Below are 243,793 nucleotides of genomic sequence, written 5' to 3'. Positions count from 1 at the left end.
ACCTTAGAGACTAACAAACTTATTTGAGCATAAGCTTTTGTGAGCTACAGCTCACTTCATCGGATGCATTCAGTGGAAAATACAGTGGGGAGATTTATATACATAGAGAACATGAAACAATGGGTGTTACCATACACACAGTAATGAGAGTGATCACTTAAGGTGAGCTATTACCAGCAGGAGAACGGAGAGGGGGAGGGAGAAGAAAAGCTTTTGTAGTGATAATCAAGGTGGGCCATTTCCAGCAGTTGACAAGAACGTCTGAGGAACAGTACGGGGGGGGGGGGGAGAGAATAAACATGGGGAAATAGTTTTACTTTGTGTAATGACCCATCCACTCCCAGTCTCTATTCAAGACTAAGTTAATTGTATCTAGTTTGCAAATTAATTCCAATTCAGCAGTCTCTCGTTGGAGACTGGTTTTGAAGTTTTTTTGTTGAAGAATTGCCACTTTGAGATCAGAAATCGAGTGACCAGAGAGATTGAAGTGTTCTCCCACTGGTTTTTGAATGTTATAATTCTTGACGTCTGATTTGTGTCCATTTATTCTTTTACGTAGAGACTGTCCAGTTTGACGAATGTACATGGCAGAGGGGCATTGCTGGCACATGATGGCATCTATCACATTGGTAGATGTGCAGGTGAACGAGCCTCTGATAGTGTGGCTGATGTGATTAGGCCCTGTGATGGTGTCCCCTGAATAGATATGTGGGCACAGTTGGCAACGGGCTTTGTTGCAAGGATAGGTTCCTGGGTTAGTGGTTCTGTTGTGTGGTATGTGGTTGCTGGTGAGTATTTGCTTCAGGTTGGGGGGCTGTCTGTAAGCAAGGACTGGCCTGTCTCCCAAGATTTGTGAGAGTGTTGGGTTATCCTTCAGGATAGGTTGTAGATCCTTAATAATGCGTTGGAGGGGTTTTAGTTGGGAGCTGAAGGTGATGGCTAGTGGCGTTCTGTTATTTCCTTTGTTAGGCCTGTCCTGTAGTAGGTAATCCATTGTCTACAGCCAAGCTCTGCAATACAACCGCATTTGCTCCAACCCCTCAGACAGAGACAAACACCTACAAGATCTCTATCAAGCATTCTGACAACTACAATACCCACCTGCGGAAGTGAAGAAACAGATTGATAGAGCCAGAAGAGCTCCCAGAAGTCACCTACTACAGGACAGACCTAACAAAGAAAATAACAGAATGCCACTAGCCGTCACCTTCAGCCCCCAACTATAACCCCTCCAACACATTATTAAGGATCTACAACAACAACAAAACTTACAACAAAAAAACTTCAAATCCAGACTCCAGCGATAGACTGCTGAATTGGAATTCATTTGCAAATTGGATACAATTAACTTAGGTTAACTTGCATAATGACTTAGCCACTCCCAGTCTCTATTCAAGCCTATTTCCCCTTGTTTTTTCTTACCCTCCTCCTCCTCCTCAGACGTTCTTGTTAAACCCTGGATTTGTGCTGGAAATGGCCCACCTTGATTATCATACACATTGTAAGGAGAGTGGTCACTTTAGATAAGCTTTTACCAGCAGGAGAGTGGGGTGGGGGGATGTATTTTTTCATGCTTTGTGTGTATAAAAAGATCTTCTACACTTTCCACAGTATGCATCTGATGAAGTGAGCTGTAGCTCACGAAAGCTTATGCTCAAATAAATTGGTTAGTCTCTAAGGTGCCATAGTCCTCCTGTTCTTTTTGCGAATACAGGCTAACTGGGCTGCTATTCTGAAATTTGTAAAATACTCTCAATCTCTTCAGTCTCTCTTCATAGGAAAGATTTTTCCAGGCATTTGATCATTTTCATGGCCCTGCTCTGAATCCCCTCTAATTCTGCATTATTAATATTAAAGTGGTCATTGAATATGACAGCACTCAATAAGGGACCGAAGGAGAGGGGCCGGGTAAAGATAGCTTTATTCCATCTTTGCAGCTGATCGTGGAGCTGGCTGGAGGCTTGCTTGGCAGCTCTTGTCATGGACTGCTCCAATTTACTCTGGGGATCCATGGTTCCAAGAAGCAGCTGGAAATCACAAGTGCGTACAGCTGTTTAAGCAATGCCATCGTCCCCCGGCCATGGCAGGGGCTGCAAGCATGGTCCTGAAGAGACTGCGCACCAGGCCTGGACCGGGCGATTCCCCAGCTCTGGGGCAGTTAGGAAGCAGCCGTGCCAGTTGCCTTTGTGGGACGCCTCCTCACACGAGACGCGAAGAGCCTGGAACCCGCCAGAGGCAAGGCCCGCAGAGCCGGTGGGCGGCCGGGCCCCGGTGCACGCTGGGCCCGCAGAGCCGGTGGGCCGCCCGGGGCGCGCGAGGGGCGGCCGGGCCCCGGTGCACGCTGGGCCCCCAAGGCGAGGGCTGGCGCAGCGCCCCCGCCGGCGCAACCCCGGTGCCTGCTGGGCCCAGCCGCGGGGACAAGGGTGGCACTGCCCCGGTGCATGCTGGGCAGCCAGGCTGGGCGTGGGGGAAGGTGGGCTGGGGCGGACGTTGTACGTGGAGACCAGGTGCATTGTGGGTGGAGCTGGCCACTGCGGGACAGGTGAACGGCGGGTGGCGATCCGCAGGCGGGGCTGAGGAAATCGGACAGGTGCATCATGGGTATCCGCGCGGGGGAGTCTGGGCTGAGAAGCTAATAGGTGTGAGACTACGCCGAGCTGCTTCCCATGATCCTCTACTGGCTCGGAGCCAACCCGGAAGTGGGTGTGAGAGGGGGCTGGAGCCTAGCGCTGCTCAGGGCAGGGTCGGAGCGGCTCCCGAGGACAGACGAGGGCAGTGGCGTCGCCGTGTTAATTGAGCATGCGCAGAGCGTGCGCTCCCGTTTATGCGCTGCACGGAGCGGAATCGGCAAGAAGTAGAGTCTGACACTACACCTGGGCCTGCCAGTGAGTAGCAGGCCGCTGAGCCAATGGAGGTGTGGAAGCGTGGAAGTCCCGCCCTCGCCAGAGGTGGGGGCATTGTTGTGGGTGACGTCACGGGCGGAGGATGCGGGTGCCCCATTGGCCCGGGTTCCTCCGCCGTGAGCTGGGCTCTTAAAGGGCGACTCGAGGGGAGGCCGGGCCGGCCGGGCGGGCCCATGGCCAGCACCAGCAGCCACCTCGTGAGTACGCGGCGTGCCGGGCCCCTGCGCAGGGGCTGCGTCGGGCCCGGCCGCTCGTGCGGCCCGCGGGCGCCCTCTGGGAGGAGGGGCTAGGCCGCAGCGGCGGGGCCGGCTGGCCCCAGGCCGCGAGGTGCGGGCGCCCCAGCAAGGCGCTCGAGGCTCTTCCGCGGACTCGGTGCGGTTCGCCCCTCACAGCAGCCCCCACGCGGAGGGCGCGAGCGGCTCTGAGGGGGCGCGAGGGCTCTGGGTGCGGTGGGGCTGTGCGGGGCCCTCCCTCAACTCCCGGGCGGCGCTGGGGTCTCGGCGCGGGGGGGCTGGGCGGGGCCCCCTGTCAGGCCTCGCTGGGCGGGGGGCTCTGGGTGCGATGGGCTCTGCGTGAACCCCAGGACGGGGTGGGGGGTCTGGGCACGATGGGCTCCGCAGGAACTCTCCCGAGCGGGACCAGAGAGGAATTGAGTGCATTGGGCTCTGTGGGAACCCCGCTGGTCAGGAGCGGGGTGTGTCTGGGTGCGATGGGGTCTGCGGCAGTGCTGTGAAACAGTGGCTCTGAACCTTTCCAGACCACTAGACCCCTTTCGGGAGTCCGACTTGCCTGGTGTACCCCCAAGTTTCACTTCACTAAAAAACTACTTGCTTACAAAATCAGACATAAAAATACAAAAGTGTCACAGAACACTGTTATTGAAAAATGCTTACTTTCTCATTTTTACCATATAATTAGAAAGTCACTCAACCGAAATATAAATATTGTACTTACATTTCAGCGTATAGTATAGAGCGCAGTATAAGTAGTCCACTGTCTGTATGAAATTTTATTTTGTACTGACTTTGCTAGTGTATTTTATGTACTCTGTTGTAAAGCTAGGCAAATAACTAGACGAGTTGATGTACTCCCTAGAAGACCGCTGCATACCCCTGGTTGATAACTACTGGTATAAAATACTTGTAATTGCCTTTAACTACTGCACAGTTTTTGTACACGAAAGAGGTTTTTTGTCTTTCTTTGTACAGAGTGAACCTGATTAAAATGGTCATTAGGTTAAGAAACTAAAATTTCCACTTTTCATCCAGAGAAGATGAAAAGCCCATCTTCTATGAATCATCTGGCTCCTCGAGTGTACAACATGTGCCCCCAAACTGAGCTTGTCTCCATAATTTTAATTCTGACACTGAAAGGAAAACAGCTGCTTCTTTGGGCTTGTGTTTTGGAGGAGCAAAGATTGAACCATGCTGTTGAAAGTAGACTTCTAGTTTCATTATGCTTGGGTGTTAAGGTTGCTTTTAATGGAAATTTCCACTGAAAGGATATTAGAACTTTCTTGTTCTGGAAGGGACCACCTGTTACTCTGTAACCTGCTTTTTTTTCATTAGCACCAATTGTCTGAACTCAAATCATAGGCAGTGGTAGTGAGGGAGATAGTCGTCACAGGTGATTGAACTAAAATAAGCCTTTCAGATATAGCTGCTGACTTACATTCTGATTGTGAACGCTGATTGATAGAAGGGAAGTAGCTGACTGAAGTGGTTCTTATAGTTTGCATTTATGGGATATGTAGCAAAATTTATTATAGTGCAGTTTTTAAGATTTAATAACTATCAACTTTTATTGCTCAGGGATGTGGAAAAACATGCTGGGAACCCTCAGGCTAGGGGTGATGGCCCAGCCCCATTCCACAACATATCCTCTGCTCCTGTCTCCCTGCTTCTGTGTGCTACATTCAGCTTTTAGATTTTATACATAGTGACTTCTATAAACTTAATCAGCCCAGTGGGAGGTGATAGGGGATGAGAGAGGAAGTGGGGATTCAGCCAGGAAGGGTTTTGGGGGAAGCGTGAAGTGGAAGGGAGAGGAACTCAAGCTTTACTTTTCCCCATGCTGTCCCCGCATGGTGTATCTTCACCTCCACGTTTCCCTTCCACTCCAAAGTGGTCCCTCAACACAACTTCTCTCTGGAACACAGATAGTTTGTCAATGTAGCTCCTCTTTGGGCCCCTCTCAGTTGAAGCCCACTTTCACTTACATCCCTGTTCCCAACCCATGCTAATTCCCCCATCTTCCCAGGACCCCCTTCACGGCACCCTCCTCCTGTGTTTCATCTGTCCCCCAAAGCCCACTCCAGCAGCCATGCTGACCATTCTCACTGAGGAATATGTGCAGAGCAAGGCTGATGCCAGTCAATGCTCATTTTCACTGAAAATGACGTTTCTACCTCCCCCAAAGATGTCTGTCTGTTTTTGTTTGTTTATTTAGTAATTGTTAGGGAATCAGATTGACAGTAAGAGAAGACTGATGTCATGAATTAATCTGTGAATTTCTGTAGGCTAATCTTAATATAACTTTCAGGTTATGCCAAATAAGGAAAAATAACGGTTTAATTTTTAAGTTCTTTTGAACTTAAATTTGATAGCACGTGAGATGTTATCAAAGTTTGTGTGAGAGAAATGTGGCATTTGTGGAAAGGGTGGCTGTTTAGCTATAGGAACCTAAAGAAATGTGAGAAAACTGGATAATTTTTTTAGAGGTCTATTTTAAAGCATTTCCCCTACAATTAGAGATAATATGTTTGGGAAACAACCCCTTCCCCACCTCCAAAAAAATAAAAAAATTGTCCTCTGAAGAGTTATAGTGCTGATGTTGGAGAATGAATTTAATTATTAAAATGTGAAAGCTATTTTAGTCCTGCTTTATATACCAATCTCAATACAACCTTAACTACAGTTACTGATAAATAAATGGGATCTCTGTTGATAATAATTAATTAGTAGCTGAAGGTCTGTTCTGTTGCACAAGTGTGATTTGTAAAACCATGTTTATATAAAAAAAAAAAAAGAAAAAATATGGGACAGTAACAGGCTGCAAAACCCCATTGATGACTGACCTTGGTAATATTCAGATCAAACAGCTCTCAACCATGCTTGTAGCTGTTTCTATTGCTTTGCACTGACTCAGACATTCTAGGGTTCAGGGTAGTGCTTCAGTTGTGTGTGGTTGTGTTGATTTGTGTCTGACAAGGTTATGCTGGGAGATTTGTGCACATGGTGGGTGTCGCCATTAGGCCAAGTAACCCACCATCTGTGCAGTCTCCCTCAAACAACCCATGAAATTGGTCCATGCAGATTAGCTGTAGAGTAAGGGTGGTGATCAGTGGTCTAGTACTGGTGACGTGGGATACGTGCATGGCTATACGCCACACAGGTATAATTAGTAAAGTCAGAATGTCTAAGAACTTAAAAATTGGATATCAGACCATCAGTCCCATTGATGATTCAACGTGGTGATATTCCGAACAGTGAGCCCTCAGCCATGCTTATAGCTGTTTCTATCGCTTCACATCGACTCTACAGATGTAACTGGCTTCTGAGTGACACACAAAATGATAATCCTGGAATTTTATTATATATGTAAACTGGGAAAAAAATTATTTCGGTTAATTTTGTGTTAACATAAAAGTGCTTTTGCTGCATAGTTTTTTATTTGGGTATAAGCTATACCAGCAAAAGCACTTTTATATAACCGGAGTGGCCAAACAGCTGCATGCGGCTCACAGAGCACACCTCCTCCCCCCCCCACTAGTTTCCTCTTACCAGATGGGGAGAGGGGATGGTGGCTAGGGCCTTCTACCCTAAGGAAGGCTGGTGGGGCTAGCAGCTTCAGCCCTGCAGGAGGCACCTGCCAGGGTTTGAGACTTCAGCCCCGCTCTTGCTGAAGCCGCAAGCACCTTCCATGAGGCTAAAGTCCCGAGCCCCATCACCCAGCCGCAAGGTAGAAGCTCTGAGCTCTGGAAGGTGTGCCCGGCTCTCAACTTCTGAAGAGTATCATATGTGGCTCAGAGGATCTGTAAGTTTGGCCCCCCCGCTATAAAATCTGCATCTACAGTAGAAGTGTTTACTAGTATAGCTATCCTGGCAATTTGTTTCTAGTGTAGACTAAGCTCTTGTAATCTTAAATACTTGTAACTGTTTTACATATAAAACTTTTCAGAAAAATGTGAGATTTCTTTGTTTTTTGTTTTTGAGTTCATAGTGTCTGTTTAAAATCCCTCACACTTCTTTTATCCATAGACAGCTTTGTCTGTATCACTGACACATAGGCTGTCAACTTCTTGATTGGTAAAAGATTTAGAGAAAACTAATCCCAAACCAGGCTAGGGTTGAAAGATGGAATAAACTCATGAACACTGTTTTCAACATTCTAGGTTTACAAGGTCAGATAAGTAGTTTAATATGGCTAGGTACATACCCATATGTGTTAGAAATAACTGGTCAGAGAGTAGTGATACAGACAGTTGTGTGTGGCGTAGCTTTCAAACTAAATGTGCATCCACAGCATGGTCGGTTTTTTTTTTTAAGCAAACCCTATTCTTGAGTGGACATGGAAATTGCTTCCCATGTCTTACAAGAAATAACACATTTTCTCACAGTTTTTATAACTGTGACTGGATCGCTGTGCTTGTTCCTCCCTCAACTCTATCTGTATAAGAGACATTGATAAAGTATCCAAAGGAAGTAACAAAAACAGAGTCCATAGGTATTAGGGGAGAGATTGCAGGAACTAGATAGGTTTCAGAGTAACAGCCGTGTTAGTCTGTATTCGCAAAAAGAAAAGGAGTACTTGTGGCACCTTAGAGACTAACCAATTTATTTGAGCATGAGCTTTCGTGAGCTACAGCTCACTTCATCGGATGCATACCGTGGAAACTGCAGCAGACTTTATATATACACAGAGAATATGAAACAATACCTCTTCCCACCCCACTGTCCTGTTGGTAATAGCTTATCTAAAGTGATCATCAGGTTGGGCCATTTCCAGCACAAATCCAGGTTTTCTCACCCTCCACCCCCCCCACACAAATTCACTCTCCTGCTGGTGATAGCCCATCCAAAGTGACAACTCTTTACACAATGTGCATGATAATCAAGTTGGGCCATTTCCTGCACAAATCCAGGTTCTCTTACCCCCTCACCCCCCTCCCAAAAACCACACACACAAACTCACTATCCTGCTGGTAATAGCTCATCCAAAGTGACCATTCTCCCTACAATGTGCATGATAACCAAGGTGGGCCATTTCCAGCACAAATCCAGGTTTTCTCACATCCCCCCCACCCCCATACACACACAAACTCACTCTCCTGCTGGTAATAGCTCATCCAAACTGACCACTCTCCAAGTTTAAATCCAAGTTAAACCAGAACATCTTGGGGGGGGGGGGGGGTAGGAAAAAACAAGAGGAAATAGGCTACCTTGCATAATGACTTAGCCACTCCCAGTCTCTATTTAAGCCTAAATTAATAGTATCCAATTTGCAAATGAATTCCAATTCAGCAGTTATGAACTAGATAGTTATGAACTAGATAGTCAGAACTAGATAGTTATGTACCGCTTGGAAGATGTTAGCTCTGTCTAAATACTTAAAAAAATGTAGCACCCTTTTTATTAAACCCACTTAAGGTAATCAAAGTTTTTAAATGTCTACCTTTTTCACCTTAATAACTCAAAACTTTCTTGGAAGGACTCTCTGAATGACTCTAGAACTCATAGGTTTATGACATCAAAAAAACCATGCAAGTGAGACCTGATTTAAATGTGTTGTGATTGTTTTTCTATACAGACTGTTTAACGCAAACACTAAGAAGAAAAGCCCTATGTTAAGGAGCTTATTCACAGGTATCCTCCACAAAGAACTTCCCTGGTTCTACTTTGGTAAAGTTCTGGTACTTCTGATATTTTGAAAGTTTAAAAACAGGAAACACTTTTTGAGGTGGGAATTTTGTTATTTTAGACATAAAAAGCAAAAACAGCACAACCAATTTTGTTTACCTTCACGTTCTCCTATACATATCTTTTAGGCAAGTAAGCATACTTGAAAAAGCTGAGACCCAATAATTGGGTATGTGCAAAAGAACTGGATAAAACAGCATAATGTAGAGAAATGTTGAAGCTTGTGCTAAAGCCCGTTTCAGCCTTACTGACCAATGATTGCTGTAAGCAATAAATGGCTTTGGTGGGGGAAAGACAGACTTGCAGCATGGTTAAAAGACTAATACACTTATTTAACAGTATTTTCATATATTCTTTATTGTTAGGCATTGCAAGGATTAACTTGCTTATCACATTCTTTTCCCAAGATTTTATTAAATTTGGTATTAAGATTATAAACAGGAATATAATGTAACAGCAATAGTTTAGATCTGTCACAGTTATTTTGGTTCTTTTCTGGTTTGCGTTGGATTGGATCAGTTTATAAAAGATCCAGATGAACAGGAGTGGAAGAAATGTTAGTGACTTATTTATGTATCTAGATAATTGGGTTAGAGGCTGAATACAGGTGCTTGGAGATTCCTGTGGCTTCCTGCTTCAGATCAGTTTGACGGTTATTAAATAATAAAACAGGCCCTTTAAACATTGGCTCTGGCCCCTGAAGGTTCTAGAAACTGAAGTTCTTTGCTTAGTAATGGAAGAGGTTAGAGGGTAAGTAGTTGGTATACGTGTTCCTACAAGTTCCCTCATTAGCAAAAATCTTTACCTGAACTTGAATGTGGAATCCTAGAAATTAACAGAAAATAGCATACCAAGTATCAGAGAGGTAGCCGTGTTAGTCTGTATCCACAAAAATAACAAGGAGTCTGGTGGCGCCTTAAAGGCTAACAGATTTTTTTGGACATAAGCTTTTGTGGGTAAAAAACCCACTTCTCCATGCATCTGAAGAAGTGGGTTTTTTACCCATGAAAGCTTATCCCCAAATAAATCTGTTAGTCTTTAAGATGTCATCAGACTCCTTGATGTTTTTTTTAGAAAACAGCATAGCTATCTGTAATGTGGTTCAGTTCAGAAATATGCAGTTGTACTGTATGGTTTGGGTTTCATGACTTAATTGTTGTTGTACTCTCTTGATAAAGAACTAAGTTAATTTTGGTAGGAACAAAACATCAGTCTCTAAAAATCAGTTTCTTCTAATCTGGCACCACAAGTGCTAATATGCAGTAATCCTAATTGTATGGATATTGCATGACATCACGGAAAGCTTAACTTTAACTCTGAATTTCCTGTTGTTAATACTTGTTTTTGGAATAATTATTATACTTTGTAATGTGTGTTATCCAATATTACTGATATGTATACTAGTTTTTATCTAGTGTTGGGCATACCATACAAAACATATTCCATGAGCTATCTGGATGCAGAAAGATTTAGAGATAGAAAAACTAAAACAAAATGAAGATCCAGACTTGTAAGTAAAGCAGTGATGTTCACATTTCTGTGATGGTGAATGGATTTCATTTAAGTGCTTTTTAATACCGTTGCTTTCCCCCATCTTCCTACAAAGCTCCCAATTAATTTAATAATAGCAGTATCTGTTGGAAGTGTCTGCTTCAGATTTCCTATTTTCATTAATATTTCTAATCTTCAGGGTTAAAGTGCAATAGCGTCAGAGCCTAAGAAGAAGTTACTAAGGCAATGTGTACACTGCCACTTACGTTGATATAACTTATGTCACTCGGGGGTGTGAACAAGCCATAAATTATACCGAGCTAAGTGCTGGTTTGGACAGTGCTATCGCCACTCATTGGAGGTGGATTAATTAAATTGACAGGAGAACTCTCTCCTGTCATCTTAGAGCGGCTACACTAGAGAGCTTACAGCACGTGCAGCTGCATCAATACAACTGTGCCATTTTAAGCTCTGTAGTAGTGTAGCCATAGCCTTAGTGGAACATGCTCTGATCACTCTAAGTGATGCTTACTTTATCCCTATATTTTTGATAGGGATTGTGTGGGCTTGTGGCAAAGTGATTTACCTCCTGGTATGCTGCCTTTTAGCTAAGTGCAGCATTGCAGGGTTTTTTCTTTGTAGTCCTATGACCAGGTCCACTGGTGATCCCTGTTGCTTTGTGACTTGGCCCTACAGCTGGGTCATCTTTGGTCTCACCCCTTTCGGAATGAATCAGGGTTTTCACCCAGTAGTCCCAGGACATCACACAGGCAAACAGCCGTGGTCCAAGGCTAAAGTAGTCCTTGTGGACTCTTGGATCTTCACACTAGTCTTCCTGGTGAGGTTATAGAGGAACTCAGCCCTTCCATCTACCCTCGGTTCCAGCTCAGAGACCCGTGGAAGAAGTTGATAAGGTGTCTCTCGTCAGATCTCTTGCTGCTGCTGCTTCAGGGTTCCTTCCTGTGTTGGCCCACCTTCCCCTCACGGGGCTTGGATGACTGCTTTGTTCCTTTCTGGGCGCTAAAGATAAGAGGCCTGTCTGCTTCCCTAGCCTGAGCCTTTTGAGCTGAGCTTCTCCCATTTGAAGGCTACTTCTCCAAGATTGGTGTGCCAGGTGCAGCAGGGTGGGACTGCCTGAATCCATAGCTGCTCTTTAACACATCACAGGGCCCCAACCCAACAAACGCTTCAGTATGTGCTTAACTATGGAGCATGTGTGTCATTTCAGTGAAATCGATGGGCCTGTTCACATGGCTGCAAAACCTGCAGTGCTTTGCTGGGCTGGTGCCTGTGAGAATCCATTTTTACCAGTTGCCTATTGTAGCATTCTGTACAAATAAAATTTTGAATTTTATTTAATTAAGGTCCTCAGAGGATTGGCTGAGGGATGACCATTCCATTTTGTGACCGCTTCCGAGGTTTCAAAATTTTGTTTTCCTAATGCATTGGAACAAAACCAAAATCTTTGAGATAGGTTTATGAAGTGGAATTGTGTTGAAACAGCAGTTTTTAGATCAAAAAGCTCAAGTTTTTATTTTCTCTCCCATCAAAAGTGACCACAGAGCCTTGGATTTCAAAAACTTTCCCAATGAAAACAAACTAGACAAGCCATTTACAACACACACTTTGCTTCTCTACAAAAGAAAAAGGACACTAAACTATCTAAACTACTACATGCCACAAGGGCCACAGCAATGGTTCCCTTAACCCACCCAGCAATATTGTTAATCTATTCAACTATACTCTTAGCCCAGCAGAAGAATCTGTCCTATCTCGGGTCCTCTCCTTCTGCCCCTCCACCCCCACGAACATGATAACATTCTGTGGTGACCTGGAATCCTATTTTCGACGTCTCCGACTCAAGGAATATTTCCAACACACCTCTGAACAACATACTAATCCACAGAGACCTTCGTACCAACACTACAGAAAGAAGGATTCTAGGTGGACTCCTCCTGAAGGTCAAAACAACAGACAGGACTTCTACATAGAATGCTTCTGCCAACGTGCATGGGCTGATATTGTGGAAAAGCAACATCACTTGCCCCATAACCTCATCTGTGCAGAACACAATGCAATCCACAGCCTCAGAAACAACTCTGACATCATATTCAAAAAGGCTGATAAAGGAGGTGCTGTCGTCATCATGAATAGGTCAGAATATGAACAAGAGGCTGCTAGGCAGCTCTCCAACACCACTTTCTACAAGCCATTACCCTCTGATCCCACTGAGGGTTACCAAAAGAAACTACACCATTTGCTCAAGAAACTCCCTGAAAAAGCACAAGAACAAATCCGCACAGACACACCCCTGGAATCCTGACCTGGGGTATTCTATCTGCTACCCAAGATCCATAAACCTGGAAATCCTGGATGCCCCATCATCTCAGGCATTGGCACCCAGACAGCAGGATTGTCTGGCTGTGTAGACTCCCTCGTCAGGCCCTATGCTGCCGGCACTCCCAGCTATCTTCGAGACACCACTGACTTCCTGAGGAAACTACAATCCATCGGTGATCTTCCTGAAAACATCATCCTAGCCACTGTGGATGTAGAAGCCGTCTACACCAACATTCCACACAAAGATGGACTACAAGCCGTCAGGAACAGTATCTCCGATAATGTCACGGCAAACCTTGTGGCTGAACTTTGTGACTTTGTCCCCAAATGTGAAATAGTTATGGGTGAGGACAATGTATACCTTCAAATCAGTGGCACTGCTATGGGTACCCGCATGACCCCACAGTATGCCAACATTTTTATGGCTGACTTAGAACAGCGCTTCCTCAGCTCTCGTCCCCTAATGCCCTTACTCTACTTGCGCTACATTGATGACATCTGCATCATCTGGACCCATGGAAAAGAAGCCCTTGAGGAATTCCACCATGATGTCAACAATTTCCATCCCACCATCAACCTCAGCCTGGACCAGTTCACACAAGAGATCCACTTCCTGGACACTACGGTGCTAATAAGTGATGGTCACAAACACCACCCTATACCGGAAACCTACTGAACGCTATGCCTACCTACATGCCTCCAGCTTTCATCCAGACCACACCACACGATCCATTGTCTTCAGCCAAGCTCTACGATACAACCACATTTGCTCCAACCCCTCAGACAGAGACAAACACCTACAAGATCTCTATCAAGCGTTCTTACAACTACAATACCCACCTGCTGAAGTGAAGTGACAGAGCCAGAAGAGTACCCAGAAGTCACCTACTACAGGACAGGCCCAACAAAGAAAATAACAAAGTGCCACTAGCCATCACCTTCAGCCCCCAACTAAAACCTCTCCCAACGCATCATCAAGGATCTACAACCTTCCCTGAAGGATGACCCATCACTCTCACAGCTCTTGGGAGACAGGCCAGTCCTTGCTTACAGACAGCCCCCCAACCTGAAGCAAATACTCACCAGCAACCACACACCACACAACAAAACCACTAACCCAGGAACCTATCCTTGCAACAAAGCCCGTTGCCAGCTGTGTCCCCTGAATAGATATGTGGACACCATCATAAGACCTAATCACATCAGCCACACTATCAGAGGCTCGTTCACCTGCACATCTACCAATGTGATAGATGCCATCATGTACCAGCAATGCCCCTCTGCCATATACATTGGTCAAACTGGACAGTCTCTATGGAAAAGAATAAATGGACACAAATCACGTCAAGAATTATAACATTCATAAAGCAGTCAGAGAACACTTCAGTCTCTCTGATCACTCGATTACAGACCTAAAAGTCACAATATTACAACAAAAAAACTTCAAAACCAGACTCCAATGAGAGACTGCTGAATTCGAATTAATTTGCAAACTGGATACAATTAACTTTAGGCTTGAATAGAGACTAGGAGTGGATGGGTCATTCATTACACAAAGTAAAACTGTTTCCCTATGTTTATTCTGGTATTAGCTCATCTTAAGTGATCACTCTCCTTACAGTGTGTATAAGACCCATTGTTTCATGTTCTCTATGTATATAAATCTCCCCCCTGTATTTTCCACTGAATGCCTCCGATGAAGTGAGCTGTAGCTCACGAAAGCTTGTGCTCAAATAAATTTGTTAGTCTCTAAGGTGCCACAAGTACTCCTTTTTCTTTTTGTGAATACAGACTAATACGGCTGCTACTCTGAAATTTGTTGGAACAGATATTTCTGCAGAACATTTTGGTTTCACCTAAATTAATGTTATAACCAGCTCTGTTGTTCACACTTCTGTTAGCGTCCATTGTGTTGGGAAGTAAGTTCTTCAGTGACTGCCATATGGAATTAAACTGTTGATGTACCATCAGCTGATGTGGGACTTGACAAGACCACTCAAACACAATTCTATCTTACATAAATACAAACATTCATATCGTTTTCTGTAACCAGAGGCCACTTGCATAAATACTGTTTTTATATGCTTGATACAGAGTTCATATCTCAAACATATCAGAATGGATTTTGAATATATTTACTACAGAATGAATTAAATAACTATTAAATAACTGAACTTGAACCTTCATTAAACTTATGTCTGAAAACTAGGGTCACTTAATTCATTAACATTTCTTCTATGTTGCTTATGAAATTGAATGATGAAGTTAAGGGCAAATAGTTAATTGTGTAGGCTAATAGTTTGGTAAGCCAGATTCCTTCGTTCTGTGAAATGCTTGTCAATTTTATATTGTCATCTTTCTATGTTAATCATTTGTCAGGATTTTCTGCCTTCAGGAAATTAAGAGGTGCCTTCATATCTAAACTTGACTCCTTGTAATAAGATGGATTGACTGCTCGATTAGATCAAATTCACATCTTTCAGAGCAGTCTTTTTTTCATGTTTCCTTCTACCTGGATCCCTGATAAATGTTTGATCCATCAATTTTTGAGCCCTTTACTACACATACAGACAGATGGCTACTGTAAAAATGTACCTTCCCTTTTAAGAAAAATCCTAGTTTGTCAAAATGCACTACTCAATATATCAGTTGTTCAGATATTATTTCCTCTCCTAAAGCTATAAATGCTGACAAGGCGTATTTCATTAGGGCCTTTTGCCTTTGGAATTTTTTCACCATTTGTCTGAAATAACCAGAGTTTGCTGAACTTTAGGGCATTTCCACCCACCCTGCTTTTAGAGATGGGGAGATAGTGAGGGGTCTGTGAGAATGGAATTTAGAGGCTTACATTATGTTTTAAAATTTTGCAGCTACCAGTGTGTTTTGTATCCATTCAAATGCATAATTGAATATTTTGAGTGTCAATAGTGCCCAGGGCCTGGAACAGATGATTTTTTAGGTAACAGTACGAACCTAAATAAAGCATTGCTGCAGTTTAGCATTATCACTCATGGTTCTGTGATATTTCTCAGATGTTTAGGTTTACTCATAATCCCAAGATTTCCAGGTCTGCAGTTGTTAATGACATCAAATGGAATAGAAGAAGAATAATAGAGAAATAGGCCTGCATCCGAGAGTGCTAAAGGAATTGGCAGCTGTGATTGCAGAGCCATTGGCCATTATCTTTGAAAACTCGTGGCGCACGGGGGAAGTCCTGGATGACTGGAAAAAGGCTAATGTAGTGCCCATCTTTAAAAAAGGGAAGGAGGATGATCCTGGGAACTACAAGCCAGTCACCCTCACCTCAGTCCCCGGAAAAATCATGGAGCAGGTCCTCAAGCAATCAATCCTGAAGCACTTACACGAGAGGAAAGTGATCAGGAACAGTCAGCATGGATTCACCAAGGGAGGGTCATGCCTGACTAATCTAATCGCCTTCTATGATGAGAAAGCAGTGGATGTATTGTTTCTTGACTTTAGCAAAGCTTTTGACACGGTCTCCCACAGTATTCTCGTCAGCAAGTTAAAGAAGTATGGGCTGGATGAATGCACTATAAGGTGGGTAGAAAGTTGGCTAGATTGTCGGGCTCAACAGGTAGTGATCAATGGCTCCATGTCTAATTGGCAGCTGGTATCAAATGGAGTGCCCCAAGGGTTGGTCCTGGGGCCGGTTTTGTTCAATGTCTTCATAAATGATCTGGAGGATGGTGTGGATTGCACTCTCAGCAAATTTGCGGATGATACTAAACTGGGAGGAGTGGTAGATACGCTGGAGGGCAGGGATAGGATACAGAGGGCCCTAGACAAATTGGAGGATTGGGCCAAAAGAAATCTGATGAGGTTCAACAAGGATAAGTGCAGAGTCCTGCACTTAGGACGGAAGAATCCAATGCACCGCTACAGACTAGGGACCGAATGGCTAGGCAGCAGTTCTGCGGAAAAGAACCTAGGGGTGACAGTGGACGAGAAGCTGGATATGAGTCAACAGTGTGCCCTTGTTGCCAAGAAGGCCAATGGCATTTTGGGATGTATAAGTAGGGGCATAGCAAGCAAATCGAGGGACGTGATCGTTCTCCTCTATTCGATACTGGTGAGGCCTCATCTGGTGTGCTGTGTCCAGTTTTGGGCCCCGCACCACAAGAAGGATGTGGATAAATTGGAAAGAGTCCAGCGAAGGGCAACAAAAATGATTAGGGGTCTGGAACACATATGAGGAGAGGCTGAGGGAACTGGGATTGTTTAGTCAGCGGAAGAGAAGAATGAGGGGGAATTTGATAGCTGCTTTCAACTACCTGAGAGGTGGTTCCAAAGAGGATGGTTCTAGACTATTCTCAGTGGTAGAAGATGACAGGACAAGGAGTAATGATCTCAAGTTGCAGTGGGGGAGGTTTAGGTTGGATATTAGGAAAAACTTTTTCATTAGGAGGGTGGTGAAACACTGGAATGGGTTACCTAGGGAGGTGGTAGAATCTCCTTCCTTAGAAGTTTTTAAGGTCAGGCTTGACAAAGCCCTGGCTGGGATGATTTAATTGGTTATCGGTCCTGCTTTGAGCAGGGGGTTGGACTAGATGACTTCCTGAGGTCCCTTCCAACCCTGATATTCTATGATTCTAAGAATGTTGATAAATTGAAAAGGGTTCAGAAAAGAGCTACAAGAATGATTCAGGATCTGGAAAACAAGCCTTAGAGTGAGACATTTAAACTTAAGTAGATATACCTTCTTATCGGAGAAGGGTAAGAGGTGCTTTGATCATGGTTAAGGCTGCGTGTCCGTCATAGAGGTCAGATTCTGTGTCTGTCTTCTGGCTCAGGGTGGGCCAGTAGCAGCAGTTTGGGTGTAGGAGGGGACTCAGTGCTGGGGCAGGGGGGTTGGAGTGTGGGGCAGCGCTTACCTCGGGGGCGGCCTTCTCCAGCTCCCATGGGCATATCCCCGCAGTTCCTAAGCGGAAGGGACATGGGGCTCTGCACGCTGCCCGCACCTGCAGGCGCTGCCCCTGCAGCTTCCATTCTGTGGTTCCTGGGCAATGGGAGCTGCGGAGCTGGCGCTTGTGGCAGGAGCAGTGTGCAGAGCCCCCCTGGCTGCCCTTCCCCCTAGGACCTGTGCGGACATGCCGGTTGGAGATGGGTAGGGAGCCTGCCAGCCCCGTCAACCCTCTCCTCCCCCACCACCAGCAGGGGTCCTGGCTGTGTGCCACCACCCACACCCCCAGCACGGCTGCATGCCCCCAGCACTAGCGGGAGTCCCAGGCTGCATGCTGCCGCCTCCCCTCACACCAGTAGGGGTCCTGGGCCACCCCTTGCAGCACTTCTGGCGCCACTGGATCACCGCCCTCCCAGGAGCACCCCCGGCCCAAGTTTTAGTGAGGGATATATAGTAAAAGTCATGGATAGATCTTAGGCCATGAATTTTTGTTTTCTGCCTGTGACCTGTCCATGACTTTTACTAAAAATACCCGTGACTAAAATGTTGCTTTAATAATGGTCCACAAGTACTTGCATGGAGAAGAGATATCTGATAGACAGCTCTCTGAGAAAAAGCCACAAAGAGAGTCAGAATCTGAAGCTTCACAAATTCAAACTAGAAAAAGTCAGCGTAACTATTCACTGGAACAACTTATTTAGGGATGGATTCTCCATCACTTGCTGTCTGTACATAAAGACTAGGATTCTTTATAAAAGAGATGCTATAGCTCAAACGGAAATCATGGTCTCTTGATGCAAGAACCACTGGGTGAGGTTCTGTAGCTTGTATTGTGCAGGAGCTCAGACTAGATGATTGTAATGGTCCCCTTGTGGCCTTAATAATCTATGAAACAATGCTTTTTGTAGAGAGAATGTGAAGTGGCAATCTTTTTCTACTATTACTATTGGATTAGAAACTCCTCTATTGACTTACTATAGTCCTATTTTGTTTAAATGGGGAAGTCACTCCCTTGCTTTCACCTGGCTCAACTGCATTGATTATGCTGTAGAGTGTCCCTTAAAAATCTTAACCCTCTTCTAAAGGATGGGTTTCCAAGATCTGGACTGCTCAAGTTAATGCTTAATGAACTTGTAGTATAATAATAATAAATTCACCTTTATTCTTTTTGATTAGCTGTTCTGTAAAAGGCCACCCAACTATTAAATTTCCTAGTTCTTTGAGCACTAAAGGGTGTTTATGTGTTTAGTGGACAGGTTTAAAATATTGTTAGTAAACTAAACTGTGTAAGCCATGAAAGATTTTGCCGAGGACCAAATCACCCTAGCCATCCTGTTTAGGTGCGTATGGTGCATTGTGGCTACACATGTTCAGTGTTGCAGGACTGTTAGTTGTTGCCCCATCCTACAAGGCCTGGCAGGGCTCTGTGGTGTTCATTTGTATTTGTTCACAATCTTAGTTTGTTCCAGCAGATGCTTAGGCTAGTTTTGCTCCTTTGAGCATGTGCTTGGATCCTGATGCAAAACACAGGATTCCTCTTGCTTCACCTCACATTATGCTTAGGTCTCCACAGCATGCTAACTGAGGGGTAAATAATCACAGGATTATGCAAACCATGGTAGTCTAACCTGTAAGAGAATGACCACACATGCTGTACTGTGCTGTCAGTCCCTGGATCCTCACTGGTGCTTTATCTGGCTATGACAAGCAGTACAGCTGTCTGGGAGCATATCCTAAGATTAATAGTACCACAACTCACTGCATCATTCTTAGCTCATATTTGCAGCATCTTGTGGGACAACTTGTCTGCCCGCTATGGGGACTGTGGAAAGTTTAATGGAGAGAACACTTAGTAAATTGCTTTGTTTGGCAATAACTATATACCCATAAAAAGGAACTGAAATGCTCTGAAATACAAAATAAAATGAGCCAAAAGAAAACAGTTATAAAATAACTATTCTCTTAATGATCTGTATGGTAAGAAAAAGTGGAGAGAAGAAAGTTCTTTTACAGCATTGCACTTCTGTCTTTACCTAGCTTTAAAAGCTTGAATGAGTCAAGGCTTTGAGATTAGGCTAGTAAGGTGATAAAGGTTCTTACCAAAACCTCAACTTTTGCAAGTTGGACAATAAAAGGGGTGAGTGGTTGTAGGAGAAAGGGAAGTTTTGACATGGAGGATTTTAAATCCATGTAAGAGTTTCACTATATCAGCGGGTTAGTGGGCATTATTCTGCTATAGCAAACACTGAAGATGCTTGAAGCAGGAAAAACTGCAAGCAGGATGCTGAACAGAGACAGATTTATAGTTCACTTCTGCTCAGGTCAAAGGCTAGGTAGAGGGTGAGAGAGTACACAGGAATTGGTGCCAAGGGGGCTTATGGGAAAGGATTGGAGGACCATCGCATCTCAACTGTTCTGATTGTTCATGGCTGCATGTTTTCACTGCTGTTACCTCAGGATAACCATACATGTTAATAGCTACCACAGGATTTGCCTTATAACTCATGGTGTGCTGCCTGTCTCACCACGTGGCACTGATAGTCATGTGGATGTGTGAACATGGAATGTGTGAAAGGGAAAACCCACAGCTGAGCCAGAGTTAATTCTGCAGTGATGGCATCTGCACTAGCAGAGTTTGTCATGGGAGTCACCAGTGTCCCAGCCAATCGCTGTCAGGCTCTGGACCTGGATGCCTGGACTGATAAGCACCACCACCACTGAGTGGCTCTGCTCCAGGAAGTAAGGAGCATGGCTTGATTTAGTTATTTTTAGTTACTATTGCCATAAGTTTTTTTTCTGTTTTGTATTTAAAGTAAGTTTCCTTTTCTTGAATTTTCCCTGTAAGTGTCAGATGGGTTTGGTCTGGGCCCATATACATGGGGAGGACATCTGTCTTGAGCCCTGGTGAATGGCTTAACAAGTCCTTTCTTCTTCTGGAACATATTGAGGTCCCCAATAGCTGTATTGCTCCACAGCGCAGGGTGTGGTGATGGGGAGGTATTGAATCGCCTTGGGGAGGTATGTGCATTTGCCTTGTGGTAATGGGGACCAAGATGGTAGCCTTGCTGTGCCTCTGTTAATTGATCCCTTTCTGTGTTCTCTTTCAGATATAAGTAGTGTAGAAGATGATTCTGAGGAAGCTTTTGGATTTTTGTGGCAACTCCCAGTGAAGTCCATGTGCTTTGGGAAGGAGTTGTCTCTGTTTGTCTGTAACCTTAGATCTTTCACCTTTTGTATTTTGCAAGTGAATACCTGTGGGATGAAAAAGTTAGAATGTTTCACTTATAAATAATGATAAAGTTTTTTTTTTCCACTTCATTTGCATCCATTGGGTGTAGGGATTAGAGTGTGGGGGATGGAAGTGACCAGATAGAATGGAGAACAGCAAAAGTACCTCTCAGGCCTACCCTCACTACGAGTTTGGGGGCTTTGGAGCATTTGATTTCTGTTGAATATTACTTTAGCTATTGCTAGACCTATAATCTGGTAGGTTAGTGTCTTAACACATGACAGAACCAATGATCTGATCTGTCACAGCTGCCACTGAAATAGCATTCAGGAGAATTGTGGGATTGTACTGGAAGGGACTGCATGGGGTTTTTTTTGTTTTTTTTTCCAGTATAGGATTATTTTGGTATATTTTAGCTCACTCTAAATGCCTTTATCATGCATTAAACTCAGTTGCATAATAAAAAACAGATCGCTTTTCACCCCAAACCAGAAAATAACTAATCAACAAAAACAAATACCCCTCCTCATCCTGAAATGGTATCCTTATCAGACCTTTCCCTTCCCAAGTGCATGGATAAATAGATGGGGCCTTACATTGTGCCCTGACAGTCAACAGATTGGACAAAGAAGAGGAGAAAAGCTCCGAAGTTTGAGTACACCTTATGGGGAAAGATCTACCAGCAGCTTCTCTTTTTTGTATTGACAGGACTTCAGCTCAAATACGTGTGCTGATGTTGTGGTGGAAACATGGCAGAGGGAGAAGAGCAGTCTCAAGTAGGCAAATCCCAAAATGTTTAGGATTGAATAGGTCCAAAACAGTACCTTAAACTCCACCTGGAAATGAAAAGGCAGCCAATGCAGATGCCAAAGCACTGATGTTCTGGGCTCCAAGTGAGCCACACCGCTTGGTAAACGAGCTGCCATGTTCTATACAGCTTCAGTTTCTGGGTTCATTTAACAAATTCATATATTCTATAGCCAGAAAGGACAAATCATTTTTCATTCTGACCTGCATAACACAGGCAATAAAATTTCATCTGTAAATCGTGTAAGCACAGTGATTTGTGGTTTAACTAAAGCATAATCCTGTTGTACCTTTGTTATATAAGAGCCCTGTACTATCAAATATATTCTTGTAAAGGTACATAGGTTATGATTTATAACCTTCTATTTGATAAGTTCAATAGATTGATCTCAAGCCTTGTTGTAAGACACATTTTCCAGTTCTGATGTCTGTCTTGTGGTTTTGCTCTAAACCTTCTGTAGTTTACCTCCTTTTAGCAGTCAGGGCCAGTATTCCAGGAGTGATGTCCACAGTGCTATATACAGTGGCAATAAACTTGCCTACTCCTACTTGATGATCCTCTGATCATACATCCAGAGATCTCACTAATTCACTTAGTCAGCCATGTTTCCACCATGACCCCTAAATTCTTTTCAGAGGCATGGCTTTGCAGGATACATTCCCTACATGTTTTGTAATGTGACATACATTCTTTGTTCATAGATATAGGACTTTACTTTTGGCCATATTAAACCATGTATTTGCACCCAGTTTACCAACCAGTCCAGATTGCTCTATATAAGTGACCTTCCCGTATCATTATTAGCCATTCCACCAGTCTTTGTCCACAATGATCTTTTCTGCCAGTCACTGATAAAAGTTTTATAGCTTTTGATTGAGAATGAATCCCTGTGGGAGTCTGCTAGTAACATCCCCGTTTGATGATTTCCCTTTGAGATTTTAGCCATCTTATCTATGTAGTATGTGCTATATTGATTGATGTTAACTCTAATTAGAATTTCGTGCAGTACTAAGTCAAATGCCTTGTAGATGTAACTGTATTAACATAATGTAGACTTTTAATAACCACATTTGTAATATCAAAAAATGATATCCAGTTCAATTGACAGGACCTGTTTCTCATAAAACTTGTTGATCAGCATTACATTCCCATCCTGCAGTATATTTATTGAATTTCATGATGGCTGTTATATCATTTTGCCTGGGATCAATGTCAGGCTAAGATATAGCCCCATGGGAAGCTTCACTGCACTAGTCTAATCCTGAGATGTTTGACACTGATAATGATAGCAAAGGCGACCTTTGAAGGAGACTCCTCCTCCTAGTCCGATGGGGAGGGAGTGGGGGGGAAAGCTTCATGTTCATTGTTGCTGTATGGTTGTTTAACAAGATCGGGAATCAGTAATAGCAACAGATTGTGAACCCTGTTAACAAATGGTAGGCACCCTTTCCCTACCTCCTGCCCACCATTGCAGCTGCTAGGCTATAGTTTGCTGTTGCCGCTGGTCCTGTAAGCTGAGGAATGACTGGACACTTGTCCATGTTAGTATTTTTTCTAAAATTTCTCACTGTTGCAATTGCTGGTACAGCTTTGGTGGTAGTATTGGTTTGAATTCTAGTTCAGATAAGTTGCCAGTGGCCACCAACACTTGTTACCATGTCATTTAGACCTTATCTGAGCCAGGTTAGACAACAGTAGTAAAAACACTGGCAGCCCCAAAAGGTCTGTCTACAATATTGCTCCTGCTGTCGTTACCACTGATAGAGCTGCACCAGTGAAATTTGGTGGGAAATTTGGCACCGAGAAAGGCTAATGTAGACACAACCACAATAGTTGGACTTGCTTTGAACAAGGCTGCACTAATGTAATCACTTGTGTGTGAACATGTGTTGCATACCAGATGTGACTGAGGGTTTAAGAGGTATTGGCGTGGCCAGAATGCTCTAGTATAGACAAGAGTCCAAAAAAAGGAGATGCCTAATTAGCCAGTTTTGCTCTCCTAGGAATTGGCCTTTCTCTTCCAGTTCCACTTTTATTTGAATTGTCAGATTCCAGCAGCTATGGTGTTAACCATTCATATAACCTATGGGTGTAAAAGGAATAACAGGACAATACCTAGTGAGTCTTTATTTTGCATCGAGATAAGTTGTTTTTTTCCTGTTTAAGGTACTATTTCTGTTATTTTCAGCAATTGTTAGGGGGTAGTGCATGGAAGATGAAACAGAACCATGTAAACGCACGTTCCATACTGGATTTAAAAGAAAAATTGAAGGAAGCTTGTTAATAGTAATTTATGAGAGTGACACTGTCGTATACATTTGACATGTTGCCCCCTAACTTTCCTTGCCTCTCAAATAGTTCCATTATTTTGAACAAAAAGAAAAGGAGTACTTGTGGCACTTTAGAGACTAACCAATTTATTTGAGCATAAGCTTTCTTGAGCTACAGCTCACTTCATCGGATGCATAAACTTTTGAAATTCAGTAGCTTTCAAACATACAATATACTGTATTGATGAACAAACCATTTCTCCTGTAGGGCAGTAGTTCAAAAAACCCTGCCTTTAAACATAGAAAAATGATTCAATAATAGTAGTGATCAGTATGTGATACTCTGTGAACAAGATCAAATTTTAAAAAGAAAATTTAGAATAACTGAAGTGTTGTCAAGCCTCTGACTTGGAGTACTGTGGCACTGGTTAGTTATATCAGCACTGTTGACTCTAGCTGTCTCGATCCTCACTCTGCTGTTGCAGTACCATATAGCATATATGCATATTAGCATAACAGCATAATAGCATATATGGTATTAGCAGATCTGAGAGTCTCACAGGAGCTAGAATCACTTTCTACCACTGACTCAAGTAGTACTGGGCCTATCTCTCACCTGCTACTGAGTACCTCTTCTCCCTCTTCCCCTGCCCCCTTCCTTCAGCAATTCACTGTCCCACCAATTGACATAACGTTGTTTTTGATGACTTCTGATGATGGTGTGGGGCACTTGTGCATTTATTCCTTAAGGATGTTTCCTCTGGTATCTTCTGCCTTAGACAAAGAATCCAGAGACTCTTCCAGGGGCGGATTTTATGGAGACCATTGCTTTGGGCACAGACCATGGTTCCTTACTCCAGGGCTCCTAGGCTCTTACCTAACTATGCCCACATGGCTTTATTGGGGTTCAGAAGCCTCTTTTGGATGGAAGTGCTCCTGACAGACCTTGGACCCATAAGGACTCTCACTCTACAACATCAATTACCCAGTCTGCACCTGGTGACTTACCCAAGAAAATGCCACCTCACTGGATTTATTTCCTAGTCCTCCTTTGAGGTTATTGTGCCTGTTACAACTACATAACTTTAAGGAGTATCAGGACCTGCTTTAAGAATCTTGGACTCTTAACAGATCCCCTTGGAAGAGATCCAGGAACCTACCCACAGGCTGGTTGACATCTTACAATCTCTCACTTCTGGCAAAATAGTGTTTTGTTAACTTTTGCTTGGATCTGTAATAGCCTTGTTATTTGGCAGACCACAAGCCCAGCAGCCTCTATCCCCCAGAAGGCAGACAAGAAATACCAGGCTCCGTCAAGGGAGGCTTAATTCTTTTATATGCATCCTGTACCACATTTGATAGTAGTGATAGCAGCTAATGAGAAGTTGTCAGCAAAATAAGACCACACAAAAGGAACATGAGCCTAAATGATTGGATATATTTGGCTGTAAATCGTATTCATTAGCTAGTTTGGAGTTTAGATCAGGTTCAAGATCAGTGGTTGCAGTGGGGTGATGAGAAGCTCTCATAACTTCAGGGCTCTGACTTCCTCAAGAGGCTCAATCCATGGTAAAGGACTTGCCATTTAAAAGGTCAGTGTTATTTAGCTCTAAGATAAATTATGCTCTTTTTACATTGAAGGATTGTGGAGCTACGCTTGGTCCTCAGTTTTGGACCCTATTATGATGGAATATTCTGTCCAGTTCCATACTCTCCACCCTACTTTCCTATTCCTTTTCAGGGACCCGTCTCACAGTAACCTATTACACCAAGAAGTCCTGTCATTTCATTCACTTGAAGAGCTGGAAAGGATAGTTCCTCAATACCAATGGAAAAGGTTCTACAGAAAATACTACTTGGTTGAAGGGGGGGAAGATTAAAGGATGGCAGACCTCCTTGTGCATAAGAAGGCACAACACGTTCATATGCAAGTTGAAGTTCAGTGTGTGTCTAGATGGACATCGAATTGTGTGAGAGCCTGTTATGAAGTGGTGGAAGTGGACCTCTAGTTTCTCTCAGAGCTCATTCCACAAGAAATGTTTCCATAGTAGACGCATGTAAAGTAGCCCCCTGGAGACCTATTCACACATATACAAAGTGTTTTGGTGTCCAGGAAGCTTCCAGATCAGATTCTACATTCAGGGAAGGATATGCTGAAAATGACTCCAAGCTCCCACCTCCATTATATTGGTCCACTTCTTCGAAGTCACCATACATGGAATATGCAGGTGGACAGACTCTCAAATGAGGGAGGAAATTTACTTAACTGTACAGTAACTGGGCTGTCTGAGGCCATGTCTACGCTACCACTCCCCTGAGCGACATAAGTTACGCTGTTATAAGTGGTAATTGCATAGCGCTACGTCCCACTGACATAGCTACTGCTCATTGGGGGTGGATTAATTGTGTCAACGGGAGAGCTCTCTCCTGTCGGCATAGAGTGGCATCAGTACAGCTGTGCTGCTGTAAACTCTCTAGTGTAGACATAGCCTGAGATCTGTTGTCCAGATGCACATTCCACAACCTGCCTTCCATCTCCCTCTACCTTGGCGTCCTACCAGAACTTTGTGGTGGAGACGAAACTAAGTGGTGATTGGCGCACTCTTCCCTTTTATGCCCTTATCGTAGGGTGAGGACATTTATGGTGCATGAGCAGCCAAAGGGGACACTGGTGTCCAAAAGACTCATCTGGGGTGCATGCACCCCATACATTAAACAAGCATATAGACAATACATCTTGAAGAAATCCAGTTACTGTACAGTTAAGTAACTTTCCTTTCCTTTTTGTAGCTCTTGGTTCACATTTGGAAGGTGGCTTAGAACTATAATGAATAAGCCTACTTAGTAAAGACAGGTTGTATTCTGCAGAAGTTGATGGGCCTCACACAAATGCCACCTATTTGCCATGAATGAGTAGAGCTTTTTTCAAGCCCTCGGATATGGGTGAGGCACAGCCTGCACTTCCTGAAAAACAGACATGGTATAGTCTCAGATGTTTTCTAGACTACAGTGTTTATCATTCCTTTCCATAGTGCTGCTGCTTTGGTGAACAGACAAAGAATGTCTCTTAACTTTAGTTATATTTTGTGTGTTGAATATTTATCTCAAAAAGTGAACTTGTTTAACTGGGTGGGAGGTGGGGATGGGGGGAGAATTCCTGTACTTTGTAGAATACCAATTGGTGAATAGTTGTTTTAAAATCTACATTTTGGAATGGAACCTTTTAAACCCAAACATGTGGGTGAGTGCAGGTTGAATTCCCTTCCAAAGAGCCTTCCTACTTAAATCCAGAAAATTTTGAACCCTGTAGAAATGGGGCATTTTCAGTGTAATCACAGACTGAAACCTGTGAAATGCAAAATAATTTTTAAGCTTCAACAGGAAAGACTGTAATATCAAATTTGTGAGGGGTGTGTGTGGGTGTGTGCCTGACTTTTGCTTCACAGTAAGTTGGCAAAACAATGCATAACTGTCTTTTGAGGAACTCTAAACCTCTGAGTTTAAAACAATGTTTAAACCTAGGGCAGTGTTTGATTTTAGAAAAATGATAATTTCCCAATACAGTGCAGTGAGGTTTTAATTTCAGAAAGATTTGGCAATACTTTCATATTGCCTGCATTGCATTCTCTGCTTGGTTGCACAGCCACAAGCATCTACAGCAAACATGTGACAAACTAATGGCAGTATGTCACTGACAGGAAAGCCAGCTTGAGAATAGTCTGTGCTCACAGTTATGATTTTGGGGAATTGGATATCCAAGTAGCTAAAATGATCTAGCAGTTTTCTCTGATTATTTTTCCTATGGAGATTACAAAAGTCAGGGTTCAGTAGGCTTTTCTTGTCACTGCTCCTTTGAGTGCTATATTTGGCTATTGCTTTGGTTTGGCATTAGGATATCTCTTTGTGACCATATTTGGAATTTAAATATTGAAACCTTCCTTCTGGTGGGAAGAGACTACAAGGCAGGGCATGGATTAAAAAACAAAAAACCTGTCAAACATGGATGGGAGTGTAGAACTCTGCTCCTGCTGGTCTCATCTTTTTGTGACCCCTGCACCTGGCCCCCCCAGCCAAGAAATACCACTGAAAAGTTGGGGGTTCCATGAATATCTTAAAATGATAGTCACTCCTTTGTCATCAGCAAATGTAGAAATTTGTCCCGTGTGTATGACCACGGTTTTTACACTTCATTTAATTTTTCCTTGTATGTTTCATTGTAGTTTAGAAAATTAATCCGTGTGATTTACAAGCTTCAATTTATGTTTAGTACCCAGCTGTACAAGGCTACTGTTTGTTGAAAGTATACAACACTTATTCATTCACAAGATGGACTGATTTCTCTAAGGCTCTAGTAGTTTGCAGTAAGCTTAAAGTTCAGGTTAATTCATAGCAGATACCACTTTGACATTTTGATCCACAGGTATTAGGCGATTCTTAAAGGAGAGCCCTGAAAAGACTGCATTCTTGAGATGAATGCCTTCTGGTTATGTGTCTGAGTCTGTGCTGTTGTAGATGTCATTGAGGCATATTTCAGTCAGGCTAATGATTCATTTGACAAGTTAAGAGCTGCTATCTCTGGAATGAGTTCTCAAGCATTGACAGGCCAAAGGATTTCCAGTTTTGGGGAAAATTCAGGCTTGATTTGGCAATTTGCAGCGTAAAGGAGGGATCTTTAGAGCTAAACTGGGTAAAATTACTGTTTTTGAAGAGTGTGACTACATTAATGGTCCTTAAACCAATTTCCCAGCTTTTGTTTCTTTTTAATTAAACAATCACTCTTAGTTGTAGGCTAAGTCTACACTATGGACCTTACAGCAGTAAACTGTACTACTGCAGCTGTGTCGCGGTAAGGTCTCCTGTGTAGCCACTCTATGCTGACGGGAGAGCTCTCCTGCCGGCATAATTAAACCACCCCCAACAAGCGGTGGTAGCTTTTGATGGGAGAGTGTCTCCCTCTGACATAGCGCTATCCACACTGGTTCTTTTGTCGATGAAACTTTTGTCGGTCAGGGATGTGTGGTTTCTTTGTTTGTTTGTTTTTCCCCACACCCCGACCAACAAAAGTGCCAGTGTAGACATAGCCTCATGTGAATATTCCACCCCTCTAAGTGACATAGGTTACATCTATCATAAGCGCTAGTGTGCACAGTGCTATGTTGGTGAGAGAGCTGCAACTGCAGATCATTGAGGGTGGATTAATTATGTTGAGAGGAGAGCACTCTCCCATTGTTATAGAGTGGCTATACGAGACATCTTACACCAGCGCAGTCGTAGAGTCTACTCCTATAGTGAAGACATAGCCTTGGAAGTTCAGCTATATATTTTTAAGGAGATGGGGATTGTAAATAAGATGTTTAGGGATAGGTAAATGAAGTGTGTGTGTGTTTGGGGGGGAGGTGTCCCAATTATTTGATTTGCTGGCCATGTGGTGATCTATGGAGAACAGATATTGTGATGATGGTGCAGGGGCATGTAAGTACTTAGATGTGGGGGGACTCACAAATCACTTTTTCAGCCTGACTTTTATTACCTAGCATATGGTAATATCTGTGCACTTACTGGGGCAGATCCCATGGTTATGGTGCTGAAAAACATACTGTCCATAGTGGTGGAGCACATTACTTCTAGACATGTGCACACTGTTTTTTTTTTTTTTATTTTGTTTTTTGCTAACCATGCGATTGTGAAACATCTAATTTCCTTCATTGATAGGGTAACTGGCTTAGTGGGTGAGGGGAAGCAATAGACTTCATTGATCTTAACTTTAGTATGGCTCTTGATACAGTCCTACATGATATTTTTATAAACAAACTAGAAAAATATGGTCTAGATGAAATTACTATAAAATGAGTGCACAACTGGTTGAAAAAAGTACTCCAAAAGTAGTTATCAACAGTTTGCTGCCAAACTGGGAAGGACGTATCAAGTGGTGTCCCAAAGGGTTTTTTTCTTTGTCCAATACTAGTCAATATTTTTATTAATGACTTGGAAAAGGGAGTAGAGTGTGCTTGCAAAAATTGCAGATGACTTCAAGCTGGGAAAGATTGCAAGCACTTTGGAAGACAAGATTAGAATTCAAAATGATCTTGATAAATTGGACAAATGGTCTGAAATCAGTAAGATGACAATCAATAAAGATATGTGCAAAATACTATGTTAAGAAAAAATCAACTGCACAAATCAAAATAACTGGCTAGGCAGCATTACTACAATAAAAGCTCTAGGTGTTATAGTGGATCCCAAATTGAAACTGAGTCAAAAGACAGCTTTCAGAGTAGCAGCCGTGTTAGTCTGTATCCACAAAAAGAAAAGGAGGACTTGTGGCAAATTAGAGACTAACAAATTTATTTGAGTATAAGCTTTTGTGAGCTATAGCTCACTTCATCGGATGCATGCAGTGGAAAATACAGTGGGGAGATTTATATACACAGAGAACATGAAACAATGGGTGTTACCATATACACTGTAATGAGAGTGATCACTTAAGGTGAGCTATTACCAGTAGGAGAGCAGAGGAGAGGGGGAAACTTTTGTAGTGATAATCAAGGTGGGCCATTTCCAGCAGTTGACAAGAACATCTGAGGAACAGGGGCAGGGGGAATAAACATGGGGAAATAGTTTTACTTTGTGTAATGACCCATTCACTCCCAGTCTTTATTCAAGCCTAAGTTAATTGTATCCAGTTTGCAAATTAATTCCAATTCAGCAGTCTCTCGTTGGAGTCTGTTTTTGAAGTTTTTTTGTTGAAGAATTGCCACTTTTAGGTCTGTAATCGAGTGACCAGAGAGATTGAAGTGTTCTCCCACTGGTTTTTGAATGTTATAATTCTTGACGTCTGATTTGTGTCCATTTATTCTTTTACGTAGAGACAGTCCAGTTTGGCCAATGTACATGGCAGAGGGGCATTATTGGGACATGATGGAATCTATCACATTGGTAGATGTCCAGGTGAATGAGCCTCTGATAGTGTGGCTGATGTGATTAGGTCCTATGATGGTGTCCCCTCAATAGATATGTGGGCACAGTTGGCAACGGGCTTTGTTGCAAGGATAGGTTCCTGGGTTAGTGGTTTTGTTGTGTGGTGTGTAGTTGCTGGTGAGTATTTGCTTCAGGTTGGGGGGCTGTCTGTAAGCAAGGACTGGCCTGTCTCCCAAGAGCTGTGAGAGTGATGGGTCATCCTTCAGGGAAGGTTGTAGATCCTTGATGATGCGTTGGGAGAGGTTTTAGTTGGGGGCTGAAGGTGATGGCTAGTGGCATTTTGTTATTTTCTTTGTTGGGCCTGTCCTGTAGTAGGTGCCTTCTGGGTACTCTTCTGGCTCTGTCACTTCACTTCAGCAAGTGGGTATTGTAGTTGTAAGAACGCTTGATAGATATCATGTAGGTGTTTGTCTCTGTGTGTCTGAGGAGTTGGAGTAAATGTGGTTGTATCGTAGAGCTTGGCTGAAGACAATGGATCGTGTGGTGTGGTCTGGATGAAAGCTGGAGGCATGTAGGTAGGCATAGCGGTCAGTAGGTTTCCGGTATAGGGTGATGTTTATGTGACCATCGCTTATTAGCACCGTAGTGTCCAGGAAGTGGATCTCTTGTGTGAACTGGTCCAGGCTGAGGTTGATGGTGGGATGGAAATTGTTGACATCATGGTGGAATTCCTCAAGGGCTTCTTTTCCGTGGGTCCAGATGATGCAGATGTCATCAATGTAGCGCAAGTAGAGTAAGGGCATTAGGGGACGAGAGCTGAGGAAGCGTTGTTCTAAGTCAGTCATAAAAATGTTGGCATACTGTGGGGCCATGCTGTACTCATAGCAGTGCCACTGATTTGAAGGTATACATTGTCCCCAAATGTGAAATAGTTATGGGTGGTTATCGGGGATACTGTTCCTGACGGCTTGTAATCCATCTTTGTGTGGAATGTTGGTGTAGACGGCTTCTACATCCATAGTGGCCAGGATGGTGTTTTCAGGAAGATCACCGATGGATTGTAGTTTCCTCAGGAAGTCAGTGGTGTCTCGAAGATAGCTGGGAGTGCCGGCAGCATAGGGCCTGACGAGGGAGTCTACACAGCCAGACAATCCTGCTGTCTGGGTGCCAATGCCTGAGATGAAGGGGCGTCCAGGATTTCCAGATTTATGGATCTTGGGTAGCAGATAGAATACCTCTGGTTGGGGTTCCAGGGGTGTGTCTGTGCAGATTTGTTAATGACACTGTTGTGTGAAAAAGGCAAATGTAATTTTGGGATGTGTTAACGGCCATATCCTGTGTAAGACATGAGTGGTAGTTGCTCCACTCACTGGTGAGGGCTCAGCTGGAGTACAGTGTCCAGTTTTGGACACCACACTTAAAGATTTGGACAGACTCGAGAGAGTCCAGAGGAGAGCAACAAAAATAAGAGATTTAGCAAACATGACCTGTGAGGAAAGGTTGAAAGAGTTGGGCATGTTTAGTCTAGAGAAAAGAAGTCGGGGGTGGGGGGTGGTACACAGCATAGTCTTCAAATATGCAAAAGGTTGTTATAAAGAGGATGGTGACAGGATGTCAGTTATCAATTGTTCTCCACACCCACCAAGGCTGGGACAAGAATTATTTGGCTTAATTTGCAGCAAGGGAGATTTAGGTTAGCTACAAGGAAAAAGTTCTCCCATAGTTACCCCTGTCATTGGAGATGTCTAACAGGTTAGATGGACATCTGTCAGGGTTGGTTTGCTTGACCTCTTGAGGTCCATTCCATCCCTACACTTTCATGATTCTGTGATTTAGCTGTTGCAGCATAAAGTTACATTCCTACAATAGTTAGATTGCAAACCAAGAGGTTATACAAAAGTCGGATCAAATGAAATTTCTAAGACCACCTGTCTGACATCAAGGTGTTCAGAATACTGTACCTTCCCTAGACATGGCTGGAGAGAATTCCCAGAGTCAGAGGGAATTACAGCAAAGCATTATCACTATGCACAGGCTTCGATAAATTACATTTGTAAGTGATTTTTAATATTGTAAAATTTCATTTAAATGTGCATCTATAGGATACTGCTGTTCTGGAGACTGTGGGATTGGCTCTCAGTAGAGTGCCACCGACCGACCTTGTAGTTCTACTTGGGGACTTCAACACTTATGTGGGGAATGATGGAGATACCTGGAGGGGAGTGATTGGGAGGAATGGCCTCCCTGGTCTGTGCTAGTCATGGATTGTCCATAACTAATACCATGTTCAAACACAAGGTTGCTCATAAACGTACTTGGTACCAGAGCATCTTGGGTCGAAGATCAATGATCGACTTCATGGTTGTCTCGTCAGATCTAAGGCTGTACGCTCTGGAAAGTCAGGTGAAGAGAGAGGCAGAGTTGGCAACCTGATTGCCGCTTTGTGGTGAGTTGGATCCAATAAATGGGACCCCAGCTGGATAGACAGGAGGCCCAAATGATCAGTGTGAGTCTCCTGGGAACATCAGGTAGAGGACCCTGTGCAGAAAGACTTCAATTCCCACCTCTGGAAGAACTTCTGCTGCATTCTGGGTGAGATCTTGGACGTTGAGTTTGAGTGGACCATGTTCAGGGCCTCAATTGTTGAGGCAGCTACAAAAAGCTGTGGCCTGAAGGCATTTGATTCCTGTCATGGTGGCAACCCTAGGATCTGCTGGTGGACTTCAGTGGTAAGGGAGGCTGTCAAGGCAGTGAAGGACTCCTGATACAGCTCAGAGCTGCCTGCTGGCTAAGAGGGCTGCGATTGTGGTGGTTGTTGAAGTGAAAGCACTGGCTTGGGAGGCGTTTGGAGAGACCATGGAGAATGAGTACCAGACAGCCTCAAAGGTGTTCTGGTGAACCATTTGTTGCCTTAGGAGGATCAGCGAGATGTTGCCCAAGCTGTACTCAGTAAGGGTGGTGAAACGCTGACCTCGACTGAGGAGATTGTCAAGAGCTGGAAGGAGCACTTTGAGGAACTCCTCAACCTCTTGGACATGCCCCGCTTCCAGGAGGCAGCACCGGAAACCTTCATGAGATCAGATCTGTTTCTGCTGCTGAGATCAATAGGGTAGTAAGTGCCTCCATAGTGGTAAGGCAGCAGGGGTGGACGAGATTTGCCCAGAGATGTTGAAAGCACTGGACGATGTTGGGGTGTGGTGGTTAACGAGCATCTTCAATGTTGCATGGAAGGCGGGTGCAGTATCTCTGGACTGGCAAACCAAGGTGGTGGTCCCAATCTTTAAGAAAGGAGACCAGAGGATGCGTTCCAATTATGGGGGGGGATCACATTCCTCAGCCTCCCCAGCAAAGCCTGTGCCAAGGAGCTGGAGAGGAGGTTACCCCCCTTAGTCGAACCTCAGATTCGGGAAAGACAATGTGGATTCCATCCCAGCCATTGAACAATGGACCATTTGTTCTCTCATAGATACTTGAAGGATCGTGGGAGTTTGCTAATCCAGTCTACCTTTTTTTTTGGAGACCTAGAGAAGGCATATGACCACTTCTTATGGGAAGTGCTGTGGGAGCATGAGGTGCTGGTGCCACTTTTGCATACTATCTAGTGCCTCTATTCTCAGCGTGAGAGTTGTGTTTTGTATTCTTGGTATTAAGTTGAGTTTGTTCAAGGTGGGCATTGGACTCTGCCAACTGTGTATCTTGCTCCCACTCCTGTTCGTGATTTTCAAGGACAGGATATCAAGGCACAGCTGAGCTGTGGAGTGCATCAAGTATGGGGACTCTCTGCTGTTTGCAGATGATGATGTCCTCCTTGCTTCTTCAGACTTTGATTTCCGACATGCACTCTAATGTTTCACTGCAGAGCGTGAAGCGGCTGGGATGAGAATCAGCACTTCCAAATCAGAGGCCATGGTCTTTGCTTGGAAGAAAGTGGACTATTCTCTCCAGGTGAGGAGGAAGCAGCTGTCCTTAGTAGACAAGTTCAAGTATCTAGGGGTCTTGTTCACGAGTGATGGCAAGCGGGAACATGAGATCAATTGACAGATTGGTGCGGTGGTGATAGCGATGTGGGTGCTGTACTGATCCATGGTGGTGAAGCAGGAGCTGAGTTCTCTGATGAAGCTCTCTGTTTACAGGTAACGCTACGTCCCCATCCTCACCTATGGTCATGAATTTAGATAACGACCGAAGGACGAGATTGTGGGTACACATGGTGCAAATGAGGTTACTCTGCAGAGTGGCTGGGATTACTATTTGAGATAGGGTGAGGAGCTTAGCTATATGGGAGGGCCTCAGAGTAGAGCTGCTACTCCTCCAGATCAAGAGGAGCCAGTTGAGGTGGTTTGGGCACCTGATAAGGATGCCCCCAGGAGGCTTCCATTAGAACTATACTCGGCATATCCCACTGGGTGGAGGCCCCGAGGCCAACCCGTGACACAATGGAGAGATTATAGTGTGTTACTGTGTCAGAACTGAAAATCTTTTAGATGTTAGGCAACGCTGCATAATCCCACTGGTTTTTCATATCTTCATCTTGATAATCCAGTCCCCTCTTTCTCTCAAATTTTGGATTTGAAGCTACATTAACTATAGTACTTCCTATTCAGAGGGTAAATAAAAACCTCTTTTGATACTTTAACTTGTGATTAAAAATCCCATAACCACCATTAATACCATAGCTTCACAACAGTATCGTATAGATGCTCATTTAAAATATCTTTTACAAGAGGTTATCACTTACATATACAGTTTGTATAAACCTGTGCATGGTGGTGATTTGCTGTAAGTCCTCTGACTCTAGCAATTCTCTCCAGCCATGTTTGGGGAAGGTACAGTTTTCTGAACACCTTGGTGTTAGATGGGTTGTCTTAGAAATTTTACTTGATCTGAGCTTTGTATAACCTCTTGGTTTGCAATCTAATTATTGTAAGAACGTAACTTTATGCTCTTTACAGCTAAGAAATACCATACTAATTAACACTAATTACCTGTATGATATAGTTCATGTGCAGAAAATAGAGAGCATATTGGCTTCATATGACTTTTGTTCTGCTCTACTGAAACAGGATTTAAAAGTGGAAAACACTCTACATTATTAATGTTTTTTGTAATTTGGAAGCTGGCAGCTGAGCATGTGCAGTAAATAGCTGGTAAGTATAACTTTCCTGTCTAATACAATCCCTTTTCCCCACCCATCACTAGGTTAACTGTCTCATATGCGTCTGTGCTGCCATAAAAAATTTGACAATTGAATATTTAATTCAGTTCATACTACAAACCTCTCCTGAGCTTTCACATTGTCTTCTGCTTGCACAGTTGTACTCTTTCAGTGACAGTGGGCAGTAAGCATTCTGCTCCCTTGGTTAGGACAGAATACTTGGAGTTGGAATTCTTGGTTCTGTTCCTAGCTTTCTTTGCTGAATTGCATTGCTCTTTTTACTCTGTTATAAATTTGGAGTAATTTTGTTGAAGACAGCAGAGTTACTTCAGACTACATCAGTATAACAGTAGAATTTGGCACTTTGTGTGCTTGGGAAAATCACTTAAGTAAACTGTGGTGCAGAATTTATCTCCTTAATTGAGGACAGTACCTCACAAAGCTGTTTTTGAAGCTTAATGTTTATAAAGCACTTGGAGATCCACCAACAGGTGCTGTTCATAATAGCAGAAGGTATAAAATGGAGGACTTGCCTGGATAGAGGTGTCAGGCCATCAGCCTGTGGGGAAAATAACAATGTTGACTGTCAGTGACAATTCAGTAATTTTTCTCTTTAGACATTAAAAATAGATGGGCAGCCATCTTTGGGAATGTTTAGTGTTTGTGATTGCCATTGTACTGGGGTGAGTGGATGAAAATGTGTCTGAGATTAATGTAATGGATGGCACCTGTTAATAAATGTAAATTAAATTGTTGTTTGCCTCTTAATCCTGTTTTGGGATTCAAGCAGGGCTCTGTCATTGCTCCAACACTCTTCTCCGTTTACCTAGTCATGATCCTAATCCTTATCTGTGACCATCTTCCTGAAGGAATCGGGATTGAGTATCCTATGGATGGTCAACTCCTCAATCTCCAACATCTCCAAACAAAATCAAAGATCATAAGAATTGGCATCACTGACCTTCAGTATGCAGATGGCTGCGTCATTCTCGCACATATAGAGGCTGACCTCCGGAGTACCTTAAATCTTTTTGCAGATGCCTATCACAGCCTTGGTCTTTCTCTCATCATTAGGAAAACCAAGATACTATACCAACCCTCACCTGCACAAACTACTCTTTGTACTCCGCAAATCGCCATCAGTGGAGACCCCCTGGAAAATGTGGACCATTTTCCATACCTTGGCAGCCACCTCTCCCAAACAGCCGGCATTGACACATAAATTGAATACAGGATCTGCTGTGCCAGCACATCCTTTGAAGACTCGTTTGAGTAGCCTTCCAAGGATAGGGATCTGCAAACAGGCACCAAGATCTTGGTTTACAAGGCAGTTGTCATCCCCATCCTTCTCTGTGGATGTGACACCTGGGTAATCTATAGATGACATCTCAGACGACTGTAGTGGTTCCAACAGTGCTGCCTCAGGAGGATTCTCAGGATCAGCTAGGAAGACTAATGCACTAACATCAGCGTTCTCTCTGCAGCCAACATCAACAGTATAGAAGCACAGGTCATGAAACGCCAACTCCGCTGGGCGGGTTACTGTGTAGGTATGCCTGACACTCGCCTCCTGAAGCAAGTACTCGTCTCTCTGTTAAATTAGGGAAGAAGGGTTCTCGGAGGGCAGCAGAAGTGCTTCAAAGATATACTGAAAGTACACCTTTAAAAGGGAGGCATCAATCCAGGAAACTGGGAGGACTATGGCGCGGAACAGAACACCGTGGCACCACACCATACACCAAGCCGCAGCTCACTTTGAGGAGAACAGACATGCTCATAAGTAGTGCTCCCTCTAATTTTCCCTACGCATGTGCAGAATGAATTTTATGTGCACCAATATGGAGGGGATGTGTGACACATCACCTCCATATTGGTGCACATAACAAAATTCATGTGGTGGGGGTGGGGCCGAGGGGTTTGGAGTGTATGTGTGGGGGCGCAGGGCTGAGGCAGAGGATTGGGTTGCAGGGAGGCAGGTGAGGGCTCTGAAGTAGGGCTGGGGATAAGGGGCTCAGGGTTGGGGTGCAGGGGTCTGAGGGCTCTGGCTGGGGGTTAGGGATTTGGGGAGCAGGCTGCTTGGGACTTGGGGGTGATGGTGGGTAGAGATGAGTATCTCTCTCTCTCCCCCCTCCTTCCAACAGCAGCAACTGGGCTCGGGGCAGGGAGGTGCCTCTTCTCTGGCTGCAGCACGTTCGTGCTGGGGCCAGTGGGGAGAGGAGTTTCTCCCCACTGCAGTCCTGATCCCCTATGTGGGGCTTAATAGGTAGCTGCACAGATGCGCAGCTTAGAGGGAATGTAGCTCATGAGAGAGAGAAGCGACAAAGGAGGAAAGAAAGGGCACAACAGTTCAGCCAACAACTGTCTCCTCCAAGATTACACCAGTCACTTCTGTGGGAAAATCTGCAGGGCACAAATTGGGTTCCTCAGCCACTTAAAAACCCACCAGTGAACCCCCTTGGCAGACATCATCCGCACACCGAGGGATAGCTGAAGAAGAGTAGTTTTGGGAGTAATGGCTACTCTCTGCTAGGTTGGGGCACTGTGGCAACCAAGCTGTAAATCACGAGGAGGAGTAGATGTTTAAATGGCAAGTTCTGATCTGACAGAGAAACTTAGAGATTTGTCTCTGCTTCTAGAAGAGTAGATAAATGTTTTGACAGAGAGGGGGGATTTCTGCTAGCAAAACACATCCCTGCTGTAGTTCTAAAGTTGCAAAATGGGTTCCAGTTATATTCCTAGACATGTACACAAAAAACCTGTTAAGATTGAGAGTATGTATCAGTTATTAAAGGATAAAAAGCATAGTAAAATTATTCCAGAACGAAGCATTACAAATTCACAGAAATTCGGAGTTGAAAGAAACTTACACTTAACAGAAATCACCACGTGTTAATGTGTGTAAATGCAGTTAAGGCAACCAAAAATCCTTAATTCTGTCCTGTAGTGACACCAAGCAATAACTGGATAAAACACTTTATGTTCATAAGCATGTTTCTATCGTAGATAATTATGGTGGCAATGGTCCATCTCAGAAGACAATGGTGTAAGTGCCAAAGCAGTTCACTTACTCAGTGTCAGGCTGCAGCAGTGCAAGTGTCCAATGCTCAAATTACACAGAGCTCTTCTTCAGGTCTGGGAAATGTGTTTAGCTGTGGCACTCTGGGTATAAGGTGGAACAGATTCTTGAAATGTGTATTCATGCTGAACAGACAATTCAAGATGAAGTGGCCCATTAACACCCCTCTGGTCAAAGGGAGGAAAGGAGGGCGGGAGGGGGAGATAGTTGAGAGTGAGTGTTAGTAGGTTAAAGATTGTTTTAATAAGCCATAAATCCAGTGTCTCTATTCAGTCCATGATTTTAGAGTTTAGCAAAGTTATGAATTTAAGCTCCCAGGCTCGTCTTTTGAAAATGTTGTGCGGGTTTCCTTTGAGGATGAGGACTGATAGGTCAGATATAGAGTGATCACTTTGTGAAAAGTGTTCACCCCCAGGTGATAGTGTTCTTTGTCTTGTCTTTTTTTCCTGTGTGAGTTCATTTGAGAGCATAGTGATTGTCTGGTTTCACTTTTCAGCCAGCACAGAGCAGTGCTGATCCATATTGGCATTCAATTCCCAGCTCTCTACTCAAAACCAGCACCATGCTGGAACTTCAAACAAAGCAGACTGGGCCACTTTCACTGACTGTGGACAGTATCTCCTGCATACCGCCACTGCCAAAGACATTTGACCATTTTACTGCACTATTAATCTCTGCCACAAAGAAGAACGTCCCTGAGGCCTCAGGCCATTCTACACTCCTTGCTGGACTGCAAAGACCCAAGAGTGCCTTCACAATTATGGGGAGCATAGAGACCCAGAAATTGGAGAAGCCCTCCTGGCGTCATTGGATGCAACAAGGCAGAAATGGTCGCTTGAATGTGTAGAAGGTCTAAACTTCACACGCTTTAGCAGATCCTCCTGGAACCTGCTGAAACTGAAAGACTTAGGGGCTGCAAATCCCACGCATGTCACTAAGCCACAAGTGAAGGGCAGTGCCATCACTGCCAAATTTTTGTGGACATCAAAACAGCCAGGGGACAAATGGTATCACAAACAAATCCAGCATCCGTTCTGTCAGGTGATGTCCACATGAGCTCCGATGGTCTGGACCATTCACAAGTAAGAAGATTGATTGCAGCTATTGCAGTCATGAAATTGGGAAAAGTAGTGGGTGGAGAGACGCCAGTGTCTAAAGCCTGGAAAACCTGCAGATCACCCTTCTTAGTTATAGGCCAATCTCCCTCTTGAGCACCATCTACAAAGTGATGAAGCATATGATTCTGAATCAGATCAGTTCCAGTGTGGATGCCAACCTACACAAAGATCAGGCTGGTTTTCAACTGAACGGAAATTGTTGCAGCCAGGTCCTGGCCCTCACTACAGACATGGAGGCTGGATTCCAGTGAAACTCAAGCTCAGTAGTGCTGCTTTCATCAGTCTGTCAGCAGCATATGACAGTCTGGTCTGCCACTGAACCTAGCCAGCAGCCTGAGAATCAGCACACAGAGGATCACTTTGAACACCATGCTTAGTGGCCAAAGGATGCTCATATACCTCGAAGGTCAAACTAGCAACCCGCGTGCTTTGAATAATGGGCTACTGCAAGGCTCTGTCCTTGTTCTAACACTCTTCAGTTTATACACAAGCAATATGATTGAAACAGTAACTCAGGAGTTGGCATATGCTGATGATTTGGCGCTTGCAGTTCAGGCCCGTAGCTTTAAAGAACTTGAAGTGACCCTTGTATCTGACCTTAAGATCATGGAGGAGTACTTCCAAAAGTGGCAGCTGAGACCAGATCTGAGCAAATTGGTGGTCTCTACTTTCCAACTTTGACAATAGAATCACACAAAACACACTGTCGAGTTTTGTGGTGAAACTTTGTTGTGACCCAAAGCCAACATATCTCAGTCTCAAGAATGACATTCTTGACTGCACACTGAGCTTTCATGATTGCCTCAAGGAAGTAGCCTCTAAAATGAAGACTCGCATAAGTGTTATTCAGAAGTTATCAGGAACAACTGCCCTGGTGCTACGAACATCAGTCTTGGCCCTGGTGTACTTAGTTGCAGAGTGTACTGTGCATCGGTGTAAACAAGAAGCTGCCATACCCCACTTTTGGCTAGGCAGCTGAACCCAAGCATGCAAATAATCAAGGAACTTTAAAATCAACATATCTACCGTGACTTTCTGTATTAACAAACATAGAACCCCCAGCTATCTGTTGAGATATAGCAACAGCACGAAAACTTAAACGCACGAAAGACTACCCAGAACTTCCCATCCAGCAGGTTATGGATAACATACCCCAGCAACACCTGAAATCGCAAAAACCCTTATGGACCACATTTGAACACCTCATGTCTCTGGATCCAGCCAGGGAATGGCCAAGTGTCTGGACTTCCTCTAAAATTCCAAACAAGCACACTATACTGACCCAACAAGCTTCTCTCCTGTTTTCAATGTGCCATGCAGATTTTGGACCACACTGAGCTGCATCTGAACACACCATGGCAGATGCGGCTACTTGGTGGACAAGCGGAAAATCAAAGACTCCCTTACATGCGACTGAAGTGAGGACATCCAAGTCATTGAACATATAACACAGTGGCATAAATATGGATTCAGAGGTGAGTGAGTGATATCCACCACGTCACAGAAGAGACATTGAAATGGTTTATGGACCTACTACTGCATCTGTAGAATGTCGCTCTGCAGATGCACTGTGTGTGTGTGTGTGTGTGTGTGAGAGAGAGAGAGAGAGAGAGAGACGCGGCACCAGAAAAAAGCAGTTGAAGTGTACTGATGGGTCTGGCCTCTAATTGAGGATTGATTTACTAGCTTAGAGGATTGTTGAGGTCTGGTATGATGTGAAATAAGGGGCAGGAGAGAGCTCATCTCCCCCCCCCCCCCCTCCCGTGCCCTTGTGTCTTTACTTCAAGGGTTCCTCTTGTGCTCCTGTCTCTTTCCCAAGCAGTGGTGCTTAAGTACTCAGTGGAGCAAAGGCAGCAATGCGCTGGGGGGGTCTTTCAAGCACTGTCTCTCTCGTCTTCCTCAGACCACTGATTCGTTGCAACCAGTAGATTTGTTCCATATTAATTAGCTATGAAGAATGTTTGTAAATGGTTGTTTCCTCTGTCAGTGGCCTCACTCATAGATTGCAAGGCTAGAAGGGACCATCTGTGACAGTCTAGTCTGAGCTCCCATATAACACAGACTATAGAACTTCCCTAAAATAATTCCTAAAGCAGATCTTTTTAGGAAAAAATCCAGTCTTGATTTTAAAATTGGCAGTGATGGAGAATCCACCATGACCCTTAGTAAATAGTTTCAGTGGTTAATTACCCTCATTTAAAAAAAACTTATGCACAACTTCCAGTATGAGTTTTGTCTAGCATCAACTTCCAATCATTGGATCGTGTTATACCTTTGTCTGCTTGATTGAAGAGCCCATTATCAAATATTTGTTCCCTGTGTAGGTATTTATAATCTGTGATCAAGTCACCCGTTAACCTTCAGTTCGTTAGATTCAAAGAGCTCAATCTATTTAGTTTATCACTATAAGGCATAAATTTCTAATCCTGTAATCCTTCTTGTGGCTGTTCTCTGAACTCTGCAATTTATCAACTTCTTGAAGTATGGACCCCAGAACTAGACATAGTATACCAGTAGCAGTTACACCAGTGTCAAATACAGAGGTAAAATAGTCTCAAATCGGAGTAGAGAGGTTTTCCTCTTTATACATCCAGGGATCACATTAGCCCTTTTGACCACCGCATCACACTGCAAGCTCGTGTACAGCGGATTATGTTCCACAACCCACAAATATTTTTGAGACTCACTGCTTCTCAGGATAGAGTCCCCCATTCTGTAAGTATACTCTATGTTCTTTGTTCCTAGATGTTTATATTTACATTTAGCCCTATGAAAATGCATATTTACATCTGCCCATCTTACCAGATAGTCCAGATCATTCTTTATCAATGACCAGTCCCTTTTTTAGCACTTCCCCAATCTTTGTGTCATCTACAGACTTTATTGGTGGTGATTTTATGTTTTATTGCTGGTCATTGATAAAACTGTTAAATGGTATAGGGCCAAGAACCAATCCCTTCAGGACCCCAAAAGAAATATACCTATTTGATGACAATTCCCCATTTAAAGTTACATTTTGAGACCTATCAGTTGGCCAGTTTTTAATCCATTTAATGTTTGCCATGTTAGTTTTGTATCTTTCTAGGTTTTTAATCAAAATGTTATGTGGTACCAAGTCAATTGCCTTACAGAAATCTAAGTATATTACCTCAACACTATTACCTTCAACCAAGCTTGTGATCTCATTTAAAAAAAAATAAAAATCAAGTTTTTTTTTGCACGATCTATTTGCTATAATCCGATGTTGATTTGCATTAATTATATTACCTTCCTTTTAATTCTTTGAGTCCCGCATCTAATTTAATTCTTTGAGTCCATTATCTTGCCTGGGATCGATGTTAGGCTGGCAGGACTATAATTACACAGGTCATCCGGTTAACTGTCAATATAAAGAAAGGTAAAATTACCTGAGCTATTGACTTGACCCTGTTTGCAACCTATATAATCATAGCAGGTCAGATTCAAGGATTGATAATTTAGGCTATATTTGAAGAAATTAGATTGTAATAAAGCTATGCACAAGAGTTTATTGAATATTACCAATATAAAAAGTTTGTGGTGGGCAGTTGTTAAGGTCATTTATGATAAAGAAAAGACTGATAGATACTAATTTTTTTTTTTTTAATTTTTTTTAAGGACTCTGTTTTTAATTAACTCCTAAACCGATGGATTTACTTGTAAATAATTCTCAAAATACATTCTAGGCTCAAAATGTGTTCAATTTGGAGAAGATGCATTGTATTCTCATTCATAAGAGGTTGAATCTCTGCTCTAAGTGCAAAGCAAAACTAAAATTTCAAATTGAAACCATGATTGATACTTCCATGTAATTAATATAATCCCATTTTCACATCTGAGTGACCTCCTGTCCCACTGTAGTGTGTATTCAGTATCTTAGATACCTTCTACATTTAGCAAATAACCGTAAAGGACACGCATACTGAAAGCAGTATCTGTCTTTTGAAAACCAGCAGCTCTGGGACTTTTGTGTGTGTGACAAAGAGAGTGTGTGTAAAAACACTACATCTCAGCAAAAATGGCTAAAGTTTACTCAGTTCTCAGACAACTGTCTTAATCTCTCTCTCCATTTCCCCTGTCTCACTGTTCCCTTTGTGTCTTCAGGTTGTATTCTATGCTGCTTTGTGTACGTGGGCCAGCCTCCCAACCAACATAGGCAGATTTCCCTTAGTTCTGCACTAAAGGGTTCTGCAAGCCTTTCCCCCCATCCCCCTCCCCCTTGTTTTCTGATGCACTCTGTCTACATTTGGCTCCCTCATCACTGTCTCAGTATAGTTCTGTTTCAGTTTGTGCTCTTAGACTGTAATCCTGTAGTAGCAGAGGACCAGTTTTGCTCTTCTATTAAAGAGCTGTATAATAATGAAACATATTTAAATTTGGCCTGAACTTCTCTAACAAGTTCAGGGACAATGTAAAAATAAAGCTGGTTGATGTCTTCCTTGTGAACATCTGAGGCTTAGCAGAATTTAATGCAGAGCCTGCTCTGACATGCCAGTTCTCCCTGCCCACTCTGACATGTCCAGGGGCTGCTACTCTTAAGCAGCTGCTGTGAGAGTAGTTGGTGAGGTAAGCTGTAGAAGTCTCATTGGAACTTGGAAGTAGAAATACTCAAAACAAAATAAAACATGTCTTAGCCTCCTGGACAGAAGAAAACCATGGGTGTATAATATCACGGCTATGTGACTTTTAGTGTGTCTGCTGCTTGGTTAGCTTTTGGAATTTGCAGAAAGCACTAGCATTTTTGTCCTTTGAGAAGACAATTGCAGCAGCAGTAAAGATGAGATCTAGCCCCTTCCTCATATAATTTAACTCTGTAAGGTATGAATTTCAGTGTTGGTGGTGGAGAGTGTCATTCAAGAGGGAATGCATGGCCACAGGTGTGGTGATGAAATAAAATGCTGATAACTAATAAACCAAAATATGTCATTTGGCAAGCATTAAATAGGACTCTAGTCATCAATCTCTCTCATCTCTTAGACAATTTAAAGTGACATGACATATATATTGGAGACAAGGTGGTGGGTGAGGTAGTATCTTTTATTGGACTAACTTCTATTGAGGAGAGAGACAAGCTTACACAGAACTCTTCTTCAGGTCAAAATGTTTCTCTAATATCCTGGGACCAACATGGCTACAACAACACAGCATATGAAAGAAATAGAGCATTTAAACTAAGCAAAGGTGGTTATAAAACAAAACTTGATGGTTTGAGTCTGTTGGCTAGAGCAAACTAGGAAATGTGTGAACTCTTGTAAGAAATGAAGAGAACTGTTTTGAATGGTGAGTAGCAGGCATACTAATTATTTGAGGAAAAATTGGACGAGTCCAATGGTGAGTTTAAAAGGTTATTATTTTATGCTTGAGCTGTCAGTTGCCTTTTTGGAAGTCTGAAGGGAAACTTTCACTGATGCTTCCCTCATCCAGAGTGGTGACATTGTTTTTTGTGTGTGCAAGTTTGTACTGTTGTCCTCTGGCAAAAAGACAAAAACACACATACAAGAGCACAAGTTTTTTAACTGCTTGAAAAGGTCCTTTTTTTTTTTTAAAGACGTCCCATTGACTTCAGTGCAGTTGATCAGTTGAGTAAAGTTACATAAGTGTTTTCAGGATCTGGCCCTAATTACAGAGTAGGACCAAAGGACTTAGAACAGAGAAGGAATGAAGAAGAAGTGAGGAAGAGGAGGAAGACAATAAGATTAAGTGTTTACATGGGAGGCTAACATTCATGTCTTGTTTCAGAGTAACAGCCGTGTTAGTCTGTATTCGCAAAAAGAAAAGGAGTACTTGTGGCACCTTAGAGACTAACCAATTTGAGCATGAGCTTTCGTGAGCTACAGCTCACTTCATCGGATGCATACCGTGGAAACTGCAGCAGACTTTAAATACACACAGAGAACATGATCTAAAAAAAAGTTAAGATTGGTCTGGTAATATTAACTCAACTGCATTGCACATCCTGTGCATTTGATGGAATTCAGTAACATGCAAGTAAAGCAGTTTTATTTAGCTTGGGAAATTGAGAAATTACAGTAATATTGTTGGAACAAATTTAACATTTGGCTTTAATTCTCTCAACTGTAGCTTTGCATTAACTCCAGTAATTATTTTAATTTCCTAGTTTTGAAAAGGAAAAAGTAGGAGGGGAGGAAAAGAGAAAAACTGAAGGAAATTTGCTTGCAAATACAAACTCTGCCCTGGTGTCACTGGCAGATCTTAAATTCTCTTAATCAACCAGTTCAATTAGCTCTGCATCTGAGTATTGGGAGGGGAGGTGAAGAATAATCTTCCCTTAAAGTATGATTTGTAAAAAATGAGTGAGTGCAGATATTCTATCTGCATCTTCATTCCTTTTGTATAAATCTTTGTATTAAAGTACCAATTCATTGTGCTACGCTTCCAGTAGCTCTGATCCAACCTATACCTATTCTCAGTCTCCTACACTACTCCCACTTCCTGTGCTCTACCCTAGTTTGTTTTGACTGCTTCCTTTGCTCATTCCTGGCTCCTGCTTCCTTCCATGCAGCCCTCTACACTTCAAATAGTCTCCCGATAAATATTTACACTCCTGAAGACCCACCAGTTCTGTGAAGCATTGCAGATCTGTTTTTGTTGTGTACAGTTGTGTATTGTACCTTGTAAGTTTATACTGTAGTTCTTCAGAGGAAGGACTCTGCTATATGGCATTCTTACACTTTGTACATTTTCATGCATTTATGTTGCTTAGCCCCTCCAGTTATACATTTAGATAAATGAATATGTTCGACCCTCTCTTTTCAGTATGATGCTGTTCCAATCCAGTCGAGTGTGGTTATATGTTCCTGCCCATCCCCATCAATGGTGAGGAACCAGACAGATTCCAGCACTCCATCTGTCATTACCACCTGTGGCAGCAGACAAGGGTCTAACATGGAGGGAACTGCAGCTGAATCAAGGTCTAGTTCAAACTCCCTACAGCAACATTCAGGACAACAGCCTCCACAGCCTCGAAAAAAACGACGTGAGGATTTCAAATTTGGGAAAATTCTGGGTGAAGGATCTTTCTCAACAGTGAGTAATACAGCTATTTTTCAGCTCCTTGCTATATTGGTTCAACAAAAACATAACTACAGAGTCATAGAAAGGAAGTGGTGGTGGAAGGGACCTCAAGAGGTTATCTAGTCCACCACCCCTCCCCCCCCCCGAGGCAGAACCAACTGTACCATCCCCAACAGGTGTTTGTCTAACCTCCTCTTAAAAACCTGATGAGTGAGATTCTACCACCTCATCTGGTAACATATATTCCACTACTAAACAATCCTTATAGTTAGTTTAGATATTAGGAAATACTTTCTAACTATCTCTTGCTGCAGATGACACTGATTATTTCTTGTCCTACCATCATGGACATGGAGAACAGTTGATCACTGTCCTCTTCATAACAGCCCTTAACCTATTTAAAGACTGTTTTCAGGTCCCCCACAACTCTTCTTTTCTCAAAATTCAAATGTACACAGTTTTTGTTTGTTTTTGTTAAACCTTTCCACAAAGGTCAGGTTTTGTAAATCTCTTACCATTTTTGTTGCTGTCCTTGGCATGCTCTCCAGTTTGTCCACATCTTTCTTAATATGTGGAATCCAAAACTGGACAGATTCCTCTAGCCGAGGCCTCACTGTTCCTGTGTAGAATGAAAGTTACTTCCCATGTCTTACATATAAAACTCATGTTAATACCCACCAGAATATTGGCCTTTTTCACAACTGCTTCACATTGTTGGCTTATGTTATATGTGTTCTGCTATATACCCTCAGATCCTCTTCTGCAGTACTACTGGTTAGCCAGTTATTCCCCATTTTGTATTTATACATTTACTTTTTCCTTCTAAAGTGTTGTATTTTTTACTTGTCTTCACTGAATTTCATCTTGTTGATTTCAGACCAATTCTTCAGTTTGTCAAGATCCTTTTGAATTCTAATCCTGTTCTTCAAAGTCCTTATTACCCCTTCCAGCTTGGTGTCATTCAGATTTTATTAACTTACTCTCCTCTCCATTATCCAAGACATCAATAAAAATGTTTAATAGTACCGGACCCAGGACAGGCCCCTACAGTGTCCCACTAGATATGTCCTCCCAGTTAGACCGTGAATCATAGAAAACTACTCTGAGTACACTTTTTTGACCAGTTTTGCACCCATGTTACAGCAATTTTGACCACATTTCCCTGGTTTGCTTTTCAGACTATCATATGGGACTGTGGCAAAATCCCTACTAAAATCAAGGTATATCACGTCTACTGCTTCCTCCCAGTGCACTAGGCCAGTAACCCTGTCAGAGGAAATTAGGTTGGTCTGGCATGATTTGTTCTTGACAAATCATTGTTGGCTACTTCTTTATCTTCCTGTTATCCTCTTTGTGCTTACAAACTGATTAATAATTTTTTTCAGTATCTTTCCAAATAATGAAGTTAAGCTGACTGGTCTATAATTATCTGGTCCTTATCCCCTATTTAAAGATAGATACTATGTTTGCCTTTTTTCAGTCTTCTGGAACCTCATGTATTCTCAAAGATAATGGTTCTGAGATTTTGTTTGTTTCAGCTAGTTCCTTTTCGTACCCAAGAGTGAATTTTGTCAGATCCTGCCAACTTGAATACATCTAACTTAGCTAAATATTCTTTAACCTGTTCTTTTCCTAGTGGCTTGTTTTTTCTTCCTCCTTGTTGTCAATAGTAATTGTATTAAGCAGCGGGTCACAACTGACTTTTTTTAATGAAGACTAATGGATATTTTGTGTCAAACACCTAGTATGACTTCCTAGATCTGGACTCTCTTTCTACATTAGTAATGATAATGAGTAACATTTTGTTCTTTGATTTTTTTTTTTCCTTTTATATTTGAATAAAGATCACTTCTGACAGCATTTGTGTTACTGAGCAATTTGCTTAATTATTGCAGGAGCCTAGTACTGGCTGTTACAATGGAAATAGGCTGTCAAACTATCGACTTACATTCTTATACTGCACCCATCACTGCCTTCAGCACTCTGGTCAGGCCACGCGTGCAGACCAGTAGATATTCATACGCTCATAATTTCAGTTTTGTGAGACTGAAGCAACACTTTGTCCATTTTTGGTTTTTGTAAAGTTACTATCCTTTAGTTCCCACAGAAACTCCTTGGGTGAGTTTTGAAACTTCAAATTTGGCATGTGAATAAAGTCATTGAGAAATTTATCCTCAAACAAGTTTGGAAAAAACAATGGTTGAATAATTGTTGGGTGTTAACGAGTGCCAGTTTTCAGTGTGCAGTACAAAATGTCATTAAGTTTACACTTCAAGAGGTGATGTTTATGCCTGCTGCATCCACTTTGTGCATCCACTTTTCAACTCCCATAAAAAGCACCCTTCTGCCTTTAAAAGACTTGAATTTTAAGTTTTCAGAAGACATTGTATCCCAATGTGTGTTTTTAGTGGCTTAAGCACTTATAGTGCCATAAGGTGGTGGAGTTTCTCATGCTCTTTAAAATATTCAAGATTTACTTTAATCTGGTCTGAAGGATTTGAACTGGGTTAGAGGTTCATGCCATTGTAAGAACTTAATGCACCTCAGAGCATGATGCCACTGTAAGGATTTCAGTTAAAGTTCTTGTTCTACCTTAATTTTATTTTTTAAAACCAAGTGCACCTACACAGGAAATGAATGGTTGCATAGATACTCACTAAAATCTGGAAATCCTAATAGAAGAGTTCAACAGTAAATTAACTTGGCAGGATTACACACAACAATTTGTTTCCTGATTTTAAATGAGTAGTTTAATATATTACTGACTGACTTCTAGTAAAATGTGTAGGAAGTGCAATGTGGCAGAATTACTGTTGCAGTTGGGACCTTAACTTTGTGACATGTTTTCCAGTGTTAAAGTTCCATTAAAGTGGCTTTTTCATTATATAGATTTAATATTACTATAAGTGAGTAAGTGTCAATTTGGCTACACAAAGCTAAAGTTTTTTAAATTGTTTTGATTTATGGCAATCTGTTGGCTTTTCTCAGTCATTGTAAACTTCTCATATTTCTGTTATCAAGATGGAATTGGCTGCAATGTGGAGATTGAGAGATCAATGTAAATCCCCAATTCTGCAAGCATTTATGCATGTGTGAGTAGTTCCAGTGATCTCAGTGGGACTATTCACATGTGTAAAGTTATTAAAGTGCATTTTTGCAAGATCGAGGCTTATGTTTTATATTGTTTCTTGACTATTAGCTAACTTGACTATTCTAATACAAATATAAATATTTGCATTCCCCAAAATGCAAAAAGCTAGCTCTATATATCTGGGCATGTTGATATTAAGTAATAGATCTTGAAAAGAGCTGGTTTAGTAGATTTCAGAAATGTTGAAATTATGATAGAGCTGGGGTAGGGGAAGAAATTTTGCAAAAAAAAGAAACAAAACACCCCACTTTCTGACCAAATCTGATCATAAATATTGTAGTCTGAGGGATACATGTTTTAAAGATTGATTGTTGTATGTTAACCTATACACAGAAATAATCTTTTTGAATTTTTTATTATAAATGCGTAACTTTTAAACCTTGAGTATTTCTAATCTGACTTCTCACTGATCTGCTTCTGTCAACTTCAGACCTCTTACACTCAGAAAATAAAAAAGTGAACAACCCTCCTACAGTTTTATTGAGAAGTAAACTTTCAACAAAATGCCCACTTCTGGAGCAGTGTAACTCTGTTTGCATAAACCTATTCAGGGGGTGTAAGATGGCTAGCCTTAAAAAAAGGTATAATACTTTTACTTGATAGCATGTATTTGAAATAAGTTAAGATATTGGGAGTATTCTACTCTAACTAAAAAAAATTTGGCATATGAACAAGCATGGTATGATGGTAGAAAATTTGGTGTAGATTATGTAAGAACTAGATATAGATTATATTCCTCCTAATGCATTGTTAGAAACCTAATATGAAAACTAGTTACTGGAACATTCTAGGTATTCTGATGTAGCAGAGACGTTCTTGCTTGTATTCAGGCAAGGAGACACTGTGCATTCTAGCTGTTGTGTTTTGTGTGTGTATCTGATCAAAACTCTATTAGGAAACTTCTTATTCCATACAGACTGTAAATTCACTTGCATTTCACTAACACATTCCCTCTGAAACTTTTTTCTTTTCAAAAATTTGGAACCATTGTCTTGAAGGCCTCTTTTCCCCCCCTCCCCACCCTTCACCTCTGCTGTTTGGAACTCTTCCACTCTTCATCAGTGAACTGTTTTATCTTGTCAAATTGTAGGCTACACTGAAAGCCTTTCTGTTGCTTTTAACTCTTAATCTTATGGATAAATTGATTAAAGTGCTCAAGGACACCATGCAGGACATGGAAACATACTATGGCAGTCTTTTTATATACTTAAAAATAAATAAATATAAATAACTTCAGGAAATATTTTTGCTAAATTTGCCTGAAACACACATCGGGGACGCATGTCTTCTTGTAGAAAGATCATCAATGATTTAGTGTAGCATATTATGTCGTAACCCATATGATTTCCTGAAAAGGAGAATAAAATCTAGTTTATTGATTACCCGATGGTGTTTGTCAGCCCCTGGTTCAGCAAAACACTTAAGCGTGTACTGAACTTTAAACACATTGACTTCAGTTAAGCATGTTCTTGAGTCCCATTGATTTGCTGATTTAGGGCCATGATGTGGAGTGTATATGGAAAGGAGTGCATTAAACATCTATGGGCATAGGGATTGAGGTTAATACAAAAGTCAAACTGTGACTGGGAATGAAGAGCAAGCTGGCATCCTTGTATATCTTTTTAATGAACCAGTTACATTGTGGGTTTTTTTCCCCCTAAACCAGGTTGTCTTGGCCCGAGAATTGGCAACTTCCAGAGAATATGCCAGTAAGTAATGATTCCTTCAAGCTAAATGTTTTAGGCATAACTTTGAAATAGGTATCTTTAACTATATTCACTTTTTAAAATATTCTGTTACCTCCTTCCCCTCTAATGATGGGAGAGAGAGAGTGGGAGCAACTGTTAATCAGGGAAGTTTGGCATTTTTTAGAGCATCACTGTTATCTAACCAGTCAGTTTGCAAAACTGCTTCGTTTACAACATGCCTTGTTTGGGCTTGAGTCCTCTGAATTTTCATTGTTCTTCTTCGTCTTCAAGTTAAAATTCTAGAAAAACGTCATATCATAAAAGAAAATAAGGTCCCCTATGTGACCAGAGAGAGAGATGTAATGTCCCGTCTGGATCACCCTTTCTTTGTGAAACTCTACTTCACGTTTCAGGATGATGAAAAGCTGTGTATCCTTTTGAATTAAATATTTATTGCAAAGTGTTTGACAGTAGCAAGTGAATTATTTCATTCAAACCTATAGAACTTTACTGGAATAAGAGAAACATGGAAAGAAACTGAGCAGCACTTTCTGCGGTGTGATAAACTCTTTAGCATCTAATCATTATCGAAATAGCTACTTGAATTCTTGAGTAAATATTAAACCACAAATATGCCAAGTATTTTCGAACAGGAGGTCTCATGCGTTTACGTAACACTATTTATACATGCCAGTTTAAATAGACCTAGTAATATAGCCTACACCCAAAATTTCATGTCCCTTTAAATTAACACCACATGGCAGAAACTGTATATTTTAAAGCCAGCAGTGTTTTTCCAAGAAACTATTTTTGTGGTCACTTTTTTATATAGGAGCTACCATATTGTGTTCTGCTGCAAAACTATCAAGAGGCAGAACAGAAGTAACAAACGTAGGGTTGCCAACTTCCTATTGGCTGAAAACCGGACCCTGAGGCCCTGCTCTACCTCTTTCCTGCCTAAAGGTCCCGTCCCCTACTCTGCCTCTTCTCCCAAGGCCCTGCACCCTCCCTCTCCTGGCTGGATCATCTCCACCTCACTCCCCCCACCAGGTCCAGGACTGGGACAGGAGCTGCTGCAGTCTGATGCAAAGTCTGCCTGTGGGTGGGAGGCAGCCCTGGCTGTGCAGGGGCAGGCGTGAGTTGATGACACTCCTCCCCCACGTTAACGGGACTTTTGGAGACTGCCCAGTCTCCTTTTCAACCTGACTTTCTGGTCGAAAACCAGGCACCTGGCAACTCTATCCTGAACTCTACTAACATAATTAACGCTAGAATACAAATTAAAAAATTAAACTGACTATATCTGTACTTTAGAAGAGATGTACAGGGAAAACTCAGTATTAACCGTATTGGCAGTGTCAAAATTAGTGGGAGAAAATGTTTTTAAGTTGATCTGTTTAAAATTTGTTTTCTTACAATGTTTTACTTTCAATACAGCAGGTAAAACAAAAACTGAACTTTTAAAAAAAAAAAAAAAAAAAAAAGCTTGGCCATGTTCCTTTCTTATATTCAGTAATTTGTGTCCATTAAATCATCAGAGTTGTTAAGCTTCTCTCATCTAAAATGGCACGTAGAGTAATCTGAATAATTGGGCTAAGGCATTGAAGAGGTTCTGGTTGGGCCTTTTAATAGCAGTTCTTAGAATTACTGTACAAGAGACCTGGCTGGTCGTTGGTTACAGTATGAAGAGGAGACCCTCAGTGTCCCAACAGGAACGTGTAGTCTCCTCCATGGCATCTCTCTCCAACCATTCTTAAGTTTGTTTATTTCAAGTTCATTTTATATTGGTAAGTATTCTCTCTTCAGAGCTCTGGAGTCTGAGGTCCCCCTTTTTATTCATAGAACAGGTACAAGACCAAGCTATGGCAAACTTCCCTTTAAGCTTTCTGCTCTGTAGTGGTGCTTTCTAGGGCTGAAAGGATAGATTTAGTCTCCTTTCAGGGCTCATTTAATCATTCATGATATACTTGCTGAGGCTGCCAACGATAGGCAGGATGTAGTAGTCTCTTTTTGTAATGTGAACACCTGCTCACTACAAACTGGGCTGAGACCAGTGCATTTTGTATAACTCTCCAAACAGCAGTCAGATAGTTTCAGCCTGGCCATAACTGAGTCTCTCTTTTTGCAGGAGCTAATAACTGTAGGTGAAGTTTTAATCAATTATTTAAGTGATTTATACAGGTCATTAACTATGTCTCAAAACAGAGGATTTAAGCATCTAAATTACCTTAATTGTGTGCCATAAAAATGGAGAGCAGTGTCAGAAAATGTTGCCTTGGATTAGTACCAAAACAGTTTTGGAATTAGGCTCCATATTCCTTCCATAGTTCTTATTCAATCTTATTTTTATTTTAGTCCTCAAAATAAGTTTGAGTTTGATGTTTTAAAATGTCCTAGTGATAATCCTTAACTTTATATTCAGATTTTGGACTTAGCTATGCCAAAAATGGAGAGCTTTTAAAATATATTCGCAAAATTGGCTCATTTGATGAGACCTGTACCAGGTTTTATGCTGCTGAAATTGTATCAGCATTAGAGTACTTGCATGGAAAGGGAATAATTCACAGGTAAGGTACTTAATTGGGACCAACATATTTGCAATGGTATTTAATAAAAGAATAATTTTTTTTAAAGGCTCACTTGTGATATAGTTTAAATATGACTAAATATGTAGCTTTTGTAAAAAACTAATATAAATGTTTTTTGTAAATATAAGTATTTGCTTGCTGTATTATGAATCAAAATCAAACTGGTGCTTGTGAATAGAGCCCTTCTGCGGGACTGGGATTCTGCGGGTCCTGCAGTACCTGCTGCCATAATAGCAGGAGTGGATAAAATGTACTTTGGTATTTTTGCCCACCCAATCCTCCCTGCAACAGATTGTAGTAATTTGCAGGAAAACATTAAATCTGTTGTCAGTTTGTCATAAATAGAATTTCAGCAATGTAAAGCAAGTCTTTCTTTTTTTAAATAAAGGTTTTAATACTTAAATTTAAGCAAGGGATAGAAAGAAGTTTGATTTCCATAACAGGAGTTAAAGTATTGTTTACATGGTTTAAGCAAGATTAGTTTTACTCTTTTAGCAGTAAAAATTGTCTGAATTCCCTTTATATTGTATATACATAAATAAAAAAAATTAAAAAATGGAATTCAGTCTCTCTCATATTTATATAAATAAAATATAAGAGAGAGAGGCTGAATATATAGTTAACATGCAGGAATCTCTGTCTTGCGGGATTTGTGGGATCCAAGGTTTTTGTGGGTGGCATAAAAATGCAAAAAACAATGGGAATGGGAGTAGATATTGCAGGGCAGGAGCGGGATTTAAGGAACTGTCCTGAGCAGGGATCTGCTTGTGAAGTACAGTGTGCAGGAGACTATATAAACAAAAGTAAAACTGACTTAGTCCAGTTTTTATATTTTGCGTTACTACTCAGCTTGGACAAAGAGCAGAAATGGTGAAAAGACAATTTAGGGTATGTCTACACAGCAACTGGACACCCACGACTGGCCTGTGCCAACCAACTCAGGTTTGCAGGGTTCGGGCTGCGGGGCTGTTTCATTGATGTGTAGACTTCTAGGCTTGGGCTGGAGCCCGAGCTTCGGGGGACGCAGACAGACAGAGAAAGAGACACCCCCAGAGGGCTCTAGAGCCCGGGGCTCCAGCTCAAGCCCTGAAGTCTACACAGCAATGAAGCAGCCTCGCAGCCCGAACCCTGTGAGCCCAAGTCATTTGATGCAGGCCAGCCGTTGGTTTTTCTTTGCTGTGTAGACATACCCTTAAAGTCTAGTTTAGATAATCTAAAGTGGTGATGAGAACACAGCTAAGGGTGCACTTAATATTTATCTTGAGTTCCTTTTTAAAACTAATTTTGGTTATTTTAGGAAAATGTTGAAACTTTCTAAAAGCTTTTAATTGGGTCTCTAAGAGCCCCAAGAGAAGAATTACAATCTTGTTGTTTGGATGAGAATATTCTCTCATGTATACAAAATTGGTTTGCTAACTATAGATAGATTTTACCCCTATTTGACACAATAGCCAAATGGGTAGGGGTGGCTGGGAGTAGAGATTGTACCGTAGAATCTAAAGTTGAGAAGAGACCTATTAGGTCATGTATTCCAAAAGTTCCCGAAACACTTGCTCAGAGTCTTGGAGAGCTGTCTGATCATGTGCTGCTGGCTCTTCTTGTTTCCTGTTATGTTGAACGCTAAAAATACATTTTCTAATATTTTTGCATAGAAACAGTTGTGAATGGGAAGAGGGAGGAAATTGATCCATCCATTCTGACAGAGAGAAGGTGTCCATGAAACACTAGGTTGGAATAAACACTATAAAAGAGTTCAGGGGTTCAGTTTCCCAGCCAGTAATATATGTTGTATGGGAGGGAGATTCCAGAAAGGTCAAAAAACAATGCTATTTAATATTTTAATTATGTATAGGGAAGAGGGGCACTGTTTCCTGTATTGTTTTCTTTGTCTTTTATGTAATCACAAGAGTTTTTAAAACGTGTATAAATTTACCTTTATTTATGTATTTCTTTTAGTAGGGCTTTATTAGAAATCTGGCATTATAGGAGAATTGCTTGTAGATATCTTAAGTTTAGAATGCTATGGAGGTAATTATGGACAGCTCAGTACTGGGTGGTGAGTTCGAGTTTCTGCTGATGTCACAATCGTACAGTTGACTTTTTTACGAAACCATATTCTATTAAAATGCTTCGAACTCTCTTGGGGTTTTTTTGAACACTTAAAAATATGACCGCAGATAACCAGACATCTTAAAGTGGTTCTACTTTGAAAAATAACTCTGTAGAAATGGCACTTTCTGTTCTTTGAGCTTTTGTCCACATGGGTTCCACTGTAGGTGTCCACACCCCTTGCCTGAGAGTCTGGAATCTTTTAACCAGCAGTGACCATAAAAGTCTTCTCCACCCTGAGTGTGTAAAGGGCAGAACAGCCCCAAGTACCACTCAGTTTCCTTCTCTGTGCCTATGGCAGTGAATTAGAGCAGCACAGAGTCCTTCTGCTTCTCCACTACATCACAGGTACTTGTAGTTTGATAGGTAGTTAGGATTATTCTTAGTACCCTCTGTAGTTCTAAAAGTTCAAGTTGTTGGAGCCCATTGGCCAAAAGAACCCCCCCTCCCCAAAACACACACAAAAATAACTTTTTTGTTTTTCCCTTGATACCGTGATTCACACACTGCTGAGTCTTGGTCCCTGGGTTTTAAAATCTGCCTAGCTTGTGACTCGCCCATGCCTGCAAGAGATACTCATGCAAAATGTTTATTCTGCTTGAGGGAGTCTCACATAACTGACAAATATGCACTTTGCACATCATTTTCAAAGCATACTCAAAGAGTTTATGATGCCTGTCTGAAAGTTTTCTTCGCAGAGAAATCTACAAGGAACATATCAGACTCTGAAGCTCCCTTTCTAGAGAATGCTATTCCATTAAAGCCATTGTCTAGCAGTTTTCTGGCTACCAGGGATACCATTCTAGGTGTTAACAGGTCTTCTGCATCCAAGGCTATGCCTTCACTGCATGCTAAGCATGGGGGTAAGCAATTACTGCGTAAGTTAACCAGTGATAGCTTAACCCAGAATAGCATGACCACATTTCCATGTTGTCATCACTTGCATCCATACTGGTACTGTGTCTGGCTGCACCAAGCAATACAGCTGTCTGGTTACTTCTCCTAAGATTTATAGCACCACTATTTACTATGCCTCTGTTTGCATTCACAGATGTTGTAAGACAACTTGTCTGCCTGCTCTGGTGGTTATACATTGGTGCAAGGGCTTGTTAATGGGCCTTGTTGTGTTGTATGAAACACAGGAGATGTGTGAAGCTGGAGAAATTGTCAGCAGGCAAACTGCAAGATGAATGCTGAGCAGAGGCAGATTAATAGTCTACTTCCAGTTGGGGGTTTATGGGAAGGGATTGGAGGACCATTGTGTCCCAACTGTTGTGACCACTCATCTGCACTGCGGTTACCTCAAGATAAAGGAACACATTAAAACCTACCTCTTTGTCTCCTCTGTAGCTCAGGGAGTGGTGGCTATTATGCTGTGTAGCACTGATAGAAGTGTGTGGCTGTGTGCACTTGGAGAATGCTATGGGAAAAACTCACTGTTGAGCTCAAGTTAAGTCTTCAGTGAAGACAAGCCCCCAAAGACCTCATGCTGCTCTGAAACATTCTGGACTTATCCTTTTTTTCCTTCTCAGGCCAAAGGCAGAGACACCTTGTATTGGTCAAAGTCTCCAGTACCAACAAAGAAAAAAAAAATCCAAATTATATTACACGGAGGCTTCAAGTTGATTTCCTTCAAATCAGACTGGCACAGTGTACCGCCAGACCCTTCAAGGGTTTGTTCCTCTACCTCACAATTACACTAGCAATCTTCTACTGTCCCTACCAGCTCATTGGTACTAATGGCTGTAGAACCATCTATCACTGATTCCTCGGAACTGTGCTTACAGCTGTGTCAGCCACTTCAGTACCAGCAAGCTTGGTGCTGATTACATTGGTACCAGTCCCTATTATTTTGCAGTGATCTTTTATAGCTCCAGTGGACTTAATGATCACTCCAGATCTGGAGACTCCTCTAATGGACTTTCCTCTGTTTTCTATGGGTTCGAAGATAGTTTCTGTACTGGAACCAAAGGTTCTAGACTTGAAGATATCCCTTGACCTTCACCACTGGTACCAATGGCTGTCTCTTAGGAGATAAAGGGATTCTGTGGAGAAGTTCTACTATTCTGACTCTTCCTCTCTGTTTTATCCTCATTCTCCAAATATGATCCTAGAAAGGGAGGTGAGGAGGAAACTTTCTCATCGGAGGTACCATCTTCTGACAGGTCTCAAACTCCATTGTTTCCACTACTTTGGTATCCCAGGCCTTATCGTTATGGGACACAGTTCTGGTCTTACTGGCCAGGATTGAACCCGCAGCAATTTCCAGGTCCTGATTCTTCTATGTTAAGGTGAAGGAATCAATCACTTCATAAGGAACCATCCTGTACATTCTGCAGGTCAACCTATCATGCAAGAGGTTGAACAGGGTCCTCATTTTGGAGAGGATGAAGGGGAGCCTTTGGAGGAATTTGACTTTCAGCCCTTTCTGCTTGCAGTATCCTCTTAATCTCTGGATGACGCAGTTGTTCTGTCATCATCTGCTACAATAGATTTCAGTGCTTTTCAAGACTTGCTTAAGAGGAAGGCCAAGGCTTTTTAGAAATTCCTCTTGAGATGGTTCAAGAGGATTCTCAATCTCAGGGCCATTTGGCCATGCCATTCAATAAGGTAATACTCACTGCAGCTAAAGAACTGTGGCAAACCCCTGCCTCAATTGTTTCAACATCTAAGAAAGCAGATCATAAATGTCAAGTACTTCCAAAAAGGCTTGAATATTTCTTTGCATATCTAATCCCACGGTCGCTTATGGTTACAGGTACCCACAAATGTCCAAGCACTGTGGGCCCCCCCAAGTTGACTCCCAGGAAGAAAGAACCCAAGAAAATGGAGCTGCTTGTTAGGAAAGTATATTCTTCAGGTAGGCCTCGGATGCAGATAAGCAGTTATCAAGCTCTGTTGGCCAAATACAACTTTCTCCAGAAGAACAGGGTTATGCAGGTGAACAAAAAACTCCTACATGATATTAAGAAAAAGCTAAGTAATGTGGCTGTAGGAGGGTGCACTTTGTGGCAAAGACAGCTCTTCAAGCATCATTAGATGATTCTGATCCTGCAGCTAGGGCTATAGCTTCAGCGGTATTAACTATCCACAGATCACCGTTACAATTGCCTGGATTCCCAAAAGAAGTCCAAACTGTGATCAGGAACTTACCTTTTGAAGGTCCTGACCTTTTCAGTTTAAGGACAGATGAGATCTAATCGCCTTCTATGATGAGATTACTGGTTCTGTGGATGAAGGGAAAGCAGTGGATGTATTGTTTCTTGACTTTAGCAAAGCTTTTGACACGGTCTCCCACAGTATTCTCGTCAGCAAGTTAAAGAAGTACGGGCTGGATGAATGCATTATACGGTGGGTAGAAAGTTGGCTAGATTGTCGGGCTCAACGGGTAGTGATCAATGGCTCCATGTCTAGTTGGCAGCTGGTGTCAAGTGGAGTGCCCCAGGGGTCGGTCCTGGGGCCGGTTTTGTTCAATATCTTCATAAATGATCTGGAGGATGGTGTAGATTGCACTCTCAGCAAATTTGCGGATGATACTAAACTGGGAGGAGTGGTAGATACGCTGGAGGGCAGGGATAGGATACAGAGGGACCTAGACAAATTGGAGGATTGGGCCAAAAGAAATCTGATGAGGTTCAATAAGGATAAGTGCAGCGTCCTGCACTTAAGACGGAAGAACCCAATGCACAGCTACAGACTAGGGACCGAATGGCTCGGCAGCAGTTCTGCGGAAAAGGACCTAGGGGTGACAGTGGACGAGAAGCTGGATATGAGTCAGCAGTGTGCCCTTGTTGCCAAGAAGGCCAATGGCATTTTGGGATGTATAAGTAGGGGCATAGCGAGCAGATCGAGGGACGTGATCATTCCCCTCTATTCGACATTGGTGAGGCCTCATCTGGAGTACTGTGTCCAGTTTTGGGCCCCACACTACAAGAAGGATGTGGATAAATTGGAAAGAGTCCAGCGAAGGGCAACAAAAATGATTAGAGGTCTGGAACACATGAGTTATGAGGAGAGGCTGAGGGAACTGGGATTGTTTAGTCTGCAGAAGAGAAGAATGAGGGGAGATTTGATAGCTGCTTTCAACTACCTGAGAGGTAGTTCCAGAGAGGATGGTTCTAGACTATTCTCAGTGGTAGATGAGGACAGGACAAGGAGTAATGGTCTCAAGTTGCAGTGGGGGAGGTTTAGGTTGGATATTAGGAAAAACTTTTTCACTATGAGGGTGGTGAAACACTGGAATGCGTTACCTAGGGAGGTGGTAGAATCTCCTTCCTTAGAAGTTTTTAAGGTCAGGCTTGACAAAGCCCTGGCTGGGATGATTTAATTGGGGATTGGTCCTGCTTTTGAGCAGGGGGTTGGACTAGATGACCTCCTGAGGTCCCTTCCAACCCTGATATTCTATGATTCTATGAGGCACTTCATACTTGAAGGACTCAAAAGGCCCTCCATTCTTTAGAGCTCTGTGCACTTACGAGAAGAGGAAGCAGAGTCTGAGCCACTATATTTTTCTAGACAAAGGCCTGAGATGCCCTCACTGTTATCAGAGACTTTTTGGATGCTTGTAAGAGCCTTGTTATCTGAAAAAGAGAGGCCCTACCCTAAGTTCCCTCTAAGCTGCATGGCCAGGCGGCCACCCAGCAAGCTATCAAGTGCTGTGCACTTCAGGTGTGCCTCTGCCCACTGTCGCACTGCTCCTGCCCTCTGCCTTGGAGCTGCTCCCGGGAGCCTCTCACTTGTTATGCAGAGCGGTGGGGAAGGAGGGTGCTGATGTCGGGGTGTCCCTCTCCTCCTGCCCCATACCCCATCTCTGCTGAGCCAGGGAGGGAGGAGCGACAGGGCTCAGGAGTGGGACTGAGGGAGCCTGCTGGTGTCTGCTGCTGCTGTGTCTGCTTTGAGTGCCTATCTACTTAAAAGGGAAACATACAACAGCAAATCATAGGGCTGAAAAGAAACAGTAGCACTCGGGATTTTAGTGAGGCTCCACCATTTGGGCTGCATTTTGCCATCATCTGAAATTCTGCACGTTAATTAAAACAATCCCTGAGTTTCTGTCTTTTTCCATTGTGAATATAGTCATAACACTGTAAATTGATGTGTAAACACTAAAGTGACAGTAACTTCCACAGAGGCGCTGCCTCTGGTGGAGAGAGATGGCTGGGTCCTCTGTAGAAAAAAATGGGGGAGGCCTTTCAATGAGGAATGTGGTCTGGGAGATGTATTCTCCCATCTTGGATCCATGTTGCCCAGGACTGGGGCAGTGGCCTGACTTCTCTATCGGTGCACAGCTCCATGTCAGAGCTGTCAGCCAGGACTCCACACTTCGGGTGTACAGATACTTTAAGTTTTTTAGTCCTCTGACTATAACTTAGCATGGGAGGAAGCTGCTCCACTTCTCCCAGAACTCAAGGGCATGCTGTTACACATACTTCTGTGCCAGTGTATACACACTGGGGCTTTAAGGAAAAGCACCATATAGCGTGAGAGTAAGCAATATTGATTACCTGAAGGATTCCCCAGAGCAGCTGCTGTCTTCTCGGAGTCTTGCCAGGCTGTGAACGTGCACATATTCTCTGTAATTTTATTCTTTCAACGTGCTGTTTGAGTTTTTTGATTGGTCTATGCATTTCATAATTTTTATTTCTCTTATGCTTAAATTTAATTCTTTGAGTAGTGAGTTCTAAAATGCCTAACCTGTCCTGGCTGAAGTAATTATATTTTTAAAAGTTACCATAGGGATATTATATCTAGGTTTTTTGTTTCTACTGGTGGTGCACATCCACACCTTACCTCAATAATTGGTGCACATAACAAAATTCATTCTGGTCATGGATGGAAAAAATTAGAGGGAACATTGCAATTGACTAGTCAGTTTTAGAAATGATTCAACATAAGTACTTTGTCTAATTTTGGTCTATGCCAATTCCCTTTTCAGGGACCCCTGTCACAACAAACTACTGCTGGGTGAAATAGTCATCTTCACTGATGTGTGATTGAGTGTGTGTGTGCGCCAACGGGTTCTACTTCAATTTTTCTTAAAGAAAAAGGTGTGTGGGGGGGGAAGGTTGGCATCCTTTTTGGATCTGACGTCTCTACAGGTTCATCCATTTATTGGTCAGACACACACTGGAACTGCCAATGCAAGTCCCTGAAAATTCTGGAGTCTCTGAATTGGTGGATAAAGACCCCCTTCAAGTCTGTCAGAGTCCCCATTCTACCAAACCTTCCCACAAGACTATTGTAAGAGATGCATCTAAGCAGGGATTGGTGGTCCCAAGCGGAGTGGCATTTACATATAAATGCATTAGAGTAGACGGCCCATTCATCTAGTTTGCAAAATATTCCTGCCCATGCTTCAGAACTCCACCATCCAAATCGTGATGGACAATATGGTGATGATGTATTGTATAAACAGGACTGTGGGATGCAAGATCATCTGTCTATCAGGAAGCAATCCTCTTATAAAAATGATGCATTTGTCATCACATCCAGCTCTATGTCTTTCAGGCATTCAAAATGCTGATTTCCTCATCTGGAAAGGCTCCATCTCCAACAAATGGGAGGTAAAAGTCTTAATTCTGAGTCTTCTATTTCAGGACTGCGGGAGTGGGGGGGGGTCTGTTGATATTTATAGCCAATAGGTTCACCAAGAAATTACCTATATTTTGCTCCTGGAGAGGAATGAGTCCAGGATCTCTAGCAGTGGGATCAATAACTGCTGCACGCTTTTCCATCTGTCCTGTTAATCCCCATAGTGCTCAGGAAAATGTCTGGACAAAGCTCAAAAATGCTAATAGCCCCTACTTGGGCTTGTCAGTTTTGGTTTCAGATGTTGTTCATCTTTCACTCCAGCTGACTCCTCAGCTCCTGATCATTCCTGACATCAGTTCTTAGACTGCAGTCCAGTCTTCCACCCAAACCCAGAGACTTTAAGCTTGCCAGCATAGACACTCGCTGGTTAACCTTGCTTGAGAAGAATTGTTCATTAGCTGTTCAAGAGGTCTTGTCGTAGTAGAAGAGTCTCTACTAGGCTCGGATGCTTAACTAAATGGAGACTTTTTCAATATGTTCTGACCAGAGACTTATCCAACCACAGGACTCTTCTGTCCCATTTATTCTGAGCTATCAGTTTTCTTTGAAGCACTCTGGACTGTCTGTCAATTCTGTCAAAGTACGTTTACAACTATATCTGCATTTCACCCTCAGATAAAGGGTTATATAAGCTTTTTTTGTCACCCGTTTCCAGATTTTTAAGGGGTCTGACTGTTTCCACCAGTTAGCGATCCCTTTCTGGTTTGGGATTTGTATGTAGTTTTGAGGTCATCAGTGGATCTTCCTTTTGAGCCTTGATAAACCTATTCTTTGTATCCTCTTTCCATAAAAACTTCATTTTTAGTGAAGTGTCACTTCAGTTCATAGTGAGTGTGTTGCGGACTTCAATGGCTGGACCCCCTTACACAATATTCCATAAGCATAAAGCTACACTCAGGCCAGGTCACACAGTTCTGCTGAAAGTGGTTTCGGACGATCATTTTAACTGTTTTATATGTTTACGTGTACTTCTTTTTTTCCCCTAAGCCTCATGGCACCCCAGCTGAAATTAAGCTCCATATTGTATATTAATTTAGAGCCATATCTTTTTATCTCTCTAGAATGAAGGCCTTTAGGACGTCTCTCAGACTTTTCATAGCTTTTGGCAGTAAATCTAAAGGACAGGCAGTTTCTATAGAGACTTGCAAAATGGATTCTTGATTGTGTTAAGATTTCTTGTACTATAAATAAGTTAGGGCGCTTTCTACCAGGGCTCAGGCTCCTCAGTAGCATGTCTTAGGAGAGTTCATATCGGAAATTTGTAGGGCATCTACATGGTGTTCAGCTCATACATTTACTAAACACTTTTCTATTGTGGCAACTTTTAAGTCAAATACTCAATTTTGCAGAGCTACCTTGCAGACGTTATTTAGGTAGGACTCATATTATCTATGTCCTTGAGAGGTAACTGCTAGTCAGTCATCTACAGTGAGATCCATGTGGACAAATGCTGAAAAAAGAGAGGTTACTTACAGTAACTGGAGTTCTTTGAGTAGTGGCCCTATGGGTGCTCCACTGTAGGTGTGCTTGCGTCCCTGCGCTGCTAATTGGAGAACTTGGGTATCGGTGTCCGTTAGGCCTTCACATGCACTGTCTCTCCTCGTGCTGTGCCACGAGGCTAGTCAGTGCAAGCAGGCTAACACCCCTCAGTTCCTTCTCTACTGCCCCTGGCTACAGACCACGCTATTTGCAGTCTATTAGGACCATCATTTTAAGCTGCATTTCTATAGTTAATTAGCCTCATAGTTCGTAGTTGTAATTCTAGCTGTTTCTCCTTCTTATACGCTTTTAAAAAAAGACTACTTCAGTTTCTTTCCTGCCTTTTTCCTCTTTGGGGACTCCTTCCCCAGCAGGGTATGCCGGGCTCACCGGGCTTCAAGAAATGCCTGTCTTGCAAAGAGGCAATCCTTCTAGCAGATAAGCACTTCAAATGCCTTTAGACCACTCTCTCTCCCCCGATTGACACAGCTGACCATCATTCCACAACCATTTGGCCACCGATTTGGCAACATTCCAAAGTGCCTGGGAATGCATAACCGATCAATGGGTCCTACAGATCCTTCAAACTGGGTACTTCCATCCATTTTACCTCCCTACACTCTCCACAACACCTTCCACATCCCTCTTCAGGGACCCTTCTCATGAGAGTTTACTACGACTAAACATAGATTGCCTCCTCCAGTTAGGAGCCATAGAACCAGTACCTTGACATCTACGAGGCAAAAAGTTCTACTCTCGTCATTTCCTAATACCCAAAAGGAAGGGAGGCTGGAAACCCATATTAATCCTCTGGGCTCTCAAAATTTTTTCAAGGCTCAAAAATTCAAGATGGTCACTCTATCAACAATCATTCCAAGGTTGGAACAGGAAGACTGTTTGGTTGTTGGCACTCGACCGCCAGGACACCTATTTTAATATCTTAGTCCTACTGGCTCAGAGATGTTTTCTCCGATTGACTCTGGGACATGACCATTACCAGTATAGAGTGCTAACCTTTGGGCTATAATCGACCCCAAAAGTATTTTAAATGTTCTCTCAGTGGTTGCTTGTTTACGTTCTCAAGGGATAATGATCTACTCTTAACTGGACAATTGCCGCCTCAGAGCCTGATGTCTCCAAGAGGCTCACCAAGTCAATGAAGCTACAGTACACTTGTTTATGGAACTGGGTCTACAGATCAACACCAAAAGTCAACAGTCACTCCACTACAACACCTGAAATTCATAGGGGTTGACCGTAATTCGTTAAAGGCCAAAGCCCTCTTACTTCAACACAGGTTCCTATCCTTAGTAACTCTCATAGACGCTGTTCAAACAGCCCACAAATACCAGCCAGGCTCTGCCTCCAACTCTTGGGGCATATGGCAGCATGCATGGCGGTAATACTACATGCCATGCTTCACATGTGGTGCCTCCAAATGTGAGTCAGCTTGGTTTACAGATCAAACAAGGACAGGCTGGACAAATCCCTGTCACCACCCACCAGGGTCAAAAACTGCTTAGACTGGTGGAAGGACCCAGCCAACATTTTGCAAAGGGCTTCCCTTCTAGCAGACGTCACCATCATTGTTCCTCACCGTTGGTGCCTCATTCGTAGGGTGGGGTGCACATCTAAAGAGCCTCACAACACAAGGCAAATGGTCGCTGGCAGAGATATCCCTTCATGTCAATCTCCTCGAGCTAAGAGCAGTCAGGAACGCCTGCGCCCATTTCCTCCTGCTGATCACAGGATCTCGCACAAAGATTCTAACAGGCAACATAGCCTATATGTACTACATCAATTGGTGAGGGAAACCAGTCACCCTCCCTACGCGCAGAAGTGATGGTGCATCTCCCACAATGTTACACTGTGTATGGCTTACCTCCCAGGTGCACAAAACTCAGTAGCGAACAATCTCAGTTGCAAATTCCCACACGACCATGAGAGGGAGATACATCTGACAATGCTTCACAGCCTATTCAGACGATGGGGGACGCCATCCACAGACCTTTTCGCCACTTGCCTGAACAAGAAATGTCCACACTACTGCTCCAGAACAGGGATGGGACAGCACTCCCTGGGTGATGCTCTCCTCCTCCCCTGGAACAAGGACCTTCTCTCTGCCTTTCCTCTATTTCCCCTACCTTTGAAGGTCCTGCTGAAAATAAAAAAGGGATGGTGTCATTTTGATTACTCCTACTTGGCCGAGACAGACCTGGTACAGCTCATGGTGTTCCTGCTGATTCCTCTTATGGCCATCTCACACCTCCTCCTCTTGCAGAATGGAGGATGTACCCAACATCCAAACTTGGGGATTCTCTGCATCAAGGCATGGCTTCTGCTTGGTTCCAACACCGAGAAAGCTTCTGTTCAAGGGAGGTACAAGAGGTACTGTTACACAATAGGAAGTCCTCGACATGACATACTTACCTGCAGAAATGGTCCAGGTTTCAGGTTTGGTGCAAGTACTAGTAAATCTCCCCAACATTTACAACTCTTCCGCATATCCTAGACTATGCTTTGACCCTAAAATGGTCAGGACGATCTCTAAGCCCTCTTCGGGGTCACTTAGTGGCTATAACAACTTTCTACCAACCTGTAGAGGGCTACTCAGTGCTGTCAGACCTAACTACTAAAAGGTTTCTTAGAGGTATAGTAAATCTTTTCCCACAGCCTCAGCTTCCTATCCCTATGTGGGACCTAAACCTGGTGTTGAAAGAACTGACTAGGCCTCCTTTTGAACCCATGGCCATCTGTTTGTTGATGCACCTGTCAATGAAAATGGCCTTCCTGGTAGCAATTATCTCAGTCGAGAACGGGAGAGAGAGCAGCTCTGACGGCTCAACCCCCCACACAGTGTTTGTTTGTTTTTTCTGAACAAGGTTACACTCAGGCCACATCCAAAATTCATCCCAAAGGTAATCTCTCTGTTTCACATAAATCAATTGATTCACCTTCCAGTCTTCTACCTCAAGGCTCACCAGGACAGAAGGGAGGCTATATTACATGCTCTAGATGTCAGGAGAGCCCTGGCCTTCTACTTGCATAGGATGAAGGCCTTCAAGACATCCCCTAGGCTTTTCCTCTCCATCGTGAAAAGATCCACGGTCTCCACAATATTAGCCCAAAGGCGCTCCAAGTGAGTCTTGAATTGCATCAGACAGTGTTACCAAGTTTGCATCGTGACCCCTCCAGACTATTCATGCACACTCCACCAAGTCTATCTCTTCTTCCGTCACCTTCAAGAATCTCTATCTCAGAGATATGTAGAGTGGCAACATGGGCGTCAGTCCACACTTTCGCAGAACACTATGCAATTACTGGGGACTCCACCTTCAGTGCCATCTTCAGCTCCACGTCACTGTCACTGACAGTAGAGCACCCATAGGGACACTACTCGAAGCATAAGAGGAAGTTACTCACTTTGTGCAGTGTGGCAGGGTGCTGGGCAGGAACACCTGAGCCAGCCCTATGTCACGCCAGCTCCAGTTAAGGAAATTGGAGCTGACTAGAGAAACCTGAACCTGATTGACAAAAGGGAAGTGGCTGCCAGCCTAATTAGTCTGGGGCTCCATAAAAGCCTCAGAGGAAGGAAGCCGGGGGGCAGACAAAGGGGGAAGGCAGAGAGTGGAAGGAGAGTGGTAGCTCTTCTCTCCTGGCTGCAGAGGCTGGAAAGTCCTTCAAACTGAAACCCCCAAGCTGTATGTGTTGAGAAGGTGGTGGGAATTGCACCCTGTAAATAAACTGCACTGGTGATTGCTGAGCCAGAAGGTCTCTGAGTGGTTTTTGGAACAGAGCAGAGGCAGGGGCAAAGGGGGCCCTATTACATGCAGTAACGGTGGCTCTTTGAGATGCATGCCCCTATAGGTGCTCCACAACTCACCCTCCTACCCTCTACTTTAGAGTTCTTGCGGTAGAGAAGGAACAGACAGGGGTTAGCCCGCGCATGCTGACAAGCCTCATGGCACAGCACAAGGAGAGAGAGTGCATATTCAGATAGATATGCTGGAGGGTAGGGATAGGATACAGAGGGACCTAGACAAATTAGAGGATTGGGCCAATAGAAATCTGATGAGGTTCAACAAGGACAAGTGCAGAGTCCTGCACTTAGGACGGAAGAATCCCATGCACCGCTACAGACTAGGGACCGAATGGCTAGGCAGCAGTTCTGCAGAAATGGACTTAGGGGTTACAGTGGACGAGAAGCTGGCTATGAGTCAACAGTGTGCCCTTGTTGCCAAGAAGGCCAATGGCATTTTGGGATGTATAAGTAGGGGCATTGCCAGCAGATCGAGAGACATGACCGTTCCCCTCTATTTGACATTGGTGAGGCCTCATCTGGAGTACTGTGTCCAGTTTTGGGCCCCACACTACAAGAAGGATGTGGGAAAAATCGGAAAACGTCGAGCGGAGGGCAACAAAAATATTAGGGGACTGGAACACATGACTTATGAGGAGAGGCTGAGGGAACTGGGGTTGTTTAGTCTGCGGAAGAGAAGAATGAGGGGGGATTTGATAGCTGCTTTCAACTACCTGAAAGGGGGTTTCCAAAGAGGATGGATCTAGACTGTTCTTAGTGGTAGCAGATGACGGAACAAGGAGTAATAGTCTCAAGTTGCAGTGGAGGAGGTTTAGGTTGGAAAAGGTTTAGGAAAAGCTTTTTTTTTATTAGGAAAAATTAGGAGGGTGGTGAAACACTGGAATGCGTTACCTAGGGAGGTGGGGAATCTCCCTCCTTAAGTTTTTAAGGTCAGGCTTGACAAAGCCCTGGCTGGGATAATTTAGTTGGGGATTGGCCCTGCTTTGAGCAGGGGGTTGGACTAGATGAACTCCTGAGGTCCCTTCCAACCCTGATATTCTATGATTCTAATGGACACTGTTACTGAAGTTCTCCGATCAGCAGTGCAGGGATGCACACACACCTATGGTGGTGCCCCCATAGGGGGACACATCTTGAAGAACCATCATTATTGCACAAGGTGAGAAATTTCTTCAAGATGCTTTCGTCCGTATGGATCCTATGACCTGCCATCCTTCCCTACTAACAGAGTTGTCCTCCTAGATATCAATATTACTGAAGGAACTGAGTGGTAGTTGGGACTGCTCCACCCTTTATGCACTTGTAAGTGGGGGAAAAGACGTACATGTGCCCTGCACACCCTAATGCCAATCTTCCAGTGGCCACTGCTGGCTAAAAGATTCTGGACTTGCATGCATGGAGAGGCCTACACAAACAGTGGGATTTGTATGGACAAAGACATCTCGAATAACTTGAGTTGCTGTAACATAAGTAACCTTACTTTTTCAGCAGATCTGTTTCCTGTGTGTATTCAATCAGTTTTCACTGCTGTCAGCTCTGCAGAGTTGAAATGGCTGTGCGGGAATGAACTGGCCTACCTTCTGGTTTATGCGTCATTAACAGAATTACGCAGTTGCATTGCCACCAAATTCTGCTCTTTGGTTGAAATCTGCCATTAAAAATCATTTTGTTGCACAGACCTAACTGGCGCATGATCTGAGAAAAATCATATTGCACAAGGGTTACTGAAAGCAGCATTGAACTTGCAAAGTTTTTACTGATGAAGCACGAGCCAGAAAGACCCCAGCTTGACTTTCAGATCTCAGTCTTAGTTTTCAGGGCTAGCACTTAGAAGAACGCTTGCTTTTTAAAAAAAAACCAAAAACTCTTGTAAACTGGGGAAATTTTGATACAACAATGACACAATAAGTGTGAAACCCTACAGTGCTGTTTTTCATGTTCACTGTTAAGTAGAACCACTTTAAGTTTTAACTACAGAATCCTGCAGCAGCTAGGTGTTGGTTGGTTGACATGGTCTTGTTTTTTATCACAACTGGAGCCCTGCAGAAGTCCATGTGTGAAGTTTGCACAATTATGGCCTTAGTATAGTTTTCATTTGTCCCATTCATTCAGTTTTGTGGGATGATCCTTCTTGGGCCAATGATATTTCATACTTAGTGATGTTTTGTGTTCTAGTCAAGTAGTGTAAATTTCACATCTGTATTACCATATCAGTCTCATATGTTCTTTAAATGTAAGGTTTACAATTGTCCTACTCTTTTTGGTAGATTTTTTTTGAACAAGTGAGATGCATGTTGACCTCCATTTTGTGATTAACTCCTTTTAACTTTTAGAAGGATTGAAAAATTCGTGGGCTTTATGAAATCTGCTATCCCCACTCTAAATGTTGATTCCCCCAGGTCAAATAAAAATTGCCACAATAGTATTTACACAATTCCTGTGGTTTCTTGATGGATTAATTTATATGTACAAAGCTTTGTATATATAGTGCTATGACCTGCAGAATTCATGTTAAGGATATTGTTAGCTTCAGAATTGAAATGTGATATCTGGTTTTCACATGTTTAATTTTAAATTTGAGACTCCACCTTTTTCAGGGACCTTAAGCCAGAGAACATTTTGCTAAATGAAGAGATGCACATTCAAATAACAGACTTTGGAACAGCAAAAGTATTATCTGCAGATAGTAGACAAGGTATGCAATTGTTCATATCTCTGATCCTGTATCCCAGTGAACTACTCAAGAAAAAGTAGTTCCCTAAAATGTAAATCTCTTGAATTTAAGTTAAACTATCCTTGACTTTGAACACTGCATGTGACTATACCATAGTCGAGATATAGTTTTGTTGTCCTAAAACAATTCTGACTTTAAACTTCTGCTTGGGTGGATCGGCTCATAAAGTGTGGATTTAGAACTGGTAGAGTTTGTTTTGAATAAAGCCAATTTTCTCTCCAGTTTAAAATATAGGAAAGGGAGCTTAATTATTTATTCTGTGTTTCTGAAGAAAAGAAACAAAACAGTATATCCTTCTGGCTGTCTGACAAGAAAAACCTCTTGTCTTTTCTGATTATATATGCTAGGATGTCTCCCATGGAGTGACTTAAATTAAAATGTGAGAGAGAGGCAGATATTTTGGTGCAATTGATGGTAGATTATTACTGAAAACACAGGGTATTTAAACTTCCTGAGGTCTTGTTTTGGTATTTTTAAAACAATATAACTAGCATTAAGCTGGCTTTTGCTGATGACTACTGTGATACTGAGATAACATACTGGGAAACGTCCACCATTTGGGGATTTAATTTGTAATAGTTTTTCTTAAAAACAATCTTCTGTGTAATGGCAGGGTCTGTGAGATTGTACTGTAGTGTGTTTTTAAACATTTCAGACAAGGAAATGTTGACCAATATATGGTGGCTGGCGTGTGTGTATGTGTAGTGTAGTGTGTATATATAGCACATATGTATATATAGTTACCTATATAACTCTATACTTTTTATACCCTATCTGTTACAAGTACAAGGTACCATGTACATTGTTACAAACTACATTTAACCAATCAGCTTTCTGCCTTGTTTTTCTGGTAGTATGGTGTACCTCCTGTCTTGTTTGTCCTGATCCTGACAACTTTCCTATGATTTTTTTTTTTTTACCGAGCAGGTACAGAGTTACTCACAGGCCAGTATTGGAATGTCCCAAAGGAAGAGGATAAGATACAGGATTGTTGTATCCTAGTACAAACCTAGGAGGTGCTGTCACACTCTTGGTATTTCAAATGCCTGTGTTTAGAACAGAAAGATAAGAGGTACACCATACTACCAGAAAAATCAGGTAGAAAGCTGATTGGTTAAATTTAGTTTGTGATGTACATAATACCTTGTATTTGTAAATAAGTAGGGTATAAAAAGATGGCTTTAGGGGCGTAACTTTGGGAGCACACCTTCTGTTTAAGGTGAACGTAACAACGCTGTATGAGACTGCTTCCTGGAGACTGGTATCATATAAAACTTTTTACTATACTATATTTTTATTGTGTCACAGCAAAAAACCTGACTGACATTAATTATTTGGTCTCTTGAATATATTTCATAATAAACTAAAATGTGGTCAAGCAATTGACTATACAATTTATCAACAAAAAGAAAGACTTGGATAAGAGTTATTAATAAATAACCATCTTAAAGGTTGCCTTGAAACTGCTGTGCATTGTAACAACTTGCTGATTTGCCTTGCTCTTCAATAAACTGAAAAGTAAGAATAGCATGAGGTGAACACAAAGCCATCACGTGTCTTTTTATGCAATATACATCCTTAATTTAGGTAAAGGAACATAGAATATAGTACTGACTATAACAAGGCACTGTCCTGAGGAAGAATTTTGAGTAACTATTTGAACTTATGCTCATGGCTTGTTTAGTACTCCTCAGAGAGGAGGGGGCAAAAAGGAGTAATTCCCAAGTATTGTGTGTTCAGGGCCAAGATTCTCCAAATTACTGTCAAGAGTTGCTAAATGTAAATGGAATGGAGTTCTTTGCTTCCTGTAGCACTTTCTCTTCCTCCCTCAATGCAAATCTTGGTGGCCTGATGCCACCACAATATATGCCCTCCAGTGACACCAAACAGTCTTGCCGTTCATCCAACAGGTTTGTTTTCTGGCGAGTGATGTATGTGCTACGAGTGAAGCAATGGATTAGGTGCAGCACAAGCTAGCAACATCAGAGGAGCCCAGCAGGTGTGCTGTATACTATGCTGGGTGCCAGGAGTGTAGCTTATAAAGTGCTAGGCACTGGGAAGAGGCAGGAAACACAAAGTAACAGAACACAAGCTGAATGAGCTCCTTTTTAAGAGATGTGATAACTCCAACATATTTGAACTGTAATATCCTGTAGCACAGTCTGGCAAAACTGTTAAAATCTTCTAGCCCAGTCAAAATGCCTATTTGCCTACCCTCTACCAAGAATAAAAGTGGAGGGAAAAATTTTTGTAATTGCCTATCCAAAAAAAAGTACTTACTGTAGACACAGAATTTGCGTGGGTTCTGTAGCCTTACATACTATTCAATAGATAAAATTCTGGTTTATCTAACTAAGGGTTTACTTATCTCTTTCCCTTTTCTCCCAGCACGAGCAAACTCATTTGTAGGGACAGCGCAATACGTTTCTCCGGAATTATTGACAGAAAAATCTGCCTGCAAAAGGTAAGTAGTCTTTGTGTTTGTACAGAATTTTATGGACTTAGCTTACAATTTTTTCCTCTTTTAAAATATTTATTTAAAATATCTTCTACTTTTACAAAATGTTGCTTTAGCATCTCTTGGTTATTTTAAATCAAAATACATTTCCTTTTTGGCAAATGTTATTCCATGTGTGAGCACTGGATTGCTCATGAGTTCTGGGTTCTACAGACATAGTGACTTATGACACAACCTCAGTACTGTAGTGAGAAGGAAGTTGATGGTGAAAAGGCTATACGTCCTGAAAATATAATAATAAACCAAAAAGTTTTAGACATGGTCTTGCATCCAAAGAGCCACCACCCTTTCTCAGTCCATTTTGAACATAAGTCAGCTCCAACATGAGCAACTTCTGTTGTAAATTCAACAAAATGTTTTGCCTTTTCTATAGGTAGGAGAGTCATGACTCCCCACCCACCCTTGCAGTTAAGTTATTTAGTCCACAGGTCTGGTCCTTCAGTCCACTTGTGTTTTCACTGAGCTCCACATGAGCTCTTGTATAGTCCAGGAGATAGCTTTGCGTCTCTCACAGCTTCACCCTTAAGATCTTTTTCACATAGGAATCCCATGCAGCTTGGTCTCTGTCCACCCTGCATAGTCAGTTTTAGCCTGTGATATGTGGCTATTCTCTCACCACAACAGAAAATTAGTGATTAGAAATAGGTATATATTACAGCTTTAAAATAATGCAGCTAAGTATTATACCTTCTGTATTCACTGCTTTAGAGAGTTTGGTTAGTGAAGGACTTTTTAGAAGGTTACCCATCTCCTTTTAGAAGTGACATTATCCAGCTGTAGTTCACAAAAGCTTATGCTCAAATAAATTGGTTAGTCTCTAAGGTGCCACAAGTACTCCTTTTCATTATCCACTCTGTCTTTACAAGGAGCTTGTATTTTCTGAGTTGGGGTAGGCTCTTTAGATAGATAACTTTTCTTTTTCAGGATAGGGCTAATGCTAAGTCTTTCACCAAAGTAGGCGCAATGTAGGTTGCGGTAAAGTGATTAATCAGCTTTTCAAGCCAGCATATCAAAAAGATCTTGCTACAGAGTGATTCTTCTAAAAAGTGCCTCAAATGCTGTTTAGTCTCATTAACCTTTTGGACATAAATGAAAGTCTTCAATGAAAGATTTGTTTTGTGATTGTAGGAGTTTTGTCTAAAGACATGGGGAAGCGGGAAGTAGTTCTTGAGGAGCACACACAGCTGTATCCAAATCAGTGCCTTAGATTGTAACAGTAGTTGCTTTCCTGTTCCTTTGGTTGATCTGTCAGGTATGCTGTCTGGCAGTGTTTTAGGAACAAGCAAGCTTAGATGTATACTTGGGTTATGTACTATGAAGTGGTTACTGTTTTCCTTTGTCATATATATTCCTTTGTCAGAGTATAGCTACAACTTTTCTTTATAGCCAGTTTTGTTAGCTGCTTTTCTTGCCAAATAATGTAGTAAGAAGAGTGTGTGGATCGTGCTGAATTCAAGTCTGTTCCATTGGCTGTATGTGTTACTGGTATCCTGACTGGTAGAAGTTGAGAATAAGAAATGCTGTCTAACTTTAAATTATACAGGCTTACTGTACGAGGACAGTAACTAGTATGTGGTTTTTTGGTTTGTTTTTTTTTTCCCTCTTTTTCCCCCTTCCTTTAAAGTTCTGACCTCTGGGCTCTTGGATGTATAATATACCAGCTTGTAGCCGGATTGCCACCATTTAGAGCTGGGTAAGAGACTTCAAATCATATCTTGTATGTAAACTACAGTTTTGTTTTTTGTTTCAGTTTTCACTAAATTGCAGTTTTCAAGGGAAATTAACTACAGTATTCCCTGAATGTTTTCATTAATGATTTCAACCATTGTTCAATATATCTACTACTTCAATAATTTTGGGCTAGATTGTGCTCTTGCTGCAGCCAGGAGTCCCCAGGAGCTAGTCAAAATTCTCCAGGGGCTCCCATGCAGTTCGCATCACCATGGTGGCTACCAAATCCATGAAGAGGATATAGCACACTCCCATCTCTATACTGAGTCAGTTGTGCTCACTTCCGCATTCCTGCCCCCATTCAGGCATCTAGTACCCAAATGGGTATAAAAAGTAGGGAATTATTCTCCCTTTATGAATTTTGTCTATCCCTTGCTCAGGGCTGTTAAAGTGAGAGAAAGCTTCTTGTGCTCTCCCTCTGGTCGTCTTTGAGCATCCTCACAGGGGCAGGCTGGAATCTGGCCCTTAACATTTAAAGAATAATGGATTTAAAAAAAAAAAATCTTTATACTATTTGGCTTGTGTAATGCCAGGATAAAAGTATCCTAGGTAACATCTGATGACTAAATATTATACTTGTTTTCTTGCAGCAATGAATATCTTATATTTCAGAAGATAATTAAGTTGGAATATGACTTCCCAGAAAAATTCTTCCCCAAGGCAAAAGACCTTGTGGAAAAGCTTTTGGTAAATATTCATTATATTGTCAGATGAATAAATTACATAGGAACTGCATAACGTGCTGAATGTATGAAGTTTTCCTACATTTGTATCCAAACTAACTATAAATTCTCAAACCCCCTTTAAACTAACAAGAAACCTAAAGTTCTTGGCCATATAGGGAGAAAACTTGTCATATTGAAAGTAAGCATCGGTTACTAAACAGCATTTTAAATTTACTTTCTTCTGAATTGTGAAGAAAGTGTGTGTACGGGGAACACATCTATTAGTCAAGTTGAAACAAATTATTCTAGATAATCACACAAAACAATACATCAGACTTATAGCACAAATTTACAGACTTTTTATACTCTTAATGCATCATACAATTTGCCAAGAGAGAAACTATTTGTCTGAAAACATCTCTCTTTAGTTATTAGACAGAACTAGCTTCGTTATTGGTAAAATTAGAGTTAATTTGCATTGCATTTCAGAGTACTTAACCCATATCGCACACCATTGTAAGTATGCCTGCTATAGAATTATGGTAAGATGTTTAAAGCGTGAGGATTAAAAAAGTGCAGTCTTATCAATGAGGATTAGAAGCAAGAGTGAAATGAACCTGCAGAAAATATTTACCTTTTTAGTCGGTGCATATTTGTTAAAGCTGGCCAGACTAACAGTCACAGGGTTCAGCATGTTAATGTGCCTGTTAAAACACAGAAGGGATTGCCATTGTGCTGTTATAAAGTTAAAATTTGTTTTTAAACTACTTTCTATTATTTTAAAGAAGTACTAACTTCATTTTAACTTGTCCAGGTTCTGGATGCTACAAAGAGATTAGGCTGTGAAGAAATGGGAGGGTATGGACCTCTTAAGGCTCATCCATTCTTTGAATCCATTACATGGGAGAATCTGCATCATCAGATACCCCCAAAACTCACAGCATATTTACCCGCTATGTCCGAAGATGATGAGGATTGTTATGGAAATGTAAGTGTCAGTTGTGCTATATTGCAACTTGAGACCTTTACATACAGCAGATTAATTCTTGCCAAGATAATATTTTTATTAACTATTCTGTCATGAGGCCATCCCCGTGAGTGACAGTCACTCACGGTGCGTATACTGTCTCATGAGAGATACATCTCGCAAAAGTGTACTCACTGCTTCAAATTGAAGGCTCAGTCCAGAGGCTAAAACCTTTTTTACTAATGGAGAGCTCTCTCTGGCCAACCTCAGACCCTGGCCCCGATGCCTCTCACGTGGCAATCACCATCAGCATGATCATCAGCCAACCCTCATTCGCCACATACCACCAAGAGAAAGTCTATTCTTTTTCACCCAGATGAAAAGAAATGGGCCACTAGTTCACCCTCTAAGGAGCTGCCTCAGAGAAAGGCATCCCCTGCAAGGTCAGTAGACTCAACATCTTCAGGGGTGAGACTTCGCTCCAACATCCATCAGCGCACCTCCAGTATCGGTGCTAAGGAGAGGTCCAAGGACCACAGACAGAAACGCTGTCGTTTGGACCCAAGAAGGACAGTGCAAGAATTTTGAAATTGGTGCTGACCACCTCAACTAAAACAACTCTGAGTGCTTTGGCATCGACCAAGCCCTCAGCACTGATGAAGTCCTCTGCACCAACATGACCTTCGGCACCATCTGCTGGCCACTTGAGAGAATACACTTGGCAATGACAATGCCCCCAGTTTCTACGCAGCCACTGATGCTGAGGATGCTCCTGCAGCTACCACAGGAGTTTTGATACCCACGGGACCTGTTTATCTCTCACACCTGAGTTGCCTCTTCTCCATAACAAGCTTCCTGCAGCTCATGCCTCTTCTCCGGAGACACAACACTACTCCCCTTCACCACTGAGGACTGCACCGCTCTTCTCGAGCGAGGAGGAAGAGGAGGAGTACTCCATTGCATTGCGCACTCCACCGTCATATCAAGGGCATCCACACAGAGAATCATCTTCTCATCCTCGATACCTGGAATCATAGAATATCAGGGTTGGAAGGGACCTCAGGAGGTCATCTAGTCCAACCCCCTGCTCAAAGAAGGACGAATCCCCAACTAAATCATCCCAGCCAGGGCTTTGTCAAGCCTGACCTTAAAAATATCTAAGGAAGGAGAATCCACCACCTCCCTAGGTAACACATTCCAGTGTTTCACCACCCTTCTAGTGAAAAAGTTTTTCCTAATATCCAATCTAAACCTCCCCCACTGCAACTTGAGACCATTACTCCTCGTTCTGTCATCTGCTACCACTGAGAACAGTCTAGATCCATCCTCTTTGGAACCCCCTTTCAGGTAGTTGAAAGCAGCTATCAAATCCCCCCTCATTCTTCTCTTCCGCAGACTAAACAATCCCAGTTCCCTCAGCCTCCCCTCATAAGTCATGTGTTCCAGTCCCCTAATCATTTTTGTTGCCCTCCGCTGGACACTTCCCAATTTTTCCACATCCTTCCTGTAGTGTGGGGCCCAAAACTGGACACAGTACTCCAGATGAGGCCTCACCAATGTCGAATAGAGGGGAACGATCACGTCCCTCCATCTGCTGGCAATGCCCCTACGTATACATCCCAAAATGCCATTGGCCTTCTTGGCAACAAGGGCACACTGTTGACTCATAGCCAGCTTCTCATCCACTGTAACCCCTAGGTCCTATTCTGCAGAACTGCTGCCGAGCTATTCGGTCCCTAGTCTGCAGCGGTGCATGGGATTCTTCCGTCCTAAGTGCAGGACTCTGCACTTGTCCTTGTTGAACCTCATCAGATTTCTTTTGGCCCAATCCTCCAATTTGTCTAGGTCCCTCTGTATTCTATCCCTACCCTCCAGCGTATCTACCTCTCCTTCCAGTTTAGTGTCATCTGCAAACTTGCTGAGGGTGCAATCCACACCATCCTCCAGATCATTTATTTTAAGATATTGAACAAAACCGGCCCGAGGACCGACCCTTGGGGCACTCCACTTGATACAGGCTGCCAGCTAGACATGGAGCCATTGATCACTACCCGTTGAGCCCGACAATCTAGCCAGCTTTCTATCCACCTTATTGTCCATTCATCCAGCCCATACTTCTTTAACTTGTTGGCAAGAATACTATGGGAGACCATGTCAAAAGGAGTCTAGCAGCGAACCAGGTTTCTGGTATGAGCCTCCATGGATGAAACCCCATATGCCAGTTTCCTCACATTTGCCCTGTGGCCCTCTGGGCTGCATGTATGGTGCATTTTCCCAAATTGTCAACAGACCAGAGACAGAGACGACTACATTCTCCATCTTCATCAGTCTCTAGACTGCCTGACTCTGAACCAGAAGCAGTAGAGGTGCAGGAGTAAGAAACTGAGGAAGAGGTTACACCACCAATCCACTTCTCATTGTCCCCCAATGAAGGCATCATGCCACCACCTCCAGCATCGGTGGATGATTTTAAACTGTTCCAAGAACTGTTCCACAGGATTGTGGATTTTCTTCAGATCCCTCTGAAGAAGTTGTCAAGCAACTTGTGCTGTTGCTCTCAACGATAGCACTCCTGATCAATGAGTCCCCATTGGACCCCGCCAAAATGATCTGGCAGACCCCAGTGTCAATATCCAACTACAAGCAAGTGGACAAGAAATACTGTGTCCCCACTAAGGACAGGGAATTTTTTTCCCCCACCCTACTCCAAACTCCCTTGTTGTCAATTCGGTACGAAAGAAGGGGTGACGACATCACTCTAGAATAACCCCCTGTAACAGGGCCTGGAAGAGGTTAGGCCTCTTTTTGGTTGTAAAGCATATTCTTCAGATATACTCTAGTTCAGTATCACTAACTATGAGGCACTTCTAGCCGAATATAATCGCAAACTATTCCAAATTCCAGGAATTCTTTCCACACCTCCCAGACGACGAAAAGGAGCAGTTCCAGGCACTGGTGACAGGACAACTTCTGGCATGTACGCACTGCAAACCTCTCTGGACTCTGCAGACACAGCTGCTCACACTATTGCAACATCAGTTGTGATGAGATGAGAATCATGGCTTCATCTCTCCGGGCTCTCCAGAGAGGTGCAGACCACTGTCAAGGATCTACCCTTTGAAGGATATAAACTCTTCGCTGAGCTCACGGACGAGTCCCTACGTTTTGTAAAGGACTCCAGAGCTACACTCCATTCACTCCACATATATAAGCCAGCACCAAAGAGAAGACTGGGTAGATACCAGCCTATCCAAGGTTTTGCACTCCACACATTTCACTCCTCAGCGGTGGTTGTGACACACAATGCAGGTGACAGAGGCATCCTCCTAAGAGCAGGCAGATACCAGCACAAGGGGCTACGCCTGACACATCCACCTCAAAACAACAATTTTTAAACTTTGGTTGAAGTCCCGAGGTGCCTCCCTTTGGTCCAGTTGGTGCAACCATCTTTAATAGCACATCAGTTTGGCAACCGCTTGGCCCCTTTCTACCCATCATGGCAACAAATCACCTCAGACAAGTGGGTCTTAAAAATCTTCAACAAAAAGTACTCTATTCCATTCCCTCTCTCTCCCATTCACCTAGCCCCCTCCCGTCCCTCTTCTTACAAACACCTTCTACAAGAAGAAACAAACCACCTTTTGTGACTGGGATCTGTAGAACTGGTCCCTTTCCAGCACAGAGAGAGAGGTTTTTATTCCCACTATTTTCTTATCCAAAAGAAATCCGGCAAGTGGAGATGTATCCTAGACTTGAGGAACCTCAACAAGTTCGTCAAACTACAACACTTCAGGATGGTCATACTATGAACAATTATCTCAGCACTGGAACAGGATGGTTTCTTGGCCCTCGACCTCCAAGATGTGTGCTTCCATATCACCATAAACACTTCCCCCAGGTGATTCCTCAGATTCGTCCTGGGGTCCTACCATTGCCAATGCAAGGTTCTACCCTTTGGCCTTTCTACAGTGTCCAAACTATTTTCCAAAGTCCTTGAGGTGGTGACAGCACACGTGGGCAAACAAGGAATTGTAATATTCTCATACATGGATGGCTGCCTCCTCAAAGCTCTGACCAGAATTGACTCTGTTGAAGCCATAAGAAAAATTATGGACCTGTTCTCAAATCTCGACCACCAGATAAACATACAAAAATCAGTATTGACACCAATACAGCATCTGAAATTTATTGGGGCCCAGCTGGATGCTAAACGAGCCCGAGCCTTCCTCCCAGCTCACAGATTTTCAGCCATAGTCTCATCTCTACCGTGAAAACCAGCCTACAGATCTTTGCCAGAATGTGCTTACAACTGCTTGGCCATATGGCAGCAGCCATGTTTGTGGTAAAACACACCAGATTACACATGCACGGTCTCCAGGCATGCTACGGACAGCGTACATACCCCACAGACACAGCCTAAACAAACTCCTATCTATACCAGTCAAGATCAAGTCCTCATTAGACTGGTGTACACAACCCCAAAATGTCTGGATGGGCGGGGTACCCTTTCTCCAACCCACACCGTTCTTGATACTGCCAACCGATGCCTCCCTAATTGGTTGGGGAGCACATCTACAGACCCACATGGTGCAGAGCAGATGGTCCCCATCAGAATCCACATTGCACATCAACCTGCTAGAACTATGGGCAGTCTGCAACGTGTGCCAACTCTTTCTACCATTGATCAGACGAAGGACCATGAGAGTAATGATGGACAACATCGCCTGCATGTTTCCCATCAACAGACACGGGGGAGTGAGGTCACAATGCCTATGCTCAAAAGCACTAAACTTGTGCTGGATTGTACACCAGTTATCCAACACAACGATGACATCTCAACCACATACCCACCTGGAGACCAGAACACCACAGCAGACTCATTGCACAGGAGATTCTCAGAAGACCACAGTGCTAGTTAGACAAGAGTCCTACAGCACACATTCAACCACTGGGGATTCCCAAACATAGATCACAAGAATAGTCATAATGGGTCAAAACAAAAGTCCATCTAGCCCAGTATCTTGTCTTCCAACAGTGGCCAATGCCGGGTGCCCCAGAAGGAATGAACAGAACAGATAATCACCAAGTGATCCATCCCCTGTTGCCCATTCCCAGCTTCTGGCAAAAAGGCTAGGAGCACCATCCCTGCACATCCTGGCTAATAGCCATTGATGGACCTATCCTCCATGAATTTATCTAGTTCTTTTTTGAACCCTGTTATAGTCTTGGCCTTCACAACATCCTCTGGCAAAGAGTTCCACAAGTTGACTGTACATTCTGTGAAGAAATGCTATTCAGGGGTAAAAAACTCAGCTACATGTGTAGCTTCAGAGGAATGAGTAGTACTTTTCCAAAAGGGCCAGGAGTGTGAGGAAAAAGTTAGAATGGAGTCAGCCTTATGCACAGGGCTCAGGCGAGAAAACTTGCTGTTGGCAGGAGTGACTGGCTGCCAACCTAAGATCGCTGGACAGCTATAAATCAAACCATGGTAAGTTGGTGGATCGAACCAGGGAGTTGGATTTGCAGTGTGTTAGAGATAAGGCAAATTGGCACACAGCAACAGCGCTGAAGTATAAGAGGGCTACAGAAATGCCCGCTGCTAAGAACTCCTTGAGAGAGAGAGCAAATAAAGAGCTGCAGATGGTGACAAAGATTGTCAGAGATAGGAGACAGCATCGGTTCCCATCCCCATTGGTATTTTTGAACTGTAGGAGATAGACCCAGCTGCAGGGCCAATTACTAGAAGTAGGAGGAGAGAATTAGCTCGGGCTGACATAGTATCTTCAGGAGCAGAGTCAGAGACTGAGACTTTTAGGGCGAGTCAAAAGAGAAAGTTATCAGGAAAGTCATTACAAGCAGTCTGCAAACAGAAGAGAGAGGTCCCAGAGTGGCAGAGCAGGAGGTTGAGTCAAGCGTGCTCTTAGAGGAGGTGACTGGGGGGGAAGAGACCCTCTCCTCCATCAGAGTCCGCCTTAGATAGAGAAGAGGAAGTGCCTTTGGAGACTGTGATTGTACAAAAATAACGAGGAGTCCTTGTGGCACCTTAGAGTAACACATTTATTTGGGCATAAGCTTTCATGGGCTAGAACCCACTTCAGATGCATTTTCCATTCCATGCATCTGATGATGAAGTGGGTTCTAGCCCATGAAAGCTTATGCCCAAATAAATGTGTTACTCTAAGGTGCCACAAGGACTCCTTGTTGTTTTTGCTGATGTAGACAAACATGGCTATCCCTCTGAAACCTGTGATTGTACAGGGACTAGAAGATGTTGTGTCAGAAATGATATAGGTAATCTCTAGACACAGAGAGAGAGAGAGAGAGAGAGAACAGCCCAGAGATGCCAGAAATACTCTAGTACAAATCTATATATCTTATAATAAAACAAACAGATCCATAAGAAAAGATATGTAAGCAAGCAAGCTAGCCCTATGGGCTACAGTACTCTTCATCTCCACATTGATGCCTAAAAATGACCAAGATCAATGTAAAAACAAGGACTTTGTAATACATTACTTTGGGATTGTAATTAATTATGTTATGTAACTGTGCATACTGTTTGTGCATGGATTCTAGTAATTTCTGACTAGATGCTGATGTCTTAACCAGTGCTGCATTACAACCCTTTTGGTATAATAAACAAAGCTAATGATCAATACCACTGAACTGCTTTTTTGACAATGATAGCAAATGGACTGGAAGCACTCCTTCCATTTATAGTAATCTGTAACATTAAACAAATTACTCGGGTGTCCTGTTCCGAGCTTAACCTGATATCGCATTACAGTCAGTTGAGGGCTAGAATTTAACTTGGTGAGGGCTGCATGTTTGTCATGCCGGTGTTAAAGTATAATTGGAAAAAATGTTGATATTTAAGTGTTCTCTTAAATATATGTCTACATGATTCTTCTAGGTTTGTCATGTTTGGTACTATTGTGTTTGTGGGAGGAAAGGCTTTTGAATTATACCCAACTCGACCCATTTCCAATGACGTATTATCAACATTTCCACGAGATAGAGCAGAGGCGTGCGCAAGAGATGGGGGCAAGCCAGGCACGGCCCCCCCAATCAGTGCGGGTGCAGAGCTCCTCTGGGGGTGGGGAGAGTGAGCTCCTCCAGCCATTGAGGGCCCAGAAAGTGCCTCTCCAAAGCAGCCAAATCTTTATTCCATGCCCCTGAGCCAGAAGACCTGGAGCTGGGAGGGCAGAGAGTCCCCCCCCCACCCCCCGGCATGCTGCAGAGGGTGACATAATTGAAATCATGATTTTGTAGATATTTTACAAATCAGATGACATCTGTGTTCCCTCTAAGCTGTGTGGTCAGGCGGACTCCCAAGAGTGATCAAGTGCTGTGCACTTGATCAGCAGAGCCACACAGCATGTGTTCAGGTGCCCCTCCCTCCTGCAGCTGCTCCAAGGACCCTCCTGCAAGCTGTGCAGAGTGGGGGTGCTGATGTCAGTGTCCCCCTCCCCCAGCCCCTGTACCCGATCTCCACAGAGCAGGTGAGAGAGGACAGGGCTCAGGACTCAAGCAGCTCTGAGGTCTGAACCAGCCTTCTGGTTAGTGAAAGCCTTAAAGAGACAGCGCATGGCGTCTCTCTCAAACTTCACAGACAGACAGACATACTTGTGGTGGTGTTACTTCTTGGTACTTCCTGCAAGGCACATATATTCTCTGTGATTTTATTCTTTCAAAGTGCTGTTGTTTGAGGTTTTTGGACTGGTCTATGCATTTCATAATTTTTATTGCTCTCTTGCACTTAAATTTAATTCTTTGAGTAGTGAGTTCTACAATGCCTAACCTGTCCTGTCTGGAGTTATTATCCCTATTGGTAACTTTATTTAAAAAATATAAAAATAAAAAATAAAAAAGTTTTCTGTTCTACTGGTGGCGCACAGCCGCACATTACCTCAGAGCACATAACAAAATGTATTCCGTACATGGGTGGAAAAAATTAGAGGGAACATTGGATGATACCTCTCTTACTTTTCTATCATTAACTTGATTACGGAATTATATGTGCTCCCAGACTGTACCTGTTTTAGTTCCTTGCTTTGTATGCAAAGAAACCAAACTATTCTAGCAACATCATTATCTCAGCAATAAGTTAAGTCTTCCAATCTAAAACTAAACCAGGTGAGATAGTAACTCTTCAGGGTGCCTTGTTTAGAGGAAGTTCAATAAACAGTTCTATCAGGGGACAGAGTAATATCTATACCTACTTGCAAGATTTTACTAAGATAACAGTAGATTATCTACATATAACAATTTTTTAGTCAAAAACACACCAAAATGTAAAATCAGCTCCCTTTCACTTGCTGTGAAGATATCCCTGATAACACCAGGGCAACTGACTTAATAAAGAAAAGACCCCAGAAACAAGAATAGGCTGAAGTTTGTCACACTGCAGAGAGACCACTTTTTGCAAGAGATAACAGGAAATCAGCATTAAAAAGATTCACTACCAATTAAGGTGTGTTCAGAGTTCACCAGGAAAAAAATTGGGATTTTTGCTTCTTTAAGAATGGTACCTGTTTAATTGAGAAACTGTATTCTAAGACAAGGAGAAAGGTCAGTAAGATTTACCCTTCTACTCCTAGGATTAATAGTTTCTCTAATTAGTGTAACCTCCAATTTTCACGTGAACTCACCTATTTCTGTTAAACAAGTGCAAACCTTGCCTGCAATCATTAGGAGTTGAGGAACTAATGCAATTTCCATATATTGGTGACATTTGCTTATAAACAGCAATTCAAATGCATTCAGTTGAGTCCTCAGAAATGTTCAGGAGTTAGTAGCAATCAGTAAAAGCACATCAATCTTTCTTGAGGTTTTATGCTGTGTTGTTGTAGCCCTGTTGGTCCCAGGATAGTAGAGACAAGGCGGGTGAGGTAGTATCTTTTATTGGGCTCACTTCTGTTGGTGAGAGAGAGACATGCTTTTGAGCTACACAGAGCCCAGACTTGAGGAGGAGTTCTCCCGTCGCTTGAAAGTTAAGCTTTTCTCTCTCACCAACAGAAGTTGGTCTAATAAAAGGTATTACCTCACCCAGCTTGTCTCTCTTGAGAAGTTTATGGCATTGAATGGGTGGGTCCCTTTATTTCTAAGATGTTATCATAGTTTCCTTGTTCCTTCTGAATCTCCAAACAGAAGTTATTGATTGATCCATTGTGTCATTGGAATTCCTTCCAAAGCTTTCTCATTGTGCTCCCCACTTGTGGAACTTTTGACCTTTTACTAGTAGACAGGGTGTGAGATGTTTACTGAAAGCAGATTGGATTGAAATTACAGGCTTAGACATGCCGCTGTATGAGGAGTGGTGTGGACGCTGCGCAGCAGGAGCATCAAAAGACAGTGGGTGAAATCCACAAAGGGATTTAGGCATTACTATGATGAGCATCATGGTGCCTAATAATTGGGCTCTTAGAAAATCACAGAAACAACACTCTGATCCACACAGTAGAGTTAGGTGCCTAAATTCCCTATACAATGAACGGGGAGAGGGAGACACCTTGAAATGGAATCGACAAAAATCAGCGCACTAGGCAGCTCCTTGCCTGGTCTAGCCAGTGGGAGAGGCCGTTGTTCTAAGCGCCTTCCCTTTCTCGGAGACAGGCACTTGCATCCAGGCTTCAGGGAGACACCTAGATCTGCTAGAGATCTATGAACAGGAATCTGATTCCTGGTTTAGGCACCTGCCTCATTCCATGCAACCACTGCCACCAGCCGTTTTGCAGGTGCTGGCGCAACTGCCTACCTTATAATGTTTAGCCCATTGGTTAGAGTACCTCAGTCTCTCCTGTTTAAGATGGTCCACAGTGGATAAAGAGCATTTGGGCCATCTTAAACAGGAGAGAGAGTGTAGGAAGGGTTTTGTAGTCCAGTGGTCAGAGCACTCGTTCAGGGGTCAGGAGACCCTGGTTCAAGTCTCCCTGCTCCAATCACTTTCTTTATCCACAGTGGCAAAGCTTCAACAAGAGAGACTGAGAGAGCCCCCACATTAGAATATCCCATAGTTCAAATCCTTTCCTGCTCTGGCAGAGAGCCAAATTGAAGCTGGGTCTCCCACATCCCAGGCAAGTGCTGTAATCACTGGGCTAAAAGTTACGAGATGGGCCATGGCAGCAACAGCAGCCAACCGCCTCCTCAGTCTTTTTTTTTTTTTTTTTTTTAGGGGACGTGATCCAGCAGGCACCCTCTGAGTGTGGCTATCAAATCGGGCATGTTAGGCATCTGAGGGCCTGTCTTCCCCGGGGGCTCAGGTGGGAGATGGGTGTCCAACGCCTAGAGTGAGGCAGCAGTGCATATGCCTAAAGACACAAACTTAGGCGCCAAGTGAGTTTAGGTACCAACAGAATTCAGTAGGAGTTTTGTGGATCACAGTGGGGAATCTAGGCACCTAAAAATGGGATTTAGGTACCTAAATCTGTGTAAGCACCTAAGTAGTGTTGTGGATTCTACTCTTTGAACCTCCAAGAGTTCCAGGGTATGCAAGAGAACATAACTGTTGTTACACATCTTATGGGGTGTTCTTAGCTCATCTCTTATGGTGCATGCTGCTTAACCAATAATAAGACCAAATAACTAGGAGTAGTGAGATGAAACTGGCAAATGAAAATTCCTAATAAGATGTGTTTGGATATGGATACAGTTTTAGAGATTATGGAAGCATCATTCCTGGAGACAAATCAAAATTGAAGTGGATGACCTCATATTTATTCTGCTTTGTAAAGTACTTTGAGATCTATGGATGAAAATCTATACAAGAGTTAAATATTATTATTTGTATTAGATTGTGACAAACAGAACACAACCATAAAAGCTAGTGGTGGGAAAAACAATGTATGACATCGAAATGTGACTGGCTTTCTGTCGTGTGTGTACGCAAGTGATAAATTACCTGATTTGTTTTATAGCTTTTGCTTAACATGCTGGTATCTCTAACTCAACTTTGTGACAGTGATGTGTTCGCTGTTACAAACCAAGTAATTTATTGGTTATATTTTTTTAGAGCATGTCATTGTAGCTAATCAGCAGTAAAACTTTAGAATTAAAAGCAGCTTTTCAGTGTTTTATATAAAAATGTTGAATATAGCTTTTTATTAAAAATAGTGACTAAAATTTGTTTTAATAATTTTTCCTTCTGTAGTACGACAATCTCCTGAGTCAGTTTGGTTGCATGCAAGTTTCTGGTTCGGCATCCTCCCATTCACTGTCTGCCCCAGAGACAAGTCACCCACAAATATCAGGGAACATAGAACAGTACATTCACGATCTTGACAATAATTCCTTTGAGTTGGACTTGCAGTTTTCTGAAGATGAGAAGAGGCTACTACTGGCAAAACAGGCTGGTGGAAATCCATGGTAAGATGTTTAAAGTGATTGATCTGTGATTTTTGTGCTGTAATAAGGAATCTACAAAACAGTAAACCATCCATTCTTGCCTTGGTTCTTATTCATCTTTATCAGAATCCTAGTAGCTGAACAGTTAATGATTTCATTAGTAATTATGCTTTTCTTGACTAAAGATTTTTGCTAGTACCACTTTAAGAATAATGTGCAATGATCTGGAAAATGACGTGTGTGTCATACATACTGGCAGTGGGGTTGTGTTTTCTCTCGGACTCCGTATCAAATGAACTCAGGTAACCAATAAAGAGAGGCTTTTTTTATCTGCTTCTCCTGTAAAATCAATCTGGGGTCTGAAAAACAGTAGGATTCTTTGCTTCTCATATATGGGCACCAATAATAGAAGCTCTTCAAGCCAAATTAAGTTCAGTTACACCTCCATAACCCCACTGTCTTCAGATTATACCATCAATAACAATTAGGTGCAATCCATCAATCTTATCACAGCAGGAATTAAGTTGCAAATAAATTATAACCTACTGATATCTAGCAAATAGTTTTGGGGTAGGAAAGAAGAGGTTGAAATTCATCTAATAATTAAAGTTATAGCCATGGCTCATGGAACAGAGAGGGGAGACCTATAGAGAGAGATGGGAACTTTTTAAAGATTCCAAAGCAATGGATCTTTAGATATATCCCAGATAGATTTGAAAGAAAAAGAAGAAAACAACAAGGGTAGTTGTGGTTACTGCAGGAGGGGTGCTTCTGTAATGACAATTCTTTCTTTCTTGTTAGGCACCAGTTTGTAGAAAACAACTTAATACTAAAAATGGGTCCAGTAGATAAAAGAAAGGTAAGTCTCATTATCCTATCTAACACGATGTAAAATGTCTTTGTTCTTATAGTTGCACCTCTGAGAGCTGTATTGCTAAGGAATCTGTCTTTGGAGTTCCCTGATTTGTATAGATTTGTTAGTTCTGTCCCAAATCTATCGTTCCTTTTATAAAAGATGTCATAACATTTCCTAGCAAACAGCTTTTCACAAATTTAATATCCTTTCTTTTTTAAAACAAAAATTATGGTACAGTCTTGGTTGGACAAAAGTTGCAGTCAGATTAGCTGATGGTGCTTCCAATTTGTAATCAGCTGTGAATGGAGATGTCTTCTCTCCTCCTTTATCAATCTGATTAGTCCAGCATGACACTCGGTTTTCAGTTGTTCTTGATATGGATGTTTGCTGTGCGTGTTGTTGGGCTGCTAATGTCTGAAACTAGAATACAGGCCATTATTGTCCTAAATGTAGTATTTAATCCTTCTGAGGTAGAATGAAACAGTCTCTCATTCTAAGAGCAACTCCACTTTCCTTTCCTCTATCCTCCCAACTTAGGGCTACTCTGTAGAGGGTTCCCTTTACACTGTACTGCTGTGACCAGCCTGCACTTTCACCAGCACACATACAGGTAGGGACACACCCAGCTGCAGTTATATGCAGATGCTGTGATCAGCCCTGCATGGGAAGGCTCCAGCTAGGGAATTTCCTATCTACACAAAGCAGATTACTTAGCAAATAAACAAAACACACAAACTAAGCTTAATATACTACACAGATTGGATATGAATAGCAAATTCTCACCCTGGGTGATGATACAAGCAGGCTGCAGATTCTTAAGGGGCAAGCTACGCTTGGATTGCAGCTTGGAATCCCCAGGTGTTCCATTCACAAGCTAAAAATCCCTTTAGCCTGGATCCAGCACTTTCCTCAGTTCAGTCTTTGTTCCTCAGGTGTTTCCAGAAGTCTCTTTGGGTGGGGAGTCAGTGAAGAACCAAGATGTCACTCCCCTGCCTTATATAGCTTTTGCATATGGGGGGAACCCTTTGTTTCATTGCTTGGTTCCCATGCCAGTCAGTGGAAAAAATACTGATATCCCAAGATGGAGTCCAGCACCAAGAGACCTGGTCACATGTCCCTGTAGTGTGTCAGCAGCCATGACTTGGAGGCTGTCTGCAGTATCCTCAGGAAGGCCCCCAGGTGGGAGATAAGCTTTTTTTTTTTTTTTTTAAGGCCTATTGTTTTCTCTAATGCCCTTCCCCACCTAGCTTTTCAGAATGAAACCATCTCGTCTAGTGCGCGTTCCCCAGGTGCAAACACATTTGTAATACAGATACATAGTCAATATTCTTAACTTCAGATACAAAAATGGTACATGCACACAAATATGATGATCTTATTCAGTAAATCATAACCTTTCCAATGACACCTCACATGACTTATCTTGCATAATTATGATGTATTTTATGCCATAATCATATCCTAATAATATCACTGTGAAGAACACGGGATACAGTGTCACAAGGTTAACTATTTAAAATGCTGGTTATATTGACACTACAGCAGAAATGCACTGAGACGCATTCAAGAATATAGTCAAGAAGCAGAAATTGTTTATACAATGCTATGTGAGCTTCACAGACAGACTCAGTCCCTGCCCAAATTACTTACAATGCAAATTACATATGATGTAGGCAAAGACAAAGTGGAGAGTGGAAAAGAAGGGGAACAGGTGAGGAAGGGGCAAACTTTTCATATAAAGTTAGTGATGTTTTAGTCTAGTTATTTTTAACTTATTTTAAAACCTTTATATTCACTTGTACAGGACTTAGTCTCAGTCCCACAAAGAAACTTCTAAGTGTCTTGTCAGTATTACCTTCCAAATGTTAGTTAAAAAGGGTGTGTGTGTAATATTTAAAAAAAAAAAAAAAACCCATACAAACCAAACAAGGGTAAGTAATGTAACGCTGAGTTTTTTTTATAAAAGGCTCCAAAGGCGAGCCTGGCAATTACAGGCCTAACTTCAGTATCAGGCAAATTAGTTGAAACTATAGTAAAAAAAAAAAATACATAATTATCTCACACACATGAACACAATATGTTGGGGAAGAGTCAACAGGGCTTTTGTAAAGGGAAATCATGCCTCACCAATCTGTTAGAATTCTTTGAGAGAGTCAGCAAGCACGTGGGCTAGGGTGATGATATAACACAACGACTAGGGGTCACCTGATAAAATTAATAGGCAGCAGGTTTAAAAGAAACATAAGAAAGTGCTTCTTCACACAACACACAGTCAACTTGTGGAACTTGTTGCCGGGAAGGTTGTGAAGCCCAAAAGTATAAATTGGTTCAAAAGAAAATTAGATAAATTTGTGGAGAACAGGTCCATCAACAGCTATTGGCCAAGATGGTCAGGGGTGCAGCCCCATGCTCCACATGTCCCTAAACTTTCAACTGCCCAAAGCAACTGGCACTGACCACGTCACAGACAGAATATTTGGCTAGATGGATCATTAGTCTGACCCTGTATGGCCATTCTTATGTTCTAACATTTTGAAATTGTAGTAAATTCAGAAACTTACTAGAACGCCAACTGTGAAATTAGTCAATCTATATTCGCAAAAAGAAAAGGAGTACTTGTGGCACCTTAGAGACTAACCAATTTATTTGAGCATGAGCTTTCGTGAGCTACAGCTCACTTCATCAGATGCATACCGTGGAAACCGCAGCAGACTTTATATATACACAGAGAATATGAAACAATACCTCCTCCCACCCCACTGTCCTGCTGGTAATAGCTTATCTAAAGGAATCATCAGGTTAGGCCATTTCCAGCACAAATCCAGGTTTTCTCACCCTCCACCCCCCCCACACAAATTCACTCTCCTGCTGGTGATAGCCCATCCAAAGTGACAACTCTTTACACAATGTGCATGATAATCAAGTTAGGCCATTTCCTGCACAAATCCAGGTTCTCTAACTCTGTTTCCATAACAGTGCCCTGAGAGAATAAGCATCCCATATTACTTTATCCATCTATAGTACAAATATTAGTTTTATTAGCACAAATACTAGAATGTATACATTATATAGTGATTGTGCTGCCTGCCAGTACACGTACAAGGATTTGACAGCTTCCTGATAAGACAGATAAATACTGAAGGCAGTTGTTCGCTGCTCTTTATTAAGGCTGTGATTCAGGAAAGCATATAAGCAAGTGCTGGAGCCCACTGACATCACTGTGACTTAAGCACATGCTTTAAGAGGGTTTTCAGGCAGGGGGAAGTGAGAAAAACAACACACAGCTCTGAGAGAATAGATCTAATAGTAATGTTCAGTTCTTCCTTTGCCTTGATACACTTTGTTGCTGCTACTGTTCTCTTTGTCAGGGATTGTTTGCTCGTCGGCGCCAATTATTGCTCACTGAAGGGCCCCATCTCTATTATGTGGATCCTGTCAACAAAGTTCTGAAAGGAGAAATTCCATGGTCACTAGAGCTACGACCAGAAGCCAAGAATTTTAAGACCTTTTTTGTTCATACAGTAAGTGACTATCTTTAGGGTTTTTCCCAAAAGTCTTAATATAATTTTAATCAATTTTCTTTCAAATTAATTTCCAATAATTTGTTAAACTTTTTGTTGATAGAAATGTTTTCATTGCCTGGGTACTACAAAGATTTGAACAGTTATTCATGAATGCTAGTCTGCTGGTATTATTATATTTTTACAAAGAGGATTGAATTTTTTTTCAATACAAAGAAATATAAACTTTAAATGGATTGTGTGACATAGAAAGAAATGCTTCAAGAGTTTGATTTTCATCTTCGTCTCTTCAAAATAGAGTCAAAGCACTCTTGCATATTGCAGCTGACTAAAATTGTGCCAATGACTTACTGTATCAGTTAATCAGTCTACATATTTTAAATGGAAAAATGTCATTTACTAACTGTACAGTTATCCAGAAATAATGTACATTGCTCTGTTACTACAATTGATATTAATTAATAGGTTCCTGAACAGATTTTTAATCATTTAATTCTGAATTAGTTTTCTTGCTACCAGTAGAATATTTATTGGTCTTTTTTCTGATTCTTGTCTTTTATATGTTCTTGAAAGTGTCATTAAACTATTATTTACTTGTAGCCTAACAGGACATATTACCTGATGGACCCAAGTGGGAATGCTCACAAATGGTGCAAAAAGATACATGAAGTTTGGCGGCACAGATACCATCAGAATGCTGCTAAATAGTAAAGCTCATCCAAAATGTCCCAGTCTCCCTACTTGCTGCTAGAACTCCATGTGCAGCCAATCAGAGGAATCTTCCCAACCCACCTATTATCCATCTCAAGGGGAAGCATATGTCTGAAATATTTTGTTTTTTTTAAAAAAACAACAAACATAAATGGAATTCAGGGTCGCTTTGCTTGCTCTTTGTGCTTCTGTTGAGGCTTCCACATGCATATCGTTGAAGTGAGGATCTTGCTTTTGTGCACTTCAGCTCTATTTCTGCTGCAAACTAATGGATAGACCTTGCATTACCAGCTTCACTTAAGATCAGTTAAAACTGATCTACACGCACACACCCCAGATCATGTACCGGTCCTGCACTTTATGGGGCTGGGATTATTTCTGTGACTCTCAGATTATCATTAAACTGTATTTCATCAGGGAGCTTTTAAATGCTTCTGCTGAGGTGTAACCAGCACCTCCTCTCTTTACTTTACTTCCCTCCCCCCCCCCCCTTTTTTTTTTTTTTCTAACTGGTATCTGGCATTTGCAGTCAGGCCAGTTGCACCCTTGCATAATTCCTAATATATAGTTCTGGTTGCAGGATTTCCATGGTACTTATTATAATTATGTGAGTAAATCAGATGTATGTGTCTGGCAGTCAGATGCTGATGTTACAGGTTGTAAGAAAGTAAAATGCTGAACGTGGCACTGAAAATTTTCTAAAATTGAAATTTTGGCTTTTGAAGTTCATAAAGTTTTAAACATGGAATTTTAATTTGATGCATTTACAAGTTTAATCAAGGGACAATAAATTACCAGCATGCTTTTAATTAATACTAACTAAATTTAAATTAACCAGTTAGTATAAAATGTTACTATTGAGGTAGTAATTAGACTCTTCAGCTTTTCAGGAGATGAGGACAAGTAGCTTTCTTTCCAGGGTATGCATGTATTGTGCATTTTAGCGGGGCCAACCTATTTACTTGGGTAGAGAAGGAAGAATGAAAACTTTGATGTACAATTGATGACTTGATTTGTCTTTGTATAATGAGATGTACAAATATTGTTGTCCTGGTCATTGGCCAAACAACTTGCAGACCTTTTAGCAATTCTGAAAATATTTTAAATGATTGAAATATAATAAGCTTATACACTAATCTGAATAGTTGAAAGTTCAAATGAAAATGTTTGATACAAAGGAGAAAATGTATGGTACTTTAGTCATATCTATAAATGTTTGTTTCATATCGGTCTGCTTCATCCTTTTCAAATTAAATTGTTAAATTGTTAAATTTCCTGTGACACAGCAAAGACTTTGCTTTGTACATGTTAAAAGTAACTTCTCTAATAGTGTTTTCCATATATCTGTGCTTCTGGGTAACCAGATCCCCTGGAAAGAGCACGCCCGTGCCTGGACAAAGACATTCCTCCCTCATGTTTAAAGCAGTATAAATACCACACCTATTCACTCATTCGTTTTCAGAAATATCTCATATTTGCCCCTTTGCCCTTGAATTGTTTCTGTACAAAGTACTTCTTCCCCCTGGAAGTAACCAAGCAGTGCTAGATTTTCCATATGCACCTAAAGAAGCCTGTTGTGTAACAGTTCAATATGTCAGTATTTTCAGATCCTTAAAAGAGTCTGATTAAGTTGCTACTCTCCTCCTAATTCATTTTGAAGAAGTACCAGTGTGCAGTTAGATTCTGTAGTAAAGAATCCACACCAAATCCACACTCTACAACAAAATCGCTGACGTGCATGGTCATATTTTGTGGGCGAGGATGAGGGGTTCAGTGCCTAATAGGCTCCTGGCATAAAGGGAAAAGTAGAGGATATTCCTCCTGTTAAAATCAGATGCTCGTCTGAAAGTGACTTCACCCCTACTCCAAAGGCAAACCACTTGGCACTAAGTTCTTAGAGTAACACAGGACTCCTGCAGCTGTATTAACTCCATAGCCAACATCATAGCCAAGATAACCTGCTATTGTGTTTTGTTTTGTTTTTAGTTTGTGGCAATGGATACCTGTTAGTACCAAAGCTATCCACTTCACCTGTATGTCAACTCTATCTGAGGCAGTGCAGCAGGTTCTGGATTACAAGTCTGTACCACTCTGCTATGGGCAGGTACTATTCTTGCCTACTGTAGAAGAGCCTGGTTGTAGTGGAGCTGTACAGCAGCTCAAACATATTTACTGCTGTTACTTTTAAGTGCAGCATCTCCAAGCATAACACACAGTTTTGCAAAGCGGTGGCTTGTTATGGGGTCTAGCAATGACTTCACTAATTTGAACAGAGGCTAGAGTAGCATCAATAAACCTGTTCATTTCAGCAGATTACATGCTTTCTCTAAACACATTTTCTGTAACATCAAATAGTTTAGCAACCCCCTCTTGTCATTCAGAAATATCTTCTCCTTTCTGCCCACTGCTTTTTTTAAAAACTGTCCCTGTAACATGTGATCCTGCATACACACTACTTTCACCCAAAGATGGTCTCTTGAGAAAGAAAGCAAGAATGATTGCAGTCATTGCTGTGTAGATAGTAAATGTGAGGGCCTGAAAAGTTGGGTGTTTGCATTGTGGGGTACTTTGCAAAATGACAGTATTGCAATTAGAAACTTCTCCAGGTGGACTCCTGCACTAAGCTCCCTCTCCTCTGCATATTCATGTTCTTCGTTAAGCCATGCTCGGCAGGTAGGGTTATGGCCCATGAAAAAAGTTGAGTAGTTTTAGCTACTATTCTCTATCTAGAACAAGTTACAATATTGAGCTCTACCGTCTATAGTAGGTGAAACCTCACAAATAACAATCAGCTTCCAAAAAATGTTTTTTTCATTCTACTTTTTTTCCCCTCAGATTACTTGGACTCAGTCCAAAATGTAATTCACAAACCTTCACTGAGGAATGGACTATTTTTGCAGTGGAAGGGGGCAAAAGCTGAGCCAGAGGCTTGCCATCCTTCATCTCTGCTTTATTGGAGGAGGGCAAGTCAAGTGAAACTACTTCTCACCCCTATATTTCCCCTCCAGTGAAGAGGAGAATAGGCTAGAAAAGGCTGCTCCTTGCTGTTGCACTTACAGTAGGGGGCCAAAACTATTCTGGGAGAGGCTTCCCCGAGTCACTTCCTGTGGATGGGGGTATAGTAGTGGAAGATTCAGACTATGGGAGGATAAGGCAAAGGCTGTCACGTGGAATGGGTAGAGTCCGCATGTTTGTAGCCTGCTTAGGGACATATCATGCTCTGTACTATGGTGGGGGGTTCCTGCATTGGATAGGAATATCTCAGTGTAGGGATGTCCTTATGGACAAAGCAGTTGAGTGCTTTGTGCAGGAGCATGCTCAGTCGTTCATGAGAATGCATGGAGAAAAGTACTAGAGAAGTGCTAAATGGCCTGCTCTAGGGCTGAGAGCAGGTCATTTAGAACTTTCCATACTGTAATCATACGATTTCCAGAGGGGAGAGTGTAGCTGGCCACAAGCAGCCTCTTTGTTCTTGAAGATATTTGGGAAAAGAAGTACAGAGCCTGATTCATTCACTTTCCTTTCCCAGCTACAATTACCACGATTTCCAGAAAGACTGTGAATCAGTGTGGCTGTGATTCAGATTAGGAGACATTTAGTTTGAGATCAGACTCCCAGAAGGGTACTCAACTCTGGTGATGGGCCTGCTTTCTATTGAATGAAATCTTTTTGAAGAAAAGGCAGTGGGATTGGTGCTAGAAGGCATACTTAACCCACCTTCCTCTCCCCTGGGGACATTGACCCTCTCTTGTCTATTGTACAGCTTAAAAAATATCAGGACATGTTCAAGATTCCTGGGCTAGGCTGAGAGTTTGCTGTATCACCATTTGCCTCAATGTCCTAAGCCCTCTTCTGAGCAGGGTTTATTTTAAGGACAGTTAAGTTGTAGCTCACATAAGCATTGTTTTTCAGCTTTAGACGATCTGTTGTATCTGTCACGAGCAGTGTAACACAACAGTCTTAAGAGGTGCTGTACTATCAAAGTTGGAGTCTCTAAGGCATCTTCAGAACTATGCAGCATTGCTCTTGTCCCATAATGCTGTTGAACTGTGTAGCAAATTCTGCTAGATCCAGCCCCAGAAAACTTCCTGGGGGGTGGGTAAAAGTATCATATCCATGCTTCAGCTTTTGTGATGTGATATATGAGGGACGGTATGTTGGACACTGACGCCTTCCATATTGGGCATTTTCAAAGGATCCTGTGGACTTAACCCTCATAAACTGAAGAGAAATCATTTTTTCTATGTGTTAGGTTGACTTTGGAAATCCAAGTTTAATAAATTTCCCCAATTTTAAAATAATATAGACAATAGATGTATGTCTTCTGCAACCTAGACAACAAACACTGAAAATGTGTGTGCATGTGTGTTTGTATGTATGTGTGAAGTGGGGGGATATTACATGACGCAAATGTTATGAACTGTGGCTGGATGGGCAATATTATACTCAACCACTTCCACCTTTTTACTATTCATGCTGGACTGAGGAGTGTCTTTGTGAAGGGCCATATAAATATTTTGGAGATCTAAGTACTGTTGGCTCAAAAACATGTCCATAAAGAAGGCAGTGGCTTAAATAATGAAGTTCTTTCACCCCAGAACCTGACTGAGAGCTGAGTATTCCAGCTGGACCGTATAGCTGTAATTCTTCCTATCTATGATGAGATTCTTTGTTAGTCTGGGTAGTTTCCTGTGGGAATAAGACATTCATTAATAATGTCTTAGCTGGGGAAAGGAGGTACATGATTTACTAAAGCTGGGCTTTGTGGATGCTGCACACAACTCTCTCTTTCTCAACCTAGTGTTTTAAAAAGAACTGATGTGTGTACAAATGGGTGTGGTATTTATACTACTGGAAGCATTTGGTGAATACTTCAACCATGTTGTCTTTAGGCCAATATTTTACTAATTAAACTATGAATCACTTCTGCAATGCCTCATGGCCCAGAAAATGTCTGTCCATAGATATTTCCTTCAGTCATCTTGCAGGTAAGTAGTTCTCTTTGACCCAGAGCAGTGTATTTTCAGCTAAAATGAGAAATTTATAATCAAACTGGTAAACTGCATTTCCCCATAACGTGTTTGCACTGTCTTGGAAGAAACACAGCTATAAACAGTGAACAATTTAGAAATGGAAAACCATTTCTTAAACTGTCTGAAGCATGCAGTCCAGTCCATCTGAATGAGCGTGAATGGGGATAGTGGCTCTTTGAAAAGCTTATGTACTGAGTTTGATTGGTTATGGCAAAGTCTCCTAAATTGTGGCAGAACTCACAACTGCTCTATCTAACAAAAAAACCAAACAAACTAGGAACTATAATCAATTTTGATAGATGTTAGCTGTCTTTCAGGTTGGTGGCAGTCACTTATGATGTGTGTAATATTCTCTACCTGGTTTGTAGCTGTAACTGTGATGTACAGGAAAAGCAAAAAATAAAGAAGCAAACAAAAACAGAAGCAAATAATGCAGTGATATTAGGATAAACATTTTTGTATTTTTATTCTTCTAAGGTTATTTGCTGGTGCGCATTGGCCTCTAGTTCAGTCTGTGTTATTTAAATTCTAATATATGAATTATTTGGATTGAATTCATGTTCGGGGCCATGGTGTTGTATGTATTGATGTACAGCCTTGAATGTGAATAATTATTGTAAACTATATTTTACACCTTTCTCTGGCTTTATTATATAAATTTTCTATTGGTCGATGATTTAATCATATCTCATAATTTAATGACTGTTTGTTCTCCGCCCGACAGCTCTCTGTGCTGTAGATGTAGCTAGTGACTGGATGATGACGTTTCACTTATGCTCGATAGTCTTGTAATAAAAGCATGTAGGGTCCTAGGCCCTAGGCTCCCGCCTCTTTTTCTGCGCCGCTCGGCAGCGGGCCTGCCGCAGCCTGAGGGGGCTAGCGCCCGCCGTCGCCTGAGGAGTCGCGCCGCGTGGAGGACAAACGTGCCCGCGGCGGGTACTTCCGGCGGATGTCACGTCAGCGTGCGAGACGGGGGGAAAAGAAATCCGAGCGGACACTTCCTGTCTCGAGGAGCCGTGGCGGGGGGGAGTATGTGACGTGGCTGCGTCGCCCGGCGGGGTCGGTGCTCTCCGGGAGGGGGGCGTGGGAACGGTGAGTCTCCGGGTTGTGCACGTCCAGCTGCGGCGTCATGGGTCCCGCAAAGGCCGGGGCATGGGGATTGGTATCGGCCGGACCGCTTCCGGCAGGAAGGGCCTGGGGGATCGGTATTGCGAACGGACACTTCTGGTAGGAGGGTGCGCGCGGGAGGGCGTCGGGCGACCGATATCCGGGTTGGACCTTTCCGGCGCTGGCGTGAGGATGGCGGCGGAGAATCACTGCGAGTTCCCGGTTCCCTCCATGGGCGTCCTTGGGCTGGCGGGGACCGGCGGGCCCTGCCGCCGCTGCAGCTCGGGGGCCTCCCCCAGTGGGGTCCCAGGTAAATGGGTCCGGCTGAACGTGGGGGGCACCTGCTTCCTCACCACCCGGCAGACGCTCTGCAGGGACCCCAAGTCCTTCCTCTTCCGCCTCTGCCAAGCCGACCCCGACCTGGACTCGGACAAGGTGAGGCCGACGCAGGGACCCCCGTGATCTGGGCCAAGCCGCGCGGGCCGTGGAGGTCCCTCTCTTCTCGCCGCACGGGCTCTGCTTCCAGCCGCATTCGGGTAGGGTTAGGCCAGGGCCCCTCCCTAGACGAGCCAAAGGGGGCTGGGACCTGCTTGTGCTGCGGGGAATCCGGCCCACATCTTTTTACCACTACCACCGCATCCTGGGCCCAGGGCGAGAGCGGCACCTAAGATCCCAGCCTGCCCTGGAGCCCAGTCAGGGGAGAGAATGGTCCCCCCTTGTCTCCCAGGACATCCGCACGCTTCCCTGTGCTAGCGCTCTGAGCCATCTCTGTTCTCTCTGTCTCACGACCCCAATTAAAATCCTCTTAGGAGAAACCGCAGACTTTGAACACGGGAAATCTGAGGTAAAGGTGTCTAGGGGGTGTGGGCCAGGAGGGGTAGGCAGGGCTGGGGATAACCCTGGCAACCTAGAAACATGCCAGGCTTTTTTAGTGGTATTTACTAGTTGTATTCAGAGAAGCTCTGTGTTAATTTTGCTTTGTAATTTACCAATCGAGCCTTTAGTATCCTAAGAGTAAATTAACAATGGGGGACAAAACTCCTTTTTTTTTTTCTTTGCTGTATAATACTTTAAATTGAAGAGAATCCCATATAGGTTAGAAGGAAGTGTGAAGTTTCATTTCTTGGGAACAGATATACATTTATTTTCTTTTTTTCCCCCCCCTGTTCTTTGTTAGTCTTAAAAATGGTAATAGAACATTCAGGGGTGTTTGCAGTACCATAATCCAAGGAGTCCTTTAAGATTATGTAATATGAATATACTGTTATGAAGCTGTTCAATTGATCAAGTTGATCGTGGGGGCTGGAACAGGCCAATTCCTACAGACTACCCATATAGTTAATTGGTGTTTGGTTCTTGTATCACACCCATGACCATTTGAAGTGCCCTACAAATCTCTTAAAAGGAGCACAAGGTCTATGTGAATTTCTAGGTCACTTTTATTTATTGAGTAAGCTTTTATTTGTCATGGTGCATAGATGTTTTATTTAAATCCTGTCAGGTCAATTTTGCATTGTCGTGATCCCATAGTTTACAATTTGTGAATTCTGAAACTGAGCGACGCCATTGCTATACAAAAGATTACATTAAATACAGAAGAAAAGAAAAGCGTATTGGAGGCAAAATCCAAAAGGCTAAGGCACTGAATGAGTAAGGGGAAAAAAAGGCAAGAAGAGGTTGTATAAGTATATTAGGAGAAAAATAGGGAAAGAACAAGTTTAAAGAATATTTAGATAAGTTAAATGTATGTAAATTGACAGAGCCAGATGAAATTCACCTTTGAGTACTTAAGAAACTAGCCAAAGCAATCTCTGAACTTTTAGCAATTGTCTTTGGGAGCTAATGAAGGAAGGGTGAGGTACCAGAGGGCCGGAGAATGGCAAACATAGTAGATAACTTCAAAAAGGGGGAAAACCAGAACTGGGCAATTATAGACACATCAGCTTAACTTTGATACCCAGAAAGATACTGGGACAATCAGTTTATTGTAACCTAAAGGGTAATAAGGAGATGAGTAGTAGTCAACAAGGATTTATCAAGAACAAATAATGTCAAACCAAACTTATTTTCTTCTTTGATAAATTAACTGACCTAGTGCATGGAGAGGAAGCAATAAATAGGACATATACAGTCTTTAGTAAGGCATTTGACCCTGTCCTATATGACAGTCTCATAAACAAATTACGGAAATTAAATTTAGATGGAAATATTATAAGATAGGTGCATAACTGGTTCAAAGGCTATTTCCAAGGAGTAGATATCAATGGCTTTCTGTCAAACTGGGGGATATACGTTTCTCTTGGGTCCACACTGATCAGTATTTTCATTAATGACTTTGATAGAGTGGAGAGTATGCTTATGAATCTGTTGTGGTGATGTTTAAACCATTTCTTTGCCTGAAATGATGCAAATTAGTAATTGGTGTGTAGTTCATAACAAGATGACAGAGTGCTGCTAATCAAACTATTATGTAAGAGCACAGGCTATCAGATGTAGGTGTGTTAAATCTCTAATAACAAACACGTGTTATCTCATTGCTGTATATGTTGGTACCACTCACCATTCCTGGGGGAATTCTGCACCACTGCGCACGTGCATAATTAATGAGCCAGACATTTTTAATTTTTTGCGTACAAAAAAAGCTTCTGCCGGAAAGTTGCTTCAGTCCTGTCTTTTGCCCACCAGAGAGTGCTAAGGTGCTAGAACAGGGGGAAGGGATAGCTCAGTGGTTTGAGCATTGGCCTGCTAAACCCAGGGTTATGAGTTCAATCCTTGAAGGGGCCATTAAGGGATCTGGGGCAAAAATTGGGGATTGGTCCTGCTTTGAGCAGGGGGTTGGACTAGATGACCTCCTGAGGTCCCTTCCAACCCTGATATTCTATGGACATAACTTGGGCTGGAGAGTTGCTGCAGTTCTGCCTTTTGTCCACCAGAGGGCACTATGGTGATAGAACAGAGCAGCAGCAGCTTTTGGGGAAGAGAAAGAGCCTGCCTTCTTCACAGCGATTGTTAGGCGCAGGTCGGGAGACAGACATTTTGTGGTGCTGCTGGGGGCTCAGATGGGGCTCGTAAGGGCTAGTGGGGGAGGACAGACTGGGGAAGGAGCTGAATGGGAGTGGAGGTGCAGGGTTACATGGGGATGGGGGAGGGGATGCCTGACTGAATGAGAAAAGCTAAGAGTCAGCCAGGGTCTGCATGGGGGAAGCTTCCTAATAATTTCCTGTCCAAAAAACCCTGTTCCACACTTCTCCCATCCCATCCCACTTTTACCAACACCATCCAAGTTCACACTCAGGCTGCTTCCTAGCAATTACTTCCCTCTCCCTCAGCTCCTCTGTTACCCCTGACTCCCCCAAGTCTTTGCATTGCTTCTCAGGGATGTGGGAAATACAGTTATGTATTGTACTTTAAATGAATTATTAATATGCCTCGTAAGGAATCTATTTGTCAAAAAACATTGCCTGAATCTTTTTTGTTTTCTGTATGGTTACAGATATACTTACTGACAGGTATTTTGAAATAAATGACCAAAAATAATTGAAACTGGTGTGATTTGTATTGTGTTATTTTGACAAATAAAATAGGCAGAATTTTGCAGAATTTGAAAATACTGTGTACAGAATTTATTTTTTGTTTTGCTTTTTGGCACAGAATTCTCCCAGGAGTAACTCACTAGTAGTGACTCAACTAGAAGGTTGAAGTCAGGCTGAAATTGAAGATGAGAATGTAGGTCTGGCAGGCCTTTTGCAGTGACTGGGCAGTTTGTAAAATGGACGTAAAATAGACATTAGTTATCCTGTACTTAGCATTAAATTGTACACTCAAATATGACATTCTCAAAATCAGAAAAATTTAGAATATTTTGTACATATGTAAGGGATGAACATTTTTAGTAAAGGACGGGAAATATGGGGAAAATTACAGTAGTGAAAATCCATCTTTGAAAAGATTCTGCTCTTAGGATATGCTTGTAGATAGCACCACAGCCCAGAAATCTATGGAAATTGATTATAAGTCTCTACAAATCTATAAGTATTTACATGGGGAACAAATATTTAGTAATGGGCTCTTCAATCTAGCAGACAAAAGGTATAGCATAATCCAGTAGCTGAAACTTGAAGCTAGACAAATTCAGATGGGAAATAAGGTGTAAATTTTTAATGATGAGAGTAATTACTGAAACAGTTTACCAAGGGTCACAGTGGATTCTCCATCACTGGCAATTTTAAAATCAGGACTGGATGTTTTTGTAAAAGATCTGGTCTAGGAATTATTTTGGGGAAATTCTATGGCCTGTGTCATACAGGAGATCAGACTAGATGATCACAGTCATGCCTTCTTACCTTGGAATCTGTGACTGTGGGTGGGGGTGGATTTCATCTTACTTTGGAACAGTTTATATGTGTGCGTCAGAAGGATGGGCCCATGTACCTTCACAACAGTGAGGCAGCACATCTTCTGATTCATCTGCTTCCAGTTGGTCAGAAATGTCTTTTCAGTACTATCAATGGAGTGATTGAGAGCAAATAGTTTTTTATACAGTGATAGCTAAAGTTAGTATTTTACATATATACATTTTTATGCAGTGAAGAGTTGGTTACATGGGCTGATATTTAACCAGTTGATATGCAAGTAGTTAAAGGCAGCCATTATTACAATTTTATTAAACTTAGTTGTGTCTTTGGTCTCCTGCTGCATAAACAGTCCATATCCTTTCCAGACAAGGAGGGCATTAGTACAACTGGAGGACTCTATTTTGCTCTCTCCATGTCTGGATCCATCTCCAGGTTAGCCGAACCCAAGACCAATATGATCTCTCCTCCGCTTCCCCATGCTGAGGATCCCTGTAGTGAAGTGATGACTCACCGGTGCGGTGCCTCCTGCAGGTCACCTGGGAATGAGCTCTTTTCCAGCGTACGGAGCATCCTCTGCAGGCTGGTGTCTCACCTGCTACTAGTGCCCGTGTCCCTCCCAGACCCCGGTGCCTCTTTACTCGGGGTTCTGCTCCCAGCAGTACCCCCTTACTCTGGGTGTTCCCTCCCAGGGGAATCCCCAACCCTCTAAACCCACCTTGCCTCAGTGGCTACTGACAGGCATCATCTAGCCCCCTTTCACTGGGGTGGACTGCAGTCTATAATGGCCACTCTTCATTGGCAAGGGAGTTGGACCAGCTGCCTCTGCCTATCCCCAGGCTGGACCTCTGTAGCCCCAGTACCTCTGTAGGCCTTCAACATAGCCTGCAGCCTGGGGTTTTACCATGCTGGAACTCCCCAGCAATGCTCCAGTTCAGGTACCTTCATCTCAAGCAGCTAGCCCTTCTCCCTCTAGGGCTAGAGTGAGACTCCTCCATCTCCTGGCCCCACAGCCCTCTTGTCAGGGCCAGATGGGCCCTAATTGAGCTGGCCACAGCCGTGGCTGCTTCCCCAATCAGCCTAGTTTGGCTGCTTTCAATCCCTGTTCTCCAGGAGTGGGGCAGCTGCCCCACTACAATCCCCCTGGAGCACAGAATTCCCCTCTGAATGCTACAGAGTTGTAGGCTCTCGAGGGTCCTCAGTTCACTACTCCTAAAACTATGCCTTCCTTTGTTCCCCTTCAACACAGATTACTTTCGTATAACCCTTTTTGTCAGGGTTTCAAGCTCCACCTTCTTTGTATTCTTAATGGGAATCATTGATATCCACTTTATCCTTTCAGCACCTGTCCTCTGTAGCCAACTAACCTTCCTGGGCAAGTTTCAGAGTGGTATCCATGTTGTTCTTCCTGGGCAACACAGCCCCGGGGTCTGCAATCTAAGAGGCAAGTTCTTAGTGTTTCCCCACCATATTGTACTAACCCCAGTGAGATCAGTTTCTAAGCCTACCAAAGCACATCTGCCCCTTAGAAGTTGATTCCAAATTCTCAGGTAATTAAGAGCATGTTCCTGAGGAAGAGGCTATAAGCTACAATCCAAACAACTCCTCTTTTTCCCCAGAGGATGTGGTAACACACATCATTGATGTCACCCTGGAAAAGCTAAATCCTTCCCAGACTTGCTCACTAGAGTTGTGAATGCTCTCAGTTTGATGCTTCCAGATGTCAAGAAAAGACTTGTAGATTAGTTGGCATCTTGGAGCTGAATTTATTAGTCAGAGTGGCTGAAGTCTGTGGCTGCAGTGCTAAACAACCAGTGGGGCCCCTGGATGATTGAGATACAAAAGGAGCACTTAAAGACGATAAAGTAATCGTGGAGAAACTAAATGAATTCTTTGCTTCCGTCTTCACAGCTGAGGATGTTAGGGAGATTCCCAAACCTGAGCCGTCTGTTGTAAGTGACAAATCTGAGGAATTGTCACCGATTGAAGTGACAGTAGAGGAGGTTTTGAAATTAATTGAGAAACTTAACAGGAACAAGTCACCGGGACCAGACAGCATTCACCCAAGAGTTCTGAAAGAACTCCAGTGTGAAATTGCAGAACTATTAACTATGGTTTGTAACCTGTCCTTTAAATCAGCTACTGCACCCAATGACTGGAAGATAGCTAATGTAAGGCCAATATTTAAGAAGGGCTCTAGAGGTGATTCTGGCAATTACAGACCGGTAAGTCTAACGTCAGTACTGGGCAAATTAGTTGAAACAATAGTAAAGAATAAAATTGTTAGACACATAGAAGAGCATAAATTGTTGTGTGTCAATGTGGTTTCTGTAAAGGGAGATCATGTCTTACCAATCTATTAGAGTTCTTTGCAGGGGGTCAACAAATATGTGGACAAGGGGGATCCAGTGGACATAGTGTACTTAGATTTCCAGAAAGTCTTTGACAAGGCCCCTCATCACAGGCTCTTATGTAAATTAAGTTGTTATGGGATAAGAGGGAAGATTTCATGGATTGAGAACTGGTTAAATGACAGGGAACAAAGGGTAGGAATAAATGGTAAATTTTCAGAATGGAGAGGGTTTATTAGTGGTGTTCCCCGAGGGTCTGTCCTAGGACCAATCCTATTAAACTTATTCATAAATGATCTGGAGAAAGGGGTAAACAGTGAGGTGGCAAAGTTTGCAGATGATACTAAACTGTTCAAGATAGTTAAGACCAAAGCAGACTGTGAAGAACTTCAAAAAGATCTCACAAAACTAAGTGATTGGGCAACAAAATGGCAAATGAAATTTCATGTGGATAAATGTAAAGTAATGCACGCTGGAAAAAATACCCCCAACTATACAAACAATATGATGGGGGCTAAGTTAGCTACAACTAATCAGGAGAAAGATCTTGGGGTCATCATGGATAGTTCTCTGAAGACGTCCATGCAGTGTGCAGCGGCAGTCAAAAAAGCAAACGGGATGTTAGGAATCATTAAAAAAGGGATAGAGAATAAGACAGAGAATATCTTATTGTCCTTATATAAATCCATGGTACGCCCACATCTTGAATACTGCGTACAGATGTGGTTCCCTTATTTCAAAAAAGATATACTGGCATTAGAAAAGGTTCAGAAAAGGGCAACTAAAATGATTAGGGGTTTGGAACGGGTCCCATATGAGGAGAGATTAAAGAGGCTAGGACTTTTCAGCTGGGAAAAGAGGAGACTAAGGGGGGATATGATAGAGGTATATAAAATCATGAGTGGTGTGGAGAAAGTGAATAAGGAAAAGTTATTTACTTGTTCCCATAATATAAGAACTAGGGGCCACCAAATTAAATTAATGGGTAGCAGGTTTAAAACAAATAAAAGGAAGTTCTTCTTCACTCAGTGCATAGTCAACCTGTGGAACTCCTTGCCTGAGGAGGTGTGAAGCCTAGGACTATAACAGAGTTTAAAAGAGAACTGGATAAATTCATGGAGGTTAAGTCCATTAATGCTATTATCCAGGAGGGGTAAGGAATGGTGTCCCTAGCCTCTGTTTGTCAGAGGGTGGAGATGGATGGCAGAAGAGAGATCACTTGATCATTACCTGTTAAGTTCACTCCCCCTGGGGCACCTGGCATTGGCCACTGTCGGTATACAGGATGCTGGGATGGATGGATCTTTGGTCTGACCCAGTATGGCCATTCTTATGTTCTTAGTCATCAGCGAAGGCTTTATGGACATTGGACAAGGATTTACAAGTAGCACTAGTCTCAATCACGACAGCTTGTTAGAAGGCAGATGGATTACACTAAATCTCTCCTGAAAGGCTTGCTTTTCTTTTCTGCAACAAATGAAAAACTGGCGGTTGGAAAATTGCATAAAACGACCCCAAGCAATAGATGAATCATAGTGAAAAACCACCCTGGGAAGATAGATCTTCTGCACCAGACATCAGATTCCTTTGTCACCTCTGCTGGCTCTATATGACTATAGTGAACCCCTATTTTACTAACCAGTTGGAGACAGAGGAGTTCATAAAATCAAAAAGTTCATGAAATTGAACATTTCAAAATTACAGGAGGTAGAATGCATAAGTTGCAGTATGGTGCCCTGCATCACTTTCTTCTTCTTCAAACTAGTGCAAATTTATTTCCAGTGCATTGAAGATATTGGATGAGAAATAAAGGTCAATTTTTTCTTCTTCACTCTTGTTATGTGATTTTCCCAAACCCCTGATGAAGGATATTTGTATAACTGATTGTTTGTAAGATTGGTGTCCATCATATCGAGGTTGGACTGTAATATTCTGAAGACAAGATCCCCTTTTATTGAATCATCTTCCTGAGGAGCTTAAGGAAGTGGGTGGAAGACTTGATGCCTGATTTATAAAAAGCAGAAGTATTCATTAAAATCTGCTTGTGATGCCTCAGGCACAGCCACTTGGGGACAGTAGTGACTGCAGACCAACAGATGAGCTGGCTGTCTAAAGTATTCTGGTTTGTCCATAAAAGGTGCAAGATAACCCATTTGAAGTGGCCTAGATCTCTTTAGTGTCTGCACAGATGAGACACAGGAGAAATTAAAGAATTCTAAGTCAATGTTGAGATCCCAGGCTCTTTATCAACAGCCCTTCAAAAGAAAAGCACCATTCAAATACCAGAAGTTATCTCAGCCTTCTTATTTCAGTAAGCAGACATTCAGATCCTGTAGGAAGAAGCACAGATCATCATCTATGACCTCATGGCCCTCTTTCTTTTCCAAACAGAATGTTTAAAGGTGAAGTTGATACCTGAACCAATTATTGGTTGGTTTTTTTCCTCAACTCCCACTTCCCTATTTGGAGACCACTGTTCGTCTTTGAGGTGACGTGGAGTTGATAGTTTCTCCAGTACGGTATCACTCCGTGCCTCCAAACCACCAACTTTCCTGTCCATCCCACAGGATCAGTAAAAGGTGTTTTTCATCCTTTTGCAGTTTGGATCAATAGAATAGATTTCTCAATACGTTGGGATTCGATTTCCATTAATTTTTTATCCCAGAGATGACAAGGGTTTTACCACCTTTCTTGACTTGAGAGCACTCAACATATTTATCCATGAATTCATGTTCAGCTTGAGGATCTTAGCCCCAGTAACTGCATTTTTAAAGCCGTGGGGTTGGTTTGTATCTCTAAACCTCAGTTTTTACTCCCATATATCTATCGGGCCAGCCTGCAGGAAGAATCTTTGCTTCTCTGTCAAAGGATCAGCAGCAGCGCAAAGTTCTACTAATTGGCTTTTCTATTGCATACTGTGCCCAGGGCATTTATCAAGTGCAGCTCACTTGAGAGAACAGGGAAAATGCAAGTGTCGTCAAGGTGCAGTCCTCTCTGTAATCCAATCCTTATGTCTAAGGATAAACCAAGATCCACTTTCACTCCATTTGCGGTTTTGGGGGTGGTTATTTGTAATGTGGTAACCAGTGTGCTAAGTGCCATACAAACACACATGAGGACACGGTTCCTTTCCTGAGGAGCCATAAGATCCCAGTTATATAGGGCAGCTGTTGTACAACTTCAAAAATACTGAGTGCTAGCAATTCCCAGGGAGGTCATTGACTTCAAAAGGAACTGCTGGGTAACCAGGCCACTCATTTAGCCCCTGTAATAGAAAATCTTCATATGCAAAGCAACCTTATGAATATAGCTGTTATCTTAAACTCTTGCATTTCCTGAGTTTCATTTTACTCCACAACTTTGTTGCATTAAGCTTTTTATTATCATTAATAATTGATCTCTTTTGGCACTAGTACAGTACAGTCAAGATCAGAACCCCATTGTGCTGGGCAGTGTATAAACTCATGGGGAAGGTTAAGAGGTGATTTGATCATAATCTAAAAATATCTACGTGAGGAACAAAATTTAGAAATGAAATTCCTTCAATCTATCAGAGAACTGTATAACACGATCCAGTGGCTGAAAGCTGAAGCTAGGCAAATTCAGACTGGAAATAAGGCATACATTTTTGACAGCGAGGGTAATTAAGCATTAGAACAATTTATCAAGGGTTATGGTGGATTATCCATCACTGACAGTTTTTAAATCAACACTGTATATTTTCCTAAAAGATGTGCTCTAATTCAGACAGGAATAACTCAGGGAAGTCTTCTGGCCTGTGTTACACAGGAGGAGAAACTAGACATCACAATGATCCCTTTTGGCTTTTTAGTTCATGAAGAATGACTATCATCAATTTTAATCATTATTTAAATCAGCAAGCAGAAAACCTTTATGTTAAATCACTGATTTTAAACATGTTCTGCATTTATACCTTTTAGTTATTTTCCTAACGAAAAGTTGAGCCTCATAACCATTAAAACAAGCTGTTTTGAAATAAATATAGCTTTTACACTGATTTTGGTGCATCTTTTTGCAAACCAGGAAGATACAGTATATTTATACATATTTATTTAAGCACTTATATAGTTTAACTTAAATTTATTCAGATTCTTAGTTTTTATAGCTATACCTCTTAATTTTTTTAGTTTAATTTAAAAGATTTTAATAGACTAAAGTGAGTTTAGGCCTTAAAATAAATTTCAAATTGACAATCTAATTTTAAATAGGTTTACTTTTAACAATAAACCTGTACTCAAATTAAATTCAACAAATTTAAAAAAAAATGTAAATCAATTTTTTGATCCACCCTGAGTGAGGATGACAACAATTGGAACAAACTTTGTAGATCAGAAACCTGAGGAATTATAGATGCTGTAAAAGTCATGGCTGATGTACAGTAGAAAGGCCTACAAACAGTAAATCTTGCTGTATTGTACTAGTTAACATGTAAAGTTCATTTTAATTCATTTTAATACCTTCATTTTTGCTATTAGTTTAACCACTCTCCTGACTATTCTTGCCAGCCTGTCCCCAAGGAGTTTGTCCCTCTTAGAATCATAGAATATCAGGGTTGGAAGGGACCTCAGGAGGTCATCTAGTCCAACCCCCTGCTCAAAGCAGGACCAATCCCCAACTAAATCATCCCAGCCAGGGCTTTGTCAAGCCTGACCTTAAAAACTTCTAAGGAAGGAGATTCCACCACCTCCCTAGGTAACGCATTCCAGTGCTTCACCACCCTTCTAGTGAAAAAGTTTTTCCTAATATCCAACCTAAACCTCCCCCACTGCAACTTGAGACCATTCCTCCTCGTTCTGTCATCTGCTACCACTGAGAACAGTCTAGATCCATCCTCTTTGGAACCCCCTTTCAGGTAGTTGAAAGCAACTATGAAATCCCCCCTCATTCTTCTCTTCTGCAGACTAAACAATCCCAGTTCCCTCAGCCTCTCCTCATAAGTCATGTGTTCCAGTCCCCTAATCATTTTTGTTGCGCTCTGCTGGACTCTTTCCAATTTTTCCACATCCTTCTTGTAGTGTGGGGCCCAAAACTGAACACAGTACTCCAGATGAGGCCTCACCAGTGTTGAATAGAGGGGAATGATCACATCCCTCGATCTGCTGGCAATGCCCCTACATATACATCCCAAAATGCCATTGGCCTTCTTGGCAACAAGGGCACACTGTTGACTCATATCCAGCTTCTTGTCCACTGTAACCCCTAGGTCCTTTTCTGCAGAACTGCTGCCGAGCCATTCGGTCCCTAGTCTGTAGCAGTGCATGGGATTCTTCCGTCCTAAGTGCAGGACTCTGCACTTGTCCTTGTTGAACCTCATCAGATTTCTTTTGGCCCAATCCTCTAATTTGTCTAGGGCCCTCTGTACCCTATCCCTACCCTCCAGCGTATCTACCTCTCCTCCCAGTTTAGTGTCATCTGCAAACTTGCTGAGGGTGAAATCCACGCCATCCTCCAGATCATTTATGAAAATATTGAACAAAACCGGCCCAAGGACCGACCCTTGGGGCACTCCACTTGATACCGACTGCCAACTAGACATGGAGCCATTGATCACTACCCGTTGAGCCCGACAATCTAGCCAGCTTTCTATCCACCTTATCGTCCATTCATCCAGCCCATACTTCTTTAACTTGCTGGCAAGAATACAGTGGGAGACCGTGTCAAAAGCTTTGCTAAAGTCAAGGAACAACACGTCCACTGCTTTCCCCTCATCCACAGAGCCAGTTATCTCGTCATAGAAGGCAATTAGATTAGTCAGGCATGACTTGCCCTTGGTGAATCCATGCTGACTGTCCCTGATCACTTTCCTCTCCTCTAAGTGCTTCAAAATTGATTCCTTGATGACCTGCTCCATGATTTTTCCAGGGACTGAGGTGAGGCTGACTGGCTTGTAGTTCCCAGGATCCTCCTTCTTCCCTTTTTTTAAAGATGGGCACTACATTAGCCTTTTTCCAGTCGTCCGGGACCTCCCCTGATCGCCATGAGTTTTCAAAGATAATGGCCAATTGCTCTGCAGTCACATCCGCCAACTCCTTTAGCACTCTCGCATGCAGATTTGGTGTGATTTGGCCGTCCTGATTTCACTCCTGCATGCCCGAGCAATATTTTTATACTCTTCCCTGGTCCTTTGTCCAATCTTCCACTTCTTGTAAGCTTCTTTTTTGTGTTTAAGATCAGCAAGGATTTCACTGTGAAGCCAAGCTGGTCTCCTGCCATATTTACTATTCTTTCTACACATCGGAATGGGTTGTCCCTGTAATCTCAATAAGGATTCTTTAAAATACAGCCAGCTCTCCTGGACTCCTTTTCCCCTCATGTTATTCTCCCAGGGGATCCTGCCCATCAGTTCCCTGAGGGAGTCAGTCTGCTTTTCTGAAGTCCAGGGTCCGTATTCTCCTGTTCTCCTTTCTTCCCTGTGTCAGGATCCTGAACTCGACCAGGATCAAGCAGAGCTCTGCCCCTAGTTGGTTCCTCCAGCACTTCCATCAGGAAATTTTCCCCAATGCTTTCCAAAAACTTCCTGGATTGTCTGTGCACCGCTGTATTGCTCTCCCAGCAGATATCAGGGTGATTGAAGTCTCCCATGAGAACCAGGGCCTGCGATCTCGTAACTTCCGTGAGTTGCCGGAAGAAAGCACCGTCCACCTCATCCCCCTGGTCCGGTGGTCTATAGCAGACTTCTCCCACGACATCACCCTTGTTGCTCACACTTCTAAACTTAATCCAGAGACTCTCAGGTTTTTCTGCAGTTTCATACCAGAACTCTGAGCAGTCATACTGCTCCCTTACATGCAATTCAACTCCCCCACCTTTTCTGCCCTGCCTGTCCTTCCTGAACAGTTTATATCCATCCATGACAGTACTCCAGTCATGTGAGTTATCCCACCAAGTCTCTGTTGTTCCAATCACATCATAATTCCTTGCCTGTGCCAGGACTTCCAGTTCTCCCTGCTTGTTTCCCAGGCTTCTCTTCTGCTGAGGTGGAGGCCATCCAAGCTATACAGCACCCTAGTTAGTGATGTATTATGGCCATGAGTTCTAAAGACTGTGCATTGCGTAGGTTTTTTTTTTAAAGTGCTCCCTCTTATCATTTTAAAACTTTCTCCCTGTTGGTTTCATGCCCCCCCTCCACCACCCCATATTGAGTGAGAGTGAATGTTTACCTGCTCTGCCTTCTATATACCATCTATAATACATGCCATGATCATGTCCTCTTTTAGTCAATTTAATTTGTATTGGGCATGTTTATAGCTTGCTGTTACTCATTCATCAGATGTTTCTCTTGGATTTTATTAGTATGGATAAGTTTTATCTAAATGCATATATTTTATAAATGTGCTATTTTTGACATACCTATCCATAATATATCTTTAACTATATAGAATTTTTAACCAAAAAAAAAAAAATCTTACTTATGAGCTTGGCTCATAGAGGTGAGTATGGCTAGAGCTTATCAAACATTACCTGGTCTCTGCATGGCTTAACTACGGTTCATTGACAGCATAGTTATTTTCTGGAATGTAGTAATGGTCATATCCTGAGCAATTTTACAGTGTATGGTATTTTAAAAAAAAAAAAAAATCAGATATTTTGTACAAAATAGTTATCCCTTCACTTAATTCCTTTTTGAAGGCCGTATACATTTTTTCCATCATGTATAATCATTTGTTCTCAGTTTCATTATGGAGAGCTGTTGTCATTTTTTGTAGTCAAGGTTGTGTCTAGTTTTCCATTAAACCCAAAGTACACCTGCAGCTTCACCAGAACAAAATCAATCTGCCTGAAAATTCACCTGCATAAACTTCTGCCTTGTGAGACTCCTTTTTTAAAAAAAGCTTAGGTGTAATTAGGGAAGGTGTTCATCATATGTTAGTTTGAATAATCAGAGCTTTACAAGCCTACAAGGAGTGTATGCTTGGATTCTTATGAGGGTTGCCTGCCCTTGACCCTAGTTGGAGGCTTCATCTTCCATATCATGCTGGACTGTAAACAGTTTGGGGCAGTTACTGTTGTTTTATTGTGTGTGTGTGTGTGGAACACCTACTACAATAGGGTCCTTATCCCATATTGAGGCCCCCAGGCATTACAAATAATAAATAAAAATAGTCTATTTGGTGTCTTGATAGCTCCATCTTAGCCCTTCCTTTGTGCCTGCGTTCCCCTCCCTTAGTCTCTTGCTGGCTTCAAGAAGGAGAGGTCGGTATATGGTATTTTAGATCTTTGTCAGGGCCTGGGTGGTTATGGAGAAAGGTGTCTGCTAATCTATTCCCTCCTCCATCCTCTTCCCCCCCCCTTTTTTTTTTGGCAAGGTCCTACCCTACAGATAGCTCTAGTGCCTATCTGTTCTGCAGTTTACAGCATTCCCGAGCAGAAGAATGAAATTCACTTGATTCTTGAATTTCTTGCAGCCTACAAAGTACTGAATAGCATTAGTGAAACTGACCAGGTTTGTAAACTTTACCATGCTGCTTAAAACATTGGAGCTGTCTGCTGTCTTGGAAAAGCAACACTGCATTGATCACATGGATTCACATTTGAAATGCTATCTTTTAAAATGGAAACTTAAATTCTGGAAGTATTGATTCAGGTCTCCTTAGTCCTCTGACTGGGAGTAAGAACGACCATACTGGGTCAGATCAAAGGTCCATCTAGCCCAGTATCCTGTCTTCCAACAGTGGCCAACGCCAGGTACCCCAGAGGGAATGAACAGAACCGGTAATCATCAAGTGATCCATTCTCTGCTGCCCATTCCCAGCTTCTGGCAAACAGGCTAGAGACACCATCCCTGCCCATCCTGGCTAATAGTCATTGATGGACCTGTCCTCCATGAATTTATTTAGTTCTTTTTTGAACCCTATTATAGTCAATGTTTCCTAATGTCTCTTCAAGTGAAATTCTCAAGCTTTGTTCGCTATCCCACAGAACACTACAGGCCATATTGTAAACATTTAATCCAAACATTAATACCTGATCCTCATGTGTCTACATGGATCATAGGCCACATCTTTCAGATTGCTCTCTGAATGTAGTTCACAAGCAACCTTTCCTCAGTCCACTACCATACTCCACCGCATGATGTCCCCTTGTACCTGAAACAGGCTGGAAGGAGGGGTTTTAGGTATATCAACCTACAACAAAAGATTAAACTACTGTATTGTAAATTATATATGCAGTTGAAGGCCTTGGGAGTGGGGGGTTGTTTCTTTTTGTTTTTCATTCCCACTGTACTCCTGGGGGAATTCTGCACCTAAAAATTATGTGCACAATATTTTAAAATTCTGCATTTTTATTTGTCAAAATAACACAATATAATCATGCCATTTTCAATTATTTTGGTAATTTATTACAAAATATTGTCAGCAAGTATGTCTGTGACAATACAGATGAAAAAAAGGTTCAGGAAATGTTTCTTGACAAATAGAGTCCTTACTAGGCATATTAACACAGAACTCTGAGTAATAATTTATTTAAATTACAAAACAAAAATGTATTTCCGGCACCCCCTCAGAAGTAGTGCAAAGGCTTGTGGGAGAGTCAGGGGTAACGGAGGAGCTGAGAAACAGGGAAATAATTGCTGGGAAGGAGCCTGAGAATGAACCGGAGGGTTGTTGGGGGTGGGTTGGAGAAGTATGGAAGAGTTTTTTGGGACGGTGGCGCGGGGGAAGTGTTAGGGAATTGGAGAGCCTCCCCCATGCAGACCCTGGCTGACCCTAAGCCTCTCCCTTTCAGTCAGGCGCATCTGTCCCTGTCCCCTTTTGTCCCTTCATCCTCCTCCCTTTCAACTCCTGGCCCAAAGTTGTCAGCTACTTTGCCCCTACCCTAGTCTGTCGTCCCCCTCCCCCACCCCCTGCAGTAGTCCTGAACCCCAGACTCTAGTCGTGGGGCCACGTGATCCAGCCCCAGTGACTACTGGCCCCAACCTCACCTCCCTCTGTCCCCACACACACATTGCCCCAGCCCCACTGCGTCCTTCAGGCCCAGTCCCTGGCTTCACAACTGCAGGGCTCTGGTCTCCAGACTCACCCCCCCCCCATCACCTCTGGCCCCCAGCTGCTTCCATACCCACCTCCCCATCCAGGGCTTAATTTGTCCCCCAGCTTGTAAGGGCTGAGTAAGTCTGTTGTGAAAAGTGATATATGTATGTTTGTTAATATCACTTTTTACTGCCTCCCTGCTAGCTAGCAACTCTGCTGCTGTGAAAAGTAATATTAACAAAATACAAATATTACCTTTCACAGAAATACACTTACTAACTAGCAAGTCTTTAAAAAAAAACAGAAAAAAAGCAAGAGACGACAACAAAAAGGGACAAGAACATGCAAAACACATTATTTGTTTCAATTCTGTTTAAGTCCAGTAGAGAACAGAGAAAACTGTACATTATTTTTATTATTAAGTCTGTGAAAAAACCCTACATATATAAATTACAATGATATGGACATGTGTATGTGCATATTTATTTGTTTTTCCTTAAGTAATTGAGTATTTTAGGAAAAATTGTCAGAGCAGCCAACAGCACTAGTTGGTGGCCACACTCTGAGGCCATGAAAACATTTCTTGTGAGAACCTGTGCCCTAATGTAATTTAACTGGTTAACTGTACATTTTTAACTCTGTGTGTGTGTGTGTGTGTATATCTATCTATCTGTGTGTGTGTGTATAACTGAGCACACCAATCTATTGGGCATTTAATCCACTGAGTTTTCTTGGCTCTTGTGGGTTTGTTTTTGTTTTGTTTTTTTAACAGGATGAAACAGGTGCCTATTTAATAGACAGAGACCCGACCTACTTTGGGCCAGTGCTGAACTATCTCAGACATGGAAAACTCGTTATTAACAAGGACCTAGCAGAGGAAGGTAGGACTTAAACCAAATCCCTTGTTTACTTTACTCTTTCGCAGTATTGTAATTGCTGTGAAAACTACAAAAGAGAAGTGGGCTTGCCTGTAGAAGGAAGGTCTTATTAAATCAATTTCCATTTTCATTTTTGAGTTACACTGCAGACAAATCTCTACAGCATTCTACCATGCCTCAGACAAAACTGAGTAGCATAAGATTGGTTAGTGCTGTCCATAGACCTGAGTTTGATTCTTGACCTTGCTCCATGAACTGGAAACACTGTTAGGAGGCACGCATTCAGTCATGGTAATTAGGTGCCTTGTATCATTTAACGTTGACAGCCCTACCTCTTTCTTACAGTACTGATGGTCTTAAAAGAAAGACCCTTACAGTATTCTTAAGGATAGCTGTGAAATGAGGTGTTGAAGATGTAAAGCAAGAAAAAACAAGTGAGGGCTGGGATCTTCTGAGATGCGGACTACACCAATTAGGGGACACACTTTCTGAATCCACTCCTTCATGGGCCCCAATTCATATCCATATGATGGGGTGCAACTTGGACTGTGGCACCGCTGAGCCCTCTGTCCCCCCAACTTGAGGTATTCCTCTCACACTGATGCTGTGCCAAACCACAAACCTCTGATTGGCCCTGCAATTACACAGACATCCACAGGCAGGGGCACTCCCAACTGTGTTACATCAATGATCTCCCCGCCACTAATGTACCATCAATACGGAGGCTCCAGTCAATTCTCCCCAGTCTTGCACACCAGAACTGTATGGTTTTGCACTTGTCAGAAATAGTCACAAAAGTTAGAAAATGTATATCTTCTGTCTATCCCCAAGAGGGGGCCACTGCAGAATTATTCTGTCTCCCTTCTAGGAATTTGTCCCAGTCTAATGTTAAGTATCCTAAGCAATGGGATTCCCATCACCTCCTTTGAAAGACTATTCTACTTTTTATCCCATTACTTTTAATTACCTGATGATAGTATTTGCACTTGTCAGAAATTACGTCCTTGACCAACAGGGGCAATTCTAGGCTTCCCTGTAAATTTTCTGATATCATCCAGATTAACCATTTGTTTGTGCATTGATTGAATCTTATGTTATTGAAACTAAATTGAGAGGAGATGGGAGGACTGAGAGATGATACAAAAGGGAACTAGAGAGGTTAGAAACATGAGTAGGAAACCAAATTTAAATTTAAAATTGGGAAAATATTGTGAAACGCACACGCTCAATATGAGGCAGAAAGCAGGGAATGCTGAAAGTGAGAATGGACAGCACTCTGTACATGAGACTGCAATGTGGTGTTGGCAGCCAAGAAAAAAGGCCTCTGTGAGCAACGTTGGGGCATAAGACAATCTCTAACTAATGGCGGTTAGGAAGAAGCTTTTCCTGTGGCCTGGTTATTCCATAGCTGCCTTCTGCAGAATGTTTTGGACCTTTCTCTGAAGCAACTGGGACTGTTCACAGACTGGATTTAGATGAACCCTGGTCTGATCTGGAATGACATTTATTGTGTTTCTGTGTTTAAGGGATACTCTATTAGAAAATCAATTTTTTTTATTGGGCCATTTCTAAAAGTATGTGTGTCCCTTTAAAAACACCTTCATTAATTGTGTTTGTACTTCAAGCCTAGAATAAGTTTCCTGAAATGGCCTTGTAAAGTTTTTCTGGGATTGGTTCTAGGACAGTTCTTCAGAATGAACTAAACGATGAATTACATGTGAGTGAAGGAAGTCAGACCTATTCATCTTGTTCAAGCAGCTGCTCATGAGGCAAACTGTTTCCCATGCAGTGAAAGAGATCCTCCAAGAAACTGGCTAGGAGTCCTTGGCTTGCACTCTTTGTTTACACTGTCTTTTCAAACATAATTGTTTCTTCTCATAGGTGTACTAGAAGAAGCTGAATTCTACAACATCACATCACTTATAAAATTGGTAAAGGACAAAATAAGAGAGAGAGACAGCAAAATCTCACAGGTGAGGCCATTTCCTAACGCACCTTCCTAATTCTGACATAAGAGTTCTCATTTGTCATACCCCTGATGATGTTGAGTAGGTGCTTTTTTCACTCACCATTTCCCTAACAAGATTTGGGATTGTGGCTTCAGCTCTGCTGACTAAGGACAGAAAACTGAATGCTAGTGCCCTGCAGTACCCAGTGACCTGCATGATGCCAAAGGGCATGACCAAATGTTACCAAACTCTTGTTCATTAGAATGCTTTCAGATTTTGAGTAACTGAAAACATGACTGGATATTGGTGTGTGAGAAACCTGCTTGTCATGGTATTTAAACTCTGGAGGGATAGTTAGTGTAGAAAATACAGAGAGCTGTGACAGCAGATTCTCTCTGCTTTTGGATTTAAATCTTTTACATATGAGGTGATGGGAGACCCTCTCCCTATGGGATAATTACTGTTTAAATTCTTATCCTGGGTAGGACTGGATAAGCACAATGACCAGAGCATTCTCATCTAATCTAAAATAATCTGCTTTCTATTAAAGGAAGAAGCCTTTGTGATTGAACCATATCCTAGTGGTTTCCCAAGAGAAGCAAGTATATTTTAAAGTGTGAGGCCACATCTACACTGCACTTTTGTTGGTAAAACTTTTGTCAGCCACGGGTGTGAAAAAACACACTCCATGATCGACAAACATTTTACTGACAAAAAGTGCCAGTGTGGACAGTGCTTTGTTAGCGGGAGATGCTCTCCCGTCGACAAAGCTACTGCCACTTGTTAGGGGTGGTTTTATTTTGCCAGCAGAAGAGCTCTCTCCTGCCAGCAGAGAGCAGCTAGACAGAAGACCTTACAGTGTCCCAGCTGGAGCAGCACAGCTGTTCCACTGGAAGATATGCAGTATAGACATAGCCTTAGACTGTCATTGAGCCAGAAGCTGATTAAAGGTTGAAACATAATTGATAAGTTCCTGTGTGACTGGTTCAGTCCCTTTTTTTTGTAAGGGTGATGCTGAATACATTGTCACAAACCAAAGCTTTACATCTCTAACAGTTTATTTCCTTAAGCCACTCCTGTTAGAGTATGAACAGTTTCCCTTCTAATCCTTCCTTGCAGCCTATTCATTGCATCCTCTAGCTCCTGTCATATACTTCTGTAGCCGGGTTACCTTCCGCATCTTCAGCGCTGTGAATATTCAGGAAAGGATTCTAGTCTTTCTCAGATCAATCTGTGACTCTTTCTTCATAAAAATGAACATGCAGTAAATGTGGCAGAGAAACTCTATTAAGTGGGGAAAATATGTTCAAGATTTGTTGTTAGTGTGATATATCCCTGGAGCTGGTATTAGGATATGCTCTGATAGCTGGGTTTCCTTGCAGCTAGTCAAAGAGCGGCAGGGTTCTTCTGTTGATGCACTCTGAGCTGGAACCCTTCAGGGAAATGCTGATAGATTCCTGCTGATTTGTTGCAGTAGATAAGGCCCTGCCCTGGATGTAAAGGTGGTAAGAGGGGCTCTCTGGGCAGAGAGGGTCTAGGATCTGGTTTGAACATTCCTTAGAGTGAAAGCCTAGGTGCAGATAGGCCTGGGGAGAAACCTTGGCCTCTATTATATTTTATTTATGTATTTAAAAACTAAACCTTGGGAAAAGGATGGGCTATGATCCTGTACAGACAGTATGTATGTACTGTTTGGGGCAATGTGGAAAAGCCAGCTTCTCACAGCCTAGTATTAGGATTTTCCTAGGATTACAGCCAGATTTCCAGAGGGCTATGTCATACTCCTGGGGGAATTCTGTGCCAAAAAATTAAAAAGTCTGTGCACAATATTTTAAAATTCTGCAAATTTTATTTGTCAAAATAACACTACATAATCACACCAGTTTCAATTATTTTGGTAATTGATTTCAAAATACCTGTCAGCAAATATAGCTGTAACAGTACAAACACACACAAAAATTCCCCCAGGAGTACAGAGTTAAAGAAACCCCTATGACAACCCAGTTCCTGTTTCTCTACCCCCTCACCCTCCAGAGCCCAGCCTGGGGGCCAGACACTCACACCCTCTCCCACTCAGAGCCTAGCCATGGGCCCCACCCAGCCCAGGCACTTGCCCCCTCCCCTCCAGAGCCCAGCCGCAGACCCCCTCCCCCAGCTCAGGCACTCACATCCCTTCTCCCCCCTTGCCCCCCGTCCCGTCGGTCCCCCTCCTGCCAGCCCCCGGCCCAGGCACTCTCACCCTTTACTCCCCAGAGGCCAGCTGCAGGGCTCCGCGCGGCTCAGACGCTCACACTTTCTGCCCTCCAGAGCCCAGGGATCCAAAGGGAGAAACAGCCTGATGCTGAGTCCTGGGCTTGCACGGAGATTTCTGCACGCCTCCACCTCCTTCCTTCAGGGTGTGCTGGGAACTCTCCAGTTCCTTCCCTCTTGTCTTCTACTTGTGAGCTGGGCTCTGCCGGGTCCAGCAACATCTCTGCAGCCCATTACTGGGGTGAGGGAGGAAGTTCTGTACACACAAGATTAATTTCTGCAAAATTCTGCATTACACAGTGGTACAGTATTCCCCCAGGAGTAGTTACTTTCAAAGGGGTATCATTCTTTAGGATACCCACTGATTTGTGTAGTGTCAGGAGTTTTAATGCCTGAAATGTTTCAAGTCTTAAGATTATTCTGAAAGGGTAATGAATGGACAGAATCTGAACAAGCAAAAGAAAAACAAGAAAATGCGTCACTTCCAAAAAGTGTTCCTGTACGTACGTTATGTTGGGCCATGTAACTGGAATGCTGTTGGCTGGAGACTCTGGTCCCAGTTAAGAACTGAGAGGAAGAGCATTCCAAACACTTCATTAGATGCCAAAAGTACCAAACCCAGTGACTTAGCTAGAGCCTCCCACTGATCCTCTGATGTTCAGAATGTCTTTGTTGTTTAATATCTTTTTAAAGGAATGAGGAAATCCCAGCAATAGTTGACACTGTTGAATGCTCCATGCTGTATTGAGTGTCTGATGTTTCTTCCTTAAGGTGCCAGTCAAACACGTGTACAGGGTGCTGCAGTGTCAGGAGGAGGAGCTCACTCAAATGGTCTCCACTATGTCCGATGGCTGGAAATTTGAACAGGTAACAAGATAAACAGAGGACTTCATTGATTGTCCTGATATAAACTGCCGAGTCACGTTCATGATGAGAAATTTTAAAGTTTTATGTATTAGAAACCATTTTCTGTATACATGCCTTAAACAAATTTAATGATTATTGAGAAGTGAATGGCTCAAGAGATTGGGAATGGAATTCATATTGACATCTGTGTGCCAATTTGTAACTGAAAATTAATGTGCTAGTTCTACAGTCATCTCAATCCAATTCTTGTCTATGTAGATATCTTCATCACACAGCTCTTATGAGTTTATACTGTGGTACAAAGGCTTCTGGTGAAAGGGATTAGATGTTTCTTGTGCCCTACAGATGGCCCTTCCAGAACAGGGCTGAGACACACTTGAGGGAACAATATGGGGGAACCTTTTAATGCAGCTGCCTTGGCAGTGTTAACTTCTATGGATAAAATGGCAGCTTTGGAGACCAGAGTTCTAATACTGCACTTTTCATAAGTATTAAAACAATCTACCTAGTTAATCTGCTAAAAATTATTAGTACTGTACATTGTAGGAACAGTTCTGGACATCAAAATACCAGATAAGGTATGAGTCTGTTACTTGCTTTGAAATCCGAATTGCTTCTATGTTTGTACTAAGCACACTGTTAGCACCTAATAAATCAAAACAGTTGTGCAAAGGAATGCAGGTGAACTCCATGAATGTTTTCTGTTCTTGTTCTGCTTAGGACAAATAAGCTTAATTTGCACAGCCTACAAATAACTTTCTGTAGTGCACTTTAGATTCAGTAACACATTTTAAAGGTTGCAGTGACCTTTCTCTGAGGAAACTTGGCAATTAAGAAATTACCTGAGGAACCGCCTCACCCTGCAGGACGATAACTGGTCACTACATCTACCAGCAGCAGAGTAATGTAACTCAACCCCAGAGAGAGACTTGTGTGCTTAAGAAACCGCTTTCTTGGTGACTGGTCTACAGTTCTGGGAATTCGCTTCTGGAAGAGATCCAGATGACTACAAAGCTTAGTGCCATTTAAGTAAATGTAAAACCTACTTTAACTCAGCCTTCCCTCAATAACAATCATATTTAAAAAACAAAATGAGCCCTAAAAAAGTAGGAAGATGAGAGGGGACATTTTGTGTTCACTCCTAGAAATTTGCAAGGTGTTCAGATCACCCAGTTTGGTGGCCATGGTGAAAGAAATCTAGGTGCACAGATGACGTCTCATTATTCAGTTCTCCAGTTCAAGTGATAAGGATCCTCTCTGCAGCCCAGATATTGATGATATCTGTTTTGGGCAGATTCCTGAGAATACCTGCTAGATTTTGCTTGATCCATGTGACAATTGAATGAGTTTCCTGGACGTTCTTCTTTGTAGGAAGTTGGTTTCTGGTTTCTTGCAGAAAGTGTTTTTCCTATTTGAAGGAGACGAGGATATTAGAGCTTCCACTTTACCTGCCCATTCTTTGGAACTAGTATGCTTGAATGCTGGGGAACTTTGCAGTTACGTAGTCAAAGAATTAATATTGCTTTCCGAATTAGGCGTTCTTTGGGAAATGCTGTTGGTTTTAAATTTTTTGCTTTTTTAATTCATTTTTTCTCTTCTCCACGATGCTCTGTTTTGGATGTATGGTTTAAGGTTGATTGACACAACAGGTGTGCAATCTGTCATCCAGTTTCCCACCAGCACATAGTTGGCCCCTGGCAGGATTCTCTGTTTGCATTGCAGATTTTCTGTTAGCAGATACCCTCCAGTTGCAGTGTGATTCTAACATTCTCTGAGTCTCCCTTTGAGCTTTTTTATCTCCAAGAGGGAATGCAGTGGTGACAGTGTGATCTTTTTCTGAGAAATCCCTTTGCCCCTTCAGTGCAATCTCTCTCTCCTCTGAGATGGTACCCAGCCCAATATGGAGTATGCCCTGTGGTGTATAGTAAAAACCATGCACAGTTAGTTATCTACTTCTCCAGGGCCATACTCTTCCTGTGGGTTGACATCCCAGCTAGCCCTGCACCTGGCTTAACATGGTTTAAAGGGCTGTACTTGATCAATAGGTCAAAGATGTTTCCTCTTCACTTAACATGCTTGAAAAGTTTCAGAGTAACAGCCGTGTTAGTCTGTATTCGCAAAAAGAAAAGGAGAACTTGTGGCACCTTAGAGACTAACCAATTTATTTGAGCATGAGCTTTCGTGAGCTACAGCTCACTTCATCTGTAGCTCACGAAAGCTCATGCTCAAATAAATTGGTTAGTCTCTAAGGTGCCACAAGTTCTCCTTTTCTTTATGCTTGAAAAGGTATCTTAAAATAACATCCTAATGGTGATAATCGAAGGGGGAGAGAGAATGATCAGACTTCTGGGCCTGTTGCAGGGTCTGGTGGATCTAAAGAAGCTCATCAGCTATTGAGCAAAAGCAGTGTTAGCAAACCACATTTCTACATTAGTTCACATTCCACAAATTACCTCTAGGAATTGTTTTCCAGTAAAGTACTTGGAAATATCTGTTGGTGCATTTCTTTGTGACCTGTCCTTTGATGGAGATTCATTCTCCATGCTGAAATTTTTATCCATCAGACAAGCTGTGAATTTGTCCCAGTCTGTTGGGTTTTAAAAGATCTCTCTGAATGTTGAGTTTTTCTTGTGACTTGTACTACTGAAGGATCAGTTTCTTTAAAAGTGAAATACACATATTAATTAACTTCCAACCCTTTCTCTTGCAAGGAAATAATGTGGTTTTGTACTGCTGAATTACCTTCCTGTTTCTTTAAACATACCAGTGGAGAGAATGATTTGGAGAGAATGATTTAATTACCACCTCTGGAAGAACACAGAAACCAAATATTTATCATCCAGTGCAAAATGAGAAACTTGATAAATAATTTTGCATTGTCCATACCCTTTCTGTTTAAACTGTGTCCATCATACAAATTAGCAATGAATATAGTCTGAAATCTGGTCCAACAATGCCTTCTTAAGTAGAGTGATTATACAAAGTCAGTACTTAACTGTTGCCCTCAAAATTATTCACATAATATGAACTGTAAATTACATCCTCTATCATTGCTTTGGACCAGCACCTCTCATTGGTATTATCTTAAATGAGTATGTAATCTGAATAGTCAGCTGCTTGTTCCACAGTAGCTTGTATATCTAGCTCTTCAAATTTAATCTAAAGCCATAATCCTTGTCAGGTGCACTGGCATGCATATGCTTTTGCGTGGATTAGGTGTTGAACATAATTAGAACATTATGAAGACAATTCATCCAACGAGAACCTACAAAATTTAACTGAAAACATCCTGAACTTTAGCATTATTAAATTCTTGCTATGTATGGGCCTAGTATTTTGAGAGACTTAATGGAAGCAAGCTTGGCCCCACTGTGTAAGAGAGTTCCTTCTTGGTGCTTTGTAAAATTAACCTTTTAAAAATTGACTCATATTCTTATATATATATACTCTCTTTCCTTTTAACTTATTTTATATATTTCCTTGGGAATATATATTGGGTTACCAATGCTGTTCCCTTGTAATAAGAAGAATTTCTCCCATAACTTTTCCATCCCCTGATCCAGTAAGTATTTACTGACTTATTACAATCAGACTTTGATAAGAAATTGGCATTTGCCTTCAAATCGTAACTGGCTTTGTAACCATCTGCAAAAATTTTAAATATATTAGATAGGATTCTTTTCTGGGCAATACAAAAAACTGTAGCTTTCATTTTTACACAGTAGAAATAATTACACTCTGTTTGAGTAGCAAGTGAATACACAGGAGCCAATCTGTTGTTTGTACAGTTCAGATGATAGTTATATGCTCCAGCATTACAAAGGTTTTGTTTTGTTTTTTGCTCTGATTGATTGTTGCAGCTTGTCAGTATAGGTTCCCCGTATGGCTATGGCCGGGTCCAGCAGTCAGAGTTTCTGCTGATAGTGTCACGGGAAGTGAAAGGGGAGGAGAGACGCTTCCAGAAATGCTGCAGTGAGGTGTGTCATACCATTCCTTTCACCCTCACACCAATATGCATGGCCACCTTGCATTTCTGCTGCTTTCAGATCATTCTGCTTTCTTCCTGGGTGTGCAGCACTTGGTAGTTCTGTGTGTGTAGTTGTGGTGACTAGCTTTTATTGTATACTCATGACACTTCATTACACATTATAAATGTTCATCTTGTAAAAAGCTGTAAATACTGCTTAACTGTCCAGACTTCTGATTCAGAGAATTTTCTTGGCAAACATTTTAGGGACAGATATCACTTAGATTTTCTTCTCTTCCTCCAGGTTAACAGCCCCTCTCCTGTAATTGCATTTTTATATATTTAGGTCAAAGAATCATGTAAACTTTGAACACCATGAACTCTATCAGAACACAGTTTCATTAAAGTGTTCGCAGGGACACTTTTATGTTGATTTGTTCTTAGTCTTCCAGCTTGAATTTATCACCCATGAAATAACCAGCTGAGTTTTGACTCGAGAACCTCATATTGGTGGTTGATATACAAACCAGAAAAAATATTGCTTGTTTTTCAAGTGAGTAGATAAGCATTCAGTGCCAGGAGCTGGAAATGTCTTTTTTTATGTTGATGATTTTATATATGTGTGTATATGTATATATGGTCTACATAGAATATCAGGGTTGGAAGGGACCTCGGGAGGTCATCTAGTCCAACCCCCTGCTCAAATTAGGACCAATCCCCAATTTTTGCCCCAGATCCCTAAATGGCCCCCTCAGGGATTGAACTCACAACCCTGGGTTTAGCAGGCCAGTGGTCAAACCACTGAGCTATCTGCCCCCCCTCGCCGCCCCCGATGTATTAGATGGAGATAATACAGAATAATAATCAATAATTTCACTCTTCTAAATTCCCTCTGCTTTTCTTTATGCAAAATACATCCCCCCAGAATGTAGCTTCATTTTACAACATTTCCTCACAAGTAAGCAGTTGAGAAGGGTTTGGTTCTTTACCCTAGTACACAACCATTCATTGCTAATTATGCTACAGTGTAACTGTTTTTAGGTAAAAATGACAAACTACTTCATTTGCTATGACCAGAACCTTGCATATCAGATTACATGGCTGCATAAATTGCCACACAATTTCAGGTAATTTTGAAATTGCCATATAACTGGGCTCTTAAGTCTAGGCCTTGAGTTTGCAAAGATAACCCTCAGAATTTGGAATGAATGTAAACTAATGCATTGGTGTCTGTCTGAAACAACTTTGAGAGGATCTGTGATTTATTATTTGCAATGATGGCCAAAGGTATGCTAGATGGAACTTACAAATCAGTATTTAACATGATATAATAATGGAGTAACAAGATAGTAAGAGAACAAGGGAAGGGGTAACATCCATAAGATTATGGAGAGGTGTGAATTTCCTGTTCTTCTTTACACTGACTTCTGACAGTTTAAATGTTATCATCAGAAACATCAGACTAATGTGCTTACAATCCCACTGTTAATCAGAGGTTAAGATTCCAATCAGTTTTTCTTTTACTTTCCTGAGAACTTGTCTGGACATGGCTTTTGTACTCCACAACAATAGCTGTGTAGAAACCGGTTTCAGAGTAACAGCCATGTTAGTCTGTATTCGCAAAAAGAAAAGGAGTACTTGTGGCACCTTAGAGACTAACCAATTTATTTGAGCATAAGCTTTCGTGAGCTACAGCTCACTTCATCAGATGTAGGTCACGAAAGCTTATGCTCAAATAAATTGGTTAGTCTCTAAGGTGCCACAAGTACTCCTTTTCTTTTTGCAAATACAGACTAACATGGCTGTTACTCTGAAACCGGTTTCTACACAAACAGCCATGTTAGTCTGTATTCGCAAAAAGAAAAGGAGTACTTGTGGCACCTTAGAGACTAACCAATTTATTTGAGCATAAGCTTTCGTGACCCACATCTGATGAAGTGAGCTGTAGCTCACGAAAGCTTATGCTCAAATAAATTGGTTAGTCTCTAAGGTGCCACAAGTACTCCTTTTCTTTTTGCGAATACAGACTAACATGGCTGTTACTCTGAAACCGGTTTCTACACAAACAGCCATGTTAGTCTGTATTCGCAAAAAGAAAAGGAGTACTTGTGGCACCTTAGAGACTAACCAATTTATTTGAGCATAAGCTTTCGTGACCTACATCTGATGAAGTGAGCTGTAGCTCACGAAAGCTTATGCTCAAATAAATTGGTTAGTCTCTAAGGTGCCACAAGTACTCCTTTTCTTTTTGTGTAGAAACCAATATAATTAAAGCAGTACAACCCCCTAATGTGGACGGATCTAGTTATACCAGTATAAAGGTATTTCTATCAATACAGTTTATAGCTATACATTTACTATGTCGATTTCTAAAATTATGTAGCAGTACAAAAACTAGACTAGCTCTTAAAATCCATTTGGACTTCTGAATTAGGCATTCAGATGGGAATAGGATTTGTTTATCTTGAAAATAATATGGCTCATGAAAGTGAAGGACTGATAACACTGTCTAGGGGTATCCCACTGACAATTTCACACATTCATATTCATTGAGTTTTAAGGCCAGAGAAGAGCAATATGATCATCTAGTCTAACCTCCTAATAACAAGACCATAAAATTTCACCCACTGATGAGGATTCCTGTATCAAGTCCAACAACTTGCTTTTGAGCTACAGCTTATCTTTGAGGCACATCCAACCTTGATTTAAAGACACTGTGATGAGAAATTTCCCACATCCCGACCAGTGGTTAATCAAAAACAAACTATTCATCTTTGTTTTTAAGGTCCTGCCTATCTCCTCTTATGTATTATTGGACATCTATCTCCACCTTTCCTCTGTCAACAGTACTGGACTTCATCAGTCATTTGTTAACATTTTCAGATGACCACCTTTGTACTTTCTCCTTGCCTCCTTCAGGAATGGGGAAAGCTTCCCATAAATATTCTCAAAGCTATCTCATTGTTATCCTTAAATTCTCTTCTTAACTGTCCTCTACCATGATGCCTACAAGAAAATTGACAATGATTAAGCATCTGGTGTGCTATGACTGCTGCTTTCCATGCTGAACAGTTTTGTTTCATTGTTAGCTTGTTCTCCCCCCATCTGTATCTTCTGTCTGTCTGTTGGCCTTTGTTGTATACTTCGATGTTAAGCCCCTTGAGGCATGGACTGTCTGTGATTTGTTTGTAAAGTGCCCCGGCCACTGAAGCCCTGCTCTGTGACTGGGGCTCCTGCACACTACTGCAATGTAAATAATAATCATCTGTTTAAACATTTGGAAATTATTTCCATTTTGACCTTGGCTAACTTCAGCTTCTAGCCATTGGGGATCTTGTGTTTGTCTGCTCCTATTAGATCTCTTCTCTCCAAGCAGGTGCTTAATGAAGCCTGATCAAGTCATCTCTTTTTAAAAGCTAAATAGATTGAACTCATTTGTCATTGGAACACATTTTTTCCAGACTTTAAATAGTTCTTATAGCTTTTTTCTGAACTTCTCCAATTTTTCAGCATCCTTTTTAAGTGTAGATACCAGAACTGGGCACAGCATTCTAGTCGTAGTTTCAGCAGTGTTGTAATATTACTTTTCTGCTCTGGCTTGATATGTTCTGCCATCACATCTCAATTCTGACCTTGTACCTGGTTCCCACTGTTCCTGTTTTGAGCGCTCCACATATTACTGTTGATGCACCTCAATCTTGACCTGTATTTTTCCACTCCAGGGTCTCTCTTAAGCAAGAGATCTGCACAAGTGCACCTTATCGGTGCTGGAAAACACAGCTGCACTGGTTCAGTGCAGTGCTACTGTAGTCCAGTGTCTGGGGCACTCCAGCAATTACAATATTAGTGGAGAAAGTGCACTGTAGAGCTAGGTGGAAAATGCAATGCATTTTCAGTGACATTTTTTGAATTAATAAAAATGAATTTTTTTCTTGGAATTTTTGAGGGGTTGTTTTTCATTCCCATGCCACTTTTCTCTCACTTTTATTTCCATAGGGAGAAATGCAGAAAGGCAGGGTGTCAAGCTTCCTTCCCCACTCCGAACTCTAGGGCACAGATGTGGGGACCTGCATGAAAGACCCCCTAAGCTTATTCTTACCAGCTTAGGTTAAAAACTTCCCCAAGGTACAAACTTTGCCTTGTCCTTGAACTGTATGCTGCCACCACCAAGCGTTTTAAACAAAGAACAGGGAAAGAGCCCACTTGGAAATGTCTTCACCACCACCCCACCCCCCCGAGAAAACCCCCCAAGCTCTACACCCCCTTTCCTGGGGAAGGCTTGATAAGAATCCTCACCAATTTGTACAGGTGAACACAGACCCAAACCCTTGGATCTTAAGAACAATGAAAAATCAATCGGGTTCTTAAAAGAAGAATTTTAATTAAAGAAAAGATAAAAGAATCACCTCTGTAAAATCAGGATGGTAAATACCTTGCAGGGTAATCCGATTCAAAACATAGAGAATCTCTCTAGGCAAAACCTTAAGTTACAAAAAGACACAAAAACAGGAATATACATTCCATTCAGGACAGCTTATTTTACCAGCCATTAAACAAAAGGAAATCTAACGCATTTCTAGCTACAATACTTACTAACGTAACAGGAGTTGTAAGGCTGCATTCCTGATCTGCAAAAGCATCACACAGACAGACAAACCCTTTGTTTCCCCCCCTCCAGCTTTGAAAGTATCTTGTCCCCACATTGGTCATTTTGGGTCAGGTGCCAGCGAGGTTATCTTAGCTTCTTAACCCTTTACAGGTGAAAGGGTTTTGCCTCTGGCCAGGAGGGATTTTATAGCACTGTATACAGAAAGGTGGTTACCCTTCCCTTTATATTTATGACACGCCCCTAAATCACAGATAGGGTGAAACACTGGCTGGGATTTCTTCCTGGAGCTCTAGGAGAAAACAGAGTTAATAAGACACATGCACTTCTAAATATACTACTAACTGTATAAAGACTAACAATATTTTCCACATCTCAAGGATGATTTTAACCAGTTGATTCTGGGAAACTTTCACGGGAGAGTGCATCAGCCACTTCGTTAGAAGCTCCTGAGTTGTGTTGGATGTCAAAATCAAAATCTTGGAGACCTAAACTCCACTGAATAAGTTTTTTGTTATTTCCCATGGCGGTATGAAGCCACTGTAGTGCAGCATGGTTGGTTTGCAGGTGGAAATGCCGTCCCCAAACGTATGGGCGTAGTGTCAAAGTTTGACTCAGACTCACAATCTATCAGACCACTCTGTTTTATTAGCAAAGCTGCTCTGCTAATACATTTAGAAGTGAGCCCCCCGAGCGGGGCTTGTGTCTCTTAATTTATACAGTTTTTGGAGAACAAGTTACAGAGAAGTTACAGACAAAAGAAAAAAAAAGATTTTAGTCACCACCCTTGGAGATCCACCTGCCACCCTTAACAATCTCCTTTAACAGTTTCCAGTTAACTTAACTAATTGCCCTTCACACCTTCCGTTCTGATGCCTGCTTCTTAGACGTGCTGGCTCTATCTTAATTGCTTCTCCATTCAAAAGCTAACTGTCCCTACATGTGCTCCCTCAGATACTTTGTAACATGTTTTGGCATGCCCTCTCATATACAATGTATCCAGCATGTCCCCTTATACAACGCTATACTTATACAATGTTATACTTCCACAATCCCCCCTTTTGGTCAAGGCTACGCCCATGACCAATGACTTACTGGATTCCATACATCAATCGTTCTTTTTCATTACTTTCACTGGTGACATTTAACAACATTAGATTAGCACTCTGGATTCCCCAGACCCTCAGGACACAGTAGCTGAGGATTAAGCTTCTCAAAGGACACATGTTGGAAGCAGGACCCTTTCTGGTTCCGATAACCCCTTTCGAGGGAACCGCTGTCATGGTTTTACGTCCACCAGGCGGCAGGCGCTAGGCTCACTACTGCTTCTTGTTTGTTGGGTCCTGCTGTCTGCTTACCCTCTGCTTCTGGCAACCCTTACGAGAGCGCAGATTGTAAGGTATTGCAGGCTGTTCCTCTTTGTCTTCTGGGGTTGAAGCTGGTTCTGCGTGGTCTTGCAGAGGTGCTTGGTCCCCTTGAGGTGGCGCTGGCTTACACTGTGAGGCGTGGATCCATGCAGCGATGCCGGATAATTTCACCGCTGTCTGGGTGGTGAGCAGTACCTGGTATGGACCCTTTCACCGGGGTTCCAAGGCGTGCTTCCGAAGGTGGTGCCGCAGGTAGACCCAATCACCAGGCTCAAGAGTGTGACAGGCAGCAGAGGTGGGTTCCGTCGGCCAAGCTGCTCCCACCTGCGAATGGAAGGAGCTCACAGCTTGCATTAACCCTTTGCAGTACTGGAGGAGCGTGCTGTGAGTTAGGTTTAGGTCTGGGGCTGGGGTAATAGTAGCCATTGTTCGCATAGGGCGTCCCATGATGATTTCAAATGGACTCAATTTGTGTCTCTGGGATGGGGATGACCGAATTTCCATAAGGGCCAGTGGTAAAGCAGCTGGCCAGTTTAACCCTGTGGAACTACAGATTTTTGCCAGCTTATTTTTAAGCACACCATTTCGCCTTTCAACTGCCCGTGCACTCTGTGGATGGTAAAGGCAGTGCAACAGGTGGGTGACATGTAATACCTGGTTTAGATGTTGAACAATTTTTCCAGTAAAATGTGTTCCCCAGTCACTAGACAAAGTGGCAGGAATTCCCTTGGTAGGGATAATGTGGTTTAACAGACATTTTGCAACGGACAATGAATCAGCTTTGCGACAGGGAAAGGCTTCAGTCCAACCCGAAAACAGACATATTATAACTAAAATGAATTCATATTTCTGACGCTTTGGCATTTGTACAAAATCAAGTTGCCAGTGTAGGAAAGGTGCTTGAGGCAAACCCCGGAACCCTTGTGTTACTTTTACAGATTTGCCTACATTGTGGCTTTGACAAGTAACACAAGCGGCACAGTGGCGGGTTGAAATGGGGAGCCCACCACCCCGCCTTACTCATAGCAGAGACCATCCCCTCCTTGCCGACATGCGAAACACCATGTAGCAGGGCTGCTAGAGACGGGTAGAGTGAGAGGGGGGCTACAAAGGTACCGGTGGGCAATCGCCAAAGGGAATCAGAATGCAAAGAGCAACCCAAAGCACTCCAGGAGTCTTTCTCTGTTTCTGGGGCAGAATCCTGGAGCTGAGCGAGATGAGACAGGGATGGTGGCGTTACAGAGACAGAGAGGGGACCAAGAAACGCTTCTGGTGAAGGTTTTATAGTGGCGGCATGTTTTGCAGTAGCATCAGCAAGTGCATTACCTTTTGCCACCTCGGTGTCTGCCGCTGAGTGGCCAGTACACTTAACAATTGCCAAGGCAGACGGTAGTAAAACTGCATACAGGAGGGCGGCAATGTAGGGGCCATTCTTGATAGGGGTACCAGTAGAGGTAAGAAAACCTCGAGCCTGCCAGTGGGTGCCAAAGTCATGCACAACCCCAAAGGCATACCGAGAATCAGTAAAAATAGTGGCAGAGAGCCCCTCGGCTAGAAAGCAGGCACGGGTTAGAGCAATCAGTTCAGCCACCTGGGCAGAGGTCACAGAGGGTAAGGGTGCAGCTTCTGTGGTCTCAGAGAGAGAGACCACAGCGTACCCTGCAAGAAGGTGGCCTTGGTCATTTCTATAACAGGACCCATCAGTGAATAATACCAGGTCAGAGTTAGGGAGAGGTACATCTGAAAGGTCGGGGCGCGGGACGGTGATAGCGGAGACAGTTGCAAGGCAGTCATGGGGTTCACCATCACTAGGTAAAGGAAGGAGGATAGCAGGGTTTAACTGGGAGCAGCGCTTAATAGTGATATGTGAGGCTGAAAGCAGCAAAAGTTCATACCTAGTGAGGCGAGCAGAGGAGAGGTGAGCAGTAAATAGAACAGCCAAGTTTGCATAGCAAGTCCCGTCCCAGAAGGTTTGCAGGGGTGGAATCAGAGAGGAGGAATGCATGCTCCTCAGAGAAGGGACCGACCTGAACAGACAAAGGTTTTGAGAGGGGAAAAGAGGTAGGGATCCCTGTAATGCCAACAGCAGACACAGATTTTCCAGATCGGGGAACCTCAGGCAATTCAGTAGTGCGGATTGTAGAAAGAGAAGCTCCAGTATCAACAAGAAAAGGGAGAGAGAGATCATTTACAGTCAGGACACATTCTCTAGTAGGGGACAGAGGTAATAAGGGAGCTAAAACTCTGTGAGGTTCCCCAGCATCCCGTCATTGTTGGGGTGAAAAATAGGGTTGGGGATCAGCTGGAGGAACCAGCGGGGGTTCACTTGATTTCCCATACAATTATTAGGTCGTCTTGGACACTCTTTTTTCCAGTGTCCAGGCTATTTACAGTAGTTACAAACCCCAGTTAATCCAGCCCCCTGCCCCCTTCCGCAACCCCGTCCCTGTCCCCGGTGAGGTCTGCTTAGTCCTGAATAATGCTGTATCTGCAGAGCCATTAACTTTTGGGAGGACTGTTCCTCCTTTCCTTTTAAAGTGCGGTGGCAATGCTCTGCTACTGCCAGCAATTTGTCCGTGGTTTCAGTCTCCCATCCCACACTTATTCGTTTTAACATGCTGCCTGTGGCAGGGAGAAGACCATCAACAAGTGCATGTGCCAAGGCCCCCTGCCCATTTACATCAGGCTCTTGTATTCCTGAATGTTGTAGGAAAATATCAGTTAGCCGGGACCTATAGTCGCCTGGGCTTACTCCTTGCCCTTGCTTACAGCAACGTATTGCTGTCCAGTTTGTTTTAGGAGACCACACTTTGGGAATGGCTTGATGCAGGCGCTTCCAAAGAGCCATACACCAGTCTCTGTATGCCGAATCTGGGCCAGTACTTTTTATGGTTGAGTGGCGTGCCTCAGCTGGCCAGTCTGCGGCAGCCAACCATTTTTCATAATAACTGGCAGGAGCTAACAATTTACACAGTTGGAGGAGATCTGTCTCAGAGGGTTCATAGGTTTCACAGATTAACAGAAACTCCTCAGCAAATTTGACAGAGTTTTCCTGTGGTTTGGGAAAACTTTTACCTATAGATAAAAGTTCCGTACGAGTCCAGGGCTTATAATCCCATATGGACTCACTTTCTCCCATCTGAAGGACTCGTAAGGGTGCCACAACAGTTTGATCAGAGTCTCCCATCAGGTTCTCTTTTCCAAGAAGAGATGTCAAGAGAATCTTTGCAGTCTGCTTTGGATTTCTTCTTCATAATATTTTGCAGAGCTGCGAGGCCAATGAGGGTATCTTCTTCACTTTCATTATCTGTAGTCACTGAAGATTTTTCCTTTTCTGATTTCTTATTTGTGCAGGAGTATGGTGGGGGGTCGGGTTTGATCCGGATCATTGCACAGGACTGGGCAAAGGGGAGCGCTCGGACTAGTGGTGGGAGAGACTGCATCCAATTGAACTGTTAGTTTTTTGATAGGATTTTTAAGAGAGGTGAGTTTTGACTCAGTCTATCTACGATTTGCCTCTTCCCACCACTTCATGAAGCAGTCTACTTCTCTCTCCAATTTGGTTTTTGGGAGGACGAGTTTGCTTTTTATAGCGTCCACTCGATCCTTGTCCCAAGAACCTAACAGTGGCCACTGTAATTTGGGGTTCTCTAGAGCTAATTTGGACCATTTTTCAAGAAACCTACAAGAGTCCGGACTCCTCCTAAAATATATAAAATAAGCTGGAGTTCCCTTAGGGAACTGTTCTACCTTAGACTTCTGATTACCCATCCAGGAGGACTTCACACAGCACTCACACAAGAAGGAAATTCGGGCTCAGGAGAGCGGTACCCGGTGCAACACACAGAAAGGAGCCCACAGGCTACTGCCTCAACTGCCCTTGCTTTCACACCAGGGGTTATACCCAAGGCGTGGTGCGGCTGCAGCTGTGCAGATTCCACTTATTCAGACCGTGGGGACGGGGACCCCTTGGTCAGCCAGTCTCCGGACAGAGATGGCTCCCAGATTCACACACACACCACGGGGAAGATGGATAGACACAAAGACAAGACAGTCCTCAAACCGGTTAAAGCACAAAAATAATAATTACCTGAGACGTCTGATTCCAGAAGCTGGATCCAAGGACCCCTACCCGAACAGAGTGGGAACCAACAAGTTCAATGGCGTAGACTGCGCTGCTGCTGTGTACCTTTCTGTCTTGTGGAGAGGATCGCTTGGACTAAGCGTCCAAGCGCCGGCTGCCACGATAGTCCTGCAAGGCAGTCAGGGATCACACAGCCTCAGTGAAGCCGCTTGCCATCTCGGTGGAACCTCCAAATTGTCAAAGTTTGACTCAGACTCACAATTTATCAGACCACTCTGTTTTATTAGCAAAGCTGCTCTGCTAATACATTTAGAAGTGAGCCCCCCGAGCGGGGCTTGTGTCTCTTAATTTATACAGTTTTTGGAGTACAAGTTACAGAGAAGTTACAGACAAAAGAAGAAAAAAGATTTTAGTCACCACCCTTCGAGATCCCTGAGACCAGTCACTTATCTTCAATTACCTGCCACCCTTAACAATCTCCTTTAACAGCTTCCAGTTAACTTAACTAATTGCCCTTCACACCTTCCGTTCTGATGCCTGCTTCTTAGACGTGCTGGCTCTATCTTAATTGCTTCTCCATTCAAAAGCTAACTGTCCCTACATGTGCTCCCTCAGATACTTTGTAACATGTTTTGGCATGCCCTCTCATATACAATGTATCCAGCATGTCCTCTTATACAACGCTATACTTATACAATGTTATACTTCCACAGTAGCTTTTCCAGAGCGTAGACAATGGTGTAACATTCCTTTTCACTGATTGACCAGTGGCTTTCCCTCTCAGATAGCTTCTTGCCGAGAAACACAACAGGATGGAACTCTTGATCCGGTCCTTCCTGCATTAAAACTGCTCCCACACCACGCTCGGATGCATCTGTGGTTACTAGGAACGGTTTGTCAAAGTCTGGGTGCAAAAGTGCACTTAGCACAGGGTCAGACATGAGTATCGCTTTAAGCTGGTTAAAGGCCTTCTGACACTCTTTGGTCCACTGAACGGCATTTGGCTGTTTCTTTTTGGTTAGATCTGTCAGTGGGGCGGCGATTTGGCTGTATTGCGGTACAAATTGCCTGTAATAACCGGCCAAGCCTAAGAAGGATTGAACCTGTTTCTTTGACTTTGGGACAGGCCACTTTTGGATAGCATCCACTTTGGCCTATAGGGGGTTGATAGTTTCTTGACCACCTGGTGTCCAAGGTAAGTCACTCTGTTTAGGCCTATTTGACACTTCTTAGCCTTAATAGTTAGTCCTGCGTCCCTTATGCGCTCAAAGACTTTTTGTAGATGTTCCAGGTGTTCTGCCCAGGAATCCGAAAATATGGCCACATCATCAAGGTAGGCGACTGCATATTCTCCTAATCCCGCTAGGAGACCACCTACAAGTTTTTGGAAGGTGGCGGGTGCATTCCACAGCCCAAAATGGAACACATTAAATTCATACAGCCCAACGTGTGATGAAGGCTGACCTTTCCGTGGCAGATTCATCTAGTGGTACCTGCCAGTACCGCTTGGTTAAGTCCAAGGTAGAGATGAACTGGGCCTGTCCCACTTTCTCCAATAGTTCATTTGTGCATGGCATTGGATAGTTGTCTGGGCGAGTTACAGCATTTAGTTTACGGTAGTCCATGCAAAAACATAGTTCCCCATCTGGTTTGGGAACTAGAACCACTGGAGATGCCCAGGCACTGCGGGAGGGGCGGATTACGCCCATCTGTAGCATATCCTGGATCTCCCGTTCTATAGCCATTTTAGCTTGAGGAGACACCCGGTAAGGTTGGGCTCTAATTGGATGAGCATTACCTGTGTCAATGGAGTGGTATGCCCGTTCAGTCAGTCCTGGGGTGGCTGAGAACATCAGCGCATAGCTAGTGCACAGCTCCTGGATCTGCTGTCGCTGCATACGCCCAAGGGTCATGGAGAGGTTTACCTCTTCCATGCCACCATCACTTTTCCCTTCGTAGTAGACACCTTCAGGCCACTCAGCATCATCTCCTCCCTGGGCTAGAATAAAAGGGCTTTAGAGAATTAATATGGTACACCTTAGGCTTTTGGTTGGAGGTGGGAAATGTTATGAGATAATTAACAGCTCCCAGATGCTCTGAAACCGTGAATGGCCCTTCCCACAACGCTTCCATTTTATGTGCCTGGAGCGCCTTTAAGACCATGACCTGGTCTCCTACTTTGAAGGAACGCTCTCTGGCATGTTTATCATAGCAGGCTTTTTGCTCTTTTTGAGCATCCTTTAGGTTTTCTTTAGCAAGGGCTAAAGAGGTTCGGAGGGTGTTTTGTTGGTGGGTTACAAAGTTCAGAATGTTAGTTCCTGGAGAAAGTGTAAACCCCTCCCATTGCTGCTTCACCAGCTGTAATGGCCCCTTAACCTCGTGGCCATATACAAGTTCAAATGGTGAAAATCCTAAACTAGGATGTGGTACAACTCTGTAGGCAAAGAGCAACTGCTGCAACACTAGGTCCCAATCATTGGAGTGCCCATTTATGAATTTACGTATCATGGCCCCCAAAGTTCCATTACATTTCTCCACCAGGCCATTTGTTTGATGATGGTAAGGGGTGGCAACTAAGTGGTTCACCCCATGAGCTTCCCAAAGGCTTTCCATAGTTCCTGCTGGGAAATTAGTTCCTGCATGGTAGTATTTAATTTCATAAAGGGGATCTACACAAAAATGAGGGAGTTAGTTAAACAGAAATTAAAAAGTATAGTGCCAAAAGTGAAATCTCTGCAAGCTGCGTGGAAACTTTTTAAAGACACCATAATAGAGGCTCAATTTAAATGTATACCCCAAATTAAAAAACATAGTAAGAGGACCAAAAAGTGCCTCTGTGGCTGAACAGCAAAGTAAGAAGCAGCTAGAGGCAAAAAGGCATCCTTACAAAATGAAAGTTAAATCCTATTGAGGAAAACAGAAGCATAAACTCTGGCAAGTGAAGTGTAAAAATATAATTAGGAAGGCCAAAAAAGAATTTGAAGAACAGTTAGCCAAAGACTCAAAAAGTAACAGCAAAAAAATTAAGCACATCAGAAGCAGGAAGCCTGCTAAGCAACCAGTGGGGCCACTAGACAATTGAGATGCTGAAGGAGCATTCAAGGATGATAAGGCCATTGTAGAGAAACTAAATTAATTCTTTGCATTGGCCTTCATGGCTAAGGATGTGAAGGAGATTCCCAAACCTAAGCCATTCTTTTTAGGTGACAGATCTGAGGAACTGTCCCAGATTGAGGTGGTGTTAGAGGAGGTTTTGGAATAAATTGATAAATTAAATTGTAATAAGTCACCAGGATCGGATGGTGTTCACCCAAGAGTTGTGAAGGAACTCATGTGAAATTATAGAACTACCAACTGTGGTATGTAAGCTATCATTTAAATCAGCTTCTGTACCCGATGACTGGAGAATAGCTAATGTGACACCAATTTTTAAAAAAGACTCTAGAGGCGATCCCGGCAATTACAGGCCATTAAGCCTACTTCAGTACCAGGCAAATTGGTTGAAACTACAGTAAAGAACAGAATTGTCAGACACACAGATGAACATGTTTTGTTGTGGAAGTGTCAACATGGTTTTTGTAAAGGGAAATCATGCCTCACCAATCTACTAGAATTCTTTGATGGGGTCAGCCAGCATGTGGACAAGGGGGAGCCAGTGGATATAGTGTACTTAGATTTTCAGAAAGCCTTTGACAAGGTCCCTTACCAAAAGCTCTTAAGCAAAGTAAGCTGTCATGGGATAAGAGGGAAGGTCCACTCATGGATCAGTAGCTGGTTAAAAGATAGGAAACAAAAGGTAGGAATAAATGGTCAGTTTTCAGAATGGAGAGAAGTAAATAGTGGTCTTTCCCAGGGGTCTGTACTGGGACCAGTGCTGTTCAACGTATTCATAAATTATCTGGAAAAAGGCGTAAACAGTGAGGAGGCAAAATTTGAAGTCATTATGGATAGTTCTCTGAAAACGTCCACTCAGTGTGCAATGGCAGTCAAAAAAGCTAACTGAATGTTGGGACTCATTAGGAAAGGGATAGATAATAAGATAAAAAAGATATATTGGAATTGGAAAAGGTTCAGAAAAGGGCAACAAAAATTATAAGGGGTATGGAATGGCTTCCATATGAGGAGAGATTAATAAGACTTGGACTTTTCAGCTTAGAAAAGAGATAATGAAGGGGTGATATGATAGAGGTCTATGAAATCATGACTGGTGTGGAGAAAGTAAAGAAGTGTTATTTACTCCTTCTCGTAACACAAGAATGAAATTAATAGTCAGCAGGTTTAAAACAAACAAAAGGAAGTATTTCTTCACACAAACACAGTCAACCTGTGGAATTCTTTTCCAGAGGAGGTTGTGAAGGCCAAGACCATGACAGGGTTCAAAAAAGAACTATATAAATTCACGGAGGATAGGTCCATCAGTGGCTATTAGCCAGGATGGGCAGGGATGCAAAACCATGCTCTGAATTGTCCCTAGTCTCTGTTTGACAGAAGGTGGGAATGGGCAACAGGGGATGGATCACTTGGTGATTCCCTGTTCTGTTCATTCCCTCTAAAGCACCTGGCAATGGCCATTGTCAGAAGATAGGATACTGGGCTAGATGGACCATTGCTCTGACCCAGTATAGCCATTCTTATGTTCTTTTTTTAAATAGTCCTAATACAAACACTTGTGAGATAGCAACAGCTATGAATTTTCAGTTTTCATGCTTCTTTCCATAGAAGATTTTAGTGTCATAGTCTTGTCTTAGAATCATAGAATATCAGAGTTGGAAGGGACCCTAGGAGGTCATCTAGTCCAACCCCATGCTCAAAGCAGGATTGATCCGCAACTAAATCTTGCACTGCCAGAAATCCATTTTTTTTTAATCCCAAATGTTGTCATTTTAACAATTGTCATTGAACAACTTGCTAAGGGATGCTGGGGATTCTCCATCACTTGAAATCTTTAAATCCAGATTGGATGTCTTTCTAAAGTATATGCTGTAGCTCAGACAAAAAGTTATGGGCTTAATGCAGGAACCAATTGGTAAATAGTCCATGTCCTGTGTAATGCAGGGTGTCAGACTAGATGATCATTTTAGTCTTTTCTGCCCTTAAAATCCATTAATCAGCTCTCCCCTTAACTGATTTCCCAGAATCACAATTGTGCCACAGTGCATGGGCATATCGAATCTACCCTAATGTCTACTGTTTAAATGTTGATAGGCAGAACCCTGGGGAGCTTTCTCCTGTAAATTAATCTTGGTGTATACAACAATTCATGAGCTACCCTGATAGTTTGGGGAGCAACCTATGCAATGCAACTTTCTAAGGCCACTGTAGATCAATCTGACTGAAAAGAGTTGGTTAAAACATGGGTGGGCAAACTACAGGCCGCATGTGACCCATCAGATGTTTTAATCCGGCCCTCGAACTCCCACTGAGGAGTAGAGTCTGGGGCTTGCTCTGCTCTGGCTCTCCAGCCATGGAGCAGGGTCAGGGGCTTGCCCCAACCGCTCCCGGGAGCAGTGGCATGTCCCCCTTCTGCCTCCTACGCGTAGGGACAGCCAGGGGGCTCTGCACGCTTCCCCGGCCCCAAGTGCTGCCCCAGCAGCTCCCATGGCTGGGAACCACAGCCAGTGGGAGCTGCAGACAGGGCAGCATGCAGAGCCACCTGGCTGTGCTTCCACATAGGAGCCGAAGCCGGGACATACCTCTGCTTCTGGGAGCTGCTTGAGGTAAACACCGCCCGGAGGTGGCACCCCTGACCACCTCCCATGCCCCAACTCCCTGCCCTGATCCCCCTCCCACCCTCCGAACCCCTTGGTCCAAGCCCAGAGCACCCTTCTGCACCCCCAGCTGGAGCCTGGCTCAACTCCCTGGCCCAGCGCAGAGCCCCCTCCTGCACCTTGAGCTCCTCGTTTCTGGACCCACCCCGGAGCCCGCACCCCAACCCAAATTTCGTGAGCATTCATGGCCCGCCATACAATTTCCATACACAGATGTGGCCCTCGGGCCAAAAAGTTTGCCCACCCCTGGGTTAACGGTTGTATATATGGGCAGTGAATGCAGCTATTCAATGCAATAAAAGAGTATGACTTTAAAACGGTAAGTACTGACAGAGATTAAAGGATTGGTGGGGGGAAGCATCTTTCCCTACTGCATGTGTGCACATGTACAGTCTGAGCCCTGCTTTGAAACTATAAATAGGAGTCAGAGGTTCTTGCTCTCAGTTGAGGATGTTTGTGTACCTACCTAGTACCTAATCAAAAGGTCTCTTGTGATGGCAGTGGTTTGGGATTGAGCTATTCTAACAATGGATGGAAACCTCTCATTAATACAAGTTCATGTCCATGGGAGGTGGAGCACAGTGCATAAGTCTACACCAGAAAAGGCACAAGCAGAAGGAAAATTCCTTTTGAGAAGGATAGGGCTTTGAAATCAGTGAGTTCCCAAGACACACTCTTGGTGCTATACAAACAACACATTCTCAGCAGCAGACATATGCACAGGTTTTCTTGTATAAGCACTTTACAAGGATTTAACACAGGCCAGCTTCAAAGAATCCATGTTTAATAAACATTACAAACAGCATGTATCTTGAAGCTCTAGAAATATACAAACTAATCAGTAATATGATGATTCTCATCCAGACTTACCACAACCAACAAAATAAAAACTACTGTCCTGCTGGTTAATACCCCCCTGATCAACCATCAGCCTACCTTCTCACTAAAAGCAGCATGCCCAGAAGGTCAGCAAATTTAGGCTGTTTCAAAGCATGAGGGGAAGCAAAACTGACTTAAAAGCCCTCCTAGAGAACTCACTGTCACCATTCCATATTAAACCAGGGGCCTGGTGGTTGAGGCACCTCTGATAATTGGCACATCTGTTTTCAGAGAGTACCTTTATTTTTGCTGACCCTCAGTGAGCAATGAGGTATTTCTCCCTTTACTGGCAGAATAATTGCTGCAGTTGTAAACCTAGTTGATCTGACAGATGGCCCTTCTTATTCTGGGGATTGTGAAGTCTTTTTGCAAGAAAACAATTGGCTGGCTATAGGACTAAATAGAATACTTGGATTTTATTTTTTAAATCCTTTGGGAAGTTGGGATATCTCTAATCTTCTTTTAATGTGCAGCAAGCCACTTAATGCTTTTGTGCTTTCAAAGTAAAGTTGTTTAAGTTAATTTAAAATAAAGGGTTTTTTAAATATTCTTTCTGGTTTGAGAAAGTGGTTACTCTGTGTGTGTTATACGGTATTCATTTTGCATCAGTTTACCTGTTCTTATTGCTCAGTTTTGAGGTTTGGGCCAAAAACTCTTTACAATTCAAAGACTCGTGCACAGTGCCTTCTTTTGACTGGAAACAGAGTTAACTGGTCACTAATGTATATGGAATTCTTTCCTCTCCTTAATGCTCAATTGTCTTGCGAGTGGACTATAATTTCATCTCTTAATCTTGGCAGCCTCTTTCCAAGGCAAGGTAGGGCAGACTTTTTTAGTTCATTCTATATGGCTGAAAAATCAAAATGCCTTATGTTTTACTATGTGATTCCCTGTCAGTCACTTAGACATTCTTGATATAAGTAGCAGAGTATTCATTGGGGAAAGCTGGCGTGCCTGGACATGTGGAGATAAATTAACACTGTTAAATGTTCCAGGAATGTGTTTAAATTACTTGTTTTCTGTAACTTCATTAGAAATGTTTTGGTGGAAAAGGTAACACCGTATTTTTAGCAGGTTTAATTTTATTCATGCTCTGGTCAACTGGATATTCTCTGACTATATATGCATAGTTGAGATGTATGAAGGCACCAGGAGTGTGTGGTGGCGGGGTGGTTACTGACAAGCACTCCTGGCAAGTGACAGTTATAAAAGGGTTAATTTTGGGGCAGTGGTGAATCCATATCTGATAACTTTGCTGTTTAAATGTAGTTGACCTTTTGCAAACAGTGTCCCAGGTAAAAGATTTTGCAAGCCCTGGTTATGTTTGTCTGTCTAGGTACCTACACAGCCCCTTTACCATAGTATCATAGCTCATGGATATTTCAGTTCTGCCACTCCACATGGGTACAAGGAAGCTTTGTTTTTTAGCATTAATACTGTGTTGGGGCTGCTTTCAGCTCAGTTATCTCCTTCTCCTACCTGTACGGGTAAACAGCCTAATTCCTGATGCCCTGACCATGTTCTAGCCCAAAATTCCATTGTTACGTATCTCCAACTGGGTGCAGGAGCATCCATCAGGTCCTTTAATATCTCTGTGGCTCCCCTGAGCTAATGGAAATAAACTGTTTGTTTTTAACCCAATAGTTTTTTGGCTGTTTCAAATTATGTTACTCTGAACAGCAAGAAATCTGAACCTTTGCTCCTGGTCATATACCAGGAGCACTTTAATAATGAAATGGAAATTGATCAATGGTACCTTATAGCTAAACTACTGGCATATTGGGATTGAAAATAGGCATATTGCAAACTGGGGACAGAGGGCTGTTAGTACATGTCTGTGGCAGTTTGGCTGATGAATTTGGTGAAATGTATGACTGCACAGGGTGGATATAGAGCAGGGGTGAGCAAACTACAGCCCGGGGGCTGTTGTCGGTAGCTACTGGTGTGGTGCTCTGCTCTTGTTCGATGCTGATAACAGTCGGTTGTGTGCGTGTTCCCTCTGTGTGCTGCACCAGCGCTGCACGGATAGCTGACTCAGCAGACCCCGAGAGAACCCCCAAAGACCACAGACTCTAGTAAGGTACGAAGGCCACCTGGCCAGCTTTATTGTCAAACGAAGCACAGTAATAGTTTCCTATAGACTCTACAGGACATACTACGAAAATGTGCCCCCTGGCAATGGACACAGCTCAGTCAGTGGCGGGACACTCCACTGCCCCTTAGGCTGGACAAAGATATGTGCTCCGGGACCCGTTTTTATACAGTTGCAAGACAGATTACTCATCACCACTGACGTATTGAGGTACAGCCCCTTGACTCATTAGGGTGTTGTCTCCCCCTTTGATCATGTTGGTTCAAACAAACAGATCTGTCCATCATGTTGTCCTTTTGACCCTGTCTTTGGGATGCACCTGGCTGTTCCTTATTTCTGTGAAGTGTCCTCATGTCGGGATGTCCAGGTGCCATCTTGGCACACATTCCTCATATTACTACTTATATCATTAGCACGTGCTTTCTAGGGACCCTTTTCTTGCCAAGTTCTGCAATTAGGGCCTGCCTCTGGCTCACAGACTTAGCAATGCCTGGAAGTACTTTGGTTCAGGCTTTAGGCCTCAGACCAGGCCTCTGATACAAGGGTTTATGTTTCAGGGCCTCTTACTACAGGGACCACATCCGGTCCTTGAGATGTTTTAATCCAGCCCTCAAGCTCCCGGCAGGGAGCAGGGCCTGGGGTTTGCCCCACTCTGGTGCTCCAGCTGGGGAGCAGGGTCAGGGGTTTGCCCCATTCTGCGCGTGCTGTGGCTCCACACGGCTCCCGGAAGCAGCAGCATGTCCCCCCTCTGGCTCCTACGCATAGGGGCAGCCAGGGGGCTCCGCACGCAGCACCCACAGCTCCCATTGGCTGGGACCTGCAGCCAATGGGAGCTGCCAGGGGCAGCACCTGTGGATGGGGCAGTGCGCAGAGCCTCCTGGCCGTACCTCCGGTAAGGTGCCAGAGGGGGGGGACATGCCACTGCTTCCAGGAGCTGCTTGAGGTGAGCACTGCCTAGAGCCTGTCCCTCTGACCCCCTCCCCTGCCCCAGCCTTGATCCCCCTCCCGCCCTCCAAACCCCTCGGTCCCAGCCTGGAGCACCCTCCTGCACTCCCAATCCCCAGCCCCACCCCAGAGCCCACATGCCCAGCCAGAGCCTTCACCCCAGCCCAGAGTTCCCTCCCACACCCTGAACTCCTCATTTCTGGCCCTACCCCAGAGCCCACACTTCCAGTCGGAGCCCTCACCCCCTCCCACACCCCAACCCCCAATTTCATGAGCATTCATGGCCTGCCATACAATTTCCCTACCCATATGTGGCCCTCGTGCCAAAAAGTTTGCCCACCCCTAATATAGAGGGTCTGTGCACCAGACAGCTTTGCTCGTCTTATTTTTGTCAGCAGTAGCTGCATAACAGTACCACACATGTCATTTTATCTGTAATTTAGAAATGTATTTTACAAAAAAAAATACCTGGATCTGATTTCATTCAACAGCTGGTTAAGGCTTGTTGAGTAAATCCTTTTACCTTAGGTAGTTCCACAGCGCAGAAGAAAATGTCACCAGCAGAGCAGACTGCGCTTTGAGATAAATTGTCCTCATTCAGTTTTAAGGCTTCTAGCAGTTTGTAAATAAGCAACATTTCATTTCAAGCATATAACTTCCACTTGTAATGCTACCTTAACCAACTTCCCTGTAACAATACATGTGAATTTGGAAAGTTGGTCCTTGAGTCCCACCATACTGTTTGTCTTGTTTTTTCAGTCAAATGCTAACTTTTGCCTCCTGCTCTAAATATCTTTGTAAATTCCAAATAGAAGCATAGGGTCATTCTGTGAGTAAAATAGCAGGTGTCTCTTTAGGGCAGAGTGCTCTCTGCATGCGTTCCTTGCTTGTCTAAATCCCACCCACACTATCACGCCACATGCAGATTTTTTTTAAATAACTTTTGGAGGAAAGGGGGTAGTGTTCAGGTGTCTGAGATGCAGTGGGAACAGGCGGCTTCTCCCCACTGACTGCCTCTGTAGGATTTTGCCTAAGCACTCAGGGTGCTATTGGCAATGCTACCCTTACACTAGTAGACTCATAGACCTTTAAATGGAACAGCTGCATTAACCCTGACATCAGAAGTTGGCATCTATTTGCATTAAAGTGGGAGCTCGTGCTCAAAATACAGCCAACGCCTTAAGGAGTGTTAAAGCCAAAGTTGCGGAAAAATTATACCAATTGTTTTGTGCGGAAATACCGCTAAGCCTTTCTCTCCTCTTTCAGTTGGTCAGTATTGGTTCTTCCTATAACTATGGAAATGAAGATCAGGCTGAATTTCTGTGTGTTGTCTCGAAGGAGCTACATAATACCCCCTACGGCACAACCAGCGAGCCCAGTGAAAAAGCAAAGGTAAGATGCTGGGCATGGGAGGGAGGAAATGAAAGATGTCAGTCAAAGCAATTAGACTTGGATATTATTCAAAAGAAGGTTGAGCATAGCGTGTAATCTGCTTGCCATCTCTCCTCAAGGTCGGTAATGGTTCCCTTTTCGTTGTGCATGAGAATATAAACTGTACCAGTTAAAGTAACTCTAATTGTCAGTATGACTCTCACACATTACAAAACAAGAACTTTAAATGTGCTACTTAGTATTCTCCGTGTCTTCCATACTGTTATCTGACTTCTTAGTGAGTGCTTCCTTTTGAGAATATGCATATTTGGGTTATCAGACAGTAGATAGACTTCGATTCTGCCACCAGTGTAGATGATGGATGTTTTCCGTGCTTATCTGAGTCAGGATACAGAATTCTCAACAGCCAGGAATGTGAATGACATATTCTGTCTGAAAAGTATTGTCATATGCAATAAGCTATAAAAGTCTTCCCATTAGATTAAGTCCCTTACTTGCAATGTATTGTGCAAGCTCGCAGCTTTCAGGGTTCCTTGTAATTCTCGCTCTTCTGCATGACCTAATTGACAGAGACGTTATAGGCATGAGATCTTGCTTGTGTGATCTGTTGACTTTCAGGGATAATAGTTAGGGAAGACAGTGTGTGACATGACTGAATCATAGTTGGCCCTGACCAAATGGAAAATGAATTGCACTGTTCCTCCACTCAGCGTGCACTGTACATTTTACACTATGGTTGGTGGGGAAATGGAAACACTAATAATTGGTTAGTAGTAAAACTAGTCATCTTTATACAAAAAAGTTTACCACTCATTTTTCATTTTTATTGGTTTAAATTGAAAACAACCAAAGTAAAACTTAGCACAGCTTTTCAAGAGTCAGCTTTAAAAAATAAACACTGAAAAAAGCCCCCTAAGACTGATCTGGAACTTCCAATGTCAATTGTATCCTGCTCGCGTTGTTTACAGTAAACTACTGTCTGCTGCTGGTTACTACTGCTTTTCATGCTGTCCACAGCTCATTTCTTGGTTGGGCACAGCAGCAGTTTGGAAAGCAGCATTTTTGTGTATGGATACCCACAGTAGGTACGTAAGGTACAAGTAATCAGACTTATTTCATAAAGCTTTAGAGTATTTTAAAACTTTTTTTGTTTCATCGCTAGTGAAATGGCTAATTTCTGCTGAAATGTATTTTATCGCAATTCAGAGAAACATATTTTAAACCCTATAAGAAGTTAATGCAGCTAAAAATAAAAAGTGAACATGTAAAGCTATAAAATCCTACATATGGATCACTGTTCCTGAACACATGTGTAAGCCCACTGCCCTCCCCTCTTCAAAACTCACTTTTGCCATGCTGCCTGAAAGAAATGGAAAAGCTCATAAGTTATATGTCGGTGTGGTATTTAAGCAATAAGTGTGTGTGTGGTATCTAAGCAGTGTGTGTGTATTTTAATTGCATCCTTATCCCTCATTGTTCATCATTTGCTTGTTGTCTTAGTTTGTAAGCTCCTCAGGGCTGGGATATGTGCACCACCAAGATAAAAATAATAAAGCAAAAACTGGAATTACTGACCATAATGCATATCTTTACAAGGGACTTCAGTGACCCTTCTGCAATAACATGCTTCAGAAGGGCCCAGAGTTTGACTGGATACTAGGCTAATAGAAAATGTGTAGAATACCAAACCAAACAGTGTGGGCGTCTAAAGAGGAGGGACTAGTCCAGAACAAGTACAGTGCAACTCTTGGTTATTCAGACATTTGAGAGATGCCAGCATTTATACTCTCTGCAGTGAAATTCACAGGCTTGGTAGAGGGACTCTGAAGAACGCTGCTGTGTCTCAAATGCTCACCCGGAGTCTTGATGCACAGAAGGGAGTTGTGTACTAGAAAGAATGAGCACAGTGGGAAGTAGCATGAGATTAGAACAGTAAGAGTTAGTTAAAAACCAAGAACAAGTATAGTCCTGTTGCGTGGCTGAAAATGCACAGTTGGAAGCTCTCTCTGATGCCAAGTAAAATCATTTTGAAAGGAAAGTGAGTGAAAGAATCCCCAGAAATTAAGAGTTTTGTTCCACTGTTCATTGGCCAGTGGAGGTTTGGGATGGGAGAGTTGTCTTTACCAGACTTGAGCTAACCTCAAAATGCAGGAATAAGGCCTGGTCTACACTTGTGGGGGGAGATCGATCTAAGTTACGCAGCTGCAGCTACGTAAATAACATAGCTGAAGTCGACGTACTTAGATCTACTTACCACGGTGTCGTCACTGCAGTAAGTCGATGGCTGACGCTCTCCCGTCAACTCTGCCTGCGCCTCTCGCCCTGGTGGAGTACCGGAGTCGAGGGAGAGTGCTTGGTCATCTATTTATCACGTCTAGACTAAATGCGATAAATCAACCCCCGCTGGATCGATCGCTGCCCATTGATCCAGCGGGCAATGTAGACAAGCCCTTAGTTTTGGGAGAGGATTTATTCGAATCATAACTACATAAACTTGCCTGTTGGTGCAACTGTTGGACAGGGATGTTCTAAACTAAAGAGCATGTCAGAAGAGAGGATGTGAGTAGTGGGGTAGGGACTGTGGACAGGTGCAACAGGAGAGATTTTTGAAGTTTCCATTTAATATACATACTGTTAACAGAGTATTGGGGGCGTGAGGGTTGTGGGTTGTTGTTTTTGTAATCCTTTTGGGTTGAAAAGTACTTGAATGTTGAGTCAGAACTGTTTCTTGGGGTCTGTCCTCTCGACAGATGGATTTTTCAAGCCAGTTTAGCCTCAAATCCATAATCTGCTAAACTGTGTCTGATTTAACCTTCAACATCTTGTTGTTCCATTGAAACGATAATGAAGGTCACCCAGAATTACATATTGACAAATATTTAGGTGGCTCTGATCCATGCTGCTGTGAAGGGGAAAGCACAAGAATCGTTGTCATGACATCTTTAAAAAAAAAACAAACAAACAAACAAAAAAAACTTCTATCAGTACAGTTATGTAAGGGCCATTGTATTTAATTCTGCATTACCCACCAGATTACCAGAATCTTTATTAATAGTGGTGGGTTTACAAACCAGAAAAAAACATGTGTTGGGAGCAGCCCCAGCTGATCTGACTTTCCAGTTTTTCTTTCTTTTCTGGTGGGTTTTTTTTATCTAGTATCCTCTTCATGGAGGACGCAATTTGCCTAAATAGGATAGAACAAGAAACAATAGCAACTAAAACTTGAAAGTAGTTTTTCCAAAGGTACTAAAATCTTCCCCAGTGACAGGTATTCTACATTATTGACTTTCTCCAAAAGTGACATGCTAGTAATACTGAGCTATGGCAGTAAAGTTTGATAAATGAAGATTTTGCTGCCATGTATCACAGCTGTAAAATAGCATAAAATGTGCTCATCTATGGGCCAGCATTACACAGTGATAAGTATATAGACTGACTCTTGAATCTCACACTATGAGATATTTCCCATGAAGTGAACTTAGCATATACCCTGCTTTGTAATTATTTCCTACTTTGGAAGAAACAACTCTGAGCATTCTGAAAGGCCATCTGTTTCAGAACACCCCTCAAATGCAACTAACCTATCACCCTTGTGTTTGCAAAGTCCATACAGGAACCTGCCCAAAATAAGGCCTACAATGAATGTACATAGCCCAGGACTTGGACTACATCTTGAGGAATTAGTAAGGAAAACAGCCTTACCTTAGGCTTCCAAGGCCTGTGGGCATGAGTGTTATGTAAAGTATTTAGATTCCTTTCTGAACAGTTCATTCATTTTTTGCCATTTCGTTGCTGATTTGGATTTCTGTTCAAGCTCATTTCCATTCTGGCTTCTGTAGATTCTAATTGTAGTTTACTAAACTCTTCAACTTTTGTTTTAAATAAAACTTAAAATGGGCTAAGTTCAGTAGAACAATAACAGTCACAACCTGAAGAAGAGCTCTGTGTAAACTCGGAAGCTTGTCTCTCTCACCAACAGAAGTAGGTCCATTAAAGATATTACCACACCCATCTTGTCTCTCTAGTATCCTGGGACGAACATAGCTACATCACCACTGCATAGGCACAACCTAAACAGTATACCTACCAGCTTGCCCAAAAGTTGGATCTCTTGTGGCATTTGAGGAAGCAATGCCACTCAGCCATTGCCTTTCCCTGAGTCCTATTATTGATAGCTGGAATGGATGTGTAACTTTCTAATGTAGCTGGGAGGAGTAAACTAACCCCTTTGAGCCAAATTACTTAAGCTATTTCAATGGTGCTTGTGGGGCAGCTTGTGATTCTCTGAGCTCTCCATTCCCAAACCCACTTGGTTTCCCTGCCCACTTCCTTGAGTTGCTCTATTAGGAGGGGATGACCCAATGTTCCTCCTGATGTCTGCCTCCAAAGCTAAGTTTCCGAGTGTTAAGAGTCCACAGACACATGGAGCCAGTTGCAGAGCTCACAAGTTTCAGGTAGCATATGTAACATTAGCTGTCTCATTACACAGTGTTCCCTTTCATTGTGTCAAGTGAATGCTGAACTGAATGGAACCATTAGCAGTAATCTGCTGATACTTGGGACAGTGGGGAAAACTAGTTTTCCTGCTATTTATAATGTTCCTGCTTTTAAATTGTGTGGTATCTTATTGCCTTATGAAGAATTGGATTAAAGTAAAATAACCTCACATACCTCAAGTGTAAGTGGATTGTACTTTGCTTTGGCTCTGACTCACTTTCAATCTTTTCTTTTCCCTCCCTTTCTTTACACTTGCTGCATGCCATTCAGAGCGAGGATGAAGAGACGGATTACGATATGAATGACTCAGATTAAGTGTAAATGTCATGGTGAGCATTAGCTGCCCTAGGACTTCACCCACATGCTTTCCTCTGCCCCATCTGCCACCTACCCCTCACCAGTACCATCTTCTGGCTAGTCCTAGTGGTGTATTTGTTCTGTAGTCATAGTTGCCTTTATTCCTAGTGTCAGGTGAAAATCACAGTGGTAGAAATGGTAATAGACTTTATAGTATGATCTGTTGCACAGATGGTGATGACATGACAAGACCTGTACTGGCTCTTGTGCTTTTTTACATAAGTAACGCTGGCATTATCAGTCCTTTTAAAGCTATGCTGGGAGAGGGGAAATTCTTTATACAGATTCTAGGGGAAAATATTTTTAGACAGAAATGGTTCTATTTTTTTGTTGTTGTTACATGGCCTGTTTTTTCTCTTGTCATATATTTTGTGTATAATGGCAGCTAATAAAAATCTTCAGTAAATGTCTGATTTGGCAACCTATTAAGAGGCTTGTCCATCTGAAGTATGTTAGCCAAGGATGGTCCTATTAAAGCACAATATAGGGAGTCCGCAGGTCTGCATTCTTTTCTCCACTCTGCCTCAGTCCCTCTGTATGAATATAGACAAGTCACTTAACTTCTGTGCTCCAGTTTCCACAGGTCTAAAATGGAAAAAACCTCACTGGGGAGAGGCCAAGTCCTAATTTACTGAGTGTAAAGTGCTTTGAGGTCCCTAAATGGACAGTGCAACTGAAATTCAAATTATTATGATGAATTACCAAGAAGTGGCCTTACAATGCTTGAAGCAGTGCATGGAGAATAATTAATGTTTTTGTTGACAATCATTTCTATTTTAAGTCTGCTGTTGCTTATATCTGTTACTTACTGCTCATCAGGACTCCTCAATACTGCAAAGCCCAGGTGAAATCACTGGAATCTGGTGGTATTCAGCATTTTATGGGATCATACTCCAAAATCCTTTCTTACCTGTACCTTTGGAAAGGCAGCTTTTTTACAAACAACTTCAGTGCTGCTTGCATATGGGTTAAAAAAGATACATTTATCTTGCAGTAATAAAATGTTTGAAAAGCATGCATGGGGAAGGTTGCCTACTTTTGCAAAATCTAAGCTTTCATTTTTTTTAAAATTAAATGATTAGTCCTTATGGTCAGTATGAAACTTTCATTTATCACATGAGTATAAACTCAGGGACTCTACAAACAGGCAGCTCAGAGTTTCCCTAAGTGACACAGTGACTACTGACCAGCATCTGTCAGTTCTTACTCCTGTTCAGAATCCTGTGGGCAGCAATGAAAATAAGAACCAAATATATTTTACTTCCCAGCCATGGTTAGGGACAGGAGGCATTCATATGTGTCGGCAGCTACTAGCCAGAGGCTAATATGAAAATAAAGCCACTGAGCAGAGTCCAGGGACAGCATCCCTATCCCAACACCTTCCTCTAGCCCAGGAGTCAGCAACTTTTCAGAAGTGGTGTGCCAGGTCTTCATTTATTCACTCTAATTTTAAGGTTTTGCGTGCCAGTAATACATTTTAATGTTTTTAGAAGGTCTCTTTCTATAAGTCTATAATATATAACTAAATTATTGTTGTATGTAAAGTATATAAGGTTTTTAAAATGTTTAAGAAATTTCATTAAAAATTAAATTAAAATGCAGAGCCCCCCAGACCGGTGGCCAGGACCTGAGCAGTGTGAGTACCACTTAAAATCAGCTCGCATGCCGCAGGTTGCCTACCCCTGCTCTAGTCAAACAGATTGGCATGGGAGAAGCAGTTGCTTTCTCACCAGGTTGTTGCCCTGGACCGTTCCGCCTATATCGCCCGCCCATTATCTCGTATAGGTGTGTGGAATTAATTCTGTAGGTAATGGCCATCTTGTAAAATTTCAATACCATTTTTGTGAGGGGGTATGGGATGTGGTCAAGCAAATGAATGACATAGGGAAAGAGTGTGAGATTGATGGGATAAGCTAGGAAAGAGAATTACAGGGTGTGCATATAAAATATGAGAGAGAAACAGATTTGTGGGGTATATGGAAGAAAAGAAACCAAAATGTTCAGGGCAGGAGGTAGAGCTCACAGTGAAGAGAAAGAGAGGTTAGGAGATGGAGAATGAGAGAAGGTAAAGAGGAAACACTTTGAAAATGACTTTGGAAACATCACCATGATCTGTTACAGGAAAGAGAAAGTAAAGTGAAGGCACGTAGGAAAATGCCTAACCAAAAGCAAGAAAAGGGTTGGGGAGTATGCATGTGCTGTTGACTGTGATCCGCTTTACACAGAATTAAATGTTGTGCTAAAGTTACAAGTGACATGCAACTCACTCACTCCTATTATCTCCCTGTGGCACATCATAATAGCTTCGTTTCCTGTGGGATGTGATACTTAAGTCTGGGTTTGAGTTTAGCGTGCAGGAGCTAGGTGCTGTCAGTGGTCTGACTAGATTATCTGGTTATCCCTTCTTCCCTGAACTCTAGGAGTCTACAGGTGCAAGCTAAAGCAAGATGAGCCATGTTGAATCTGATATGAGTGTCTGCATATGCTGGTTTAACTAAATGTGTGATGTTAAACTCAATTAATCAATCAGTTCAGCATCACATCTTTAGATGAATTGGTATAACTTCTTTGTGTAGCCTGTAGCTCACAAAAGCTTATGCTCTAATAAATTTGTTAGTTTCTAAGGTGCCATAAATACTCCTTTTCTTTTTACGGATACAGACTAACACGGCTGCTACTCTGTAACCCACTGGAGTTCATCAACTAACTTATTCAACTGATAGTTTTCTTTGTGGTATTCAGTCATGCTGGTCACATTCTGCTTGGTGACTATCATATGGTGGAATGTATTGAATAACATAGCCAATGTCTTTTTCCTGCCAGTTGACCAGCCCTAGTAGTAAGATGTGTGCTTTTAAAGTTTGATAGTTAACTGGATTGTATTCTGCTTGGGGTAGGGAGTGCCCTCTTCTGTGTTTTGGAAAACACTATACACGGGTGCTGTTGCAATATATATAATAAATGTTGGTGGATAATATTACAATTACAGTACCTAACTATTCCTCTAACTTTAAGTTGCAGGGGGCACAGTAGCATGTATTTTTCACCATGGCAAATCTCTTTACTTGCAGTTGTCAAGTAAATTTTCAAGGCCTGACTTTTACTCACTGAAATCACTCGTGTTTGCCATGCAGTTTCTTATAGAATACTTTTAATTAACTAGAAGCACAGGTGATAAATTTTCTTAATGCTGAAATATGTAGCATTTGCTTTTGATACATAATTTGAAACTTTTCATACTCCATCTAGAAAACCTTTCATAGGAACTTCGTAGCAATACAAGTTGTGATCTCATCTGCTCTCAAACCTAAGCAGGAACAGTATACAGTGTGAATAGGAACCCTCCAACCACAAAGTAAAATCCAGGTGCTGCAGGAAGTACTGTTGGTGAGTCAATAGATGGCACTTTTCCCTCCAAGATATGTCTACACTGCATTTAGATACCTGCAGCTGATGTGGGCTAAGGGGCTGTTTAATTGTGATGTAGACATTCGGGCTCCTAGCAGAGTCCTAGAGCCTGGGCTCCAGCCCAAACGGCTACATCGCAGTTAAACAGCCCCTTAGCCTGAGTCAGCTGGCATGGGCCAGCCATAGGTTTTTAAATGTAGCGTAGACAGACCCTAAGTCACTACGTAACCAAGATCTGCACTGTAGTGCTAGACAGCAGTCTGCTCTGAAGTTACCTTTTTTAGGAGAAATCATACAACTGAGGGGTCTCACTAATTGTAATCCTTGAAGATCCTAAAGCATTATATATATCAGGAAAGACTATCCTAATTGGCTGTAATTGATGTGAAAGGCTTATCCACTGTTGGCCGGTTTTGAAACTAGAAAAGTTAGTTACTTGCCATATGAAATTCAACTGTAAGTTTAAATGTCAAGTTTTTTGGTGTATTCATTAAAATGGAGCTTCTGTGCCCTATTAAGTAGCTGCCATGTTCCTCCCTGCAAGTACGGAGGGACAGGTGTATTTGTATGTGTATTGTAAAGGCCTGTGAAATCCTTTGGGAGGGAAGGTGCTACTGGGTAATCAGTGTAAGATGTTCATGGTTTTAACATTCTGTTCCACTGCAAGTACCAGAGAAGGAAATTCTGCATGACACCAGTGGCTGCCTCTGCCGGGGAATGTGCCTGGCCTGTCATATACCTTCTCCTCGTGGTTGGATCAGAAAGCCTTTTCAGCACCATGAAGGCAGCCACATGCCAGTGCTCTGTACTTGTCGCTGGCATATTCAAAGCTTTGCTTAGTTTGTCTGACTACTATCAAGGCTTGCTCCTTAGTTTATTTGTAGGCTTCCCTGTGGTGCTAATCACCATCATAACTGAGCTCATCATTACTAGTCTCCTGTTACATGAAAAAACTGAGGCTAGTAATGTGAGATGCTAATCTAAGGTGCTTGGATACCATCATGCAAGAATTTAGAGCCCATACTATGGGGTTGAGATGAAGCGGGTGGTGACAGGAAAGCCAAAACCACCAGAGGGAGCAGAGGAAAAGTGGTGAGCAGATGCCAAGAAGAGACCCTGGATACTTTAGAGGCAAATACTTAAACTCAATTATCTTCAGAAAATATTTTAAAGTCCCAATTTTCAGAATGTGATTTCTGCAGTGAATATTGTGGCAAATGGGCTGTTCTTGGCAAAATGAGTACATCCTCTTCCCCCACGCCAGGAGAGGCTCTGCTCACTCTTCACTACAGGAGAGTGGAATCCTTCAAACAGGATTTCTGTCTTTTGAGATGCGTGCTACAAAATGGTAGCGTTTTAATGTGAATTTAGGGTTCGTGTGCACAAGTTTGGGCCACTTTATGTGGGTTATAGGCTGGTTTTTGAATGGTGACTTAAGGGCAGAGGAGGTCTCCAATTCAGTGTAGTCTCCTCTTACAAACCTAAGGTCGCACAACTGCAGTGGGGTGGGCAACGTTGTCAAAGTGTGATTCTTAACATCTCCTCTCTACCCCTGAATTAAACTCACTTCTCATAAAACGTAACCAATATGCTTCAAAAACCATTGTATCTCTTAATTGTCCGTCTTCCGCTTCACAAAGCATAACAGTGTTGGGCAGGATAGTACTTGGAAAAGTGAACTCCACAAAGTGTCCCATCCCACCAAAAGAAAGGTTTGCATATGAACTGTGACTCTTCACATATGCAAGAGAAATTGTGCAAGGCAATATATTGCATGAAATTCTATTGATCAAACATGAAGATATATGTAAAACATTAACTTAATACATCAAGCTAATAGCTTTCACGTATTAGTAGCCTAAAAAATAGTCCCATCGGGTCAAGAATCTGGCTGTTTGTATTTACCATATAACGAATACTGAGGACTGCTTTAGGAGGTCAGGGCAGATACTGTAGGGTTAATGGATCAGCCTACTCTGTATAGGAGTTGATCTGGCCCATGTAAGCTTTTATACTCCTGACTTTCAAACACTGCTTGTTTTTTCAGACTATAATTGTGTCCCTGCCAAGGTTTCGTTGGCACATCTTATTGCTACTTATGCACATTTCATTGCTACTCTAAGTGACACAGGTCATAAATAAAACAAGGGAGAGCACAGGAGATGTTACTAAAGCAAGTACAATTTAAAAAATCCCAAGTTTGAAAAAGGCAATTGTTCTCCATTTTCCCTGGTAACCCACAAACTACACAGCCTTGCTTCTAGGATCAGAGAAACTGGCCTAGCCCTACTATCCTTGCAGCTCTCTCTACCGTCTTGTGACTTTTAGGAACTCTGTGTTTGCTCTGTGTGCTGTGAACTTCATCGATGACCAATTGTGCTCATTTGTCTGATTGATCTCTACTTTTACTGCCCCCTTACAATATTAAATGCTCTATCTTTCCTCTTATTAGTCTGACTCAAATACACTAATGGTGATCTATTGTACAGGTGTGTTAATGATAGTTTGTAGGTGACGTATAGCCTATTCTCTGTTTTTCTATATTAAGGCATCAGTTTCAGGAAAGTCCTTAAGCCAGCCATTTGGGCTTTATCACATGGTTGAAATACAGTGATTTCTTTTTGCTCTCTGCCCCCCACCCCCAGCTTTGGGTCTGATATTGGGAAATTTTAACGTGTGTAATTTTTAACTGTCTCTTTCAGATTTTGCAAGAGCGAGGTTCCAGGATGTGAAGAACATATTGAGCACTGAAGAATATTTCTTTTATTCCAAGATGCAGTGAATTGTCACATTGAAGAGGCTTAGCTGTGAGAGGAAGAAATCTGCTTTAGAAAATTTTCTATTGATCTGGGTTGAACCATTTTTGCCTATAAGCTGGTATAGACTGAATTTGCTGGCTGAAAACATCACAAGATTATTGAATGGGAATAGATGATGTGAGAGAGTGTGTTAATCTTGGTTCTAGTGCATGATTGTAGTCTCTCATGGGCTGAATTATATTGGTCACATAGAAAGAAACAATCATACACTCATATTTTCCTCTGAGACATGTAGCACTTACACCTGGTGCTGGATGATCCAATGTTGATCAGTTTGAAATGATTTTGGTATTAATAATTGCAAACAGTTAAAGGACACTGTATTTGGTGCTACATATATATTACAGCCCATAAATGCAAATATTTGGGCCTACGTAGTTGGTTTTTGAATCAATGACAGCCCCAGTTTACTGTCTTATACTGCACATTCCTTATGGCTCAGTGACACATTTTCTATTAGGTAAGAATGGTGTAGGAGATGAAGTGAAACTACCTTGTAAAAAGTTACACCCCAGACAAAAGATTCCCATAAAGAATGGGTGTAAAATACTGACTGGGTTGATGGCTTATTTTAATAGTCAAAGGGAATACTAAACTTGGAGAAAATGTCTTTTGTCTGAGTCATCTCTGATGTTTCTCCTGTCAGAATAACTTCCTCCTGCAGAAGATAAGCTCCAGTCTTAGCCAAATGTTTGAAAGGAAAATCAAAATTTCTTAAATTATTGTCACAACTGAACATCTTGTCTCTTTTTGAAATGTTTGTTGCTAGCCAAATGTTTAGTTGTACATTTTAGAAATGCCTACAAGTGTCAAGCTCCTCTTGGATTTTGTTGGGTATTTTTAAGAGCTGGAGTTTGTGAAGCTACATGGCTGGATAGTGTTAGATTCTGATCTCAGTGAATGGGTTTAAAGTTACCCTAAGAGCGAACACAAGCTCACCCAATTAAAAATCTGAATTAATTGCTTTGAATTTTCAGGATGTTTACAGTCCATCTCTCTACATTGTTTCAACTATGCAGTTCTTTATGATGATTATAAGAATGCTGCCTGAAAACATTTTCACACAGCTGTATTAGGACAGGCCTGTGGTAAATGTTAACACAAGACTGGAGCTTTTTAGTGCATTGTGTTTTAAACAAAACCAGTAGCATGACTTTTTTTGAAACAGATGTAACTAAATTGATTGTGTAAAACTCTCAATTCTTGCAGCTTCATTGGCTTGCGTAGCTCTAGATGGAGCAGTGGATGGGAGTTTAAACAGGATTATCCAAGATGGTCTGGAATTCTAAAAGCCTTTTAAACTGTTTCATTAAATAACTTGAGAATTTTTGCATATACCATATCCTCTACCAGTAAAATGTGTAATCCTCCACATGAAAACCAGTTTCTCAAGCATCTTGGGTCTATCTATATTTTTTAAGACTTATTGTACAATGATAAGTTTGGCATAAACAGTTTGTAAAACCATTTCTACAAAGCAGGTTATGCAGTGGGCTAAACGTTTTGTCCGTGCATCTACTGCTTGACAGGGTTTGTAAAGCATTTTGCCATTTGGATGCGGTCTGCTGGCCCCTCCACAATACCACGTTAATATGTTTGTCTTTTTTTAAGATGTTAGGACCTAACTGAATTTACTAAAATGTAATTATTCTGTAGGGAAAAATGTTTATACTTTTATACTTTTTTTTTTTTAGGCATCCATATTTTATCAGCCTGAAGTTAATGCCTAAATTTCCTCTAAATAGTAACAGATAATCTTGTGTATCTAAAGATAAGCATAGCGGTTGTTTGTCTTAAAATGCATACCATAGCATTTCCTCTGCTGAAAAAGTCACTGTGTTTAAGCAGCTTGACATGACCCATGTTCTTCAGGTTCCGGGGCTCATGGAATTGTGGCCTTTAAGGCTTCCTATTTTCCTGCTGTGCTCTACAGAGTAAATTCAGCATTGGATTAAATGGCTTTTAATGCCTTATAATTATTAAAAATGTATATTGATATCATTCCAAAATCTGCATTTTTGTGTGTTGTCTTCTGTTGTTAAAAGAAGGCAGAAGACTGGATTTTCATAAACTACCTGACATCCTTAAGGATTGCAGAAGCAAAACATGAGTAAGAAACTGAGCAAATTGAAACAACTTGGAGGATATATATGAAAAGGGCCACTTTTAGAGAGTGGCATTTTCACTGGAATACTTTATGGTTTAATAAATTTGCTTTTTATTTTTTTTGGTGGGATTATCTGCACCCTGGTTTACATTGTCCCTTGTAGTAGCAAAAATGATTTTGGGGAAATGTTTGAATCATTAACATTTTGCACTTTCTCTGTCTCATACCTCACAGAGCTATTGTCTCTCACTTCAGCAAAAAAAATAATAAATTATTAGGCTAATATCTGGTAAATGATTTTGCAAGCTGCTGTAACAGACTTTGTCAACTAATCTTCTGTTCTTGCTGTTACCCTTATTAATTTCATATTTCTTTAACATCTGAGACATTCACTTAGGTGCATGTACAGTAGAACCTCAGAGTTAAGAAAACCTTGGGAATGGAGGTTGTTCATAACTCTGAAATGTTCGTAACTCTGAACAAAACATAATGGATGTTCTTTCAAAAGTTTACAACTGAACATTGACTTAATACGGCTTTGAAACTTTACTATGCAGAAGAAAAATGCTACTTTCAACCATCTTAATTTAAATTAAACAAGCACAGAGACAGTTTCTTTACATTGTCAAATCTTTTTTTTAAACCTTCCCTTTATTTTTTTTAATAGTTTACATTTAACACAGTACTGTACTGTCTTGTTTTTGCTTTGTTTTTTGTCTCTGCTGTTGCCTGATTGCATGCTTCCGGTTCCAAATGAGGAGCGTGGTTGACTGATCAGTTTGTAACTCTGGTATTCATAGCTCTGAGGTTCTACTGTACTATCGAATTCTTTTCCTAAAGCCCCAGGAGTTTCCCTCTACTAAAATTTGGTTTCTTTTTGTATTGAAATCTGGTAACTTAGAATAAGGTTAGCTACACTAGCAAGAGGTAGACAGGATGGTCAGGTCAGACTCTTTGAATTAGTAAGCTACTTTATCAATAGATGAAAACAGTATTACAGCCTAAGATTTTAAATCATAAGCATGGGTAGGTTATAGCAGAAGAGAATGAGGGTACACTAGATCAAGGCAGACAAACAATTAAAGTGGCTTTTCATACAAGAGATAATTTGTCTGTCTTGAGTCTGTTATTACAGTCTTGTGAAACAGTCTGGTGTTTGGGGGCATAGCTTCCTGAGGAGTGGGGGAGAATGTTAGTAAGGCTGTGTATTCACTAGCGACGTTAAAGCGCTTCCACGGTAGTGCAACAGCACCAGTTGCACTGTGTAGTTGCAGCACCAGTGAGGGGAGTAGCCCCCAGCGCTGGTGCGCTGTCTACACTGCCACTAAATTTACAGCGCTCGGGAGGTGTTTTTTCAAACCCCTGAGCGAGAAAGTTGGAACGCTGTAAAATGGCAGTGTAGACAAGGCCTATGAGATGGGCCTTTTCCTGCAAGTAGAAACCCATCAAAAGAGCCAGCAGTTTGGGTGGCATTCATGGAGGGTGGGGTGGAGAGAATCTCTTTGAATTTCATTTGCACCTATTTGATTTACTCCCTCCATATCACAAACCTTCCCCTTCCCAGGAGATGTGAATGCAGCTCTTTCAAATTACTGCTGTTCTTCAGTCCGCCCCTGCATCTGGGGTCTTAGGAAAGAGGGTTTCTTTTCTTGAGCAGCATCCCTGTTGGCTCAGCAACCTGGGGCTAGAACTGCTGATGAGCAGCAGCTGAAAGTGTCCAATTGCTTAGCGGAAAGCGATTTTGAAATATGTAAGTCCCTAAGTTGCTCCGTTTGTTTTTGTGTATTTTAATTTGCATCTGTTTCCTGTTTTAGGGACCATCTCAGGATCCCAGTTAGATCTATGTGTGTAAAATAGGGGACTCAGGAACAGAGTGAATCCCATCAGTATTCACTTAAATGTGCAGGAGACTCTTCAAACTCCCTTCGAAGGTAACTGGTAGTATCTTGTGGCTCACCGCAAAAGGCAACTGTCTTTAAAGGCTTATTGCCAAATAGACACTTTAAAGGGCTAAATCTTCCACGCTTTACTGTTCAGTTTGCCTAAGGTAACTATCCCAGACAGAAAATATGTCTGAATTCAAAGCATTGAGAATTCCAAGGGCTAATACACCTCCCAGGGCTAATTTGAAGTTCCAGATAAACATGCATAAATATTTTTAAAGACCAGCTATTGCATTTTTCTTACATCTTACAAACTCTGAACATCCATATTAGAAACACTATGAGCCAATCACAAATAGCAGATCTTTGATTTTTGTTACACTCCAGCCTCCATCTGGGTAGGACTGCAAGTGCAGAAGACAGCACAATCGTCTGTCACTCTCTTGTGTAAATATTGAAACCTAACAGCTTCTGTTAATAGAACTGGGAATAAGGAGACTTTGGGAACGTTCTCCTTCCTCAGGAAATAGTCATAGGTTATCCATTGCAAATTAGCTTCCCTTTACTTTAGCTAAGTCTAACAAGGAATACACTCTTGTAAAACTCAGCTAGTAACACTGTTGCAAATGCAGCTGTCAATGAATATTCAAAGGGCTCTTATTAGGATATTAGTGATAGTTACATTGACTGCCATGGAGAGAGAGAAATCTACATTATAGTGTAGAAAGCTACCTTATTACTTCTGGGTGATGTCACGCTTTTACTGTAACACTTCTATAGACAGTGCTCTCCCTCAGAAGTTAAAGGACTAAAGGCTATTGATCTTAAATTTTGACCCACCTTAACAATGGTCTCATCTCCAAGGCTTGGCCTTCTGGAATCTAGTGGCTGATGTATTTGTGTGCCTGGCTCATGCTCCATTTGCAGATTTTTTTTTTTTTTTTTTTTCCAAAATCTTATGCTCAGTTAACCTAAAGTAAACTTGGCCCACGTGTGTTTGCCAGGAAAGAGCAAGTGCCTATGCACTATAGGCCAAATAGTGCCAACCTGACTACTAGGAACTGAATCAAGACCACAGAACCATTTTCTTTATCACTGAACAGATATCAGAGGGCAACTACTTTTAGCCACTGCTGACTTGAGCCCGATTTGAACCTGGGTTTGAAAATCTTCATTTCCAATGGGCTGTCCAGGTCTCCTTTACCCAATTCACCAGTTTTATTGGTGGTCTGACAGTAAGTTGTGCATCAGCTGTTTGTGTTAGGGCCCAGGAGGACATACTTGCAATGTTTTATTTCCTGGATAGTGGATTAGCAATAACAGTTTCCTTTTGTGCCAGTTCATTATCTCTGAAGTGTTCTTATTGCAGCAAAGTTTGAATTCTGACATGGCTTTAATGCTTTTGCATGAGCCAAGATGATTAGCATAGAAATTGACATGGAGCTGAATCCAGAAAACCTCTAGTAGGGCTTCCCAACTTGTTTTAAGGTAGATGCAGTTACCCATAATTTTTAGATCAAATATACAACTAAAACGTGAATGGGTATTTTTAACCTCCTTTTCGTAACACTAGTTTATTGTAAAATGCATGAAATAAACCTGTTTTTCCCTTTTAAGATATTGTCTGATGTTTGAAATCTTTTTCCCAAACCCCTGTGACTGCTGACAGTTTTTGTGTATCGTAGCTAATAACCCCAGAGTTTAATACTACTGACCCAGTTTTCTACGTTTTCTACGCTTTCTACACTGCCTTGAAAATTCTTGGTCACTAAAGGCTACCAATACACTTTTAGTAGTCATTGGGGACATAAGAAACTCACGTTTTATTCACTGTCAGATTAAAAAACGCTTGCTGCTAACTGGTATAGTGGGTATAATCTTCTCCTCTAATGTGTGTACTATCGGAAAGTGCTCGACCGTATACCAAGACGGGGGTAAAGTGGGAGGGTGAACACAGTCCAAGATCCAAAAAGGGATGGAGCTGTTGCACCAGGGATGTCACTGCCTAATTTTTAGGTGCTTGGAAAAACCCTGCAATCCACAAGGCTTAGTTAGGTGCCCTAGGCTCCTATATAATGAATGGGGAGAGATAAGCACCTTAGAATGTAATCCACGGAAGCCAGCATCCTAGGTGGGAACCACCTAAAATAGCCAATGGGAGAGGCTGACAGGAGGGGTGTGTGCAGAGCCCTACCCCTGGAGATTGGTGCCTCAATCCAGGTTGCAGGGAGGGGGCCTAGCTCTCCTCAGCAATCCTCAAATGGGAACCACACATCTGATGTCAGGCAGTGGCGTAGCCAGGTGGAAAAAACAGGGGGAGCAGAGATTAAAAAAGGCGCCTCCCGCTATACTCACCTGGCGGCGCTCCGGGTCTTCGGCAGCAGGTCAGGCGGCTGCCCCACTCCCCCCAGCTTCGCTACTGATGTCAGGGAGACGAAGCACCCAAGGAGTCTCTGGTGGGAATTGTTAGACTCCTTCCTTGCTTGGAGGAGGAAGTGCTGCTGCCGCCACCCTCACCACTTTGGCCAGTGGTTAGACACTTGTCTGGGCGTGACAGACCCAGACTCCATGCTTCCCTCTGCCGGGGGCAGGGGAGAGCAGAGAGGGTTTGCACAGGGGTCTCCCATCCCTCCGGAGAGTGCGCTAACCACTGAGCTATGGAATAATCTGATGTGGACTCCCTCAGTTTCTCCTCTTGAAGCTGTTCCATTCTAGAGAAATAATGAAAGAGGGACTGAAGCAAGGAGACTGGACCCAGGGTGTCTCACTTCCTGTGACATTTTAGGGATCAGTGAGACTAATATGGGGTTCTCACACTGTCTGCTGTATAACTTTGGGTGCCTTAATGCTATGCTGCTATGAGCCTTACCACCAGTAGCCAGCCTGTGAGCATAAAGGTCTCACCCTGATTTCCTCCAGCCTAGTTACTCCTTACTCTGGCCCTGAGTCACCCCAAATCCATCTACCCCGAGCTCTTTACTACCAGACACTCTGACACACTTTTGTCTTTGAGACTGTCCCTCAGCTCTGGACAGCATTCACTTAAACCCCTTTCCTTGTAACAGGGATATGGTGCAGAGTGGTGATTTGTGGTGGGGAAAATTGTCTCCTTTCAAGACTGGAGTTTTTCTTTTCAATTTCAGATTGTTTCAGTGGTTTCCCATTAACTTTAATGGCTCATCACTTGTCTTTTCCTAGGTTGTACAATGCTAGGTGCTTGGAGATAATCCATGATGCAACCTATTTCTCTGGTGGAGTGTCCTTGTTTGGTGAATGTGGTTTTGAGTGTGTTATGGTGTATATCCTGGACTGTCTCCTCAGAGTACATTCTGTGGAATCTGCATGCCTGGCTGTAGATAACAAATTTCTTGGTATGTTTGAGGTGGTTGCTGGATCTGTGAAAAGAAAAGGAGTACTTGTGGCACCTTTTCCTTTTGCGAACACAGACTAACATGGCTGTTACGCTGGATCTGTGAAGGTAGGTATGGTGATCCAATGGTTTCTTGTATATGTTTGTCTGTAAGGTTCCATTGTTAAAGTTAATCGTAGTGTCCAAGAAGTTGATGCTAATGTGGGAGTGTTCCAGGGAGAATTTAATGGAGGCGGGGGGGGGGGGGGTTGTGGTGGAAATCGATGAGCATTTGAGCTGTCTGTCCAGAGGATGAAAATATCATTGATGTATCTCAAGAATATCACTGGTTTTGTGGTGCATTTGTCCAAAAAATTTTCAAGTTGGCACATAAAGAGGTTGGAATACTGGGGAGCCATCCTAGTAGCCATGGCTATTCCCATGGTTTGGACAAAGTGTTTGTTGTTGAATGTAAAATTGTTATGGGTGAGGATGAAATGGGTGAGTTTGGTAAGTTACAGGTAAGTAACTTCCTCTTGGAACTTGCTGCAGCAAGATGTTAGTAATGTAAATAGCCTTGAATAGGTTTTAATAAAGGATTAGATGTTTAGGAACAAACATTAGTAACGAGCATCTGCAGTGTCACCAACAAGGACAAAATTTTTAAAAGGTCTGTGTTATAGAATATAAATCTGATGCCCTGCTAGTGTGACGGTTCCCTCCGGAGTGCCACCTGGAACTGGGGTACCACTGAGCCCTCTGACCCACCAGCCTGGGCTCCCTTTCTCACTGTGCTGCTGTGACAAGCTGCAGACCTAGTCCTACAGTTCCTCCAGCATTCACACAGGTAGGGGGACACCCAGCTGCAGTTACATGCAGGCTCTCTGACCAGCTACTGCATGATCCAACAACAGAGAGGCTACAGCCAAGATAACCACCAGCTCCCCAGGCATGCATCTCCCTCCCAGTGGAGTATAAACCCAAAGTTATACCTTCTTGCGCTGCACAGGGAACTGTACAGTGTAAGCTCATAGAGTTCACGCCTCCCTCAATGTGGAGAGGAAATGCAACAGCCTCTCTGAGCTAAGATTCCCACACACTTCACTCCAAACTCACTGGTTTAGATTAAAACATAAACTAAATTTATTAACTACAAAAGATAGATTTTAAGTGATAGCAAACAGATCAAAGCAGACTACCTAGCAAATAAACAAAAATGCAAACTAAGCTTAACATACTAGAAAGATAGGATTTGAATTAACAATCTCTCACCCTGACAGATGATACAAGCACGCTGCAGATTCTTAAGGCACAAACTACACTTGCTTTGCGGCTTGGAAGCCCCAGGTTTTTCATACACAGGCTAGAAATACCTTTAGCCTGGGTCTAGCACTTCCCCCAGTTCACTCCTTATTCCTCAGGTGTTTTCAGGAGTCTTCTTTTGTGGGGAGTGAAAAACAAGCAATGACATCACTCCCTGCCTTATATAGCTTTAGCATATGGTGGGAACCCTTTGTCCCAAACTCAGTTTGTGGAAAAACACTGACATCCCAAGATGGAGTCCAGGGTCATGTTGCCTGGTCACATGCCCTTGCATACTTTGCTGAGTCATAGCAGCCATTACTTACAGGCTGTCTGGGTTCACAGGAAGGTTAAGTTCTTCTAGGGTACATTGTCTTTGCTGACGGGGCATCAGCACTGTCTGGCTTCTTCATTGTTGTACCAGAAAGGCTAGTTGTGGGTGTCACCCAGAGTAAGCACATTTGAAATAGATACATATTCAATATTCCTAACTTCAGATACAAAAATGATGCATGCATACAAATAGGATAATCATGTTCAGCAAATCATAACTTTTCCAGTGACGCCTCACATGACCCATCTTGTACAAAATGCATCATAATTATGCCATAAGCATATCCTTATATAATATCACTGTGAAGAATATGGGGTGCGGTGTCACAGCTAGGAAGAAAGCATCCATCTCAACTTGTAAATATTATTAGCTACATGAGTATGGAGGGTTTACACCTCCTGAAACATCCAACATTGACCATATAATGGAGAAAGGATACTAGACTACATGGGCTTTTGGTCTGGGCTAATACAACAGTTTGTGTGTTCTGAAGATCACAGAGTCAAAAACAAAACAATCCAAACTTCAAGAGTGTTAGGGGGCTTATTCCTTCACCCACTTACTTCCCTGGTCCTTCTCGCATGAACAGAGAGCAACAATACCCGAAGTCCAAAGGTGCAAACAATTCAATGTTTATTGGGGTGAACTTCCAGCAAGCATGATTCCAGTTTCCTTCCTTAGTGTCCCCCTTCCCAGCTCTGACACCACAGAGCCTTACACCTGTGTCCCTGTTCCCATTCCTGCCCTTAGCCAAACATGATTCCAATTTTCCCACCCCCATTCTCTGTTCCCATTTCCCCCTTTAGCAAAACATGATTCCAATTTCCCCATTCCCTGTTCCCATCCCCCCACACATCCACCCACCCACTCACTTCCTGATTGACTGCAGACTATATAGTAAAACTTGAGTTCTGCTTAGCTATACCTTAACCAATCATTTTACTGAAATTTAACTAACCAATTCTAACATATTGTAACATGAAAAGGAGTACTTGTGGCACCTTAGAGACTAACGAATTTATTTGAGCATGAGCTTTCGTGAGCTACAGCTCACTTCATCAGATGCATACCATGGAAACTGCTGCAGTTTCCATGGTATGCATCTGATGAAGTGAGCTGTAGCTCACGAAAGCTCATGCTCAAATAAATTCGTTAGTCTCTAAGGTGCCACAAGTACTCCTTTTCTTTTTGCGAATACAGACTAACACGGCTGTTACTCTGAAACCTGTCATATTGTAACATGATTATGTAACCAATTATATTCCACCACCTTAATTAGTTTACATCCAGCAAAATTAATTATACAGCAGACAGGAACAATCACAGAACCAGACAGAGATTATACAGACAAACAATAGCAAATGGGAACTATAATGACAAAACAATACAGAAGTGAGGATTTCACATCCCAGCTATTGATGAGTGAGTTCTTGCCAGACAGGATGCTATCAAACTAAGTTTCCTTTTACTTCTTCTAGGCACTTCCCTTTCTCTGGAGGTGATAGGCATTATCAGGACAGGATTGTATCCTAACAGCCCAATAGCACCTTATTTCAATGTGACTAGTTTGGAATTTGAGGAGGTGACCAGTCGCTTCCCAGCTTATGGCTGCCTCTGCTGCTTAGCCAAAGGCCTTAGCCTAAGAACAGAGCCTCAGACTGTCACAGTGAGAGAAGGCCCTTTCACCAGCAGACAGTGATTTTGATTCTTTCTTTTATACCTCTAACTAGCCAAGTGACAAGAATACACCTAAATTCTTAGAGTACAGGCCTTTACAGACAGGCCTGAATATCTATATCCTAACAAAGAGCATATCCCAAATCATGAAGTCTTGGTCTTGATTTTCATAGGTGTTGAGCATTCACAGCTTCCACTGATTTCAGGTGGACTTCTGGGTGCTCAGCGCTTCTGAAAATCAGGCCCATCATATCACAGTATTTTCCAAATCCCATTAGAGTTAGTCATATGGCTTAAAACCACATACAGCCCATCATGCAAGAAATTATTGTAATAGTCACCCTCAGTTTAATGGGAGCTTATGGAACTACTTTGATGCATTGTTTGCCCTATTGCACCTCTTAAGTTTTAGCATGAATTTCATGGCTCATTATCACAAAATAATCCATTCTGCTTTCCCATATGGAGAACCTGTGACTATCTACATCCTACAGCCGTAACTGCTTATTTAGGTGGCTGATAAGCACATTGGAAGCAATCTGTAGCACAAACAAGAATTTGATTTGTTTACATCAGTGCAGACTGATGTATACGAAACAACTGTTCTTGTCACCCAGTGGCTAATATAGTGGAAATTTGTAACTACTGCCTGTTTGAATGCTAATCTGCACTGAGAGGGTTACCATCCTACCAAAAATACTGAGTAGTTTCACACAAGAGGTTCCTATATTTAGGTGGCTTAGATTTTCCTATTTTGCTAGGACTGTGCCCAAATTACCAGGCTGCTGGGACTGATGAAATTCACAACTGTGGAGAGCAGGTCTCCACGACATTGTTAAAAACATTCCTCGCATATGCTAATGCTCGTATTTACTGTCAGTGTAAAATAACGTGATATTAAGAGTCGTATTTTCCCTCATTGGTTCTGTGTAAGCAAGCTCCTGGTGGTTGTAACCTGATTGTTTGCTTCTGCACCCTAATAACTACCCACTGGATCTGTAGGCTCTTTCCTTCAGTTATGACTCCCAGAATTTGGAATTTTCCCCTTCAGCATTGAGGCAAACTGATATCCATCCTCCCATCCCCATAGTCAGTGGTCCCCAAACTGTGGAGAGTCTCTTTCATTCAGGGGGGCGTGATGGGGCCTCAGCCAGCCCCCACGGGTGGTGGGGAGGGAGCACCGCCCCGCCCGCAGCTGTGGTCTTCGCTCCAAGACCCAGGCCTCAGCCACGGCTCTGCTCCCAACCCTAGCTTCACCCCCAGCCTCAGCCCCCAGCTTCGGCTCTGCTTTCAGCCCCCAAACACCTGTCTGCACCCCTACCCCCCCAGCCACACCACCGATCCTGGCCCAGCTCCCGGGCTGGAGGGGCACAACCATGAAAAGTTTGGGGACCATTGCCCTAAGTAAAACAACCCTTTTTTCCATATTTGACATAAGTTCGCTTCGTTAGCTCTCCTGTGATTGTTTTCTCACAATTTTGACAGTAATGCCATGGTAAATAGCTGCTATAATTATTTTTTACTTTCACGATCCTTTTGACAGTTCAAATGCATTTCCCTGAATCCTGATTTGTTCTCACAATTAGAAGGGTCTGAATTTTACACCTTTTCCACTGAGCAGATAATTTGTGGGAGTCTCATTTTAAAAATGTGCCCAACACTTAGCTCTGGGCCATGCTACATAATATATAAACAAAATTAACCAATGTCAAGCTGACCATAACACTCCATCCCTAGAATTCAAGTTGTAACGATAAGTGTGCCCCATGTTCACCCCTTCACACGAAAGCCTGGACAGACAGATGGACAGGTTGCATATAGGGCCTGGCTACACTTGCAGATGTAGAGCGCTGTGAGTTAAACGAGCCCTCGAAGATCACAGTAGGGAAAGCGCTGCAGTCTGTCCATACTGTCAGCTTCAAGCACACTGGCGTGGCCACATTTGCGGCAGTTGCAGCAGCATTGGGAGCGGTGCATTATGGGCAGCTATCCCACAGAGCACCTTTTCCCATTCTGGTGCTGTGGTTTGTGGGAAGGGGGCGGGGGATGCGGGTCATTCTGGGTCCTAGCCCAACGCCCCGTGATGCATCGCTTGGCATCCTAGCAATCCCTGTGCTTCCGTCCACATTTGGAGCCATATTTGAGCGGTTTCTGAACTGCGCGCTCTGTCTTCCCTTTCAGTCCGTGGGAATGGATCCCGAACTGCTGAGGAATATGCTGATGGGTCTCACCAGCATGTCACGAATTGCAGTCGAGTTACTTCTTGAAGTACTAACTGACAGTGAGGGCTCCAACGATGATGTCGACTCGCATAATGCATACGACACGAGATTGCTTGTGGCATTCATGGACATGCTCACCACCATGGAACGGCGCTTTTGGGCTCGGGAAACAAGCACTGAGTGGTGGGATCACATTGTCATGCAAGTCTGGGATGACAAGCAGTGGCTGAGAACTTTTCGGATGAGAAAAGCCACTTTCATGGGACTGTGTGAGGAGCTCTCCCCCATCCTGCGGCACAAGGACACGAGCTTGAGAGCTGCCCTGATGGAGAAGCAGGTGGCTATTGCAGTCTGGAAGCTGGCAACTCCAGGCAGCTACCGATCGGTCACTAACCAGTTTGGAGTGGGAAAGTCAACAGTTGGAATCGTGTTGATGCAAGTTTGCAGGGCCATTAATCGCATCTTGCTCAGAAGAACCATGATTCTGGGTAACGTGCATGACATTGTGGCTGGCTTTGCACAAATGGGTTTCCCTAACTGAGTTGGGGCAATAGATGGGACGCATATTCCAATTCTGGCACCAGCCCACTTAGCCTCCGAGTACGTTAATCAAAAGGGGTATTTCTCTGTGGTTCTCCAGGCATTGGTGGATCACCGTGGGCATTTCACTGACATTAACACAGGCTGGTCCAGAAAGGTGCATGATGCAAGCATCTTTCGGAACACTGGCCTGTTCAGGAAGCTGCAAGCTGGGACTTTCTTCCCAGACCAGAAGATCACCGTAGGGGAAGTCAAAATGCCCATTGTGATCCTTGGAGACCCCATTTACCCCATAATGCCGTGGCTCATGAAACCCTACACATGGATCCTTGACAGCAGCAAGGAGCGGTTCAACAACAGGCTGAGTCAGTGCAGAATGACTGTGGAGTGTGCTTTTGGCCATTCAAAGGGCCGCTGGCACTGTCTGTATGGGAAGCTGGACCTGGCCAATGACAGCATCCCCGCGGTTATATCTGCGTGCTGTACCCTCCATAACATTTGTGAAGGAAAGGATGAAAGATTCACTCAGGCATGGACCGCAGAGGTTCAACACCTGGAGGCTAAATTTGAACAGCCAGAGAGCAGGGCTATTAGAGGGGCCCAGCGCAGGGCTGCAAGGATTAGGGATGCCTTGAGGGAGCAATTTAAGGCTGAAAGCCCCCAGTAATGTTTGGTGCCCTGGATGGGAGTGAAGTGCAGTGGTTCCAATGTTGGTAGGAATCTGTGCTTGCTACGCTGACTTGCCTTAGCCCAGGAAAGAAACAGGCACTGCATCTTTTACTTTATGCAATAATAAAGAATGTTTTCAAAGACAAAAAAATCAGTTTATTGAAAAGAAAAACAACTGCTTGGGAAACAGAAAGGGAAGGGGGTGGGGTGGGGAACGGTACAATAAAAGATTTGCATATGTCCTGTTCTCATACTCAGTCTTCCTGTCTGGAGTGCTGTGCAATGAGCGCTGCACTTCAGGATGGCTATACTGAATGGTGATGGGGGTTGAATGCAGTGGGTAAGGGTCGTAGTTTGCAGGGCTGGGTGAAGCCACAGGTGTTGGAGGCAGCTGGTGGTGATAAGAACCCGGATGTTGGGGAAAGTGAGTTGGAGGTGACATGGGGGCACAAGGGAAAGAGTTTTGGGACAAGGGCTGCAGGGGGGAGGCGGGCGCGCAAGTGCTCCACCTGCATTGCTATGAGCGCCTGGATCAAGTCCGCTTGGTGCTCCATGATGCTTATCAGCCGCTCTGTGCTTTGGTGCTGGCGATCCGCATTCTGCTGGTAGACCCTCCTTTCACCCTCCTGCCACTCCTGCGCTTTTTGATTTTTATTAAGGGACTGCTGCATTACTTCATGCAGCATGTCCTCTTTGCTTCTACGTGGCCGCTTCCTAATTCTTTGGAGTCTTTTGGTCGGTGATAACACAGACGGCTGAGATCTCAAGGTTGCATCTGTAAAGCCAAAATGCAACACTTAACAGAGGCAGCATTGTTCACACCAGACAGAGCAATGATTCCCCCCTACATAAGGGCAAGCACAGTCTACACAACAGCATAATTTGTCAGTCCCAAAGCAAGTGCACATAACCCATGGGAGCCCCAAAATGGTGAGTAAGCACAGGGGCAAGGGGACCGATTGTTTCACGGCCGCACTGTCCTGTGCCTTGGGGAGAGCCAACAGCGGTGGGGCCCCTATACTGAACACTCTCCCCACATTTTCCACAGGAGTTCGTCCTGGAAGAGATCTCGCTGCTGAGGCAGTAGCGTAGCTGGGGGGGGAGCGGGGCAGCGGCCGCTCCCCCCCGAGCACAAGTGGCGCCTTGTCAATGTCGTGGGGCCTTTTAAATTTTCCCCCGTTGAGGGAACAGGGGAAGCGATCCCAAACAAAGGCGCCACCTGCTGCGGTGCTTTTACTCACCCAGCGGCACTCCGGGTCTTCGGCGGCACCTCGGTGGCAGGACCTACAGTGCCGCTGGAGACACCCGGAGCGAGGGGGGGCCGGCCGCCGGAGCGAGGGGGGGCCGGCCGCCGGAGCGAGGGGGGGCCGGCCGCCGGAGCGAGGGGGGGCCGGCCGCCGGAGCGAGGGGGGGGCCGGCCGCCGGAGCGCCGCCGGGTGAGTAAAAACGCCGCAGCGGGTGGCACTTTTTCTTTTTTTTTGGATCGCTCCCCCTGTTCCCTCCACCTGGCTACGCGACTGTGCTGAGGGTGACCTGGGAAGCAAGGGAGGGTCTTCTACAAGGCGGCTTCCACCCTGGCCCACATGCAGCTTGCCTGTGTGCAGGAATGGTCCCCCCACCCATCACGGCACAGTGGCGCAGACATGTTAGCCTGACTGGGACGAGGAGCACAGTAGCTCTGCCAAGGAATCTGAGCAAGCGCATTGCCCGGCTTCTGCATGAGACCTTTGCAGAGATCACTGAGGCCGATTACCACAATGTGAGAGAGCACATCAACGCCCTATTCCGCATCTAGGCATGCATGCAGCCCTAACCCTCCTTGCCCCAAGAGCCCGCACCAAATAACTTTCTTCCCAAAATACAAGCCACTTACCAGGCACCTCCTCTGGTGTTTGTTCTTCCTCAAGCACCGGCCACAGCAACTGGCTACCTTCCTCTTGGCTTGAGAACAGCTCCTGGCTGCATGCATCTAGGGATGCCGGGCTGTCCCCCTTCTCCTCAGCACCCTCGGTCCTGCTTTCCTCCTCCTCCTGCCTTGTTGAACTGGGCTCTGAAGTGTCCATGGTGGTCTTAGGAGTGGAGGTGGGATCGCCCCCAAGTATCATGTCCAGCTCTTTGTAGAAACGGCAGGTCACAGGGGCAGCACCAGAGCGGTGGTTTGCCTTGCGGGCTTTGCAGTAAGCATTCCACAGCTCCTTCACTTTAACCCTGTACTGCAGTGCATCTCGGTCATGGCCCCTGTCATAAATATAAAGGGAAGGGTAAACACCTTTAAATCCCTCCTGGCCAGGGGAAAAACCCTTTCACCTGCAAAGGGTTAAGAAGCTAGGATAACCTCGCTGGCACCTGACCAACGTGACCAATGAGGAGACAAGATACTTTCAAAGCTGGAGGGGGGGGGGGAGAAACAAAGGTTCTCTCTGTCTGTGTTGCCTTTGCTGGGACCGGAGCAGGAATGCAGGTCAGAACTCCTGTAAAGAGTTAATAAGTAATATGGCTAGGTATGTGTTAGGTTCTGTTTTGTTTAAATGGCTGATAAAATAAGCTGTGCTGGAGGGAATGTATATTCCTGTTTGTGTCTTTTTGTAACTTAAGGTTTTGCCTAGAGGGATTCTCTGTGTTTTGAATCTGATTACCCTGTAAGGTATTTACCATCCTGATTTTACAGAGGTGATTCTTTTACTTTTTCTTCAATTAAAATTCTTCTTTTAAGAACCTGATTGCTTTTTCATTGTTCTTAAGATCCAAGGGTTTGGGTCTGTGTTCACCTATGCAAATTGGTGAGGATTTTTATCAAGCCTTCCCCAGGAAAGGGGGTGTAGGGTTTGGGAGGATTTTTTTGGGGGAAAGACATTTCCAAGCGGGCTCTTTCCCTCTTATATATATGTTAGACGCTTGGTGGTGGCAGCAACAAAGTCCAGGGGCAAAAGGTAAAATAGTATGTACCTTGGGGAAGTTTTAACCTAAGCTGGTAAAAATAAGCTTAGGGGGGTTTTCATGCAGGTCCCCACATCTGTACCCTAGAGTTCAGAGTGGGGAAGGAACCTTGACATGGTGGCAGAGCGGTGGGATTAACTTGAAATCATTTTGAAATCAATTTGAGATTTTTTTCAACCAGAAGCACAGATTTTTTAAAAGGAAATATTTTTTCCCTTTGGGCTGCTGGAAAGCAGGTTTTAAGCTGAAAGCAGTTAGTTTTTTTGTCTCTGCTTGGGGGCCAGAGCAACAACAAAAGGTAATTGTCTTTTGTGAGCTGGAGTTTTCTATACCTAAAGGCAGGGTAGTTAACCTCCTGCAGGAAAATTCACAAGTCTTCACAGACCTGAAGTAGTTTTTTTACCTAAGAGCAATTAGAGGGGTTTTCTGTCTATTTGCCTGGAGACAAAGGTGTTAGGTTTTTTTTTAAAGGATTTGTCTGTAGGCTTACAGTCACTATCAGAGAACATCGGTATCCGGTTACAGCACAACCTATTATTGTTTTGACAAGCCAAGTTTTTTTGTTTTGTTTGTTTTAGTTCTAACTCTCGGATGTAAAGTCAATTAAAAACAGAGAGGCAAACATGACAGAAACCAAGGAAACAGCCAAAGAGGCTGCCCACAGGAGAGCTATGGAGACAAAGGAAAAAGAATGGAAGCATGCTGAGGAGGAAAGGGAGGCTGCCCACAGGAGGGCTATGGAGGTAGAAAAAAAACAAGAGGCTGCCCACAGGAGAGCTATGGAGGCTGGGGGAAAAGAAATGGAGGAAAAGGAAAAAGAGAGGAAGCATGCTGAGGAGGAGAGGAAGCATGTTGAGGCGGAGAAGGAAAAAGAGAGGAAGCATGCACTGGAGATGGAGAAGGCAAAGGCTGAGCGGAATCTACTGGATAACCCTAACCATCCTTCCCCAACAATCCACAAATGGGAGCGACTAGGTCCACAGTATGATGAATCCAGTGATATTGCTGAATATTTTCTCACCTTTGAGAGACTGTGCACTCTCCATCAAATTCCTGAAACTCACAAGATGACCACATTGGTCTCAAAATTAACTGAAAGAGCTCTGGACATATTCAATAAGATGCCTATTGATGAGGCTTCTGACTATAATAAGTTCAAGGATTTGGTTGTAAAGCAATTTCAAATTACATCTGAAACATACATAGTGAAATTTTGAACCCTTAAGAGAGGGCCTGGACTAAGTAATGTGGCTTATCTAAACCAGATGAAGGATCTGTTAGATAAATGGGACCAAGGAAGGGGTGTCACTAGCTTTGACGGAATGTGTGATTTGATAGCTCAGGAGCAATTCCTGAATATGTCCAAGGACGAAATAAAACCTTATTTATGGGATAAGGAAATGGACTCAGCAGAAAGTCTTGCTTTTTATGCTGATCGATACGAGCAGTCCCAGACCACCAGAGAGGCAGGGCAAGCTGGAACAAAACAGGTGGAGGGAGGAGAGAGGAACAAGCCTGGTTGGAGCAGATACCAGAAGGGACACCCTCAGACCACACCCTACTACCAAGGCCCCAACTGCACACCAAGGAATACTCCAGACACCTTATTGTCCTGCCACACAGTTCTCCAGCAACCCACCTCGCCCCAGTGACCCGTCAGCTGGATGATGTTTTAAATGTAATGAGCCGGGGCATGTGAAGGCCAACTGCCCCAAGAACCCCAACAGATTACAGTTCATTGCACTGGAATCACAACAGAGGTCCTCAGGCCCAGATACCTCCCAGATACCCTTGGAGCGGAGGGAAAAGTGAGTGTGGGCAGGAAGAAGGTCACCATGTGGAGGGACACCGGTGCACAAGTGTCGGCTATCCATGCTTCCTTAGTGGACCCCAATTTAATCAACCCAGAGATCCAAGTGACAATTCAACCCTTCAAGTCCAACTCTTGCAATTTGCCTACAGCCAAGTTGCCTGTCCAGTACAAGGGCTGGTAAGGAACATGGACTTTTGCAGTATATGATGATTATCCCATCCCCATGCTGTTGGGGGAAGACTTAGCCAATCATATGAAGGTAGCCAAAAGGGTGGGAATGGTCACCCGCAGCCAGGCTAAGCAAGCAGTCCCGCCTAGCTCTGTTCCAGAAACTTCTACCAGGACCCGGTCAGAGGTGATGGACCCAGACCCCATGCCAACGTCTGCAACAGCAGTAGTGGATCCAGTCCCAGAGACCCAGACAGAGCCAGTCCCAGAACCGGAACCGGCAGCAGCCAATAACCCTACACAAGAGGCTCAGCTGGAGCCTGAACCCCAACACAGTGAACCAGTGGAGAGCGGTTCACAGTCAACGGAAACAGCCCCATCCCTGACATCGCTTCCAGAGGGACCAAGCCTAGGTCCACAATCCAATGAGGAACTGATGTCCCCAGCATCAAGGGAACAGTTCCAGACTAAACAGGAAGGAGATGAAAGCCTCCAGAGAGCTTGGACGGCAGCCCGGAGCAACCCACCACCTCTCAGTTCTTCTAATTGATCCAGGTTTGTTGTAGAAAAAGGACTTTTATTCAAGGAAACTCTTTCTGGTGGACACCAGGAAGACTGGCATCCTCAGAGACAGTTGGTAGTGCCAACTAAGTACTGGGTAAAGCTCTTGAGCTTGGCCCACAATCATCCTAATGGCCATGCTGGGGTGAACAGGACCAAAGACCAGTTGGGGAGGTCATTCCAATGGGAGGGAATGGGCAAGGATGTTTCTACCTATGTCCGGTCTTGTGAGGTATGCCAAAAAGTGGGAGAACCCCAAGACCAGGTCAAAGCCCCTGTCCAGCCACTCCCCATCATTGAAGTTCCATTTCAGCGAGTAGCTGTAGATATTCTGGGTCCTTTTTTGAAAAAGACACCCAGAGGAAAGCAGTACACACTGACTTTCATGGATTTTGCCACCCGATGGCCGGAAGCAGTAGCCCTAAGCCACAACAGGGCTAAAAGTGTGTACCAGGCACTAGCAGACATTTTTGTCAGGGTAGGTTGGCCCTCTGACATCCTCACGGATGTAGGAACTAATTTCCTGGCTGGTACTGTGGAAAGCCTTTGGGAAGCTCATGGGGTGAATCACTTGGTTGCCATCCCTTCCCATCATCAAACAAATGGCCTGGTGGAGAAATGTAATGGGACTTTGGGGGCCATGATACATAAATTCGTAAATGGGCACTCCAATGATTGGGACCTAGTGTTGCAGCAGTTGCTCTTTGCCTACAGAGCTGTACCACATCCCAGTTTAGGTTTTTCACCATTTGAACTTGTATATGGCCGTGAGGTTAAGGGGCCATTACAGTTGAAGAAGCAGCAATGGGAAGGGTTTACACCTTCTCCAGGAACTAACATTCTGGACTTTGTAACCAATCTACAAAATACCCACCGAACCTCTTTGGCCCTTGCTAAAGAAAACCTAAAGGATGCTCAAAAAGAGCAAAAAGCCTGCTATGATAAACATGCCAGAGAGCTTTCCTTCGAAGTAGGGGACCAGGTCATGGTCTTGAAGGTGCTCCAGGCCCATAAAATGGAAGCGTCGTGGGAAGGGCCATTCACGGTCCAGGAGCGCCTGTTAATTATCTCATAGCATTCCCCACGTTCAACCGAAAGCCTAAGGTGTACTATATTAATTCTCTAAAGCCCTTTTATTCCAGAGGATTAAAGGTTTGTCAGTTTATAGCCCAGGGAGGAGATGACGCTGAGTGGCCTGAAGGTGTCTGCTACGAAGGGAAAAGTGATGGTGGCGTGGAAGAGGTGAACCTCTCCATGATCTTTGGGCGTATGCAGTGACAGCAGATCAAGGAGCTGTGCACTAGCTATGCGCTGACGTTCTCAGCCACCTCAGGGCTGACTGAACGGGCATACCACTCCATTGACACAGGTAATGCTCACCCAATTAAAGTCCAACCTTACTGGGTGTCTCCTCAAGCTAAAATGGCTATAGAACAGGAGATCCAGGATATGCTACAGATGGGTGTAATCTGCCCCTGTGGCAATGCATGGGCATCTCCAGTGGTTCTAGCTCCCAACCAGATGGGGAGATACGTTTTTACAGCCAAATGCTGTAACTCGCCCAGACAATTATCCAATGCCAAGCACAGATGAACTATTAGACAAACTGGGATGGGCCCAGTTCATCTCTACCTTGGACTTAACCAAGGGGTACTGGCAGGTACCTTTAGATGAATCTGCCAAGGAAAGGTCAGCCTTCACCACACATGTCAGGCTGTATGAATTTAATGTACTCCCTTTCGGGCTGTGGAATGCACCCGCCACCTTCCAAAGACTTGTAGATGGTCTCCTAGCGGGATTAGGAGAATATGCAGTCGCCTACCTTGATGATGTGGCCATATGTTTGGATTCCTGGGCAGAATACCTGGAACATCTACAAAAAGTCTTTGAGCGCATAAGGGAGGCAGGACTAACTGTTAAGGCTAAGAAGTGTCAAATAGGCCTAAACAGAGTGACTTACCTTGGACACCAGGTGGGTCAAGGAACTATCAACCCCCTACAGGCCAAAGTGGATGCTATCCAAAAGTGGCCTGTCCCAAAGTCAAAGAAACAGGTGCAATCCTTCTTAGGCTTGGCCGGTTATTACAGGCGATTTGTACCGCAATACAGCCAAATCGCCGCCCCACTGACAGATCTAACCAAAAAGAAACAGCCAAATGCCGTTCAGTGGACCAAAGAGCATCAGAAGGCCTTTAACCAGCTTAAAGCGACACTCATGTCTGACCCTGTGCTAAGGGCCCCAGACTTTGACAAACCGTTCCTAGTAACCACAGATGCGTCCGAGCGTGGTGTGGGAGCAGTTTTAATGCAGGAAGGACCGGATCAAGAATTCCACCCTGTAGTGTTTCTCAGCAAGAAGCTGTCTGAGAGGGACAGCAACTGGTCAGTCAGTGAAAAAGAATGTTATGCCATTGTCTACGCTCTAGAAAAGCTTACACCCGTATGTTTGGGGACGGCGTTTCCACCTGCAAACCGACCGTGCTGCACTACTGTGGCTTCATACCGCCATGGGAAATAACAAAAAACTTATTCGGTGGAGTTTGTCTCCAAGATTTTGATTTCGACGTCCAACACATCTCAGGAGCTTCTAACAAAGTGGCTGATGCACTCTCCCGTGAAAGTTTCCCAGAATCAACTGATTAAAATCATCCTTGAGATGTGGAAAATATTGTTAGTCTTTGTACAGTTAATAGTATATTTGGAGGTGCATGTGTCTTTTCTCCTAGAGCTCCAGGAAGAAATCACAGCCAGCGTTTCACCCAAACTGTGATTTGGGGGGGCGTGTCATAAATATAAAGAGAATGGTAAACACCTTTAAATCCCTCCTGGCCAGGGGAAAAACCCTTTCACCTGTAAATGATTAAGAAGCTAGGATAACCTTGCTGGCACCTGACCAAAATGACCAATGCGGAGACAAGATACTTTCAAAGCTGGAGGCGGGGGAGAAACAAAGGTTCTCTCTGTCTGTGTTGCCTTTGCCGGGACCAGAGCAGGAATGCAGGTCAGAACTCCTGTAAAGAGTTAATAAGTAATATAGCTAGGTATGTGTTAGATTCTGTTTTGTTTAAATGGCTGGTAAAATAAGTTGTGCTGAATGGAATGGATATTCCTGGTTTTGTGTCTTTTTGTAACTTAAGGTTTTGCCTAGAGGGATTCTCTATGTTTTGAATCTGATTACCCTGTAAGGTATTTACCATCCTGATTTTACAGAGGTGATTCCTTTACTTTTTCTTCAATTAAAATTCTTCTTTTAAGAACCTGATTGCTTTTTCATTGTTCTTAAGATCCAAGGGTTTGGGTCTGTGTTCAACTATGCAAATTGGTGAGGATTTTTATCAAGCCTTCCCCAAGAAAGGGGGTGTAGGGTTTGGGAGGATTTTGTGGGGGGGGAAAGACATTTCCAAGCGGGCTCTTTCCCTGTTATATATTTGTTAGACGCTTGGTGATGGCAGCAATAAAGTCAAGGGACAAAAGATAAAATAGTTTGTACCTTGGGGAAGTTTTAACCTAAGCTGGTAAAAATAAGCTTAGGAGGTTTTTCATGCAGGTCTCCACATCTGTACCCTAGAGTTCAGAGTGGGGAAGGAACCTTGACAGCCCTTTTCCAAAATGTCCCTTGATATCTGCCCGAAGGTATCGTAATTCCTATGGCTGGAGTGCAGCTGGGACTGGACACCTTTCTCCCCCCAAACACTGATGAGGTTCAGCACCTCACCGTTGCTCCATACTGGGGATTGCCTGGCGCATGGAGGCATGGTCACCTGGAAAGATTCACTGAGAGCACTCCATGCCTTGCTGAGCAAACAGGAAGGGGATTTTCAAAATTCCCAGAGAATTTAAAGGGAGGGACTGACGGTTGGTCACCTGAGGGCAGGACAGTAGATTTCAAAGTGATGACCAAAGTGCCAAGAACAGACATTGTGGGATGCTTCAGAGGGCCGATCAGAGCACTTTAACAGGCCAGGGCGTCCACACTGGTGCCGCGGCGCTCCAGCCAGGGCACATCAAGAGTTATGCTTCTAGTCAAGATGGATTACCAGGAGTGCTCCAACTGCAGAGTCCGGGCGCTCTACATGCCTTGCCAGTGTGGATGCATCATGAGTTAGGGCACCCGGGGCTGCTTTAATGTGCTCTAAATCACAAATGTAGCCAAACCCTTAGTGAGCAAGACCAAGGACCAAAGAAAAAAAATCACTGCCTTTCAAAACAAGCACAGCCCATTTCAGAGGGAAGGGAGTGAGGGTGTTTATACAAATTAATTTTTTTTAGTAGTTCTGGTTTTGCTGAATACAACATTAAGTGACACATTAATTAAACATTTATTATTTTAATATTTTTACTTTATTTAAAAAGGTCATCCTTGCTCTCTACACAGCCTTCATGGTTTCTGTTGCCTCAATGTGGCACATGCCCATGCTGAACCATTGAAGCTTATCCTGGTGTGGGCAAAAAGTTGGAACATAAGATGTGTTAATTGGGTGGGCCAGAAAGTTCATGAATTTGGATGTGTTCTCTTAACTGAACAGGAGTGGGGATAAGAGGATTCTAAAATTCTAATGAAGTGCATCTACACAGACACCAGTCAATCACCGAAGCCACTCCGACAACCAGCTTTGTGTTGATGTCACCTATTACAAAATAGCTCAAATAAGCGACCTCCGTAAAATAAGCCCAAACCTGCAACACTCTAGGGATTAAGAAAAATAAATAAAAGCAAGCCCAATTCTGCTGATTATAAGTGGAGTTGCTGAATGAGTTGATGGGAACTGGACAAGCTAGTGCCAGGAACAGGGCTGTTTATCTGAACGTGCAATTGGACTTGGTGTTCTCAGTCATTCCTTTGATAAGCCACTGCCAGTCTTCTGCCCAACCCTTTGTAACTCACTGGAGTAACCAGTCAGACCCTTCACCTCTCTGGGGAGGCATCCAGCATAAAGTCAGACCTACAAGGAATGGATGGGGGGCATCCTGGCAGAGTTAAACCTGGTGACTGGGATTTGAGCTTTGGGTCAGATCCTTCTGCAGTGGGGAAGGAAACCAAGCATAGAGACAGAACCGTCCCATGGCAAGAGATTCATTAGCTCCTACCTCTCTGGTTGCTTCTTCAGTGTGTCCTTAAGAGGATCCTCCTTATCCCTCTTCCAGCTTCCTGTGGGGGCGCCAGAAAGCTCTGAACTTGCTCCCCTTCTCTTTTCTCTCTGCATCTTATTGCTGTGCAATCTCAGGCACAAACAAATTCAGTTACCAACTCTATGCTAACAACTCACAGATCCACCTCTACATTCCAGATCCGTTGTCTTCTGTCCAAACTAAAATCTCAGCTTGTGTTTCTTGTTATCTCTGTTCCCGTAAAAACCAACCCAGGGTCACACTTGTATTAGTTTTATTACAATGCCACTGTTGGATCAGACAGAAAAGGGATGGAGCTTATTCATACACACGCACACATTCACCGCATTCATACCCTCCTGCACCTGCACACTTTCACAGGCAGAGAGTTACCATGGGAAGCTGAGAAGCCGAAGCATGGTAGATCTGGAGTGTCCGCCTGCAGTCACAGATCCAGGCCAGTGAGCAGGTCAAGAAGAAGTAGGGGGCTTGTGTGCATGCATATCTCCATGCTGGAATTGAATGGCTCCTGTCACGTACACTGAGTTTTCCTTCTGTGTATATCACCGAGAAGCATTCCCAGACCACTTCCTTTCATGCATACCAGGTTCTTCTTTTCTTTACAGCACCCCACGATTGCCTTCTCAGGGCAGATTACATCAGACACACCTGTCTCCTGGCTCTTTTCTCCTTGCAGTTCCTATCTGCCCAGTCCCACATTAACTCCCTTATCTCCCCCACACACTCCCTCGTTCATGCTCTCTCTGAATATTGCAAACCTTGGAGGTTCATACAAGTGGTAACTGAAAAGGTTACAAAGCTTGTAAAGGTTACAACACTTAAAAAGAAAAGGAGTACTTGTGGCACCTTAGAGACTAACCAATTTATTTGAGCATAAGCTTTCGTTAGCTACAGCTCACTTCATCGGATGCATAGAAACAGTATGCATCCGATGAAGTGAGCTGTAGCTCACGAAAGCTTATGCTCAGATAAATTGGTTAGGCTCTAAGGTGCCACAAGTACTCCTTTTCTTGTTGCGAATACAGACTAACACAGCTGTTACTCTGAAACACTTAAAAGGCTATGCTCACGCTAACTGAAGTTACAAAGTCTGCAAAAAGGTTGCAGAACTTAACGATACAAGTTACAGATCTTACAATTGCATTTGAGTGGAGGCTTTACATAACATTTCTGACCTTTCTTTTTGGCTGTCTAGCCATAAGCTTGGCTTTACATAGCTAAAGCAGAGCTTTTAATCTTCCCCTACTCCCAAGCCTCCCTCCTTTCTCAGCCACCATCATAACTCAAAAAGTGTTGTAGCCAACACAGGGAAACTGTATATTAGACCATGTCTTAACAGATAAAGAGGAACTGATCATAGAACTAAAACTTAATGGTAGCTTAGGTACAAGTGATCATGACCTGATCACATTTATAATGTGCAAACAGAATAAAGACCAGACCCATAATATATATATATACCTGGTTCTTTAAAAGGGCCAATTTCAGAAAACTGAAAACAACTATGAGCCAAATCAGCTGGGAGTAAGACATTAATCAGCACAAGCTAAATGATCATTTGATCAATGAGACATTTCTTGAAGAAAACCAAACATTACAATAAAGACCTCTAACTAGCCCTGTTAGATATTAGACATACATCAACAGGAGGACTGGCTTCCATAGTTGAGATGGTTAATAGAGAAATAAGGATTTTACTTCCCACAAAACCTGTTACTCAAACCTATGGATTTACCAGGCTTATAATTGGAAGAAAGTCAAAAATATTAAAATGTTATGGTGCTAAACAAACAAAACCATTGTGACAGCTGGCCAGAAAGAATAGTTACCTCCCATAGAGAGTCAGAATCATTTACTAGGGAAATGAAGAGGCATACTTGCCACAGAAATGGGCAAGAATTTAAATACATGAGACATTTGATACCCATTGATTTAGGAAGAAAAGGTGAAAACTCTATTTTTCATAAAACAGATGAGGGAATGACCTAATGTTTATCCATATCAGCAGACGTATTGCAGCTAGCAGCATTAGGGTAGTAACCAGGTCCAAGTAGGACCTTCTTAAGTCACAACATAATCAGCCTGCAGTGAGTTGTGATAGCCATATGTGGAGATCAGATACAGGCAGGCTTGAAATAAACAGTAATTGGCTGACTACATATGAAAAGTTTTAGAGTAGCAGCCATGTTAGTCTGTATCCATAAAAAGAAAAGGAGGACTTGTGGCAACTTAGAGACTAACAAATTTATTAGAGCATAAGCTTTCGTGAGCTACAGCTCACTTCATTGGATGCATAGAATGGAACATATAGTAAGAAGATATATACACATACAGAGAACATGAAAAAGTGGAGTAAGAGGCTAATTAATTAAGATGAGCTATTAGCAGCAGGAGAAAAAAACGTTTGTAGTGATAATCAAGATGGCCCATTTAGACAGTTGACAAGAAGGTGTGAGGATACTTAACATGGGGAAATAGATTCAATATGTGTAATGACCCATCCACTACCAGTCTCTATTCAAACCCAAGTTAATGGTATCATATGGCAGTCTATCCAGGCCTCTAATAATTTTTGTTGCCGGTCTCTGAACCCTCTCTAAAACAGTCATGTATTTTCTGGAATGAAGTGACATGAATTGAACACAGCCTTTCAAGTGAAGATGTCCCACTGATTTATACAACAGCATTATAATGCTTTCAGTATTATTTTCTAATCCCCTTCCTTATGAATCCTACCATTTGCTTGTTTTATTGGCCACCAATGCACATTTAGGACAGGTTGTCTTTGAGCTTCCCATGTGGTCCAGGTCTTTTTCTTGAATTGTTACTCCTTACTGGGTTCTAAATATAGTGTATGTGACACAGCACTCAGCATCCCTGGGCAGGGCCCAGTCACATCTGTGTGCGGGGGTGGAGCAGGCTGATGGTGAGGACGGGCAGTGACACAGAGCAAGTGGGATCCCTTGGCAGGCCGGGCCCGGACACATCGGTATGGGGGTGTCATAAATATAAAGAGAAGGGTACCCACCTTTCTGTATACAGTGCTATAAAATCCCTCTGGGCCAGAGGCAATATCCTGTTACCTGTAAAGGGTTAAGAAGCTCAGCTAAGCTGGTTGGCACCTGACCCAAAGGACCAATAAGGGGACAAGATACTTTCAAATCTTGGGGGGGGAGGGGGGGGTTATTTGTGCTCTTTGTTTACGTGGTTGTTCTCTTTTGGGACTGAGAGAGGCCAGACAGAAATCCATTTTCTCCAGCCCATCCTAATCCAAGTCTCCAATATGGCAACCAGTAGAGGTAAACCAGGCAAGGTGGATTAGTTTATCTTTTGTTTTATGTGAATTTTCCCTGTGTTAAGATGGAGGTTTATTCCTGTTTTCTGTAACTTTAAGGTTTTGCCCAGAGGGGGATCCTCTGTGTTTTGAATCTGAATACCCTGTAAAGTATTTTCCATTCTGATTTCACAGAGATGATTTTTACCTTTCTTCTTTTTTAATAAAGTCCTTCTCTTAAGAACCTGACTGATTTTTCCATTGTTCCAAGATCCAGGGGTTTGAGTCTTTGATGATTTTGTAAAAAATTGGTTAGACTATTATTCTCAAGCCTCCCCAGGAAAGGGGGTGTGTAGGGCTTGGGGGGGATATTCTGAGGGAAGACATCTCCAAGTGGTCTCTTTCCTTGTTCTTTGTTTAAAACGCTTGGTGGTGGCAGCATACAGTTCAAGGACAAGGCAAAGTTTGTACCTTGGGGAAGTTTTTAACCTAAGCTGGTAAGAATAAACTTAGGGGGTCTTTCATGTGGGTCCCCACATCTGTACCCTAGAGTTCAGGGTGGGGAAGGAACCCTGACAGGGGATAGGTGGGAGGGGATGATAGTGAGGATGAGGCAGTCACACGGAGCGATGCGGGGGTGACGGTAAGGATGAGGCGGTGACACAGAGCAAGCAGGATCCCTTGTCAGTTGTCAACCTTCTAATCACACAAAACTGAACACTCCTTCACAGAGGCACTGACCCTTCATTGAGGCTCCCACCCCTGCTTGCTCCATCCTCCCTCCCTCTGTTGCTTGCTCTCCCCACACCCTCACTTTCACCAGACTGAGGCAGGGGGTTGGGGTGTGTGGGAAGGGTATGGGCTCTGGGCTGGGTGTGCTGGATCCGAGTGGGGCCAGAAACTAGGGGTTCAGGGTGTGGGAGAGGGCTCCGGGCTGGGGCAGGAGTGTGGGAGGAGCAGGGGGAGGGGTCCAGCAGGTGGTGGGCCCTGGGGTGGGACCAGGGATGAGGGGTTTGGGATGCAGGAGGGGACTTAGGGCTGGGGCAGGGTGTGGGGGTGCAGACTCCGGGAAGAAGTTTGGGTGCAGGAGGGGACTCCAGGCTGGGGCAGGGGGTTGTGGTGCAGGAGGGGGTTCAGGGTGAACGGTCCCAGCAGTGCTTACCGTGGTTCCCAGGAAGTGGCCGCCAGGTCCCTGCAGTGCAGCCCCTAGGTGCATGGGTGGCCACGGAGGCTCTGAGTGCTTCCCTTGCACCTGCAGGTGCTGCCCACGCAGGTACCATTGGTTGCAGTTCCCGGCCATTGGGAGCTGCTGAGTTGGCACTGGGGCACTGCCCATGTGCCTAGGGGCTGCAGGGATCTGGTGACCACTTTCGGAAGCCACGTGGAGCCAAGGCAGGTAGGGAGCCTGCCTTAGCCCCTACTATGCTGCTGACCTGACTTTTAACAGCCTGGTTGGTGGTGCCGACCAGACCCCCTTTTCGACCGGGCATTCTGGTAAAAAATTGGGTGCCTGGAAACCATACTTGGCAGGCCGGGCCTGGTCACATCGGTGCAGGGTGTGTGTGGGAGGGGATGATAGTGAGGACGAGGCGGTGACCCAGAGTGATGGGGGGGGTGAGGACGAGGCAGTGACACAGAGCGATGGGGAGGTAGAGGTGGTGACACAGTGATGGGGGGGACGGTGACACATAGCGATGGGGGGGTTGATGGTGAGGACGATGCGGTAACACAGAGCGATGGGTGGTGATGGGGATGTCGAGGCAGTGACATAGAGGGATGGGGGGTGACAGTGACACAGAGCCAATAGGGGATGTGATGGTGACACAGAGAAATGGGGGGGGTGACAGTGAGGACAAGGCAGTGACAGTGAGCGATGGGGAGTAACGGTGAGGACAAGGTGGTGACGAAGAAAGATGGGGGGTGACAGTGACAGAGCAATGGGAGTGACGGTGATGACGACGCTGTGACACAGAGTGATGGGGGTGATGGTGTCGGTGACAGTGAGTGGGGGGGTGACGGTGACACAGAGTGATAGGGGGTGATAGTGAGCGATGGGGGTGATCGTGACACAGAGCGATGGCGGGTGATGGTGACACAGAGTGATGGTTGGTGACAGTGACCGTGACACAGGGGGATGGCGGGTGACGGTGACACAGAGCGATGGGGGTGACGGTGACACAGAGTGATGGCGGGTGATGGTGACACAGAGCGATGGGTGACGGTGACACAGAGTGATGGGGGTGATGGCGGCTGACAGTGACAGTGAGCGATGGGGGTGACGGTGACACAGAGTGATAGGGGGTGATAGTGAGCGATGGGGGTGATCGTGACACACAGTGATGGGGGAGTGACGGTGACACAGAGCGATGGCGGGTGATGGTGACACAGAGTGATGGTTGGTGACAGTGACCGTGACACAGGGGGATGGCGGGTGACGGTGACACAGAGCGATGGGGGTGACGGTGACACAGAGTGATGGGGGTGATGGCGGCTGACAGTGACAGTGAGCGATGGGGGTGACGGTGACAGTGACACGGAGCGATGGCGGGTGACGGTGACAGAGAGCGATGGCGGGTGACGGTGAGCGATGGTGGGTGACAGTGACACAGAGTGATGGGGGTGATGGTGACACAGAGTGATGGCGGGTGACAGTGATGGTGACACAGAGCCATGGCGGGTGATGGTGAGTGATGGCGGGTGACAGTGACGGTGAGCGATGGCGGGTGACAGTGACGGTGACACAGAGCGATGGCGGGTGACGGTGACATAGAGTGATGGTTGGTGACAGTGACGGTGACACAGACCGATGGCGGGTGACGATGAGCGGTGGTGGGTGACAGTGACGGTGACACAGAGCGATGGTGGGTGAGTGACAGAGCGATGGCGGGTGATGGTGACGCAGAGTGATGGTTGGTGACAGTGACGGTGACACAGAGCCATGGCGGGTGATGGAGACAGTGAGCGATGGCGGGTGACAGTGATGGTGACACAGAGCGATGGCGGATGACAGTGACACAGAGTGATGGTGACACAGTGATGGTTGGTGACAGTGACGGTGACACAGAGCCATGGCGGGTGACGGTGAGCTATGGCGGGTGACAGTGACACAGAGCCATGGCGGGTGACGATGAGCGATGGTGGGTGACAGTGACGGTGACACAGGGCGATGGCCGGTGACGATGACACAAGGTGATGGCGGGTGACGATGAGTGATGGGTGGGTGACATAGAGCGATGGCGGGTGACGGTGACACAGGGCGATGGTGGGTGACACAGGGCGATGGCGGGTGACAGTGACACAGGGCGATGGCCGGTGACTGTGAGTGATGGTGGGTGACAGTGACGGTGACACAGAGCCATGGCGGGTGATGGTGAGCGATGGCGGGTGACAGTGACGGTGACACAGAGCGATGGCGGGTGACGGTGACATAGAGTGATGGTTGGTGACAGTGACGGTGACACAGACCGATGGCGGGTGACAATGAGCGGTGGTGGGTGACAGTGACGGTGACACAGAGCGACGGTGGATGAGTGACAGAGCGATGGCGGGTCATGGTGACGCAGAGTGATGGTTGGTGACAGTGACGGTGACACAGAGCCATGGCGGGTGATGGAGACAGTGAGCGATGGCGGGTGACAGTGATGGTGACACAGAGCGATGGCGGATGACAGTGACACAGAGTGATGGTGACACAGTGATGGTTGGTGACAGTGACGGTGACACAGAGCCATGGCGGGTGACGGTGAGCTATGGCGGGTGACAGTGACACAGAGCGATGGCGGGTGACGATGAGCGATGGTGGGTGACAGTGACGGTGACACAGGGCGATGGCAGGTGCCAGTGCCGGTGACACAGAGCGATGGCCGGTGACGATGACACAAGGTGATGGCGGGTGACGATGAGTGATGGGTGGGTGACATAGAGCGATGGCGGGTGACGGTGACACAGGGCGATGGTGGGTGACACAGGGCGATGGCGGGTGACGGTGACACAGGGCGATGGCCGGTGACTGTGAGTGATGGCGGGTGACAGTGACACAGGGCGATGGCGGGTGACAGTGACACAGGGCGATGGCCGGTGACGATGACACAAGGTGATGGCGGGTGACGATGAGTGATGGGTGGGTGACATAGAGCGATGGCGGGTGACGGTGACACAGGGCGATGGTGGGTGACACAGGGTGATGGCGGGTGACAGTGACACAGGGCGATGGCCGGTGACTGTGAGTGATGGCGGGTGACAGTGACGGTGACACAGAGCCATGGCGGGTGATGGTGAGCGATGGCGGGTGACAGTGACGGTGACACAGAGCGATGGCGGGTGACGGTGACATAGAGTGATGGTTGGTGACAGTGACGGTGACACAGACCGATGGCGGGTGACAATGAGCGGTGGTGGGTGACAGTGACGGTGACACAGAGCGACGGTGGATGAGTGACAGAGCGATGGCGGGTCATGGTGACGCAGAGTGATGGTTGGTGACAGTGACGGTGACACAGAGCCATGGCGGGTGATGGAGACAGTGAGCGATGGCGGGTGACAGTGATGGTGACACAGAGCGATGGCGGATGTCAGTGACACAGAGTGATGGTGACACAGTGATGGTTGGTGACAGTGACGGTGACACAGAGCCATGGCGGGTGACGGTGACCTATGGCGGGTGACAGTGACACAGAGCGATGGCGGGTGACGATGAGCGATGGTGGGTGACAGTGACGGTGACACAGGGCGATGGCAGGTGCCAGTGCCGGTGACACAGAGCGATGGCCGGTGACGATGACACAAGGTGATGGCGGGTGACGATGAGTGATGGGTGGGTGACATAGAGCGATGGCGGGTGACGGTGACACAGGGCGATGGTGGGTGACACAGGGCGATGGCGGGTGACAGTGACACAGGGCGATGGCCGGTGACTGTGAGTGATGGCGGGTGACAGTGACACAGGGCGATGGCGGGTGACAGTGACACAGGGCGATGGCCGGTGACTGTGAGTGATGGCGGGTGACAGTGACACAGGGCGATGGCGGGTGACAGTGACACAGGGCGATGGCGGGTGACGGTGACACAGGGCGATGGCGGGTGCCAGTGCCGGTGACACAGAGCAATGGCGGGTGACGGTGACGGTGACACAGAGCGATGGCGGGTGACGGTGACACAAGGCGATGGCGGGTGACAATGAGTGATGGCGGGTGACATAGAGCGATGGCGGATGACGGTGACACAGAGCGATGGCCGGTGACGGTGACACAAGGCGATGGCGGGTGACGGTGACACAGAGCGATGGCTGGTGACGGTGACACAAGGTGATGGCGGGTGACGGTGAGTGATGGTGGGTGACACAGAGCGATGGCCGGTGACTGTGAGTGATGGCGGGTGACACAGAGCGATGGCGGGTGACGGTGACACAGAGCGATGGCGGGTGACGGTGAGTGATGGCGGGTGATGGTGAGTGATGGCGGGTGACACAGAGCAATGGCGGGTGACGGTGACTGATGGCGGGTGACGGTGACACAGAGCGATGGCGGGTGACGGTGACACAGAGCGATGGCCGGTGACAGTGACACAGAGCGATGGTGGGTGACACAGAGCGATGGCCGGTGACGGTGACACAAGGCGATGGCGGGTGACACATGGCGATGGCGGGTGACGGTGACACATGGCGATGGCGGGTGACGGTGACACATGGCGATGGCGGGTGACACAGAGCGATGGCCGGTGACGGTGACACAAGGCGATGGAGGGTGATGATGAGTGATGGTGGGTGACACAGAGCTATGGCGGGTGACGGTGACACAAGGCGATGGCGGGTGACACAGAGCGATGGCGGGTGACGGTGACACAGAGCGATGGCGGGTGACGGTGAGTGATGGCGGGTGACGGTGACACAGAGCGATGGCGGGTGATGGTGAGTGATGGCGGGTGATGGTGACACAGAGCGATGGCGGGTGACGGTGACACAAGGTGATGGCGGGTGACACAGAGCGATGGCGGGTGATGGTGAGCGATGGTGGGTGATGGTGACGGTGACACAGAGCGATGGCCGGTGACGGTGACACAAGGTGATGGCGGGTGACGGTGAGTGATGGTGGGTGACACAGAGCGATGGCGGGTGACGGTGACGGTGACACAGAGCAATGGCGGGTGACGGTGAGTGATGGCGGGTGACGGTGACACAGAGCGATGGCTGGTGACAGTGACACAAGGTGATGGCGGGTGACGGTGAGTGATGGTGGGCGACAGAGAGCGATGGCGGGTGACGGTGACGGTGACACAGAGCGATGGCGGGTGACGGTGAGTGATGGCGGGTGACGGTGACACAAGGTGATGGCGGGTGACGGTGAGTGATGGCGGGTGACGGTGGCACAGAGCGATGGCGGGTGACGGTGAGCGATGGCGGGTGACACAGAGTGATGGCGGGTGACGGTGACACAGAGCGATGGCCGGTGACGGTGACACAAGGTGATGGCGGGTGATGGTGAGTGATGGTGGGTGACACAGAGCGATGGCGGGTGACGGTGACGGTGACACAGAGCAATGGCGGGTGACGGTGAGTGATGGCGGGTGACGGTGACACAGAGCGATGGCTGGTGACGGTGACACAAGGTGATGGCGGGTGACGGTGAGTGATGGTGGGCGACAGAGAGCGATGGCGGGTGACGGTGACGGTGACACAGAGCGATGGCGGGTGACGGTGAGTGATGGCGGGTGACAGTGACACAAGGTGATGGCGGGTGACGGTGAGTGATGGCGGGTGACGGTGACACAGAGCGATGGCGGGTGACGGTGAGCGATGGCGGGTGACGGTGACGGTGACACAGAGCGATGGCCGGTGACGGTGACACAAGGTGATGGCGGGTGACGGTGAGTGATGGTGGGTGACGGTGCGTGATGGCGGGTGACGGTGACACAGGGCGATGGCCGGTGACGGTGACACAGGGCGATGGCGGGTGACGGTGACGGTGACACAAGGTGATGGCGGGTGACGGTGAGTGATGGTGGGCGACAGAGAGCGATGGCGGGTGACGGTGACACAGAGCGATGGCGGGTGACGGTGAGTGATGGCGGGTGACGGTGACACAAGGTGATGGCGGGTGACGGTGAGTGATGGTGGGTGACGGTGACACAGAGCGATGGCGGGTGACGGTGAGCGATGGCGGGTGACGGTGACGGTGACACAGAGCGATGGCCGGTGACGGTGACACAAGGTGATGGCGGGTGACGGTGAGTGATGGTGGGTGACGGTGCGTGATGGCGGGTGACGGTGACACAGGGCGATGGCCGGTGACGGTGACACAGAGCGATGGCGGGTGACGGTGACGGTGACACAAGGTGATGGCAGGTGACGGTGAGTGATGGTGGGTGACACAGAGCGATGGCGGGTGACGGTGAGTGATGGTGGGTGACACAGGGCGATGGCCGGTGACGGTGAGTGATGGCGGGTGACACAGAGCGATGGCGGGTGATGGCGGGTGACAGTGACGGTGACACAGACCCATGGCGGGTGATGACGACGGGTCGGCCCAGGGCCGTGCGGTCAGACGGACACGTGTTCCGTTCAGCCCCGTGTCCGCCCCCCATGGGGAGCGCGGCGGCCCGGGCTCGCCCCGGCAGCGCACGCTCTGCGGAGGTCCGCGGGCTCGCAGTCGACGGACCCCACTGGGGAGCACGCGGCCGCCGCTGGGCCGGGCGAACGGCTCGTGTGAGGCCACGTGATTCCGAGGCGGGCGCTCCCCGCCCCCCCACCGCTGTGCAGGGGCCTCCTGGGAGCCAAGGGGTCCTGATTGAGTGGCGTCTTGCGAGTCCCTGTGGGCGGGTCCTGGTCCCGCCCTTCCCAGTCTGGCCCATCGACACCGCCGCCGTTTCCTTTGAAAGGCACAGGTGACTAACTCAGTGCCTATAGGAAAAATCCGCTCAGGCGCGGCGGCGGGGGCTGTCACGGAAGGCGAAGCACAAAGAGACTGAGTGAGGTAGGGAGACTGCCACACGGAGCTTCCCGTATGGCCTCCGTTCTGGCGCTGTATTGGCCACCTCACGGCCCTGTGTCAGGAAGATGCGTGTAGTGTGCCGGACGGGTCCGATTGAGGGTAACACTGCGGCGGCGCAGTGGAACGGACGGGTCGGACTGAGGGACATTCCACGCCGCTGCGCTCCGCACCGAGCAAGGAGGGAGGGAAAGTCCGGACCAGAGACAAAGGGGGGGAGCCGAGTCGGGAACATCCGGGTCATTCGCCGCTGCCTCAATCCGGGACACGCGCGGGTGCTGCGGCCGCTCACGGTGAGGCCTGGCCGGGCAAGGGCCTGAGGGCGGCGGGGCCAGAGGTTGCAATGGTGACGGAGCCTGGGGCAGGGAAGTGGGTCTTGGGGGTGCTCGGGCTCCGGTTTCTCCTGATCCCTGAGCCGCCTTCTCTGGGCCCGGTCGCTCCCCCCCGCGGTGTGAGGGGGGAGCTGCTGCAGGGCCCGAGTACCGACGTACCCCGGCCGGCCGGCCCCCATTCCCCCTGCGCACGGTGCGGGCCGGGCCTTGGCCTGCGAGCCTTGGGTGGGGACGGGCCAGCGGCCTGTGCCCCCGCCCGCCCCGGCGGCACTTGCGCGCGGCGGGCCTTGGGGAGCCCGCCTTTCCCCACCTGCGGGCCCGGAGCTCGGGCTCTCCCTGTCGGAACTCGGAGTGGCAGGGTCTCGGCAGCTAACCGGGCTGGGACGGGCCGAGTCCCTGCCCGGAGGAGCTCCTGGCCGTAAGTGCCTGTGGCGTGTACAGTAGCTCTCCCCGGAGTATCTTCGCTCTCGCGCCTGTGTAGGGTAGCCCCTGCCCCCAGCGATTTCTGACAGGGAGACGGCCCCTCTCAGCCCCACTTAGGGACTTACACTGGGTCCCTCCCTACTGTGAAGCATAAACTATGAGGGCCTATTGAGACACCAGCACCACTTACGGAGTGCAGGGACCGCAACGCTGGCAGGCGTTTCTGAGCACTGCCTTGAAAACTGTTTTACAGACCTAGTAAAGTTATGGAGCTGAAGAAGGTAATAGGGCTAATATCTGTGAGTTGCCTTTTGCTGTTCCACTGTGGATAAACCTCAGGGCTTCTGTATGTAGGCAAAGCCAAACACACGCTTTTTCTGTTCCCATCCTGTTAGTAGGGCGTCAGTCCAGCATTTCGTCAGGCCAGCATTATTCTGATTGGATCCCATGCTTAGGCGCTCTCTACTCTTCACAGAAGCAGAAGGTTTTCACTCTTTGGACAAATTATTCATACGTGTATTTTCCTTGTGTGCTAATATTTAGCTTCTCAAATAGGAAGTGTAGGTGTGTAAGACTAGCTGTGTTAGACACTTTCATACTAGTGTTCTGCTGTGGGCTAAATAAGAATTGTTAAAGGTAACCAGGATGTAAAACAAAATGGTGATCCTGTAATTATTCCAGGCACCTGTGAGCCCTCATTTGGAATACTGTATGCAAATCTATTTCCACAGGAAAGATACTGCTTTGGAGACATTGCATCACAGGGCAACAAACGGATTCTTTGGACCGGACAAGCTGGGTAGGCAGGGAGATCAGTAATGGGATATATTGAGCAATTCATCTTTTGGATGTAGGGTTTGGCTTCAGCCAAAATAGTTAATGACAGACAGATCTTACCTGTTGTTTTTTGATGTCTTATGTGAAATGAGTTTGGGCATCTCAGTTCAGTTCCTAGTGGGCAAATACCAGCATAACAAAAAATCGTCACCATGGTTGGTGCTCTGAGGCAAAGAACTGAATAGGAAGTGGAGGCTGACCTCTTTATTATGTTTTCAAGTGGCTGTTGCAGGCCTCTTCAGTCTTCATGGCTGCTAGCTCAGTTCCATTCAGCACTAGTAAACTCACCAAGTTTAGAAAAAAAAATATCAAATTTAACAGCACTTACTTCTCATGGGGAAAAGAGAAGACTCCAGATGTTAAGAAATGTGAGATGGAATTGCTAGAAACTTCTTATGCAGCTAATGGTCTCAAAAGCTAGTAGCTATAACTGAAAAATCAGGCATTTCAGGTAAAACTGCTACTCTGTAAGAAAACACACAAGAAACAGATTTATTTTTGAGGAGTGGTTTAGTGGAAAAGGAGATGGGATTCGGAGATGCTGGAGTGGTTCTTCTTGGTGCTAAAGTGTATTCCATGTAGTGGTTAGTTACCAGAAAGTATAGTAGCTGCCAAAGGCCTACCTCAAACAAACATGATTTCCTAGATTTCTAAATACCCTGAGGAAGAAAATGGCAAGTTTCCTTACTCATCTGCTTTATTTTTTTTTTCATGTTTGCACTCTAAATACCTAGAGTATTTCATGGGGAAGTTGCTAAACTTCAAAAGGGAGGCTGCTGGAGAATAAGGAGAATGAGATCTCTAATACAATTCTTGGCTTGCCTGTGAATCTGGAACAAAGGGTTAAAAATTAGATGCGACAATTCCCCACAATGCATATAATACTTTATACATCTGTGGCAGTTTCTGTCTGTGGATTTCAATGTGTTTTTAGTTAATTTTACATTTTTTCATATCCCAGTTTTTCAGAAGAGTAAACAAAGGCAGAGATTAAAATGAAATGGTCAATTTCAATTGCATTATAAGTTTTTAACCTATATTACTGATAGGTTAAATTACTGAAACTGAAATGAATTAAAATCTCCAGTTTTACTTTCTGTGTTTACAAGTGCTTGTCGAAGTGGAAAGAAATACATGAAGTACACAATGAAAATCAATTAAGTATGAAAACATTTTGCCATTTTCACAGGGCTTGGTGGTTAGGATACTTGAGCTCTGAACACTGTAGAGGAATGTTTAAAATTTTAAATTTGCTATTGGAGTTTAAAGAGACAACATGGAAACATTCTCTTGGGCATACATTTTATAAAAGCTTTCCCCCATCAATTTAAATTGTGTGCCAAACTTGGGTTGAGTCTCTTTAAGTAAGTAATTTGCCCAAAGTCATCCATTGTTATGGCACACCTGAGAAAAAACTCAGATCTAAAGACTCCATACTTGCACCTTAACCACTAGACAAGAATTCTTTGATTTTGTGCAACAAATATTGTTGTACTTTACTATTTTTCTGATTAAAGGTGGAGAGGAAATACTAACTTGTCTAAAGTCACATTTGGCAGATATCTGTCTTGATTGGGTTTAATTTTTTTCTGCAAAATCTTCTCAATTTCTTGTTTCTGCATATTTCCAGCTAATTACTTTGAAAATCTGCAGACCATAAACATTAACCTGTAAATAAGGAGGTCCGTTTTCTATCTAGGAGTGTATAATAGCACCATAGTATTTGTAGATCCATTTGTAGTATTTTTCTGAGCTAATTTTTAATGGATTTTAAGTTAGAAAACTTGCTATGTGCCATGAAATCCATGTTCAGGTTTTCAGACTCCTGATTATTCTCTAGCCCAAGCGATATGTATAGATTGAAATGAATTCTAGAGCTTAAAAGTAAATTCACAGCATGAGGGACTTCATGCTTTCTTGTAAAATAATTAGGTCAACTAATAATTAGCCTCATTCGATCTATTAGTACATTAGTAAAATTTTCAAAAGCACCTATATTGCATTTTTTACAAGTGACTTAAGAGCCTAAATCCCAGTGACTTTCAGTGGAACTTTTACTTCTAAGTGCTTATGTCCTATTTGAAAATGGGACTTAAGCTTCTACGTCGCTTAGGTGCTTTTGAAAATGTTACCACTTGACTACTAGACTAAACTGCTGAAATAGCTTGGTGAGAATCCTGTACTATTTAAGGGCTGTGATTTATCTTTTTCATGTAACACTGATCTGATATTATAGTAATGTGAAAGGAAACTGATTTTTCTGTATAGTAATGTGAAAGGAAACTGATTTTTCTGTAATTATACTTAGCATTTAGAGCTTTACAAATATTAATTTAATTCCCCATGCTTCTGTGAGAGAGGTCTGAGTTATTTCCATACCCCACATGGAGTGTGGGGGATAGGTAGATATACTTATACAACCTAATATATTTGACTTTTTTCATGTAAATAGGATTTTGGAGCCCTTCTCAAGACTTAGTTTAATTTTAATCTTGAGGTATAAACACTTAAACCACTAATATAGACAATATTGTGTAGAAACCCTCTGAAAGTAGTCTGAATTTGTCATGATTAATATGCTAAACTGATGAGTCAAATTTCTGTTCCAGTGAAATCTGAAGAGAACTTTCTACAGTTTCTTCTTACACTGTAAACTTGCTAGCCCATTGCACAGTGCTGCTGGAACAGGCAGGTAGCCTACAGAAAGATGCACGAGACTTTACCTTAAACCAAAGATAGTAGCTCAAGGTCCAGTAAGTCGTTTTGTTGAGAACCTTGTTTGGTGATAGCTTGTAGGTACTCTGTAGGCTACAGCAGTCTGAAAAGCCAGAATCTTTGCTCACATATACGTGTGCAATTTAGGACTAGTCTACACTTAAAATGCTACAGGGGCACAGCTGCAGTACTTCAGTGTAGATGCTACCTATGCTGACAGGAAGGTTTCTCCTATCAGCATAGGTAATCCACCTCCCTGAGAGGCAGTAGCTAGGTCGACGGAAGAGTTCTACATGGGGACTTAGGTCAGCTTAAGTGTGCCATTCAGGGGTGTGGGATTTTTTCACAGCCCTGACTGATGTAGTTAAATTGACCTAATTTTCTAGTGTAGACCAGGCCTTAATCTGTTAACTTCATGGATCTGCATTTGTATAGCTGAGAGCAAAATCTGGCCCTTAATGTTTCCTAATGTTTATTATGCTTTTCGATAATAAACTTAGACTGTAGAATTTGAAATGTTCACATTGATCAGTTACCTCTTTTCTGCATCTGATAACTTGAGATATTCGATTAGGTTGTAAACACAATTCGCTTTCTCAGTTTGTATAGTGATGGTATTAGTGTGGACCAGCAGCTACTTGCTGTATCTGTCTGGTAATGAGTCTACAAGTTCTTCAGTGGTTGAAGGGAAAGAGAGGCTGACTGCACAATTAAAATGCAAGGGCTTAAAAATGGCCACATGTGGTCAGACATATGGACTATCTAGCCCAATATCCTGTCTTCTGACAGTGGCCACTGTCAGATGCTTCAGAGGGAGAGAACAGAACAGGGCAGTTTATTGAGTGATCCATCTCCTATTGTCCAATCCCAGCTTCTAGCAGTCTGAGTTTTAGGGAGACTCAGAGCATAGGGTTGCGCCCCTGACCCCCTTGGCTAATAGCGATTGGTGGACATATCCTCCATGAACTTGTTTAATTCTTTTTTTTTTTTTTTAAACCCAGTTATACTTCTGACCTTCACAACATCCCCTGGCAACGAGTTACACTGGGAATTGAGTGAAGAAGTAGTTCCTTATGTTTGTTTTAAGTTAATTTAGTTAGGTGACCCCTAGCTTGTGTGTCATGTGAATGGGTAAATAAAACTTCCTTATTCATTTTCTCCACACCATTCATGATTTTCTAGACCTCTATAATATTCCCTCCTCAGTCATCTCTTTTCTAAGATAAATAGACCAGTCTTTTTAATCTGTCCTCATATGGATGCTGTTCCATACTGCTAATAATTTTTGTTGCCCTTCTCTGTACTTTTTCCAGTTCTAATATATCTTTTTTGAGATGGGGCAAGCAGAATTGCATACAATATTCGAGGTGTGGCTGTATCATGGATTTATGTAGTGGCGTTATATATTCTGTCGTCTTATCTCTTTCTTTCCTAATGGTTCCTAACATTCTGTTAGCTTTTTTCACTGCTGCTGGACATTGAGCAGGTGTTTTCAGAGAACTATCCATGATGACTACAATGTCTTTCTTGAGTGGTAACAGCTAATTTAGACCCCCCACATTTTTTATGTAATGTTGGGATTATGTTTTCCAATGTGCATTGCTTTGCACTTGTCAGCATTGAATTTCTTCTGCCATTTTGTTGCCCAGTCACCCAGTTTTGTGAGATCCCTTTGTAATTCTTCCCAGTCTGCCTAGGACTTAACTATCTTGAGTGATTTTGTGTCCTTTGCAACCGATACAAAACGTTCACCATCATTCTCTTTAATGAACTACTGAATATGAATATATATGTCAGGGTTCTACTGCACATATTTCCTGATTCTTGCTCTGGGATTGATGAGTGTTCATCTATAAATGACACTGAATAAATTATTCCTTTCATAACATGATAGAAAATGTTTTGAAACAAAGTATTGGTCTCATAACGTGACTTGTATCCTATTCTCACAGCATCCTTTCCATGAAATCTGCTTTTGCTTCCACAAGCAGAACAAATGATTAGAGGCTCATACAGTATTCTTTGGGCACAGTATTTAACGAGCCCCACAAATGTTCTGGCATAGCAAAGAGCCAAATACATATCTCTACCATATTCATTTAACTTAATCTGTGTATGAGTGATTAGTTTCTTTTTCTAGGGAAAGTTAGACCAACTGCAGAATTCTGGAAGCAGTATTATTACTTTATCTATTCACCCTATCCAGATCTCACTTTTTCTAATGAAATTTAGCTCTGTATAAACATGAATTTAATTGTTAGCTTTCAAGTTGTATTTGTGGCATTTCTGGAATATATGCATTCAAGCAAAACTAACTCTGAAACTCAGAAGTAGGACTGGATGGAAAGTTGTTGTGAAATATCATTGAATGCATTAATGTGTGAGTGTGTGTTTCTTCAAAATCTAATTTGATGCTGTTATTCAAGACTTGTATGAAGTAGGTGTCAGATCTCTTTGGACCTTCTTTGTGTTGCTCAAAGGGAAAATATTAAAATTTTGAAGGTGACAAATTTCCAATTTATAGATGGTATGGCAAAGTAGTATGAACCAGTGTGAAGTTCAAAATGAGGATTTCTATAAACTGGAATTAAAATGCTTTTCGATAATAAACTTAGACTGTAGAATTTGAAATGTTCACATTGATTAAATTAATACCCAGACTGTTAATGTAACAGGAGGAAAGTAGTTGTAAACCCTTTTATAGATTCCTTCATCTATTTAGATAGATGGCAGTTAGTAATAGAAGACTAATGAGATGCTGTGTACTGAAAGAGGAACTGTTGAGAGCCCTCTGGCTGTCATACAGGTTTATGTATTTACACAAATGAAATTAAACAAGTTGGCCTGATTTTCTGAGGTGCTGAGTACCTGCAACTGTTCATGAAGCTGGGGGAATGAAAACTTTTTGTGAGGAGATTCTATGAGCTGCTTCTTACTGCCCATTTAATAAATTAACTCCTGGGCTTTTGGGTACCAATTTAATTGTCTAAATAAACCACCTTCTCTTGCTTATCACTGCTTTAGTTTCATAAAATCGCAGGACTGGAAGGGACCTCAAGAGGTCATCTAATCCAGTCCCCTGCACTCATGGCAGGACTAAGTATTATCTAATATTTCCCTTCTTGGATTTTGTGTGAAGCTTTCTTCTTTTTCCATTGTCTTAATGTGCGTCACTCCTCCCTCTTGTAATAATAGATCTCTGCTTTGCTTTTCTTTTTTTCTGGGCTTGAGATCTGAAATTTTTTTGGCACATTTTGTTTGTGACCCTGATTCCACGGTATTGTCCTGCTTCTAGTAGTCTGTACTGCTTCCAGAAAGACAGGATTAAGTGTGGTCCTCAAGTCCAGTGTCCTGAAATGATACCTTGGGCCAACTATCTTGTGTATCTGCCAGCTTCTTTCTCTACAGGCTCACATCTGTACTCCTGTTTCTGCCCACCATTAATTGGTGGTTACTACTGCAGTATCATCAGATTGAAACTGATATGATCTTGATAGGATTGACATCTTAGTTGCTCCTGCGCAGAATAGTTTGTGTCCCAGCCAGGCAGCAGTTTACAGGCTACTTTCTACTGCTTTCTGGATTGCTAGTAGGGAAGCTCAGTAAGCATGATCAGCAGCATAGATGTCCTCCTCTGCAAGTGAATGCCACATCGGTCTCCTTAGGGAGACAGAATATTTGCACGCTCTCTCAAAATTTAAACCCCTATTGTTCCTGAACCTTTATCTTACTACTGGCAGTGTGGTATATGTTGTATCCTATTCTGACAGCATCAGAATGTAGTTGTTAAACTACTACTGAATTCCCTTTGCCAATGTAATGCAACTGTGAAACACAAGATGGAGGTAGTGTTCTTGAACTTAGTTCAAGTCTAGTACTTTAAGGCTTGTTGATACAGGGAAATTTAGTGGCATAACCTATACTGGTAGAGATTAGGCCAGTAAACATCCCTGTGTAGAGAAGTTGATCTTAAATCAGCATTTTTCGGATGTGGCCACATGCAGCCACTGTGGACTTTTCTTGTGGCCACAGCCTTCTGGGCTGTTATGGGGTGGGGTGGGAGGAGGGGAGTAGCGAGTGGCCCCTCCCTGTTGCTCCTGGATGTACTGTTTTGGTGTTGATTGCTGGTGCGCCAGCAGGGGCTGGGTCCTGTCCTCCCTTTGGAGACACCTGGGGCACAATGCTGGAGAATCAGGCAGCCGGTGAGTTCCCCACCTTCCCAGGGGTGGTGGGGGTCAGGCTTCTGGCTTCAGCCCTGGAGTGGCAGGGTAGCAGGCTCTGGCCACAGGACTTTGGGCTCCAGCCCCCCACTGCCTCCCTTCCACTCACCCCATTGCTCCTGACCCCTGCTGCCTCCCCCGATGCCTCCCTTCCAGGGCTTAATTTGTCCCGAGGCTTGACAGGGCTGAGTAAATGTGCTGTAAAAAGCAATACTTGTATGTTTGTTACTATCACTTTTCACAACAGACTTACTAGCTAGCAAAAAAAAATTACAATGATTTGGACATATATATGTGCATATTTATTTTTCCTAAAGCTAATTAAGTATTTTAGGAAAAAGTGTGAGAGCGGCCACCAAAAAATTTGTCCTGAGAACCCCTCACTTAGATGCTCTGCTATTTCTAACAGAACTTCTATGCTGTGTAGAGCCTTAAAAAGTAATTGTTTGCCAGTCCATCTAATAAATGTCAAAAAAGAAAATCTGTGGAGTTTTGAAGAGTATTTATTCATCACTGCATGACTAACTTGAGGAGTTCTATTTGCTCTAACGGGCAACTGTTTGTTTTAGAGGGATTTTGAACATGTCTGGGATCGCCCTCAGCAGACTTGCACAGGAGAGGAAAGCTTGGAGAAAAGACCATCCATTTGTAAGTAGAACAGTACTCTCAAGTGGTTAACTTCTGCAACTTCACACTGAACTAGTGTTGTTCTGGTGTCCTTTTTTAATGTGAAATGAAACTATAAAGCAGCTGTTGAAAACTCCTCCTCTGATACATGAAGAAATGTCAAGCAAGTTGGTGTAGGTAGAGAGGGACTGCATTGTACAAATATATGTTCTGATGCTGCATCAGCGTTAAATGTACTTTCAGAAGTCTTACTTTGGGTTTCTGTTTTAATTCAGGGATTTGTAGCAGTACCTACAAAAAATCCAGATGGCACGATGAATCTCATGAATTGGGAATGTGCTATTCCAGGAAAGAAAGGGGTAAGACTTACTGTCAATTTAGTTTTCAGCATGGGAGATAAATGTTAACAAATTTTTAACAGATATAAATCATGAATAACTTTTAGTGCAGTTTATGAAATACACTTTAACATAAGTGTTCAGTTTCAATCAAATTCCAGAACTACTTTGGAAGCCACATGGAATAGGCACATAGGAACTGCCATATTGGATCAGACCCAATGTCCATCTAGTTCAGTGTCCTGTCTGTGACAGGTTTCAGAGTAACAGCCGTGTTAGTCTGTATTCGCAAAAAGAAAAGGAGTCAGGTGCCACAAGTACTCCTTTTCTTTTTGTCTGTGACAGTGGCCAGTACCAGATGCGTCAGAGGAAGGTGTAAATAGTCTACAGTAATCATATATGGGATAATCTTCCCCTCTTCCTCCTGCGTTGTCTCAACATAGCCTTTAATACTTAAGCCCTGAAGCATGAGGATTAACACCCCTTTCAAAATATTGTCGTTAATTATAACCTCTTACCTATATAAATGTCCAAACCCTTTTTGAATCTTGCTAAAATTTTCACCTCAGTGACATCCTGTGGCATGACTTCCACAGTTTATTACATGTTGTATGAAGAAGTTTCTCTTTTTCACCTTTTTAATTTGAGTGTCCCCTTGTACTTGTGTAATGAGAGAGCGAGCAGAAGCTCGCTATTTGCCTTCTCTATATGTTGTTTTATTTGATGTTTTTATTATGTCCCTCTTATTCATCTCCTTTTTAAGGTAAATAATCCCAATCTTTTCAGTCTCTCTCCATAGTTTTTCCTTGTTCTTGATCATTCTCATCACTCTTCTCTGAACCTCCTTTAATTCTACAGTATGGTTTTTGAGACAGAGTGATCAGTACTTTACAAAGTATTCCAGGTGAGACTGCACCATTGGTTTATATTCCATGGCAAAAAACTATGCTAATGTAGAGTTAAGGTTGCTTGGTAGTATGCTATCCCCTTAAAGAACAATGAGTGGAGCAAATTCAAAACTTGTGAAAACCAGGAAATGCACTGTTAAGGTAGCCTATAGAACTTTAACTCTGTTCCCTTTAACAATGCCCCATTATGTCCTTATAGTTTACTGTGCCAATTCTACAGTTGCTTCATCTCCTTTTACAGTTCTTCACCTCCTTTTACAACCCATTCACTCTCACCCACAGGATTCCATCTAATACTGCTAAAGGACAAAAAAGGAGGGGGAGTGCTTGCCCACCCCACCTTGCTTCTATTCCTTTGGGGCTGGTAGCCTATAGGAATTTGGATATGCTTCAGGTGTAGCCAGTGTATTAGGTGGTATGTACGCTAACAGTAATAGGGCCACTTGATAGAGCTGTGTTTGTGTTCTGAGGACTGGTGAGGGTTACTTTGAGGTGTGTGAGATCTATATTTTGCACCCTCAGATGTGTGTGAGCAAAAGGAAGAGGTGCATGTGTACCTTTTAGGATCCAATATGCATAATTTCAGTGTAAAATTGTGTACATTATATAATTAGCAAGGCATGTGGTTTTATTACAAGGGTATTGTCATTAGCAAGCTGGGATATGAGAGTAGTTAAGCATTTATTATCTGCTTGCATACCCTGTGGTCAGTGTCCGGTGTAGCTGTGATGAAAAATGGCTCTGCTTGGTAGAGGTATGTTTGTGAGAACTGTGGATTACTTTGAGGTTTGTGACCTAATTGTGATCTGTTTTCCACCCTCTTGTGTGTGAGGAAAGGGAAGAGTACATATGTACCTTCAGGATGCAGTATGCATCATTTCTAGGTGGAATTGTTGGTTATCTCAGTAGTAGGGCATAAATCCTTTATTACAAAGGATATTGTCAGTAGGGTGGTGGAATATGAGAGGATTCTAATGCTTTAGTGATGGTTAAATGAAAGTGTATGTTGAGATGGTATCCTGAGAGTAAGTGTAAGTAAGTTGTAAAACGCTGTGAAATGGTTCTTAAATTGTACCTGAGTGGTATTCTTTCTAGGGAGTTGGCCAAGTGTCTGAGTGTACAATCAGACCTGGAACCTTTGGAATCTTACAGTGTCAATGGCCAGTGTGTACAATGCGTCAATGTGTGCATACTCAAAGAGGGTAGAAGAAAGGTGGCATGGGCAACCTTTCCCCCCCACCGTTTGTCTTTTAACCGTGTTAGATGGAACCCTGTGGGTGAGAGTGATTGGGTTGTGAAAAGAGTTGAAGAGCTTGTATATTTCAGCAACTGTGGGCTTGGCAGAGTATAGGTATGTATGTTAAGGGGGGGTCTATTGGGCCAGTGCTGAAAGAGAGCAGAGTTAAGGTTGCATGGGCAACCTTTGCTCAACTCGGATTTCTGCAAGGGAATGACTTACCACTAAACTACTGTAACTCTGCGATAATATCATTTTTTGCCATTGACTTTCCTAGCTTTTTTTAAACAGGAAAAGATCTGTTGGTAGGAGTTAATAGTCATTTAAACAGTTGTACATATGTCCTGCAATTCACATAATACTGAGCCAGCCAGCCAGCCGCCCTTTCCCTCCCACCGCAACAAACACACCTCCCTATCCATGCCCCTGACTCAGTCACTGTGGTCCCCCAGCCCATAAGCAGGGAATGCATCTCCCTGGAGTCCGTTACCTGATAAACAGATTTTCTGTTGCTATTATTTCCTCCCCACCTATAACTTGATTTCTGGGTAGTTCGTGTAGCGAAGGACAACTATGTTACGGTGGAGTGTTGTTTCAGAATGGTTGGAGGGTGGAGTTCGTGGCTGGGCCAGTGAGAGAAACCACAGATAGGGTGGTTGTTCCAAACTACTGATAATCTTATGTCAGAGAGAGATCCTCTGATCCCTGTCCAATCGATGTGCCCCATCTTGAGAAACAGTGAGGTGTCAGAGTTTGAAATGTTTCTGTGCCAGACAGCATATGTTTTCTGGTCAGCCATGAACCCTCCAATTTCCTGATTTATTGTATTTCCAATGCTTATCAATAGCTTTTATATCATCACTGTAACAATTATTCACATGCTCAGCCAAATCTGAGTAAACTATCATGGTTCCTGGACACAAATCTCTGAGTTGTCCAAATCTGCTCTGGTACATTCTGTGAGATGCATGACAGGAATAAGGCCCCAGTGAATCACCACAATGTTGGGTAGAGCACAACCTCTAAAATCAATGGGTAGATGCTGCAGAGTGGGCAAAACATGATGCCATCAAAGGCCACCTCTTTCCATGCCAATCAGCCTGTAGTCAGCAATCCCCATGTCGTGGCGCACGCCTTGATCTTCTGCAGACTTCTGCCATCTTATGAATCAGGAATCACACAGAATCCACACTGGCAACAGCACATTCCCCCCCCCCCCCCCCCCCCCGCCCTCGTGGTCAAGGTACCTGCACTGTCCCTTCCAAACCCCCACACTGCATGTATTTGGAAACATCTCATGAATCTGCCCCCAGACCAGGAAGTAGCCACTTCCACTCCCTGCCATCTGTCCCCCAGTGGCTAGTAAAATAGACTTTTTTCTCAAACAGCCAATCCAAGTCTTGCCTCTCCCTCCCCCCAAAGTCCTTTGTCTCTGGCTCCTTCCGACTTGATAGAACAAAGATTATGGTTTGACTGACTGCTGACTATTCTGCTGTGTTCACTGGAAACCTCTCAATAAAATAAAAATATTATGTTGTAACAGCTTGTAGTAGGCAACAAAGATTTAATAATTCATTGTACAGATGTACAAAGGTTGGGACTAGAAACCTCAGTGGTAGGGTATTCACTGTGAGCAATGGTGTTGGCACAGTCCCTTGAGCAACCTAGGCAAGCATAAGGTGGATGCAGGGAAATCCTAATATTTTTTTTCTTTATTATCAGACACACAACATAATCCTTCCAAAATGCACATCTACGAAAGCAATGAATGTTTTTTCTTAAATACTATTCACAATTTGGGTCCCCCAAAGACTTAGTGGGTGCCATGCAGTACCTTGGGTAAAAATTGACTGAGACTATTTTGACCCACATCACAGCAATAGTCTGAGCTCTAGATCTGTGCCAAAAAAATAATAATCTAGAAACATTTTGAAAAAACAGCTTATTTTTTTAGGGCTTGTGTCTCTGGAACCTCTGGTTTAAATGACCCCAAATTTGGCTCATTCACCCTGCACAGAACTCCCATGAGGTTCAGAAAAATCCAGTAAAGCATGTGCATTTTAGAGCACTTAAAAGTATGATTCTCTAAACAAGAAGGATACAGGGATGATGGAGGGAAAGGGTTCCTCTACACATCCTCTCCAGTGCAGGAGGCTCTGAAAGGTGTGAAGCATTAATTTCAATGTGATGTTGCCAGCTGAATGGCAACACCCCATATAGATGAATACAATCTGAAACAATAGCTGTGAGGCCCGCTGTACTCTACAAATGTACATTGGTATAACTATATTGCTCAGGGGTGTGAAATCCACTATACTGAATATCCAGCACTGTGTCAATGGGAGGACTTCGCCCTTTGGCATAGCTACCACCTCTCACGAAGGTGGATTAACTGTGCTGATGGGAGAAACTCTCTCTTGTAGTAGTCTTCACTGAAGCTGCGCTGGTGCAGCATTTTAAGTGTAGACCTGCAAACTGTTCCATTCATCTCCATTGGTCTTCCTATTCCCCTGCTGAGTGCTTTAGAACTTATGAAATGCATGAAGGATTCCTGTTTTCAGCCCCTCATCCAAAGGAGCAGGACTTCCCCAGATTCTGGCTCACATAGGGAACAGGGAGGGGGCCTGAGACTCTCCCAAAAGGGCAGACACCCCAGAATCCAACTTAAATGGGGGAGGGTTGAACCACTGTAGGTGGGCACCGGCCCCCCCCCAGATCCTGGCGCACACAAGAAGACAGGTAGTAAGGGGCTCACACACTGTTGGGGGAGAGGGGGGTCAAGGCCCACCACAATCCAGCTCATGGGGGGGCAAGGAGGAGGTCTCTGACCTCACTAAAGCTGCAAGAGTTCACCAGATCTGGGCACACACATGGGAGGGGAGAATGTGGAGCTGACAGATGCCGCCTGTCCCTGTTTCCCCCCAGTTTCCTTACCACTCACCCCCATGCAGCCTTCCCAGAGCCCCACACTTCCACTCCCCTGAGCCCCTAACAGCTCTCCCCTTTTCTACCACCCATCCCCATTTATCCCCTTCCACATCACATCTCCCCTTGCTGCAGGCCCAAACCTCACTTGTCTGCTCCCTAATACCTCATCTTTCCTAGGAAGCATTCACATGTTTAATTTTTCATCCCAAAATTCTTTGATTACATTCCATCCAAAACAAAATTGTCACTCAAGACTCTCAAATTGTAGCAACCTCCAGCCACTCAGTCCAAAACTTTTTTTTCCTCAGATGGGGGTTTATGCTTATTTTACCCATAATTATATTAATTAAAGGGTGAATCCATAGCCATCAATGTCAATAAAGTCTGTAATTCATCCAGTCATTAGTACCTGTCAGTTTAACAGTACAAAGCAACAGAAGGAAACTGTTTTTTGGAGGGTTAACTCAGAAACCCTTTGGTCAAATGACCCCAAGCTTGGATCACTAACACTACCCTAGATCCCCATAAGACACACCAAATTTCAAAGCAATCTGAGTAAATGTTCAGATTTTACAAAAAGAAAAGGAGTACTTGTGGCACCTTAGAGACTAACCAATTTATTTGAGCATGAGCTTTCGTGAGCTACAGCTCACTTCATCTGATGCATACCGTGGAAACTGCAGCAGACTTTATATATACACAGAGAATATGAAACAATACCTCCTCCCACCCCACTCTCCTGCTGGTAATAGCTTATCTAAAGTGATCATCAGGTTAGGTCATTTCCAGCACAAATCCAGGTTTTCTCACCCTCCACCCCCCCCACACAAATTCACTCTCCTGCTGGTGATAGCCCATCCAAAGTGACAACTCTTTACACAATGTGCATGATAATGAAGTTAGGCCATTTCCTGCACAAATCCAGGTTCTCTCACTCCCTCACCCCCCTCCAAAAACCCACCCCCATACACACACAAACTCACTCTCCTGCTGGTAATAGCTCATCCAAACTGACCACTCTCCAAGTTTAAATCCAAGTTAAACCAGAACATCTGGGGGGGGAGGGGGGAGGAAAAAACAAGAGGAAATAGGCTACCTTGCATAATGACTTAGCCACTCCCAGTCTCTATTTAAGCCTAAATTAATAGTATCCAATTTGCAAATGAATTCCAATTCAGCAGTTTCTCGCTGGAGTCTGGATTTGAAGTTTTTTTGTTTTAAGATAGCGACCTTCATGTCTGTGATTGCGTGACCAGAGAGATTGAAGTGTTCTCCGACTGGTCACGCAATCACAGACATGAAGGTCGCTATCTTAAAACAAAAAAACTTCAAATCCAGACTCCAGTGAGAAACTGCTGAATTGGAATTCATTTGCAAATTGGATACTATTAATTTAGGCTTAAATAGAGACTGGGAGTGGCTAAGTCATTATGCAAGGTAGCCTATTTCCTCTTGTTTTTTCCTCCCCCCTCCCCCCCCAGATGTTCTGGTTTAACTTGGATTTAAACTTGGAGAGTGGTCAGTTTGGATGAGCTATTACCAGCAGGAGAGTGAGTTTGTGTGTGTATGGGGGTGGGTTTTTGAGGGGGGTGAGGGAGTGAGAGAACCTGGATTTGTGCAGGAAATGGCCTAACTTGATTATCATGCACATTGTGTAAAGAGTTGTCACTTTGGATGGGCTATCACCAGCAGAGGAGTGAATTTGTGTGGGGGGGTGGAGGGTGAGAAAACCTGGATTTGTGCTGGAAATGACCTAACCTGATGATCACTTTAGATAAGCTATTACCAGCAGGAGAGTGGGGTGGGAGGAGGTATTGTTTCATATTCTGCTGCAGTTTCCACGGTATGCATCTGATGAAGTGAGCTGTAGCTCACGAAAGCTCATGCTCAAATAAATTGGTTAGTCTCTAAGGTGCCACAAGTACTCCTTTTCTTTTTGCGAATACAGACTAACACGGCTGTTACTCTGAAACCGTTCAGATTTTAGTGCACTTAGAAGAGTCAAATTTAAAGCATATAAAATAGTAGGAAACCTTCAAGCTTTTTTCCCCCCTGTATCTGCATGCATAACACAAAAATGTATGGGCATGTCTTCACTAGCAATGTTTAAGCACTCCCGCAGCAGCACTTTAATGTGGCTGTGTAGTCCCGGCTGTAAAAAAACAAAACAAAACCCTACCTCCACGAGTAGCTCCCAGCGCTGGGAGCACAGCCTACACTGCCACGTTACAGCGCTGAAACTTGCAGCGCTCAGGGAGGTGTTTTCATACCCCTGAGCAAGAAAGTTGCAGTGCTGTAAGGTGCTAATGTAGATAAGCCTTTAGTTTGCTTAACTACTTTTCCTGGTTTGAGTCCCCTAAAGGTTTAGTGGGTGCCATGCACAACTTTTGGTAAAACTTCACTGGTTGAGACCATTTTGACCTACAGTATATCAGTAGTTTGCTCTCTAGCTCTGGACAAAACAAGACCACATAGAAACTTTTTAAAAAGTGGCTGTTTCTTTTTTCAGGTCTTATATCACTGCAGCCCCTACCTCAAATGACCACGAATTTGGGTCACTAGCCCCCCCAGAAGCACACCAAATTTCAGAGGAATGCGACTTAGCATGTTGTTTTTAGGGGATTTAGGTTGAACTTTAAACAGAAGCTGTGAAGCAACCTTAACTATAATGCTGACATAATAAAGGCATTATAATATCTGTGTATTATTCTCCATCCCATTCCTTACACATCCTAGTATCACTTTTTTTTCTTTTTTTGACTATAGGTGCACATTGTGCAGAGGTCTTCATTATCTGTAGTGATGCACAGGACTCTTTCCTGAGTTAACAGTTAGTTTAGAATCCTGTAAGGTGTATGAGTAATTTAGTCTCTTCTTGCCGAAATGGGTATTACTTCATATTTATTGACATAGAAGTTCATTTGCCATCATGTTGCCCATTCACCTACTTGTTTAGGTATCTCTGAAGTTCTTCATAGTTCTCTGATCCTAACTAACCAAAATAAATTTGTCACCTGCAAATTTTGCTACCTCATTATTACTCATCCTCTTTCAGGTAATTAATAAATATATTTAAACTTTAGATCTAGTATGGAATCCTGAAGCACCCTGCTGTTAATGACAAATATCTCTTCTGAGTAACCTGAGTATTTGGACAACTTGCTCAACGTTACTTTGCAATCAGATTTACACCTGGTTTTACTTGGTATGAATTTCCAAACTTGCAAACCTAAAATTAGTTCTTGATGCTTGTATAAAAATATACAAACTAGAAGGAAGATCTCTCAGTGAATGAGATTTGCCAACTTAATACGTAAATCAGTTATCCAAAATAAGAGAATCGCCTATAATAGCAGATAAAGGCCTGGTCTATACTCAAAAGTTAAGTTGATCCAGTTATGTTGCTCAAGTGTGTGGGAAGAATCTACACCTCCTGAGCGACATGGTTAAGGCAATCTAACCCTCAGTGTAGACAGTGCTAGGTTGATGGAGGAATTTTTCTCTTAACCTAGCTACCGACTCTCAGAGAGTTGAATTAACTGCTGATAAGGAGAACCCCTCCCGTCTTGTGCTGCTGCAGCGTTTCAAGTGTGGACAAGCCCAAAGCACCCTCTCAAGTATAATTATGCCCTCACTAGATTGAGTAATATCAGAATGCCTTCCTAGCTTTTACCGTTTGTTCTAGAATTTCTTTCTTGATATTCTTTCCCTTTTAGATCAGATTTCACAATGGAAACAAAATAGTGTTTCTTTTACCATTTCCTTCCACCCTCTGTCAGATATTTGTCTTTTGAGTGCAAGCTCTTGAGGACAGGGATTGGGTTGCCTTAAGTTTGTATGACGTACAGCATCATGAGATTTTGAACCTTATTGGTGGCCAGAGGCACGTTAGCATTTAAATAATAAAGTATGTCCCCTGTTGAGTTCAGATGTGTTCATACTAGATGTCTTAATTGACTTATTGGCAAACTGAAGTGTTTATAAATCATGCTTACGTGGCAGAGCAAGTTTTAGGTTTTTTCAGTCAGTGCCTTCTCTACATGTAAGGTAACTTCTTGACCGTATCTGTATACCACTACTTGCCTTGTTCATACACATGAACCCAATAGGTACACCGATGCAGCTGTGAGATATTATTGCAATGCTAAAAACTGACTTGTACTCTTAAATATCTCATATGATTTGCTGACTCTTAAAATATAAATTCCCAATCGTAGCTCACCATATGAACTCAATTAAATAAATTGCTGCTAGTAGCAGGAAAGATGTCTTTCTGACAAATGATTAGAGTTCCGTGTTGGCTACATTTCTTTATGGTAATGTACATCGCCAACCACAGACAAACTTTGGGATTTCTTGTAAAATAGGTACAGAAATCTCACTTCAGTGCTTAGATATCATTGTGGGTGATCTGTTCAGCAAATGGCAGAACGTTGGCAACGAGAGAGGTCAGAAACTGAAGAGTACTGTACCTGAATCTGTAGGAAGGAGGTAGAGTACATGCACCCAAACTACAACTCACCCAGGATGATGCAGCTTCCTTACTGGTGCCAGAGGTACTGGGGGATTGTAAGTGACCAAGTATTTAGGGCCACTGTCTTGCATCTTACATGGTGTTCCCTAATGCAACACAGTGCATTGGTACAGGACTGGCATGATGGGGAGACAACCCCTACTGAAGCAGTGACCCCACTTTTTGCAGCACCTGAGTACTCCTTTAGTAATCCCCCATTGTGAAATTTAGTGAGAAGTGGTATGACTAGTCTGTATCTAATTCATCATCCTTAAGGGGTATACCTAAGTAACTTCCTACCTAAATGACAAGAGGCCACACTGACCCAGGTGCAGTGGCAGCAGATAGAAAACCGGTGGCCCGGTACCCTATTACCACAGGAATGTGACTCAGGTAGCTCAACCAACTTCTTCATAGGGGGATGGCCTGTAAAGACTCCAACACCCTAGAGAGACATAAGGAGACAGCCTCTAAAGATACCTTCACTGTTCCATCAGTGACTGATATAATCAGCACCAACCTTCTTGGAACTTTCCATGTGTGCCCATGCTGGTCTTCGGGATGAGAGCAGCTTCATCTTTTGTGGTTTTTCCTCACGGGAGGGCACGCAGTGAAGGTTGGATTGCAACATTCTTACTGTCATTAAAAGCGTGGGTGGGGTATTCTTAGTGAGAAACTGAAGATTTATCAGTGATAGATAATAGTGTTAGTTAGGATTGGGATATTAATAATAGCACAGTAACAATACTGAGGGAGAAATGTGAGACTTTTGAAGAACAGTTGCTTAAAACAAAGTCCAGGAAACAGTTAATTGAAATTAACTTATTGCCTTAAAACACAAAATACATTTTAAAGAAGGAAATTAAAAAGTTTTTTTAAAAAACCTAACAATAGGTAGGCAGAGAGGCAAGTATCCTATAAAAAATATTAAAATAAATATATATAGTGTAGCAGATAGTCATGTAATAACCCTATTTGTTGTGCTTGAATGGTTTTTTTTTCCCCTGGCATGCACCTTTAATTTCTGTGTCTGTTCTCTTTAGACTATAAACTCCCCATCTATTTTGAAAGTGCTTGGCATACTTTGGGTGTTACCATAATCTAACTAACTTTGCTGAAATTTCCTGACAGACACCATGGGAAGGAGGCTTATTTAAACTACGGATGCTTTTCAAGGATGACTATCCCTCCTCACCCCCAAAATGTAAGTAAAGTGACAGAATACCAGTTTCTAATAGAATGGTGTTGAATCTGAGTGCTTATTGCTGTATGAAAAACTAACTACCTGCTTTCTGCTGACAAATTGGAGGACAAATTGGAGGATTGGGCCAAAAGAAATCTGATGAGGTTCAATAAGGATAAGTGCAGGGTCCTGCACTTAGGACGGAAGAACCCAATGCACAGCTACAGACTAGGGACCGAATGGCTAGGCAGCAGTTCTGCGGAAAAGGACCTAGGGGTGACAGTGGACGAGAAGCTGGATATGAGTCAGCAGTGTGCCCTTGTTGCCAAGAAGGCCAATGGCATTTTGGGATGTATAAGTAGGGGCATAGTGAGCAGATCGAGGGACGTGATCGTCCCCCTCTATTCGACATTGGTGAGGCCTCATCTGGAGAACCGTGTCCAGTTTTGGGCCCCACACTACAAGAAGGATGTGGATAAATTGGAGAGAGTCCAGCGAAGGGCAACAAAAATGATTAGGGGTCTGGAACACATGACGTATGAGGAGAGGCTGAGGGAACTGGGATTGTTTAGTCTGCAGAAGAGAAGAATGAGAGGGGATTTGATAGCTGCTTTCAACTACCTGAGAGGTGGTTCCAGAGAGGATGGTTCTAGACTATTCTCAGTGGTAGAAGATGACAGGACAAGGAGTAATGGTCTCAAGTTGCAGTGGGGGAGGTTTAGGTTGGATATTAGGAAAAACTTTTTCACTAGGAGAGTGGTGAAACACTGGAATGCGTTACCTAGGGAGGTGGTGGAATCTCCTTCCTTAGAAGTTTTTAAGGTCAGGCTTGACAAAGCCCTGGCTGGGATGATTTAATTGGGGATTGGTCCTGCTTTGAGCAGGGGGTTGGACTAGATGACCTCCTGAGGTCCCTTCCAACCCTGATATTCTATGATTCTATGATGGTAGGGTGGAAGTTTTATAACACTTCATTAATTATCCTGGATGTTTAACGCCTATTATAGTTAAAACTGAAATGGTTATAATCCTTATTTTCATGTGCGTTTACATACCCATTTTTAGAATAAAATTTTCCCTGGCTTGCCTCTTTAGAAAGTTTAAGAAAGCTGTTCAGCTGCCTAAATTCAGGGAGATAGGAAAAATCTGTGGGTTTTTTTTGGTTTTGTTTGCGTTTTTTTGGCTTGAGGTTTTTTAGGGGGAAAGGGATTGGGTTTTTTAATTAATGATCACTTTTTTCTAATATGGTTCCAGTAAATATGGCTCAATTTTGAAACTTGGCATAGTTGTCACTGACAACTGTTGCATCTGCTAAGTTTTGTACTGAAAATTGTGTATTGTGCATTCTTGATAGAAAAGTACCTTAAGTTAAGAGGATAGCGCGTAAGTGGAAGCAGTGTGAATGTGTGTGTAGCGAGTGCATACTTGTTTTGAAAGACCTCCATAAGCTGAATAGACATACAGCAACAGCTCTCAGGCTACCTAGCTCCAGATTTTTCTTCATTCTGTTTTTTAAAAATCTAGTTTTAATTAAATATTAAAGATGGGAGATCAAATTTTCAAAAGTTAGGATTATTCTATCAATTTTTAACTTAGCAAAGTTGTCTACCTCATATTTTTCTGTTCCTTTCCCTTAAATGTTCCCATGTACTATAAGATACCCAGGTGGTGCAGTGTTGTAGTAGTAATAATTTTTGGAGTGTTTTCACTTTAACATTTGATATCATAATCATAACATTACATTAACATTAATTTGGCATTTTTTTGCATGTGATATGTGTACAAGACACGTATTACATAAATAATTTTTTCTTTGCAATTTTTTATCCTACTGCAAGCTGTAGAAACCATTTGTATTTATGATTATCTTTGGTGTTCGTAATACTGGTATTCTGGCTGTAGAGTCAATACATTCTGCTTTATGATAGCTATATAGCTACTACTGATCATAATGTTCCAGTATCCATTAGGGAAATCTTTAGGAAAACTGTCTTTTAAAATTCATGGATATTCTCTGTCTATGGAGTTCTGTTGCCCTAGCTAATCACTGGCTTTCTTGAACAAATTATTTTTCAAATCTATTATTTAAGTTACCATACAGCTTTTTAAAAACAAGGTTGTTGCTTTTTGATGTCTTTAGCATCATCTGGGGCAGGAATGTGTTATCTCACATTGATGTCAAGATTTAAGTTTTTCCAATTCAAACATAAGAATGGCCATACTGGGTCAGACCAGTGGTTCATCTAGCCCAACATCCTGTCTTCCGACAGTGGCTGGTACCAGGTACTTCAGGAGGAATTAACAGAACAGGGCAATTATCAAGTGGTCCAATCCCAGCTTCTAGCAGTCAGAGGTGTAGAGACATCCCAGAGCATGAGATTGCATCCTGACCTTCTTGGCTAGTAGCCATTGATTGGCTTATCCTCCATGAACTTGTCCAGTTCTTTGTGGAATCCAGTTATGTGTTTGGCCTTCACAGCATCCCTTGGCAATGAGTTCCACAGGTTGACTGAGTGGTTGCATGAAGGAAGTACTTCCTTATGTTTGTTTTAAACCTAGTGCCTATTCATTTCATTGGATCACCCCTGGTTTTTGTGTTATATGAGAAGGAAAATAACTCTTCCATATTCACTTCTTCCACAGCATTCATGATTTTTAGATATCTATTATACCTCCCCCCCAATCGTCTTTTTCCTAAGATGAACAGTCCTTGTCTCTTTAATCTCTCCTCATATGGAAGTTGTTTTTTGTTGACATTCTCTGTTCTTTGCAATTCTAATCCCTTTTTTGAGATGGGCGCTCAGAAGTGTATGCAGTATTCCAAGTGTAGGCATACCATGGACTTATATAGAGGCATTATGATATTTTCTGTCTTATCTATCCCTTTCCTAATGGTTACTAACATTCTGTTAGCTTTTTTCACTGCTGCTGCACAGTGAACATTTGTTTTCAGAGAAATATTCATGATGACTCCAAGATCTTTTTTGTGACTGGCAACAGCTAATTTGGACCCCATCATTTTGTATGTCTAGTTGGGATAATGGATTGAATGTGATGCTCCCTGAGAGAGTACAATATGCCACCTAAAGGTTTCTGTCCTGTTTCTTCAGGACCTTGGAAATTTATCTGATGTGTTTAGGCTCTTTCTTCAGTTGATCTCCAATTTAATGCTGGTGACATAAGAGAGCCTTTCTTTTCACTTGTAAAAGTATACAGCAGGCATTTGGAGAAATATCAGCTGGCTTGAAAAATTCTGCCAGTATTAATGGAATTCCTCATTTTAAAGCTAGGGAATATTTCTGAAACTGTCTTGCTACAGAATCAGTCATCTTCCACTTTGTTTTTAAGTCCTTACAAAGGCAACAGAGATATTAAACACAATTTAATTTTAGGGACAAAATTGATTGTACAACCTAAATGGAATAGAAATGTCCTGATTTAAATGTAATTTAAGCTTAATTTAAAATTCACTGTTGTATTCTGAATGCAGTTATTGGTCTTGTACATAGATAAAATGAAACAAAAAAAAAAGACGGAAACTTAAAATAGACAAACTTTTAGTAAGGAGACTTTTTAAAGGTATTATAAATGTCTCTTTAATGTAACACTTGCAAAGAATGGGGGGAGTAGGTGGTGAAAATGTATAGATGTGGTCATCCGAGTGGATGTGCTTCATTATTTTATGAAGGAGTGTGGAGTGTTGATATAAGTAGTATTACTTTTTGGGCCCAGACCATCACAAAACTACTCTGAATAGAGCTTGGTGAAATAGCAAGAGAAACTGTCCTCTGGTGTAAGAGCTGTTGCTTGTGGCAGTGCTTGTTTTGGGAACTGTATTTCAAAGCAGGATGTTTGTTGTGCTCCTCCTCATGTCAGTGCCTATTAATGTTCATACAGCAATTTAAACATATAAAGAGTATTGTGTGTTAAATATTGTCCAGGATACTCTTTCAGTCCACCGTATTTCATAGCAGTGGTGGGATCTGAGCTCTGGGAGGAAGCAGTAAAGGTTTGGGTGAGCTGCTCTGTACAGAGTTCTTTTAAGTAATAAGTGATCCCCTGTACATTTTCACTGCACTTAGTGTCATTTAACATTAATGAAATCCTCCTATCTTAGCATGAATAATAGGTAATATTGTTCATTCAGAACATATTTTGGCCTGGATTGATTAACATAATCAGTAATGTGACTGAGATCTGGCGTGGAGATACAAGTAGACCCATCGAAGGAGGGAGAACTAAAGGTAACTGCACTGCAGAAAAACTTCAGGGATTTTCTGAATGGGATTGTGACAATGGGAGATTGGTTGCCTTGTGGTATAGGGGAAATGGCCAGCTTTACTAGAAGTCAACTTTTTATATGTTCTGATTTAATGAAACTTGGTTCAAAATCTTAGATTTGCACATAAAGAACTCTTTTCTTCCTTAGGTAAATTTGAACCACCATTATTCCACCCAAATGTGTATCCTTCAGGCACAGTGTGCCTCTCCATCTTAGAGGAGGATAAGGATTGGAGGCCAGCAATCACAATTAAACAGGTCAAAACATTCTTCTGTTAAAACTGTACACCTTTGCTTGCTTTGTCAGCTTAACTTTTGTGTGATTCTCAAATGTCTTGTGCACAATTCTACATTTTATTTATAGAAGTTCTGAATTGTATACGTTTCATAGTAATATTTACATAAATTATTTTTTTCCATGTTTTCTTATACAGATCTTGTTAGGAATACAAGAACTTCTAAATGAACCAAATATTCAAGACCCAGCTCAAGCAGAGGCTTACACAATTTACTGGTTAGTAGCTGGATTTTTATTTATTTATGTAACAAACACCTTGACTGGCCTATAGCTGTTTGTAAACCCTGGGTCTCCATTTGTGTGATTTGATGGTGAGACAGGTAAAGCAGCTTCTAGAAAATAATTTCTGGGTCTGCTTTATGTAGAGATGTTTAGTTCTATGCTGTAACCTCAACAAAACAACCAACTAACTTCAAAGTTAAGGTTGAAGGTCCAGTGATAGCAAGGCAAGTTAATACAGTAGCATATAGAGGCCCTAATGAGGAATCAAAGTCCCATTGTGCTGTACAGATATGTAAAGAGTCCTTGCCCCTAAAGAGTTCACAATTCTAGGTTAACAAGACATAACAGTTGGGTGAAATTAATGTGTAGAGGCAAGGGAGAGGACGGATGAGTTAACAAGTCCTGTACAGTAGCTACGTGCACAATCGTTCCTCATTACATTCCTAACTGTAATGAACTGGGGGGTTCTGTAGCCATTTTGGTCTTAAATTAGTGGGTTTACAGTTATTTTGGGGGAGTTTGTGCAGTGTATATGGGGCAGCATAGGAAAGAGTATGGAGATCTTAGTGAGAAGTGGGCTTATGGGTGGTGACAGCTGGAACTTTGTCAGAATGACATGGCATTGGATGCAATGAGGTTATCCGTTTGAAAAGTAGTGTAGGGCTAAGCTGTGAAATCTTAACGATAAGAAAGAACATCTCTGATTGTCTAAGCAATCTTCTCTGAGATCCTTCCTGTCCCATAAGCAAAGAAACACAGAGGGCAGAAGATTCTGAAAGTGAATTGCTGGCTAGTAAGTGGTGCAGGATGGAGAGCTTTCTTTGCAGAACATTGTTCCACCTTCTGTGGGAAGAGGCGGCTGCATAGCTTGGATGGCTTCCACCTCAGTAGAGGAGGGACCAATCTCCTTGGGGACAGACTAGCTAGAATAGTCAGGAGGGGGTTAAACTGATAGCAAAAGGAGATGGTGGAAAAAGGAAGACATGAGCACTCAGGTGGCAGAAAATTGAGATGTTGAGAACAAAATGAATCGAGGAACCAAAAGACATGAGGGGAAGAAATTTGTTAATTGCCTATAGACTAATGCTAAGAGCCTGGGTAACAAACAAGAGGAATTGGAATTGCTCATTTATTAAACTGGTACCCAAATGCATGGTGCTTCATAAACAGGTGTCCTTTTTATATGAACTGTTAAATGTCCCTGTTCAAGAATAAAATTTCCTTCACATGCCAATGCTTTGTTTAGATTTCTGCTGTACTGTGTTATTTCACTACTGGCTAGTTGTTCTGCAGTAGTAGCCGTGTTGTAAACTACCAGTACCAGTTCCACGAATTATCTTGTCTTTTTCTTCCTTTTAGCTATAGGAAAGTAAGTTAAACTGCACATCTATACACAGCCTTCTAAGCCCAGCATCTTCTCTTGCCCAACTTTTAGGGTGGGAAGAAAGGGCTGTGAGACCCTGAGGAGAAACCCTGTAATTTACCAAATCTTCAGTGAGATATAACATGTGTAAGAGAAACTTTGGAAGAAATGACATTACTTTAGTATACAGTGTAGTGTAGTGGTAACCATGTTGATCCCAGGATATTAGAGAGACAGGTGGGTGAGGTAACATGATATACGTTAGTATATGAAGAGCACTTAATGAAATAATAGAAATGTCATGGTATTTTCACAGACATCTATTCTGTGGCGAATCTAACAGAGTAACTCTGTAAATGTCTTGTCTCCTTCCACAAAATGCTTTTGCTTCTGAGATAGTCTTCTTATTTCCTGCAGCATACCCTACTGCACAGATGTTAGTGAGCTCTGTCTTAACCGGGCTACCAACCTGTTTAGACTAGTCACTTCTTTCCAAACAAAATGGGTCCTGCAGTGCAAATGACCCTCTCATTAATTAAATGAGCAGTGTTTGGACAGTGAGCTGCTGGTATAGCCAAGATTTTTTTTCTGTTTACCCTTTGGACAGTTCAGTCATGGGTTTTCCTACTGTCATGAGTACATAAGATACTTCATCTTTTCCTAATCTCTCTTGCCTTAAGGAATAATTTGAGGGTCTCATATTCATTGTGCAGCTTGACATAATTGACATCTGAAATGTCTAATAACTTTTTTTTTTTATATCCAGCCAAAACAGAGTGGAATATGAAAAGAGGGTTCGAGCACAAGCCAAGAAGTTTGCGCCATCATAAGCACCTGTCATACAGCATCTTAAAAAGGAAGGGATTGGTTTGGCAAGAACTTGTTTACAAAATTTTTGCAAAATCTAATGTTGCTATGTACAATTAATATTCACTTAGGGGAGGGGGTCGTATGTGTGCCATTTTCCATATTCGCCACTTGTATACAGTTTTGAATTCGCTGAATTGCCCCCAGTTTTTTCATACAGGGTCTCTTCCTTCAGTCTTTTGTATTTTTGATTGTTATGTAAAACTTGCTTTTATTTTAATATTGATGTCAGTATTTCAACTGCTGTAAAATTATAAACTTTTATACTTCTATAAATTCACTAGTATCTCTAGTTACTTTGCTATCTGATGCAGGCATGCTTTAAAATGTTTAGAACTATATTTAGACTCTAGCTGGCTGTATGAAAAAATCATACCCTCCACCCCCTTCCCTTCCCTTAATTTGTTTTTCTATCTTTCAGAAACTAGGTTGTTATTGCTTAAGAGCCTCAGAGATCCAAAGTCAGCCAGCATCTTGATTCTGCATCACTTCCTTTTGTGTTTATATGGCGTTTTGTCTGTGTTGCTGTTTAGAGTAAATAAACTGTTTATATAAAGGTTTTTGTTTCATTATCTTCATTGAAATGATAAAAGGAGAAAAGCCTTCCAGTTAAATATAGTCTCAGAAAGCAAAATTAAATGACCCTTCCTTTTTATAAAGGCTTCTAATATTGTACGCCTGTTTCATTGTTAGCATTCCCACCCCGCACTCTCTTATTGTAGAAGTGACCCTTCTCTAACTCTTTATTCTTGAATGATAGTCTCTCAGACTTGGTTAATCTAAATTAATTCTCAGGTCTTTTAAGGAAAGTCCACTCTGACTAGCACATTGGCCATTACCAAAGCTGATGATTGTTTACAGTGGTGCTGATTGGACACTATTGTGACTAGACTACAAATTTATCAATAGGCCAATGCCAAGAAGCATAATTGATTATCTTTATCTTCATTTTTGGGATCTGATATTTTAGGGTAACCAGTTTAGAGTGACTGGTTCACAAATCAAAACTTTTTGAACCCCAGGCATATACTAGGATGCCTGACATCCACAAAGAAGGGTGAACTGTAAACAATGTAAGAAATGTTATCTAAGCAGGAGTGCATGTGATCTGTAGTATTTGAATATTTAAAATTATTTTGCTTTAAAAAAAAAAAAAAAGTGCCTTATGAAAGCCAGTGTATGTAATGTTTAGGGAAAGGGCAAAGTTCTTGTCTGTAAAATGCAAAAGGCCACAGTTAACCTATATGAGGAATTCAAATATGCAAGTCCCTTTTCCCTCTTCCCCTTCCCCCCACAACTCTGAAATGTAACAGCATTTCTCTAGGTTTAAAAAACAAAACAAAACAAAAAAACCCATATCACTGGTGATGAAATGCTGAAAGCTTCAACCTGTCTGTGGTATAAAATTAGTGCTATAGTTAGACTTTCTTTGAACTCTAACTTGTCTGTTGTAGCATAATCAGTTGTCCTGTGATTCCATTTTTATTACATTTTTACAGAAGTATAGTAAGTAAGGCTGAGTGCTATATCTGATTATGGTGGTTGCCTTCCAAGTGAGGAAATGTTCCCTTGAATCTGTGAGACTAACTGCCTCACTTTCTCTCTCATTTGATCCCACACACTGCTACTATGCTTTCCTCAAATCTTGCCATATTTTTTAAAGATAGCTAATTGGGAAACCAGCCTTTGAACCAATGGACAAAAAAGAAAATGTTAAGTTAGAAAGAAACTTCCCTCCATTTTGTTTGAGGGAGTTTTTTGCTACCTGAAGTCTCTAATCTAGTTTTTCAAAACCAGTGTGAAATCCTGACCCACTGAAGTCAATGGCAAAACTGCCATTAGCTTTAATGGGGTCAGGATTTCACACAGTGATAGTTTATCACAAAAAGGGAGGGGGAGCTAATTTAGAGGAAAATCCCTGCTAGGGTATAATATATCAGAGATTATTATTCATATCTTATCTCTGATTTTACTGCAGGACCTTCAGAGGTTTTTTTACTCTACAAAATCTAAAATGAATGGAAATGTTTTCATGGCAAAACACAGTGGAGGGAACTTTGCTTGTTTTTTTTATCACTTCTTACGGTGCTGGAAACTCACAGCATTTTGTTGCTGCATGAGAAGCATAAAGCCCCCCAAAAAAGGAGTCTAATTTCACTGTCCTTGCTGAAAGAAATGCAAAAAATAACCAACATACTATTAAGTGAACTAGTGGTTTAAATGTTGTTACTAATAAAACAGATTAGGAGTTTTCCTGACAGTGTTCCTTTCCTTGGGATATAAAATGGAATTCCTTTTCTGGTAACTGTTAAATGTAAACACAGCCTTAGAGTTTAATAATAATAATAATAATAAAAAAAGCTATGACTGACCTGTTTCATGTGTTTCCAGAAACTTATGCTCCAGGTGTACAATAACCTCTGCATCACATGCTGATTTATTAAAGAAAAAATAAATGTATGTTAGGAAAATATTTAACTTTGAATCTTTTAAAGGTTGGTTGAATTAACTGATACTTGAAATCTCTTATTGAATTATTGTGAAACTATGTGATTGTGTCTGAGGCAAGAGTGCCTTGTTTAGCAGGATGATTCTATAGTTAGCATGTTCCTCAGTTTGGGGGTGGAGGGTTTATAATACAAAGGAAATCAGATACACAGTTCAGCTGGATTTTCTACCTATAGGGTGCTCCCCAGAAAGCCTTTTTTGTAATTACTACTTTAAATCTAGCTTTTTATTGAGTAGTAATTAAACATCCATTTTCATATGCATATATCTTTTAGATGTCAATATGCTAATGTTTGCGTGAAATGGTAGCAGTTTAAGGCCAATGGTAGAATTATTGTACCTTGATACTTGACCTTAATCAATATGTGACTCTTGTAATACATTGAAGGTAATACATACAAGATCACTGAATTTGATAGTGTTTAAATTTAAATGAAAAACATCCTTCGTATGAGAAATCTGTAGAAAGGAATTGTTGGGGAAAATAGGTGGTAGAGGGGATGCCATTGGCTAATGGTGTTCTGTAACATACTGTTGAATTTTCTCCTGTACATGCAGTACCTTACTCTTGCATCCTTCTTGTTCTCTGTTGGGTAGACATATGGTGAAAAGGAGTGATATGCAGCCATCTTTCCAAGGAGATGCATTAAGACTCCCTTCCGATTGGGAGAATGTCAATTTTCATACCTTGTGCCTCAGTCATTACAAGCAGTTGGTGCAGAAAGAATCCTGATAAGTTCAGCAAATAGACAGTTTTATCGTAAGTAGATGTATCCCAATGGTCATGATGGTAGATAAATCTTAAAATACTAAGTATTTTAGCAGTAATGGTCTTTGTATAACTTTATTATGTGCCATGCAAGAGCCTGTTAAATGCAACTCTAGTTATTGCTAATGTTTGTAAACATGGTATTTGTATGTCTCCACAAATTAGGTTTCCTGTAACTGCTGCACAAAAGAATAGCGAATTGCAGTAAGAGCAAGGAGCAAGTCACATATATTCTCTTTTCTACCTGTACAAGTTATTGGCTCAAAATGATAGGTTTGCCTTGCTGTCGTCTTTAAAATAAAACTAGTGGGTTGTCGGACATGAAGCAGAAGTTCTACATGCAAGAACTAGTCTGACTGCTTATCTTAGTTCAAATTAATAATTCTTGCTTTTAGCTCTGTATAAAGATTTCAATATCCCTTGCCTGTATAATTTGTCTCCAGCTGTAATAAATGAGCCTTTCTTGTGAGATCACAGCAATCCTTTCATAAAACTGAATGGAGTTCTATTATATAGGTATAAACTAAAATTCTGGGTTTATCAAGTATATGTGTACAATACAACAGCAAAATAGTTACATACAGATATAGTTCAGCTATGCCTGAACTTAGGCAACAACTGTCTAACACTCACTATGCAGCAATTTAGAAAGGAAAATTAAGTGTCATCCAATTGAAACTGAAAATAATATTATGTAGGATGAATTGCAATTCACCAAGCTGGAATTTAACTATGACAGAGGGTTTATTCCACCACTTTGGACGTTTGGCTCTCTAATCATAAATGGTGAAGGCGTAAGTTTTAACTGTTCTCTGAAAGCTGTAATCTCCATCAAAACAACACTCTGTAGCACTCTTCTGGGTCCTGGCTTAAAATTCTGTACTCCTTCCTAGTGAAATGCTGCTACTGTATTAGTAGCATTGGTCCCTCCTGCAAAAGGTGGCTTTTTCAACCTCTTCATTCTGGGTAACATTTTCTCCTTTATGGCTGGACCAGGCAAACTTACGATTTCGAAGAAGCATATTCTTTCAAAACTTCCATCAAGAAGGCAGATTCACTGCCAATATGATACAATTTAGTCACCAACACCTTAGGCCGAGTCTTGGCAAAAAAACTGTCAGTGTAAAGTTTTGCTGGCTATCAAAAAGCGGTAAAAGAAAATTACTGCATGTTCACGCTGTCTTTTTCTATCTGAAGAGAACGTCCACACTTGGGGCAGTAGCATCGACAGTGAGACTAATGCGCTATGGGTAGCTATCCCACAGTTCAGCTCTCCACCTTTTGCCACTAGGTCTTGTGGGAAGGCGGAGTAGATTACAGCGCATCATGGGTCCAGGCTCAATGTACCATGATGCACTGCTTTGTGTCTTAGCATTCCATGTGTTTCTGTCTTCAGTTTGTGGCATTTTTCAGCATCCCTTGTTTTCTGCTCACCCCACCATCTCTGCCTGAAAGAATGGATCCTGCACTGCTCTCCAATGCTCTGCTAGCTATCAGTAGCACATTGCGAAAGGCAGGAACTTCACGATTAACTACACTAACTCAAAAAGAAAAGGAGTACTTGTGGCACCTTAGAGACTAACCAATTTATTTAAGCATAAGCTTTCGTGAGCTACAGCTCACTTCATCGGATGCATACTGTGGAAAGTGTAGAAGATGTTTTTATACACACAAACCATGAAAAAATGGGTGTTTATCGCTCCAAAAGGTTTTCTCTCCCCCCACACTTCTCTCCTGCTGGTAATAGCGTATCTAAAGTGATCACTCTCCTTACAATGTGTATGATAATCAAGGTGGGCCATTTCCAGCACAAATCCAGGGTTTAACAAGAACGTCTGAGGAACAGTGGGGGAGGGAAGGAATAAACAAGGGGAAATAGGTTACTTTTTATAATAACTCAACCATTCACAGTCTCTATTCAAGCCTCAGTTAATTGTATCCAATTTGCAAATTAATTCCAATTCAGCAGTCTCTCGTAGGAGTCTGTTTTCAAAGTTTTTTGTTGAAGGATAGTCACTTTGAGATCAGAAATCGAGTGACCAGAGAGATTGAAGTGTTCTCCGACTGGTTTTTGAATATTATAATTCTTGACATCTGATTTGTGTCCATTTATTGTTTTACGTAGAGACTGTCCAGTTTGCCCAATGTACATGGCAGAGGGGCATTGCTGGCACATGATGGCATATATCACATCGGTGGATGTGCAGGTGAACGAGCCTTTGATAGTGTGGCTGATGTTATTAGGCCCTGTGATGGTGTCCTCTGAATAGATATGTTGGCACAGTTGGCAACGGGCTTTGTTGCAAGGATATGTTCCTGGGTTAGTGGTTCTGTTGTGTGGTATGTGGTTGCTGGTGAGTATTTGCTTCAGGTTGGGGGGCTGTCTGTAGGCAAGGACTGGCCTGTCTCCCAAGATTTGTGAGAGTGTTGGGTTATCCTTCAGGATAGGTTGTAGATCCTTGATAATGCGTTGGAGGGGTTTTAGTTGGGGGCTGAAGGTGATGGCTAGTAGCGTGCTGTTGTTTTCTTTGTTAGTCCTGTCCTGTAGTAGTAACAGAACTTCCCAGAAGTCACCTCTGAAACCTGTCATTACACTAACTCAGATTCACAATTGCCTGATGTGCTGTCTGACGTGGATAAGAGCAACATTAAATCACTTTTGGCATTCACGGAAGAGCTGCACATGGTGGACCGTCGCTTTTGAGCTCAGGAAACTAGCACTGAGTGGTGGGATTGCATTGTTATGCAGGTCTGGGATGATAAACAGTGGCTGCAGAACTTTTGGATGAGGAAAGCCGTCTTCCTGGAATTGAGTGTTGAGCTCATCCTTACCCACAGGGCTAGGGCACCCAAATGAATGCTGCTCTCTCAGTAGAGAAGCGTGTGGCGATCGCAGTGTGGAAGCTGATGACTCCAGACTGCTACCAGTCAGTCGCAAATCAGATTGGAGTCGGGAAGTCAATGTTGGGACTTAAAGCAAGTGTGCGGGGCCATTAATCGCATCCTGCTATGAAGAACCATGTCTAGTTGGCAGCCGGTGTCAAGTGGAGTGCCCCAAGGGTCGGTCCTGGGGCCGGTTTTGTTCAATATCTTCATAAATGATCTGGAGGATGGTGTGGATTGCACTCTCAGCAAATTTGCGGATGATACTAAACTGAGAGGAGTGGTAGATACGCTGGAGGGGAGGGATAGGATACAGAGGGACCTAGACAAATTGGAGGATTGGGCCAAAAGAAATCTGATGAGGTTCAATAAGGATAAGTGCAGGGTCCTGCACTTAGGATGGAAGAATCCAATGCACAGCTACAGACTAGGGACCGAATGGCTAGGCAGCAGTTCTGCGGAAAAGGACCTAGGGGTGACAGTGGACGAGAAGCTGGATATGAGTCAGCAGTGTGCCCTTGTTGCCAAGAAGGCCAATGGCATTTTGGGATGTATAAGTAGGGGCATAGCGAGCAGATCGAGGGACGTGATCATTCCCCTCTATTCGACATTGGTGAGGCCTCATCTGGAGTACTGTGTCCAGTTTTGGGCCCCACACTACCAGAAGGATGTGGATAAATTGGAGAGAGTCCAGCAAAGGGCAACAAAAATGATTAGGGGTCTAGAACACATGACTTATGAGGAGAGGCTGAGGGAGCTGGGATTGTTTAGCCTGCAGAAGAGAAGAATGAGGGGGGATTTGATAGCTGCTTTCAACTACCTGAAAGGGGGTTCCAAAGAGGATGGCTCTAGACTGTTCTCAACGGTAGCAGATGACAGAATGAGGAGTAATGGTCTCAAGTTGCAGTGGGGGAGGTTTAGATTGGATATTAGGAAAAACTTTTTCACTAAGAGGGTGGTGAAACACTGGAATGCGTTACCTAGGGAGGTGGTGGAATCTCCTTCCTTAAAGGTTTTTAAGGTCAGGCTTGACAAAGCCCTGGCTGGGATGATTTAACTGGGAATTGGTCCTGCTTCAAGCAGGGGGTTGGACTAGATGACCTTCAGGGGTCCCTTCCAACCCTGATATTCTATGATTCTATGAACCGTGACTCTTGGTAATGTGTGTGAAATAGTTGATGGCTTTGCATAAAATGGGTTTCCCTAACTGGGCAGGGGCTATAGATAGCATGCATATTCCAATTTTGGCACTGGACGATCTTGTGACTGAGTACATCACTAGGAAGGGGTACTTCTCCATAGTGTTGCAGGCACTTGTGGATCACCATGGGCATTTCACTGACATCAACACGGTGGGGTCTGGAAAGGTGCATGACGCATGTATCTTCAGGAACACTGGCCTGTATAGAAAGCTGCAAGCGGGGGCTTTCTTTCCAGACCAGAAGATTACAGTAGGGAATGTTGAAATCCCCATAGTGATCCTGGGAGGCCTGGCGTATCCTTAATGCCATAGCTCATGAAGCCTTACACGGGAAACCTGGATAGCAGTAAGGAACTGTTCAACAATAGGCTGAGTAGGTGCAGGATGACCGTGAAATGTGCGTTTAGCAGATTAAAGGCACTCTGGGGGTGCCTTTATGGCAGGTTAGATGTCAATGAGGATAATATTCCCATGGTCATAGCTGCATGTTGTACATTGCATGATATTTATGAAGATAAGAGTGAAAAGTTTGCTCAGAAGTATGCTCCTGAGGTGCAGAACACCTGGCTGCAGCTTTTGAGCAGCCAGATACCAGTGCTATTAGCAGGGCACAAAGGGGGGCAGTTTGAATCAGAGAAGCTTTGCGGAAACACTTTGAAGATGAGAACCAGTAACATATGTTATACTCAGGACTGCAATGCTTAGAATCATAGAAGATTGGGATTGGAAGAGACCTCAAGAGGTCATAGAGTCCAACTCCCTGCTCAAAGCAGGACCAACCCCAACTAAATCACCCCAGCCAGGGCTTTGTCAAGACAGGCCTTAAAAACCTCTAAGGATGGAAATTCCAACACCTCCCGAGGTAACCCATTCCAGTGCTTCACCACCCTCCTAGTGAAATAGTGTTTCCTAATATCCAACCTAGACCTCCCCCACTGCAACTTGAGACCATTGCTCCTTGTTCTGTCATCTGCCACCACTGAGAACAGCCTAGCTCCATCCTCTTTGGAACTCCCCTTCAGGTAGTTGAAAGCTGTTATCAAATCCCCCTTCACTCTTCTCTTCTGCAGACTAAACGAGCCTAGTTCCCTCAGCCTCTCCTCGTAAGTCATGTGCCTCAGCCATGATAATTTTCGTTGCCCTCCGTTGGACTCTCTCAAATTTGTCCACATCCTTTCTGTAGTGGGGGGCCCGAAACTGGACACAATACTCCAGATGTGGCCTCACCAGTGCTGAATAGAGGGGGAATAATCACTTCCCTTGATCTGCTGGCAGTGCTCCTACTAATGCAGCCCAATATGCTGTTAGCCTTCTTGGTAACAAGGGCACACTGCTGACTCTCATCCAGCTTCTCATCCACTGTAATCCCCAGGTCCTTTTCCGCAGAACTGCTGCTTAGCCAGTTGGTCCCCAGCCTGTAGTGGTGCGTGGGATTCTTCGGTCCTAAGTGCAGGACTCTGCACTTCTCCTTGTTGAACCTCATCAGATTTCTTTTGGCGCAATCCTCCAATTTGTCTAGGTCACTCTAGACCCTATCTCTACCCTCCAGCATATCTACCTCTCCCCCCAGCTTAGTGTCACCCGCGAACTTGCTGAGGATGCAATCTATCCCATCATCCAGATCATTAATAAAGATGTTGAACAAAACCGGCCCCAGAACCGACGCCTGGGGCACTCTGCTTGATACCGGCTGCCAACTAGACATTGAGCCGTTGATCATTACCTGTTGAGTCTGACAATCTAGCCAGTTTTCTATCCACCTTTATAGTTCATTCATCCAATCCATACTTTTTTAACTTGCTGGCAAGAATACTGTGGGAGACTGTATCGAAAGCTTTGCTAAAGTCAAGATATATCACGTCCACTGCTTTCCCCATATCCACTGAGCCAGTTATCTCATCATAGAAGGCAGTCAGGTTGGTCAGGCATGACTTGCTCTTGGTGAATCCATGTTGACTATTCCGGATCACCTTCCTCTCCTACAAGTGCTTAAGAATGGTTTCCTTGAGGACCTGTTCCATGATGTTTCCAGGGACTGAGGTGAGGCTCACCAGTCTAGTTCCCTAGGTTCTCCTTCTTCCCTTTTTTAAAGATAGGCACTATATTTGCCTTTTTCCAGTCGTCCGGGACCTCCCCTGATCACCACAAGTTTCCAAAGATAGTGGCCAATGGCTCTGCAATCACATCAGCCAATTCCCAACTCAATGAAATTTGAGTTTTGCAAGGAAGCACTTGTGATTTTTGTGGCCTAGGATTCCATGTAAGCAAGTGATTAAACTGCTTGTTTATTTGTTGCTGCTATCTGCTATCACAATTTGCAAGAAACAAAGATTGCTTATCATTAAGAAAAACTTTGTTGTTATTGCACAAAAAACAATAGTATATTGATATCCACACACACACGGTTGGGGAGAGAGGAGGTAGCAGGGGAGGGCTGACTTTCAGAGCTGTGTGTAAGTCCAGCTATCATTTGAAAAGGTGTCTGAGGGGATGGAGCGAATGGGAAAGTGAAGTCCCAGAAAGCGGAAAGGAATGCGCAATGTGGGATTTGGGGAAGGCGTAGAAAAGAGTTCTAAATGTGCTGAAGGGGAAGGTGGGCATGCACAATCTGCTCAGTCTGGAGCGTTATGAAGGACTTCAGCATCTGTTTGTTGCTGTATAATTTTAATCATCGTCTTAGTTGGGACCCTAAAAAAGGCCTAATTTTCTTTTCTGTCCTGCCTTTCGATTTCTCTCCACTTTTTTCTGCATCTGAGTTTTGCAGCACCTCCTGGAACATGTCCTCCTTGCTCTAGCTTGGCCGCTTTCTTATCCAGCAGAGGCGCTCCGCCAGTGTGTAGGGGATGCCTCTGACGGCTGCATCTGCAGAAGCACAAGGAACAATACACAGAAGCATGATTAAGTACACATACAACATTGAAACAGTATAGTAAAATACACCTCTAGTAACACACCAATCACTTTCTCACTGACAAGCACAAGCACTTTCTCCCTTAACAAGCACACATGCCAGCGAACACCCCAAACCTGGTGAGTTTACTCCAGGGCAGAGGGCATTTTACATGGGGATAAAAGCAATATGAAAGGGTGGTGCTGCAGTCAACTGGGGACACTATTTTAAATTTCCCATTCTTTTCCACAGGTGGGGGTCATTTTACCAGATATCTCACTCCTAAGAGTAAGCAGAGGAGAAAGGGTGCATCTACTATACACTTGCAGCTTCTGCTCTTGTCCCTGTACTGCTCACCTGTGCGCTGCTTTGGTGATTGCAGAATGGCATGGGAAAGCTTTCTTCAATGGGGAAAGGAACAAAACAGATCTGCCAAGGAACCTTTGGTAGAGGGTTGCCAAGTACCTCCAAAAAGTTTTCTAGAGATCTCTCTGGAGGATTCCCATGAAATCTTGGTGTGCCTCAAGCCCCTGTTCTGCCATACTGCTTAACTGCACAGGGAAATGTCCAGCACACAGAAACACAGCCAACCGTGAACATTTCTATGCCCTCAACCCACCTCTGCACTTTACAAAGCAAAACCACTTACCAGGGATCTCCTCTCCTGCTTCTTGCTCACTGGAGTGCAACTGCCGAGTCTGGCTAGACACCTCCGGAGTGGAGAACGGCTCCTGACTGGACACACCACATGGCGACCCTGCTGTGGGCTCCACATGGTTGTGTAACTCCACTTCTTGATTGATGACTTCATCCTCTAGGTTAGGTCCATTTTCCACCAGATCCAGCCTCGCCAAAGTATCCATGGACTCTTGGCAGTGGAGGTGGGGTCGCCACCAAGGATAGCATCCAACTCCATATAAAAATGGCAGGTCTGTGGTGCAGCACTGGAGCAACAGTTTGCCTCCCTCGCCTTCTGGTAGGCCTGCCTCAGCGCCTTGAGCTTTACTCTGCACTGCAGTGTGTCCTGGTCATAGCCCTTTTTGCAAAGGCTTTGAGAGAGTTGCCTATAGGTATTGAAATTCTTATGGCAGAAGAGCAGCTGGGACTGCAGAGCCTCCTGTCTCCAAATACTGAGCAGATCCACATTGTTCCAAGCAGGACAGCAATTGTCACGTGGACCTGCCATTGTACCTGGGAAGATGCGATGTAAGCTCTCGAGGCTGAGCAAACAGGAAGTGGAGTTTCAAAAATTGCCAGGACTTTAAAGGGGAGGGAGCGGACTGTTGCTTTCCTTACTGCAGGGCAGTGGAGTAAGAACTGCTGACCTGAGCAGTCAAGATGGGCATTGTGGGACACCTTCTGGAGGCTAATTAAAGTGATACAATCAAGTGCAGTGTCTGCATTGGCCCTGACAAAACTTTTGCGCAAAAAGCCCTATGTCTTTTGTCAAGGTGGTTTTATTTTGTCGCCGAAACTGTGGAGGTTTTTGTGCCAAAAGTGGCATTGCAGTGTGTACATCTCCACTCTTTCGTTGCCAAAAGCTGCCTTTTGGGGACAAAACTCTGCCGTATAGGCAAGGCCTTAGTTAACGTTCATGGGTCCTGAGGTGCTTAGCACCTCTTTAATTAAACTGGCCAGCCTTGGGTTCCATCTTTGCTAGAAATTTTGAATTGCTTACTACTGTTTCTCTGCACTGACTTATAATGGAGGGGTGGTTTTTGTTTTATTTTTAACAGCCAATGGAGATTATCGACTTGCAGAAGATGATGCTTCCTAGGCATGCCATGAGACAGTTGTGAGCAGCTTTGGGCTTTCTACTGTTACAACTCTAGCAGGAAATTAAATTAATAATCATATTTGGCAGTTATAGTACTCCATGTTACAATGTCTAGCTTCGCTGCACAGTTACAAAGGTGAGCAGTGCCCCTCTAATGGTTGTGTGCTAATGTATGTTAAATAAGTGGGTGATCTGATTCTTAATTTTCTAGTGTGGGAGTCCCAGAATTACTCTTCGCAGCTGACACTAGTTGTGCCCCTTGTTGGCACCTTTATCAAAGTTGAATTGAAAAGCTCAACTCCCGTCTCATTCCTGGAGGGGTCTGTTTAGCATAGGCAGGAGAGTGAGAAGCTTGCACTTCTCCTGCACATTTTGTAACTGAGCTATAGACTTCAAGCTCCAGGCCCTGTCAAGATGACATCTTTCACAGCCAGTTTAAGGATTTGTTTCTAGTGGTTTGTTTGGTTTTTAATCTGTTTCTGAATTAAATTTCATTCCTGCCTTTGAAAAATTAAACTCTGCTCCGCTGAAACCGTTTCGATAAAAGCATAAATCAGCAAACAAAGTGAAGTCTCTCCTGAGCCTGTGGTGTCATATCTGTGCACACTCAACAAGAGGGAAATTGAGACTATTCAGTCATGTTAGGAGAATGGAGTCTTATCCCACACACTGCAGTTGTTAGAAGTTCTTCAGATTGTGAATGTTTTATCTTGAAAACAATTTGGCCCCAGAAATCTTCACAATAAGCTTAATTTGGTTGACACACATTAAATCTGTCTAGTAGCTGTTTCATGTAGGTATTCCCAAACTATTTGGACTGATTTTAAAAAAGCTACAAATTCGACAATATATATTTACAGGGTCAAAAACAGATACTTCAGTTATTTCTTTAATATATTAACTTACTTACATTATGCATTTTTATTAGGGCGGCCAATCACAGTTAACTCATGCGATTAACTCAACTCAAAAAAATTAATCACTATTAATCGCACTTATAACAATAGAATACCAATTGAAACTTATTACATTTTTGGATGTTTTTCTACATTTTCAATATGTATTTCAATTACAACACAGAATACGAAGTGCACAGTGCTCACTTTATTTTTTTGATTACAAATATATGCACTGTAAAGATGATAAACAAAAATTGTATTTTTCAATTCACCTCATACAAGTACTGAAGTGCAGTCTCTTTATCATGAAAGTGTTAGTTACAAATGCAGTGGGGTTTTTTGGTTACATAACTGCACTCAAAACCAAAATAGTGTAAAACTTTAGAGCCTACAAGTCCACTCAGTCCTACTTCTTATTTTGCCAAGCGCTAAGACAAACAAGTTTGTTTACATTGATGGGAGATGCTGCTGCCTGCTTGTTTACAAGGTCACCTGAAAGTGAGAACAGGCGTTTGCATGGCACTTTTGTTGCTGGCGTTGCAAGGTATTTATATGCCAGATATGCTAAACATTCGTCTGCCCCTTCATGCTTTGGCCACCATTTCAGAGGACATGCTTTCATGCTGATGATGCTCATTTGAAAAAATGTGCTAATTAAATTTGTGACTGTACTCCTTGGGGATAGAATTGTATATCTCGTGCTCTGTTTTACCAGCATGCTGTATATATTTCATGTTACAGCAATCTCAGATGATGACCCAGCACTTCTTTGCATTTGGACAAATCTGCAGTGATCGTGTTTTTAAAATGAACAACACATGCTGAGTCATCATCCAAGACTACTATAACATTAAATATATGGCAAAAGGCAGGTAAAATAGAGCTAGACACATACAATTCTCCCCCAAGGAGTTTAGACACAAATTTAATTAACGCATTCTGGAAAGGTGGCAGAAGCATGAAGGGGCATACAAATGTTTAGCATATCTGGCACATAAATACCTTGCAATGCCAGCTACACAAGTCCCATGTGAACTCCTGGTGACATTGTAAATAAGAAGTGGGCAGCATTATCTCTCATCAGTGTAAACAAACTTGTTTGTCTTAGCGCTTGGCAGAATAAGAAGTAGGACTGAGTGGACTTTGGCTCTAAAGTTGTGCATTGTTTTATTTTTGAGTGCAGTTATGTATCAACAACAAAAATCTACATTTTCAAGTTGTATGAGATGAACTGAAAAATACCCTTTCTTTTGTTTATCCTTTTTACAATGCAAATATTTGTAATAAATAATATAAAGTGATCACTGTACGCTTTGTATTCTGTGTTGTAATTACAGGTTTCAGAGTAACAGCCGTGTTAGTCTGTCTTTGCAAAAAGAAAAGGAGTACTTGTGGCACCTTAGAGACTAACCAATTTATTTGAGCATGAGCTTTCGTGAGCTACAGCTCACTTCATCGGATGCATACCATGGAAACTGCAGTAGACATCATATACACACAGAGACCATGAAACAATACCCCCTCCCACCCCACTTTCCTGCTGGTAATACCTTATCTAAAGTGATCATCAAGTTGGGCCATTTCCAGCACAAATCCAGGTTTTCTCACCCTCCGCGCCCCCACCCCCCCACAAACTCACTCTCCTGCTGGTAATAGCCCATCCAAAGTGACCACTCTCTTCACAATGTGTATGATAATCAAGGTGGGCCATTTCCTGCACAAATCCAGGTTCTCTCACCCCCTCACCCCCCTCCAAAAACCACACACACAAACTCAATCTCCTGCTGGTAATAGCTTATCCAAAGTGACCACTCTTCCTACAATGTGCATGATAATCAAGGTGGGCCATTTCCAGCACAAATCCAGGTTTTCTCACCCCCCCCCCACATACATACACAAACTCACTCTCCTGCTGGTAATAGCTTATCTAAAGTGATCATTAAGTTGGGCCATTTCCAGCACAAATCCAGGTTTTCTCATCCTCCGCGCCCCCCCACACAAACTCACTCTCCTGCTGGTAATAGCAATTGAAATCAATATATTTGAAAATGTAGAAAAACATCCAAAATATTTATTAAATTTCAATCGGTATTCATAGAATCATAGAATATCAGGTTGGGAAGGGATCTCAGGAGGTCATCTAGTCCAACCCCCTGCTCAAAGCAGGACCAATTCCCAGTTAAATCATCCTAGCCAGGGCTTTGTCAAGCCTGACCTTAAAAAATTCTAAGGAAGTTTACCACCTCCCTTGGTAATGCATTCCAGTGCTTTACCACTCTCCTAGTGAAAAAGTTTTTCCTAATATCCAACCTAAACCTCCCCCACTGCAACTTGAGACCATTACTCCTTGTTCTGTCATCTGCTACCACTGAGAACATTCTAGATCCATCCTCTTTGGAACCCCCTTTCAGATAGTTGAAAGCAGCTATCAAATCCCCCCCTCATTCTTCTCTTCCACAGACTAAACAATCCCAGTTCCCTCAGCTTCTCCTCATAAGTCATGTGTTCCAGTCCCCTAATCATTTTTGTTGCCCTCCATTGGATGTTTTCCAATTTTTCCACATCCTTCTTGTAGTGTGGGGCCCAAAACTGGACACAGTACTCCAGATGAGGCCTCACCAATGTTGAATAGAGGGGAACGATCACATCCCTCCATCTGCTGGCAATGCCCCTACTTATACATCCCAAAATGCCATTGGCCTTCTTGGCAACAAGGGCACACTGTTGACTCATATCCAGCTTCTCGTCCACTTTAACCCCTAGGTCCTTTTCTGCAGAACTGCCGCCTAGCCATTCGGTCCCCAGTCTGTAGCGGTGCATGGGATTCTTCTGTCCTAAGTGCAGGACTCTGCACTTGTCTTTGTTGAACCTCATCAGATTTCTTTTGGCCCAATCCTCTAATTTGTCTAGGGCCCTCTGTATCCTATCCCTACGCTCCAGCGTATCTACCTCTCCTCATAGTTTAGGGTCACCTGCAAACTTGCTGAGGGTGCAATCCACGCCATCCTCCAGATCATTTATGAAGATACTGAACAAGGCCGGCCTGAGGACTGACCCTTGGGGCACTCCACTTGATACTGGCTGCCAACTAGTCATGGAGCCATTGATCGGTACCTGTTGTTGAGCCTGACAATCTAGCCAACTTTCTATCCACCTTATAGTCCATTCATCCAGCCCATACTGGATGAATCCATTCTGACTGTTCCTGATCACTTTCGTCTAAATGCTTCAGAATTGATTCCTTGAGGACCTGCTGCATGATTTTTCCAGGGACTGAGGTGAGGCTGACTAGCCTGTAGTTCGCCGGATCCTCCTCCTTCTCTTTTTTAAAGATAGGCACTACATTAGCCTTTTTCCAGTCGTCCGGAACCTCCCCCTCTCATCTTTGAAAATTCATGGCAATGGCCAATGGCTCTGCAATCACATCTGCCAACTCCTTTAGCACTCTCGGACGCAGCGCATCCAGCCCCATGGACTTGTGCTCGTCCAGCTTTTCTATATAGTCCCAAACCACTACTTTCTTCACAGAGGGCTGGTCACCTCCTCCCCATGCTGTGCTGCCCAGTGCAGCAGTCTGGGAGCTGACCTTGTTTGTGAAGACAGAGGCAAAAAAAGCTTTGAGTACATTAGCTTTTTCCACATCCTCAATCACTAGGTTGCCTCCCTCATTCAGTAAGGGGCCCACGCTTTCTTTGACTTTCTTCCTATTCTATTGTTTAATGTGATTAAAACTGCAATTAATTGCTTTAATCGTGATTAATTTTTTTGAGTTAATTGTGTGAGTTAACTGCAACTGATAGCTCTAGTAAATATACAATCATTTTACAAATCATTGTTTTTATATTTTATAAGTGGGATGTGAAATCTAACAAATGAGTGAACTAAAAAATTTGGCATAAAATGTTACAAAAATCATTGTAAATTTTTAGTCTCACTTCAGAAGAAAATATATATAAATTTTGGGAAGCATTTTTTCACATTAGGTGCTAAAGTGTCCATTTTTATTGTAGCGAAAGATTAAAGTGATAAACATCTGAGGTGTAAACCTGCATTGGGGCAAAGGCCATGTCGTATGTACCAGGCTCACTGATGGGCTTTTATTTCAGTTTTACATGCAGTGTTGATGTGGTAAGTGCCTTCTGGTCGGAGCCTGCACCTCATCCCCCCTCCCGTACCCCAACCCCCTGCCCCAGCCTGGAGCCCCCTCCTGCACCCAAACTCCCTTCCAGAGCTTTTACCCATCACTCCTGCACCCCAACCCCAAGCCCCAGGCTCAGCCAATGCACGCTTCACAGTTGAGACTGGTATACTGATTTGTGACAACCCCTGAAGCATATTGGATCTATAAACCCCAGATGACACACACAAAAAGTAACTCATGAAATGTCCAGTGGATTGTATGAGATTAGATGCAGTGTGACCATATGACCCCTGCACCCAAATTCTCTCCCAGAGTTTGCACCCCTCACTCCTGCACCCCTGCCCCAGGCTCAGCCCAGAGCCCCCTCCCACACGCCGAACTCGGCCCCAGCCCAACCCCCTGCCCGAGCCTGCTGACAGTGAGTGAGGGTGTGGGAGAGCGAGTGATGGAGGGAGGAGAAATGGAGTGAATGGGGTGGGGTCTTGAGGAAGGGGTGGGGTAGATCTTAAATTCAGAAAGTGATCTTGTGTGTAAAAAAGTTGGACACTACTGTATCATAGGGTAAATATGATACACATATTTATATTTGTATATTATATTATATACACATAGGGTAAAAGCACACAAAAGACCAGTTTTCACAGTCCATGATGTGTTTTTCACAGCCATGAATTTGGTAGGGCCCTAGATATGTGCCTTTCCTCCCATTTCTCTCCTATGTCATATCCTCCAAAAGATTAAGTGGGATAAGACATCAGTGATCTTAATAACACTATGATGGCCATGATCGTTCTGGTTCATTACAGCTCTACAGATGGCCTCCCACCTGGTGCATTCACCTACAGCCATTTCTGGACTTACTGTCACAGAACAGAGACAAAACCAACCATCACAGCCTAGCATCCCTCCACCTGGCAGCCTGATCATAAAATCATAGAAGATTAGGGTTGGAAGAGACTTCAGGAGGTCATCTACTCCAACCCCCTGCTCAAAGCAGGACCAATACTAACTAAATCATCCCAGCCAGGGCTTTGTCAAGCCAGGCCTTCAGTACCTTTGATTTTTCGATGGCCAACAGAGTCAGAGAGATCTTGCTTGGAGGAGATCCAATCCATCCGTTTGAATAGCAGGAAACCCTCTACAATAAAGTGGTATGTTGCCAAATGAAAGAAGTTCTCCTTGTGGTGCCAGAAGCATCATTTGCCTCTTGAAGAGTCCATGTTTCCTCTTATCCTGAATGATCGCCTCTCCTTTAAGCTATTGGGCCTATCCAGATGTCTATGATTTCATGTATAATCCTGATGCTTGTCAGCTGATCTGAAAATTCAATAAGTCGTTTGTAAAGTTCTTCCCTGGCATCATCATCATACTTTGGATTGAGATAAAATAGTCATTAGAGCCACCTGTACAACTTGCTAATAGCCTTTCAAATGAGAATAGTCTTTTGTTTTAAGAGAGATATGATCACTGTGATCCTCTAGTCTGATCTCTTGCATAACACAGGCCAAAGACTTTCATGAATTAATTCCTGTTTGAGCTAGAGCATATGTTTTAGAAAAATATCCAATCTTGATTTAAAAATTGCCAGTAAGGGAGAATCCATGCCTGTCTTACCTGTACTTGATAAATTGCTCCAACGGTTAATTACCTCCAGTGTTAAAAATTTGTGCATTATTTCTAGTTTAAATTTGTCTTCCTTCAACTTTCTGCCATTGGATTTTGTTATATTTTTGCCTGCTACATTGAGGAGCCCTCTTTTATCTAGTTTCTGCTCCCCATGTAGGTACTTGTAGGCTGTGATCCAGCCACTCCTTAACCTATATTTTGATAAACTAAACTAAGTAGATTGGGCTCCTTGAGTCTTCCTCTCCCTGCTGTCACTCACCCTTAAGGCAGGAAAGGCATGGCCTTCCCACTTCTAAAAGTGATGGGGCCATGGTCCCCTGGCCCTTGCTGTTCTGGTGCCCCTTAGCTGAGTTGCCCCGGCATCAGCACGCACAGCAGGAGTCAGTCAAAGCCCCAACACTTTTTAAAGTGATTCTGCCTCTCACTGAGCTGACTGTAATCTAGGGTTGGAGGCTGCTTGATGGTAATGGCCAGGGACTTCGTTTTCTCCAGACTGATAACTAAACCAATACGCATTGCTTCTTTCCCAACCACCATCAGCTGCAGTGATTCAACAAACTAAGCCAACAAGGCAACATCATTGGTGTACTTGAGGTCTGTTATGCTGTATAGAAAGAATGATAACCAGATGTACACTAATTTATTATCACTATCGTATCACCACAATTGCACTAAGTCTGATACAAAGTACATCATAATATATCTATGGAAAAAATTGTAATTGCTAAATATGATGATCCTGTTTATATGGATGTATCATCTTTGTAGCTGAAGTTATGAATATTTGCTATGAATTTATCTCGAACGTGTTCCGTTCCTGGGTGACCACCCCCTAGACAGATTTGCAGCAATGCTAGCCAGCCTGCTTGATGGTTTATTAAAGACAATCCACTATTCCAGGGACCCTCCCAAAACTGCTCAAGGAGCACATACTCAATGAATGCCTCATGACTCAACAAGACATGTAAGGACATATGATAAGGATATGGGATCTAACACTATCTTTTACCAGTAACTTTCCATGTTCACGTGACCCATGACCCCATATTGGCCAGTAACTTTCAGTGCACATGGGCTGAGATATAAAATGCAAGCTGTGACATCACTGCTTTGTCTTCTTTCCTCTTCCACAGTTCTGGACATGATTTCTAGCAAAGAAGAGCTTTGAACAATGGACTGATGACCCCCCAACCTAATGGATGAACTGGAGAGACTTATCACAGACTAGCAGATTTAACACCACTGTTGCAAACTCTGAAATCAGTTGTAATGTATATATGATTCCTTTAACCAATTAATAACTTATTTTACTTTTATATTAATAAACCTTTAGTTTTTAATTACTAAAGGAATTGGCTATAGCATATGGTAAGATCTAAAGTGTGTGTGTATATATATATATATATATATATATATATATATATATATATGGATCTGGGGAAGTGTCTGATCCTTTGAGATTAATAGGACCTTCTATATGATGAATCTGGTTTTCAGTAACGTCTCATTAGAGAAAGACCAGTTGTCTGGGTGGTAAGCCAGGGGCTGGAATGCCTAAGGGGATTGTGTTTTGGCTTCTTGTTAACCAGTGTGGTGATACAAGAGCTCACTTTTGTTATTGGTTTGATGAACTAATAACCGCCAGTTTTGGGGTGTGACTGTCCTATTTTTTTTATCACTGTTCTGAATTTGGCATTCTCACCTGTGACCCACACCAGGCACACCACACCACAAGGTTTCAAAGCAAAAGAGTGTTCAGCTCAATGCCATCGACAGTTGACTCTTCATGCTTATTCATCAACCAGTCAATGCTGATACTGAACAATAATGGTGACAGGACATAGCCTTGCCATGCTCATGTGGAAATAGAAAATCTTGCAGTGCTGGTGTTTTGCGCTTCCTCAAATCTCTCACCAAGCAAATGTGCTCTTTGTGCACATTTTATAAGATTTTAATTGCCAACCTTTGTTCTTCTGTGTGACTTTGAGATTGCCACTCTAGACTATCATTGTTTGGCACCTATGAACTAACCAAACAGATACCCCTCTATGTGCAAAAAAAGGAAAAAGAGACTTTAAAAGGATTCTTCAGAAGACCCTACTTCAAATACATCAGGCCCAGATGAAGGTTAGAGCAGTGAATTTATCAGATGACTCTTCAGCACATGGATATTTATTAGTTATATGTTCAAAATACCATTAAAGGTGCCCACCTGGTGCTTTGGATGCCTATTACGTGAACATAAGCAAAATTCTGACCATAATATCTCTACCTCAGCCCACACCCTCCTTAGCAGACTTAGAGAAGAGATAAAAGATGGGCATTGCAGCATGCTTAGAAGATTAATAAATCTGGACTCTGCTGAACTAATGGGAGGAGCAAGTTCCAAAACTGAGGAACCTTCACAAAGAATAACCTGCCAGCAGGTCTGTTACCTATATTGTGGGAGCTCCAGCTCCAACACCTCTGCTGATTTTAACTGTTACAGTATATACTGGGAGAGACCATCTCTCTCGTAAACAGGTCCGAACCATTTAAGACTTTATAGGTTTAAACTTAATGCCTTGAATTCCACCTGGAAGCTGACTGGAAGCTAGTGATAATCACAGAGCGCTGGTTTAATGTGCTCTCAATATGCAATTCTTCTTTGAGTGATTGCTCATGTCTATTCCACAATAGGTGTGTGTGCTCGCCATGTGCACAGGTGCCAGAAGTTTTTCCGCTAGCAGTACTCATGGGGGGGAGTGCCCCATGACCCCTGGAGTGGCGCCTGCATGGCGCAGTATAAGGAGAGCTGCGCGCTCCCCCCATCCTCAGTTCCTTCTTGCTGCCAGTGAAGGTGTGTCGGAACTACTGTACTTCAGCTTTGCTGTAGCTCGTCCCCAGAACTGTTCGTTCGTTCAGTGTTGGGTACCTGTAGTTAGTTAGCTGTTTAGTTAGTTCAGTTAGAGAGCCCAGGCTGGGGCATGCCCCGCACCCCGGGTTTTAAGTCGTGCGGCAGTTGTAGATGATCTATGCCAAGGAGTGACCCGCATCCAGACTGTTTGCGCTGTTTGGGAGAAACCCATATTAGCAATCATTGGAAAATTTGCGAGTCGTTTAAGCCTTGGACCAAGAGAGAGAAGGGCCATTAGGCTCTGGGCCATTCTCATGGAGTTGGCGCTGACCCTGACGCTGGTGTGCCACTCCGAGCGGGCATCGCGGTGTCGGTGCGAGGCGACCTTCCG

The 243,793-nt window shown here is 43.2% G+C and overlaps 4 protein-coding genes and 2 long non-coding RNA genes across 15 annotated transcripts; 4 read left to right on the top strand and 2 right to left on the bottom strand.

Moving 5' to 3' along the window:
- Positions 1 to 2,541: 2,541 nt before the first annotated feature.
- On the top strand, positions 2,542 to 99,518 carry PDPK1 (3-phosphoinositide dependent protein kinase 1). 6 transcript variants are annotated; one of them, XM_077827609.1, is made up of 15 exons: positions 2,729 to 2,885; positions 34,658 to 34,743; positions 46,943 to 47,212; positions 52,018 to 52,060; positions 52,331 to 52,468; positions 54,462 to 54,606; positions 71,224 to 71,321; positions 73,749 to 73,824; positions 75,503 to 75,571; positions 76,200 to 76,296; positions 77,089 to 77,262; positions 88,391 to 88,605; positions 89,386 to 89,443; positions 92,809 to 92,961; positions 93,562 to 99,518. In XM_077827609.1, the coding sequence occupies exons 1-15, from the start codon at positions 2,825 to 2,827 to the stop codon at positions 93,667 to 93,669; spliced, it is 1,791 nt and encodes a 596-aa protein (XP_077683735.1). In that variant the 5' UTR covers positions 2,729 to 2,824; the 3' UTR covers positions 93,670 to 99,518. The 6 variants fall into 6 exon arrangements, with proteins under 6 accessions (XP_077683733.1, XP_077683735.1, XP_077683732.1 ...); XM_077827607.1 differs by lacking the exons at positions 2,729 to 2,885; positions 34,658 to 34,743 and adding an exon at positions 2,542 to 2,590; XM_077827606.1 differs by lacking the exon at positions 34,658 to 34,743 and having other exon boundaries at positions 2,747 to 2,885.
- Positions 99,519 to 99,984: 466 nt separating this feature from the next.
- On the top strand, positions 99,985 to 164,072 carry KCTD5 (potassium channel tetramerization domain containing 5). Of its 2 annotated transcripts, XM_077828345.1 has the most exons (7): positions 99,985 to 100,247; positions 117,280 to 117,388; positions 119,267 to 119,358; positions 122,356 to 122,451; positions 147,426 to 147,551; positions 152,319 to 152,377; positions 158,516 to 164,072. In XM_077828345.1, exons 1-6 carry the CDS (start codon positions 100,005 to 100,007, stop codon positions 152,361 to 152,363), a joined length of 711 nt encoding a protein of 236 aa, XP_077684471.1. In that variant the 5' UTR covers positions 99,985 to 100,004; the 3' UTR covers positions 152,364 to 152,377; positions 158,516 to 164,072. The 2 variants fall into 2 exon arrangements, with proteins under 2 accessions (XP_077684471.1, XP_077684472.1); XM_077828346.1 differs by lacking the exon at positions 152,319 to 152,377.
- Positions 164,073 to 172,966: 8,894 nt separating this feature from the next.
- Positions 172,967 to 174,862, bottom strand: LOC144271441 (uncharacterized). Its single transcript, XM_077828799.1, has 2 exons — positions 174,589 to 174,862; positions 172,967 to 173,490 (listed from the first exon to the last, which is right to left on the bottom strand). The coding sequence occupies exons 1-2, from the start codon at positions 174,818 to 174,820 to the stop codon at positions 173,021 to 173,023; spliced, it is 702 nt and encodes a 233-aa protein (XP_077684925.1). The 5' UTR covers positions 174,821 to 174,862; the 3' UTR covers positions 172,967 to 173,020.
- A 19,663-nt stretch (positions 174,863 to 194,525) lies between these two features.
- On the top strand, positions 194,526 to 222,428 carry UBE2I (ubiquitin conjugating enzyme E2 I). Of its 4 annotated transcripts, none has more exons than XM_077827682.1 (7): positions 194,526 to 194,565; positions 203,677 to 203,755; positions 204,010 to 204,093; positions 214,790 to 214,862; positions 219,271 to 219,380; positions 219,557 to 219,636; positions 221,772 to 222,428. In XM_077827682.1, exons 2-7 carry the CDS (start codon positions 203,690 to 203,692, stop codon positions 221,833 to 221,835), a joined length of 477 nt encoding a protein of 158 aa, XP_077683808.1. In that variant the 5' UTR covers positions 194,526 to 194,565; positions 203,677 to 203,689; the 3' UTR covers positions 221,836 to 222,428. The 4 variants fall into 4 exon arrangements, with proteins under 4 accessions (XP_077683808.1, XP_077683809.1, XP_077683807.1 ...); XM_077827681.1 differs by lacking the exon at positions 194,526 to 194,565 and adding an exon at positions 194,639 to 194,873; XM_077827684.1 differs by lacking the exon at positions 194,526 to 194,565 and adding an exon at positions 195,133 to 195,330.
- On the bottom strand, positions 196,579 to 225,010 carry LOC144270847 (uncharacterized). Its single transcript, XR_013347262.1, has 3 exons — positions 224,942 to 225,010; positions 224,245 to 224,304; positions 196,579 to 196,637 (listed from the first exon to the last, which is right to left on the bottom strand). It is a non-coding gene; the product is annotated as an uncharacterized LOC144270847 (long non-coding RNA).
- Positions 225,011 to 238,879: 13,869 nt separating this feature from the next.
- LOC144270845 (uncharacterized) lies at positions 238,880 to 241,836 on the top strand. The gene is made up of 3 exons (XR_013347261.1): positions 238,880 to 238,927; positions 239,747 to 240,091; positions 241,700 to 241,836. It is a non-coding gene; the product is annotated as an uncharacterized LOC144270845 (long non-coding RNA).
- The last annotated feature ends 1,957 nt before the right edge of the window (positions 241,837 to 243,793 follow it).

The sequence above is a fragment of the Eretmochelys imbricata genome, chromosome 10 (assembly GCF_965152235.1).
Source record: "Eretmochelys imbricata isolate rEreImb1 chromosome 10, rEreImb1.hap1, whole genome shotgun sequence".
NCBI classification, from domain to species: domain Eukaryota; kingdom Metazoa; phylum Chordata; order Testudines; family Cheloniidae; genus Eretmochelys; species Eretmochelys imbricata.
The sequence above is the reverse complement of the archived record's forward strand: the minus strand, read 5'-3'. Positions and strand labels throughout refer to the sequence as shown.

What these genes read in the sequence shown, in the direction of transcription:
- PDPK1 (XM_077827609.1), top strand. Translation starts at nt 2,825, where the DNA reads ATGCGCTGCACGGAGCGGAATCGGCAAGAAGTAGAGTCTGACACTACA. An exon ending in ATGAGGATTGTTATGGAAAT is followed by an intron (nt 77,263 to 88,390) that starts GTAAGTGTCAGT and finishes TTCCTTCTGTAG; the next exon opens with TACGACAATCTCCTGAGTCA. An exon ending in AGACCTTTTTTGTTCATACA is followed by an intron (nt 92,962 to 93,561) that starts GTAAGTGACTAT and finishes ATTTACTTGTAG; the next exon opens with CCTAACAGGACATATTACCT.
- KCTD5 (XM_077828345.1), top strand. Translation starts at nt 100,005, where the DNA reads ATGGCGGCGGAGAATCACTGCGAGTTCCCGGTTCCCTCCATGGGCGTC. An exon ending in CCGACCTGGACTCGGACAAG is followed by an intron (nt 100,248 to 117,279) that starts GTGAGGCCGACG and finishes TTTTTTTAACAG; the next exon opens with GATGAAACAGGTGCCTATTT. An exon ending in ATGGCTGGAAATTTGAACAG is followed by an intron (nt 122,452 to 147,425) that starts GTAACAAGATAA and finishes CTCCTCTTTCAG; the next exon opens with TTGGTCAGTATTGGTTCTTC.
- LOC144271441 (XM_077828799.1), bottom strand. Translation starts at nt 174,820, where the DNA reads ATGATACTTGGGGGCGATCCCACCTCCACTCCTAAGACCACCATGGAC. An exon ending in AACACCAGAGGAGGTGCCTG is followed by an intron (nt 173,491 to 174,588) that starts GTAAGTGGCTTG and finishes TTGGCTTTACAG; the next exon opens with ATGCAACCTTGAGATCTCAG.
- UBE2I (XM_077827682.1), top strand. Translation starts at nt 203,690, where the DNA reads ATGTCTGGGATCGCCCTCAGCAGACTTGCACAGGAGAGGAAAGCTTGG. An exon ending in GGAGAAAAGACCATCCATTT is followed by an intron (nt 203,756 to 204,009) that starts GTAAGTAGAACA and finishes GTTTTAATTCAG; the next exon opens with GGATTTGTAGCAGTACCTAC. An exon ending in CTATTCCAGGAAAGAAAGGG is followed by an intron (nt 204,094 to 214,789) that starts GTAAGACTTACT and finishes ATTTCCTGACAG; the next exon opens with ACACCATGGGAAGGAGGCTT.